Below are 288,358 nucleotides of genomic sequence, written 5' to 3'. Positions count from 1 at the left end.
AAAATCGCCTTCTAAGGCTAGATGGACAGTGGACCAAAGATGTGGGTGGTGTTACGTCAGTGCAGGTGGTCAGAAACCAGCGGACCCAGGGAGGCGAGACAGGAACAAAGGGAGAGGGTTCAGTCATAATTGATCAACTGGCTCCCTGACTTTTGTACAGACAGGTTCCTTGAGGACTGGTGGAGGAATGGTGAAACCAGAGGAATCTTCCTTCGTCCTTCAGCCCTGGGGGGCATTGTTGTGAATGAAAGCAAACCAGAGACACACGGAAGAAAGCCGCTGGAGTCTCCACTGCGAAACCCACTCAAAGCTGGTTACACTGATGTGGTTTCTCTCAGTAAGGGACCCATCAAAGGGCTTCACCCAGAGCCGGGGAAGCTGCACAGCCTCTCGCCGGTAAGCACGCAAGAAGAGTAGCAGGAATTTTTACATAGCGAAGACAAACTATGTGAGGGAAATGTGGAAGAACTCCTTGGGGGTAGAACACCCCTATTTTAATGCAAAAACCCTGCAGAGGAGGCTGAATGAGAAGGCTGAAGTGTAAAAAGGAGAAAACTGAGGCAAAGTCACGAAACAGTACACAATCAACATTTCTTGGGCACCTGTTTTTACGTATAATATCCTTTGAACTTTCCATTAACGCTATGGAAAAAGTAAGCCTCAAATAGTCTCAGTTCCTCTCTCGACATCTCATGACAATTTGAGGCCCTGAGTGAGATTCGAACTAGGATCTGATGACTGACCGCGGGCAGGAGTCTTTCCAGTTCACTCAGCACTTTTCTGATACGTCATAAGAAAATCTGTAATGATTTGTAATGCCTGAGCAGAAGAGTTAAAGCTGAAGAAGGCAATCCTTGGAAACACCTGCTTTGCAAGGTTGGCCGTTGGCTGGCATCTGGGAATTAAACGCTAAACCCTTCCCTAGATTGATATAAAATTTTCCCTAAACGATAACAGTGGCTCGCTGTCCCCAAACTGTGTGAACAATGGGGCTTGTGTGGGACACGCATTTTCCTTCTGGGAGTCTGGAATTTTGTCTCCTCTGTGCTAGGCTGAGGGTGTCTATGTGACCAGGCCCCAATAAAAACCTTGAACATGGAGTCTCTCGTGAGCTCTCCTGGTAGACAGTATTCCACTTGCATTGTCGTAAGGCACCGCTGGAAGAACAAACATGTTTTGTGTGACCACACTGGGCGAGAACTCTCGGAAGCTTGTGCTTGGCCTCCTCTGGTCTTTGCCCCTGCTCCCTTTCTCTTTGCTGACTTTACTTTGCTCCTTTAGCTGTAACAAGCATTGCCATGAGTACAACTGTATGCATGCTCAGTCCCATGAGTCCCTCCTAGAAAATCACCAGACCTAGAGGTGGCCCCGGAGACCCCCAACTTAATGCCGCAAAAATAATAGTGATGGATTTCAAGTCACTGAAATTCTGCGTTTCATATTTAATTATTGATTCACAGAATACTTGTGCCGAGAGTTAAAACACAGCAAGTGCTAGAAAGTTTACAATACGGAAGGGCAGTGTCTTACTTACCTCCTGCCTACACCTCGGTTTTACTCCCTATAGGGGGCCATTTCCAACTCCTTCAGACATTTCTCCTGATATTTATATCCGTATTGATACATATGCTTATACTTAAAATTTCTTGATTTTTCAAGTTTAGTTATTATCTATTGCCCTCCTACTATGGAAAATGTGGACTTAACTATCTTATGACCACCTCCCTTCCAACACACCCACACAAACTTCTCTTCTTCCATCCTTCTAGTATGTTTTTTTGGGGGGGGGAGGGATGATTTTCGATTTAAAAAATCAATATGCAGTGTTTATATTATTATGACTGTACTATGATTCATCTCCTTTCTTCTACAACTTTTTCAAAAACATCCTGGAGATAAGTACTGTATATTTTTATTTGTGCTATATCACTAACTTTTCCTCTAAACTCTCTGTCAAAATTTTAAAACTCCTCCCAGCGAGGCAAATACATAAGGTAATTTGTCCTTTTCATTTATTTTTTTGATATATCCCTTTAGGGTTCTCTGTCCCCTCCTGCTGTGGATGTGTCACCTGGGAATTCTCTTCGCTTCTCTCGTACGTCGGATGCCCTGTTTCATGCTCTCATATTTTCCTGTTTCTCGGTTTGATGAAGCACATTCTCTAGAAGCCTCTTTGAAGTGGCACAAGGGAGTGAAATGTTTGAGACGTGCATGTCTGGAAATGTGTTTATTCTACCCTCACACTTGATTGTTAGTTTGGGTAGAGAATTCCAAGTTGGTCATCATTTCTCCTCAGAATTGTGAAGGCATTCTTCCCCTGTATTCTAGTTTCTTGGGTCGCTGACTAGGATTGCTAGAAGTCTAACTGATTTTCAGATTCTGGGATCTTATCTTTTCCCCAGTTGTCTAAAATTTCACAATGACGTGTCTCTGCATCACTTTTCCGGGAACTCAGAGGGCCTTTTCAATAGGGAAACTCATGGCCCAAGATATTTTCTTGTACTTTTTTTTTAAATTTCTTATTCAACTGTCTCTGTTATCTTTCTCCAGAATGCTTTTTTTAAAAAATAGTTTTATTTCTTGAATCGATGCTCTAACTTTTGTATTTTTCTAGATCTTTGTTTTTTGGTTAATTTTGATGGGATTTCTTCTACTTTGTCTTCCCATCTACTGTTGAGCTTTTAAGTTCATTATTGTAATTTTGATTTTCCATTTTCTGATTGTTCATTTAATCGTTTTTTCCCCTTTACGGATGCAATGTCTCATGCCTCAGGTGGTAAGTCCAGGATGTTTTCTTTTCTTCCAATTTGTTTTTTTCTGTCTTTTTGTTATTAAAATTTTTACTAATTTTACTAAATTAGTCATTTAGGGAGAAAACTTTCCTCAGGTGCCTAGTGATTTCAGTTATCTATTTGTGTTTATGAGCAAGGAACAAAAAGCTGGTCACAGGCATAGTGGGAGCTTGCTGACCAATCAGCTTCACCGAAGGGCCATCAGGAGAGGCCTGGCCATTAGTTATAGAATCTCAGTGTCATAAGTCTTTTCCCCTGGATGAGTCTCTTTCTTTTTTTTTTTCTTTCTTTGTCAGAGACACAGAGAGAGAGAGAGAACACAACCAGGGGGAACGGCAGAGGCAGAAGGAAAAGCAGGCTCTCTGCTGAGCAGGGAGCCTGATGCGGGGCTCAATTCCAGGACCCTGGGATCATGACTGAGCCGAAGGCAGATGCTTAACCAACTGAGCCACCCAGGTGTCCCGGGTCAGTCAGTTTCTTGATGGGGGAATTCTCTTGCCTGAGGGATGTAATCCTGGATGCTAGTGTTTGGGGCATCAAGGAAGGAAGGAAACTGGGGACTCTCACCTTCAAATATGAGGATTGTCACTTACTCCTTTTCCAACGCTTGCATTATATCAAAAGACAGAAAGTACATTAGTAATTCAAGCAGAGGAAAATCAATATAAAGAAACGTTAACTAGTAAAAAGTGATTAGCTACTAAAAAAGGGAGGGGGAATCTTTAAAACTCCAGAAGTAGCCAAAAAAAAAAAAAGCAGTTATTACCTTCAGACTGTTTAGGCTAAGGGAGAGTGATCCATAAAGGAAATGAGACTAGAACTGGGAGAGGCACTCCATGCCCCGGCCCCACCACACACACACAAGGCTGCGATTGGATCCCCTCAAAGAGGGCACAGCTACTAAGAAACACACAGCCCAGCACTAGCAAAGAGACTGCCAGAGGACACCCACCAGCGATGATGTGTAGAAGTGCGGATGGGCTGAGCTGCTGTGGAAATGGCCATCAGGTGAGGAGACGGTTACCTGAGGGCCCACCTAGAGCTGCCATGGAAGGAAGTGGCTCCTGGGCAGACAGAGCATGAGCTGAGTGTGACTGGAGCTGGTCACAAGGGGTCACTGAGGTGAGCACCACCAGGCCTCCCTCACCAATCCACTGGCTCCCCCCTGAATAAAATGGCAGCAGAAACTGAACCAGAAGGAAAGCAAGCACCTTCCTGCTACTGTTACCTTGTGGTGTCACTCTAGAAACTTCTATTGACAAAGCCTCATATTGATCCTGTCAGCAAAAAAGAAATGCTCACAGGGTTCAATTCCAGTATCACAGATGAGGGCAAGGAAAGGTGGATATGGAAGTGAGAGACAACAAATGGGTCACAGGCACACCTGCCTGGCTCTGGCTTGGTGTCCGAGTTTAGCGCCTCTTTGTCAATTTCTAGAGCATGAATCTTCTGTCCCCTGCGGTGGGGTACGGAAGGGGACCTGTGAGCTGACTGCTTCTTATAGGGACTGTGAATCAATGCTTTTTTCAACTACATTCCTCATCCCTAAGCTTAGAGGTTCCTGATACCTCTGTTCTCCAAGCCTCTGAGACTCCCTTGAGCAAGCTGGCTTCTCATTATCACTTCTCCCATCGCACGGGGAGATTTCTGCTTCCTCCACAATGCCACAGCATTTACTGCTTGTCTGTCCACTTTATGACTCCCAAGATCCTGTTGACATCTCTCTTCTAGTATCGTATTTTCTCCCATTTTTCCCTGTTCCGGTAGATTTATGACTTTTACAAAAATCCATTTACTGTCATTTTATTGGAACGTAAGGGGAGATAAAGAGAACTATGCCTTTCAATTCCCCATATTTAAGACACCAGCCTTTTATTGAAAATATAAATATTTATTTATGAATTAAAAAAAACTAGCTAGACTAAGTAGTGATTAACAACAAATAGTTTTTAGTTTGGGAGGTATTTAAATTACACCCACGGGTATGTACTTCCAAGCTTACTCTGTAACTACCAAAGATTGGTTTCAGAAACACAAGTATCAAGATCAAATTATGGTATGTGTTGAAAATGCACATTCTTAAATCCATCCTAGATGGTATGCATCGGGCTTTTTGGGGGTTGAGCCGACTAATCTGCATTTTAAACGCATTTCTCAGATAACAAGTTTAAAGTTTGAGAAGCACTGTTCTATGTTGTATTATTAATGCGTGACAGAATATTTTGATTTAGCCTTTTGGTGAAAAGCTACATTTTATTAGGAAAAAGACCATAAAAAAGTGACTCTCAAATAAGGATTATCTTGTTTGTTTGCTTGCTTTTTCACCATACCTGGGTGAGTCTGGCTGGTTGGTGTACACAGCCGTGAATGGAAGGACCGTCATTCATCTGTTGTTTGCTACCTGAGGTGGAAGGAAAATGGTCTAAAACTCTTCATAGCCTCCTAAGGGCCAGCGTTAGATTCAGCCACATGACAGTGACAATAAATGACAGCAACTGCCTCCATTAGACTGTGGATAAAAATGAATGTGTGTTCCAAGGCCTTGATAAGCGAAATCAATTATGCAAAGTGAAACTCCACATTACCCTTTTGTTCCATCCCAAATCTCGAGCTGACTGTAAAGTGGGAAGTCAGCCTTCAGCGGTTCCAGGAAAGCCGGAAGCAGGTAACGAGCCACCTCCTCCCTCCATCCTCCAGGCCTTAGCTGTGCAGTGATGGGTTTTGCTCTTTAGTAAGACATTTCGTACTCATGATATTTTGAATCTCCTTTTCTTTTAAAATGATAGCACTAGGGATGCCTGAGTGGCTCAGTCAGTTAAGCGTCTGCCTTCAGCTCAGGTAATGATCCTGGGGTCCTGGGATCGAGTCCCGCACTGGGCTCCTTGTTCAGCAAGGGGCCTGCTTCTCCCTCTGCCTGCCACTCCCCCTGCTTGTGCTCTCTCTCAATCTCTCTGTCAAATACATAAATAAAATCTTTTTAAAAAATGATAACACTAATTCTCTTTCTATGAAAGCAATATATGCTAATTGAAGACAAATTAGAAAACTGAGAAAAATTGAGAAGAAAATAAAATGTACCCAGAGATAAGCGGTGTTAATGTTTTGTGTATCCCCATCCAGTCTCCCTTATGTGTGTTTTACAGGGTTGAAATAAGGCCTTTTATCTAGTTGTGTACCTTGGTTTTTTCCACTTAACGTTTGTAAGCATGTCTCCACGTGATTAAAGTTCTTCATAAACACTTTTAAAGATTGTAGAACATCAATTTTATAGCTATACATTCACTTAGCCACTCTTCAATTGCTGGATATTTACATTGTTTCTGACTTTTTGCTGTTACAAATAACACAATGTAAGGCTTTGTTTATCAATTTTGGCCCACGTTCCCAGCTTCTTCCTAAGGATGCATTCCTAGAGATGGTGAATATTTTAAGGCTCTTGATAGTTATCACATTATTTTCCAGAAAACGTGTCTCGTTACATACTCCCACAAGCAAGGAAGGAGAATGCCCCCTCACTACTGTTTCAACAGGTCTGGAGATTATCAATACTCTCCTTCTCCAACCCAAGGACAACCCACTCTTCACATTTTTAGCTATTGTTTTAGATGCTTACCTCTAGTAATATGTTTGTTCCACAATTTCAAAGTTGTAGACATTATCTAGTCACTTCCGCCAACAGACTAGGATTTAGCTCATTTACACTCCTGCCTGCCTACCCCACTTTTCATCCCTGCCTCCCCCTGGTAAACTTATATCACTGCTCTGCTTAACCAATCATAGGTCAATAATTAATTATTAAGTAATATAATGATAATATTATCTCATTGTGATTGTCATTAAGATATTAATAGTTGTTACAATTATGATATTAAATTATTATTATAAATACTATCCAAGAGACCCACATTGTATGTTAATATCACATTTACTTTCCCACCCCTGTGTGCTTGGGCTGGTATTTCTAATTGTCCTTTTCTTCTTGCATTGTCTTCCTTTGGCATCGTTCTCATTTTTCTAAATGTACCGTTCCATCAGGGATTCTGTTGAGTCTCCCTTATTTTCCTGGAGATCTTCCCACCAAAGTTCTTCATATTCCTGGTTCAAGATGGGTCAGGAATGAAACTGTTCTCTAATGAGCCCTCTGGTTTTTAATACTCCACATCTCTTCTTTCCTTTTTAGTGCCTGGAGTTTTTGAGCCAGGCTGTTGCAGGGCCGGCCAGCAATCACCTGTTCTGCATCACACAGTGGCCCTGTGGGCACATTAAGCTTTGGCTTCCTCCCGCCTGCTCCATCAAATGCTACTCTTCAAGAATTTTGAGATTTCTCAGCCTCAGATAGCCCTTATCCCAGTGGTTCTCAACTGGGGGTGAATTTGCCCCCAGGGGGACGTTTGGCAATGTCTGCAGACATTTTTTTTTAATGTTCAGTTAGCCAACATATAGTACATCATCAGTTTTTGATGTAGTGTTCAACGATTCATTAGTTGTGTTTAAGACCCGGTGCTCATCACAACACGTGCCCTCCTGAATACCCATCACCTGGTCTGCAGACATTTTTTATGGTCACACCTAGAAAGGGGGATTGCTACTGGCTTTGAGTGGGTAGAGACCAGAGATGTTGTTCAACATCCTACAATGCACAGGATGGCTGCTACAACATAGAATTATTTATCTTTTAGTGGCATAGAGAGGACATTCATATATATATATATACATATATATATTCAAATTGATATCTTTGTATCACTCAATCTCTCGGAGATTCAGTTTTTTCATTCATAAAATGGGATTGATACTTGGGACTATTTTAGGATTAGCAGGGCTAAATGAGATGATTTATGAAAAAGGCCCAAAGCATAAAAATTCTTTTAAACTATCAGAAGTTTAGGGGCACCCGTCTGGCTCAGTTGGTGGAGCATGCAACTCTTCATCTCGGGGTTGTGAGTTCAAGCCGCATGTTAGGTGTCGAGATTACTTAAAAATAAAATCTTAAAAAAAGCTATCAAAATTATAGTTTGAAATTTTTTGATAGTTTGATGGGTTTAAAAATGTTATCTTGCTTACATTACTTTGCACTGACAATGCTAAATGGTTCCATAAGCTTCTTTTGCAATTTGCAGTCATTCTGGTGTGATTTATCTGTTTAACTCCTTTATTAAGATTTATTAACATTAGATGTTCTTTATAACTCAAGTACTCTGGCCCCACCAGCTTGTGCCTGCAAAATAAAGTCACATTAACTTTAATACCCAAAGTATCGCTCTGAATCACTACATCTCAATTAATAAGAAATTCACTATGGGGGCACCTGGGTGGCTCAGTTGGTTAAGCTTCAGCTCAGGTCATGATCCCAGGATCCTGGGATCAAGCCCCGCATTGGGCCTGCTTCTCCCTCTCCGTCTGCCTGCATGTGTTTGCTCTGTCAAATAAATAAATTTTAAAAATCTTAAAAAAAAAAAGGAAATTCACTATGTTCCAGGGTTACTCTTCCCAAGTATCACTGAGTGAATCCGGAGTTATTTTTTATTTCATTTTTTTATTTTTTTTTAAGATTTTATTTATTTATTTGACAGAGAGAGACAGCGAGAGAGAGAACACAAGCAGGGGGAGCGGGAGAGGGAGAAGCAGGCTCCCTGAGGAGCAGGGAGCCCTATGCGGGGCTTGATCCCAGAATCCTGGAATCATGACCCGAGCCAAAGGCAGACGCTTAGTGACTGAGCCACCCAGGTGCCACTTAATTTTTTTAAAGATTTATTCATCTATTAGAGAGAGAGCACGAGAGAGTGGGTGGAGGGGCAGTGGGAGAAAATCTCAGACTCCCTCCTAGGGTGGAGCCTGACGGGGGGCTCGATCCCACGACCCCGAGATCATGACCTGAGCCAAAACCAAGAGTCAGATGCTCAGCCCACTGAGCCACCCAGGTGCCCCCTGCCCGCCAGAGATATTCAAATGCCTGTCCTTGGCAGTTGCTGCCCCCTGCTGGGAGAGCAGGAACTTGCATTCACCGCCCCCCACCCCGCCCACTAGATGGGCTGCATTCTGTGGCTGTCCCCTCTGCATTCCCTCCTCACGGCTCCTCCTCCTGGTTTCACATGCCTCCCATGTCACCATTCAGCCCCTGATGGTGGTCATGGGAATGCAGCATAACAGGACAAACCCCTGCCTACAGAGATAGAGCTTTACATCTGAGCCAGGACTCTTGTTTCCATTCACTCTGGTGCAGGAATTGGCTCAACCCTCGTAGGTGGAGATGGATCATCAAGATATGATGAAGACCTCAGTATTCAGGTCAATGAGGATTGTTCCACAGTGAAACTGCCAAAAGTCCGAGTGAGTCAGCTCTTTAAGGAGATGTGTACACTTAGTGGTTTTCTATGTAAAATGTACTGAGCGTTTGCTCTGTGCAAATCAAGGCCTGGAATGCCACTGTTTGAGGGCGGAGGCTCTGGCCTGCACTTACTAGCTCAAGCCCGGGTCTGGGCAAGTTACTTAACGCACCGTCACGGGGATTGGTAATAACACCTGTCCCAGGGCGCTGTCGTGAGCTTTGATGACGGCATGCATGTGGAGCGCTTAGAACAGAACCCAGCAAGCAAACAGTGCTGCCTCCCTTACTCTTGCGTTCCCAGGGTCGGCTGCAGAGCCCGGCCCCAGCAGGTCACCATCATCCACTGATGTCGCTAATGTCACCATCATCCACTCACTGAGTCACATGTCATGAGGCGCCTGGGAACAATCTCCAGGTCTGGGGCCTGTGTGTGCCCTCCCAGAAAGGTACAAAAAAAGCCAAATCTCCATCAGCTGTCTCCACGTTTCGATCTAAGTTTGGCCCAGTAGAGAAAAAGCTCTGTAAGTTGGAGCCTTACGTAATAATAGAACTTCATGCGCTTACAGGAATTCATACCATTTTAAAGTTCGTATCTAAGTTCTTGACTTAATTAGGTCTTGTATCTTTTTTTTTTTTTCCTTAAAAGCAAAAACACAGAACCAGAGGATGGGGTGTTTGTAAGAGGCTCCCTCCAACGTGAGAGGGCAGTCCCGTGGGTGCCTGCGGAAAATCATCGCGCGAATATCGAAGCTATCCCACTGGGCACCTTGCTACATTCCGGATTAAGTTGCCTTGGGCCAAAATGGGCTCTATTTCTATTGCATTCTGACCTGAGGGTGAACTGATGTTCTGCATTCGATTTATAATTCTTACTCTAAGCCACCGTTAGGAATGTATTCCTTACCTCCGAAGAAAGAAGGAGCAGGCTTTTTGTGCCGGTAAGGGTGACTTGCCAATTTTAAACATGGGAAGAGGTCTATCTAATTGTAAGTCACTGCAGACGGTGACAATGTTTGTCACATCTTTGTACCCCCATGGCTCCTGCCGCCTGAGGTCTGGTCCATAACAAGCACTCACTACATTTAATATTTCATCCTTGACTCTCTCTCTCTCTTTTGCTTTTAAAAACAATAAGAAGTATGAAGGAACCTAAATAAATGTTGGACGATTAAAGTGATGTCATAAAAGTGACATGAGCCCAATTTTTACTGTTAATGAAATGGAGGTGTGTCACACACATAAAAAAACATAGAAGATACCATATAAGATTTAAAATGAACGAAAGACTAACGAGTAGCCTGCTCTCTTAATCATTTCATTTTAGCCTCCTTCATGTATTCTATAAGCTGCTTTTGAGCACCTGTCTTCTGCTTAACACAAAGGAAACTCCCTCAACCCCATGCTCTTGAAGAGGTTCCAACCTAATTAGGAGACAGCCTCTCTTTTTGTCCTGTCCACATGCAGTTGTACTAAGATCTCGAAGCCTCGAGCCAAGGCATGGGGGGGGCCCGAAACAGATGAGAGCAGTGGGCGGGTTTGGCAGAAGACCGTGGCGTGAGGACTTCGAGGGACCGCACTGGGGTCTGTGCAGCACGGGGGCCCTTCACAGAGATTTCTGGGACATCTTTCATGTTGCAGCCACAGAAGATTTCATCCTGAAGACTGGAGTGTTTGAGTTCCCATCTTGCCTTCCTCATTAGACACTGAGATTCTTAAATCAGAGATGGTCCTTAAGTGCCTTCTGTCAGCTGCGCCCATCCTACACCTTACGGGGAGTAGATGCTTAATAAAGCCATGTTCCTCGGTTACCTTAAAGGATGGATAAACAAGTGACTGCCTTCCAAAAGGAGAAGGGACAACTCACTGCCTCCTCCCTCTGCCTCCGCCCTCCCTAGGTCCTCACAGGTGCATGCGCCCATGCTGTCACCCGCCAGCCCATTGTGCCGGAGCCAGTACCCAGCTGAGATTCCCGTGTGTCAGAGACCTCAGCACTCTGTCTGCTTCCTGGGCGACGCGTCAGGGGACCTCACACTTCATCTCAGAAGCAGGCACTAGCTCTTGTGTTCTTCTCCACCTTCTCTCCTGAGTTCCCTTCTTGGTCCCATGTCAGCAGCAAGGGTCCAGCTTCCCCCGCTCCACACTGAGCCAGGCCCAAGCTTTCACTGCCCCTAGAAGAAAATCTCTCCCCACACCTGCCACCTCCCCACAGCTCCACTCCGTGACAGTGGAGGGAACAGGATCAGTCTCGGGACCTGGTTCTTAGATCCGGCTGGTTATACCTCCTGGTGCCCAGATCCCATCCAGAAGCAAAACAGGCGCTGGGGGTCTTCGGGGCCCTATTCGACTGTCGCCATCTGGACCTGGGCCCCTGTCCTATTGCCCCTGCATGCTCAGACCTCTGGATGTCATCTGCCTATCTACCTGACCCTGAGGATTGACAACTATGGCATTTCTAGTCCAGTGCCCATTCTTCCTAAATTCACCTCACCCTTCGGACATTGTGACCTCCTTATTTACTGACTTACTCATCCCTGCAGCCAGGGACCATGTCCTCCTCCTCCTGCTCTGTCCCATTCTCCTCCTCCAGTCGCCCTTCCTGAGTGAGCCTCAAGTGCTGATGTGGACAACAGTTCCATTAAAGAGATTCTGATGGACCCGAATAACCAGGCCCAGACAGTGTGCATCGGTGGATTAACATGTGAGTTCCAGACTGGGATTGAAGGGACCGGGTCTTCTTCAGTTGTGCAACCTGCATCTTTCATGCTCTCACTGGATACATTCGTATTTATTTGGTGAGTGGATGTGCCAACAAATGAACGAGCAAGCTGGAGGGGCTCCGCTGTCGAAGTTCACCAGACTCTCTCTCCTTGCCCTGTCCAGTTCATTGTTTCCAGCAGCGGGCTGCCTGCTGCAGCCACCTAATAAATGGTGCTGTGGGGAATAGGATTACCAAATAGCAAATGACAGGATGGCAGTTTACTAATAACCTGTTTCACTAACTCTAAGATGCACATTTGAACGCGTCTAAAATCAAATGCAGCGCACAATTGATGGCAAGTCATAATTCAATTGGGAGCGTTTCTTCCTCCTTCATAGGAAATGTTCCTTAATGGTGCATTTTACAATCAAAAGAGCCTTATACTTGACAAAATACGGTCTATGGGTTGATGTAATCCAAATCAAAGAGGATCAACAGGATAGAAAAAATGTAATGTCTCTCACAAGATGGTAATTTGTAGTGATAAACAATACTGTCCTGCACTTAAGTTCAAAAAATCAATGGCACAAGTAAAAGATGAAGACAACTTGGCTGAAATTCAGTTCCTGTCACAGCGGCAGGAATGGGCTCGAGCAGACTGTTAACTAAGAGTCAATAACAATGTTGCTGCCCGAGAAGCTAATGCAAATGTAGGCTGCATTAATAGAAATATTCGTCCCCAAACAGGCAGAAATATCTCATTGCAATTTTCTCAGGTCACATGGATTCTGAGATATTCCACTGGCATATTTTGAGAGGCACATTAACAAGCCAGAGTGTATACTTTCTCTGAAATTGTGCTTTCAAGTTAAAACCTACGTCCGTACTGAGAGATGACTTTATAAGAAACAGCTCCAGTAAGTGTGTTATTGAATTTATCTTAAGAGAATTGTTAGGTGTGTTCTTCTTCAGGAGAACTTGGAAAATTTTCTTCCATTTCCAGATCCAGGAGTAGCTGTGTTTCCTGTTTGCTCTTATGAATCGTGTAAGCACCCATGTTTCCCTTTGGCCTTGGTTGCCAGCAAGCTCAAAAGGCAAACATAGGGCCTGCATCTAGCCAAGGTCAGAGAACTGTATGGCATACGTCTGTGTCCTACCTTGACCTTGGGTCAACATTTCCTGCATTGATTTCCCCTTCACCAACATTTCCTTCATCACTTTTATAATACTGTCATATCATTTAGGCTCCGCAAGCTACTCCAAATCTCTTCTGGAATAAATCGGGGATATGAATGAATAAACACCACAATAAGCATGTGAAAAAAAGGTGCCTATTCAGAGGAGAGCCACTGGGAAGGCAAACGGTGAGGACACTGTTCCTGAGAGATAGGGGTGAGGGAGCCAGAACTATCTGGAAAGCTACTACCTACCAGGAAGTGAGAGCAATCCTAAAGGTGTTGACAGGCCTGCCATACTGGAAAGTAATTAAATTTATTCTGTGAGACTCTAAGATAGTAAAATCAGTGGAAGTTAGAGGGAGATAGATTATTTTTTCCCCTTGATATAAAAGAAAAACTTGCTAAAAATAAGCCAAAATTAGGGGCACCTGGCTGGCTCAGTCAGAAGACCATGCAACTCTTGATCTCAGGGTCTTGAGTTTGAGCCCATGTTGGGGGTAGAGATTACTTAAATTATTAAACAGACTTTTTTAAAAAAAGCTAAGGGGTGCCTGGGTGGCTCAGTGGGTTAAGCGTCTGCCTGTGGCCCATGATCTCAGGGTCCTGGAATCAAGCCCCACGTCAGGCTCCCTGCTCAGTGGGGAGTCTGCTTCTTCCTCTCCCACTCCCCCCCTGCTCATGCTCTCTCTCTCTGTCTCTCAAACAAATAATAAAATCTTTTTTTTTTAAAGCTAAAATTAGAATGGCTACATTGTGAGGTATGTGCTCCCTGTTTTGGGAAGTGCTCGAAGGGAGGCTGGACAGCCACCTGTCAAGGATGTGAAGGATGGGATCCCTGAAGGAGCTTGGAATTCCCACCTGCCAGTGACTAAGTGCTTCAGGAAATGGAAGGCACTTGCTGAGGGATGAGGGATGGGGCTCAGCTGAGAACCTTGCCTTTGTGGGATGGGATTCAGGGAGGAAAGGGCCTGTAGGGAGAGAGGCTGCCTCACAGGGAGGACTGTCCCCTGCCCCATGGGGACATCTTTCCAAGCACACTGAAAAGCACACAAAGGGAAATCAGGAACACTGGATTAACACCCAGCAACACAGGGCCTCCAGCTGGCCCTCCTGCTCCCATTCTCACCCGTCCCCTCACAGAGTCTAGGGGGGCGGGGGGCAAGAATGTGGCACTGTCCGTTCCCCAGGGGACCTTTCAAATGCCATCCTTCACTCTGATTGGCCGACAATTACCTCATTGTTCCCTCACTTGTTAGAAAATCACTTCTGCCCTCTCCTCTCCTTCCTCCTCTCCCGGTTCTTATTCCAAAATGACAGAGGATTTCCCTGGCTGTGTCTTCCTCCCCTCAAGTTCAAAACTCCCATTGTCCTCGACCCGAAGTCCCCGGGCTCTGCTGGCTCATCCTGACTTCATTAGCCCCGCAGATTCATGCCAGGCTCCACTCAGTCCTATCTCCCCCACTCTGCTCATGTTCATGATCATGTTCAGTGTTTCCCCTCTCTCCGCTCTGCTGGTAGCAGCCCTCTTTCCCAAAAAAACCCGTCCCCAGACCCTCTCTCCCAGCCTGGTGAGCGCAGGACAGGCCTGCGGACGGGCGGAGCTGCCCAGAGTGGCAGCCAAGAGTCGGGGGGGGGGAAGAAGGAGCTAGGCACCCTCCACCCTCAGCTGAGGCTAAAAACAGACCTGGACCCCCCCACCCCCCACCCCCCGCAGCAGGTTCCAGGGATCAGGACCCTCTTCCTCCAGCTCCATTCCTGCTATCTCTCCAAAACAGGAAGCCACAAATCACACAGCCCCATGTGGCTTCTCCCCCCCCCCCCGCCCCGAGGCCCCCCAGGATGTTCGTCTTCATTTGATTGTGACGGTGCGATCTGTCCTCCTCTCCTCGCGCCCCTCGAAGCGGCCTGGGCTTTGGGATAATTTACAGCCTGAGACCTCGGGAGGCTGGCACCGGGCCAAGGCCAGGCCATAAACTTGGTTCAGAGTGCCGTTCGATCATTTCTGGTGAAGGACAGACACCACTTCCTGGCCGTGGGCCTGCCCCTTGAGTACAGCGCACCCCCGGTGGCTGCTCTTCTCAGGATGTTCACAGGCGTGTGGTGCCGAACCACAGCTGGTGAGCGGACACCGTTCCTGGGCCCTGGGTTTTCACACGCCCATCCGGGCCCTCTTGCACCAGGGTGCTCGCTCGGCCAGGTCCTCCTTGCACGCCCAGCCGTGGGCACAAGCACGGGTCAGGGTCAGAGTGGGTACTTGAAGCCTGATCAGGGGCAGCCATCCAGAAGGGGAAGAGGGGCCTTGCCTGATGCCCTGTTTCGTCTACTGGGGAAAGGATATGCAAATGAACCCCAAGAGCAGCCTTGTGGGGAAAAGACCACAAAAGGAGAGGGGCTGGGAGGGAGGGGGCAGGCGTTTATGGTGCTGGATGGATTCACCGTGTGCCAGGGTAAGGAAATGGAAGTGCTTTGCCAGCAGTATCTAAACAAAAAGGTCACATTTCTACTTAAAAACAAGTTGTGGAGGGGCGCCTGGGTGGCTCAGTGGGTTGGACGTCTGCCTTCCACTCGGGTCATGATCTTGGGGTCCTGGGATCAAGTCCTGTGTCAGGCTCTCTGCTCTGCGGAGAGTCTATTTCTCCCTCTCCCTCTCCTTCTGTGCTCTCTCTCTCTCTCTCAAATAAATAAATAAAATCTTAAAAAAAAAAAAAAAAAACAAGCTGTGGAACCTATCCTAATCCTCTCTGACCAGGAAACTTGTTCCCCCCCACCCTCATCTCCCCCCAGGGATTCCTGAGAACCCCAGCCCTCCCCCGGCCGCCCTGGGAATTCTTCCCTGGTTGACACAGCTGCCTTGGTTAATGTGCGAAACAGAGGCAGAAGAAAAATTATTACATTTCCTTACTGCCTAAAACCCATTGACAAGTCCTTGAAAGAGGCAGAGGGACATTCCTCTAGGGACTCAACGGCCTCGATGTTGACACTTTGCTAAGGGCAAAAGGCAATCCTAGCCTGACCCCCAGGATCCTATAAGTCCACTTTAACATGTAAAAATTCTTTCGGAAACTTCCTTTATCCCAAACCACCCAAGATACACGTTAGCACTCACCGCCCCTGCCCCCTGCACCCCAAGCATATGGCCCACGGATATACGTCTGAAGGGTCTCATGACTAAGGTTTTATTAAATGGTAATAAATGACCTTTTCCCAACAACAGCTAGCCCCCTCAAGGTCCTGGAAACCTTGCTTCCAAATTCCTTAGAGACTTAACGCTCTCCCTAACCCCCTCCCAATCTGAAAGTGTATAAAGGGCCGCTCCTCATGACCCCGGTGCAGCTGTTCTGCCCATGGGTCCTGTCCCCGGGCTTTAATAAAATCACCTTTCTGCACCAAAGACGTCTCAAGAATTCTTTCTTGACCGTTGGTTTCAAACCCTAATGTCTTTCCTGCCTCATTGGTCAGCCTGACCCCGTCCCCCAAGCTGCATACAGGCCCTTCCCTCAATTCCCCACCGTGATGGCCAAAAAGAGACTGTAACGCTTCACAAGATTCCTGCCTAAAGCTGGGGCTAAGGGCACGGCAGTACATCCACCGAAGTAACCTAAACCTCCACATTAGATGCAGGGGTTCACAGAACCCGGGGGTATCCTTACTGGATGCCACCCCACCCCCCTTTCAGCCTGCTTCCCTCAGGGAGAAGCCACTCTTTCTCTCCCCCCACACCTGAGCTTGAAATTGCTCACAGCCCACCTGGAGCCCATCACCCCCTCACCCTCACAAAGCCTTGGGCTCCCGTTTTTCAGGCCCTGGGAAAAGAGACTACAGCACTGTTGGTCCCATCCAGGCATTGCCTCTTCCCAGGGCGATTGACAGCGGGGCGATGCACCCTCTCAGGACCTCCTCGACGCCTCACCCAACTTCCTGGCCTTCGGGGTCTGCATTTGCTCTCCAGCAACCCCTTCCTCCAGTCAACTTCAGCCACTGATTCCTGGAGCTAGCTGGACCAAGAAGTGCCCTAGCTCTGAAGTTTCCCCTTCAAAAATCCCACTTCTGTCACCAAAAGACTTGGAACCACCTTAAACGCATATTACTAAGTGAAAGAAGCCCATCTGAACAGGCTGCATACTGCATGATCCCAACGATGTGACAGCCTTGGAAAGGCAAAGCTGTGGACACTGTAGAAGCTCAATGATTGGTGAGGGGTTGGGGGGAGGAAGGAAACAGATGAATGAGCAGAGCACTGAGGATTTGGTTTTTTTAATACTTTATTTATTTACTTGAGAGAGAGAGAGAGAGCATGAGCAGGGGGAGGGGCAGAGGGAGAAACGGACTCCCTGCTGAGCAGGGAGCCCAACATGGGACGTGATCCCAGGACCCTGAGATCATGACTTGAGCCAGAAGGCAGGCACTTAACCAACTGAGCCACGCAGGCGCCCCAGTACTGAGGATTTTTAGGGCTGTGGAAATACTCTGTATGATACTATAATGATGGATACATGTCATTAGACAATAGTCCAAACCCATAGAATGTACCACGAGTGGACCATAACGTAAACTACGGACTTTGTGTGGTTATGATGTATCAGTGTAGGTTCAACAATTGCAACACATGGACCACTCTGGAGGGAGATATTAGTAATGGGGGACACCATGCATGTTTGGGGGCAGGGGGCATATGGGAAATCTCTGTCCTTTCACCCAAGTTAGTGGTGGACCTAACACTGCTCTAAAAAATATATTTAACAACAAATTCCAACTAACTTCCTGTCCTTCCAGTCCACATGTTCTAGTACCTTCTTGGCTATGATTCTTTGACTACATTGAGAAATGTATCTCACTCTTCAGCAGCCCTTCCCACCTCCATTTCCCTCCTCATCCAACTTAGATCCCAGGGCCCATCCTGATAAACACTCCCTTGCAAATCCCCTCCATTCCCTTGCTGCTTTCTCCCCTGGCAAAACCCTCATTCTGACCAAACCTCCGTGACTGCTTTCTCCCCACCTGTGCCCAAGCCACTAAATGTGCCTAGAGAAACCTTACACCAGGCTGACCCCGGCACTTTAAATTCATGACCACAAGCCTGACCCCCGGCACTCAGAGCCGCCCAGCATACCTACTGCTTCCCACTGGGTAACTGCCTCACATCTAGCCCTTGCTTTGGACTGTCCCCACCTTCTGCCAGTTTCACCATCCTCAGCAAAGGCGCCCATCTGGTACTTCATCAAGGAAATATAAGCCTTCAGTAGGAACCCACTGACCTTGCATCTCCAAATCTAGAATCCTATGTGCCTTTCCACCAGCCTCCTCTTCTCCAGGCCAGCTAACCAAAGCCAGTCCATTGACTTGAGGTCTAAACACCACCCCTCTCTCTCCTCTTCTGTGGGCTTTGCTCCTACAAAGACCCCAACATCTCCTCTATCATCAGGTTTCCCCTTCACTAAGTCATCACTTCATAAACATGCTTTTGTTTCGCTTATCTCTAAAGAGAAAAAGACACATTCTAAGATGCTTAATATTATTAGCCATGGGGGAAATGCTAATCAAAATCACAATGGATACTTCACACCTACTCAGATGAGAATGAGTGTCAGAGAAGATGTGGGAAATCAGAACCCTCCCACAAGACTGGTGGGAATGGAAAATGGTACAGCCATTTTGGAAAACACTCTGGCAGTTCCTTGAAAAAGTTAACCAGAGAGTTACCATGTGACCCAGAAATTCCACTCCTAAGTATGTCCGCCAACGAAATGAAAACAAATGTCCACACAAAAATCTGTACATGGATTTCACAGTGGTGTTATTCATAGTAGCCCAAAAAGGGGAAACAACCCAGATGTCCATGAACTGATGAATGGATAAATAAAATGTGGTGTATTCATACAATGAATACTATTTGGCAATAAAAGAAATAAATCTACTAACACGTGCTACAACATGGGTGAAACTTGAAAATTATGCTGAGTGGAAAAGACCAGATACAAAAGGCCACGTAGGATTCCATTCGTATGAAATGTCTAAACAGGCAAGTCTGTAGAGAAAGAAAGATGATTCGTGGTTGCCTAGGGATGAAGGGGTTGGGAAAAGGGGCAGTGACTGCTAATGGGAATGGAGTTTCTTTTTGGGGTCAAGAGAATGTTCTAAAACTGACTGTGGACATGGTTGCACAACTCTGAAAATACTAAAAACCACTGAGCTGTATACTTTATGCTAGTGAACTGTCTGATGCATGAATTATATCTCAATAAAGCTGTTATTTAAACACAGATAAAGAAAATCTCCTTTGAACCCTCATTCCCCTCCCCCATCTGCTGTCCCATTCTCTGTTCCCCCTCACAGAAAAACCTTTGGGAAGAACTATTGTTACCCACTATCTCTACTTTCTCACCTTCATCCATCATTTATCATCTTCGTCACAGTTATTATTTATTATTATTATTATTATTTATTGTTCTAAAATTGCAACTTATTTGGGGGCCACAGGTACAAGGAGCTGGGCCACTCCCGCTCCTCAACTTATTACCGTCATCCTTTTTTTTTTTTAAGATTTTATTTATTTATTTGACAGACAGAGAGAGAGCACAAGCATGGAAGAGGCAGAGGGAGAAGCAGACCCCCCGCTGAGCAAGGAGCCCGACACGGGGCTCGATCCCAGGACCCTGAGATCATGACCCGAGCTGGAGTCAGACGCTTAACTGACTGAGCCACCCAGGCACCCCAGCTTGTGACTGTCATCCTTAGTGTGAACAAGTCCCCTCTGTGTTTCCTTTTGTTTTCTTCCCTCAATCACCCATCCTGACTCTCCTTTCCCATCTCACCTCATATACACACACACACTCAAATATGGTTTTGCCTGAGTTCTTGAATTTGCACAACTTTCGAAAAACAGTGGTACTATTTTGCACGTGTGTGTGTGTGTTTGTTTAATGTGCACAAAGAGGGCAGTGCCCTGCCCTTCTCCCTCAGACAGTGAGCACACTGGGAAGAGCGTGGTCTTGAATCCCAGCTCTGCCACTTAATCACCAGGTGACTTGACACAAGTGATTTAACCCTCGCTGCTTCCACCCCAATGACTGTAAAATAAGGACTCGTTCAACAAACACTCAAAAATACTTATTGAGGGACTTCTATGTGCCAGGCACTGTTCCAGGCACAAACCCCTGCCCTCGGGAAGCTTATCTCTAGGATTGCTGTGAAGATGAAATCAATCAGAGCGTGGGAGATCCTATTTGTGTGTTTTCTTTTTTGTTTACTTAATGCCATATATTAAAATATCTGTGTATTGGGGCGTCTGGGTGGCTCAGTCGTTAAGCATCTGCCTTCGGCTCAGGTCACGATCCCGGGATCCTGGGATCGAGCCCTGCATCGGGCTCCCTGCTTGGCGGGAAGCCTGCTTCTCCCTCTCCCACTCCCCCTGCTGTGTTCCCTCTCTCGCTGTGTCTCTGTCAAATGAATAAATAAAATCTTTTTAAAAAATTAAAAAAAAAATCTGTGTATTGTTGCACACGTATCCCCACCTTTCCTGTAACGGCTGGCAGTGTCCCGTGGTTGCTCCTCTTACTTGCTCATTGTCCAGTAAGAGAAATGTGGGTTGTATGAGAAGACTCAGAGACAAGTGTTCTTAGAGCAGAAGTTTCCATGCAAAGAAGGGCAAAGGAGTCAGCCTTTAGAAGAGGGGTTTTTCAAATAAAAACCACAACAGATACTTAAAGGAAAACGTTTAGGGGCGCCTGGGTGGCTCTGAGTTTATTTCATTTGTTTTACTTTCTTTGGGTTCCATTTGCTGAACTTTTTCTGCTTTCTTGGGATGAGTGATAAACTTTCTTCTTTTCTAATGTGTGTGTTAAGAATTATGAATGTCTTGGGGCACCTGGGTGACTCAGTTGGTTGAGCGTCTGACCCTTGATTTCAGCTCAGGTCATGATCTCAGGGTCCTGGGATGGAGCCTCCACATCAGGCTCTGTGCTCAGCAGGGAGCCTGCTTGAGATTCTCTCTCTCCTTCTCCCTCTTCCCCTCCTCCACCCCCTCCTCTTTCCCTCTCTAAAATAAATAAATAAATCTTTAAAAATAATAAAAATAAAGGAAAACTTACCAATGTTACCAATGTTACAAAGTTACCAATGTTAACCACACTTTCATTCATCTGCTCATGGTGGTAAAAGAACATTTACTATTTTCCTATGATTTTCCTATCCACGAAGGTGATCCCCAGTCTTTAGACACCCTCATTGCCAAAGTCAAGGATAGGGTTGTTATCTTTAGTCAGTAACACATGGGATACACTTAAGGCTTTCATTTAGTTTGGGGAACAGAAGTAGACAGGTAAACATGGCATTAGCTACTGTGGTTGTGAGTGATGTTTATCTCCGCATATATAATGTCCTGTTCTGAGATGCTGCAATCTGGTGTCCACATGATTGCATGACGACAAAGAAGCAGTTTTGCAAGTAAATAAACAAAAAGGAAAAGTAAATAAATAAATAAGTAAATAAATGCCATCACAGATGTCCTTGTAAGAAAGAGACAGAGAGACATTTGATACATAGACTGAAGAGGAGAAGACAATGTGACCACAGGGGCAGAGATTGGAGAAGGCAGACCCAGAATGTCTATTATTCCTCAAGAAGGAATTCTCAAAGGAGAGAGAAATTATAAAACAAATAATAATAAGAAGAACAAAATCTCCTACAGCTGAAGAAAGAGAAATATCTTAAACTGAATGAGCCCTTGAACATCAAGCAGGATAAAAATGAATAATAATAAAATAAAAGACTCTCCTTATACACATGATGGTGAAATTTCAGAACAAAAGACAAAAATATAATAATTTGAAAATATACTATAGAGCTAAAACACTTCCCCTAAAAAGATTAAAATTCTGATTGTCCTTAGTTTTCATTGGCAACATTGTAGACAAGAAGACAGGATTTGGTGTTCAGGGCCTGAGTTCAAATTCTACGGATACCACCTGCCAGCTGGGGGCAGCATAGCACCGAACCGAGAACATCAGAGCCCGTTCAGGTCAGGGTTTGACGCTCAGTCTTCTCAGAGGTGGGTGGTTCAAAAACGGGTAGTGTAATCAACTTCCTAAGTAAGGCTCCTTACTGTTCGTTACGGCCCGCCCACCTCTGCAGCTGCCTGCGTGGCCGTCCTTTCTGAGAGCACGGAAGGACAGCATAGCAAATACAGGAAGCCCAAAATGTCCTGGTAAACCATGAGTTACGAACTAGAGAACCTGGATCTGATCTGGTGTGTTGCTCAGGGGGTTGAAAAGAAATTAAAAATCAGAATGTCCATAATAACCCAGATTTCCTACTCCTCTTAAGGAAATCTATCACTACTGGGACCATATTCCAACAGAACAACAGCAACAACAGTGAAAAGAAGCAGTTTTGCTTCCAAATTGTTGCCACAACACTATGACGCCCATTCTCATGGGCCTCTCTTGGACCCATGCGTGAGTTTCTCCATAAAATTATTCCAGAGGGGGAATGCTGGGACACAGAGGAAATTACACAGTAAGCTATACAATTAAGATAGTGCTCCAACATATCCACTATCTAATAATACATTTAAAAGGAATATAGAGGGAACAGGACAAATATACCAGAGTATATTAGAAGATTAAACAGAATAAATGTTCCAATGAAAAACAAAGACTGTCAGGTTTAATAAAATAGTTTGGATAGGCTGCCTAAACATTAGACTACAGAAAGTTCAAAAGGAAAAAAACAAAAATATGCTGTCTGAAAACTAAGCAAAAGAAAGTCCATATTACAATATTAAAATCACACAAAGTAGATGTTACAGCAAAAAGCATTCCTAGCTACACAGAGGTACTCTTTACAGCGGTAAAACATGCAATCTACGAGGAAGAAACAGAATTTTAAGTTTGCATGCAGCTATAAAATAGCCTCAAAAATGTAGAAGTAAAAACTGACAAATATATAACGAGAAATAGACAAACTGCCCAATGTTAGAGATTTTAATACATCCTATCACAGTATTGACAGAACAAGCAGATTAAAAAGAAAGGATTTAGAATATATGAAAAAAACAGTATCAGCAAAACTGACCTAATTAACATATAGAGAGCACTGCAGCTAACATCTGCAGGATACACGTTCTTTCTAATTGCACATGAAATATTTAGAAAAATTGACCATATGTTTGGCCATAAGACAAGTCTCAACAACAAGTTTCAATGAACTGAAATCTTGTGGAAAGCATTCTTAAGCCACAATGAAATTTAGCTAAAAGTCAATAACAAAAATATAGCTAAATATATATATTTATATATATAAATATATATTATATTTAAAAATATAGCTGTGTGTGTGTGTGTGTGTGTATATATATATATGTATATATATATGCAAAAATTCCCCAAATGTTTGAAAATTAAACAATTTACTTCTAACTAACCTATGGATAAAGTATGATGTCACAATAGAAAATATAAAATACTTAGAACTAAGCAATAACGGAAATAGTACACATCAGAATTTGTGGGATGAAGCTAATGCCATTCTTGGAAAGACATTCATAATTCTTTCTTTTTTTTAGAGAGAGAGAGAGAGTGAGCAAGTGGTGGGGGAGGCGCGGAGGGAGAGAAAGAATCCCCAGCAGGGTCCACACTCAGCACGGAGCCTGATGCGGGGCTTGATCCCAGGACCCTGAGATCATGACCTGAGCCAAAACCAAGAGTCAGATGCTCAACCAACCAAGCCACCCAGGTGCCCCAAGACATTCATAATTCTTAACACACACATTAGAAAAGAAGAAAGTTTATCACTCATCCCAAGAAAGCAGAAAAAGTTCAGCGAATGGAACCCAAAGAAAGTAAAGCAAATGAAATAATAAAGACAAGAGCAGAAATGTTTGAAATATAAGACAAACATACAATATAATAATCAATATTATATTAATTAATTGATAATCAATATAGTCATAGGTCAGTTATTTGAAAAGATCAATAAAATTGTTAAATCATTGGCAAGACTGATTAAAAAAAAATAAGATGTAAGTAACCAATGTCAGGAATGAAAAAGGTGACATGACCACAGGCAGGGAACCAGGCAAAAATACCTTGACCTCAGGCTCCTCTTTTCTCCAATCTCCAGTGGGGTTTATCTTTTTAATGCAAACATTACAAAGACAATAGGAAGATATCAGGAACAACTTTATGCCAATAAATTTGAAAATTTTGATGAAACAAACAAATTCCAAAAAAATACAATTTACCAAACGGAAAAAAAGGAAAGAAATTCTAATAATCACAAACTATTACAGAAATGGAAGCCATAATGAAAAATCTTCCCTCAAAAAAAGAAATTCCAGGGGTGCCTGGCTGGCTTAGTCAGAGGAGCATGCAACTCTTGATCTTCAGGTCCATGAGCTCAAGCCCTGCACTGGGTGGAGAGATTCCATCCATCCATCCATACATATATAAAAAAAAAACCTCCAGGCCCAGATGACTTCACCAACAAATTTTACCAAGCACTTAAAGAAAAAAATATAATGTCAATATTGTACAAACTCTTTCAGAGAATAGAAAATCAGGGAACATTTCCCCAACTCATTTTGTGAGGCAGAAATAACCTTGACTTTAAGGTTGTTTGACTAGTTCATAGCAAGAACGGAAAATATCAAGCTGATCTCACTTATGAACACAGGTGTAAAAGTCTTAAACAAAATATTAGCAAGCCAAATCCAGCAGTGTATAAAATGGATACCACATCATGACCAAGTTGGGTTCATTCGGGAATGCAAATCAGTTAACTTTCAAAAAATGTAATCAACACATAAAATAGGAAAAGTCATATGAATACCTTGTTTGATTAAATTAAACATAGATCTGTAATTAAAAAAAAACAAAACTCTTAGTCTTGTACATGAGATGGAGAATTGGGGAAAAATTTGAAAGGATTGGAAAAAATAAATAAAACTACCATTATTCACAGATGATATGATTGTATGCAGAGAGAATCCCAAAGAAGATAAATTATTAGAATTTTTAGGAAAGGTTAGCAAGGTTGCTAATAAAAGTTCAACATACAAAAATATTTTGCTTTTCTATATTTCAGCAACAGAATTAGAACATGAAAAATTTTAAAGATATCACTTAACATCAAAATATACAAAATTTCTAGTTATAAATCTAAAAGTGATGTGTGGGTGCCTGGGTGGCTAGTCAGTTAAGCATCTGCCTTTGGCTCAGGTCCGTGATCCCAGGGTCCTGGGATTTGAGTCCTGCATCTGGGTCCCTGCTCAGTGGGGAGTCTGCTTCTCCCTCTGCCCTTCCCCTCCACCTCCCTTCTGCACTTATGCTCTCTCTCTCACAAAAATAAATAAATAAAAATCTTAAAAAAATAAATAAAAGTGATGTGTAAGATTTGCATGCAAAAAACCACAAAGCATTTTTTTTTAAATAAAATGCCTAAACAAACAGAGTGGAGTATATCCATGAATATGGATAGGAAGACTTGACACTAAAAATGTATATTTTCCCCCAAGCTGATCTATAAATTCAATTTAGTTTCAGTAAAAATTCCAAGTGTATGTTAGAGATTTCTTGGTGGAATTTGACAAATTCATTCTAAAATTTATATGGGAAATCAAAGATCCAAAGATAACATAAACTCTCTTGAAGAACAAAGTGTGAAGACTTGCTCTTGAAATCTAGATTTATTACAATACTACAGTACTTAAGATGTCATGATATTGGTGCAAGAACAGACTATGAGACCAATGATAGAAAAGAGAGCCCAGGAACAGGCTCGTACGTATATGGACACTTGATATGACAAAGGTAGAAATCCCAGGTAGATCAACTCTGCCTCTAAATGTGAAATGTAAATAATAAATCTCCTAGAAATAAAGGAGAATATCTTCATGACTTCAAAGGAGTAAAATATCTATATATATATTTTACAGTAGGCTCCACACCCAACATGGAGCTCAAAGTCATGACTCCAAGATCAAGAGTCGCATGTTCCACCAACTGAGCCAGCCAAGTGCCCCCAAGGGAGTAAATATTTTTAAAATAAGACGCAAAAAGCAGGAACCATAAAATATTTTGATGAGACTGCAGTAAAATTAAGAATTTGTTTATCAAAAGACATCATTAAATGAGCAAAAAGCAAGCCACACAGTGAGAAAAGACATTGGCAACACAAATAATTGGCAAAGGGCATATATTCAGAATATTTAAATGCCTATGAATCAACAAGAAAAAGGTGGCAGAAAAAAGTATTGAATAAGCATTTCACACATCCCCCAAAAAAGAAACCCAAATGGCTAAAACCATACCAAAAAAAATGTTTTTATTAGACTAGATTATCTTCAGTTTATGCCTCCAGATTCAGCAAACATCTCCTCTCCTCCCTGTGGGGAGTCCCACAGGAGTTCAGAAAAAGGAGGATAGTGAGGTCAGGGTTCCCTGGTTCCCTCCCTCTCTTCCTGAGAGCAGTTGCCTTGAACTAGCTCTATCCTTCACAGGTCAGTGCTCCTCTGACTCAATGGGACTCTTAGATCCATCTTTTCGGCCTTAGGGTACTGACAGATTCAAGTTTCTGCATTATCTCCAGAATTCCTCTACGCCAGCCCACATCTATATTATCTGCATTATCTCCAGAGTTTCTGCATTATCTCCAGAATTCCTCTACACCAGCCCACATCTATATTAAACTACTCCTTGTGAGTGCACGCGCACATGCACGCGCACGCACACACACACACACGACATTGTCCTAAATTGAGTATATTGAGTATGCCATCCTTTTCCTGTTGGGGCTCTGTCTTAAACATTGCTCAATCTCATTCTGAAAAGTGAAATTAAAACCACTAGAAAGTACCACTTTATACCCACCAGAATAGCTAAAGTAAAAAGACTGACAAAACTAAGTCTTGGCAAGGGTATGGAAAAACAGGGACCCTCATACATTGCTGTTAACGTGTAAATTAGCATAATCACTTTGGAAAACAGACTGATTTTATCTAGCAAACTTGCAATGAGCCTGGCAATTTCACTCCTAGACATATACCCTAGAGTGCGGTTCTCAGACTTTACTCTGCCATTAGCACAACTGGAGGGCTTGTTAAAACACAGATTGCTGGGGGGTGGGAGGATGGGTTAGCCTGGTGATGGGTATTGAGGAGGGCACGTTCTGCATGGAGCACTGGGTGTTATGCACAAACAATGAATCATGGAACACTACATCTAAAACTAATGATGTAATGTATGGGGATTAACATAACAATAAAAAAAAGAGAATATGTAAAAAAAAAACCACAGATTGCTAGAGACACCTGCTGGCTCAGTCTGCAGAGCGTGCAATTCTTGATCTCGGCATGGTAACAAGCCCCATGTTGGGTGTAGAGATTACTTAAAAATAAAATCTTAAAAACAAAACCCACAGATTGCTAGACCCCACTTCCAGCATTTCTGATTCAGGAGGTCTGGAGAGGGAGTCCAGATTTTGCATTTCTAACAAGTTTCCAGGAGATCTGGTGCTGGAACCACATTCTGAGAACCACTGCCCTAGAGAAATTCTTGCACACGTGCCACAGGAAACATGTACAAGAAAGTCCATAGCATCATTGTCTTCATAACCAAAAAAAAATAAATAAATAACCCAAACACCCATCAACTGTAGATTAGACAAATAAATTGCAGTATGTGGAATATTAATGAGCATTACAAAGAAATGAAACACAGCAACACACATCAACAGATGATTCATGAATAAAAATAGCCAAAGAAAGATGGATACATAGAATATGATTCCATTTAATTAAAGTCCAAAAACAGGCAAAGCTAAGAAATGGTCTTTAGGGATACATAGATGCTAAAGCTATAAAGACAAACAACGGAATAAAGGAGCTGTGATTGGAAGGCACACAGGGTACTTGATCTGGAAATCAGTGTTCTATTCTGACTGGTGATTGATGACACAGAAGTTTGTTTTGCAATTATTCTTTAAACTGAATGCATCCATCCTTGCCCCAGCTCTGAGGAACACCGCCCCAGAGCCTCATAATGGATCCATCAAAGCCACGCATTCTACACCAGCACTTTCTCCCAAGTCTGGTTCACCCATTCCTGGGAAGTGAGTGTGACATAGCCCAAGTCTGCACCTGTGTCCAAGCTCAGGGTGAAGGCTGACTGGCCTGGCCCTCCCACCACCTTCTGAGTCTGTCCTGAGCAACTGCTGAGGCCAGAACACACATTCTCACCTCCACAAGGACAAGTCATAATATAGCAACCGTACATGTAGTCCAAACCACATCTAGGAAAGCAACATTTTTCTCCCCGAAGCTCAATCAGTAGAGATGTGACTTTTCCCACAAAAAATGAAAAATATTTTTCATTATTATGCAACACAGTTTAGCACCTGAGAGCCAGGCTCTCAAACCTGTCATTCCAGAGAAAGGTCTCTGTCCTATATTTGCATAACAAAAGGTTCTTTAGGAGTGGGGTTTTTTTTCCCCCCAGAACAATGAAGTAGCCTGCCTCAAAGTTAACCCAGGGCACAAAACTCTTAACCTTCCAATGAAACCCCACTCCATTGTTACCTCTGTAAAGAAGCCTGTTTTTTCTTTCTTCTCTCCCTCCCCTCTCCGCCTTTAAATCAGCAGTAACTTCTTCCTTCACACCAGTCACCTAACATTTGTGGATATTCTTGCCCTGTTAGAAACTTCTTTCTTTATTGAAATATTTCTCACGAGGAGCTTTCAGCCAGTTGGTTCTGTTTTACCCCTTGGGGCCAGAGTATAAATCTAATCCCTCTTCAGCATGACAGGCTTTCAAATAGGTTAAGACATTTATCACGTCTTCCTGGTGTTTTCTGTTTCTCTCAGCCCCTCAGCCATCCCCCCACAGGCAGGTTTGGAACCCTTCTCCATCCTGGTTGATGTGTTCTTGGGTTCCACTTTGTCTCTCCCCAACAGATAGAGGGGAGCCCAAGCTTAAGGTAAGTTCTGGTTGTAGAGCAAGAAAAACAGGTTTCCCCCTATTTGTCTTATATTCATTGGTGGGCCCTGCAAATTACACTAACAAAAGACACATCAGTGGCCCCTGGGTGGCTCAGAGGGTTAAGCATCTGCTTTTGGCTCAGGTCATGATCCCAGGGTCCTGGGATAGAGCCCAGCAGGGAGTCTGCTTCTCCCTCTTTCTCTGCCTCTGCCTCCCCCCCAAAACTCATGCACCCTCTCTCTCTCAAATAAATGAATACAAATCTTTAAAAAAAAAAAAAAAAGACACATTAATGAGAGCAAAACAAACAGGAGTTTATTAGCCATGTGCATCATGGTACAGATGGGAGTGCTCCATGATGAGTAACTCAGAAAGGTGGTTAGAACTTGGGCTGGTATAGGATTTTAACAGAAGAACGATACATTTGTAGAGAAGTGACAAGACAAAGGAAACACTGAGTTTCTAGGGAGGCAAATATATGGGAAAACCAACGGTAGCTAAAGGCTAGTTTTAGCAAAATTTGTTACCTAGATTCCTTTAGTGCTGTCTCTGGGCTGATAAAGGCCTCTGTTATCTCTGGTGATTAACTTCTCTCCTTCCAAGTAGAGAGGGGAGGAGGGGGACACCTTTACAAATTTACATTCTGCTTTTAGGCAGATGAGGAGGGCAGAGAGCTTTCCTGTATCTGCTTCTTCTCAACTACTTCCAGCCCCAAATAATCCTTGTGCCAAAGTGGCATCTTTTCGGGTGACATGTTCTGCTTACTCTTCACAGTTCTCAGATGACCAGACTGGACTGCAACAGGATTATCCACCAGCCTGTTCTAGATATCATATGCCTATGAATGCCATGGTTTTAATGATGACAATGTGCAGAGTATCAGAAGCAATTATCGACCAATGTGAAGTGTAGGTACTGGAGGAGAAAAAGAGGAGGAAATTAGTTTGTCTTTTCAAAAGCAAAAGCTATTACGACCATTTTTGTGAAATGTTTATTATTGATGCCTAGTTGTCATGCGGCACAATAACAGCTGATGTCAAAATCTGAAGGGCTGCCAAACAAATGAGGGATTTGTCAGATTACATTTGCCATGCATTGAATTTGACAATAGCAGTTAACTCTAGATAAGTGGCCTCAGTCTTCATGGTGTGAAACTCATTGTATTAGTAACAGATAAACCCGGAAGGCTCAGTGATTTAACACAATAAAAGTTTATTTCTTGTCTCTTTCTTGCAGCTTCTCTATAGGTGGCTCTCTCCTAAGCAGGGATTCTGAGATCCAGCCTCCTCTTCTGCCATTGTCAACAGGCTGCTCCCGAGATTGTCCTGTGCTGGGGGATGGGAGAAGGGAGGCCCAATTCATTCCAACCAGCCAGAGGGGAGACCATGGATGGTTGCCTGCAGGAGGCCTTTGGGCCAGGCGTGGGAGTGGAAGACATCACTCCTGCCGAGAGGCCATTGGCTAGAACTAGGTCACAGGGCCAACCTAAGCACAGGGAGGCTGGATGATGCAGTCTAGGTATGTCCCTAAGGAGCAGGATTAGTCTCTTGTCTCTTACCAGTCCAATGTGGGGGCTTTTGTATGGGTGGCAAATAACGTCTTGAGTTACTGTGAAAATCATTTGACCTCATGAGCCTCTGAAAGGGTCTCTGGGACCTCCAGGGGTCTCTGGACCACACTTTGAGACCACCATCTTCGAACATCAGATGGGCTAATTTTGCAACACTACAGGAAGATATTAAAAGGGCATGAGGTAATCTTTGCCTTCTTAAACATTTCACATTCAGAATTAAAGTGTCCTTTTCTGCCTTCCCCAGGCTCCCTTCTAGGGGACTTGGCTAACTGCCTCCCCTCCGCGTTAGAGGCCCCTGCAACTCATCCTGACTTCTCAGTCCTTGATTATGTCAGTGCTCTGCTCATGTCTGTGGCTAGTGACCTCTTCCCATCTGTTGCTCTCGGCTCAGACAGTGTATAGCCCTCCCTGGGGGGCAGATCTCTGCAGCTGTCCCTGCTGACTCAGTTCCCATCCTTGCTCCTTGAAAATGACCAACACAGGAGCATCCACCCTCCCCTCTGACTCCTAAAACAACCTTATACCAGCATCCCTTCTCCTGGGCCTTCCTGACAGGCATCTGCCCTCCCACTCAGCCCCAACAAATTGGACTGGAGCCCTCCCTCACCACTCAGGAGCCTTCAGGGTCCCATGCCTCAGTGGCTCATGTGACGCTCTGTCCCCTCCCCATGCCCATGCAGGAAGCTCCCCAGGCTCCAAGGCAACTCTGTTTTAGATCCTGCCTTCCATCACCTTCTGGTGGGGGATAAAGATGGGGCAGACCTTCCCGTTCCTGCGCTCTATTAGAACTTCCAGAGCTCTCCCCATCTCCTCTCCCATCACTGCTCTTTCTCCGGATGTGTGTCTAGAGTGGGGAGGGGACCCTGGGCAGAAACCTGTTCTGTCTCTTTGTACTTCAAGTCTGTCAGTCTCGCAAGAGATGGGGATTTTGATCCCCGAAGTGAGGAATCAGGCACCTTTCGTAGGTCTGTTCCTTGCCTGACCAGGTCCTCTTGGGGCAGGCAGCAGCCTCACAGCCCCACAGACAAATGCCAGTGGCGGGGAAGAGAACAGCCAAACACTGTGCTTAATGGCTCAAGCTATTAGTCGGCCATGGACTAACATGAGCACAAATGGGTTAAGCGGTTTCTGGGCAAAAATTATCGTTAAAGGCACTTTTGAGAGAAAGAGGACTGATTCCAAAGACATGGCTTTGAAGTGGGCCCTTTGGGGTTGTTCGCACCAGTCTGCCAGCAGCCTGTGGGGTCAGGGGCCTGGGTGTTTGGGGAAGACGAGAGGAGAAGTAAGTACTAACTCTGAAATGCCCTGTGGAGGGAGATGAGAAGAGCTAAGGGCCCCTCCAGGCCACTTGCATCTGGAAAGTTCCCTTCTTCCAAACCCTGGCTCCTGCTCTCAGTTCCTGTTGTGCTGAAGCCCAGGCAGGCCCTTCTTCCTCCAGCCCTCTGCTTACTCAATCTTGACAGGGCCATGGCCACTTGGTAGAGGAAGCCCAGGTGGTAGGAAACACTGAGAATGATGTAAGCAGCACCCGATCTGTCCCCCGGGGTCCCAGGCCCAAGAGGTGCCAGTCACGTGTTGTGACGATACCCAGATTTCTGAGCACTGATTGACACCTGCTCTCTGACAAAGACCTTCTCCTTGAGCAAATTCTAGCGGGGTTCCTCTGAACTCTCTTTTCAACCAGGCCCTGAGGTTAGGCTTCCGTGTTTGGCTCTGCGTTGCCCAATTTTAGCAAGAATCCTGCTGAGTCAGGTTAGCAAGAATAGCTGGTGATCCACATATCTGATCTGTTCTTCATCCTCCACCATCCCCCCACTGGCCTCCCTTCAGCAAGAATCCTGGGATGACCATGGAGCCAAAATCTTTCCTTAACGCTTCCTCTTAATTTTCCATCCACCACCCCCCACCCTGCTCCTTGGCCATAAATTCCCACTACTTTTCCTTGTTGTATTCAGAGTCGAGCCCACTCTATTTCCTCCTCTGCAAAACCCCATTGCAGTGGTCCCTACACCTAGCACAACAGTGCCCCTGAACAAAGTCTGCCTTACTTGGCTTTAACGGGGCCAGGAATAATTTCTTCTTTAACAGATATGGTATCTTCTCTTTAACGTCTCATACCAAGAGCTCACATGCACAACACTTAAACCTGGGAAGCTCCTAAGGACTCCCAGAAAATGTGCAGACGAGCTGAAGAGAAGTCCTCTCTGAGGAAGCAGGCTGATGATGCATGCCCTCTCCAAGCCTTACGTGGTTTTGTTGTGCCCAGCGAGAGAAACCTCCACCCTGACTACCAGCGAGGATGTGGGCACTGCCTTGTCCGCTCCTGGACCCCAGAGGAGCCAGAGAGGCTGCCCCTGCAGACAGGCTGCAAAGCCACACAGGCTGGAGGGAAGAATAAATCAAATACAGAGTCAACTGTGTGAGCACGACTGCTGTGGGACCCACAGAGAAGGGAATTCCAAAAGAGTAGGAATTTCTGCCAGTATGCAACACACACGGGACACCGCACAGCCTTCATGGCCATGCCACCAGATGTGGACTCGGGTAAAATTTGGCTCCGATACAGCCGAGGACATGTTCTGTAATAGCAGGGATACGGCGGAAGGAAGGCGGAGCTGAGTGGTGGGCAGCAGGATATGGCGCAGTAACATTTGCAGCAGAAAAGAGGCAGAGGGCGAGATGGTGGCGGACACACTTCTCCTTTTGACTAGAACGATGGAGAAGGTCACCTCCTGAGCATAGGAGCATCCAGCCAGGGCAGTAAATAGTTGTACTCAAAGAGTGACCTAGGTTAAAGGGTGCCCAAAAGAACAGGGGAGTTGACAGTAGAAATAACTGCATTTCTTCATAGGTATCAATAAAAATCCTAGTATTTATTTATTTTTAATTTTTTTTAAAGATTTTATTTATTTATCTGAGAGAGAGAATGAGAGAGAGAGAGCCTGAGAGGGGGGAGGGTCAGAGGGAGAAGCAGACTCCCCGCTGAGTGGGGAGCCCGATGCGGGACTCGATCCTGGGACTCCAGTTTCACGACCTGAGCTGAAGGCAGTTGCTTAACCAACTGAGCCACCCAGGTGCCCAAAATCCTAGTATTTAAAATCAAACCAGATGCTAACAGGGGCATCACAGATAGGAAAACATTGGGATGACACAGGGATTAGCACGGCCCCAGCACTGGGCAACTTGCACCTTCTTGAAGCACTCCCTATTGGCAGGGACTTTTCTGTATGATTAAAGTATTTCTAATAAATACAGAATATGTCTCAGTTTCTCCAAAATAACCAACAAAGTGGTTAAAAAGAAAAAAAGACTGGGGCACCTGGGTGGCTCAGTCGGTTGAGTATCTGACTCTTAGTTTCAGCTCAGGTCATGATCTCAGGGTGGAGCAAGCCAGCCAGTATCCGGCTCCTGCCTGGGGGTGGAGCCTGCTTGCCTTCGCCTGCTTAAGATTCTCTCTCTCTCCCTCTCCCTCTGCCCCTCCCTGCCCCACTCCCACCATGCGAATGCACACCTTGCTCTTTAAAAAAAAAAAAAGACCGCAAGTAAGTCAAGATGTCCATGGTGGTAATTCCCAGTGTGAGAGCATGAATGTCTTTTTGTTTTATGTACTTTCTACATTTAATTTTCTAAAAAAAAAAATGAAAAGGCATCAAAATAGTAAAAGCAGCACAAACTCGTTGAAACCCCTAGGGTTTCACAGGTGTAATCTTCCCTAATCCTCAAATCATCTGTATGGGACACAGATTATTTTCCCCATTTTCAGATGGGGAAACTGAGGCTGGAGCTGTTAAACTGTCTCCTTAAGCTCACACAGCTAGTACATGAATGAGTCTGCACTAGAACCCAGGTCTTTTTTTTTTTTTTTTTGAGAGAGAGAGCCCGAGGCAGGAGGAGGGTGAGGGTGCAGAGGGAGAGGGAGACAGAGAATCTTGCCCAGCGTGGAGCCCGAAGCAGGGCTCAATCTCACAACCCTGAGACCATGAGCTGAGCCAAAACCAAGAGTCAGGTGCTAAACCATCAGAGCCACCCAGGTGCTCCTTAACCCGGGTCTTTTGACTCTAGATTCCATGTTCTTTCTTCTACTCTCCCTGTTTCCCAAGAATAGCATATTCCTCCAGCAGCTAACACAACAAGATGTATCAGGAGGAAAGCCACTGGACCTCTCCTGCTCATACCCAGAAGGAGTGACGGGGCTGCAAACATCCGTGAGTGACCAGGACAGGGTACTGGTCCACCCCAGACTTGGGGACAGGTGACTCGGGAGGAAGGAGCACGGCTTGCTCATGCGCTCAGGGAATCCTCCAATCAGAGCTTAGAAGGAGGCCTCTGTTCTGCGAATCTCCTCTGTAGAATCCTGTAATTCCTGGGCCTCCCCACAGTCTTGATTAGGCATCTGTACGGCAGAAAACCTTCAAGGCCTTTACACCAGCTGCCACAGCTGGTTACAAATCACCCCCAACTTGGCACCTTAGAACGATCGTATTAGTTTACTTAGGATTTTCTGGGTGAAAATTTCAGGAAGGACATGGCTGGGCAGTCCTCACATGGGGTCTCTTGTGGTGAAGTGCAGTGTCGGAAGCCTCAGCTGGTCTGAACAGGCTGTCAGCTGGAGAGGCCACACACCGCCCCTCCAGTCTGGCCACCTCGGGGCGGTAAGATTTCATAGCTGGTGTCTGAGAGAACCCCACAGGAGCCACGAGGCCCTTCTGACCCAGCCTTGGACGTCCTGCAGCACCACTCCCTTGGCATACGGTGGGTTCACAAGTGAATCACCAGACAGACCAGGTTCAAGGGGAGGGGAATGAGGCTCCACCTCTCGAGGGAGACTTGGAAAAATCACATTGTAAGGGAGCACATGAGTAAGAAATATCGTTTCAGCCAACTCTGGAAAAATCTCTGTCATTTAACCCAATGCTTCCCAACCTTTGTCACCTCACAGCACACAGAAAGCGGGAATATATGTGTGGTTCAAGACACACCAGTTAGGAACCATCTGTGATTAGCAAAGCTTCCTTTCCTTACTTTCTGACTAATGTGCTCTTGAGAGCACGATGTCCCACATGCTCCAGGGTAATCTTTGGGCCAACAGAAAGGAAACTCCCCAGCTCTGATTCCTCTGTGCTAGGTTTCTCTGCTCTAATGTGTCCAAAAGCTTTAAGATCATTTTCCATCTTATCTCCCATAAACGTTGAAGGAGAGAATACATGCATTCTTCATGCATTGGATCTGTTTAAAATATCTGCTGCCAATCATCAAGAATAATAATGCAATGCACCAAGCACTTCAAATATGTTAAAATGCATAAGTTCATAATGATTTCAAAACAACAACAATGGAAATCATGATGGCAATCTTTGGACGTTTCCAAGGCATTAACTCATTCAGAAAAGTGGAAAATAAAGGGAAAGAACAAAACGTCTCTCCTGCCTTTCCTTCATAAACTATATTTCATGGCACGCCAGTTATGAATGTACTGACCCTTGGCCCCCAATCCACCCTTCCTGGTTGTGCATGGGGATACTGGTGCTGGACCCTGTAAACATCTCTCCTGCTACCACCTGGCATAGTAGAAGCATTTGTCAATAGAGGATGCTAGAAGGACATTGCGGGAGGAAGGAATTTCTCCTGGCTCCACTGGGCTTTCCTGCCTGTTTCTGTGGGGGCACAGTGGCCAGGAGTGTGGAGGATACCTCAGTGAGTTCTAGCAGCACCTGCGGGCAGGTTTCCATCGAGCTGGGTCAGCACCCCAATGGGCAGTTTCCTGCTTCCCTAGCTTAAATTCTTTCAGTGAACTTCTCCAGTATCCGGTAGGCTACAGCCACCCTCTGTCCAGCCTTGGAGGTGGGGAGACCCTCTTCCGGTTTGTCACCCCTTTGGAGGTGGGGAGACCTTCTTCCGGTTTGCCACCCTCTTGGAGGTGGGGAGACCCTCTTCCGGTTTGTCACCCCCTCGGGTGCTCCGACTCCGCTCTGGAGGTGTGGCGACTCCCCGTATCTGCTATTCCTGTATTCTTTAGAGTTACTTATCCCTTTATGGCTAATCTTCCATTATTAGTTAATAATTTCTTACATTAATTTTTTTCTATTCAGATGACTATGTGGTTTCTATATCCTACCTAGACCTTGACTGACTGTCAAGGTAAATCAAATAATTGATACAGGAAGACCAGGTAATAAATGTTCAAGGAATGGTAGAATTAGAAGATTTTACAGTAAAAAAAAAAAAAAAAAAATTGGATCTAGGCAATGACCATTAACGGATAATGCAGGCTTTCAGTAAAAGGCTGACAGGAAACATAATAAGGAATGGACCATGCTGATTTCATCTGAATCCAGAGACAGATTTACCGTGAGCTAATACAGGTAAGTTTCAGTACCCCTCACCGGTATGGTCCCCCTCACCAAGGCCTAGAACCTAATTTTATATTTGTAACTTTGATTTCTTGCTCTTAAAAAGAAAGCTCCTCCCAAGATGTCCAACAACAGATGAATGGATAAAGAAGAGGTGGTATATATATACAATGGAATATTATGCAGCCATCAAAAGGAATGAGATCTTGCCATTTGCAAAGACGTGGATGGAACTGGAGGGTATTATGCTGAGCGAAATAAGTCAATCAGGGAAAGACATGTATCATATGACCTCACTGATGTGAGGAATTCTTAATCTCAGGAAACAAACTGAGGGTTGCTGGAGTGGGGGGTGGGGTGGGGGGGATGGGGAGACGAACCATGAGAGACGATGGACTCTGAAAAACAAACTGAGGGTTCTAGAGGGGAGGGGGGTGGGAGGATGGCTTAGCCTGGTGATGGGTATTAAAGCGGGCACGTTCTGCATGGAGCACTGGGTGTTATATGCAAAAAATGAATCATGGAACACTACATCAAAAACTAATGATGTAATGTATGGTGATTAACATAACAATAAAACATTTAAAAAAAAAAAAAAGAAAGCTCCTCAATTTGGAAACTTTGATCTTCACAAAACCAGGATCCCTGTGTGAACGCCCTGACCAACCTTAAGATCACGAAAAGGAGACAACCAAATGTGTGCCTCCTCATGTGATGGAACAGGAGATAGCTCATCCGCGAGATATTTTCATCAAAAGTTTATTCTCAAACCGATCAGGCCTACAGACAGAACCACTAGTTTGTGGGTCAGTCGGTTAAACGTCTGCCTTCGGCTCAGGTCATGATTCCGGGCTCCTGGGATCGAGCCCCGCATCGGACTCCCTGCTCAGCGGGAAGCCTGCTTCTCCCTCTGCCACTCCCCCTGCTTGTGCACTCTCTTCTCTCTCTCTGTCTTGCGTGCGTGCACACACACTCTCTCAAATAAATAAATCTTTTTCTAAAAAATCGCTAGTTTGTACAAACACTTAGGATAGAAGAACATGAAAAAGACACTGTGAGAATATAGCCAGATACAAAATAGGGGAGATTCTGTAGGACAAATTATCCCATTTTTTTCAACAAATAAATAACAAGTTTAAAAAAAGCTGGGGCCGGAAGGGACACTGTCACAGAGATTTTTTTTAAACTTGAGAAATATCACCAGAAGGAATGTGTGCACCTTGTTTGGATCCTAATTCAAATAAAAAACCATTTAAGAGATCATCAGAATTTTTATCTGACTGGATAAATAGATGGTATTAAGGAATTACTGTTCATTTCTTTTAGATGTGATAATAGTATTGTGGATATATTTTTAAAAGAGTCCTTATGCCTTGGAGATATAGATTTAAGCACTTTTTAATGAAACGATATAAAGTCTTGCAACTCTTGATCTTGAGGTCATGAGTTCAAGTCCACGCTGGGCATAGAGCTCACTTAAAAAAAATGTGAAGTGACATAAAGTCTGGGATTGTTTTAAAAAATAATCTAGTCAAGGATGAGATAGTAGAGGTTATCTAGTGCAAATGATCTTATGTTGGTAAACGGTGAAGCTCGGTGATAAGTACATAGAGGTTCATTATAAATATATTTATTATATCCAAACACACTTTAGTGTGTGTTTGAAAATCTCATCATAAAAAGTTTAATGAAATAAAATGCCATCGTAGGTGGCATATTATCTGCAAATTAAGAATAACCAAATTCATATCGTACATTGCAATTTACAGAGCACTTTCCATATGTACTTTACTGTAATCCTCACCTTAGGCCTCCGAGATGGGTTTTATCATCTCCAGTTCACAGGTAATAATTTCAGAGAGGTTAAGTCAGTGGCTCAGAGGCCTGGAGCCTGGAATTGAGATTCAAGTCCTTCATCTCTAGCACCCATGCTCTACCTGGTGAGGTAGGAGAAGGCTGGATGCTCCTGGTTAAGTCATTTAACTTCCCAGCCTTAGAAAAATGGGAACAATACCACTTAGAACCTGCCTTCTTAGTTGCTGGGAGGTTCGAGTCTGATAATTTCTAGACAGGTGCTTTGTAAACTGTCAAGTGCCTTATAAATGTGTCATACCCAGATGAGTTTTCTAGCAGGAAGGGCCTCTGCAACAGTGGAGGAAAGTGGAGAGCTTCAGGGGCTGGTCTTGAGCAATGCAAAGCTTGCTCTTCGCAACCTCTGCATCCCCTTCCTGTAGACCTCCACACATTCCAATATCCATCCCTCCCATCAGCATTAACTGATAATGGCTAAGATGTTTTTCCTTGTGGCACATCTGAATGCTTGCCATTGTCCCTGGTGTACTGTGTTGTTATGAAGCCGGGGGGAGCAGAGGCTCCACAACAGCTGTTTATAACTGAAAGTTTTATGGCTTGTTTTGGGGCCAGTAAAATGAGTAAGAAACTGCGTGGTATTTTCCGCTGTTGTCCAGGATTCTCTATTAGATTATCTACACTAAGTCATCGGTACCCGTGAATTTTTATCGAGCATCACTGAAACACAAGAGACACTCCAGATTGTCCAGAGGGGAGAAGAGTGGAGTGGTATGGTTCAAACTGCTGACGTTAAACAACCACGCCAACTGTAGAAGCCAACAAAAACAAAAAAGCAGTTGGGAACTCGGTGTGGACATCTAGACAGCGCCGTCAACATGGCCCCGTGCAAACGACCCCTTCAAGACGTCTTGCTCTGAAACACACCGGCCGTGAGTGCGACGTAATTCTGCCAGTGTATTAGTTATATACTAACAAGAGCACTTAAATATAACGATTTTGTTTTAAATATATACAGTAAGCTATTTCCCTTGTAATTATTTCTCTTATAGTAATAGTTTTAGCCATAAATAACTTTGGAAGTCCCATTGTCTCCCGACTCGATTTTTGTAAGCATAAGTTAGGAACAACGATAATATTTATTTCATGGGTTAAAAATTAAATAAGATCGTATGTGTAGGGGCACCTGGGTGGCTCAGTAGGTTAAGCGTCTGCCTTCGGCTCAGGTCATGATCCCAGGGTCCTGGGATCAAGTCCCGCATTGGGCTCCCTGCTCAGCAGGAAGTCTGCTCCCCCTGTTTGTGCTCTTTCTCTCTGTAAAATAAATAAATATCTTTAAAAAATAAGATCATATGTGTAAAAATACCTTATGCCTTTCTCAGGGCCTGGCACAAGGCAGATACTAAAAGTTAGTGCCTCTTTGAATGTAAGTACTTATTAAATTATGCATTTAAGTCTATAGTTGCCACAGGAGCTCGGAGAGGGGGAGTTTTGTGGACACCGCAAGACCCTTGTGTGGTGACTGAACACCAGTGGTACTCAATACAGGAGGCCTGCATGTGTGACCAAATAGTGTAAAATGTCAATTTCAGAATTTCCGTGCTCAGTATATGGCTGCTCGCTGCAGTATTTTTTTTTTCAGGTTTTCTGAATGTTTGAAAATTGTTATAATAAAATGTTAGGAGACAAAGTTAAAAATCATATCGAGGGGCGCCTGGGTGGCTCAGTCGTTAAGCGTCTGCCTTTAGCTCAGGTCATGATCCCGGGGTCCTGGATCGAGCCCTGCATCGGGCTCCCTGCTCTGCAGGAAACCTGCTTCTCCCTCTCCCTCTACGCCTGCTTGTGTTCCCTCTCTCGCTGTTTCTCTCTCTGTCAAATAAATAAATAAAAAATCTTAAAAAAAAAATCATATCGAGTGGCCCCCTCTGAGCTGTCATGGCCATGAGCAACCTCAACCATGTACAAGGATCTCAACTGTCCAGATCCATCAGCCCAGGCGCACCAGGGACAGAGAACTGAAGGTCGAGTGTACTGGGAAGGCAGAGGAAGTAGCTCTTTCCTGCCAGTGGACACGCAGCTGGAACCCCAGCGCACAGAGGGCCTTGCTCGTGCAGCCAGGAAAGTTTGCATCACTTGGAACATGTGCGCGGGTCTTCTCCCGCCAGCCCGGCCATGATCATTTCCAGCTCTGCTTCCAGCCTGCCTGGGCAAGCTGCATTACAAACAATTCCTCTGCTTTCAAAATGGGAAATTTCAGCCCCAGGAGTTCAACAGGAGCTTCGGGAGCTGGTGAGAGGCACCCCGCTCCTCGAGAATGAAATGGTGAAATTTCAGATCTGCTTGTAAAAGGGAGCCTCAGACGTCCTGAAAATGAAAAGCGCGTGTTATCACTACTAAGTGTTGTGCAGGTGATTCATCGGAGCTCTGATGTCATGTTTTGGTCTGATGGATCGCACAGGATATCAGTCAGGATAATGGTGTGGTATTTATGCCAAACCCAGAGTAGGGGGTTATTATTATAACAGCAGTTCACAACGAACTGAGTAATGGTTCCCTTAGCATTTAGTGAAACGAAGAGTATACATGTATATTTTAACTCTGGACAAAGGTTTAAATATTTCAAATATTATTGAAGCCAATAAAACCTGTCGAGCACCTCCTCCCTACCATGTCAATATAAGGAAGTAGAGCAAACACTCCTTTTTCTATAATGCTGATTGTGTAATTCCAGGAATGTGTCACATTCCAACCTTCTGCAAGCACAATCTCTCTACCTACACTTCCTTGTAAAAATCACCGTACTCTTTACAGTCATCCGAGGATTAAGTCAGAAGCAAAGTTGAGACTCTAAACTCAGCTGGTGGGGAGTTGTCATTATGCTCGATTCTTGTTTTGTCTGAGCGATATCATTTGTAAAATAGTTTTTAAAGTAATAATGCCAGGGGTTTGAAAGGATAGAAACTGAAAAGTCAAGTCCATACCCACACGACATTCCCAGTCTCCCGTCTCGGAGGTCAACCTGATAACATTTTTGCATACACTTCTAGAATACTTTACACATGCACAGCACATGTGTAGTCCAGATGTGCGCTGGCTACCTCATCTGCATGGTTGGGTCTCTTTTGGTCCCATGCCATGCTTGACGCAAAACTCAGCCCCTTGACCAGCATTTACAAGAAACCCAATCATACCAAATCATACCAAATATATTCTGATGTTTGTTTTTATTTATGTTTTTTTAAGATTTTATTTATATGACAGAGAGAGACACAGTGAGAGAGGGAACACAAGCAGGGGGAGTGGGAGAAGGAGAAGCAGGCTTCCCGCTGAGCAGGGAGCCCGATGCGGGGCTTGATGCCAGGACCCTGGGATCATGACCTGAGCCGAAGGCAGACGCTTAACCGTCTGAGCCACCCAGGCGCCCCTGATGTTTAAAGTAGTATTAAAGATCGATGGGGTTGTGGAGAAGGGTCACATTGTCTGGCATCCTCATCTCTCACTCAAATAAAACAAAAGTATGTTCAATATATATCTCCTCCTCCACAGTGTTGCCAGCCCATACTGGGCATACTCCTCTTTGGCCCCTGTTCACTATATCCTGCCAACACACACACACACACACACACACACACACGCATGCATACACGTACACGTGCATTCCCAGTAATTCTGCCATGCCTATTCCAAGGCCTCTGCATCTCCACCCCAACCCCATACCTTCTCCCAACCCACCCCAGTTAAAATACAAGGATGCAACACATTTTATTTAACCATTCCCTTTGTGATGGACTTTTAGGAGGCTTCTAATTTTCTCTTGCCAATTAAACAATGTCATCATTAATACCACTGAAGACACGTCATGTAAACTTGTGAGTTTGTTGTAAACTCCTAGAAGTGCAGCGTCTGAGTCAAGGACATAGGCATTCACAATTTGGGTATATTTTGACAAATTGCTATTTAAAAAATGATGTGAATGTCCATGAATGTATGCTCCCATAGTGTCTGGGACCATCTGTTTTCCACACCGTGGCCAAGACTCAATTATTACTAACTGTTGTCATCTTTACTAATCTCACAATGAGAAGTGGTACCTCATTATTATTTTAATCTGCGCTTCTGTAATGATGAGTATGATTAAGCATCTTTTCATATATTTATTTGCCATTGATTTTTTTTTTTCCCTGCAAACTTCATCTCAGTATTGACATCAGCAAAAAACATCTCCTATAAAAGATCTTTTCCCAGGGCGCCTGGGTGGCTCAGTTGGTTAAGCGACTGCCTTCAGCTCAGGTCATGATCCTGGAGTCCCTGGATCGAGTCCCACATCGGGCTCCCTGCTCGGCAAGGAGTCTGCTTCTCCCTCTGACCGTCCCCCGTCTCATGTGCTCTCTCTCATTCTCTCTCTCTCTCAAATAAATAAATAAAATCTTAAAAATAAATAAAAAATAAAAAAATAAAAGATCTTTTCCCTTTGCTTCCGGGACACTTCCATCTTTTGATTTCTTTGGTACCTCTTTCTTGTCCCTTTGCTGGCTTCTTTTTCTTTACCTCTGGAATACTGCTGTTCTCCAGGATGCCAGCCTTATCCTGCTTGCTTTCCACTGTACACACGTCCCCTGTGATTTCATCTCTTCCTCCACTTCTTATGTTCTAGACATTCTGTTAGTCATTCGTAATGCTTATTATAACACTCTGAGGTTAGCAATATCAGCCCCCAATTTACAAATGAGGAAACTGAGGTCACAGACTCACTTGTTTAAGGTCATAACCGTCAGTAAATGATGAAGTGGGATCTGATGTCAGGGTTATTTCTCTCTGTCACTCACCTTGCTATGTCCTCATGCACCATCTACAGGGAGAGAATCCCAAATCTGATTACCATTCCAGGCCCCTCCCCTGGTCTCCAAACCCATGCACCCAATTCCTCCATAGAAATCTCTACCTGGACATCTGCAGGAACCTCAGATGCAACATGCTTCCCCATGAAGCTGCCCTTCCAGTGATCCCTTCCATGGTTCATGGGGGGGCTTCCAGCCTCCCAGCCTCAGCCAGTCCATCACCAGATTGCGGAGAAACAGCACAGACTTCCAAACTTTTCTCTCCTTCCCTCTGCTGCCCCTTAGCTCAGGGCCTTGTCATTTCTTGCCCGGAATGTCACACACTTCCTATTCTCTCTGCTGCCAGGCTCTGTGCATTCTAGTTTATCCCCCACTCTGCTGCCAGAAGTAGTTTCTCCAGTAAGCATAATAATCCATAAATGGTGATAATGCTCTTTATCTTATAAGGCTCTTACAAGGAATGAGTAAAATAATCTATGTAAAATATATAGATCGTGCTAATTCCTCAATACATATTAGGACTCCTACCTTCCTCCTAAAAGGCAAATCTCGTCATATAAATCCTTCTGGCTGCATAATAAAGTCTCAATTCCAAATGAGTTCCAAGGACCTGACCTGCTGCCCCCTCTCTGGCCTCACTCCTTCTGCCCTAGTCAATTACATTCCTCGATTTTCCTGTCTCTGTGCCTTTGCATAGACTATTCCCTCTGCTTGAAGTTCCCTTCCCCCCACTTACTCAGTTAGTGAGCACCCTTGAATCTTTAAGATCTAGTGCAAACAGCACCTTCTCCATGATGCCAGCTCTGAATGTCTCCATCCAGGTTCCTGGGCCCCTTCTCTCCACCCTTTATTTACTTACGACCCTGCATTGCAATGACTTGACTACTTGCCTGTCTCTAGGACAAGCTGAGAATAAGGGCTGTTTCTTATCCAGCGTCATATTCTCAGCATGTGGTACACAGGAGTTCCTTTAAAAATGTGTGTGGAGTTAACAGGTTCCATGTGTAAAGAAGCACCCACCCACCCACCCCTCCTTCTGGAGCTCTGGAGAAACCCAGTCAATAAAGGTCATGCAGCATCATGAAAGCTCACTGCGGGCGAGAGGCCCAGGTCCAGACTCCAAGTCCCTGCCCCGAGGCGAGACGCTAGCTGAGTCATCCCAAGCCTCTGAAACCTTGCATTTAGCCCCGGATGTTGGGCTCAGCAGTCTCCCAGACTACTGAGGTCAAAGGACAGAATGTGAGAAGCCAAAATGCAGCCCAGATGTACGTAGATGTTAGATTCGCTAACCAAAGTCCGGGGAAGAACAATCATTTTTCGGAAGAAAAAGGATGCCTGGACAGAACACAGGCATTGGAGTCGGATAAATGCAAATCCCTGGTGTTATGCTGTGGTAACAAATCAACCCCCAAATATCACCGACTTGACACAACACAGGGCTAGTCTCATTCCCAGTGCGTGTTTGTGAGGGGGACCCACGCTGACGGAGTGTGGCGGTCCCAGGGCAAGGCAGACATTGAAAGGAAATGAACATTGGGGGGGGGGCGGTTGGGAAGTGCCCTTGGGATCAACACCTGTGTAAAAGGGCAGAGGGAAACTGGACTGTGCCGGGGAGATGAGCTGCAGGGCAGGCCCATGGCAACCTTGGCCTAACCCCGGGGCTGCCTGCAGCTTGAAGAGCCCTCCCGAGCTGTCCAGAGTCGAGCCCAGAGGTGGGTCCTTACACTTCCACGTCAGGCAGGGGTGGACCACGGCGGCGGGGGGGGCGGGGAGGTGGTGGAGGTGGCTCTGGGCAGCTGAGGTGATCCCTGCAGGGACCGGCAGCTAAAAGCTGACTGCAGACTGCACTCCCAGCCCCGGGGGGCAACACGTCTTCCACGGAAGGGGCTGCGAAGCATGCAGGACGGAGCCCACAGAGGCTCCACGTCATCTAGTAGCTGCTGCACCTCTGGACCCCGCGCCAGGGGATCCGGGCTTGGTCCCCTCCTGGAGGCCGGCCCCAGCCTGGGATGGGAGTGCGTGTAGCTTACGTGGGAACATGGGAGTGGGCCGGGGAAGGAAAGGAAGCAGTAGGGAGAGCCTTCCTGAGCAGGGCACTGTGGGCGAGTCTCCGAGACACACGAAAACAGGCCTTCAGTTGTCCCACTCCAGGGCCGAAGAAGGGGGGTAATTATCTGCCAAATCCTGGGCGTCATGACCCCTGGCCACCCCTGGAGGCTGGCCTTCCGTGGCAGTTCCAACTTCCGTGGCCCACCGGAGCAGGGGCTCAGGTGACTGTGGGAAGAAGCCTTTGGTGTGAACAGTGAGCACCACGGGGATGAGTCAGCACTCACAGAGTCGGCCACGGGCTGGGGGGGGGGGGGGCGGGGACAGAGTGCCACCTCTGAGGAGTGCGATTGTGCTTCCTCCCAGAAGTGGGAGAACTAAGTCAGCTGGGCCACCTGTGACGGGCTGGGAGGAGTCTGCCTTGACCTGAGGGAGGGAAGGAGAAGTGGACATTGCTGTGTCTTGAAATCATCTACCACACCACCCTTCCACCTACCCGCTTTGAGGGATTGAGAAGTCACTTTCTCTTTCTGAACCTCAGTTTACTGATCTGTAAAGTGGGGAGAATAGCACCTCTATCATAAGAGCGTGAGAAACAGAACTAAGGCACATGAAGAATCTGCCGCACTGTAATAGTACTGGTGACATTCTGGTTCTAATCTGGAGTCACATGATAGGTTCACTTTATTTTATTAGTGTATTTTATAACACACCCATGTTTTTTTATGTGTCACTATAACGCTAAAATAATAAAGACACTCGCTTGACATTATGTATTGTTGAAATTCTAAGACTAATTTCAAATATATAAGTATTTGAATATATTAAGTATTTGTATTTATATATTTCTAAATAGTCTATCACAATTTTGTAGTACACAGCGGGCACTCAGTAAATGGTTACTATCATTACTTGGGAATTACTGACAATCAATCTCATTAATCCCAGGCAAATAATGGATCTGGAATGTGAGTTACCCAGATAAACAATCAGCTCAAGGGTCTAGTTGGAGAAGAGAGCTGACCTATGCCTGTTGACTCACCATGTAAACACAAGCCAGGGTAATTTACTAACAGCAAGACCTATTTCCCGCTGAGCACTTCCAGCCCCAGCTCCAGAACTAGCCACAGGGGAAGGGGTCAAATATGCTCACATGGAACCTGTTTCCCTCTCCACTAACTTCTGAGCGATTAGACACTTGCTCTTTGCAATGTCATCAAAATGAGACATGGAAATTCTTCACCTGCCATGAGCTAGACAGAGCTTTTGAGATGCAAACTATATACGTTCTCAGAGGAGAGGAGTGAAATGGGAAGAGAGAAGTCACTTTCAAAGAACCATCCCCCTGCCTTCCCCCTCTATACACATGCTAAGCACACAGAGCTTTTGCAATCTGCTACGAAAACAGAATTTTAAAATAAACCCAAGTCTGCTCTCTCAAATCAGAATTTAGAGGAAGATGGATTTTTGTAAGGTGAATTTGTTTTCCCAAATTAATTTCATTCTCACACATGCACATCCACACCCACGTGCACGCATATGCGTGTGTACGCGTGCACACACACGCATAAGCATCCACAAAACGAGGCATCCATTAATAAGCCAAATATGGACCGACCAAGTTCACCCTTAGCACAAGGGAGACGTTCGATAATTATGAGGACAGGCTTGAAGCTGCATAAAAATAAAACCCACAGAAGCCAGCAGATGGCACTTAATCATAATTCTTCCTATGATTTCTATTAATTGTTAAATATTCTTCATTCTGTCTTCCCAGTAAGATGAATGATATGCTAATATGGCATAGTAAGTAATTTTTCTTCTTTGAGATATTAAATAGGCTTGTTACATAAAAGTTCCCCACCTATGTAACTAGCCCAAGACCCGTGTTCCTCATGCATATATTTATCATATCACAGTAAGCTTATGCATGCCCATATATCTGTGTGCTTCCAAGCATGCAGCACATTTGATAAATGTATGGAGTAAAAGCTCACACCTTCATTTCTCTCCAGAAGCAAATCCAAATCAAGGAGCTGTTGTTCCTGAAACAGTCACATAAAACCATTTAAACCACATTGTCTGCCAAAAATAGAAATGTAGAAATACCTCAGGGAGGCCACTTTGGCAATTTCCTTCAGGGCTCCTGTTACAAGCATTAACAAGGTGGGCGACCCCTTCTAGGCTGTTCTGCTTCACTTGCCAATCCCTGGATTTCCTCCCCCAACCCTCCCCCCACCATTCCTGCCCCTACCGTGACTCTCCTTCCTTCTCCCTGGGCTTCTACAATGCCTCCCCCTGTTCTGCTAATTCCTCTTCTTTATTCTGCTTCTCCCATCTTTCATCTCTCCTCCTCCCTGGTAAGAACGGAGTTGGCTTCCTAAGTCTTGCAGGGACAGATGCTGTACCAGTCAGGGGTCTTGGTTTCTGACACTTGAAATTGACTCTGTTAAGCAGAAAAAAAATTATTGGAAAGTGATCAAGTCGTTCACAGAATCAACAGGAAGCCCGCAGAATCTGGCTTGGCCAAGAGGCAAGAACCAAAGGAGCCTGGCACCAGAGAAGACAGCCAAGGTCACACCACTGAAAACCGCTCGGCTGGGACAGGGCCACCGGCGCCACAGCCCCCAGCCACTAACGGCCACCAGCCGCCGCTGCCACTTGACCGTACGGAATAAGTGTGCACTTACTCCAAGGGCTTGCTTCGTTCCCTCCAGATTCCCAGGCCAAGCCAGAGAGCCCGATGCCAAGGCGGGGAGGGAGGGCAGGCCTCATGCGTTGCTCTCCAAGAGCAGAGCTGTAGTTCTGGCTCAACATGAAAGGGGGTGCGGGCTGAGAAGTCAAACGAGAAAGCGGGAGAGAGCAGATCTCCAGAAACACTAGAGGGTAGGAAACTCCCAGTGTCACAGACACCACTCACTTCCAACCCACCCTCTTTCTGGTGCACAGATGGGAGGTCTGCACTTCTGCTTTGTGGGGATAACTTTGGGAAAAGGAGAGCTTTGGGGCAGTATACAAATCAATCATACCTGTTCTAGAAAGACTGTGAGCTGAACTTCGGCTGGTGCCGAAGCCCCACACGGTCACCTTATCATTTCATCCGTACTGTATTCTAGACAAAGCAAGGAGCCACGCTTACTAATGCCAACACCCTTTGTTTGCAGGTTCTGCAAATTTAAATTTAAATTCCAGCTCCTCAGCACCATGCCTTTGACCTCTCCACATCTTAACCCTTCAAGGAGCAAGTCAAGCTTCTTTCTAGGGATGAAATTTGTAACATGATTCCTGGCTCCGTGCAGGGGCCTCTTCTCTCCTCCTGCCAGCTGGTCCCAATTAGGAGCTGGTTGGGGTAATTTAAGAGTATGCAGGGCGTCTGTGCAGTAGGAGTGTTCCCGAAGCACTTAGCTTCCCTAGGATCCCAAGCCCAGCTAGAACTAATGGATCCTTTAATATTCTGAATTATGAGGTGATTTTCACCGGGTTTCCAAAAAAAAAGGAAATAAAATATATAAATAAAACCCCTCGGTGGAGTGCCTGATAGCCCCTGCCAACACAGAGCGAGAAAGGAAGGCAGTTGTTTATATCATTCCGGCAAAGCTCCAACTTCGCCTACATATCTTGGGTGCCTGCCTCAATTTTCCTCTGTGCTTTAACAGAGTGGGCCTGTGTTGCAGCCAGTTTCCTTTGTGATAGGTGACACCCAGGCATGTCTTTGGAGGAGCGCCAGGCCAGTTTTAAAGGGCCCCACACGCATCTGAGTTCAAGTTTATGTTCAGTCAGTTCAGTGTTTATTGAGCATCTATTACACCGGGGCACTGCAAGTTCCGGGAATTCAAAACTAGATAAAGCTCCCTATCTAGGAAGATGGATCTCCTCCAACCAGTGGCATTCCAGGGTGGTGGAGGGTAGAGGAGTCAGCCTTTGGCTGGGAGGAGCATTTTGTCACTGACATTGTTTAGATCGCCATGGTACATAGTGATAATACAAACCAGATGGCTTTCGTTGGTTTTATTATTTTTAAACACTCTACAGACTAATACACCCCTTATTGCCTACACCTGGGCTGACTTCTCCCACCAGCCCCTTCACCATAGCCTTCTGCTTGTAACCACACTCCCCCAGTTTAGGCCATCATAGGTACTCTGAGTAGGTGCTGGAGGGAAAAAAAAAAATTCATTTGAAGGCATAAATGTAACCAGAAGACAAGGGCCCCTAGCTGAGTGGGCATGAGCTTCTCTGGCGGGTTAATGCTAGTGTTAGAGGGGGAGACTTGATCTTTGTGGGGCCTAAGGAACTCCCTCACCCTCACCTCTTGAGTCACATTATTGGCATTTATGACCCAGTTTCTTTATTCACTAAGTTATTATTTTATGTCTTTGGGCTCAAGTGTTTTCACGTGTAGAGTGTGGCTAAGAACCATCCTTCTTAAAAAAAAAAAGGAAAAAAAAAAAGAACTGTCCTTCCTGGAAGGATTGTTGTAAGGATTAAACGGGAGAATATATGTAAAGCATCCAGCACATGGTAAGCACTCAATAAAAGTTGCCTGCTATTATTATTATTATTATTCCTTTTTTTTTGAGAAGCACAGACTTCATTTTATATTTGTAACACCAGTAACCAATTAAATGGGAAGCAGGCTACATGGTTAAATTGCGGACTCTTTGTTGCTGTTATTTTTTTTAAATCAGTGTGAGTTTTTTTAATTTAAGTATAGTAGACACATAATGTTACATTAGTTTCAGGTGTATAACAGTCTATACATTGCACTGTGCTCACTGTAAGTGTAGCTACCATCTGTCACCATACAACACTATTACAATATCATTGACTATATTCCTTATGCTGTGCCTTTTATTCCTGTGACTTACTCATTCCATAGCTGGAAGCCTGGGTCTCCCACTCCCCTTCACCTATTTTGTTCTTCCCCCTTTGTCATTATTCTATTAGAAGATATGAGATATACAGTGCTTAATTCCAAGGAATAATTTTTTTAAATCTTTCATAAAATTCAAGCTCATGAATTAGATCATGGGCAATAAAGAAAGAGAAGGAAAGGCAGAAGTATGCACCCTGGTCAACACTGCAGGTATAATTCTTTTCTTTTCTCTTCTTTTTTTTTTTTTTTGAGAGAGAGAGAGCAAGAGAGCGTGAGTGCGTGTGGGAGGGGCAGAGGGAGACAGAGAGAGAGAGCATCCAATACGGGGCTCAATCTCATGACCCTGAGATCACAACCTGGGTCGAAATCAAGAGTTGGACACTTAGCGAATGGGCCACCCAGGTGCCCCTGCAGGTGTAATTCTGAGGGACTCTTGCCTGAGCACTGCCACCCACTCTGATCCAGGAATGGCCGGGAGATAGGAGGTGGAGAGGTTGGGCTCTTTCCTCACACCACTGTTACCCATATTCACCACTATCCATTGATGTTTCCTGCCTAAATTATTACACTGATGATTGTCAAATGGTGACTTCCTTATGCCATTATTTCTTCTGCATTTATTAGTGACTTTCTACTGTAAGAAATAATTTTCTTCACATTTTTTTTTCATTTATATGTCTATATCTTCATGGACTTAAAGTCTTCCATTTTATTCAATGGGTTATCATTATTTTGATCGTCAAATTGTCCCAGATTTGGTCAACAGAAGCCCCCTTCAAGATAGTTTCTGTGTCCTTTTGACACATCCTCATCATTCTTGGAGAAATTCCTTACATTCTGGTGCAACAAATGTTGTTCTTACACCATCTTGTTCTTTCCCTGCCCCACCCCTGGAACCAGCCATTTGTTCAAGGAAGCCAATGTCCCTTATGGTGGAAAGTAGTGCTGGAAACCAATATCTGAGCACAAAAAATTCTTGTTGCTACTTGGGATGTCAATCCTTCTAGGTTCTTTCACTGCGCAGAGCTAGAAATCACATATGTATACATAGATACACACACATATTTATAACCCCTTTCATTTCCTATCTATCTGTCTATCTATCTATCTATCATCTATCATCTATCTATGCCACAATTTACATTGGTAGATCCAGCTGCAATCCAACACCATGAAGTTTATTTCTGTTTCCCCTTGCCATATTTGTGCCTCTCTTCTCCAAGAGAGAGAAACCTGGTTTCTGTTAGCTCAACCTACCTCTACATAGCCCATCTCTCAACACCACTGACTCACGCCAGCCCCCCACCCCTCCTTGATCAAGCTTGCAGCTCCCTTGTTCATGTTTTTTTGATGAAGAAAGAAAGCAAAGAAGCCAATAAATATTTTTTTCAAGACAGGAAGAAAAAGGAAGAGAAGGGAAGGGAATGGAAAAGAGGAGAGCTGGGTCACCTTTGGATTTGCATTTTAAAAAAGCACTCTGGAAGATTTGTGGAGAAAGACTTGAAAGTAAACAAGAATAGATTCACCGTTGACTCATCTTGGCATTCCTAGCACTTGGTAGCACGCTTTCAGAGAGGCACTATATAAATGTTTGGAGAGGGAAGGAAGGGTGGGAGAGAAGACAAAAAGGAGAGAGGGGGACCAGAGGTTTCCCCAGAGGGATACACCACAGAGAAATTTGTGGTTTTCTTTTCTGTCTCTGGTAGAAGTTGCCTCCTTCTATAGTCAAGGATAGAAAATCACATTGAAGTGTATCTTCCTTGTTCTGTGAAAATCTCTTAAGTGGCTTCCTACTGCTGTTTTTACAAATGTGGTAGGGTTGGACCATTGCCCTGTAGTGGGGTAAATCATCCTGAGGCAGATATCCCTTGCTCAGTGAAAGTCACTCACAGTCTCTTTTAGTTCTAGAAATGTCAGACAAGTAGACGCTTTGTCCTGGGAGAAGTTGAATTTTTTCCTCCCTCCGCTCCCCTCAGCCCCCCCCCCCCAAACCAGTCTCCATTCTTTCATATGTAGATGGAGATATTCTGGAATTGGAGGACCTGTTTTCCTGAGAGCCTAGTGCCTCCTGGGAGGGAAAGGATTAAAATTCAAGACCCTGCTCCTTGAGGTTCAAAGTTAAGAGTCTGTTGCATGGTGGCATGACTCAGGGGCTAGGCAGTAGAGTTCCCATGACGCTACAGTGCACCTGGCATCTCTAGCCCTTGATAGCAAGCCTCACCAGAGGGTGGGATCCTCCAGTCAGATGAGTCCGTCAGGTGGCAAGGGCTTGCACTGATGTGGGAAACAAAGGCAGAAGAAAAATTATTAAATTTCCTTACTACCTACGGCCCATTGACAAGTCCCTGAAACAGGCAGAGGGACATTCCTCTAGGGACTCAACTGCCTCAATGTTAATACTTTGCTAAGGGCAAAAGGCAATCCTAGCCTGACTGTCCCTGCCCCCCCCCCCCAATCCTGTAAGTCTACTTTAACATATAAAAATTCCTTTGGAAACTTCCTTTTTCTCTAAACCCTCCAAGATATGTGTTGGTAATCATCCCCCAAGCATATGGCCCACCGATATACATCTGAAGGGTCTCATGACTAAGGTTTTATTAGATGGTAATAAATGACATTTCCCAGCAATAGCTAGCCCCCTCAAGGTCCTGGAAACCTTGCTTCCAAGATTCCTTAGAGACTTAGGCTATCCCTAATGCCCTCCCAACTTGAAAGTATATAGTGGGCCACTGCTCATGACCCCAGTGCAGTTCTGTCCATGGGTCCTGTCCCCGTGCTTTAATAAAACCACCTTTTTGCACCAAATATGTCTCCAGAATTCTTTCTTGGCCATTGGCTTTGAACCCTAACATCTTTCCTACATCAGCACCAGTCCTGAACTCACTACTTTCAGCCAGCATGATACCACGGAGGTGGCTGTGTGTGTGTGGACAAAAGAGTTATCTGGTAAAAGCTGTAAACCAGTGGTGTTCTGGAACTGGTTCATACCAGCTTGTAAGAACTCATTGTTAACTTGTCAGGAGTTTTGCCAACCAGTTGTTCAATATAGCCATTATTCAATATTAAATGATGTAAACTTTCAACTAAATCATTATATTAAAAACAAGGGTAATAAATACTCAAAAGTCATCACTTACTAATTATTTGACCACATTTTACTATTATTTATGCTCTTGAGATTATATACATCGATCATAGCTGCATGGTGGATGGAGATTTTATACCTAATGTTGCCTACTACGCACCCCCAACTCTGCCTTTAGTGCTGGTAGCTTGAAAGCAGCCATGGTGGGGGTATTTACACCATGGGAATTGGCAAACTATTAATCAGCACTCCTTCCCCTCACCCTAGATAGTCGTCAAACATTTAGCAGCACACCCCTGACTAATCCTTGAGACTTACTCATTCTCTCAGCCTTTACTGGCTGAGACCAGCTAGGGCGTGGGTCCTCACAACTGCACACACTGGCAGAAGGACCCTGAAGAATCTGGAGCAGTGGGCTCAGGTCCTACGTCTATTCTCCAGGCTTGAAAGATTCTGGAATTGCTTCAGCTTTCTGAAATTTTTGCTTTCTACCAGGAAGACTCAACCACTATGATGTTACTGATCCAACTTTTCTTCTACCAAGTTTCTCAGTCACCTTGTGGCCATATTGCTCCCCAGCCCAAATCTCTGCTCTTGTGTGTCCAGGAAATGCCTTGGGGAAGGAACAAAATGAAGAACCCCAGGTTCTTTCTTCTGAGCAGTCCTGGGCATTTGGTTGAGGAGTATCCATCATGGAACATAACTCTGGTGAGTGGGCCACCCCTCAGAAAGATGCTATCACAAGGCAAGGCATGGCATCTTCATATCAGGAGCTGTTACAAGAGGGGCTTTGCACAACTTCCATGCTTTGAAACATGACCCCGTTGGCCAATCTCTGTCAAGCAGCCAAACATCTCTTTGCCAAGTGAGCACATTAAGAGAGGAGCAAATTGGACTGGACACTGGTTTGCCCTCTGGGATCCCTGGACATAATATGGTGGTCACAGATATGGTGGGGGAAAGGCTAGCTTCTCCCTTTGGACTTCCTGTGTATTACCAACATAGGGCTCCTAAGTGATATGCTCTGGGAACCAACTGGGCACATTATTTGCATCTCCAACTGGGTAGAGAGACAGCCACTTCAACAGAAAGGAACAAAGGACATAAATTAGTAAATTAGGGAAGAGCACCAAATATTCTTCCTCAGACTACTTCTTCCACAGTATCCTCCATCTCAATTAATGCTATTTTCATTTTCTGATGGATTAGATCTTGGTATCATCCTTGATGCCTCTCTTTCTCTCCCAACACAAATTCAAACCATCATCCCCTATGCTTTCAAAATAAACCCGGAATTCAACATCTCCTCACCATTTACCACTGCCACCACCCACTCAAGCCGTCATCATATCTCTCCTGCACGGTCTCAAAAGCTCCTAACGGGCCTGGTTTTTTTTTTTTTTTTTTTTTTTGCGTTTACCTTCTCTGTTTCCAACACGGCAGCTGGAAGGATCTCTTTCAGTCATGGGCTAAATGATATCACTCACCAGCTCGAAGTCTTCCAGTGGTTCCCATCTCATCCAGAATGAAGGCCAAAGTTCTTCTGCACCCCGACCCTCTTCAACATCTAAAACCAGCTACTTCGCCCTCCTTCTCTCTGTCCGAGCTGTACTTGCCTCTGCTGTTCTTTACTCTCCAGATAGGCTCTCACTTCAGGGTCTTTGCAGTAACTGTTGGCTCCCCAGGACACCCTCCCAGCAGCTGGAGGGCTAACTCCCACTGCTTTGAGTTTCTGACTCAGAAGTCATCTCAGTGATCCTTCCCCAGCTACCTTCACCAAACCTAACCTAGCCCCCCACTCCTCCATACTTCGGACTCTCCCTTTCTGCTTTATTTTCTCACCTTGGCTTTTATTACTATTTGTGACTTTGTTTTTTGACTTTCTTTCCTGCTAGCCTGTGGATCCACGAGGGAAGACATTTTCATTTGTTTCGTTCACTCTCTAAATTCTAGAACAGTGCCTGGCTCATTTTAATCATTGCTATGTCATAAACATGCTAAAATGTAGTGACTGAAAACAATGGTTCGTTCTAATCGCACAATCTCGTGGGTTGACTGGGCTTGGCTGGGTGGTTCTTCTTTGGGAAGCTTTCATGTGGTTGGAGTCCATGGCATCTGGGCTGGAGTCACCTGAAAGATACTCCTGGCACCCGATGCTCGCTGCCGGCTAAGAGTTCAGCCGGGCCTGTGGTCTGGAGTGCCTACACATGACATGACCTCTCCCAGTTCATTGGGGGTGACATCTACCGCAGCATTCAAGAGGTATGTGTGTGGTGGAAGGAAGGCAGGAAGGGAGGGAAACTTTAGAAAGAAGAAAATGAGGAAGGGAGGGAGGGAGGCATAAAGGAGGGAGCAAGGGGGAAAACGGAGCTCTACTTCCATTTCCGAGTGTGATGATTGCATGTGATAGCCCTAGAAATCCCTTCTGCCTGCCTCTCTTTTCCCATCTCCCTCACGTTGCGCAATGACCTGGCTTGGAAGCAGAAATCCATCCAACACTGCATATCAGAACTGGAGTGCTCTTGGCAGAATCTTTTACAATTTATACCCCACGTTCCAATTTGAGCCAAGGCATATTTCCAAGGGAAGAACAACACAGCCCTTCATCTTGATGTAGCTTTTTCCCCTTGGTAATTTCAAAGCAGTTTTATAAACAAGCACTATCATTGTTACCGGAGAGGAAACGGAAGGGAGCTGGTAATATTTAGGTAACCAATAGCAAAATCATTGAATCAGTGTTACACCGAGGTGATCAAATAATGATGTGGAATCAGAGGGAGGCTTCAACCGCATCAACTTAATAAAACGTAATTTGGAAGAAATAGAATTTGAAAATTTCCATGTCGAAACTGAAGCCAATGGAGAGATAAGGAGTTAAGGAATAAAAATAGATTTATACCAAACTAGATGGAGCAAAATTTAAACAGTTGTTGGGATATTAAGAATGGATTCGCTTTTAAAACAGTTTGGAATAGTTTAGTCCTTTTCCAGAGCCACAGATATTCTGTGCCAGTTGGGAAATTTTTCCTAAACCAACCTGGCAGACAGTTGTCTAATAAGGGAGCTTTGCAGACAAACTCCCTGGCTAAAACCCAGAGAAGTAAATGAATTTGGGTTTCTGAAGCTCCAGTGTCTCAATACAGAGGGCTAGGTATTAGTTTTCCTAGAGAGACTGACAATAATGTAAATTATGGTGTAACAGAATGTGAATTCCCTGAGCGTGGGATTCTCCTCTAACTCATGTATCATAGGACAAGGTGACATCTTGTTTACTTCAATTTGTGGCCTCTCTAAACCACTTTTGGTCTTCACCCTCCAAAATATATTCATTTTAGGAAAGTTGGGAAAACTTAAGAAAGTAATTTCTCATGTATTAGCTAGGGTTAGGTTTGGCAGCAGGAAGTTGAACTCTCCTTACCCTTCTCCCCTATGAAACAAAAACAAAACCAAAAAAACACAGTGGCTTAAACAACACGAAAGTTTATTTCTCTTTTCAATGAGCCTGGGTAAGTAGTTCACAGACTGTAAAGTGCTTCACAGTATCAGGGACTCAGATTCCTTTTCCTTATTTTTGCATGATCTCGAGTTCCCAAATCATTGCATGGCCCAAAATGGCTGCTTTAGCTCCAGCCCTCACATCCCATTCCAGTCAGGAGAAAGAAGAGAAAGATAAAGAGAAGGAAATTCTCCCTTCCTTTAAGAACACTTGCTAGAGGGGAGCCTGGGTGGCTCAGTCATTGAGCGTCTGCCTTCGGTCTGGGTCATGATCCCAGGGTCCTGGGATTGAGCCCCACACAGGGTTCCCTGCTCAGCAGGGGGCCTGCTTCTCCCTCTCTCTTTGCCTGCTGCTCCCCCTACTTGTGTTAGCTGTCAAATAAATAAATAAAATCTTTATTTTTTTTAAAAAAAAGGAACACTTGCTAGAAATCGCTCACACTACTACTTACACCCAATCGACCAAACCTTAATCACGTGACCTTACCTAACTGGAAGGCAGGAAGACTGGGAAATGGAGTCTTTCCAGCAGCACATGCCTGCCTAAATACTAAGCGTTCAATACAGTCGAATCAAGGAAAACACATGTTTTCAGACAACTAAGCAGTCTCTGCCATAGTTTAACCCCTTTGACTCCCAAAAATATATGTGGACCTTTCTTTCCCCACGCAAGACATATTCCCTCCCCAAAAAGGAGAAACACCAACATTTTATCAAGGGACTGCCTCCAGCTCAAAGTCGAGAACAGTGGATGATGTGTAGTCTCTTTGCATGAGTCCAGAGGTGATGTTCCATGATCTTGCAACCCACCAATAAAAAACTAGCTATCTGCCCCCTACCACACTACATCCACAGTGATGGAGTAAAAACAGGAAAACCACAATTAAAACTACCATTCAGAAAATGGGAAAGCCCAAGAAGTCGCAGTCTACAGCAATTATCAAATCCTGCTGAGCAAAAGTAGAGATGGCTAACTTCTTAAACAGAAGAGGTCAACCAACCGTCCTCCGGGAGGTTCCCCTGTGTCCATTATCCTCCATGGCCGTAGCTGAAGCATGGAGCAGTGCGTATGCCCTTGGCAGAGCTTTCGGAACTGTTTCCTGCTGATGCAGATGTGGAGGCGCGAGGGTTGCTTTGACACTGAATAGTCATAGGCTTCTGCAGGTTAGGGCTATGGTTTCTTTGGGAATGCGATTCTTTCAAAAACTCAGTAGGCATCTCTTCCATTTGCCTTCCGTCGGTTCCATGCACAAGGAACAACAGCCAAAAATCTTATCTAAAAATGGTGTTTACATGTGAAGACTCAGGTTTTTACTTACAGACCATTTGTCCTCTGCCCCACCCTCCCCCCAGTTTAATGGCAGTTAGTTGAGGCTACCTGAAACAATACATTTAGGAAGGAAAGCAACACCTTTAATTGGATATTAACAGCTAAGCTGTCACCCATCTCCATGACTTCATTATAGTCTTCCTCTTTCTACCAGGCTATTATTTTTAAGGCTGTGGACCACGAATCCCTTTGATTCTAGATTCTAGATTTGAGAGCTTTTAATGGCACTTACCAGAATAGAACTTACTACAGCTTTAGAGTCACTGCTTATGAACGTATTTTTTTTGGGGGGGTTGGGGGTCAGAATATCTATCTTTTTCACTTTTAAGTTCCTAAAGCACTGGACTGCTAGTCAATTTCGATGGCAGGCCAAAGGCAGGAAACATCCCTTATCACTTTCCTAACATCTTACAAATTGGATAGATTTAGCTTTAGTTTTCTACTCTTCCTGCTGTTCAAGGATTTTAGGATTGTGTAATGACAATACTCCACAAACCCCAAATCCCAATACCAACTCATGTTTTAGCTAAGATAGGCAAAATGGCTACCGAAAGTAGACCTAAGAATTTAATCATGCTAAGACAAAAGAAATGAATTTCCCTTTGACATAACTGTAGGGGATAGATGCTCCAGAGATTTAGGGTCCCAGACCACCCGAGGCCATCTTCATAAACAAAGCAGCCATACTAATATTAGAGAATAGGCTGACTAAGAGCCTCTTATCCTAGAGCCTGGCCTCTGAAGAGGTTGTTTGTTTGTTTGTTTTTTAAAGATTTTATTTGTTTATTTGACAGAGAGAGAGAGTTAGCGAGAGCAGGAACACAAGCAGGGGGAGTGGGAGAGAGAGAAGCAGGCTTCCCGCCGAGCAGGGAGCCCGATGCGGGGCTCGATCCCAGGACCCCGGGATCATGACCTGAGCCAAAAGCAGACGCTTAACGGCTGAGCCACCAAGGCGCCCCCTCTGAAGAGGTCTTGATGGAACCTACCCGCAGTCTGTACAGTAGATAGCTATGTAGGCAAAACTCAAAAGTTTTCAACTAATAGAGTTTCATGTGTGTGACAATAGAGCATCCATATAAGAGAATGTCTATTCCCTAATTGAGAGATTGGCTTCTTTCAATTCCCCAATCTGAACCTGCAGCCCCCGGGAACTCCTATGAGCTTTACACCAACCTGGGTTCAAATAGCCCCTACTTTCATTATTTATTACGTCTGTGACTTGGACAAATTACTTAACCTTTCTGAATCCCAGTTTTCTTAACTGTAGAATAGAGATGAAAAAACAAAACTACCTATTGTGCAGACATTTATATATATAATAGAATAGAATTATATATATATTATATATATATAATATATACATATAAAATGATGTTTGGCATTTTGTAAGTATCTATAAATGGTAGCTATACCTATTTAGAAGCATGTGATTAGGATGTTAGAACTTGGGTCTTAATTTGGGCAATCTGTGTTTGGATCCTCATACTGCCCCTTGCAATTGGTATCACCAGGGGCCAACTCTCTCCTTGTCAGTTTCCTCTTCAGTTAAATGGGGCTCATAATACCCATCTCAGAGTGTGGTTGTGAGGATTATATGCAAAAGAACAAGGAGCGTATAGCACAGCAAATAGCACATAACAGTCATTCAAGGTGAGATTATCATTTTTGTTTTTATTTTTTATTAAGAATATAATGTGTGCTCGACCAAGTTTGAAAAAGACTCAGTTAGGAAGGAGAAAATAAAACTCAGCTGAACTCCTATTCCTGGGGATGACACTGTCAGTATTATATCTCCATGACTTCATTATAGTCTTCCTCTTTCTATCAGGCTATTATTTTTAAGGCTGTGGACCACGAATCCCATTACACACAGGCAGTTCCCCACTCTGTGTTACGGAAGGAAAGCCAGAAGTCAATCGCTGTGAAAGTAACTCCCCCATTAGACACAAAAAGGCTTTGTTAATATATACCAAGTTGCAAGGGACTAGAGAGTAGCCTTTCCTAAATTAGGAGGCACTGGGATGATCCAGGGGCGTGGGTGGGTCGCCTCAGGCTAGTTCTGCCGAGGAACGTCCAGTGCTCATTCCAGTCAATAGGGTATTCTAGTCACAGAGGGGTTGTGAGATTTGGCAGAGAGCACAAAGCAAGAAATGCAGATAGAAACACTTAAAAATTGCAGCTTGGCACAGGGCAGAAATATAACCCCAAACTCTGGATTTACATATTCTGACATACCCAGTCAAACTGAAACAAAGATCAAAAATTTAAATTGGACAGCCACCAGTCAGGACTTATTTCTTCCCCAGTGGACTATGTAGAAATTGGCACTCAAGGACTATTTTTATAATAATCAGTGATAATCTGATAATAGAGTAACAGATCAGTTTGTCATTTTTAATTTCTATACCTCCCCTCACTATTATTGCTGCCTAGACATTTTGCATTTGTCTTTAAAATGTAAATTTACCTACAGCTATTCATTCTGCCTATTCTAAAGCCTGTCAAACAGAGATGAAAGAAAGCTGTATCAAGGCAAGTCTGAGATCTTCGTCTCAATCAGTAAAATCTTCCGTGGAACCTTGCACTACTCAAGCAAGACAGATCTGAGCTCCTGATATGGTTAGAAAATGTGACCTACTTTAAAACCCAGCAGTGTGTGTGTGATGAAATGAAAGTGAATTGTTTTGCTGAAATCTGACACTAAAAATAGGGCACCGGATCCTTCCCCTGCTGGAAAAAAAAAAAAAAACGGCATTAAAATGAGTGTGTGTCTGTATGTCTGGGAATATGTCTCCATAGCAACCATTGTCCCACCTCCCCTATCAACAGCGTTACCCCTTTCTACAGAAAGAGGTCATATGAACGCCTTTCCCAAAACCCCTCCCAATCCCTTACTCCATGAAATCTAATTAAAGAGTGAAATGAATTTTAGTGATGGTTCTAGAGACTGGGAGAAGTCCAAGGTTGGGGGGCGGGGTTGGGGAAAGATGGCTGGGGAGATGGACAGGGGGACCTGCCCTTCCACATCAGAGCCTCAACACACAACTCTGTTCTCATGTTTAAAAAGAGCCACAGCACCCACACTGAGGAGCTGCAAGGGAGTGATAAACCTGCCAGGCTACGATGTTATTACTTTAATGGATACAGGACTGGTTGAGCACTTTATTTCCACCAGGGCTGTTTTACGTGTATCTTCTTCCCTTTATGCAACATCCAATTTTGCTCAGACACCCCTTCCCCCTTTATTAAGGAGCATTGTCCCCATTTCCAATCCCACTCACACGAAGGGGAAAGAAAGCATCGCTGGGGAGAAGAGGACTACCTCTAGAATGAGCTGTGTGAGACCATCACACTTATGAACAACACCCCCCAACACCCTTTTCTGTATAGACTAGAAGTCAGAAAAGAAATGGGGGGATGGAGTGGTTTGGGGTCTTCCTGACACTCTGGGGGGAGGTTGAAGCAGATTTGTGCAAACCAGCCTCAGGGTTGGATTTTTTTTTTTTTTTTTTAAGCCTCTGCTGGGGAACTGCCTTCTTCCTTTCCAGCAGCTGCATCCCCCCCGCCCCATCCTCCCCACAGCTTTACTGTCCAGTCAGCAGCCTCAGGCGCCCCCTCTCCCTCCACTCTGGCCATCGCTGACCTTGCTGTCTAGGCATCCGCGCCTCATTTCTGCATCCGAATGTTTTCTCCAGGTTGGATGTCAGTCTGGCGCTGAGCTGCATGGGGTCCCAGCTGGAGCAGAACTGTCCTCCTGTGAGGATGTGGTCAAGCCTGGGCTTGTCCCGCTGGGAGGCAGGACAGCCTGTGGGGCCTCAAGGGAAAGAGAGGAGAGTCAGTCACACGTAGTCTTCAACGCTTGCACTGACTCAACGGCACAGAGGAGGGGCGGCGTGAAGAGAAACACAGGGTTTGTCACCCAGACTTGCCTCCATCCTGACGGGCTGAGTGTGTGGGGGCTGCGTGCATGGGGAGACGGAAAGCCATGTTTTCACCAGGACAGAGTGGATGGGTGTGGGGCAGCCGATGTGAGACTCTGGGCATCCGCAGGAGACTCTGGGCATCCAGCTGTGGCATCTGCAGGAGCCACTGCCTCGACTGCCCTCCCTGCGGCTTCAGCAGCCCGCACCTCCCCGTCCTTGGAGGACACAACCAGCCTCTGCGTGGTGGCCAGTAGGCCGGCAGCTAGCACGGTAGGACTTCCCTCTTGCCAGCCCGCTGAGGCAGCCAGGACCACCCCCCCTCCACCCCCACGCTTGCCAAATACCCCCGAAGCCTCCTGGAGAAAACCAAGAAAGATTTGCAAGACCAGGTCATGGTCAAGCCAGAGAAATTTCTATGCTTTTAGTTTTTTGCCCAGGCTGATGTAGCTTCGGGCTTATCCACAATGTAATCACGAGAACTAATATTTACTGAGTGCACACTCTGGGCCCAGAATTTTTCCAAGCGCTATACATATACTAACTTAGGCGTACATTCTACATTCACCTATGAAATAGACATCATTCTTATCTCTTTCTGACAGGTGAGATAGGTCGTATAGCTAGAGAGCGGCCAAGTGTCTCCAGCCGGAGGCCACGCTCTAGCCTCTCGGAGTGAGATCTGCACCTTCACTGAGCGACACAAACCTCCAGTCTTCATCAGATTACCTTCATTTTTTTCAGAGTGCTTAGGAATTTTTTAAACCCCAATATCGTTATATAAATAACATTAAGAACGTGCTAGAATGGAAAAAAAAAAGCAGTGACTGCTAAAATTGCCCCTTTGATTCTATACATGCATGTTTCCACATATTTCACAGAGTGAACATCTAATTCTGTATTCTTTGGGCTTTTTCAGGTGACATTATAAGGATATTTTCATAAGGTTATTTTCTTACTGATTTTAACTGCTGCATAGCATTCCTTCGAGTTGATGTACCGTAATTCACTTAGCCAGTCCCATAGTTTGGACATTTAGATTATTTCCAGCATGTCACCATTTCAAAAGGAAAAGACAAAACAAAACAATCTGGGCTCCCATTTTTTCCTTTTACTGACTACTTCAACTGTGTTTAGGCAGAGGAGAGTCAATTAATCCGTGCAATTGGAGCCATTCTGATAACCTTCGGCCTGCACCCAAGGTTTACTCAAAGGTTAGAGGTGTGTGAGCTGCAAGGATTTCACAGATGCTCTTCTTTATGGAAGGATTCGGAAGACGTGGAAGAGTGACCGGAATGACACTCATTCTGGAATGGAATGTTGCCGCCAAGGTGTCAGAAGTGGTGTGGGTAACAGAGACCAGCAGAGCAGGCTGAGCAGCAGACTTGCAGAAGTGACACTTTTAACTCGGTAACAGATGGCGCATTGGCCAGAGCTCAAAAGGTCAGGGCTCCTTAAACCAACGGGACGCAGGCATATGATTCAAATGCTCTCCTCAAGCTGAGAAGCTGCCACCGTCCACTTGCCAAGGGCCGCGATGCCATGTGTGAATATGCAGGAGACGTGAATTATTTCTGCTCCCCTAACCTCCCTAATCTCTGCTATTTCATTTTCCTAACCTCAAGTAGAGGCCTTTAAAACTATGAATCATCACCAACTGCATTCCCAACTCCATCTGGGCTCAGCTCCTCTGGACTGATGGGAAAACCTCTCAGGATCTAGTGTATGTTTAGACCAGATGGAATTCAGCTTAAACCCTTGTAAAAAAATGATCCATCTCCTCATATCTTTTTTTTAAGATTTATTTACTTATTTGAGAGAGAGAGTGCACGTGTGTGTGCATGTGTGAGCAGGGTGGGGAGGGAGGGGCAGAGGGAGAGGGAGAGAGAGAATCTCAAGCAGACTCCCCGCTGAGCGCAGAGCCCCATGCGGAGCTCGATCTCACAACCCTGAGATCATGACCTGAGCCGAAACCAAGAGTCGGACACCCAGCCGACTGAGCCACCCAGGTGCCCCTCTATCGCCCCATATCTTAAAAGGCACCTCACTGGCCTCACCCTCATCCCGGCCCTGCCCTAAAATCACAGCAAGGCTCTGGCTTGATCATTGCCACCCTCCGGAAGCCCACCTCCCCATTAGACTCTAATTAAACGTGGCACGTTTAAAAAATAAAAAAGGTCTCCTCCACTAAAAGGTAGCAATAATGGAAGGGGATAGGCTGACAGCTTTTCCGTGCCCTGTTTGCAAGTATAAGCCTGGGTACTCCAACCAACTGCCGGCCAGGGCTTTTAGACAAGCATACAGACAACCCAAAGCCTGACTTCTGGCGGACTGGTACTCATGGTTTTAAGCCTGCCGAGAGAATTAACATTCAACAGCTGTGCATATTCACACTGCTGAATGCGTATTACACAATATTATCAGACATTCTCCTACGCAGAGCAGCATTATTGGCCCACTGGGTGATTCACGAGGTTCCAACACCAGCCACCAGAGAAAGAGACCTATCAAGATTTTGGTGATGAGAGAAATTGGAGCACGTGGTAACAGAGGAAGATAGACCAGATAGCTTTCCAGGATGGATCAAGAAAAAGCTTTGACAGGATGAGATATGATTTTCCTTTATTTGAAATGTTGCAGGTCTAGAGAACTCAGTGCAATTTGTTCCGTGTGTGGAACAATGCAGTGAGTCTTCCCACCTGAACAGCTGGGAAAGGGGAGATGTGAAGAGCATGGAGGGAGCCGGGTGAGTTCACACTTGAATAAGAGGTTTTCTTGGTAACAAAATCACAGAGAAGGCTAGGGCCAGCCCAGGTCCAGAGATAATGAGCTCCTCTTCTGGAGTCTCAACTAGCTTAGATTTCCTTATATGCCACCTTGACCATGCCTGTCCCTGTAGCAAGAACCTTGGCCTCTGCCTCGATTTCTAGTCTTGAATAGGTTGTATAACGTACATCGTATATTAGTACAGCTGTGATGAGTATTCATTTCAACAAGGGGGTGCAAAAGGTGTCATTTTAACAGGTTGCATGATCAAAAAGGTTTGGAAGTGACTGGTCTAAGCAAGATGAACCCCCTTAGCCTGCCGTTCAAGGTCCCCTGCAATGATCTATTCTACCTCCTGTCCCGCTGTTTCACTTCTCAGCACACCACTGCAGTAAAGTGGATCCGATCATCCAGAGAGCCCTGAGTTGTTTGTGTTTTTTGTTTTTTTTTTTAAGAGGACACACCATTAAGCTTTATTTATTTGTTCACTAACTTTTTTTTTTTAAACCAATCACTATTTATTTATGTATCTATTTTTTTTTAATTTTTTTATTGTTATGTTAATCCCCTGTTTGTGTTTGTTTTTAACACTTTCTTGCTTTTGTGTTTTGGCTGGTCAAACACCCACAAATGAGGTCGTGTTTGCTTGGATCCATTGAGCCTCCAACCACTTTACCTACCAGCAGATTCCAGTCCTTTCCAGAATACCACCCTAATACCGTCCTAAATAAGCTCCCCAAGAGTAACTAAGATGCTCATAATTCTGAATGAAACAGAGCCCACTGTTGTCTGGAGAGGTGGTGACTCAGAAATAATCAACTCTCATGGACAAATGCTCCAGTTACTGCCTCCCCCACTCACAGCTGCCCCCACTGCTTGGTAGACTGCAGAGCATCAGTCATAGGAATTATTCCCAGCTGTGTACCTAGCCACACCCTTGGTGATAAGATATTGGCTTCACAAAGTAAAAATAATTCTGGGAAGTACAGTACGGGGATCCAGAAAACATTCCTCTCCTTCAATTCGTGCAGTCAGGGGTCTTCCCTGGGGCCAAGGGTGCGATGTATGTTCTGTAGCAGGTGCACTGCACAACGGTGCTCAGTGGGGCAGTAGATCAAGCCTTCAATCTGCTACCTTTTCCCAAGGTACCGCGTGGCAGACTGCATTTTCCAAACATGGCTGCTCGATATCTCCTATCCATCTTGTTCTTCTGACAACGTGACCTGGACGCTCCTCCCATCTAGTGGTGAGGCCGACCGAAATCCCTTCCCTTTAAACATGAGTAGATCTTTGTGATTGCTTCAATCAAGAGAGTATGGCAGAAATGACGTGTGACCTCTGGAGCTAGGTCATGAACATGCCATGCACTTCTACAGAGATCTCCCCAGACACTTCATCGTCTGTGGCACCTACGACGGTATGCGCCAGACTGTGGGCAAGCTGCCTAAATTCTAGGAACCTTCATTTCCCCATCCATAGAATGGGGATAATATTAATGCCTGCTACATGAGGATGAAATACAGCAATCCATACAAGTGCTTAGTGTAATGCCTGGCATATAGTAAGCACTCAGGGTCAGGAATTCTTACGATCACCACCTGCCATTTGGTAAGTGGCCAGCTAACATTTGTCCACTAATTAATCAAATTGTGCTATCCACAGACTGAAAAGAAGATAAAGATCCAATTTGTATCCAAAGGCACGGGAGGCTCTTTGTGTCCTGGCTTTGGTAATGCCTCCAGCCTCGAGCCTCAGCACCAGCGGCAGGTGCACCCCACCTACATGGCATTCCACTGCTGTGCCCTCTCCCCCCAGGCTTCTCTGCAACTTCCCTCAAACTCCATGTTGGCTCTTGGCATTGGCTTTCGCAGTTCCCTTTTCCTGAGGGATTCCCTTCAGCTCAACTAATTTTTTACCGGGACTTCAGTTCTCAGCCTAAGGGCACCTCTTTAGAAGACTTTGCTGACCTCAAGATTAGATAAAGTCCTCATTCTGCTTCCGCTGTTGTGACAGGAGTTCACCCTATGGCAACTGCTTGCTGATTTCTCTGTCTCCAGCACCCGAAAGCTCTGGGAGGGCAGGATTTGTGTCCTGTTCACCAGTGCATGCTCCGTGGGGGGAGTAATAGTTACTTAATAAACACTTGTTGAACAAATGATTGCAAATGAATAGGAACCCGGAAACATTAAACCCCAAATAGTTACATAATATCCAGCACCATCGCTTTAAGAAAACAGAGGCCTGTGTAATGCATTTTGAAAAGATTTCCATCAAAACAGATTCAAATCAACTCTTGGCACTTAATGGAGTAAGCTTCAGTTATCTGGAAAAATAATTTGCTTGCAATGCTTTAACAGAAGATGTTAAGTAAATGCGAATGTTCTCTAGTTTTTTCATTGGCTTCTCAGATGGAGAAGCTCTTGGGGGGGTGGGGGATGGGAAGAAAAAAAGCACATAATTTCCACAATGCCAAGGATGGAGCACTGAACACTTAGTCGCACAATCAATATTTGATGACAGACTTGTAGAAATCTAAAGCTGAAAGGGACCTTGATGGCTGACAGAAGATTGTTTGATTGAAAACTGAACCGATTAGGAGCCTGGAGAGTGGATCTCAGAGCAGCTCTCCCTGGCCAGGGGAAGAAGGGAATACCTCTGTTGCTCCAAGGATCTGGCCTCAGGTGTCTGCACTGAAGAGCTTTCCAGGAACCCCAGCGGTCCCTGCCAAGACTGCATTTTCTGGTCTAACTGCTACAGCTTTCTGTATGGAACAAGGAAATCTCTGCAATACTTTTTGTCCAAATGTGATTAGCACAGCATTCTGTAGTATTCCTTCCCAAGGAAAGCACACCCTACTTAGGCTGGGAAAACACCCAAAATTTCCATTGTGAAAGGATCCACCAGGGTGAGGTTAACTTCAATTACTGACATAACTCAGGCCATTTGAATCTCCCACGGAAAGGTTTCTACCACCCACCCAAGGCTCCACCTTGGTTTGTGTGGCCAGAACCTGTTGGAGCACTGCATGCCCTAACCCGTGTCTGTTGCCTCTTATCAGAAAGCCCAAGACTATGACATAATGGCAGTACTGCACAGAATGCTGAATGAGTCTCCTCCTTGCCTGGGAAAGCCCTCTTCCAGACAGGATGTGACGTGTTGGTCTGGGAGATCTCGGGTTAAATTTTTCTGCCACCACCCAGGGGAATATGGAAGTTGGTATGTCCACTCACACTGTTTCTATCATTTCTAAACCTTCCTTAGGTTCTTCCCCACCCCCCCCAAAGGTACCACACTGACAGTCCTGCCCCACGAAATCTAGGATAGGTGATTCAAACACACATCAAGCTGTACAATATGAAAAAACGTGGGGGTCCAAAGAACCCGAGCGGCTGGGTTGCACAACTCCAGGGGGCGCTGTTCACACACAGCTATTCTGCCAACAACCCAGAGTTGGCTGTCTCACATCATTTCTTAGTTCTCTTGGCACAAATATACCATCTCCAGCATTGGATTCCTAGGTGTCCCTCTCATCTTAGAGCCCCTTCCCCTAGCCTGTGACCTTGGGAGTTGACATTTCTTCTGGTTAGTAATAATAGCTTGCTTTCAAGTAGAGTGTATCTGGGAAGTACTTTGTATCACCGGAAACTCAATACTCCTTTGATGGGGTTAGGCAGTTACTGAGAACAGGCCCACAGAGGTCACTGACTCGCCCATGGTCACCCAACCCAGGAAAAGCAGAGTTCTTGACTCCTGGTTTATCGTTTATTCATCAGACAAAGGAGCTTTAGGATGCAAACAGTATTACCCTCCTAAGTGCTATTGCTGGCTCTCCAGTCAACCTCGAAGTCTCTCGTACTTATTTTGGGGACCCCCCGGAAGACTCACGTGTGCTCAGGCACGAGCCCTTTCAGCTGTCACGTGACATCCTCCATCCTCCTCTTCTCTGCTTTTCCATGGGTCCCGTGACGCTCTGCTGCTGGTGCTGGCAGGGAGGAACCCGGGAGCTAGTCCTCAATGCCAGAGCCAGAGTTGCCATTCTGGGTCAAGTCCACCATTCTAGAGTGGAAAGAGGAAGCGGGAGGAAGCCAGGGAACATCCCAACAGCCCCTACCCTTGTCCTGGGGCAGAGGGGCGCCACTAGAGAATGGGAGGGTTTGACACAGGATTGTGGGTCTCACTCTTTGGGATGATTCTTTTTTCCAATGTCTAAACACTCCCGGCCCCTTCATGCAAATCATCTGCCAGGAGGCTGTGCTTTTAATCCTCCAGATATGCCCAGACGCAGCTGAATTTCAATCAGAGATAAAGAAGATCCAGCCAAGCAACTGTCCAGGGTAGCAGAACACCACTGTTATAAATGGGAATGATTGCCACTTAATTCAGGTATCCCCCAAGTCATGGGAACATTGGTCTATTTCCTGAAAACACACAGCATGCTTGAGTGATAAATTTAAAAACACTGCCAGGTTGACCTATCTCTGGATTATACTCAGATACGCCTCCTACACATGCTTGATGCAACCAAACCCGAAGCCAAAAGTCACAAGTAAACGAATTCTGAACCAGAATGGGGCAACAGAGTGCCACTTACTGAGATTGAATGATCTAATTCTTTTTTGTTTAAATTTTAAACCCTTTCGTATTCCTATCATGAAGCTGCCTTGTTTAGAAAATTGTGAAAGAAAACTGAATTGAGAACAAGAACATCAGAAGAGAGGAAAATATTTTGCCAAGTTTTTTTTTTTCCCCCAAAAACATCGAGTCTGTTTTGGCCAGTGGGTGTAAGTGAACAAGAGAATCTGTTTCTAGATGCAATTTTTATTAATAGCAGATCAGTTTATTTCTCGAGTCACTAAATAAATGTTGAACAAATATTTCAAAACAGTTCATTAGCCTGCCAGGTGCTGTCAATTTTGGTCTAGCGCTGATCTGCAGGCAAATCAGCTCACGTTCCTCCAACCTCAGTTGGCCTTCGGATTGCTGCCCTGTGGAGGGAAGGATTTAAAAGTCGAAGCCTAGGGGCACCTGGTGGCTCGGTCGTTAAGCGTCTGCCTTCGGCTCAGGTCATGATCTCAGGGTCCTGGGATCAAGCCCCGCATCGGGCTCCCCGCTCGGTGGGAAGCCTGCTTCTCCCTCTCCCACTCCCCCTGCTTGTGTTCTCTCTCTCTCTGTCAAATAAATAAATAAAATCTTTAAAAAAAAAAGTCGAAGCCTAACAAATGTTGGTTAATTGAGTACCTTTAAAAATCACATGAATCTTTGAAGTTCTTCCTCGGGAAAAGTAGACAGTCATCTGGAATGTAGAAATCAGGACCTGCGCTAGGGATTGTGCCACGCCAGTTTTGCTGCAGTAATAAGATTTGATCTGAGGAAGGAGTGACTGTTTTCTCTGCACCGAAGGGAGCCCCACCCAGGCCCGCTGGATTCCTCTCCATTGCAGCTCATTTCTCGCTACTTCTTATATAATATAAGGAAAGTAGTGGGCAAGACCAGAGCTAGCTTGAGTGATCAGAGGGGATGCTTCTAGAGGCTACCAATTAGGGCCTCCTTTGGGGGTGGTCAGACCCATAAAAAGTGCATGTGAATTCAGAAACACAGGCTCACCGTTCACCTCTATCAGCCTCTAAACCATGGCTTTTCAAACTGGAATAGGCATACAGATCGCCTGGGGATTCTAGAAAAGACAGATTCCAATTAAATCAGTCTTGGGGGGGCGGGTGGGTCTGAGAGTCTGCATTAATAAGCTGCCAAGGGATGCTGGTGCTGATCTTCAGACCGCACTTTGAGGAGGGAGGCTTTCATCTGACGCAGGAGCGCAACATTCATGGCATTTAGGGTCTAGGGACAGGGGCCAGTCAGGCAAATGGAGAGTCTAGAACAGGAGAGAAATATATAAGCCAATGATTACATTATAATGTAGTGAGTGTTAACAAAGGTGCATACAAATGCGTATAAGGACAGGGGAGAAAGGAACAGAGTAGAAGGGCACAAAGACTTGGAAACAAGAAAAAAAAGAAAAGGTCAGGCAGAATTAGATGGATTTCTATCTATGGATTCTCTGGACAGGGTCTAGGAAGGAAAGCAGGTCAGTTTGGCACGACTGTATTTGGCACCTTGTAAGGGGTCGGGAATACTTTGTACTCACTTTCTTATTCAGCTTAGTACAGCACCGGCATAAATGCTTGCTGGCTAAATGAAATACTCAGTTACTTCTTATATTTCATTTAGTTTTTTTTTTTTTGATCAAATATACAAAACCTAAATGTACCATTTTAACCATTTTTAGGTGAACAACTCAAGTGGCATGACTTATATCCACCTATGTTGTGCGACCAACACCAGTATCCATCTCCAGAACCTTCTCCTCGTCCCAAACTGACACGCCATACTCATTAACGATAACTCCCCATTCTCCCCTTCCCTCGGCAACCACCATTCTATTGTCTGTCTCTCTCAATTTGACTACTCTAGGTACCTCAGAAAAGTAGAATCATAAGATATTTGTGGGTTTTGTGTTTGGCTTATTTACTGAGCATAATATCTTCAAGGGTGTTGTAGCATGTGTCCAAATTTCCTTCCTTTTTAAGGCTGAATAATATTCTCTTGTGTATTTACACCACATTTTGCTTATCCAGCCACCAGTCGATGGACATTTGGGTTGTTCCCACCTTTTTGGCTATGGTGAATAGTGCTGCTGTGAACGTGGGTGTGCAGATATCTGGATGAGTCCCTGCTTTCAATTCCTTGGGGTATATGCTCAGAAGTGGAATTGCTGGGTCATATGGGAATACTATGTTTAACTTTTTTGAAGAGCCTCCATACCATTTCATTTCACTTTAAATTTTAAAAACTTAATTAAGTAGTACAGGAGATAAGCAATTTAAACATCTAGGTTCTCCTTGTTGGGAGAAAGGAGGAATGACCTTCAAATCCGGTGATTTATAAAATGGCTTAGCTTTTTTTTTTTTTTTTTAAGATTTTATTTATTTAACAGAGATAGACACAGCGAGAGAGGGAACACAAGCAGGGGGAGTGGGAGAGGGAGAAGCAGGCTTCCCGTGAAGCAGGGAGCCCGATGCGGGGCTCGATCCCCGGACCCTGGGATCATGACCTGGGCCGAAGGCAGACGCTTAACTACTGAGCCACGCAGGCGCCCCTAAAATGGCTTAGCTTTGCTTCACCTCCCCTATAAGATGCCCTGAAGGTAAAGCTGGAAGGCGGGCTGTGACGGGCTGTAGGTCACATCGTCTTACCCAGCCTGAACCATTTAGCAAGCGGACTGTCAGGCCTTTGCGTTTCTTGACCCACCAGCCCATGGCTTTCGGGAAGTCTCTCTGCCCACCCTCCAATGCAGAGAAGAGAGATGGCCCCATGTCAGTGCTGCATGGCTTTCCTCCCACGGGAGAGCCTAAGGAAAGCAAAGCCAGCAAGGCTCCTTATGCCAAAGGCAGGATGGTTTCTGCAACTGGTGACTCCAGGGAGCCAACCTAACTCAGAGACAGCCAAACCTCGGGAAACACAGCCTGCCCAAAAAGAGAGCACACTGAGGGTGTGGCTAAGGCCCTAGGGAGGGGCTGGTCCAGCAGCTGGAGGCCATTAAAATGTGGCAAAGGCTCCCTTCTTTGTTCTCAGGATCAATTTAAAGCGCTACCAGCCTCTTGGGCACGGACTTCAATTCCAGGAACAGGGACTCAGGGCCATCCAGACAGAATCTTGACTCAAATACAGGATGTCATTTTTAAAAAGCTCTTTTTTTTTTTTTTTTTTGAAAGAACGGACTTAAAAAGAAAATCATGCACAGTCCCACCCCACACCCCAGCAAATTCACTGTTTTCATTTTTCCATGTTCCTCTCCATAGCTAATGCAATTTTTATTGCTCTTTTTACTCCATCAGTCATGCCTAGATTTCTCGTCTCCTCCCCACCTCTGAAGGCAGTTCTACCCAAACTATTGTCATTTGCAGGTTTCTGGGATCAGAGGGGGAAAGAGTGGCGGCTCTCCTTCTCTATGTCTCTCGGCTCACTCCCCGCAACACACACACACACACACACACACACACTGCCACACTCCTTCCCTCCTTCTGTCCAGGTGCCCTCCTTTCTGTTGGTGATGTGTCTTCAATGACTAGCTGACTCCAGTTCATTGCCCACCTTCTTCGGGAAAGGCACTTGTTAAGAACAGAAACGTGCTTTTTCAGCCTCATGCCCGGTCTGGTTGCGAGCCTGCCCGGAGTGTGTCATTGCAGAAGGACGTGTAAGTGCAATTGACCTCCTGGAGCCCAGCCTGGGCATGCTGCCCTGGGCCAAGATCGCCCCTCCCTGCTCCCTGCTTCCGTTCCCTGTTCCTGCTCCAGAGTTCTCTCTCTCTCCACTGATAACAGCTCTCCAAACCTCCGCTTACATTAAGTGACTAAGGGAAGGGTTTTCGAAAGGATTTATAGTATTTGTATACCATCATGATGCATCCCATCTTTTACATTTCTCAAAGTCTTAAAACTATGACTTTGGTATTCCTAGCAGGCACAGAGTATGATTTAAGGATTGTGGCTCTTTGCAGTACCTCCAAACTAGCACCATTCAGGTTCCTGCCCATAATGGGATCATGACACAGGACTTGGGGGATTCCTAACCCCTCCCCCCCCCCGGCAATTTCTGTTTCCCACCTCCTGTGTCACTCACTCCCAGGTCTTCCTTCAGTTCTGAGACCCCCGGTGATGCTCCCTGGCTGCTCGTTCCACCCTCGCTGCACATCCGGGCCTCTTGTTTCAGGGGATCTGACTATTTCCTGGGTGCTGGGTTGCTTAGGTTTTCTACTGGGGTATTTTGTATTACGACTCCTCTAACTGTCATGACTTAGCAGAAGATGTGTAAACCGATATCTCAGAAATGGGCAGCCAGGGGAAGTGAGGACACAGGACTCAGTTTGGAACTCTCCATCCACTGAGTCTGGACTAACACTCAGTGTCCTGGATCCCTGTTCTTGAAGGATATTTTTTTCATTGATCAGCTTTCCCCTTTTTAGTGAAAAGAACTTTGGTCTAGATTAAGTTCAAGGACCTGAAAATCAATGTTGGAAGACTAGATAACTGTGTGACTGTGAAGGCAGAGAGGCCGGGATTGGATCCTGGCCGTGCCGTAGACTAAACATTGTAAGCTTGAAAAATGTGCTGCTCTCCTAACCTCAGATTCTGCATGTATAAAATAGGGTTACTACTAACTACCTCCTTGGTTTGCTATGATAGTAGGCGAGATAATGTATATAAAACTCTTAGCACACTACCTAGCTGGCACATAGTGCTCTATGGTCATATTTTAAAAATTACCTACTGACAATTACTGAGCAATCGTGATTTTATTAGTACACTAATTTGTATTAATTAGGGTACTTTTAATGTCAAGTCACAAAAATCTCAATCCAGCTGGCTTAAAAATTAAGAAAACAATTTTTTTCACATAGCAGTAAGTCTCCAAACTGGGGGGCTCCGGGGTTAATTGGATCAGTGGATCAACAATGTCACCAAGGACCCAGGTAATTTCCATCTTTGTTCCCTGCCATTCTTGTCATATTGGCTTTGTCTGTAGGCCAGGTCTCTGCCATGTCTATAAATTGGCTTACACATAACCAGCATCACAGCCAGGCACAACAGCATCCGAGCAAGAGGACATCACATGTGTATGTGAGTTTTTGTTAAAAAATAGATTTTTCCATTTCTGGCCATGAACATGTAGCTGATATTGGAATTGCCTTTTGCCATAAAGAATTATAAAACTGGACAAAATATATGAAAAAACTGTTTTCCACCATTGTACACAGGCAATGCAGGATGATTCTCAAGAGAAGTGGAAAAAATTAGATGAGCTCTACAATTGCTCTGGCTTTCTTCCTGGAGACATTTCTGGATCCCAACGCAGGAATCCCACACGGAGCATGGCAACCTCTCCAAGTCTGGGAGACAGAGATCAGAGTCTGGGGACATGGAGTTTAGAATGGGGGAGTCAGAGCCCTGGAGGGATGAAAGCCACGCAGAAAGAGCCCCCAGCAATCTGCTCAAGGGGAAACTTCGAGTCTTTGGTTGAAACTAAGCTGCATAAATTCAGAGTAAAACTGCACGGGGCTGGGTAATAAAACAACTCTTGAAGCTGCCTAATTCTGTGTTCACACAGGAATGACAGTTGTTGTAGCCTAGCTGGTTAGACTGGAGAGTCTTCTCTGGGTACCTGGGCATTCACTAGGGACTCCAGAAGGGTCATGCCTTAGTAGTAAAGCTAAACGAACCCCAGATTAAAAGCAATTTGCTTAATGATAGTTAAAAAGTGCTCAAAAGAATCAAGTTTTTTGTTTTTGGGGGGTTGTTTTTGTTTTTGTTTTGTTTCATGCAATACTCAGGATATACTTGTACTAAAAAATTGCTCATTGAAGTTCAAGATTAACTGGGCATTCTGTGTTTTAGTGGCTAAATCTGGCAACACTGGATAAATGTACTATAGTTATGGACATGTTAACATCAAGGGAAGCTGGGGGAAGGAGATGCAGGAACTCTGTGCTACCTTTGCAACTCTTCTGTAAATCTAACATTACTTCAAATAAAAGGCTAAAAAATTAAATATATAAAAGATTTTTTTAAAGATTTTATTTATTAGAGAGAGAGAGAGAGCATTAGCGGGGGGAGGGGAAGAAGGAGAGGGAGAGAAGCAGACTCTATGCTGTGTGGGGAGCCTGACGTGGGGCTCTATCCCAGGACCCTGAGATCATGACCTGAGCCAAAGTCAGATGCTTAACCGACTGGGCCACCCAAGAGCCCCAAGTTTATAAAAGATTTTTAATGACACGAGAAAATGTTCTTACATGAAAACGAGCAAGAAACAGAGCTGTGTATTCATTGTGATAATATCTATGTATTTTTTAAAATAAAATGTATCCTTAAGGGGTAAAAAACATTGAAAAGAAATATATAAGTATTAACAGTGGTTATTGCTGGATAATTATAATCTGGACTGCTTTATTTTATTTTTTTTTATACTTTCCAGATTTCCAACTCTTGTATAGAAAGCAAACATTATTTCTAATAATAAAAACGTTTGAAGTAGTTAAAAAGAACTGAGCTGTAAATAAATAAAATCTTTAAAAAAGGGGGGGGGGCGCCTGGGTGGCTTAGTCGGTTAAGCATCTGCCTTTGGCTCAGGCCATGATCTTGGAGTCCTGGGACTGAGTCCCACATCAGTCTCCCTGCTCAGTGGGGAGTCTGCTTCTCCCTCTGACCCCCACCCCACTCTCATGCTTGCTCTCTCTCTCTCTCAAATAAAGAAATAAAATCTTAAAAAAAAAAAAAAGAACTGAGCTATCTGCAGGTAACCTAATTGCCTCCTCATGCAAAGCCTATCACTCTTTCAAAGAAGACAGCAAAATCCAGATACTTAACTCTCACAATGCCTAGCATCCAATAGTTACTAAACATGCAAAGAAGCAGAGAAATGTGACTCTTACCCAGAAGAAAAATCAGACTTAAAGGTGATAGTCATGGTGGAATTTAAAAAAAGGAATTTAAATGGCTATTATAAACATGTCCAAGAATTCAAGACCAAACATGAAAATAATAAAGGCGTACATGGAAACTACTACAAAAATAATGAAATAGAACTTCTAGAACTGAAAATACAATATCTGAAATAAAAAATTCACTGGATGGGCTTACCAGAATAATCAACACTGTAGAAGAAAAGATGAATGAACTTGAAGACATAGCAATAAAAGCTATCAAAACTGAAGCACAGACAGAAAAAGCTTTTCAAACAATGGGCGGAGCCACAGTGACCTATGGAATAATATCAAGTGACATATAATTGGAGTTCAGAAAGAGAAAAAAGGACAATGAGGGCCAAAAATATATTTGAGGAAATAGTAGCCAAAATTTTTCAAAATTCACTATAAACTATAAAAGCATAGATCTTAATATTTTAATAAACTCCCGACAGGACAAACACAAAGAAAATCACAGCAGAATACATCATAATAAAATTGCTGAAAACCAGTGATAAAGAGGAAAATTTAAAGAGAAAGAGATACTTGGGGTGCCTGGGTGGCTCAGTTGTTAAGCATCTGCCTTCGGCTCAGGTCATGATCCCAGGGTCCTGGGATTGAGCCCTGCATTGGGCTCCCCGCTCAGCGGGAAGCCTGCTTCTCCCTCCCCCACTCCCCCTGCTTGTGTTCCCTCTCTCGCTGTGTCTCTCTCTTCAAATGAATAAATAAAATCTTTAAAAAAAAAAGAGAGAAAGAGCTACATTGTAAACAGGCAAACAAAGATAAAAATAACGGCTGACTTCTTGTCAAAAATGCTGTAAGCCAGAGACAACAAAATGACATCTTTAAAGTTCTGAGAGAAAAAGAAAGCTTACAACCTAGAATTCTATATCCAGGGGAAATAATACAAACAAAACAAAGACATTTTTAGGTAAACAAAAGCTGAGGGGATTTATCACCAGCAGACTTATACTACAAAAAAAATGTTAAGAAAGTTTTTAAAGTGGAAGGAAAGCAATACCAGATGGAAGCTTGGAACCACACAAAGAAATGAAGAGCTCTGGAAATGTAAGGATGTGGACAAATATGAGACATTTTTCTTATTTAAAAAAAATGTAAAGTAATTATCTAAAGCAAAAATAACAATGATGTAGTCTGAGATTTATAACATATGTAGAACAAAATTAATGGGAAAAAATAGTACAAAGGAGGAGAAGAGTAAATGGAAGTACAATGTTGTAAGACTTCTATATTTACACGAGATAGGTCATGACAAGTTGAAGACACATATTGTAAGCTCAGAAACCATTTAAAAAAGAGTAGCAAAGAGGTATAGCTAAAAGCCGAAAGAAGAAATAAAAAGGAATACTAAAAAACAAAATGAAACTTTGACCAAATAAAGGCAGAAAAAGAAAAGAACAGAAAAAATGAGATAAATAGAAAACAAATAGCAGGGCACCTGCATGGCTTGTCAATTAAGCACCTGCCTTTGGCTGACTTCATGATCCCAGAGTCCTGGGATCGAGTCCCACATCGGGCTCCCTGCTCAGCAGGTGGTCTTGTTCTCCATTTCCCTCTGCCCCTGCCCTCTGCTCAGGCTCTCTGTCTCTCTCTCTCAAAAAAATAAATAAAATCTTTCAAAAAAAAAAAAAGAAAATAAATAGCAGGATCATAGACTTAAACTCAATTACATCGAAATTGCATTAAATGTAAATGTTTCAGATATCCTAATTATAAGGCAGGGATTGCCAGAATGGATAAGAAAGCAAAACCCAACTATATACTATCTAATAAAATTGTACTTTAAATATAAAGTCACCAACAGGTAAAGGTAAAAGGATGAAAAAAGATAAACCATGAAAACATGACTCTGGAAAAAAATCTATATAACATGTAATGGATGAAGAACTTGTATTCAAAATATATAATGAACTCTTATAACTCATGAATAAGAAGACAAACATCCCAATTAAAAATGGGTGGAATATTTGAATAGACATTTTACCAAAGAAGATATGCAGATGGCAAATAAGCACATGAAAAGATACTCCACGTAGTTAGTCACTAAGGAAATGCAAATTAAAACCACAATGAGATTCTACTACAGACCCACTGGGATAACCTAAATTAAACGTGTCTGACAATACCAAGTGTTGACAAGGGCACAGAGGAACTGAAACTCTCATATATTTTGGGTAGAAATGCCAAGTAATATATTCCAAAATGCTACTTTGGAAACAGTTGGGCAGTGTCTTATAAATTTAAACATAAAACTTAACATATGATCCAATACTACCATTTCTAGGTATTTTCTCAAGAGAAACAAAAAGGTATATCCACACAAACACTTTCTTGCAAGTGTTTATAGTACCTTTTTTCATAATAAACAAAAACTGGAAAGAACCCAAATTTGCATCAACTGGTAAATGGATATGCAAATTGAGTTATATCTATATAATGGAATACTCCTCAGCAATAAAAGGGAGTGAACTGCTGATCCATACAACAACGTGGATGAATCTTAAAAGCATTATGCTGTGTGAAAGAAGCCTGACATACAAGACTATATCTGTATAATTTGATTTATATAAAATTTTAGAAGGGTAAAACTATAGTGATAGAAAATTGATCAGTGGTTGCAGGGCCTAGGTATGAAGGGAAGGGATTGACTACAGAGGGGCACAGGGATCTTTAGTGGGAGATGGAAGTATTCATTTTTTTTTTAAGATTTTATTTTTTTAAGTAATCTCTATACCCAACATGTGGCTTGAACTCACAATCCTGAGATCAAGAGTCACATGCTCTTCCGACTGAGCTAGCCAGGTGCCCTGGAAATATTCTTGATCATGATTGTGGTGGTAGTTACATGACTTTGTAAAAACTCCTCAAACTATACTTAAATTGGTGAATTTTATTATATATAAATTATGCCTCAATAAAGCTTAAAAATGGTAAGAGGAAAACAGAAACAAGAAAAAGCAGTAATCACAAAAAAGCTGGAGTGACGTTGATGTAAGGAAGAGATTGCAAGACCCCTCCCAGAAGACTTTGCCTTACATCTCGATGGCCAGAGTTTTCTCACCTGGTCATGTTTAAACCAATCACTGACAAGGGAATTAAACTTATTAAGTCTTCAAGTTTAGAGCTTTAGAGACCTCTAGTTGTAGAGCAATCAAGAATTCCCCTGGGGATAGAGCCAGCCTCCCTTAGGGCATACGGTTCAACAGAGGTGGGCAGACTCCTCAGCAACAGTAAGGTTTCTTAGGAAAAAAGGAGGGAGGTGTACTACTTGGGGTAACTGTAGCAGCTGGAACAAGTAAGCCCCACATTCCAGGGACTTAACACCATTGAAGCTTATTTCTCCCTACCGTAACAGGACAATTGCTGGTGTTCCTGGCTGGGGACAGCTTTCCTCCATATAGCGATTTGGGGACCCTTGTTTCTTTCCCATCTTGAGGATCTGTCCTCTTAAGCCTCTGCTTCCAACTAGCAGATGGGAAGAGAGTATAAAAAAGCCACAAAACTACTTTTTAACCTGCCCCCTCCAAGTTATATGTGTAATTTCTGTCATTTCATCTAGGCTGAAAGGAAGCTAGAAATGTACTCCCCAGCGGGAGGACCAATTTCCACTGATGATTCCACAATGGGGAGCGGGGCACACATTTTGGTAGGCAGTCATGGTGGAGGTGGGGACACTCACCGCTGAGTGCCAAACCAACAGCTTCTATCTTATGAATATACAATGAACCCTTTCTCAATTCCCAAAATAATCCTTTGCCATAAATATTACTAGAGTAGTCCCCATTTTACAGATGTGGAAACTGAGACCCAGAGAGGTTAAATAAACTCGTGCCAGGTCAGAGGGCTTTTTTAAGTGGCAGAGCCTGAATGTTCACCTACGCTGTGTGACTTCAGTCCTCTTAACCTTCGTCTCTACATTGCCTGAAGAAAAGCGTCACCACTCCTTTATCACTTGACTTTTGGACCTTCTGGCCCAGGTGAGTGTCAGAAGGAAAACTTTAGAGAATGGGCCACACAGATGAGAAGCAGGAGTCTGCTTTAGACTCATCAGGTTGGTTTTTTGTTTTGTTTTGTTTTTTTGTCACAGGATTATGGACTCTGAAAACACTAAACCAGCCCCTCTTTTATAGACTAATGTTGGCCCATGTCCAGGCACATGAGAAAAGTTTAGTACAAGTATGTCTGTTCAAATAAGTCCTAACTCTCTCATTTGGCAGGATGACTAGTTCCCATGACTCACAATCTCCCCCTGCCCTCGCAAGTTAAAGTTTTTCACTGTTTGTTTTTTTTTTTTAATTTATATTAGCGTGCAGTGAAGAGTGGTAAACTTTTTTTTTCTTTAAAGATTTTATTTATTTATTTGACAGAGAGAGAGACAGCGAGAGAGGGAACACAAGCAGGGAGATTGGGAGAGGGAGAAGCAGGCTTCTCGCCGAGCAGGGAACCCAGTGCGGGGCTTGATCCCAGGACCCTGGGATCATGACCTGAGCCGAAGGCAGACGCTTAACGACTGAGCCACCCAGGCACCCCAGGGGGTGGTAAGCTTTTATTTTTCTTGGTTTTCATCATAATCTTTGACCATCCCTGGCATTCTGTATCTCACACATTGCTTAAGACTGCAGCAGAAGGTTTTCTAGGAATAGGAGGGAGCACAGGTGAAGGGGAGGGCTTCAGAGGGTTTTTTCAATTTATTAAGATAGTACCATCCACATCTCATTTTTTTAATTAAAAACTAAAACGCCTCTCCCTATAGCTGCCACTGTGGGATGAATGGGTTGGAGGAAGAGAATGCTAAGTAAGTTCATTCTGATTCAAAGTCCTTGGTACATTACTTGAAAATGTGTTTACAGAGGGTGAATTTCTTCTCCTCAAAGAGAGAGCCCCATTCAAGCCATTCACCTCTTTAATCAGAGCTCAGGAACTTTCCAAGTTAATTTATTTTAAGCAATTTCCTGCTGGAAATCCAGCACAGAGTGGTCATACCCTCCATTTGAAGTGCTAATAATTTACATTGTAACTCCCGCCGGCCCCCTTGTCTGCATTTGGCATAATTGGGGAATCATTTTAATATTCCATAATCACTTTAATATACTGTGTAATCTCAGACAAGTTACTCAGGCTCTCTGGGCCTCTGATGCCTCATTTGTAAAACGAGAGGGTTGGACTAAATAAGTGGTTTTGGATTATTTTTTCCCCAAATAAAATGTGATTGACACTCCAACAGATGAAAGAGACACAAACCATGCTAGTCGGAACTGACACATTTATTGAGCAGACCTACTCTGTGTCAGGCGCTGTGCCGGGCGCTGGGGTACAAAGCCGAGTAGAATGCAGCTTCTGATCCCATTGGTGGGGAGACAGACACGCACAGCACTGTTGTTTAACTCTAAGACACACATTAAACGAAGAGCCATTGCGGGGAGGGGGACACCAGCCTGGAAATAGGAGTGATGAGTAGGTATAGCAGAAGCCCCGAGTCACATCCCTTGGCCTCTCCTGGGCTTCCCACAAAGCTGTGGGGGGACAGTTCAGCGCATGCCATCAGCGACCCACCTCGAGCACACCCGTGTCCCTCCACCTGCCTGCCTCAAGACTCTAGGCTAGGACAGGTGCAGACCAGAGGAATGGAGGAGTTCATGTCGCGGTGTTGGCGTGGGGGGGCAACTCCAACACTTGAGGCTGGAGAGTGAGAGAGTAATGGCTGAACCTTCTGTTTCCACTGGGGACGGACGGGACAGTTCAGAGGCCCATTCTACCCAGTTGGCCCACAGCGGTACCCTGTCGGTAACACATGCTTTATTGACTTTCTCTCCCCCACTGACTGGCTCCCCCTGCTGCTTCACCGCTGCTTTCTGAGCTCACTTCCCAAAGAAATGACTCACACCCGTCAGTGTCCCACGTTTTGCTTTCAAGGGAACCCAACCCTCCAGAGTGGCCATGTGGAGTAGTATGAAGAGCATTTCCGTTTGTTGGGCAGGGTGGCAGCAAACGGAAGGGAGAAGCAGCGGAGTGTGGGGAACCCTGAGCAGTTCAGGGCTGGCTGGACCTTCACAGTTGAGCCGTTGACTATGTAGAACCCAAGGTGAGTTACCATCCCCCCACCCAGGACTTCCTCGGACCCTTGCAACCCTCCACGCATTGTGTGCTCAGAGAAAGCGAGTGAATTCTAATATTTGCCAGCCAGTGTGGACAGATGCCCAGTGCCCCGTGCTAGGGTGAGGGGAGGAGAGGCCGCTGTCTGCTTCTCTCAGAAAAGATGTCCTTTCTCAGGAGCTCCTGGGTCTCTGATGGGATGCCACACCTCTGCCACACGGGGCCTCAAGTTCCAGGGTGGCCCGGCTCAGCCTTATCACATTCCATCCTTTCCCTGGAAGCAGAGTTCATTGTGATTATTACCTCATTGTATTTAATCTGCAAATGAGGAGTGAGAATGTAAAATGTCTCTTGAAGGGCAGGAGGTGTGCAATAGAATATGACAGTAGTAGGGAGGATGGGAAACGGGGTCCTACTTTGTGCACATGCATGAGCCGCAAAGAAAGGAAAATGAAGAGTCAAACGAGGGAAAGGGAAAATAACAGTGGCAAGTTATTCAAAGGTTATTCAAAATTCGTGCTTTTTGTCCTATTCATTTGCTGGGGGGGTGGGGGGGAAAGGGCATAGATCTGACCAGAAGCTTTCTAATCACTGCCATGAAAAGAAAAACACCACCGCTTATAACATTTACAGAATCCATAAGGTAAAAAGAAACCAGTAGCTAAGGAAAAGCACCGTCATTTGTAGTACTGAGAACAGAGTAAAAATTTGCCACGAGTCCTAAGTGGAGAGGATGCTGCCTGATGTAATGAAGAGCCTCTGTAAACCTGTCCTTCCAGAGAAGACAGGGACAAAGTGCACAGGACTGTTTGTTAGGTCGTCCCTCAATATCAACTGACGGCATCATGACAAAATGGAATTCAGTAAAAGCAACTTTATGGGGGCGCCAGTGTGATATAGATAGGTATCAAGCTTACTAATGGTCCACTTAATTCATAATTCAGGGGGGATCTTAGGGTTTCTAGAAGAATGTACAGGCTGCATTTACTTCAGGTAATCTTCCATAAATATTGTTGCTCTCAGTTGGGCTTTTATTTATTTATTTATTTTTTTAAAGATTTTTTTATTTATTCATTCAAGACACAGAGATACAGACAGAGAGAGAGAGCATGAGCAGGGGGAGAAGCAGAGGGAGGGGGGGAAGCAGACTCCCCGCGGAGCAGGGAGGCCGATGCAGGGCTCAATCCCAGGCCTCTGGGATCATGACCTGAGCCAAAGGCAGCCGCTTAACCATCTGAGCCACCCAGGCGCCGTTCAGTTGGGCCTTTAAAACTACTGAGGAGCAGTAAGTTTGCAATCATCATCTGGATGGTTGCTGTTCCGGGTGGCTGGTTAAGCACAGACACACTTACCCTACCCATCAATCAGCCCACTTGGGGCAGGTCTGACATGCTCTCGTGAAGATGCTGGGGCCACACCAGGACAGCCCACCGTGGTTCAGAAGTGGACTTCCAGTGTTTTCATGGGCAAGGTGCCCAAGAGTCTACTCAGAAAGTAACTTTGTGTTCTTCCTAACTCGGAGGCAAATGGCTGATTAAGACCTCCACAAGCTTTATGTCACAAAGCATGGATACAATTTCAGGCCAGAAAAAAGTATTAAAGCAGGTGCTACAAAGCTGCTTCTGCTATGGGAGGACAAAAGTCATTCGGTAAAGTACCATGAAGTGGCTGGCTGGCAAAATGCCACTTGCCAGGCACCTTCCACGATAGACAAAATTGCAAAATGTACCCCTCTGCTAAGTGACTTGCTGAGGGGGATTATGAGCTACGGAGTGGATAAAAATGGGAGATGTCTCCCAAAAATGGCGGCTGGGTTTTAGAATAACTCATCTGAGTACTCTCAGGTAGAGAGTAGGTAGGTAGCAGGGGTAGTAATCCTAGTTTTTCACAATAAAGCTGTGGCATCTGCATGAATTTGCTATGTTCTCTAAGCTGCGGGACAGACAGCCAGCCCAGCCCCAAGAGGTAGAAGGTCCAGAAAAGGGAGGGGCGGCATGGACAAAGATTTCACTTTGGAAGAGGGACTAGGAAAGAGTTGGCTGGCCTTAGATAAATCACACGATCTTGAGGTTGGAAAGGATTGCCCCTAGATCGGCTTCTCTGTACCCCCCCCCCCCCCCCATCCAATGCAGTAATCCCTGTGGCTGCCCTTACAGGTAGGCATTTAGTGTCTGGCCGAATGTTTTTAGAGAGCAGGGGATTCCAACAAATCATGTGGCTCCCCTCATCCTTGAGCTCACTCTGGTTATGACAAATGAGGCCAATTCTGTCTCTTGGCAGTTTTTACCCAGTGACTCAACATAGCGCCCCGAAGCAAGTCTATTCCTCCTTTGAAATGCAGAACTCCAAAATAATCAGAAGATAATTACTTAGAGCTCCCCATTGTCATCCAGAAGAACCTATTTCCATATAAGGTAACTCCTCTCCGGTCAAGGATTGCTAGATTCAGCAAATAAAAATACAGGATGCCTAGTTGACTTTGAATTTCGGATAAACGAGGAATACTTTTAAGTATGAGGGTGCTCTGCGCACTATTTGGGACATACTTATCCTCAAAAGTATTCCTCGTTTATCCAAAATTCAATTTAACTGGCCCTCGTGTGTTTTAGCTAGCAGCCCCACTCTGAATGCATTTTAGGTTGCAAATATTTTAAATCTGTAGTGTTTGTGTTCCAGTTGAACCCCGAAGCAGAGTTCAAGTGGGGTGAGAAAGGCTGGTGGGGGGGAAATGGTAAGGGGAAGGAAGGAGGACATCCCCCCTTCTTCACTTCCCTGCCTCGCGCACTTGTGAATGCTGTGGTGCCTTCCTAGGAGGGCATGAAGACCCCTCCCTGGCCCACCAGCTGCCAGGCACAAGGTCAGGTCTGGTGGGGCAGCCCTGGCCTTGGGGAAGAGTCTCCTCTGACATCCTGAAGCTCCTTCTAGCGACTTCTAACCTCTGGCACGAGGCGGCTCTTCTTCCTCATCACTGACTCTGTTGTGTCTGTTCACTGTGGGAGGTGTTTTCAGCCCAGACGAGGGGGTAGCTGCGGAATTCTACACACAGTGGCTGAGCCTCCCTTACCTACTTACCCTCATTCAATTCCCTTTGCTTTGGCCTCAGTCTTCTTCCCTTCCTTTGTAGCACTGTAGCTCTTCCCATACATCCGACTAGATTATAAGCCTCTCTAGGGCAAGGGCCAGATACATGCTCTACTTCCTACGAATGCCTCACTTTTCTGGAGAGCTTTTATTGCAAAAGGCCAGCCTCCTTCCATTCTTTGCTTTTCCCCTCATGCTCTTGCGACCCCGTGTCCGGGGAGGCGGGGGGAGTCAACGCTGCGGGGGCGGGGACTCAGGAGACACTTTTGACCTGGCAAAAGTGCAATCAGGGGCAGGTCTGGTCATCTAAGAACACTTTCTCCAGTATCTCCCGTGCCAGCCTGAGGCTGGAGGTCACAGAGCACAGGCCTCGGCAGGACCATGCTTAACCCATTCCAAACAGATGAGGCCCTTACTGTTTTCCAAGCTCGGCGGTTGGGCATTTCATAACTTCCCCCGTGGGCTTCCCTGCGGTGGCAAATGACTGTCACTCATCAGGAAAGGAAGGCCTCCTCTCCCCACTCTTCCCTTGTAACTCTTTTGATTCTATTTATTTATTTATTTATTTGAGAGCAAGCAAGAGAGATAGCAGGAGTGGGGGCGGGGGGTGGGGGAGCAGAGGGAGAGGAAGAGAATCTCAAGCAGACTCCACGCTGAGCACAGAGTGTGACGACCTGGGGCTCCATCTCCTGAGACCATGACCTGAGCCGAAATCAAGAGGCGGTCGCTTCACTGAGCCACCCAGGTGTCCCCATCTTTTAACTCTTAATTCCATCCTCTAATTCTATGATTAAATCTTACATTTCTTTTTCATTAGTAATCCCCTTAATTTCCGTAGGAGAAAGACACCTGGAAAAAAACAACAACAAGGACGTATTTTAATGAAAATGATTAATGGAATGAAAGGTTGAACACACTCCTACCCCTGCCACTCTGCTGAAGTAGGGTTAGGGTCATCTGAAGACTGTGTGTGTGTGTGTGTGTGTGTGTGTGTGTGTGTGTGTTCATGGGCTGGTGGGATGGCAGAACTAACATACCAGGTCTGGGTGAATCTTAGAACAATCAGCAAATTCATTCACTGGGACCTTTTAATATTTCCATTCTCAACTTTAAATAATAGGGTGACTTTCCTGATCTCAGCAGGAAAATCCGTCAGGAGTGAGAGTGTGAGGACCTTCACCGGGTTTTCAGGGGCAGTGCCCGTAGGCAGATACGTGTAATCCAGAGACAAGGATTGGCTGCTGTGACCAGAGCCTCCCATGGTCACTGCGATCTGGCGAAGGAAATCCAGGGTACGGCTCAGCTCCTTGGGGATGGGTGTGGGTCAGAGCTGCTGGAGAAATGAACCCTTTTGCCCCAGGCAATCCCGCAGACTAACCAAACTGAGAACAATTGGTTGGGGCGAAAGCCTTACCCGCAAAGGAGGTTACTCACTCTGGCAAATAAATATCTTTCATAATGAAAGCATCATCGGATTCCAGAGTCGTGAATGAACAAAGTGTGCTGGTCTGCTGCGGGTGTTATGTTTCTTTAGGATTTTACCCTTTGGTAGTCAGGGCTATGCAAAGGGTGGTGGTTATGAGCAACTGTCTGGAGCTGAGTTATTAACTTACAGTCATTTTCTGCTACAAAACGGCTGTCTTGGGCTGACTCTTGCGACATAGCTGACTGCCCACTACCAACAGGCTATCCACTTCAGTCCTCATTCTGCTTGCCCTGCCTGGACAGTCTTATTTATTATTTCCATTTCAACTACTAACCACTGTTATTTCCATGATTGAAAATGCATCATTAATTTAATAACACCTAGGGGTGGAGACGGGAGGGGAGAAGAATCCCTATCATATTAAACATACAACATCAACAGTAAGCACATCCCTACACCTCACAGCTAAAGACTTCCCGATCGTTCCAAACTCATTTCACAGTCATCTCCTCTGAGCAGCTTTTTTGGACAACCTTTCCCAGGACTGACCACTCCCTGTGTCACGCCTGCACCTTGCATAGGCTGTCACACCTACCAAGTCGTGAAGCACAGACTGCAAGCACCGTAAGGGCAGGAACTATCTTATCCATCTCTGTATTCCCAGGGTCCAGCCCAGTGCCTGGCATGAATTCAATCTATAAATATTTACTGAAGACCTATCACGTGCCAGGCACACCTCCAGACTTGCACTTACTTGTTAAACAAAAGAGTTTCGGGCATTGACTCATTCCTTTTTTAGCCAAAAAAAGGGAGTGGTATGTATGTTGTGCTGTTTTAGTAGGCTCAAGCTGCCATGGTGAATGCCATAGACCAGGTAGCTTAAACAAGAAACATTTATTTATCATAGTTCTGGAGGCTGGAAGTCCAAGATTTAGCTCCTGGTGAGGGCCTTTCTCCTGGTTTGCAGATACTGTCTAGCTGTATCCTTACACGGTGGAGAGATCATCTATTTTGTGTCTCTTCTTATAAAGGCACTAATCCCATTCACAAGGGCTCCATCCCATTCTCAGGACCTAATTACCCTCAAAGGCCCCACCTCCAAATACCATTAGGGGTTAGGGTTTTAATATATGAATGGGGGGGGGGGAGGATACAAACATTTAGTCCAAGCATGTGCTAACCTGAATGTCACCAGGTGCCAAAATGTGTGGTCCAGACATTAAGTGCTGTGGGTGGTTAAGAAAGGAAAAGATTCAAGTTTCCAGAGGGGCCAGGCCTTACTCTTCTTCTCTGTAGTTCCAGCATCTCCCAGGGCCTAACATTAGGCCTTGCATTTGAGGTCGATTGAATTAAATTCCAAAACTTCTCAGAGAAATTCTAGAGGGTTCCATGAGATGGGAAGAAGAAAGGGATTTCAGGGTGGGTGAACAGTATGAAGAAAGGCTCGGTGGCAAAAATGAAATAAAAATTTTTTCTTTGTGTTAAAACAGAATTTACCATTTTAACCATTTTTAAGTGTATGGTTCAGTGGCATTAAGACATTCCCATTGTGCCACCGGGAAAGAATTTTTGAGTGCCTTTCACAGGGGTCCATACCTGGCTAATCACACACTTGTAATTGGAAATAAGAAACACTTGTTAGTGGAAGTAATGCTGCATCAGAGTTAAAGCAGGGCTCCTGTCCCCAATCTGGGCAGTTTGTCCATTCACATCTGTGATGTGTGTTGCATGTATTAATGAAAGGCTGTGGTCCTGGGGGGCATTGGGCATCAGGGTTGCTCCCTATAGGAGCACCTTGTGAATCACCCTTGTGAAGTTTTAAACAATGAACACTATTTTTTTTTTTTTTTACTGGGCCTTTTGTATTCAAATTAGAAGCACAAAACCCTATTGTGGGGAAAAAAGAGTCTTTATTGGTAACCAGTTGTGTCCACTTAAAGCAACACATATTTAGTCTTAAGAGTACATTCCATATGAAGAACTGTAGCTATTAATACACTTCGTTTGTTTGTTTTTTCCCCATAGGTTTACTTGTGGGAAGTGTTCTAATCAATGCCATAGGCACCCTGGAGAGGGGAGGCCCACCTCCCGTCCACAGGGCTGCGAGCAGAGCCTGTGAGATCTAGGTTCTGCTCTTGGCACTTCGCTGTGAATCCTTGGGTAGGTCACCTGAACATTTATGGCCTTGTACCACGAAGAGGTTGGAACCCCCCATGACCTTTAAAGTCCTTTCATCTCTGGGAAAGTCCTACCTGAGTCATTTTTAGCAACAGCCCAGCGGCCGGTGGGTGGGGTGCTGAGCCTGGGACGAGTGGGTGAACGGCGGGGAGGGAGCTGAGGGTTAGCTCAGACACGCGTGGGTGACACGCAGACACGCGTGGGTGACTCCAGAGGGACGGGAACGCGGGGTGTCCCGGAATGGAGCTCAGGCGATGGGGTTTCCAGACAAGTCCTTCCCGGGCCAACTTTTAAAGGTCGGAGGAAAGTTTGTCGTGGGGCGGGGGCCCGAGGGGAGAGCGGGGTGGGCTCCGACGCCTCCTCCCCTTTAAGCGGGTGGCGGGGCGCTGCCTCCGTTACCTGGAGCGGGGAGGGGCTTGGGAAAGTTTGTGTTTGTTGCTGGCAGAGCGCCGGATGGGAGGTGCGGGCGGGCGGGCGCTGCGGCTCTTCCCTTTTGCTTTCGGGAAGCGGTCGGGGCTGCGCGCTCCTCGGCTCGGCGGGGCGGCTCCGGCGCCCGGCTCCCGGTGCCCGGCCGGCGGGAGGCGGGAGGCCGGCGGCGGGCGGGGGCAGGCGGGCGGGCGGCGCGGAGCGAGGGGCGCACGTACGGCCCAGCGCTGGGATTTCTCGGCTCGCGAGGAGAGCGGAGCAGGCGCGCGGCCCAGGCGGGGGAGTGCGGACTCTGGAGCAGCCGGAGCTGGCGGAGGAGGAGGAGGAGAGGCGGCGGGGACGCAGGAGGCGGGGGAGAGTCGCTCCCGCCCGGCGAGCATGGGGCGCCTGGCGCCGAGGCCGCTGCTGCTGGCGCTCCTGTGGCTGGGTGAGTGCGCGCGGGGCTTGGCGGGGCGCGGGGGCCGGGGGAGAGGCTCGGCGGGGGCGCAGCTGGGGCACGCGGCCTGGAGCGCGGGGGTGCCGGGCGGCTCCCGGGAGAGGCGGCGGGGTCCGCGGGCGGCGCGGGCCGGCGGGGAACGGCGCGGGGCCGCCCGGAGCCGGGCGCGAATCCGGCCGGGCCGCTCCGCCAGGCCGCGCCTCGCCCCACCTGTGCCGGGGGGAAGGGGGGGAGTGGCCCGTGGCCGGCCTCCCCCAGCCCTCCCTACCTGTTGGCCGCTGGGAGCCCGGCTCACCTTGAACTCCGGGCCTGGAAGGTGCCCGCGGTCCCCCGGCCGCGTTCGCAGCAGGGGGGCGGAAATATGCGCCTTTGATGTGCCCCGCCGTAGCCGAGACCGGCCGACCCGTCCCTGGCACATGCCAGCCCACGCTGAGCTGCCTTTCCAGGGAAGGGAGACAATCCGCCAACTTCCTTCTACGAAGGTCACGGGGTGGCCCAGAGCGCTAGGAAAAATCGGTGTGCGCGTCCTTCGTCATGTTGGCGGTGGCTCGATATTCTGCCTCAGTCTTTTCCTTTAGCTCTTCTTGAAGCTGCCTAGCTGCACATTTGCACACAAAGACCTGGGAGCCTTGGCTTCTCCAACTTTTCCTACCTGTTACTTTTCTTCCCTTTACGGTCCCCTGTCTTCCACCCTCCCCAAACCTGGGTGCCTCTTGATAATTTGACCCAGCGCCGTCCCCCCAACCCAAGGAATCTTTGGTGTTTTTTTTTTTCCTCCTCTCCATTTTCCTTTTACCCCATACACACAGACACCATTTTCGTGTAGATACACATGATTATGGTAATATGGTTATTTAACGTAACTATGCAGTTATCAGCCATAGAAATACGTATGTTTGTTAAGTGCCCACCGAGGTGCTGGAGGGCTGACCCCAGGGCTTTGATATTCTTTAATATTCTTGGATCCCTTTGGTCTGTGTCAGCCAGAACAGAAGGAGTCCTGTGACCTGACCCAGGGTTCCCTTCCAAGCCCCTAGAGAAGGCAGATCTGAATCTTTTGCAGAATGCATGGTGTGTGGCGTTTGTCCCAGCCAGGCCCCAGCTGCACACAGGGCAAATGACTACTCTGCACTTACAGTCAGAGGGTCCCAGTGGAAGCCTCCCACAGCCATTCCCATCCTGCTGACACCAGGGCCCACATTGTCCCCACCCCCATGACTCCTGCTGCGGGTGGGCCAGCCTTTCTAGCTGCTACTGTGTTTTCTTTCTTCATCTTTGAAGGGTTTTCTGGAATTCACTCCCCAAGAGAGCTCATCCAGCCATATTGCTTTAGCTGCAACCATGTGCAGAACGCTTCCAGATCCTTCACTTAGTTTTGTAGCATGTATTGTATGGTCTCGGGTCCTAGAGCTTTCCCTTTCATACCGGGACCCCTGAAGTTCTCCATTTGTTGTGATAGTCCATACCCATTAATTGGCTAATGTGTCTGGGTCGAACCAGGCCATGCCCCATGGTCGCGCAGATTGTGCACTGCACGACCCTAAGAACTGCTCTTCACTTCGTAGCCAAGGTGAACGACCCTCTAGAGCTGTGCAGTTGACAAGCCATGTACCAGCTTCGATGGTGGGCTCACGTAGAAGTCTGAAAAGAATGCCCTTGAGTAACTATGATGAGGGAGAAAAAGGGAGAGGGGGCAAAGAGAGATGGGCAAAAGCAAAAATAGAAGTGGGGAAAGCACAACTTGGAGAAATCTTGGTTGTAAGTGCACCACTGTGTCCTGCGCTGCAGGGCATTGCATGTTAAGTAGATGTGAATATCTGAGGTGTCACCAGCCAGTGCCTTTCCACCTAACATCTCCTGAACTTGTTGTTGCAGATGACAGCCCTGCCCTCCGGTGTGCCCTCCAGCGTCTCACCGGTGTGGCTTCTTTGTGACCTCTGGGAAGCCCTCCATGTTGTACTGTCTCCTGAAACTTAATATGTCGATAAACAAGCTCATCTTCCCTCTTGTATTGCATCCTGAGCAAAATCTTGCCATCACTGCCCTCTGTGACCTCCATGTTCACACAGTCCCTCAACTCTGTGGCTTTTCCCCTAGCACAGACTGAGGCTTCTTCCCATTCTTCCTGTTTCTACAGCTACTGTCCTAGCCCAGGTTCTGATAATTCCCCACACAGAGAACTTTGGGCATCTTCCTTGCTGACCTTTTCCTCCAGCCTCCCTTCTTAGTTCATTATTTTCCGGAAGGATCAGTTTTGGGAGTCCCACCTTTGCTCATTGGTTCTTTATGGTTTTTCTTCCAAGGATAGTCTGCCCCTTGTGTTGCTTCCCTCTGAATCAAACACTTCATTGTAAGGAAACTGTTTGCTATCCTTTACAGAGAATTGTGTGAACCTTCTGGCCTTTCCCTTTTCCATGGCCTGGGAACGTCCCTCCTGCTTCTCTTCTCTTACCTATGTATTCCCTTTTCCCCTAAAACTCGCTTCCTCCATGAAATTTTCCTAAGTCTCCCTCTCAGTGATCGTATCAGAACCCACTCAGCTTCCCGGAGCAGGGCCCTGTGTGTGACCTGTCTCGTCCATCCATTCATGACGGCATTTCTTGAATACCCATCAGAGTCCACACAACATCACAGACAAATGCCTCCCTGGGTGGTCGGTGCGGGTGGATGGACAGATGATAAATAAAACAGCCAACTGCAAGACAAAATGAAACACCTGACAGAGACACCAAGTGCTGGTAGGCAGCAGGGAAGAGGATGATTAATTTTGACTTGGGGTTGGTTTTGCTGAAAAGGTGGCATCCTCGAGGATGATTAGAATTTTGAAAGAAGGGGTGGAAGAGCATTCCAGGAAAAGCACACTTGTGGAAGGGCATCGAGTGTGGATAAAGTGAAAGTGCTCGGCTCATTCAGGAAGGGCATGTAAGTTCCATGGAGCTGGAGGTGGGAGGGGGAGGTTCTAATGGGAGAGCAAGCTGGAAGGGTGGGCTTGGGGAGCTCCTGAGGGCTTTTCGTGCTGGGCTGAGACGTGTGGGCTGTGAGGGATGGGTTCGTTGGTTTTGGGGGTACTGCCGGGCAGCCCGTACTTTTCCTCTAATGTCACTTATTTATTTCACTGTAGATAGTTGTCTGTTTCTGGTCCGAATCCTCACCCTGATTATATCCCCAGGGGCAAGGATCATGTTCATCCTGTTCACTATAGTATTCCTATTACCAATAGGGCACCTGGCAGCACATAGTAGGTATTTGGTAAAGGTGGGTCAACTGAATAGATACATGCATATATCCCTTTATCTGTGGGTAATGGGTAGCCACTAAAAGCTCTCAGGGTGAAATTAATACAACACAGCAATGTGCTTGAGGAGGTCAGTCCTCACTAGTATACAGCATGAATTAGAGAGTGAGAGGAAGACCCGTGGGGAGGGATTAAGATATTCTCTTCATTTGTGTCTTTAAAAAAAAACAACTTTCAAATCCATTGAAATGGTTTTTAAATGACAAAAGCATTACCTCTGTATTTTCAAATTCAAATGAGATAGAAGAGTTTTATATTAATTAGGTAGACCAAACTGCTTTAAAAAAGAAAGAGACTTGAAGCGTCATGGTTCAAACAATAGAAGTGTCTTTCATAACAGTGTCAAGGGGTGCTTCAGATGACAAGGGTAAGTGGTATCCCTGCTCCTTGCAGCCCTTCTTGCGCCCAGGCTGATGGCAGCTCCCCCGTCTTCAGCCCATCTAAGATCACTTTGGTTGTCCTCATCTCCTTTCCAGCCCCATAAGGGGGAAAGAGCATGGAGGAGAACGCATGGAGATTTCCTAGGCCAGGCTTTGAAGGGGCGCACATCATTTCTGCACACTTTCCATTCAGGAGAACTTAGCCTCCTCACACTAGCTGCAAGGGAAGCCGAGAAATGCAAAGTAGCCTGGCAGCCACCGAGCACCACCCGCTGTGGGAGAAAACAGTGGATTTGGGGGGAGAGCTAGCGGTCTCTGTGTCAGTTACGAAGGATGTAAGGTAAAAAGCTTACCCCAGGCGGAGCCACTCCTATAATGTGCGCGCGCCCGTAATAGCGAATGTTTTGTTTCTTTTCTCTTAGTTTCTATAGAGGGCTCTGTACGGAACGGAGCAATAATAGCGGCCGTTCAGAGAGTACATATCGAGCATCAGGTTTTATGTGCATTCTCTTATGTAATCCTCACAACCCTTTTAGAAAGGTGCTGTTCTTTTCTCCACATTGCACACGAGGGAAGCGACGCCCAGAAAAGTTAAATCACGTGTCCGGAGTCCTACAGCTGTTCCGAGGCAGAGCCAGGATGTGATCATGGGACTCCACTGTGCCTGTACTCAGGAACGAGTTGACCGATGCTCGCCATAACCTCATGCTGTGTGTTGCCTGAGACTAGTTTCGGCAGAAAAGGATGGTCATGCTTTGACAGCCAGAGCGCAGTTGCAAACAATAGGGTCTGGGGTGAGTGCAGTCCGGGTGCAGTTCCTGGAGCGGCTGTACCACGAACCCCCTCTCAGATGTGGCGACCTCTAACCCCTAGCAGGTCCCCACGCCTGCTCGGAGGGTTGGGACCCAAAGGCAGAAGGAGGGGGGAGACTGGCAGGAGGAACCCTAGTGAATCCACCCAGCTTAACGGTCTTTGAAGTGCTGTGGCCTTCAGAGATTCCTTGGCACTCATTTTAGCCTTGTTAACAGAATTCCTGTATCTGCCAAGCTGATTAATGCCTGCCCTGGCTATAATTATTCTTATTAGCCTGCTGAATAGGAACCCTAGTTGTCAGTGATCGTTCCTTACAGGGCAGTCGGGCTGGTCGGCATGTATATGGCTATTTTGCTTTAGTCACGGAGCTGCAGAGCTGATTTTTACCTTGTAGATTGGATGTACATTTTCATATTGGCGCTGTGTCTGGCAGTTAAATAAGGTGTGTGCTTGTCTGTCAGTGTGTGTCTGCGTCTCACTTTATCAAACGAAGTTGGGGGGAAGCTGTCAGGGCAGCTCATAGCTACTCAGTTTAATTGCATCGGAGTCTTAAAGGCAGGGTAGCAAGGCCATTCGACTCTCTGCTTTGGGAAAATAACTTGAACTGGCAAAAATTCTTCATAATTTATCTTCTGGAAAAGGCGAAGTGCTGCAGTTGGCACAGTCAGTGGTTTTTAGATCTTGGAATATTTTTCCCCCACGCCAACTGTATAGTCTTTGCGAAGCAACAGAATTAGAGCCGGGAGTTAGCACCGTTGCGGACCAGCAGTGGGATTTCCAGGAGGCTAGAGATGGTGGCACTGTGTGCACGTTGGTGCCCTTCGAATGCTGATTTCTCCCCAGTACTCCCTGAGTGTTTGCGTGACATTGTGGAGTCGCTAAGCAGCATGGTTCAAGTTTAAGTATGACGTTCTGGGACCGTAACTGCATCCTGCTGCGCACCTTTATAAGCAGCTGGAACGTGAGCATTTACATCATGAAGGATGTTTCCAGGGAATCGAGAAACATTGGCTGGTGTTGCCCTGTCTAGGGTGGATTTTGCTTAGCACCGTGAAGAACAGAATTATGATTAAGGGCTCAGGGCACACTTCAGAGTGGGCGCTACCTTTGAATCCTAATGAACTAGAAGCGGTGTGCAGGCAGTTGGGTTACTTCTCAGAAGGGACGCCAGGCCAAGAGCATCCTGACGATGGCTCGTCTTTCGTCCTTACCTAGAGCTGGACGGGGGCAGAACTTCGCAGCTTGTGGGCCATGGGAAGGGGCCCCAGGTGGGTGGGAGGTGTGTCATGACGCTGAGGCCCTCAGCCCCCAGGTCAGAGCTGCCTCTAGAACCAGAAACCCTGTTTACTGAAGAGAGTCATACAGATATTATCACTTCCCGTGTGTCCTCTGATTTGACGGAGATGGCTGGTTACCTCTTTTACCCTGTCAGCCACAGCCCGTTAGCCCCGGCCCGGCCTTGGGATGAGCTGTTTGAAGATGGAAGTTGAGCAGCCCAGTGACCTGCCAAGGAGGTCATGTATTCATTCAGTGACTCCCGAGAGAGCGCACACTACTCCAGCCCCGACATTGTTCTGAGTGCTGATTGCTCAGTGACCCGAGCTGACTCAGGGCTGCCGTCCTGGAGGGGGGGGCGGGGGGGCACACAGCATGCGGCATGGACGGGTGGCGGGTGGTGTCACCACAAAGCGCGGCACCACCTGGATGATTGAGGTGAGGGTCAAGGGCACGTTCTCGGGAATGACGGCAGTGAGGGGGCAGGACCGGGAAAGGAGAGTTCTAGAAGGAGTGGGCAGGGACGGAGGAAGATCCAGGAGAGCCCTCTGTCAGAAGCAAGCAGAGAGGGTTTGAGGGGACTTGTTAAAGGGATTGGGCAGCTGCTGCTGAAAATGTGGGAAGATCAAGATGAAGAGAAGCCCTGGACTGGGAGATTGTGAGTCTGACTCAACAGTGAAGGAGGAGGCAGAAGCACCAATGTGGAGGAGTGAGCGGAGTGGGCTCGCCATCAGACGCCACAGCCCACCTTTTCAAGTGGTCCCCGGTGGGAGACCACAGTGAGGGGAGTAGCTTGGAGCGCGGCAGGACCAGCGACTTGAGCAGCACCCAGGGCTCCAGTGTGCCTCCTGGGAGGATGACGGCTGGGTCTGCCCTCTGGGGAAGGTGGGGCAGTGCGGGGTGGGGGGCTCCCAGGGCGCCCCTGGCCTTGGAGGTCGGAGCACTAGGCCCGTCTCCCAGAGAGGAGGGAAGGGCGACTGTGCAGGGAGCACTGTGGTGTGGGACACATGGTCTCCGCCGTGCTCTCAACCTTTTTAGCCCAAAGAGTGGCCACAAAGCCCCAGGCATGCCAGTTAGAGGTTATCTGTGTGTTCCCTTTCATTCCCTGCACAGATGGAAAGTTTTCCCCCTGTTCCTCTGGATGTCTTCTTCCATGTTGATTGGTGGAATTAACCTACTTTCTGAGAGCTGCTTTTAGGCCTTCAGCTGTTAGGTGGCATCTCCATCATGGGGACTCTGTGGCCGTTTTATAACCCATCTTTGTCTCATCCTCATCAGCTAAGAAGATTTTGTATTACGAATAAACCATTCCATGTGCTTTTCTAAACGATTTCTGCTCGTGGAAATCCCTTATGTAGAGCAGAAGTAGGCGTCAGGCTTTGGAATCTGCCCTCCAGCAGCCCTCCGGCCTTGGGTAGGTTTCTTACCCTCTCTGAACCTCAGTTTCTACATACGTAAAATGGGACAGATATCTCTCTTGCAGGTTTGTCAGGAAGATTAAAAAGAATAGATCTAGAACAATGCAGACGTTAAACATTATGTGACCCCTCGAACTTCACCACTCAAAGTGGGGTCTGGGGACCAGCAGCATTGGCAGCACCAGGGAGAATCCCAGGGCCCAGTCCAATCTGCTGAATCAGAGTCTGCATTTTAACCAGATCCCCAGGGGATTCAAATGCCCACTAAAGTCTGAGAAGCCCTAGTCTGGAAGAGAGCTTGTCATCTCGGTTATCTGGTGGCCTTGGCTTCCTTGGTGAACTCTGAGGCAAAGGCCGTGGTCAGAGTCTGAGCTAGAGGAGAGCGGGCCGGGGTGGGCTCCATGGGAATGTGGCAGGCCTCCAGTTAGCCGTGAAGGGCGAGGTTAGCATGGGTCTGTCCTGGAGGCAGTTGGCCTGGTTTCTTGACTGTTCCACCAAGTTTGGCAGCCTGGGAGGGATGTGGTGTGATCTCTCTGTGGGATGAGGGATGCAGGAATCTGTAGCGAGCTGGTGACAGCATCACAGAGAAGGTTGGCCAGGTAGTCCAAGTAGGACAGGCAGGTAAGTGAGGTTGGAAGGCCTGTGATGACAGGAGGTTTGAGGGACTAGAGCGCATGATGAGGGTAAAAAAGCAGATCCCAAGGCTCACAGGAGTGGGTGGGTTGGGAAGGTAGGAGGTGAGGATCCAAAGAGGTAACTTCTGAGTCCATGGTCTTGGAAGTGGAAATCTGGGCGGGCAGTAGGCTGGGCGAGCAGTAGCCAAAATAGACACTTAGCCAGAGTTTGTACCTCTCTGGGCATTTTGGCCAGTTTACCTCTAATGCATGACTGGGTTGGGCCTGAATGGATGAAGAGACAGTGGTGTGAGGATGCATTATGTCCAGATGTTGTAGGGAAAAGTCAGTAACCTGTGACTAAGATGAACTGGGGGCTGGGGAGAAACCAATATGGGGATTATTTCCTCCCTAAGAAATTCCTTCCTACCTTTTACATAGCACTTATTTTGTGCTAGGCACTGCACTTAGCATGTATGAACTCATTTAGGAGGCTTCATAACCCATGAGGTAGGCGGTTATTACTCCCATTTGACAGATGAGAACACTGAGTCGCAGAGACATGAAGTGACTTGCTCAAGGTTACAGTAACTGACAGAGCTGCAGGGATTCAGATTCACAGGGCTTGGCTCCAGAATCTGGGCTTATTACCACAGAAGGCTGTTCTGCATCTCTGTGTCAGTATAGATACTCAGAGGCAAACATGTGTCTGAAAACATAGGAGAGGAATTGATACAATTAGCCAAAATGTGACAACATTTGTTTCCCTGGCTTTTAAAACAGGAGGCATGGGTTCTGGCCCTTGACCTTCCACTCACTAGCTTTGTGACCTTGGACAAGTTGCTGACTAGCTCTTAGTCTCAGTCAGGTGGGGCCTGGGCTAGTTGATCCCGAAGGCCCCCTTCCATCTCCAGAACTCACTGAGTCCACGCTGACCCCTGCTGGTGGCCATATGGGCTGCTTGGTCCAGCCCTGGAGTCCCTGGCTCCTGGCCCATCTTTCTTCCCCAGCACTCCCCCTGTCTGCAGCCTGCCCCTCTCACCTCTCACCTGCCTGGCACCTCTCCACAGAGGGTCAGCTGGTGCCTCAGAGGGCGCTGGGAAGAGTTTGTTGTTTTGGCCCCATATTGGCAACCACTTCCTCCTTCCAGACTACTTCCCGTGCTGGGAAACAGAGCATTTTTCCCTGTGGTTCTCCAGGTTATGGAGGTGTCCCCACCCCCAGGCTAACTGCACCTTCAGGCGGACTTCTGGGAGAAGTTGCAGAAACAGTAAAACAGATAGGCATTTCTAGATGGCAGACTTTCTCTTATTACTAATTTTTTTTTTTTTTTTTTTTTGCAGTTTTGTTTGAGGAAATCAGCCCTAAGTAAGTTGCGGTTGAAATAATCGAGTTTCAGCCCTCAGAAATGTGACTTGTGTGTTCTTCCCCCATTTAGCCTTCAGGTCTAGGGGAGAGCCTGGCAGATGGTCCGAATACTCTCCACACCACAGTGAGAAGAGACAAAGACATCTTTAAATGTGTCCAAATATTGACACTAGTTTGGATTTTCCACTTTCCTAAAGGATAGGAGAGTCGAAACTCAGACGTTTCCAATCAATAGCCTTAATTGGCTAAGAAATGTGTTCCTAGTGTTTGGGGACTTTCTTCCTTTCCATTCTCTTCGTCTGAAGGGGGGAGGTAAAAATGACGTGGGATGCAACACCAGCGAAAAGGGTGTAACCTGGAGACCCTCCATGTTGTTGATAAGGAGCCGTGTTTATGGCCTTGGTCTTCACTGCAGCCTGGCTACTTTGGGACGTAACCCTTACTGCTGACCCAGTGGTGTTCTCTCACTCATCTTGGATGCAGAGATCTTTCAGGCTAACCAGGAGCCTTCTAGGAGGGAGTTCTTACAAATGTTTGAAGTGGCTTGCTGGCTTGTGCTATTCTGGAGGTGAAGGGGTGGGGAGTGCTTTATAAATGCACTGTCCCCGAGGATGTCCTAAGAGCAGAATATTAGCCCATTTGGTGTCTGTCCAGTGTGCCATGCTTTGCTTAGGTTGCAGTGAGGATTAAAAAAAAAAAAAAAAAGACAAAACAAAACCACTTTTGGCACAGCTATTCATTTTTCCATTTTCCGAAGGCTGGCACGTCCAAATGTTTTCTTATTTATTAGAAGACATTATAGTCCATCATCTTCGATTGAGAAATCCATCCAGTACGTTTCAAGTTCAGACCATAGTGCCTAGCCCGGAGCCTGGCACATGGTAGGCGCTTCCGTTGGGCAAAGTGAACACGGTGGTGAATAAATAATTCGTGCTCAACTACGACCCTACTTTACAATATAAGACATTTCTGCTCTTTCTTGTGATCTTAATTTTTAGAACTTCGGCAGCATTTAGGGACTATTTACGATGTTTCTGACACTGGGAGATTGCAAAGGAATTAGGAAACGGGGGCCAGCATGGAAACTGAACCAGTTATAACAGAATGGATCGTTGGTGCTTTTTAAACATCGAAGTGGGTGAATCATTAGATAGCTGTGCATATGGAGCTGTCAGAGTCATAGGGATAAAAGTGAGGCCGGGAGCTGTTATTATGGAAAGGCTGCATGGAGCAGGTGGGACTAGAAAGCAGTTTGAGCCAGGAGCAGGCAGAGCATTTCAGGTAGGAAAATGACCAGTGCGGTTTCTCGGAGGTGGGAGCAGATCAGTGTGTGCAGGTTGGCACTCCATTTGGGAATTAGCTGACTTAAACTGGAACAGTAAGGGAGACCTCAGGGGATGTGGATATTAAACTCTGTGGAGGAGAGGTTGGCGGGGAGGCAGAATGTGCACAAAGTCACCCTGAAAGGTGTTGGCCGCGCTCTCAGTGCCCACAGAGCAGCTAAGAGCCCACGTGCGTAAGGCTGGTGAGGTCCGCTGGGGCGTGCAGGAAGCTCGCCTGCTAAATTAAGGTGATAAGTCAAGCCATAATCCTATTTGGGGTTGTTTCTGACGAGGAAAATGGCTCACAAAACAGTTATCGATACTCCCCTTAGGTATCTGATCAGAGCATTTCTTCAAAGTGCTAACACCTGATAAGAGACACAGATAAGTTTTAGAGGAAAGATGGGGAATTTTAGATGCTTTTCAGGGGAAACAAGGTTTATGCAATCATGTGGCCTGTTCATCAGAGTCCCACTTTAATAACAATTTATCCCACAAATAAGCTGCGTTCAAGGCATCAGTACGAGTCCCAGAAAGCTTAGTGTTGTACCTGGCTTGTAAGTAATGGGAGGAGGTACCTCTTGGCACATCTCTGGAGTCTCACAGAGGTAGCAAGGAGGTGTGAGCTGCCCATTTGTAGCCTCAGAAGCCACAGCTGGGTGTGAGTTTGGCCCTAAGAAAACAGCAATGCCAAGGCAAGCTCTGCGTTCCGTCCAGCGTGTTCGTTGAGGGCATCTGGGCCTCCAAATGAAGAAGTGTGAAAACGGAACACGTAATTGAGTGGTGAGGACTCCTCTTGAAGTTTTCCCAAGTAACCCCAGCTCCATGCCCTTCTAGACGCCCATCTAATCTCTGTATGCAGCGCCTCTCTTTTGTTTACATGTCGTCTTGGAATTAATTCCATTTGTTTGAGTCTTTGGAGCCCACGTCAAGCCTCGCTGCCCCCAGAGGACGACACATTCTGATCCAGGACGAGGCTGCCCATGGCACATTCCTTTGTCGTGGGCTCTCATTGAGCCATGTCCCTTTGGAGCACAGCCGTCCATTGATAGTGATCTGTTTATTAGGAGGGGTGTTTGTGTCATCCCAGCTGTAAGCACCACAAAAACAGGGCAGTGTCCGTTTTTGTTTATCCCAGTATCTAGGAATTCAAGTCTGTGAGTGATTAGGTTAATTTATGTGAGTAGAAAACAGCTGTAGGTCTATATACAGGTACATGTCACATCTGCGCTATGACGTACGTCACCCGTGTGAGATGCGTGTATAAAATCTGTGTTGTGGGACCGTAAGTTGTAAAGGAGGCAGAGGTTATCCATGTGTCCTTGCTCACTTTTTTTGTTGTTGTTGCTCTCACATGATTTCTGAGAGAATGGCTTGTGACTCCGTTTCTAGGACAGAGGTTTGTGGAGTGGGGTAGGCGAACACGGAGTCCACCCACGAAAACAAAGGGATGGGACCGTCTCTATTCTTCCTCGTGAGAGTTTCCCCAGTTTCTTCCTTGGCCACTGGTGCGGAAGACAAACGACTCACGGGTCCTCATTATTGTCCCCGCACTCCCCCCACCCCTTCCTCCCTTGGTGAGGTTGACACAACCTCTCCCATCCCAAACCAGAAGGGACAGCGGTGCTGCCGGCAGCACATGCCTCGTCTCTCCGTCTGCCTACTTTGCAACTCCTCCTTATTATCCACCCTAGGCCACGCATTATTCTAGAGCTCTGGGCACATGGGGACCTAGACACAGTCCCTCGACTCCTGTAGCTGCTAGTCTAGTTGTGGAGGCGTGACACATGCACAGGAGGAGAGGTGGCATTGAAGTGTCCAAGATGGGTCGAGACAGAAAAATGTCCAAAGTTTGGAGGAAAGGGAGAGTACTGGGGGCTAGTTTAGACGGAGATGCTCTTGCAGAAAAGGTCAGATGACTGACATAATCCTCCATACCTGTTTGTATTACTTACTACCTGTGTCTGCTCTGTACCTGTCAACACATCTTTTAGGCTTCCGTGCCATGTGTCTGGAATGAGAACCTTCTAGAAGGTTCCGAAGCACCCAGATACGTTGACTTCTCTAGCCCCAATGAAGAATGATGATAAAACCGATGTGTCAAACTTCAGGATTTGGAATATTGTGATTGTGTCACATCCCGAGGTGCTGAGGTCCCCACCCCGGGGTCTCTTGACTGATGCTGTGTGTTAATGGTGGCTCTAGCCATGGGCGCTTCTCTTTCTGTGATGAGCTTATTAGCAAAGAGCTTTTTTGAAAATGATTGATCAGGGGTCGTTTCTGATATAAATGAGATTAAGTAATGCCCGTTAACCCACCTAGACGATGATCCAAAGGTCAGTTTTGGTTCTAAAATTCCAGTTTGCAGAAGCTCCTTGAGATCGCAGTGATCACATCGTTCTATCCCCAGGCATGTTGCTGGGCTGGGAATGTGATGATGAGCAGGGAATGATCTGCCCCTTCGAGGGGCTCACAGTCCCATGCGGGAGGCAGATAAGCAAATAGGCTCAGGCTGTTAGCAGTGGGTGGGCCGAGTTGACCCCCAGCAGACACATTCAGAGCTCAGGCCAGGGAAAGGCAAGGGGGGATCAGGAAAGGCTTCCGTAAGGTGGACTCACGTGAGCTCACTAAGTCTTGTCGATCAGTGGGGTTTTGTCTGACAGAAGGGGTGGGTTATTTGTTTCAGGCAGAAGGAAGAGCATGGGTAAAAATAGACCTATTTATAAGAGTATGCTGGTTTTGCATGAAAAAAACTTTTTGTGGTTGAAGGGGAAGGTTGTGTTAGAGGTTCTTCAGAGGGAAAGAGTTGGGACTGGAGAGAAAGTCATAAGATTGGGAAGCTCTTTGAATGTCACCTGGAGGAGTTTAAGCCTGGTGTTGTAGGTGAATTTGTTTTGTTTTTCCGGTTCTGTCTTCCCTAGAATGCCCTAAGCCTCTCATGTGCTTTATTTACTTATATTTTAAGATTCCCATTGTTGGAGAACTCATCTTCTGGCCTTTCGGCATAACTGCCACACTGTTCCTGTTCCTTTCACCTCAACTCTGACACTTGGCTAGGCGTTAGCTTGGCAGCTTACCTGGTGGTGTGGTTCAGCACGCACTAGGTGTGCAGTAAAGGCCTGCTGAGTGGAGGACTGAAATACCAGATTGACGGAGCCAAGGTCTTCTCCCTGAAGGGCATGTGAACCCAGAGTCTTCTGGTCAAGCCGGATTACCACACTGTATTCCTCACTGGGCTTCAGTGGGGAAGCTGGGCAGGGACCTCCACACCACCCATGGCATCTGACAACGTGCCTGGAGATGTGAAGAGTGGACTTAAGGCCTTGTTGGGGAAGAAGGATGAACAAGGCAAAGGAAGAACAGGAAAAAGGTACAGGAAACAGTGAAATAGGGAGAAAGGACAAAGCTGCCCACGGTAGGGAGTGGGGGAGAATTTCAGCTGCTACCTCAGGTGCCTTTTGTGCCCACATGCAAGTCTAAACCCAGTATGAATCCCCCATTCTCTTTAAACTGGAGACTGAAAGGAGGACCAGGTGTTCACACAGAACTTGGCAGACTATGTTGGCTAGTTCAAACATGGGGAGAATTGAAAATGGCTGAGTAGTGCAGGATGCTGGGCAGTGCTTGGTCCACTAGCAGCTGTTAATTTTATAGAATGCTCTAGAGTAATCCTTGTGGATAGATCTTGCCTCAGCCTTTTCGGTCTCTGGTCCTCAGACCGAGAATTGCTTAAGTCACTCCATGTGTATTGAGATATTTTGGTTACTCCTCAGCGCAGATTGCCGCAAAGTGGTTTTCGCCTCTGTCCTTTGGTCACCTGACTTCTCTGAACCTCAGTTTCCTTATTTAATTCTCTCAAGGTTGAGTGTTCAATCATGTGAACAGGATTTGCTTTGTAAAGCAGTGCTATAAATGTAAGGTGGTTTCTGTCAATTACTGAGTCCTTGAGGGCAAAGCTGTCTGCTCAGTACTTGGCTTACTGTATCAGTTTGGGTTCCATCAGCGAGGCAGAGCCACCATAAATATTATGGAACGAGGCATGTGTTAGAGGAATTAATCTGTACACAATTATGGGAGGGGCCAGGGAAGTGACAGCTTGGAAAGGCGAGCTGGAGGATCAGAGGAAAACCACTAGTCAGCCCTCCTGAAGCACTGGTGGACAGGCTGGGGCTTGCAGAGCAGCCTGGGAGCCACGCAGAAGGGCGTGGGGAAGGGGGGATGGCATAGGAGTCTGTGGAAAGCTACCACCTCTTTAGAGCTACCACCTCCGACTTTGCAGCCAAGCATCTGGTGGTCTCGGGGTCATGTTGGTCAGTAAGGATAGTACTTGGGAAGAAACCTGGAGCAGAAAGAACGAGGACAAACTAGTGCCCACCAGCACCTGTGCATCCGTCTCTCGCCACCGTTAACCATGGTGACCACCAGAGCATAATGGCTGCAGCTTCCCTTGCTTCCACCTCCCAAATCTCAAGTGCACTTCTATTTTGTCTAACTCTTAACCCGGAACTGCACAGGGAGGAGGATTCTGGGAAATGTAGTTCCAACTTGGCCAAGCTGACATAGTACCCAACCTCATAATTTCATAATAGAGAATTAAAGATTTGGCAAGGCTCTGGCCTCCCAGGATCTCTCGAAGGCCACAGAACTGGACGCGATGTCATGGTTATATGATATAGCATTTTACCAGGAAGAAGTTCAGTTAGTTAATGATCCAGTCTTTTAAAACGTGACTTGCAGTTGTGTTTCTCCGTTGCTGGTGGCCCTGCATCTCTCTGATCTTCCTTGCCATCCTGTGTATAGTGCCGGAGGTGACGGTTATCTCGGCACCAAAAGCTAAGTAAAGGTGGATTGGTCCTGAAGAGCCTGTCCGTTCTGGTGGAATCCATCTCCTTTCTATTACAGAGTTATTGTTTGACCCAGGGAATATAGATACTTACTCCTCCTTGCCCTGTAGGAAGGCTCCAAGATTTCCAGGTATGAATGGCTACAGACTAGAGCCAGAAGTTATCATATAGAGGTTAGGTGAGAACCAGGTTTAGATCTCTGGACCACCCTTCTCCACCCCATGGTCTTTTAGGCACACTGCCCCTTCCTCGTGCGTCCGCAGCCAGCCTGGGCCAGCAAGGACCCGGGGAGTGCTTGCTATGGTAATTAGCTCCTGGGAAAAGAACCCAATTTGTGAGATTTAACAGCCATACCTGGACCTTGTCATCACTCAGAAGTCTTTCACCTTTTTGATTGTCATCTCTGATATTTCCCTTTGTGACCGCAACCTCTTCCCTTTACTCTGTTCACATTTCCCCGTGTCTGTGGAACCTGCTCTTCATCCTCCCTGTGATCCCTTGATCTTGAACGTTCCTTTGTCCAGCCCACCAGGCCACTCTCACGGTCCTGGGCTCTACTCCCGGTGGTGTGCATTTCAGCAGTGGGTTGAAGGACCCTCTCCCGTGCTCCTTTGTCAGTCCTCACGCTGTGGTTGAATGATCCCCACTTACCATTGTCTCTGAGCCTGAGCTGGGAAAATCTCAAACCCTGAGATCTGAGTTTCCCAAAAGTCAGGGTGTCTTTACCGCATGTCAGCCCTCTCTTGTATTCGTTCTGTGATGGTTTCCGATTACATTCCTTCTAATGCTCGTTCTGAACCTTTTCTGTGAAAAGGGTCGCAACCCCTCTCTGCTACTTTACTGAGACATTGGAGACGAACCTAATGTGCCTCAAGCTTTTGCCTCAAAACTTTTCTATAATTTTACCCATCCTTTTCTCCTAAATTCTAACAAAAGTAAGGGCTCTATTTTTGGCTCCTTTTTCCTCTTTATGTACATACTCTCTCCCTGTGTGAACCCATGTGATCTGTGGCTTTAAACACCATCTATGTACTGATGACTCTTTAATGAAGGTCTCTGCTTGGGCCTCCCCCAGCTCCAGACACACACAGTTGACCTTAGAACAACATGGGTTTGAGCTACATATGCGGATTCACCTTCATGTGGATTTTTTACAGTACTATAAACGTATATTCTCTTTCTTACGATTTCCTTAATATTTTCTTTCCTCTGCCTTACTTTATTGTAAGAATATAATCATCCATAGAACATACAAACTATGTGTTAATTGACTATGTTATTAGTAAGGTTTTCAGTCAAGAGTAGGCTATTAGTAGCTAAGTTTTTGGAGAGTCAAAAATTATATGTGCATTTTTGGCTGTGTGTGGGGGGGCTCAGCGCCCCTAATCCCCATGTAGTTTAAGGATCCACTGTACTAGCTGTATCCTGACTCCGACCACTCCTGAGAATCACCACCACTACAACCTGAGGCCAGGCGTCTTGTACTTGGTCTACCATAACTTCCTCCATACTGGTGTCCTTGCTTCCAAATTGGCTCCACCATAATCCATCTTTCACGCAGCAGCCGGGGCGAACTTTCTACAAAAAAGCAGGGTCGGTCATTCCCCAGCTTATGTGCTTCCCATTTCAGCCAGAGTCCAAGGCCTCTGCCCCTCATTCATTATAATCCAGTCACGCTGATCTTTTTTTTCCCATCCCGTGAACACACCAAGCTTGCTCCATCTTAGTGCCTTTATATTAGCCATTCTCTGTGCCTGGAGCAGTCTTGCCCCAGAGATTCCGCCCCCCCCCCCCCCCCACCTCCTCTTCATTCTGGTCTGAACTCAAGGTCAAGGTGACCTTGTGAGAGGGTCCACCTTTCCTGACCATGCTGGCTAAAGCAGCCTACTCCCCGCCCCCGTCACTATCACATCAGGTTATTATGATAGTGTTTATCAGCCCTCTGGGTCTGTTCTCACTCCGTCCTTACTAGAAAACCAGCTTCTGATGAGCAGGGACCCTGAGCTGCATGTCTGCAGGGCCTAGAAGGTGCTTAGGGAACCCACGGGCTGACTTTCCGGAGTAAACTTCCCACTTGCGCCCTTCATCTCCTCTTGCTGCTTTGAATCTTTTTCATGGTTGTGCCCTCTCTTTATTGCCTCCTTGATCGGTGCCTTTCCCCTGGCCCTTTCTCTGCGAATCCCACACGGCGTCACTGCGAATGCACTTCCGCAGCGGTTACCAATGACCAGTGGTCATCAATTCCATCATCTTTTCTCAGCAGTTCTCTGCCTTGACTTTTCTGCAGGTTTGACATTGCCGTTCATTTTTCTTTCTTTCTTTCTTTCTCTTTTTTTTTTCAAACCAGAACATCACAGGAGTCTGCTCTAGATACATACGGTGCAGGATGCAGGGTGGGTAGGAAGCGGGTCCTGCTTGACGAGCTTGCGGGCTACTGGGGAGCAAGTAGGTGGGTATGTCCAGGAGTGCATGGCAGATGTATTCTCAGCCCTTCCTTTTCGAGATCTGTGCATCCCGTGGCTGCTAGGATATAAGCCTTTTCTCATTTTCTTCCTAACTGCCTGCAATTTTTTTTTCTTTGCTAAGTCTTTTCCTTCTGCTGTATCTTAAATACAGGAGCTCACGATGGTCTGTCCCTCCCGCTCTTCTCTGCACCCTGTCCCTTGGTGACCCCAGTGATCCCACATCTTCACCTTTAGGCAGATCTCCTTTTCACCCACCTCCCTCCATGCATGTGACTCCACATTCATTTTGGGCTCGGATACCTTTTGGGGGTTTCCATCCCTGCTGCCTGGTGGACCTATCAACTTGCCTAAATGTCACTGGCTCTTTTTCCCCAGGTGTTAGCTTCCCCTCACTGTCTCTCTCATGCCTCAGGTCTGTCAACTGGGGCTGCATCTAGCGTGGCCCCAGAGCTGCTGTCTTCCCATTCCTGGCTTTGCCCTAGTTTGGGTTCTTATTATGTGTCCCCTGTCCTCTTGTAGAGGGCTCCCAATGGGCCTCGTGTGTGTCCGTTCCAGTCTGCCCTTGGTATGCTGCCCTCACCCCCCTGCTCCCCACATGCCCCCTCCACCCCACTCCAGGTCTTTGCTCATGCTTCTCCCCTCAGCTCTAGTCACCTTCGTCCTCAGTGTCCCCTGTCCAACGCCCCACCCCCCCAGCCATTTCTCAAAGGCCTCATTCAAGTGTTGACACCGCATGAAGCTTTCCACTGATCCCCATGGCACTTGTTGGTACCTCTCTTTGGTTTCGTCTATGCGTCCTTATATTGTGGTTTTCACATGGACCACATGGCCCTTAACGTACTCTAAGTCTCTTAAAAGAAGATCTGGAGGCTGATTTACCTTTCTCTCCCACGTCCTCTAGCACCCGGGCTTCTTGCTTGATAGCTCTTTGTCGAATGAGTAAAACTGTCTTCTATTTGTCTAGTGTACCTCAGTGAGGTCTTAGCTGAACCTTCTTTTTTTTTTTTTTCTTTTTAATGATTAAACGGCCTGCTCTAGTAGAACCTTATTTGCGTTCAGATGGGATTTTGAAGTACGGCCATATGTGACTTCATTACACATTCTCTGCTGGCTGGAGCTTGTTTAATGTGTACATTGCTGCATTTTCCTCACTTAGGGAGAGGTGGCACAGTCTCTTCCTGCCAGACCTCTCAGTGGCAGACGTGAAGAGACAAAGGTTTTTCATTTGTTGCGTCTGATACTCCAGTTAAGGCTCTGTGAGAGCTTACAGGTTTGACCTTCTCTGCGCTCATCTCTAGCTCCCGCGTGGACTGGGGACTGCGTGTGGATATCCACAGCCCCCCAGTCTCTTTTAATGGCCTTGTAAGGACTCCGAAAGAGGGATTTAGGTGTCCTTTGACAAGGCAAGCTGAAATACCGTAAGCTCTCTGTTGCAGTATTTCAGGTCTGCCTCTACCAATGGATTCAGTAACTGCCAATATTTATCTTACAAATGGCTCAGGTTGGAGAGTCCAATTCTTTGCTTCTAGGCAGCTCAGTGAGATGATAAAATTGGAGCAATAATAGAAACAATTGTGAAAAATCCTTCGCAGATAGGCTGTACTCTGTGGGTCTTGATTTAGAATAATGTTGATGATAACCCAAGAAATAAAATCTACATATTTCCCATGGATATCATGAAGGGGTGGAAGAGGGTAGATAAATACAGTTTAGTCTTCATTAGCTTGTCTCTCTTAATGATTCCTCACGGTTGCCAGTAAGCTCTTATTGAAGTAAGCATTGCAGCAATAGCTTACCTTGAAACACTTGCCTGCCTTTCTTTTCTCTCCCCATCCATTCTACATGAGAGAAGAAAGTTGAAGGCATTTACTTATTTTCTTGAGTACTTCAAAGGTAGGGAAATGGTAATCTGGAAGCGATTACCTCTTGCTTCATAGCTATTCCTACTGCTGACAAGTCACAGCAGGAGGATTCCAGAAGTCCTTCCTCTATGATCTTGGGAGAAAGTTCTTTTCACCTTTTTTGAATATGAATATGTGAGACGTTAGAGTTAGTATCGCTTAAAACAATAAAGGCGATAGGTCAGAAAAGGTTATGAAGAAACTGGAAATTATCTTTAACAATTCTGTTTCTCTCGCCTATCCGCTTCATACTGAGGATCTTTAGTATTTCCTTTCTTAGGCCCTCATTGTTGTTACTTTGCTGCCTATCTGGTTCACATTGCCCTTGGAGAATTTGAAATATTTTATAGGGAATTTCAAGCTGTTTCTTCTTCCTGCTAAGAGCAAGGGCAAAACCAATATTAGGTGGTAATAATCGATTGTGCAGTTGAAAGCTGACCAATCCAGCCCATCTTCGTCTTGACATGGCATGGCAGTATAGAGGCTAGATGAATCTGGGTTCGGGTCCCTCATTTGATAGCTCTTGTGACCTGCAGCAAGTTGTTGAACTTCTCTGAATCTCAGTTTCCTCAGTTTCAGTTCTTAGTCTCGTCAGTTCTGTGACAGGGGAGGTGGTATCCACTTTATGGTTCTGCTCTGTGGATTAATTAAACTAAGTTATGGATAGCACCTAGCTCAGTGCATGGTATAAGAGACACACAGCATATTATTTTTCCTCCTTATACTCTATCCCAACCTTATTGTTGAGAGATATTTGCTGATTAATCAAAGTGAACCGGTTACAAAATAAATGAGAAATACTTACATGATTTTAGCTGAAATTATGGGTTCTTTGATTTATTAGCTGTTTTGTATTATTCCCCTCCCTCCATTAGTTTGTTATACATTCTTTCATTTTTGTGGTTATTTTAGAGATCAGAATATACACTGTTGACTTATTAGTGTCTACTGCTGGTCCTTTTATCACTTCCAGGATCATGCAAGACCTTAGAACATTGAAACTCCATTTATTCTACTCCTTCTCTCACTTTTTGTGTCATTGATATTATATATTTTAATTATGCCTATATTTTAAATTCCAGAAGGTATTAGTAATATTGTACTATATAGTCAGTATCCCGTAGATTTACCACAGTTATCCTGCCCCCCATCCTCCCACAGCATCATCCTTTCTGTTGCTCTTTATGCCTTCTTACATTTCCATGATTCCATCTGGGATCATTTTCCTTCCATTTGAAGAACTCCCTTTAGTATTCCTTTTTGGTATTTCTTTAGTACTTTTTAAATTAATTTTCTTTCCCTTGTTGAGAGTTGGTTGAAAGCATATTTATTTTGCTTGCTTTTTAAGGAAATTTTTTTCTGTGGAGAGTTGTAGGTTGGCAGTTATGTTCTTTCATTACTTTAAAGATGTCATTCCATTGTCTTACGAGCAGTGTCTGTTAAAAGTCAGCTGTCAGTTGTGTTGTTGCTTCCTTCTCTTACCTTATAGAGTTTTACCATGATGTTCCTAAGTGTGGTTTTCTCTGTATGTATCCTGCGTAGGGTACCTAGGACTTCTGGAATCTGTGGCATGATGTCTTTTGTCAGTTTAACATCTTGGTCATTATCTCTTCAAAAATTAATTTTGCCTAATTCTACCACATTCTTTCTTTCTCCTGGAGGACTCTCTTACACCTATATTTAACCTTTTTACTGTTTTGATGTGTCTTGTACACTATATTCTGTACTTTTCATCCTTTTTTTGCACCCTAGGCTTCAATTTGGATAACTTGTACAGACTTTTTTTCTGCTACATCTAATCTGCTATCAAACCTACTTGAGCTCTGAATTTCAGATATTCTATATATGTATATATTTCGATTTGATTATTTTAGGAGATTTTAATTAAGGGGTGAAATCCTGTTATCTGTTTCTTTAGTAAATTAATCATAGTTATTTTAAAGTCCATACTGATAACACCAACATCTGGACCCCTGTGGATCTATTTCTATTGTCTGTTTGTTTTTTTCTCTTTTATATTCAGTCATATGGTCCTGTCATATGGAATGTCTGATAAATTTTGGTTGTATACTAAAAAATTGTGGAGACTCTGCATGATGTTCTCTTTTTCCTAATAAGAGAAACTCACCATGATCCAATGAGGAATTGAGATGTTTTGAGACTGGATTTCAGTGTTGAGGAGAGCTAGTGTTTTGAGCTTTGCTCTCACTCCAAGGGCATTGCCCTTCCGGGGTTGTAACCAAAAGCCTGGGGTGTTTACTATCGTCTACCTTCCTTTGTAAAGTCAGAATTCCAATTTTTGTCTCCCCAGTACTGGGAGATGGTTGAAAACTTTGCTTAACCTTTTAACCTCCTACTATTTACTTTCTTCTTAGCTTCTCAGCCACTTACCCAACCCCAATCCGTTCCCTCCCAGTGTAGCTTTCATAATGTCAGTTTGCCTTGAGGAGAAAGCAGTATAGCATGTCAGGCTTGTTTCTTTGCTGTTGCCTTTTTCTCTGGGGTCCTGGCTTCTCAAACTATGACTTTCTACAGGGTCCTTAACTTTACTTGTCTTCTTGGCTCCATGAGGTGTTGGGAAGCTCTGGAGCTACACTAACTTCTTAGTCTCTGGCCTCTATCACTTAAAAATTGGCAAATGTTTCAAGAGAAAAAGCAGCGGGGCCTACCTTGGTGTTTTCCTGTGATCTTGGCCCCTTGGTCCTGCATACCTTGATTACTCACAATGCATTCAATTAGCTGTTTCTTGTAGTTTATCCATCTTTTGTAGTTGTTTTCAGGGCCAGAGCTGATCTGATGCAAACTGCTCCATCATAGCAGAAAGCAAAAATCTCCTGGAAAAGGAAAGCTGAATTATTGATCTCTTAAAATTTATACCCCACTTACCTCCCCTCCTTCCAAAAGAGTATTTGAGGCAATTTACAATGAAATACACATACACATGCAAGAAAAACCTTAAAATAAGGGTTAAAAGAAAGGTGCAAGGGCAGCAGGGAAGGCAGAGGAAGGTGTAATATAGAGATGGAGAAAGGAGGTTATTAGAAATTTAGACTACATATGGTTTTCATAGTTGACCATCATCTTTAGTACTGGACTTGAAGCTAAGGTACAGATGATTCATGAATTTTATATAAGTTGGGGGAAACAGGACTTGGAAGTTGGAATAGAAAAAAGAGATGAAGTTAGCAGTAAAGATTACATGGGGTATTTTTTGTTTGTTGTTTTTTTTTTTTTTTTTTGTAGCCTTAGGCAAATTTTTTTAAAAACAGGAGTTCGGAGACTGTAGGAGGTGCTGAGACTTATCTGTAAGGGTCTAACCCAATTAGGGCATTGGGATGTGGGGGGGCCACTTAGGAATTGGGAGTGCTAATGCTTTGGCCTAGAAGCCTTTGTACCACTGCACAGATGTGATGTTAAAGTGCCCTTATTTTGTCTTGAGTTTCAGAGGTACTCTGGGGCTGTGCTAACTGGCTTGGATACAAGAGATACCTACATACTTCTTGTTTTCTGGGGGAAGGATGTACAGTGGTCCATCAATAGGTTTTTTTTTTTTTCTGGCACTGAATTTTGAGGGAATTTTATCATATAGATTCTTGTGTCATTGAACAACACAGTGGTTTCCCCAATAGTACTTTTGAGACTGATAAAGACATGCTTTTCATATGAAGGTTTCTTATATTAACCCCTAAAAACAAGTGAAGCCACAATTTAAAATTGTTACTTTGAAAAGACATATTTATGGAGAGCTAAATTAATACAGTTTGGTAACCTTTAAGGGTCTGGGGCTCTTAATTTGAAATAGTGGTAGAATTTGGAAAACCAGAGGAAAATTTTGTTCTTGTTCCCCTCAGTTATCAACTGTTGCAAGAGGTTTTGACAAAAATTGGCAATGGGTGGCTATGCAGATACTCTTTGATTTGAAAAGAGCCATATGCTTTAATTTTTTACAAGTTCTGTTTATTTAAAAATATTATTAGCTGTTATTTAACAATATTAAGGGAAATCTGTGCTGAATACCAGACTGCTCATAGCAAGTTGAAATTCTGTTACCAAAATTTAAAATCTTGATTTGTACGGATGAGGGGACATCTCTGTTCTGCATGCAAGACAGTGCTTGGGTTTATATCCTTTTAGATTAGAATTTGCTCTTTCAAGCATCTGTTCATACCTGCTTTACTTTTCCCAGTGGCATGATAACATAGCCAGCATTGGAGGGATTTTTACAGGTTGAGCTGGAACATGGAGGCAGGAGTGCCCAAGTGCTCCCAGGAGAGATGGGGAAGGCTTCACAGAGGTGGTGGTGCTGGAGCAGTTTCTTGAAGGGGGATGAGGAGCATTTCAAGTGAAGGAGACACAGAAGCAGGACCCATGGGGCACATGAAAGCAGGGCATTTCGAGAAAATGAAGGGCCATTTGTTTTGTTGGAGGGTAAACTTTAGAGGGTGGGAGAATGGCAGGAGATGAGGGGGTAGCTGTGGGCCAGACCCTGAATGATCTTGTATGTCTTTTATTCACTCATTTAGCAAATATTTATCGAACAAGTGCTATGTACCAGGCCCTGTTCTAGGCACTGGCATTCAGCAGTGAACAAAGCAAATAAAAATCACTGCTCTTGTAGAACTCACATTCTAGTAAGAAGAGACAGACAATAAATAATAATAAAAATGCACAAATACACATCAAGTATGTTAGTGATAAGTGATAAGGAAATTTGGCAGTGCAAGAAGGTGTGCATGCACACACGCGCGTGCAGGAGGCTGACCCAGGAATAAAGATCTGAAGCGGGTGAAGGAGTCTGCAGGTGGAGTGTGCTCTGACGCAGGGAGTGTGTAAGGGCCCCGAGGGGGAAGTGGATCTGGTTTGTTCCAGAAATAGGGGGAAAGCACGGCTGGCTACGATCAAGGAAGCCGGTGGGAGAGGAGCAGGAGGTTCTGGAAACAGAGGGCCGGGTCCTGTGAGACCTCCGTAGGCTGGGGCTTTTACCTGACATGGGGAGTGCTTGTCGAGTGTGCAGCAGGGTGATGACGTAATCGAGCTTAAGTGTTTAAAATAGCACACTGGCTGCCGTGAGGGGAGTGGAGGGCACGAGTGGAAGCCAGGGGCCAGTTGGGAGGCTGTTATCCTTCAGGTGAGAGGGATGGTGGCTTGAACTGGGGTGATCATGTGGGAAGTGCTGGGAAGATCGATTGTATCCTGGAGGTGATGAGGAGCCTTTACAGACCTTGACCAGTGAACGGACATATGATTTGTGTGTTAAAAAGATGATTTTGGCAACCATGTGGAGAAAGGATTACAGAGCTGAGACTAGGGGCTGGGTCAGTTTCCAAAGCTCCAATCACTAAAAAGAAAGAGAGAGACCTTATAAGGGCTGTAGGGTCCTGCCTGAGGGCGCTGTAGGCAGCTTGTTAACCCTGGTCAACTTCTTGACAAGGGGACAGGAATTGACAAGATTTACACATTAGGGAATTCCTTTATAAACCTTGCCAAGAAAGCAGAGTGGAAGGCTTGTGATCAGGTTATTCTAGCACAGTCTACAAAGCAGATAGCTACAGCTCCTTCCCAGCGCGGGGCTCCGTGGTGAGGGCGCACAGTCTGGGGGTTGGGGGGAGGGGGTTACTGCTGTCTCTGCTTCACATGAGCAGATGAGGTCCATTGGCCTCAAGGAGGTTAAGCACCAGGCCGTACTGTCCCTGAAGGGTCTCTCCCCACGACACTTCTTCTGAAAGGTCTCTTAGGGAGATGCAGAATTGTCTGGTCATGGCTAAAATTAAACGTAAAAAAGAGATTGCATATTTCCTTTGTGAACTCTGGTGATGGACAGCTTCAGGGCTGGATAGTTCTGTATTATTTCAAGGCCCTGGGTTGCCAGTGACAGAAATTCACCAAAGGAATATAAGTGGGGAGGAGAGAAATTGCAAGAAACTGAAATGTGCGGGGGAGGAAGTGTGTGCGTGCGTGTGTGTGTGTGTAATGATTAAATGGTGTGGCTGGATCCAGTGGCTTATATGATGCTGTTGGGTCACTAGGTCACATTCATTCCACTCTGGTCCAGGTGCTGGCCTGGCTCTCCTCTCTGGATGCCCTCCTTACCCAGTCAGGAGGGCTGCCCAAGTGCAACTTCAGAGCAAATCATCTCTCTCTCTCTTTTTTAAATTGAAGTACAATTGACATAAAATATCAGATTTGTTTCAGGTGTACAAAATGGTGATTCAACCTTTGTATATATTGTAAAATGATCACCTCAATAAGTCTAGTTACCATCTGTCAACATACAGAGTTAATATAATACTATTGACTGTATTCCCTACGCTGTACATTATATCCCCATGACATATTTATTTTATAACTGGAAGTTTGTACTTCTTGATTCCCTTCACCCATTTCACCTTCCCCAACTGTCCTCTGGGCAACCACCCGTCTGGGCAACCACCAGGCTGTTCTCTGTGTCTAGGAGTCTGGCTTTTGTTTGATTGCTTTGTTTTTTAGAGTCCACGTGTAAGTGAAATCATATGGTATTTGTCTTTTTCTGTCTGATTTGTTTCATTTAGCAGGATACCCTCAAGGTCGGGTAGATACCCAGAAGTGAAATTGCTGGATCGTACGGTAGTTCTATTTTTAATTTTTTGAGGGACCTCAGTACTGGTTTCCACAGTGGCTGCAGCAAGTTACATTCCCACCAACAGTGCACAAGGGTTCCTTTTCTGCACATCCTTGCCAACACTTGTTATTCTTGTCTTTTTGATAATACCCATTCTGACAGGTTTAAGGTGATATCTCATTGTGGTTTTGATTTGCATTTCCCTGGTGATCAGTGATCTTGACCATCTTGTCATGGGCCTGTTGGCCATCTGTATGTTTTCTCTAGAAAAATATCTATGCAGATTTTCTACCCATTTTTAAAATCAGATTGTTTGGGCTTTTTTGCTATTGTATGAGTTCTTTATATGTTTTGGATATTAACTCCTTATTGGATATATGATTTGCAAATATCTTCTGTTCAGTATGTTGCCTTTGCATGTTGTTGATGGTTATCTTTGTTGTGCAGGAGTGTTTTAGTTTGATGTAGTCCCATTTGTTTATTTTTGCTTTTGTTGCCCATGCCTTTGAAGTCAGATCCCCGAAAAAACATCACTAAGACCAATGTCAAGAAGCTTACCACCTATGTTTTCTTCCAGGAGCTTGGTGGTTTAATGCTTACATTCAGGCCTTAAATCCATTTTGAGTTGATTTTTATATATGGTGTAGGAGAGAGGTCTAGTTGCATTCTTTTGCTTATAGCTGTTCAGTTTTGCCCAGCACACTGTATATTCTTGCCTTTTTGGTGATAAATTAATCAACCAGATATGCATGGGTTTATTGCTGGGCCCTATTCTGTTCTATTGATCTGTGTGTCTGTTTTTATGCCAGTAACATACTGTTTTGATTACTGTAGCTTTGTAGTACAGGTTGAAATCTGGGAGTGTGATACTTCTGACTTTGTTCTTGTTTCTCAAGATTGCTTTGGTGATTTTGGGTCCTGGGGTCTTTTGTGAGTCCATAAAATTTTAGAATTATTTGTTCTAGTTTTATGAAAAATGCCATTGGGATTTTGATAGGGATTATACCGAATTTGTAGGTTGTTTTGGATAGTATGGACATTTTAACAATATTAATTCTTCCAACCCATGAGCGTGGAATATCTTTCCATTTATTTGTGTCCTCTTCAATTTCTTTCATCAATGTCCTACAGTCTTCAGTATACAGGTGTTTCATCTCCTTGATTAAATTTATTTAATTTATTCCTAGGTATTCTTTTGGGTGCAATTATAAATGGGATTGTTGTCTTGATTTCTCTTTCTAATGTTTCATTATTACTGTCTAGAAGTGCAACAGATTTTTGTATGTTAATTTTGTATTCAGCAACTTTACTGAATTCAATTATCCTAGCAGGGTTTTTTTTGTGCAGTCTTTATGGTTTTCTATCTCTAGCACTGTGTCATCTGCAAATAGTGAAAGTTTTACCTTTTTCAATTTGGATGCCTTTTATTTCTTTTTCTTGCCTAATTGTTGTGGCTAGAACTCCCAATACTATGTTGAATAAAAGTGGGGAGAGTGGGCTTATTGTCTTATTCCTGATCTTAGAGGAAAAGATTTCAGCTTTTCACCATTGAATATGAGGTTAGCTGTGGACTTGTCATATATGGCCTTTGTTGGGGTATGTTTCTTCAGTACCCACTTGGTTGAGAGTTTTTATCATAAATGGATGTTGAATTTTGTCAAATGCTTTTTTGCATTTATTGAGATGATCATATGATTTTTATCTTTCATTTTATCAATGTGGTATATATCATATTGATTAATCTGTGGGTGTTGAACCAGCCTTGCTCCCTGGAATAAATCCCACTTGATGATGGTGATCTATTTAATATATTGTTGAATCCAGTTTGCTAATGTTTCATTGCACATTTTTGCATCTGTGTTCATCAGGGATATTGGCCTGTAATTTTCTTTTTTTTACGGTGGTGGTGTCTGGTTTTGGTATGAGGGGAATGTGGGCCTCATGAAATGAATTTGGAAGCATTCCCTCCTCTTCACTTTTGGGAAGAGTTTGTGAAGGATAGGTATTAAGGCTTCTTTGAATGTGTGGTAGAATTCACCAGAGAAACCATCTGGTCATGGACTTTTGTTAGGAGGTTTTTGATTACTGATTCAATCTCCTTACTCTAGTAATAAGTCTTTTCAGATTTTCTATTTCTTCCTGGTTCAGTCTTAGAAGATTGAATGTTCCTGGGAGTTGATCCATTTCTTCTAGGTTGTCCAATTTGTTGGCATGTATTTGTTCACAATAGTCTCATTATCCTTTGTATTTCTGTGGTATCAGTTGTAACCTCTCTTTCATTTCTATTTATGTGATTCCTCTTTTTTTCTTGGTGAGTCCAGCTAAAGACTTGTCAGTTTTGTTTATTAAAGAATTTTCTTTATCTTCTCAAAGTTCTTAGCTTCATTGATTTTTTTTCCTATTATCTTTTTAGTCTTTATTTCATTTATTTCCACTTATGATCTTTAATGTTTCCTTCCTTCTAATTTTGGGCTTCTTCCGTTCTTCTTTTTCTAGTTCCTTTAAGCATAAAGTTAGATTGATTATTTGATACTTCTCTTGCTTCTTGAGGTAGGCCTGCATCGCTATGAATTTACCTCTTAGAACTACTTTGCTGTGTCCCGTAGATTTTGGTATGTCATATTTCTGTTCATTTTTCTCTGGATATTTTTTCTTTAATTTCTCTTTTGATTTCTTTGTTGACCCAATGGTGTTCAGTAGCATGGTGTTTAATCTCCACATATTTGTGGGTTTTTTTAGTTTTCTTTTTGTAATTGATTCCTAGTTGCATACCATTGTGGTTGGGAAGGATGCTTGATATGATTTCAGTCTTCCTGAATTTATTGAGACTTGTTTCACGGCCTAACATGTGAGCTGTCTTGGAGAATATTTCATGTGCACATGAGAAGAATGTGTATTTTGCTGCTTTTGGTTGGAATGTTCTGTATATATCTGTTAAGTCCAACTGGCCCAATAATGTGTTGTTTAAAGGTGATGTTCCTTGTTGATTATCAGTCTAGATGATCTATCTACTGATGTAAGTGGGGTTTTAAAGTCCTCTACTATGATTGTATTGCTGTCGGTTTCCCTCATTAGGTCTGTTAATATTTGCTTTAAATATTTTGGTGCTCCTATGTTGGGTTCATGAAAATATATAAATGTTATATCTTCTTGCTTGCTTTAACCCTTTGTCATTATGTAGTGGCCCTGTTTGTCTTTTATTAGAGTCTTTGTTTTAAAGTCTATTTTGTGTGATGTTAGTATAGCTATACCAGCTTTCTTTTCATTTCCATTTGCATGGAATATCTTTTCCCATCCCTTCACCTTCAGTCTGTGTGTGCCCAAGTGAGTCTCTTGTAGGCAGTGTATAAATGAGACTTGTTTTTTAAAATCCATTCAGCCATTCTGTGTCTTGATTGGAGAACTTAGTCCATTTACATTTACATTTATAGAGAGGTATGTACTTCTTGCCATTTTGTTCATTGTTTTCTGGCTGTTTTTGTAGTTCCTCTCTCTGTTTTTCTCTTCCCTTGTGGTATGATTTATTTCTTTAGTGTTACATTCCTTTCTCATTTTCTTTTGTGTATTTACTGTAAGTTTCTGCTTTGTGGTTACTGTGTATTTACTGTCCTATGTATATAACAGTCTATTTGGATTGACAGCAACTTAAATGTGAACACATTCCAAAACTCTACGCTTTTACTCCCCGCTGGCCCACATTTTGGTTTTGATGTCACATTTTACCATTTTATTTTATACATTTATTAACTAGTTATTGTCACTTTAATTTTACTACTTTTATCTTTCAACTTTCATACTAGCTTTATAAGTGGTTAATCCACTACTTTTATTATACATTTACCTTTTTTTTTTTAAAGATTTTATTTATTTATTTGACAGAGAGAGAGAGAGAGAGAGACAGCGAGAGAGGGAACACAAGCAGGGGGAGTGGGAGAGGGAGAAGCAGGCTTCCTGCAGCACGGAGAGCCCGATGCAGGGCTCGATCCCAGGACCCTGGGACCATGACCTGAGCCGAAGGCAGACGCTTAATGACTGAGCCACCCAGGCGCCCCTACATTTACCTTTTCTAGTGAGATTTTTACTTTTGTATGTTTTCTTGTTGTTAATTAGTGACATTTCTTTTCAGTTTAAAGAAGTCCCTTTAACATTTCTTGTAAGGCTGGTTTATGTGATAAACTCCTTTAGCTTTTGCTTATCTGGGAAACTCTTATCTGTCCTTCAATTCTGAACAATAACCATGCCAGGTAGAATATTCTTGGTCAGAAGTTTTTTCAGTGGAATATGTCACTCCACCCTCTTCTGGCCTGCAAAATTTCTGCTGAAAAATCTGAGGGTAGCTTTATGAGGTTTTCCTTGTATGTAACAAGTTGTTCTTCTCTTGCTGCTTTTAAGGTTCTCTCTTTATCTTTAACTTTGGACATTTTAATTATAATGTGTCTTGGTTTGGCTCTCTTTGGGTTTATTTGAAGTTCTCTGGACTTGCTGGACCTGAATGTCTGTTTCTGTCTCCAGGTTAGAGAAGTTTTCAGCCATTATTTCTTGAAGTAAGTTTTCTGCCTTTTTTCTGCCTCTCCTCCTTCTGGGACCCCTATGATATGAATGTTATTGATGTTGTCCTATAGATCTCTTATCTTCATTTTTTTAAAATTCTTTTTGCTCCTCTGTCCGGGTGATTTCCAGTGCTTTGTCTTCCAGTTCACTGATCCATTCTTCTGCTTCATCCAGTCTGCTCTTGAACCCATATAGTATGTATTTGTGTTCTTCAGCTCTGTGACCTTTGCCTGGTACTTTTTTTTTTTTTTTTTAAGTAGGTTCCATACTGGGCCAACATGGGGCTTGAACTCATAACCCTGAGATCAAGAGTTGCATGCTTAACCAACTGACCCAGGCACCCTGCTTGGTACTTTCTTATATCTTATCTTTGTTGAAGTTCTCACTGGGTTCATGCATTCTTCTCCCAAGTTTGGCAAGCATCTTTATGACCATTACTTTGAATACTTTATCAGGTAGATTACTATCTCCCTATCATCAAGGTCTCGTTTTGAGGTGTTTGTGTGTGTGTGTGTTTTCTCTTGTTTGGAACATATTTCTCTGTTTCTTTATTTTGTTTGACTCTCTGTTTCTGTGTATTAGGTGAAACAGCTTCCTCTTTCAGTCTTGAAGGAGTGGCCTTGTGTAGATAATGATCCTTCTTGTTCAACCTTGCCCTAGCTCTTGGTTGTCTCTCGAACCTTTGTGGTTGTATAAGTAGCCTGATTTATTCTTGATATGTCCCTGTTGTTGAGGGTGTGCCAAGACCTGTCAGTGTTCCAAGGGGACGAATCTCATTTATCACCTAGTTTCAGGTTGATTAGAAGCCAGACCCTTAGGCAGCAGTTTTTAAAGTATGCAAATATATCCAGTCCTGTGGGGCTGCAGTTGTAAACCCTGCTGGCCTCCAGGGTTGGGCAACCATTGCAAAAATTGGGGCTCCAAATGAGTGTATAATCTCACTGCAAAGTCTCATCAAGCCATAGTGAGGCCAGTGGGGTGCACAGGAATGGTATCTCTTTGAGAGATACCCAGGCACTTCCCTGAGAGCGCCTTCATAGCCTTCAGATGTGTTGGAAACCTGAGAGTTGTCCCTCAGGCTGAAGCTTCAGGATAAGTAAATAGGCCTTTTTCACAGGAAGGCAGTACGTGTGTTTCATTCTGCTGTCTCTGCAGTGCCCTGCGGGTGTTGGCCTGCCAAGAACTGTCTTTCTGATTATTAGAGTCCCTTGGAGCTCAGGAACACCAGCCCCCTTGGCCACCAGGGCCAGGCAAAGAAGGGCTGTGTCCTGCGTGGTTTCTGTGTGGCTGCTGACCTTAGCAGGGCAACGGGGGGTTGTAGGGGTGAGGCACACTCACCAACTTCGGAAAGGCAGTGGGAAAATGCCCTCACCGTGCATGCCTCCGGGGTTTAGCAGTGTAGCCGGAGCGGGCCCTGTCTGCGTGCATGTATTGTCCCAAGTTGGGGAGGGGGGAATGCCATGACCACTGGTGCTCACCAGCCCCAGCCAGGGGGTGGGGGCGTGTCACAAGTGCCACCTGCGCTCATGGACTTTAGCACGGGTGGGAGAGAATGCTGTGATTGTTCATGCTCGCTTGCCCCTGCCAGGAAGCTGGGAATTCCTGCAGCCACACAGGATCTCCAGCCTCAGCAAGGCGGCAGGACAGCGGCATAACCGTTCCCCACCCCGTCCGACCCGGTGAGGCAGTCGGAGGGTGTGTGCCCAAGCACCCAGTCTGCGCTAGCAGGGTGGGCGGAGAGCTACAAACAGTGTCCACCAGTGCCTCCATCCCTGGAGAGAGCCCGGGCTGCCCCCTGCCCCTCCATCAGATGCCCCCAGGCCAGCAAATGAACCTCCTTTACATACAGTCCAGGTGCTTTTGAAATTGGTGCTTTTTCCGCCAGATTCTGGGGCAAGTGAGACTGCAGGTGATCCCTTTAAAAGGAGGATCTTGGTTTCCTGTGGCATTTTGGGTTCCTTGGATGTCAGCCAGAAGTTTCTGGGAGCTCGTCTCTCTGATGCAGATACCCAAGGGTTCGAGTGCCTGATGTGGGGCACTGTGACCCCTCACTCCTCCAGGAGAAGTGCCTGTCTGGTGAGATCCTTCCCTCTGGCGGGGTCACTGCAGGGCGGGGTTGAGGGGGGGGGGCGTGTTTTGGCCAGACCGTGTCCCTGCCTCACCCATTTCAGTGAAGTCCTATTATCTTTTGTTGTGGAGAGCAGTTCATCTAGTTTTCAAATCTTTTCCAGAGGGAAAGGATCCCTGTGTAGCTGTTGATTTCATGTGTCAGGAGGTGAGTTCAGGACCTTCCTACACAACCACCTTGGATTCTTTTTTTCCACAAATCATCTTTATAGTACTCTGATTCCAGAGGAAGTGAAAGTTTCTGAGTAGCTTCAGCAAAAATGAGCCAGGAGGATCCTGACTGACCTGATTTCAGCCAGTGTCCATCCCTGGGGCTGGGTCATTTAGGGTCAGCCCCATCTGAGGAGCAGTTGAGGAACACTGGGCCACAGGCACAGATATGCTGCGGTTTGTCAGAACTAGTAGGTGTGAGCTCATGGGCGTTGTCATCCTATGAGCACCGAGTTGCCTTAGGAAGAAAGTAGCAGCATGTTTCAGCCCTACTGCGGAAGAATATTTGGGGTTGGGGGACGCCTGGGTGGCTTAGTCGGTTAAGCGGCTGCCTTCGGCTCAGGTCATGATCCCAGGGTCCTGGGATCGAGTCCCGCGTCGGGCTCCCTGCTCAGCGGGGAGCCTGCTTCTCCCTCTGCCTGCCGCTCCCCCTGCTTGTGCTCTTGCTCACTCTCTCGCGTGTGTGTGCGCTCTCTCTAACAAAAATAAATAAAATCTTAAAAAAAAAAAAGAATATTTGAGGTTGGTTCTGTTGTCTGCAGGAAGAGATGTGACCCATAGGCCTGAGTTGCAACTCTGTTTTTAAGGGGAGTGCTTTTGGGCGCAGCATCTTTTCTTCGAACTGGGCAGCAGTCTGGACCTGCCCCCCAGCCAGGCTGGCGCACAGCCCCCTGCTCAGAGCACACACTAACCTTACCACCATTTCTCTCCTATGGATGCTTTCCCTTTTCAAGGGAAATGATAATGGGTGGTGAAAACCAGAGATGGCTTTTAAAAAGTGTGCAACTTTTTTTTCCCTTTTTACTCCAACACAAATTAAATGTTTTCGTTGTATTCTGGTACACACACACCTTTGTGTACGTAAAATGTACTGAAACAGTATTTACTCCTTACTAAATGCAGTGGACTCTAATATTTCCTCTTCTGTTTCATTGTATTAAGACACACACACATGCTGGTCACAACCACTATAAATTCATTTCACAACCACTAAATGGCAACTCAGACTTTGAAAAACATGAATTAAATCATTGAAAAACAAGCAACAATGGAATATTAGTTTGCTCGGGCCGCTGCAACAAAGACCCACTGACTGGGTGGCTTAACCAGCAGAAACACGCTCTCTCACAGCTCCGGGGCTGAGCAGGCCACTTGTCGGCGGGGTCACTTCCTTCAGAAGGTGAGGGGGAGTCTGTTTCAGGCCTCCCCGCCAGCTCCTGGTGGTTTGTGGGCCATCTTTGATGTTCCTTGGCTTGTAGAGACTTCACCCCCATCCCTGCCTTCATCTTCACATGGTGTTCTCCCCGTATGCATGTCTGTGTTCATGCGGGCTTCCCCCTTTTTAAGGATACCAGTCATTGGATTAGGGTCCCACCCTGTTCTCGTATGACCTCACCCAATGGTGTCTAATAACCACGGATCACGTCTGCAGTGACCCCGTTCCCAAGTCAGGTCACATGTTGAGGTACTGGGGGCTAGGACTCCACCGTATGAGTTTTGTTGGGGGGAGCGGAACTCAACCTGTAACAAATGATAAAAATACAAAATCGAAAAGACATAAGTTCCTATCTTATTGAGCTCTTATTACATGGCAGACTCTCAGCCAGGCATTTTATTTCATGAACTCAGTAAATCTTTCTTGCCCCATATGATAGTTGAGGAAGCCAAAGCTGAGAGAGGTCAGTCTCTCAGATTTAAACTTAGGTCTCCTTCAGAGTATATCCGTGAGGGTAAATCTGGTGTGGTAGTTGCTCTTGCAACTAAACTTTTTGGGGAAATTACTCAATTTTGTGTGTGATTTCTGTGTAAAACATAACTGATTCCCTTATAAAAATATAATCTTTCTGTATCAGGAATGAGCTCTTCCCAGTCGTTCTAACAACTTCATGCTTTCTTTTCCTTTCACTATAATTGTTAGCATGGTGTTGATTTTGTTCAGTTTTTTAAACAGTGAGTATTTTTTCAAAATTCTTACAGTTTTTGAGCGATTTTTTGAAAAAAGATTTTATTTGAGAGAGAGAGAGAGCTCGAGCAGGGGAAGGGGCAGAGGGAGAGAAAGAGAATCTCAAGCAGACTCTGCGCTGAGTGCAGAGCCAAGGCAGGGCTCCCGGAGATTGTGACCCGAGTCAAAATCAAGTCAGATGCTCAACCAACTGAGCCACCCAGGAGCCCCTTGAAATTTTTTTTTTAAAGATTTATTTATTTATTTTTGGGGGTGCCTGGGTGGCTCATTCGGTTAAGGGTCTGACTTCGGCTCAGGTCACGATCCCAGGGTCCTGGGATTGAGCCCCACATCAGGCTCCCTGGTCAGCGTGGAGTCTGCTTCCCCCTCTGCCGCTCCCCCTGCTCGTGCTCCCTCTCCCTGTCTCTCAGATAAATAAATTTTTTAAAAATCTTTAAAAAATTTTTTAAGAAGATTTATTTATCTTGAGAGAGAGCGCAAGCACGGGGAGAGGGGCATAGGAAGAGGGAGAGAGAGAATCTCCAACTGACTCCAGCTGAGCACAGAGCCCGATGTTAGCTGGATCTCACAACCCTGAGACCATAATCTGAGCTGAAATCAAGAGTCAGATGCTCAACCGACTGAGCCACCCAGGCGCCCTGAGTGATGTTTCTTTTGACATAGCTATACCTGATGTTAATATTGAAGAAGAAGTTAATTTAGAGAAACTTAGTGAATGTGCCCTCATCCCAGTACGAGGAATATGTGTGGGATGCGGGTGTTCTATTTTGTGTTATGTCACTCAAATACAAAATAAAAGAAATTTTTGACCTAAGAAAATAAACAAACTTGGGTCTCCTGGATTTCAGAGCCCATGCTTTCCCTTGTTTGCCTTAGTGCTGTACCTGTTCCTAGAACATCAAGCAGGAGCCAGACAAGTTCACTTGGTCCAAATTGAAATGCTATGCACAGGTAATAAATGCAGTACAAAATCGCACTGAAGTTCACGGCAAAGGAGATCCCTTAAAGGACACACAGGTGAGGGTCCCTAGAGCCCTATCAGAGGCCTGGGAGGTGTGTGCTCTTGGGGCAGGGAGTGCCAGTAAACTCTTGGCTTTATCCACTGAACTCTTCCCCAGCAAGCTGCTGCATTCCTAACAACGCCCAGCAACCAGCGAGACAAGGCACGGTCTCCCTTTGTGCTTCCCTATCCTCATTCTGAATTTAGATCAGGGTGAAGAGCAGAGAGAAGGAAATGAGCCAGAAAATAGAAAATTAATACTTGGTGGAGTCGTCATATTTTAATATTAATTTATAGGCAATGTCAGATAACCAGAGTTAAATCTTTTTATCAGCAGGCCGCTCTAGGGTTTAAAAATTGGCATCGATCATTGTAAATCAGGTCTCAGGAGCCCTGGGGAATGGTCTCTAGGGATGAGGGTTGATCTAGGGTGGGCAGAAATGTAAATACTTGATTAGCTGTGTCCTTTTCTTTCACACCACCCCTAAAATACTTCTACATCACATTGAGTGACAATGGTATGTTAAATAGTAACGGGAGGGAAGAAGCTATTCAGGTTTATGGTTAGCCTACTTTTCATACTTGTCTTCTTCCCTGTCAATCCTAGGAAACTGTTGTGGGAGAGGCACTCATTTCAGGGTCATATTCCTGGCTCCCAGTTCTAGGGATAGGCTTAACTAACTCTTTCTGCGCAGCCCCAGGCAGCACACCATTTTCCCAGGTGGCCAGATGTCACATTTTTTTTGCCACGAGCCCGTGAGCAGGAGCACCCATGGGTTTGACACATTTATACTGGGATGACCTTCTGTGACTCAAGTCCCGCCTCTCATCTCTTGTCATTGCAGCTCTTTGTCGAGGGCGCGTGGTGAGAGTCCCCACAGGGAGCCTGGTGCGGGTGGTGGGCACTGAGCTGGTCATCCCCTGCAACGTCAGTGACTATGACGGCCCCAGCGAGCAGAACTTTGACTGGAGCTTCTCGTCTTCGGGGAGCAGCTTCGTGGAGCTGGCCAGCACCTGGGAGGCGGGCTTCGCAGCCCAGCTGTACCGCGAACGCCTGCAGAGGGGCGAGATCGTGTTGAGGAGGACCGCCAATGATGCCGTGGAGCTCCACATCAAGAATGTCCAGCCCTCAGACGAGGGCCACTACAAATGTTCAACCCCCAGCACCGACGCCACCGTCCAGGGCAACTATGAGGATACAGTGCAGGTTAAAGGTAACATCCTCACCGGGTTCATCGGGGCAGACTTTTCTCTGCCACTCTGCTTTGTCAAGGTACTTAACTCCTCTGGGACTCTGCTCCCTCCTCTGTCCAGTGGACGGAAGTATCTTACCTGATTAAAAGCGGAGGATAGGCCAGGTCCCCTCCGAGGGCCCTTTCTCTTCACTACGATTCTGAACCATCCGTGGCTGGTGTGGTGGCAAAGCCCAGCTCTGAGCCAGGCTGCCCGCACTCGATCCAATTGCTGGCTCTACCAGCTGTCACCAAGTGGCCGTGGGCGTGTTACGTGCCTCATGTTCCTCGTCTGTGAAAGAGTGCTCCCCTTAAAGGTTATGAGGACAAGGTGAGTTAGCATGTGTCAGGCCTCAGAGTAGTTCCATAGTAAGCATTCACAAGGTTTGCACTGAGAAGGTGATGGTCACGGTGATGTTCACTTTTATGGGAATATCAGACACTTCGAAGCTCATGTCTTTCTTTGTGCCCTCCACCAAGGGCAGTTTGTTTTGGAATTTGTGTGGGTTATATGTAGAGAAAGAACGATGTGGTCACTGCTAGCTTATGATGGAACCCTACTAGCTTATTGGCCTGATTCTGCAGAGAATCACACCTTATATATCTGGAAGGTTTGGGGTTTTGTGGGGTTTTTTTTTTCCCTTTTCCAAGTCCTATTAGATTTATTCCCACATTCAGTTCTCTAACCCAATGAAGAAGATCAGGCAGACTATTTCCCTGATTCACATAGGAGGAAATGGAAGAGCATAGGTTAATTACTTGCCCAAAAATCATATAGCTAATTGGTAAATGAGCGAGAACAAACTAATTTGGGGTCAACAAAATAGAAACATGATTATTATTTTTTTAAGATTTTATTTATTTATTAGAGAGAGAGAGACAGTGAGAGAGGGAACACAAGCAGGGGGAGTGGGAGAGGGAGAAGCAGGCTCCCCGCCGAGCAGCGAGCCCGATGCGGGGCTCGGTCCCAGGACCCTGGGATCACGACCTGAGCCGAAGGCAGACGCTTAATGACTGAGCCACCCAGGCACCCCTAGAAACATGATTATTGTTATTATTACTTAATTATGCATTTATTTATAGCCTGCCTTATTCCAAAAAGCATTTATATCAGAGTAGGGAATGTAGGTAACGATTGGGAAAGTAGAGGATGTACGTGATGATCTAAAAAGAAGGGGCTGCTCCAGGTATTCATCCCCTCTGTAATGATGTACAGAAACCTGCTATGTCTCAGGGGCTGAGTCAGGAGGGACTAAAACAGCCATATCCATTATGTAGGTATTAAAACATCGAATCTACCTCTTCCATCACCTCTTCTTTATAGAAAATCCTAAAGATGTTTTTTAAAAAAAGTCCCATGAGACATTCTTGCATTGCAGTTAAATGATGTGTTGCTTTTAGTCATCACAAACATGCTGTACCTCCATTAGGTTAGATGCACACTTATCTCCCCTGTAATTCTCATCTTGAGGAGTAGGGGGCAGCAGGAGAATTCCCCCTGACCCTGTCCCCCCAGTATCTTCCTGTTTCTTCTGCAGTCTTTGGAAGGAAGGAGCAAGGAGAGGCTTTCCTTGGGTGAGGAAAGCAGATAGATGGCCATGAATGAGACTGGCTGGCTGCTTAGGTAGGGCCTCTGGTGGCTGCCATGCAGGGTCCGGGGTCTGTCTGGTCTTCAGCTTTGTGGGTCTTGAAACTGTTCAGCCACGTGCTGACAGATATCTGGCCTCGAGAACCGAGTCCTGTTAACTGGACTCACAGACTGGTGGATATACTAGAAGGTCATTATATTCATTTTGCAGTAGAGAAGGGTCTTTGGGATAGGTCTTTCTAAAGATAGAGCAGTTTTTTCTCAAGGACACTAAATTAGTTTCTAAGTGTGGAATATCGAGAAAAACCAAAGAAGTAATGAATAGTAGGGTTGGAGGGTTCTTTTATCCAGCTTGTAGACAAGCCTCAGAGATTGGCCACGCCCCTTGGTAGAGGCCTTTTCTCTGGTTATCTCAGTTATCACTTCCCTTCCTAAATAGCACTCACCAATACTTTCTGGATTTCTGGCCCCCTCATTCTAGACTCTGTAAAGAGCCAGCCTTTTAGGGTACATAGCTGAGGGTTCTGTTTTCCTTGACAGGTTCCTTTTCTGCATGTACTTTCTGCTCACCTTAGTTGTTCTCAGGCATTTCCCAGGCCTCAGGGCACAGGCAGCTCATGCCACACTTTTGCCCTCTTTGGATCATGCTGCTTTAACTGGTAGAAGATTCTGGAGCCTGGTGCCCTAACAGAGGAGTGTGTGACGGTAACAGCCAGTTATTTTACCAACATTGCTGAGCGCCAATCACCTCTGCTTATCACTCTTTCAGCGCTGTCAGCTCCCTGAGATGGTTCCAGTTGTCATCCCTTTTTAGAGATGAGGAAACTGAGGCACAGAGGAGTGAAGTAACTTGCTCAGGGGTGGCAGAAACCCATCCCCAAGGCACAACTCCCAAAAGGGAGTGTTCTCCCTTCAGTTCTAGCTGGGGGGGAGGGTGCGGGGTGTCTTTAGTGCCTCTTCTTTTTTTTGTTTCTCTTTTTTTTCCTTCCTTTTTCTCCCCGTTCCTTTTTCTTTTTTCCCTTTTTTCTTCCTTTTTTTTTAAGTTTCTTTTTCAGGTCAGAAAGTCAGTTGGGATTACACACGCATTAAAACGGGAGAGCGTTCCCGCGTGGGCGCTAGAACAGGGCAAGGGCGCCGCGCCGCTCCCGCGGGGGCCAGAAAGCCCCAGAAGGGGGCGGGTGCCGGCAGGGGCAGCGGGCGCGGCGAGGCGCGGCTGACGGCTGTGCTTCCTCCCGCAGTGCTGGCCGATGCCCTGCGCGTGGGCGCCGCCGCGCCGCCCGCCCCGGGCCTGAGCCTGCGCCTGGGCGAGCCGTTCGAGCTGCGCTGCGCGGCCTCCACGGCGTCGCCGCTGCACACGCACCTGGCGCTGCTGTGGGAGCTGCAGCGCGGCGCGGCCCGGCGGAGCGTGCTGGCCCTGACCCACGAGGGCCGCTTCCGCCCGGGGCCCGGCTACGAGCAGCGCTACCGCGCCGGCGACGTGCGCCTGGACACCGTGGGCGGCGACGGCTACCGCCTGGCCGTGGCCCGCGCCCTGGCCTCGGACCAGGGCTCTTACAGGTGCGTGGTCAGCGAGTGGATCGGCGAGCAGGGCAGCTGGCAAGAGATTCAAGAGAAAGCCGTGGAAGTGGCCACCGTGCTGATCCAGCCAACAGGTGAGCTTCTGGAACTTGTCTGGCTTACGCTCTGGCCTGTTTTCCGGCCAGGGGCCGGGTAAAGAACCAGCCGGGAGCCCCGTCCTTTGCGGGACAAGGTCGGTGCTGGCCACGTGAGGCCTCCCGTTGACGGGCAGGGCGAGTAGGGTGGTGGTGAGAGTTTGGGGAAGGTGTATTTGTTTTGTGCCGGCTGCCTGTGGTTTTGCTTTACAGCTGCTTCTCATCTGATTCATACTCCTGGGACTCTGCGAATTGCATAAAACACTAAGACAATTTGTTGACTGAAAGATTAAGTCCCTTCAAGTGCCAGAATGAGGTCTGGCCTGGTGTTCAGGGGGGCTTCGGGGCGGAGCTGCCCCCGCTCTGCTCCCTTTATTTTGTTTTGGCTTTATCTTATTTGGGTGTTTCCTGAATTTCTGGATTGGCTATTTTGCACAGCCGTTGGAGTACGTCCGGCTCTCCCCCAGACATCTGGTCTACCTTGGCTCCTCTAGATATGCCATCCCAGCTAGATGAGACTTCTCTAGGGCTGGGCCTCTTCTTGGTCTGTGTATGACACATACCCCAGGAGTGTGCATCCAGCCCTGGGGTCTCCCTGCAGGCGGTTCTCTGTGCTCTCACCTGTGAACCAGCCTTTGTTTTTGAAAAAACACACACACACACTTTCCTACTCCTATTAGAAAGCAAGAAAATACAAGATACATTTTTAAAAAACCATAGAAAGTAAGAGAGGAGAAACAAGCTGTTATTGACTCAGTGTCCAATAAACATTAATAAAGAACCTACTGGATGATCAGCTCTGTCTGGGCCCTGGGGTCATAGGTGCTTGAGGAACATTCCTGGGCCTCATAGAGCCTCTAGCTCCAGCAGAGACAGTGTAGGGAGACTATCTCAGGATGAGGTCATTGCTGTGGATGGATGGCTGTCCTTGGTTTTCTGGGAGGCGAACATCCTCAGATCTGTCGCTGCTGCCTCCTGCTTTGTAAACTGGGAAGACCTTGGGCAGACTCATTTCCTGAGTATAAATGTGAATGTGTAGCCGCTCTGTTGCTCAGATGGGAAGGAAAGCAGGAGACGGTCCTCACGGGGAATAATTTCCCCCTCCAGGCTGCATGGTCCTGAGCACTTCATTCTGCATTTATACCACTGCCCAGGAGTTGGATTTGGTAAAAAAGCAGCACTGAGGTTCCTGAGTGACTGCGGCCATCAGTGAGGTGGGAGGTGCTCTTGCCGAGGAAAGGGGCTACTCATCATGGCCAGTCTTCCAGTGGCCGCAGAAATCACTTTCTAAGTGGACTCAGGTCGCCTGCGTTTGAGGACATGATCTGCCTGGAATCTGTCCTAAGAAACTGGGATATTCAGTTTGCATCACACAACTGTTCTCGGTGGGGGGTGGGGTGGGGGGGGTGGAGCGGCAGAACGATTAAGAATTTCATATTTGCAACAAGTTATCTTTTTGTGCAGAATTTCAATTGTAAAGGTATTCTTTATTTCAGACAAGCCACAAAACCCATAATACCGAGTGTAAGACTTGAAAACTCTGAACTTCTTATGCACGTAATAGCATCTGGCTCTCTCCTGAGCCTGGGCTTCATAACCATTTTGTTGCCATGGGCTTCTTTGAGAGTCTTGAAGCCACAGACCCCTTCTTGGAATTAACATGTTTTAATTCATTAAAAATGTATATAAGATGACAAGGGAAAATGATTCTATTGAAATAGTTATCGAAATATTTTAAGACAAATTTGTTACATAGTAATATTGTGCTTTATTAATGCATTAAATAATATATAGTAAAAGGCGAAAGATTTATACGATATGAAGAGAAACCAGAGTATAGTGGTTTGTTGCTTAGTTTCGTAATGAGAGGAGATGCTATATTTCAGGTAGAGATTAGTAAAAACAAAGACAAGATTTTTTCCCACGCAGGTCACAGACTTCCTAAATTATCTTCTTGGACCCCAGGTAGAGGGCTGGCCTCTCTCTTTTTGTCAACACCTGTATTATCCATAGCTAGCTTCTTAAATATTCTTACTGCATTGTTATGATAAATAGCCCAAAGCTACTTAGACAGTGGGGCTGTGTTATATATGTGGCAATACCCCTCCCCCCCCATGTTGGGAGTGGTCTGCTTCATGCAGATCTTGGTGTCTAATTTATGGCTTCAGTTCTATCCATCCAGAGAAAGCTTCACCACCACAGGCTTTGTCCGGGGTATCCCCTTGCATTACGAGTCCTTAGAAATTATTCTTTTTTTTCCTTCCACCTGCTCTGTCCTGTCTCCCAGCTGTGAATCGCCCCGCAATCCAGAACACACGGGAACAATGGTTAGTGATGTGGCAAGCTATTTAGCGCCTTGCAGAGAGAAGATTACAAAGTGAACTCTTCAGTTATTCCTAAAGCTAAGAATCCGTTTTGTCCATACCTGCAGTCCACTGCTGTGTATTTACCCCTTCCACACTCACCTGCTTCCCTCCTGAGCCGCCTTTTACTTCTAGCCGGCACAGAGGTACTCCAGCAGTATTCCAGGGTCTCTGACCATAGGCATTGCTCGTGGGGCTGTTCGAAACCCACACAGTGCAGGCTCAGAGTGGCAGTTCCCATACTGACTCCTCTCAAAAGATGCCCTCAGGTTACTTTTGGCCCCTTTAAAGGGGTGAAGGAGGAGGAAGAATTTGGAGGGTGGGTGGAGGTGAGAAATCAGACTTTTAAATTACCTTTTATAATACTATACCCACCTCATTTTCTGTCTTCATCAAGGTGGGTCTTGAACTTGACCTAAAATGCTTGTTGAAAATGTTGTCAGGCTTTAGATACATTTATATGAAAGCAGTCTGCTCCAGAGGGCATGGGCTTTGGGGTTGGGCCTTTTCTGAGCCAGGCACGAGCCTTTGTTGCTGAGCTTACTCAGGATAGCAGCTGAGGCTGAACCAGTCTTGGAAGACCAGGGCTGTGCCTCCACTCGAATCCCCTGGGAGGTGTTAGCTGTTTCTCATCTAAGCAGTGGTTCCCAGAGCATTACCATGAATTGAATGTTTTTCTAATCTGATTACAGATGTTCAACTTCTTTAAAAATAAAACAAAACACTCAAAGTAAAATGTTTCCATGTAAAAAGCTTTGACAGGGGAATGCTGAAACCAGATCTGCCCTGAGACTGTGACACCAAATACTTCAATACTTCATCTAAATATAGTCTACTTTTAATTATCCACAGTCTTGTGAGAAGGCAGTGGCGTGGATAATCCGAAAGTCATTGTGTTTTGGTTTTAGAATATCTGTTTTATGTTTGGCTTTAAGGTGGGTATGTCTAATGGAATAAATGATGCTCTGCATTTATTCCATTACATTGCATTTTGAAGGCTTGACTCATAAGGCATATTGTCTGGTTTCACTTTCCTGGTCCTTCTGTTTAGGATTTTCTCCTTTTTCACCCAGAAGATGGTTTCACCCTCACCTCCTGCAGTCCAGCCTCCAACCCCAAGCCCCTGGTCCCCAACTAATAACGCATGCCGGTCAGCACTGAGCTATCCTTTCTCTGTAAAATCACCCAAGTCTTACCATGCACATGGAGAAGCTATAATTTTAGTTTTGTGATGTTTCGACTTCTTTTCAAACAAGCGTTAACAGTTAAGAGCAGAGCCCCTGGAGGCAGACAGCTCACATTTGAGTCCCTGCTCTGCCACGTATTACCTGTGTGACCTTGGGCAAATTACTTAACTTCTCTGTGCTTCAGTTTCCTTATCAGTAAAATGAAGATAATAATAGTACTTACCCTCCTACGGTCGTTTAACGTTTCTAAGGCACTCAGAGCAGTGCCTGGCATTTCATAAGTGTATGTAAGTGTTTGCTGCTGTTAGTATTTTCATGTAATGGAAAGAAATGTATTATAATTTCCTTAATTTATTCAGTAAATATTTCTCAAGCACTTAGAATCGCACAAAGCCTTCTAACTTTAATGCCATAAATAAGAACATAGAAGGAGATGATCTAAAGGGAGGGAGGGAGGGGCAAACATAACCCAGATGATCTAGATGTATTTTTGTTTTTTTTTTTTTCATTTTCAAGTTCTGCGAGCAGCTGTGGCCCGGAGCGTGTCTGTGGCTGAGGGAAAGGAGCTGGATCTGACCTGCAACATCACAACAGACCGAGCAGATGATGTCCGACCCGAGGTGACGTGGTACTTCGGCAGGTCGCCCGACAGCACTTTGCCTGGCTCGCCCGTGTTGGCGCGGCTGGACCGGGATTCCCTGGTGCACAGCTCTCCCCACGTTGCTTTGAGCCATGTGGATGCACGCTCCTACCATTTACTGGTTCGAGATGTTAGCAAAGAAAACTCCGGCTACTATTTCTGCCACGTGGCGCTCTGGGCACCCGGACACAATAGGAGCTGGTACAAGGTGGCAGAGGCCAGGTCTGCTCCGGCCAGTGTGGACGTGACCTGGCTAGGTGAGTGGCTGGGAAGGTGGCCCTTAGCCTCTGGGGCTTTACTCCCTCTGCTGGGATATCAGGACTCCGTAGAGCTCTGCGCCTTTTGCATTATCCTGGCGTTCTTTACATCAGGACAAGCATGCTTTAGCCTGGAGAGATCCCAAGCTGGGGGGCGGGGCGGGGGGAGGGGAGAGAAGCAAAGCAGGCTGAAATAGAATCTGGCAGGCAAGGGAAATGTTTAGATAATGTGGCCTCAGTTGTCTCAAGGCCCTCATTTGAGAGGATAGAGTTTCCTTTTGTTGTCAAGATTTGCAGGGTGGGCCCTGCTGAATGGCTCTTTGAAATGGATCTTCGTTGGAGTGAGAACACTGGCCATTCTTCCTTTCCTTTCCTAGACTCTGAGGTGCTCTCTGGCAGGAGCTGGTGCTTTCCTAAAGCCCAGAACAGAAAGAGAATTCCTTCAGTGAACGGAATGTGGTGCTTTGGGTGTTTGTTTGTTTGTTTTTTCCTGAATGCCCTGGAATCCCAACATGATTTTATTTGCAGATACCAGTTAAATGGAAGGGCCTTCCTGGCTCCCTGGGCTGTCCTGGTGGGCTCTTTACCCAGCTGGAGGAGCAGAGTGGCCCTCACTTTATAACAGCTTGGCATATATGTGAAATTGTTGTGCCTTTCTTTCATTCGCATCTTCCCTGGCCCTTATTTTCCTAAATGCTTGCCCTTCAGGCCTGACTTTTCTAATTCCTGTTACTATCTTAGAATAGCTTAAGCAGGATAGGAGCGAGTGGAGGATGGGGTGCTTCGCCTCCCACCTCTGCCATTACAGAAGTGGAGCTGGACCTACCAGTCAGACTCTTCTGTTTTGAGCTTGATCTCTTCGCTGTTCCGTGGCTGTTCTGAGCCCCGATGCGGGCATTTGGCAACGCTCTGATGTTAGTAGGTAAACCAGATCTTTAAAGTCCGGGAAATCATTTCCTCCATCGTCTGATGCTGAGCATCCTCCCACCGTGACCCTCATCTCACACTTCGCTCTTCCTCGTCTCCGCATCAAATACTACCGGGTTAGTGGCACATTCGCTGTCTGTTTCTTCCTAATGAGCCTTTATTTGGCAGAGAGGAGGAGTTGGCAAGTGGGGACAGAGGGGGCAGGGAGAAGAGGAGGAATGAGAGTGAGCAGAAGGTATGGCCAGTTCCGAGTGAGCCCAGGCAGGGTGTTAATCATCGCTGGTAGCAAAGTGATTCTTTGATATCTGCACAGTAAAAGGAGCAGGGTTTATCTGGCGAGCTTTTATTCCTGCCGTCTGAACCCTGTGCGAGAGTCTCTCTATGAAGTACTGAACTGGAACAATGTTGGCCCAGCTAGAACTCTCCTTAGCAACCTTCAAAATAAAACAGATGTTGTCAGCACCGAAAGAAGACTTTTCATGTCTGGAGCTGAATTTGTCTCATGGCTCTGATGCTCGGTGCATTGTGTGGTGCTGTCAGATCCCAGCGCTGACTCCCGGTACCCCCTTCTCTCCCCCCACCCAATTTAGAATCAGAGCTCTGGTGGATTTTTTCTTTTTTTTTTTTTTTAGAAAGCGCTGCCTGCACTCCAGTGTGGGGGCCTCTTTGAAGTGCTGGTGCACTGATCCCGGCATTGCCCGGGGAGACGCAGGGACTGTCAGAAATCAGGAGGGTTGCTCCGGGAGGGAATGGGGCTCTTTTCACCGGAAGGGATTTGTTGGCGGCTCTGTTCTCCAGAGAGTGAGAAGACATAAAGAGACTAAATTGTGGGGAAAGGCTCCATTAGGATCCTAAGGATCCAGTTGTTTGTTTTCCTGCAGAGTGCCAGCACCCCTGTCAGTGAAAGTCAGCAGTGTGCTTTACCTTGACCGACGGAAGGGACGCAGAACCTGCACCTTGCGCGGCGTTTTGCACGTGATGGGCACTTGGTAAAGGTTGGCTGAATGGGTAGATAAACCTGGATAGTGTGCAGGCGTGTGCACAGGAAAACAAGAATTGCAAAGAAAGCAGTAACGTCCAACTTACAGATATGCAGAGATAGTAGCACATGGGTTAACCTTCTGGGCGTGTAAGTGGTAGAAAAACCGCTTGTGTTCTTTCTTCCTCCTGTATCTCCTCCTCCTTCCCTGTGCCTCACACTGTTACAGCTGCTTGGACACTTGTTCAGGAGCTGAGTCAGGCATGAGTACAGCAGCTGACCTTTCTCCAGGACCTCCAATCTGGATTCTGCCCGGGATTGGATGGGCCTGACCTGATGCTCTACAGTTGTCTCTAGATACACAACATGTATGTGGATACCTTACCGCATGCACTGTGGGGCCTGTTGGAGATGACTGAGAGGTGTCCAGAAGAGACAGGAAGACAGGTGACCTGCCAAGGACTCTGTTTATGGAGATCATCTTACGTTATGTGATTATGGGATGTTGGCACAAAAGAGTTCTTGAGAAAGTTGGTTTCCTGTGCAGGTGTTACTCAGAACTTTCAGTTTTGCTGCTTGATAGATTAAAAATAATAATTACTGCTTATCAAAATAATAATTACTGCTTACTGTACACTGGGCACTGGGCTAAGGACTTTGCATGTGTTAAATACCACAATACCCTTGTGAGTGAAGGACTCCCCCTCTTTCCCATCTGAAAACCACTGATTTTTATTTTGCTTATGATTTTGACGGTCAGGATTTAGGGAAGGACTCAACAGGGTTCATCTCTCATGCACACAGGGACAGCTGGGACGAGTAGGGCTGGGGATCCCCTTCCGGATGGCTTTCTCATGCGCATGACGCTGTGTCCCCGGCCCTCTCCCTCTCCACGTGGCATCTCATTCAGGCCCTTTCCACGTGGCTTTGGCTTCTTACCAGATGCTTTGCTTGGGATGGTCACACTTCTTAGGTGGTGACTGGCTTCCAAGAGGCAGGAAGTGGAAGTGCCCAGCCTTCCACAGTGGAAAGCTGTCCCAGGGCTTGACACAGTGTCTCTTTGGCTGTTTTTTTTTTTTAAGATTTTATTTATTTATTTGACAGATAGAGCAGGAACACAAGCAGGGGGAGTGAGAGAGGGAGAAGCAGGCTTCCCGCCGAGCAGGGAGCCCGATGTGGGGCTCGATCCCAGGACCCTGTGATCGTGACCTGAGCTGAAGGCAGACGCTTAACTGACTGAGCCACGCAGGCGCCCCTTCTTTGGCTGTTTTCTATGGGTCAGAGCCATCACAGCGTCTGCCCAAGTTCAAGGGGGCAGAGAAAGAGACCCCGTCTCTTAATGAGAGAGTAGCAAGGTCACATGGCAAAAGGGCGTGGGGGATAAGAAACATTACTGCAGACGTCTTTGGAAAATAGAATCTACCAATTGGTGTGAATGCTTGTTTCTTTTATTTGAAAAGAAATGTTTAAAATGACTTAGAAAATTATGTCCCAAAGTCAAGTCTGTCCCAAGTATTGCCATCTTGTGGAAACATTTTGGCTTTGGGAATCGCCTTTATTCCTGAAACGCTAGAGCCTAGAGGCCTCAAAGCTGGGCCATTCTTGTCCTTATTTGCTTGGGGTTGGTACACAGAGCAGATGAGGGAGTTGAAGCTAATTGGGGTCTTCTCATATGTTCCGTCGTGTTAACCAGACAGAGATCAGGGCAGTGATGCGCGTGGGTCCAGCGAGTCCAAGAGCACTTGCAGCAGCTGGGAGGACTGTGATGATTTTGTAGAAGGTAAGAAAAAGCCTCTTTTACTAGGATTTATGTCCTACTTTTGAAGGAGGGGGAAAAAAAAGATTCCAGTTGGCTTGCAAAATGAAGCCCGATTTAAAGTAAGAGACATAAAAATAAAATCAAGATCAAAAGGAGTAAAAACAAATCAAAGAATAGATACCGCAAGGTGGTTGGGATGCATTAGTTAGCTGCACTTGAGCGCTGAATTTGCCTCTGAAGTTTTGAAGAGTTGGGGCACAGAGAAATGTGATTGCACAGTTCACCTCTGATGAAGGAAGCCCGGGAGAGCCAAACTTTTTGTTGGCACTGAATTCATCATGTGCTTTTTTTATGTAAGGGCATTGGAGAACATAATGGACAGTGCTTTCAACTGTTCTTTTATGAAAGGCTCTGAGTGATTGTTAAAATGGATGTTTCTCATATCCACTCTCTATAAAAGCTGAGGGCGTAAATCTTAAGTGTGTGAAGGAGTTTCTGTAAGAAGCTGAGTTACTGTGGAGGACAAACGTTGCTTTGTGTGGATCCAATTTAGTCTATGGCTAAAACTAGAGAATCTAAGGAGGCGTGGCTAGCTAGTCTGCATAGTAGGCCATCTCTCTCCGCGATCAGATGTCTCAAATGAGTCTTTGGCACGAGTTGGATACTAATCAGTTTATGGTTGGGCTCTGTGCCCAAAGTACCAGGCTTCTGTGGTGTTAACTGGGGGGCGTGCCACGGGTTTCGGCTACAAGAGTAGAAGGCAGAGCCGAGTTGGGCGTTTTAGTCTTAAGAACCTGATTGGCACTCTTCCCCACTAGAGGACTGTCTCCTCTTCCAGCAGTGTGCCAGCAAGGGAGGCAATTATTTTTCTTTAAAAGGAGCTGCTAATCTGCTCAGTACTTGGTAGAGACTTCAGAGTCCTGCGCCATCCACAGGAGATCAGACTCAGGTCTGCAGACTGTTATGGGCAACTATTATCAGCTCTCTGCCCATGGTTATCTCTGAAGGCAAGGTAGCACTGGGCAAGTGCTGGGGTCCTGCTCCACCACGTTCTAGGCGTGTTATCTTGGGTGTGATGCTTTGGTTTCCTTGGTTTCATGGGAGAATGCAGATGAAGTGTTTAGCACAGTGCCTGGCACTCAAGGTCTCTATTCATTCTCAGGGTGGTAATAATGATACTGGTGTTTGGGGAAGGCAGGGTCAGTATGTAACATACTCTTCCACACCAAGTGCTTATCTAACTAAGACATACAGGTCTGTCTCAGGGCATGGAGGGACTAGGGATGTGTGTCCTGGAAGCAGCCGCTCCCAAGGAGAAGGGGTTGGGCTGACCACACCCAGCCGTCTTTCTGCCCCTGCTCCCAAACCTGGGAATTCACTCTTCCTCTTCTGGGAGCAGTGAGTGAGGATGAAGAGAGAAAAACTGCACAAGGGTCATCCAAATGATACTACTGTTTCCTCCAAAATGGCTAGTGCTGAAAACAACCTCCTAATAAAGGTTCTGCCCACGTAGGGTAAAGTGTCTCCCCCAAACAACAGGCTTTTAGAGCCTTGTCTGTTTAGACGGGAGAGAACATTTAATTGTTTGGCACATGACGAGAGTAGCAACTCTGACAATTAGTCAACTTGCTCGGCTGCCCCCGGAGTACCTGTCCAGTTCAAGAGACTAGAACCGGCCTCAGCAGAGGCGAGGGCACGCCTTCTCCTGGTTTCCTCTAACTCGTGTACGCAGCCTGCTCCTCTGATGAGCTCTCCCAAGTTAACGAAGCTTCAAAGCGGGTATTAGAACAGGGCCCTGTTGTACACAGTTCGGGATCAGTGCCTCGGCTGTGATTACCACTCTTGCCTTCTGGGACGGAGCAGGCTTCGAGAAAGCATTAATAACCAGGCGTATAAGGAGGTTGTGCGGTTTGGTCCTGGTGGGAGCCAAGCCGTCATTCTGCTCACACGCGCCGTGCGAGACCTTCGGCTTCCAACCTGACTCCTCTGGGCTTTGGGTTTTGTTTTGCTTTGTTGTTTTTTTTTTTTTCCATTTAGGAAACATACATGAAAATCGTACCTGTGTCATAAGGTTGTTAAGCTTAAGCGAGAAGGCAAGGAAAATGTACAGCACGGCCCCCGGCCTACAGGAAGCCCTCAGTCAGGGCCAGCTGCTGTGCTTGTCGTTCTCAAACAGGGATGATGAAACACCGCCCTTACAGAATTACTGTGAGAGGAAAAGGAGGCAGTCTCTGTGAAAACCTCCAGTGCAGGTCCCTGCGCACAGTAGGCACAAAGTATCTGCTTTAACAAATTAGCCAAGGACTCTGACAGCTTTTCACTGTTTTTGGAAGTTGTAACAAGGGAGTTTAATGACCCGTATTAAAAAAACCAAGTCTTTCTTTGGGCAGGGGATGGGGAGAGGGTTGCAGTGTTAGAGGCCGTAGCTTTAGGAGGTGGTGTGTCTATGAGCAGCAGCGTCCTGGAGCCCGATTAGGGAGCAGATCCTTATTTCTAAGAATAGAAGTGATGATGTCATGGTGAGACTGGCCTCAGTATTCTGTGAAAGGGCTTACAGTGTGGGTGGGTTGTTTGTTAGGTTTTTTTTTTTACTTTTTGGAATATAAATTTTAAAAAAACTAACACAGAAGTAGAAAGAAGCACCAGCTTCAATAATTACCAGTATTCTGCTAATCTTATTTCATCTCTCCTCCCTCCTGCAGACACACACGCACGCACGCACACACGCACTTTTTCTTCTTCTGGAAGAATTTAAAGCATATCCCAGACACATGTCATTTTGACATTAAGTACTTTAGTATGCATCCTCAACTGATAAGCATTTTTTAAACATAACCACCATAGCATTCTTAGCTGATTTCTTGATGAGATCAAGCAGGATGTAGCGGTAATCAGTAGTGATGAAATGCTTATGCCAAAAATGAGCATTTTTATGCAAAATATTAAATTTACTCCAATTCAGCAAGAGTGTTAGTGTCTTTTATGTGCAAGGCACTGCAGGCATAGCACATACGGATGAATTAGGTAGGGGGTCCCTGTCCCCGGGCAGAGTCCTACAGAAGGTCCAGAAGACATATATACAATAATAATCAAAGTTCAAGGCAGCGTTCAGATAAAATCCTTAGCAGTAAGCCTGGTGGGTGGTGGGTTCTCTGTGAAGGTTTGTTGAACATGAAGTAGAGGTATGACAGGTAAGTTCGAAGTAGGCATTCTCCTTTAAGTAGGAAAGGCTATATAGGAGAAGTACGTGCATGATGGATTTCAAGGAACAGGCCGTTTCTGCACAGAATGTTTAAACTTGTAGAACAACAATAAAGGAAAATGTCTACACGTGCACTAAAACAAAAACTAAAGAAGAGCCCACCGGCGCTCCTGCCACTGTGACATAGTGGAGCCATGGCTTCTCCGGGAGTCCAAGTCCAAAGTGGACCTGAAAGGCTGGTGGGTAGTCCAGACGACCTTTGAACATCCTTTAAATCCCTGGAACCTGTGCCTTATGAGTTCCCAAGCCAGGAACCCACTGGTTTTTGTTTGCCTTTGCATTAAGGTCCTCCCTTTTGGGGGCCTGAGATTTAGTCTTAACAGAGAATGAGACCAACCAGTCAACGAAGAGATTCTCCTCTCCTGCCAGGCCGCGATTCCTCTAGATGTGCACACTCGTTCATGCATGCACATGAGTGTGTATATGTATATGTATGTATATGCCCTAGCTGCAACCCCGCTGTGCTCTCCTTTCTCTGTTTGGATCCATAGGGTTTAAACTGACTCACTTGGAGGTGGAGGATGGAGTAGAATGGGAGAGTCTGTTCAGTCATCTGTTCAGCAACCAACCGAGCAGCTGTCCCAGGTGCTGAGGCAGAGGGAACAGCAGGAAGGGAGACAGAAAACCTGGAAGCATAGGAGGTGGTTAGGGAATGGTGAGAGGTGTGGTCTCAGTGGAGCGTAGACTATGTATCGGAATGAGGGAGGCGGTGAGGCTGGACACATGGGTTAGACTCACACTGATGAGCACCTTGCATGCCAGGCTGGGGAGTGTGTTCTTACTCAGGAAGTGAGAAGAAAAGCCACGGGAGGTTTATTGTGCAGATAACTGTGTCTGCCTAGAGGTGCGTTGGGAGGTTATCATGATCGTTTTGGCTGGAAGCAAAGAGAGCCTGAATGAGGATGGTGTTCATGAGGTTTCCACTTTTATTCACAAATATTTATAGAGCATCCACTGTGTGCAAGTCCTGGAATGGGGGCAGTGTGAGAGTTGGGGACCCTCAGAGTGGAGAGTCGGGAGATGGCACACAATTCAAGCAGAGGTGACTGGGAGAGTGAATGGTGGGTGTGGCAGCAGGAACCGTATTTGGAAGTTAGGAGGAGGAGTTGGCCATGTCTGTTTGGAGTGGGAGTCAGCTGTGTCCACGTGTGTGTGTGTGTGTGTATGCGCGCACACATGGATATGAGTGTGTATATATACATGTGTGCGCACATGCATGAATGAGTGTCCCTGTGTATGAATGTGTGCTTGTGTATGTATACTTGCACACGTGTGTGTGCATGCATGAACGAGTGTGCCTGTGTATGAGTGTGTGCTTGTGTGCGCGCACATGCATGTATGAATGTGTGCTTGTGTATGTATACTTGCACACTGTGTGTGTGCATGGATATATGAGTATGTATATGTGTGTGTGCATGCATGAACGAGTGTGCCAGCATATGAATGCACACGCATGTATACTTGCACACTGTGTGTGTGCATGGATATATGAGTGTGTATATGTATATGTGTGTGCATGCATGAACGAGAGTGCCGGTGTATGAGTATGTGCTTGTGTGCGTGCACATGCATGTATGAATGTGTGCTTGTGTATGTATACTTGCACACTGTGTGTGCATGGATATATGAGTGTGTATATGTATATGTGTGTGCATGCATGAACGAGTGTGCCAGTGTATGAATGTGTGCTTGTGTGTATACTTGCACACGTGTGTATGGATATATGAGTATGTATATGTATACATGTGTGTGCATTCATGAACGAGTGTGCCTTTGTATGAGTGTGTGCTTGTGTGTGTGCACATGCATGTATGAACGTGTGCTTGTGTATGTATACTTGCACACTGTGTGTGTGCATGGATATATGAGTGTGTATATGTATATGTGTGCATGCATGAACGAGAGTGCCAGTGTATGAGTGTGTGCTTGTGTGTGCGCACATGCATGTATGAATGTGTGCTTGTGTATGTATACCTGCACACTGTGTGTGTGCATGGATATACGAGTGTGTATATGTATATGTGTGTGCATGCATGGACGGGAGTGCCAGTGTATGAATGTGTGCATATTTGCACACGTGTGTGTATGGATATGTGAGTGTGTGTATGTATACGTGTGTGCATTCATGAACGAGTGTGCCTGTGTATGAACGTGTGCGTGTGTGTGCACGCCTGCATGTATGAGTGTATGAATGTGCTTGTGTATGTATACTTGCGTGTGTGTGTGTGTGCATGCACGTGCGCATTGGCAGAGGCAGGTGGAGAGTGAGGGGATCAGGGTACAGATGTGCTGTGCTGGTGATGCCATGGAAGCATGAAACCGGGATGCCTAGAAGCCTGCTCTGTGCCCGTGTTAGGGTCTGAGCCTACGGAAGAACCCAGGGGAGCAGCTGGGTTCTGGAACAAGGAGGGCGCCCTGGGGGCGGCCAGGCCAGGGTGTAGGAGGAGAGGGAGAGGGCTGCTCAGGTGGTTGGTGCGGGAGCTAGTTTTGCCTACCTCTTCCATGTGTCCCATGGTCTGACCACTGATGTCACCGCTTCTCTACCATCTTTCATGCTAACTTGGACAGCCTTTATTTTCACAGTGCCACTTCAGAGGACTATGCTCAAGGGAAGGAAGTAAACCCCAAAGGACCAAAGGGTTTCTTTTTAAGAGCTGGTGACTGATGAGACAGAAGAGAAATACGACAGGTTGCCTCCTGGCCGTTTGGACTGTGCTGGTCATCCAGGCTGAGGGGACGGCCTGTGGGGAGCGGTCTTCCTGGGTCAGATCCCTGGTGGCAGGACCATAGTCATGTCATTGCCAGTCACGGCATTCTGTGTTGCTGCAGGTCACGAGCCAGTCAGTGGTCGTGAGAAAATAATGGAGTTTAGAAGACAGGGAGCTTGGCTCATCTGTGAGGTGCGGATGTCCTTGAAAGGTGATAGAAGGGACATGGCCCTGGGTTCAGATTTGCCACTTTTGAGCTATTCAGGCACGTGACTGACTCTTCAGAGCTCTGGATGGGGAATAGTAGTTCACAGATACGTACGTGTGTGTGTATATATATCTATGAATACGTGTGTGTACATATACATTTGCACACGTACCAGGCACTGGTTTAAGCACTTTCATGTATATTTTAAGTCTTTTTAGAAAAAACTTTATTTTTGGGGCGCCTGGGTGGCTTGGTCGTTAAGCGTCTGCCTTCCACTCAGGTCATGATCCCAGGGTCCTGGGATCGAGCCCCATATCGGGCTCTCTGCTCAGCGGGGAGCCTGCTTCTCCCTCTCCCACTCCCCCTGCTTGTGTTTTCTCTCTCTCGCTGTCTCTCTCTCTCTGTCAAATAAATAAATAAAATCTTTAAAAAAATAAATAAAAAATAAAAATACTTTATTTTTAAGTCATCTCTACACCCAGCACGGGACTCGAACTTACAACCCCGAGATTAAGAGGCACATGCTGTACTGACTGAGCCAGCCGGGCGTCCCTGCATACTTTAACTCTTCATCCTCACAGCCAGGTTGTGAGCTAGTTACTGTTACTACCTCTGTTTTTTACAAGTGAGCACCAGAGAGGTGAAGGCATGGGCCCGAGCACACAGCAAGCCGATGGCAGAGCCAGGATCCGAACAGGCTGGCTGCAGAGCCCCAGCCCTCCACCACTGCTCTTCACGGCCTCAGTTTGTCGTTCAGGGTAACATGGGAGCACGTGAAGGGTCCCCGTGTCATGCTCCACATGGGAGGCGGGCCGCCGCCGTGTCCCGAGCGCTCGAGACGGTGCGGTGTTCCGGGCCAGTCCTGACGGAGGGGCGCCGTCTTGCCCGGCGCCCAGCCAGTCCGCGGCTGTCCTTGCCACGTGAGGGAACCTGAGGGTCCTGGCTGCGGCTACGTTGCTTTGGCAGAGTCCGCCAGGAGGGAAGGGGCTGAAGCCTGGGATGTCGGGTCCCTTGGGACACCTTGTCTTACGCACGTGACGGCCTAAAGGCATTTCGGTGGTATTTCCTCCACAGTCGGTGTTACTGCAGAGGCAGTGTGGGGTGCTGGCCCTCCGCCCACGAGGCAGGACGCCCCCGAGCTGTACAGCTCGGGGGGGTGATGCTCTAGCAGCCCGCGGTGTCTCTGCACAGTGTCCCCCTCACGACGCGGCGTGCTCCTGTTGGCGGCCGGGGCCCGTTGCTTTAACTGTGTGTGCCGTGGGGACCACCCTCATTGCAATTAAATGCTCATGAAGATGACATTTGAAGGGGACAGGATTTTGACTGCTTTCCTTTTCCTGGCCACTGAATCATTCTTAGGGAAGTCATGATGTTACACATTTTATTAGAAGCGTAAATCACAAAAGAACAGTTCCTTGACCTCAGCAGTTTATAATCTGAGTGAGTCATAAATAAAAACAATGTTAAATAAAACTAAACTGTTTGATTGAGGTGATGGGAATAAAGATAGTGGTGGCAGATGGAAAGTTCTGTTTAGGGAGAGTTCGGATGCTCCTAGCAGGCCACGTGCCACAAGAGAAAAGTGTAGCCTTCTCTAAAAGCCAGGCAGCACACATTGGCTGAGCGCCTACTGAGCTTGTAAGGCTGTGTGTTTGGAGCTTGGGGACGAGACCTTCAACAAGGCATGATAACAGGGGGAGGCTGCTGCTGACCAAGTGCCCCTCCATGGCTTGTGGGAGCATGGAGAAAGGGGGCCACGCTCTGGGGACCTGGGAGGGGACCCCAGAGGAGGTTACATTGAAGAAGGAGTGGAAGTTTGAAGGAGTGGAGGCAATCGTGGGGATTGGCCTCAAGTGCTGGTCAAGAGGAGAAGGCCACTGCTGGTAGGTGACCACAGTGGTGTGACATGGTGTGGGGGCTGGAGATCCTCAGGTCATTGGGAATGACCTGGGGAGGGGGTGGGGGCAGAGGGAGGAAGGCGACAAAGGTTCCAGTACCAGTTCTTGGCAAGCATGGAGGAAGGCCTAGGGGTCAGCAAAGACAGAAACATGGAGTTACAAAAATGGATGAAACCGGCACAGTGAATGTCAGAGGAAGAAGGGGTTTCCACACAAGTGAAGATGAAGAGGGCTGCAACAGTGGCAGGGGACCCTAGGAGAGGGCTGGCTTTCCTCCCACCCCCGTCAGAATTTGTACTGGACAGGGGAGGGGGGGTGGCCCTGAGGGAGCAGGCTTTCCCAGAGCCAGGATCCGCAGGAGCCGGCTTCAGGGTTGGCAGAATTGTGTTGGGAGGGTTACATGTGGCTGTGAAAAGAATGTCATCTGGGGAGTGTGAGGATGGGTGCTTATTGATCACTGAACACAGATTGAGTGAAAAAAGGCAGAGGACCAGGAAACTGAGAACGAGAATCGGCAGGGGGAAACCCGAGGGCCTTGCGTTTGGGGCCTGGCCAGGGATGGCAGGACCCCAGGCCCCGTGGGGATTGGCCTCGAGTGCTGGAATGTACTCTGGGATGGGGTTTCCCTGTGCAGCCCAGCGGGGGCTTTGGAGGTCTGTGGGCACCGCTTGGCACTCCACGCAAAACCTTGGTGGAGTGTGAGCCCCGAGCCGTCTTAGATCCTTCTCGGAGGACTGACCTCCTGGAGACACTGCTGGCAGCTCCCAACCCTACGGAAAGGTCCAGACTCGGATTGCGGACATTTGGCTTCTGGCCTTGGAAGGTGTCCTGGGGACCGTAGCGGTGCAGCGTTGTACGAGTTTTGCCATAACAGACTCTTTCCGGATCCTTCCTATCCGGGGCGAAGACTTTCCTTTCCATCACTGTAGTTGGTGGGTTGGGCATTTGATTGTCAGGACAGGAGTAGCACTCGCCTCGTTCCTCTGGCTCATTCTTAGTATGTAGCTGTCTGATTTTTTTTTTTTTTTTAATCCTTGCTCCTCTCTCGTTCAGAACCAGACTACCAGGTGTACCTGAATGCTTCGAAAGTCCCCGAGTTTTCCGACGACCTCACAGAGCTGGAGTGCCGGATAGTGGACATGAAGAGCTCGGAGGCCAGCGTCCGCTTCACCGTGTCCTGGTACTATAGGGTGAACCGGCGCAGCGACGACGTGGTGGCCAGCGAGCTTCTTGCAGTCATGAGCGGGGACTGGACGCTCAAGTATGGAGACCGGAGCAAGCAGCGCGCCCAGGACGGAGACTTTATTTTTTCTAAAGAGCACACGGACACGTTCAGTTTCCGAATCCAAAGGACTACAGAGGAAGACAGAGGCAATTATTACTGTGTTGTGTCTGCGTGGACCAGGCAGCGTAACGACAGCTGGGTGAAGAGCAAGGATGTCTTCTCCAAACCCGTCACCATATTTTGGGCATCCGAAGGTAGGCGCTTTATTCTTGTTCACTGAGGTTTGGGGTTTTTGTTTTGGCCCAGCTCGTCGCACTGCGCGGTTTTATATGCCGGGTCTCCCTGCTAGGAATCCAAGAAAATGTGAGCTCAAATGACTACTGCTCTAAAAACAGCATGGACTCCTTCAAGATGCTGACGCTGGCGAAGGCTCAGTCCCCGTGAGAGAGCTGGCGCTTGGGGGTGGTAGCTCATCGGTTCCCACGGCCCTTGACGCTGTTGCTCTGCAGGGTGGTCTCGGGCCTTGGGGGTGTGCTCACGTCTGCGAGTTCCCGCTGGATGCAGGGCCACATACCGGGGGCACGGGGGTGGGGGCCAGACTGTTGCACGTGCTCCTGAGGTGCCAGTCATCCCTGCAGAGAGATCGTTTCTGGAGAGGGGTGACAAGAACTTGAGGGAAAGTTTCTTTGCTACATCTCCTCCCGATGCTCGGAGCACTGTCTGCGTTGGGACGTCGGACTTGTCAAGTCCATCACTACAGGAAGCCCAGGCCTCCTAGGTCCCCCTCGTGCCCTGGATGTGAAGTATCACATGCCCCTCGACACGCCTTAGTTGACTGATTGCCGCCACCCCCCCCATCCCATCCCCAGCCCCAAACAGGGCCCTCTGGGAGCTCAGCAGAATCTCCTGTTGCCTGAGGCTCAGCTTGGAATGTTCCTTGCTCTTTCCCACATTAAACATGACCAACCTCGCTCTCCTCTTCCCCCCGAGGCCGCTGTTTGCCCTGGGGTCTCCTGAGCGGAAGTGTTTTCTCCCCATGCTCCTCATACAGTGGGGCCTGTTCATCAGCTTGTGTCACCCCCCTCATTGGACTCCTGGGTCCTCCTCGTTCCCTTGGGGAAGTGGTTAACTTTTGTTTCACAGCCATGCTCTCAAGTACTCTCACTGACTTGTAGCTTCTCTTCCACATACAACGCTGGCCCACACTTAGACTGCACCTCATGATTACCTGAGGAGCTTTAAAAAAACACTGATGCTTGAGTCCCACCAGAGGTCCTATCTTAGTTGGCTGAGGGTGTGTGCAGCCTTGGGCATTGGAATTTTTTCTTTTTAAGATTGTATGTATGTATGTATGTATGTATGTATCTTCCATTCTTAGATATGTCCAGGGGTGGAAGAGAGGATAAGATGGACAGTTACCCTACTTAGATTCCTGGCCAGCCAGAACACACCCTTGCACCCCAAGCTCCCTTGCCCTGCTCTTGTTTTGCATTATGCTCTGGCCAAACCACAAACCAGTCCAAAGCCAACCTTCTGCTACCTCCCTACCTACATTTGTAGTTGGATAAAAACATTTAAATGTGTTGACTGGCTTCACGTTAAATCTGTGATCATTTATGTCAACGGGGCTCTCAACACTGCCTGGCAATCATTCTGCATTTCCATAATCCGTTTGCTTCCCTACTCTCCAAAATGATTATTGCATACCACCTTCTTTGTCTGAAAACCTCCTCGCCCAGCCTTACTCTCAGCTGTTGGTCCTGGGTTCTCTTTCCCTAAAGAAACAGAAACAATCAGAGGAGAATTTCCACATGCTTGCCCCCAGCCCATGTCCTAGCAAAGGCCAGCCCCTCTCACTGGTGAGGCACGAGGCCCCTCTCTCTTATGTCATCAATATTCCTCTCTTTTCTGGACCTTTTCTGTTGGCCTCTGAATATTGTTAGACCTCCTGTTCCTGTTTTAGTATTTTATAAAATAATTTTGAACTCACTTCTCTCTCTGTCTTCCCCTTCTCCAAACCGCTTTGCCCCCACCCATTGCTCTTTCTTTCCTTTTATAGCCAAAGCATTTGATTTGTCTGTACTCAGTGGGTGTCTCTACTTTCTCTCTTCCCGTTCTCTATGGCACCTGCTTCTTATCAGACTTTTGCCCCTGGTCCTTGTGTTAAGAACAGTAGTGATTGACATCCTGCAAAATCCAATTGTTTGTTGTCTTGCTTCACTTAGCAGGATTTAGCACAGGTGGTCATTCCCTCCTCCCAGAAATCCCTTGGTTTTCCCTTGGCTGTGGGATGCCACCCCCTCTGGGCTTTCCTCCCAACTCACCACAACTCCTTCTCTGCCTCCTTTGCTGGATCTTCTTCATTTCCTGACCCTGAGACATGAGATTACCTCAGAACATAGTCCTCGGACTTCTTCTCTAGTTGACTTCCCTCCCTTGATGATGTCTTCTAACCTCGTGAATTGAAAGCTGCTTACACACCATTAACTCCCGAATGTATATTTCTACCCCAGACTTCTTCCCAGAATGCCAGATTCAACACTCTGTTGCCTTGTTGACACGTCTACTTGTCTAACGGGCATCTCAAACTCCTGTTCAAAATGGTGCTTCTGGTCGTCTTTTGGCCTTCTCTAGCACCTTTGTTGTAGTTGTTCAGTCCAAAACCTTCATCCTCAGTTCCTCATTCTTCAGATGGACTCAGAGTGTTGCTGCAGCCACGCTCCCCTGTTAGCAAGCCACCACCACCTCCTGCCTGGATTTTATCACTGCCCTCCTGACTGTTCTCTTTGCTCCCGCCCATGCAATGGCAGCTGGAGCAGCCTTGTTAAAATGTCAGTCAGATCATGAAATTCCTCTGCCCTAACCTTCAAAGACTTCCCATCTCACTCAAAGCAAATCCCAGAGTCCTAGTGGTAGCCTTGCATACCCTATGGCATCCAGCTCCCATTACCTTCTGACCTCACCTGTAACTCTCCCCAGTGCTCACTCCTCTTCATCCCCTCTGCCTTTCCCATGGTGCCTCCAACACGCCAGGCATACCTCTGCCTTTTGGCTTTCTGCTTGCTCTTCCCTCTGCCTAGAATGCTGTTCCCCACATGGATACAGGGCTTGTTCCCTCACCTTCTCAGCTCCTTGATGTCAGGGATGCCATCCCTGGCCACTCTGTCTAAAATTGTGTTGTCTCTCCGTGCCCCCACCTTCCCCTCCCCCCACACACACTGTTTTTCTCCTCTTTCCCTCCTTTATTCTCTCAAACATTTGTCACCATCTAACTGTACCATATATTTTACTCATTTATTTTGTTCATCTTCTTCCACTAGCATGTAGAGGGAGGGACTTCTGTATGCTTTGTTTACTGTGGCGTTCCCAGTGCCTGGAATATGGGAGGCTCTCACAAAGTACTTGTTTAATGAATGGATGGATTACCAAACTCACGGGAGAATCAGGAAAGAATGTGGGTGGCTCAACGGAACCTCAGGAATCTGTGATACTGGAGAGACACTATAACACACTTGTTCTGCTTAATAGGTTTGGTGGAACAGCCCACAAAACCCAACATAAAAATCTTATTTTATAACTAGACAGATTATAGAATTAATAATCTTATTAAAGGATAAAAAGCATGTGTTTAATTCATTTATTCATCCAGTCAACAAATATTTAAGTACCTTCCAAGTGCCTGACATTGAGCAATTATAATATAGATGGCTTCTAATGTGTATATGCTTAGGGATTTCTTTTTTCACAGAGAAGCAGGGAGTAACATACTTAAACGTAAAGTTAGTGTAGCCGTGGACACTTGCTCAAAATGTTAAAATGGCATCTCTGTGGAAATCACTAGATGGACAGGTGTGTGTTCTGGTCACCTGACTAATAATCTGTTCTGTACTGTGACCATGATATGATTAAACAGAAAGAACCCATTTCTCCCTTGCTCTGATCTTCCAAGCAGACTTTCCCTGTACTTTTCCCAGCAGAACCTCAGGGAGAGGATGCCCCTGGCATGGTCTAGGGCCTGACCTGGGTGTTGTGTTCAGGCGCATCTCCTCCTATTCACAAAGAGTGAGCCCTGCCTCACGTCCTTGAGGGTACTGGTCGTCTCCTGGATTCCCTCACACCCATTAAATCATTTCAGACTGTTCTGCTTCATCTAGCGAGGTGGTTCGTAGCCTGCTTACAGATAACACGTGATTTTCTTTCTGAGTTTCCAGATTTTCTTAAGTGCTATTGTGCAGCAATTTGCAAATAAATTCCAATTTCCTTGTCATTGTGCTTTCAGATGCATATCCATTTTCACTAGTCCTGTTGGAAATCACCTCTTTCTGGTACTTCATTCCAGATTCTGTGCTCGTGGTGAAGGCAAGGCAGCCGAAGCCTTTCTTTGCTGCAGGAAATACATTTGAAATGACTTGCAAAGTGTCTTCCAAGAATATTAAGTCACCACGCTACTCTGTTCTCATCACTGCTGAGAAGCCTGTGGGGGACCTTTCCAGTCCCAATGAAACCAAGTACATCATCTCCCTGGACCAGGATTCTGTGGTGAAGCTGGAGAATTGGACAGATGCGTCGCGGGTGGATGGCGTTGTATTGGAGAAAGTGCAGGAAGATGAATTTCGCTACCGAATGTACCAGACTCAGGTCTCGGATGCGGGGCTGTACCGTTGCATGGTGACAGCCTGGTCTCCTGTCAGGGGCAGCCTGTGGCGAGAAGCAGCCACCAGTCTCTCCAATCCTATTGAGATTGACTTCCAAACTGCAGGTGAGCCAGGAACCCTGTTGAACCACAGACTGAACTAGAACGCAACCCTAGGATTTTGAGCCAGTGGCTTAATTTCTCTTAAACAGCTTTCTTTATTGAGATGTAATTCACATGCCATATAGTTTTACCCATTTAAGGGGTATCATTCAGTGGCTTCCAGTATATTCACAGAGTTGTACAACCATCACCACATTTGATTTGTGGAACATTTTCATTATACCTCGAAGAAATCCTGTCTCCCTTAGCTGACACCCTTCAATTCCCAGCCCTCCAGCAACCACTCATCTATTCCCTGTCTCTATCAGCTTGCCTATTCTGGACATTTCACATTACATTAATGGAATATAATACATGGTCCTCACGTCTGTTTTCTTTCACTGTAACATAGCATTTTCTTTTTCTTTCTTTCTTTCTTTCTTTCTTTCTTTCTTTCTTTCTTTCTTTCTTTCTTTCTTTCTTTTCTTTCTTTTCTTTCTTTTCTTTCTTTCGTCTTTCTTTCCTCTTCATTGTTATACAGTGTTTTTGAGGATCATCCGTGTCATAGCATGTATCAGTACTTCATTCATTTTTATGACCGAATAATACTCCACGGTGTGGAGACACTATGTTTTATTAATCCATTTATTGGCTAATGGCCATTTGGGTGTTTACAGTTCTTGGACTATTAGAAATGATCCTGTGAACATTTGTGTACAAATTTTTGTGTGCACGTACTATCCTCATTTCCTTTTTTTTTCTTTTTAAGATTTATTTATTTGACAGAGAGAGAGAGTGCACAAGTAGGCAGAGCGGCAAGCAGAGGGAGAGGGAGAAGCAGGCTCTCTGCTGAGCAGAGAGCCTGACGTGGGGCTCGATCCCAGGACTCTAGGACCATGACCTGAGCCGAAGGCAGACATTTAACCGACTAAGCCACCCAGGCGCCCCCCCTCCTTTCCTTTTTTTAATAGGTGAACCAAAACTCAGCTGTTTTAACTCCTTTAGAGAACACAGTGGAGTATAAATAAAGAGAAGAGGGCACTGGACCTCCAGAGGGGTTACATGACTTGCCACACGTGCAAGGCTCAGAGACAAGTTCATCAGGGGTCCCTAGGACTGACGGTCATGGGCACTATTTTTGTCCCGTCTTATAGAGCAGTATTTCCACACAGGGGATAAGTATCCCAGCCTTGTGCCTCACCTTGTTTTGGGACTGGAAAAAGATTTCCCATCAATTAGTCGAGTTGCCAGAGCTATGGTGGTATGGATGAATATATGTCAACCAGCTCGTTAAGAATAGTTGCTGGTGGTGGTCATGTATGGCAAGGTTAATTAAAACAAGTGCATTTTTGTGTCTATTCTGAATTGATTTTGTTTTTGGTTAAGTAAAATGTTTTTATGCTATAAGACGGAAAGGTCAACTTTTTTTAATGGCATAGATACATATTCTCAAATAGAAATATTTCTTATTCATCCATGTAATTCATTAAACTCCTCTGAAATAATTTGTGTGTGTGTGTGTGTGTGTATGCATGTATATTTCAGCAGGTAGATATTTAAAAGTTTTTGATCCCCTAATTTTATTTAGGATATCAAGATGAAGGATCATCATTTATGAGTTTAATATTGAATGTTTTCACTAAATCTGCCATGGATTCCAGTTAGAAATTTCTGAATGTATAAATTTATAATCACCTGTAAAAATTCAGGTATTAATTGAATCAGCATAATGAATACAAGATATTTGTTGAATTACATGATTACCTTTTAGAGTAAAGGTAAACTAGACCTTGAAGTTTATTTTTATTAAAGTTTTTTATTAATATTATTTTGTATTAATATAAACTTCAGTTGGGGCGCCTGGATGGCTCAGTCGTTGGACGTCTGCCTTTGGCTCAGGTCATGATTCCAATCCTGGGATCAAGCCCCGCATCGGGCTCCCTGCTTGGCAGGAAGCCTGCTTCTCCGCCTCCCACTCCCCCTGCTTGTGTTCCCTCTCTCGCTGTGTCTCTCTCTGTCAAATAAATAAATAAAATCTTAAAAAAAATAATAAACTTCAATAGTGTATAATGAAATTATTTTCTAGTTTCTTCAATTTGTTAACATTTAGATTGATAAAGAGAAAATATTGATTTAAACCCTTAGATTGGAAAGAGCAGAGAAAGTGCAGGCTTCTTTTATTGTGTATATTTGCTTGTTTGTTTTTTAATAACAGCTTCATTGAATTATAGTTAACATGTAAAATTCACCCATGTGAAGTGTACAGTTGAGTGGTTTTTAGTATGTTCATGGAGTTGTGCAGCCGGTGCCACGATCTTATTCCAGAGTTTTTAACCACTCCAGAAGGAAACTCTGTACCCGTGAGTGCTCACTCCCTACCCCCAGCCCCTGACAACCACTAATCTTTCTATTGCTATCGATTTGTCTCTTCTGGACGTTTCACGTAAATTGAATCATATGTGTGGACTTTTGTGACTGGCTTCTTTCATTTGACATAACGTTTTCCAGGTCCATCCACGTTATAACATGAGTCAGTACTTCGTGGTTTTTTATGGCTGAACAATATTCCATCATGTGGATGGACCACATTTTGTTTATCCATTCATCTGTTGACGGACATTAGGTTATTTCCACCCTTGTGGCTACTGTGAATACTGCTGACATAAACATTAGTGTACAAGTTTTGGGGATGGACATCGGAGTTCATTTCTCACCTAGGAGTGATGCTGGGTCGTATGAGCTCTGTTTAACTCTGAGGAACTGCCAAACTGTGTTCCAAAGCAGCTGCACCGTTTTATATTCCCACCAGCGATGTGTGAGGGTTCTAAGTGCACCACATCCTCACTAACCCTGTTATCCTCCGTCTTTTTTATCATAGGCAACCTGGTGGGTGTGAAGCTGTATTTTATTGTAGCTTTAATTTGCATTTTCTTAATGACTGTTGATGTTAAGCATCTTTTCATGTGGTTATTGGTTGTATGTGGAGAAATGTCTATTCAGATTGTTTGCCCATTTTTAAATTGAGTTTATCTTTTCATTGTTGATTAGTCAAGTTTTTCATAGAGTCTGGAAAAAGCCCCTTAACAGATACATGGTTTAAAAATATCTTCTCCCATGGGTGCCTGGGTGGCTCAGTAGGTTGAGCATCTGGCTTCCGCTCAGGTCGTGATCCCAGGGTACTGGGATCGAGCCCCACGTCGGGCTCCCTGTTCAGTGGGGAGCCTGCTTTTCCCTCTCCTCCCGGCTTGTGCTCTCTCTCACTATCTCTGTCACTGTCTCTCTCTCTCTATCAAATAAATACATAAAATCTTAAAAAAATATATCTTCTCCCACTCTGTGGGTAGTTTTTTCACTTTGCTCATGGTGTCCCTTGAAGCACCCAAGCTTGTAATATTGATGAAGTCCAATTTATTTTTCTTTTTGTTGCTTATGTTTTTGGTGTCTTAACTAAGAAACCATTGCCTGATCCCAGGTTGTGAAGATTTATGCCTCTGTTTTCTTCTAAGGAGTTTTACAGTTTCAGCTCTTACATTTAGTGCTATGACCCATTCTAGTTAATTTTTCAAAAGATTTTATTTATTTATTTGAGACAGAGAGAGAGCACATGAGCCAGGTGGGGATGTGGGGGGTGGGAAGTAGGGTAGGGAAGAGCAGAGGGAGATGGAGAGGCAGACTCCCTGCTGAGCAGGGAGCCTGAAACAGGGCTTGGTTCCAGGACCCTGAGATCATGACCTGAGCTGAAGGCAGACGCTTAACTGACTGAGCCACCCAGGCGCCCTGATTTTTGTGTGTAGCAGAGGATGGTATTCAGCTTTATTCTTTTGCATGTGAACCACCCAGCTGTTCCTACACCATTTGTTGAACAGCCTCTTCCTTCCACCTTGACTTGTCTTGGCACACTTGTCGAGAATCATTTATCCATGAATGTAAGGATTTTTATAGACTCCCAGTTCTGTTGCATTGCTCTGTATGTCTTTTCCTATGCCAGGACCACATTGTTTGATTACCGTAGCTTTGTAGTAAATTTTGAAATCAAGAAGTATGAGCCTTCCATCTTTGTTCTTTTTCAAGATTGTTTTGGCTGTTCTAGATCTCTTGCATTTCTGTATGAATTTTAGGATCACCCATTAATTTATGCAAAGATGACATCTAGGAATTGTGTTGAATCTGTAGATCAGTTTGGAGAGTATTGCCATTTAACAGTATTGCCTTCCAATCCATCAATATGGAACATCTTTCTGTTTATTTGGGTCTTCTTTAATTTCTGTCAGTGGTGTTTTGTAGTTGTCAGTGTACAAATCTTGAACTTCTTTCATTCAATTTCTCCTAAGTATTTTATTTTTTGATGCCATTGTAAATGAAATTGTTCTCAATTTCCTTTTCCCTTTATTCATTGCAAGTATATAGAAACACAGCTGATTTTTATATATTGATATTGGATTCTGCAACCTTGTTGGACTTATTATTAGTTTTAATTGTTTTTTGGTTGATTCCTTAGGGTGTTTTAAATACAATAAAATGGCATCTGTGAATAAAGGCAATTTTACCTTTTCCTTTCCAAACTGAACACCTTCTAATTATTTTTCTTGCCTAATTGCCCTGGCTAGCACCTCTAATACAATGTAGAATAGTAGTGGCACAAGTGGACATCCTTGTCTTGTTCCTGATCTTACAGGGAAAGTTTTCAGTCTTGTACCATTAAAAGCATTGTAGGGGCGCCTGGGTGGCTCAGTCGTTAAGCGTCTGCCTTTGGCTCAGGTCATGATCCCAGGTCCTGGGATCGAGCCCCGCATCGGGATCCCTGCCCCGCGGGAAGCCTGCTTCTCCCTCTCCCACTCCCCCTGCTTGTGTTCCTGCTCTCGCTATCTCTCTCTCTCTGTCAAAAAAAAAAAAAAAAATCATTGTAACTGTGGGTTTTTGTTGTTTTGGGTTTTTTTTTTAATAGATGCCCTTTATTGAGTTGGGGAAGTTTCCCTTCATTACTGGTTTGTTGAGTGTTTTTGCCATGAAGAGATGTTGGATGTTGTCAAATGCTTTATCTGTGTCTATTGAGAGTTAGATGATTATGTGGTTTTTGTCTTTTGTGTATCTGTTTTATTCTATGTAGGAGTTATTCCATCTTGTTTTACATTTGTTATTTGGTGTTTCTCTAGAATTGTTATGGGAAATAGGGGAGACATAAAATCTTTTGTATTTCTGGATGAGGAATGGGTATTGAATCTCTTTCTCAATTCTTTACATCTCTGCATAACAGATAAAATGACTGTAGCTTCCAGGTTGAATGAACTGGCTGAGATTTTTATTTTATTTAGTCCACGGAGTTGTCATGGCCAGTTCATGGTTTAATTAGGAGAAGTTGCCATCTGATCCGCCCAGCACAGTGCCCTCGCCCTGAATGGCTCCCAGCAAATACTGACTAGATACTGAAGGGTCTTCACTTCCTAAAAATCAACAGCAACACCATAAGATACACATAACAAAGAGGTCCTTCTTGGTGTCCACCTTTCTATCCCCAGGTTCTGGGGTGCTTGCCTCTTGGTATGAGGACCATGTTTCCCAAGGGGTGCTGCTGAGTCATGAATTTCACTGACCCAAAGTGTCGGGGAAAATACGGATTAAATGTTGTGGTGTTCAAGATGTTGGCCTTTAAAAAAGGATAATAATAAAGTTTTTCTCCTTAATAGAAAAAACTTGAAAATACGGTAAAGTAGAAAGAAGGAAAAGAATTAGCCATAACCTACCGACACTGTTAATTTGTGTTGTTTGTCTTCCTAGAAATCGTCCCTTGCATGTTTTCTTCATGGCTGTGAGATCAGGCTGTATGTGCAGTTTTGTGATCTGCTTTCCCCCCTTTAACCTTCTAAGATAAGCAGTTTCACGTTAAAACAAATTCTAGGTAAATAACAACTTTAATGACTACACTTCCCAGAATTTAGTCATTTTACCCTATTGATGGACACGCAGATGGTCTGCAGTTTTGGCTTTCACAAGAATACTGCTATTTACAGCCCTTTTTAGGGGCTGGAGTTAGAACATGGTTCTGTCAATGTTTGTATTTAAGAGCTGAGTGTGGTCCATGTACTCTCCGCAGACTAGGAATCAGGGGACATCTAGTGACTCTGGTTCACTTAAATTCTCCGTGCCGTAGTCTGTCATCCATGAAGTTAACCAGACAAATTCCCTCGCGAAAACAGCATTATCACAGAAATTGACCATAATAAAAGTATTTCCAAGCCTGGGATAATGACCCATATTAACAGTGAGTTGTTCATTCGAAGGAAATCCACTGCTGTGAATATTTTACAATGAAGGCCTTCTCCCTGGCCCATGTCCGCGTGGTGAGCCATAGCACAAATGCTCTGTTGTTCCCACAGCCATAGCCACTAGGGGAAATGAGAACCATAACTTGTGACCTAGAAGGCATTTGGGGTTTTCTTTGGAAATATAAAGAAAAGAAAGTGAAATGTGTCCAAATTGGTAAGTCTTACTGTGTGGTTTCAAATTTAGGAACCTAAATCCATTATGAGGTCTTTATGTTTTATCATTTTGTGGTTTCTTAGAAGGGGCTTCGGACAGTTGAAGAAAACCCCTTGGTGTAGCTCTGTTTACCATGAAATTTCTAGTCAGAGAAAACAACGTGGTCTTCACTGCTTACCTGGGTTGCTACTAACCTGTACTCCCAGGGGGCCATTGTGGTATGAAGTGCTCTGCGGTCATGAACACGGGGCCAGGTCAGAGCCACTGGCTCAATCCTGTCCTGCCTCGCTCCAATAAGCAGAGCAAATCCAGGGTGGTCGGGACCTGTGGGAACTGTGGCTGGGAGAGAGGTTGATTGAAGGGCAGGCTACCCGCAAGTAGGTCAGGTTTCCTCATCTTCTCTGCTTTCCTCCCTTTCCCGATGCCCCGTGACCACCATTCTGTTACGTTCTCCCCTGCACCCAGAGTTGATGCCCTCCTGCTGCTCTGGTTAATCTGAACTCTCACCGCAACCTGCTCAGGGCTGCCCCACCTCCCTGGGTTGCCATCTCCTCCACCCGCCCTTCACCTTTCTCCCAACAGAACACCGGCTGCTCCGGTTCTCGGTTTGAGGAAAGCAGTCTGATGAGTTCATCTTCGCACTCATGGTGAAGTGAAGATACAGCCTTTTTAGCTCTTTGCCTTATCGGTTCTCGTGACTTGCCTCATTGGTTTGCGTGACCTTTACACACTTTCTCAGTCATTTTTTTTTGTATGTTAAAGTACTTTTTCCTATTTGGTGATCTGATTTAAAATGTAGTAGCACTTGTATTCTTAGCTTGTAATGAGTTTCAGAATCAGTGTCCAGGGCCATCTCTTTTTGCTTCCAAGGAAACCCAGGGGAAATCCCATGGCACTGGTATTCAGGAACCTTCTTCAGGCTTGCCTGTTCTTATTAGGATAAGGTAAATATCGGGCTCTTAGGATCAGGTTGACTTAAAGCTGTGCAATGCTGTCACCTGAAACTGAGGAGTAAAGGTTTTAAAAAGAAAAAAAAAAAAGAATGTAGTACGTAGCCCCTCTCTCTAAGAAGCGACTAGGAGCCAGATTCTTTCCATGCAAGGCATACTTTTTTTTTTAATTTAATAAGTCCCTTATTTATGCCTAGTCATCAAATAGCATAATAATAATTCTACCTACAGTCAAATGCACCCAGTTGACTCTATGATAAATATTACTCTAACACTAAATTCTACGTGTTCAATCTTTATACTTCATAGTTTGTTGCTCATTTTTATGCTCACAACTCAAAAAGTGGGAGCATCTCTGCCTTGCACAGTTAGTTCATTTTGGGTAGACACGTCTTTTGGCCTCTGGAAGAAGGAAAGAGTCTTTTTTAAAGCAAATTGAATATCAAGGGGGTGTTCTCAGGAAGGGGTGCGGGTCTGGGTAGTGTTCTGAAGCGATGCCCGTGCTGCCTCAATTTCTCCTGACAGATTGGAGCCGTACCTCTGGTGCTCCCACTGTCCCCTACAGAGTGTCGTCATGGTTGACATGTCTGGCTGCTGACTGCATTTCAGCCTCCTAATGGCAGAGCCCCTGTCCCCAGCACAGCGAGGCCGCCCACTCCATCGGGGCCAGAAGTGTCGCCGATTCAGTCCCGTGCCCTCTGCTCTCCTGCCACCTCGGCCTGGAAGGGAACCACGCAGAACCAGAAGCGGCACCCGGGTAGCAGGTGGGGGTGGCCTTCCAAGGGGACCGTGGTTGTCATCAGAGAAGGGGTAAAGGAAAAGCCAGAAGCAAAGGTCATTCTGTAGGAAGAGTTCTGTTGTGGTTGTAATTCAGATGATGCTCGTTTGGCTGTGCGTGGTGCACGTGTCTCTCTGAAGAGAAAGGAAAGCAGCCTGAGAACACCACCTTGCCCACTTCCAAGGAAGGTGGGCCGCACATAGATGCCCATGAGAGCGTTGGGAGTGGAATTGAAACAAAAGCGTGAGCGGGAATAATGAGGTGCTGTCACTCTTCCCCAGGGCCTCTATTTAACGCCTCCGTGCATTCGGACACACCATCGGTCACCCGGGGAGATCTGATCAGATTGTTTTGCATCATCACTGTTGAAGGAGCAGCACTGGACCCAGGTATTTCTCTCTGTCCTCTCTCCTTGCCCTTGTCACTTTCTGTAAATGCCCCCTCGTGTCATCCCCACTGTGTGACACAGACGTGGAGGTCAGGGATTGGACTGTCTAAATCCCCAAACTGCCTCGCTCTGTACTTGGTACTCAGTAGGTGTTTAATAAATTGTTGATGGACGCATCTGTCTGTTAGATGATTTGGAAACCCATCCAGACACTGGAATCTGAGTTGTCAAGGCGGTCAGTGGGCCTCTTCCAGGGCTGATTCAAGCTCAAGCTGCTTTGAAACCTACCAGTAGAGTCTAGCTCCTTTACTTTATCTTTCATTGCATTGATTCATTCAGATATTTATTGAGCTTCTTCTAGTAACAGGTACTGGGAATAGAGGAGGGACCAAAGGCTCCACATCATGGAGCTTGCAACCTGGTTAAGGAGACAGACAACAAAGCAATCCTCATGTAATATAATATCAGATGGTGTTAACTCTATGGTGAAGGACAGAGCAGAGTAAATGAGTAGCAAGGACCACGTGGTGTTATTGTAGTTTAAATTCTTGGGAAATCTTTGTAAATCTTTTCTTTGCAAAAATTATTAGCATTTGCCAACGGGCCTAAGAGCTTTGGGACGTCAATCTTAACACCTTTTCTTCAGTGACCAGTTGGTGTCCCTGCCTCACTCGTAGACCCCCGGGGTTTGAAAGAACATTAAAGGCACATAAGGTGTCTGCTGCTGAGCAGGACGGTACCCTCCACTGCCTTCTCCCAAAGAGACTGCGGAGAGCCTGCTTCACTGCATGGTAACAGTCACCTCTAGCTTCTGTAATTACCCTGGAGGAACAGAGAGCTGCGCTATCTCCCACACGCTTTGTCCTTGAGCATCTTTGTGCCGCCCACCCCACCACAGGCGGAGCCCAGGCCTCTCACCGATCGGCGCCTTGAAAAGGCCAAAGTGTACAAGGCTCTCAACGTTCTGTGCAGAGACCACTGGGCGTGTGGCCCTGGGGTGGAAACTGGAAGCGGGTTTTCATTCTGTAGTAAGGGCAGGTTGTAAGCAAAGGGAGGATGGCCTGCAGTGAACGAGAGTGGACAGCATGAGCAGGGGACTGGGCAGAGCTGGCCTCGAGGAGCAGTGGCCTGGGTGGCCACCAGCTGAGATCTAGCTCCTTCGGGACCGCCGGTCAAAGGTGCAGGTGGTCACCAGCTCCGGGTCGGCAGTTACTCCGGTAGGAAGTCTTTTTGGCCAGATGGTCTCCGCAGCAACTGCTCAGCCCTGTTGCGCTTGGTGTGAAAGTAGCCGTAGACAGCATGTAAGCAAATGGGCTTGACTGTGTTCCAGTGAAGCTTTATTGACAAAACAGGTGGTGGGCTGGATTAGGCTACCGACCTCTGGACGAGCTGATGGATACCAAATTGGCTCTGTCAGGGAGCCTGAACATGGCTGGGCTGCAGAGGTAGGAAAAAGAAGGTAGAAGAAAAGGAAAAGGAATCCATCCAAGCCACCGGTTGGTGAGCTGTGTTCTCGGGGGCACAGGGTAGGGAGCCCAGGTCTTGAGGAAGCTGAGGTGCAGAGGATTGGGGACAGAGAGTGGGGTTCAGAAGTGAAAACGAAAGTGAAAGTTGAAGAGGCTGCCAGGACACGGGGGAGGGAATCCCGTTCAGAAGTAGGTACCATGTTTACCCTCGAAGCTCATGGATGATATATACCAAAATAAATCATTTAGATGTTCTTTCTCAGTAAATTAATGGGTCACCAGTTGTGCCCTTAATATAAAAGTCTTTTCCTCCAGGGTAATTACAGAAGCTATAGGTGGCTGTTACCATGCAGATCACAGTTTTCCAGAACTTCGCACTCTTGGACTGTGTGGGTAGAAGATTCTGAATAATTAAGCACACTGTAATTTAGTTTTTCCTCACGCACCCGATGGGCTGTGAAGGAATTTTCTTTTGGAAAGGACACACCGCGTAAGTGGGCCTAGCGCCAAGGTGCTCCGGTGCGGAGAGGGGGAGGGACAGGGCAGATCACTGCCCTTGAGAGGCAGTGTCTTAGGTCAGGTTCTCTAGAAGCAAAGCCTGAGATGAGCGTGCAAGTGATTGAGGATGTGCTCCCAGGGAGCAAGGGAGTCAAGACAGAGCAGGGAAAGAAGCCAGGCAAAGATGTAGATTCAGAACAAGTCTGACTCCCCCCCCCCCCCCCCCCCCAGGGAGCTCTGGAGCATGGTGGTCCCACAGGGTACGGCCTCTGTGAGCTAAGGCACTAGGCTTTTAGCTCTCCGCCATTCCTCAGTCACTGTCCACAGGCCGAATGCTTGGGGAGCAAGGGTGTTTCTTAACCTCCGGGAGGTGGCTTCCATCAGCTGAAGCCAGTCCTCCGGAAGAGGGTATGGGTGTGAGAATGTTAGGGGCACCAAGGGCCTCTGCTGCCGGCGGTAAGGCCCTCCCTGTTGGCAGCATCTGTTCGTAGACTGTGTATGTTGCAGTGCAGAGATAAGGATGTTCACGGCGGGCAGGCAGTGAGTGCTTACTATGTATCAGGCAGGTGCACTTGTAAGCATTTCACAGAGATGACTCACTTAACCATGGGCGAAGTTGTAATGTTCCTTCTACAGCTGAGGAACCTAAGTCACAGAGAGTTAAGTCACTCGTCCAGGCCACATGGCCAGCAAGTACTGGTGCTGGGAGTCTGGCGCGGTAGCCTGGAGCTCCATGAGGCATGGCAGGACTGGGGCTAGAATCTGCACCCAAGTAACGGGGACACAGTCGTGACTTTTTGCCTTCAGGATCCACCCAGCCCCTGCAGGTGACGGCAGCACAGCGTGAGGGCGTGAGGGCGTTGACAGCACTCCCCCTGCCCCCAGGGAGGTGGTCTTCTCGGGACGAGATGACCCCTAACACTGGCAACAATCAGATTTTCTGCCCAAGTGCCACAGTGGGCCGATGGGGTGGAAAAGAAGGTACTTTGAGCGTTGGAGTGGAGAGCAGTCATCCTGTAGATGGGATTGAGGTTTGCCCTGGCCCTTAACATGTTCAGAGTGAGCTGGAAAGGAATCATCATTTGGATAATTTTGTAGAAAGTCTTGCTTTTCGTTTTGCTTCTCTTCCTTTCCAGTATGTAAGCACCTGAATATGATTTGTGTATTCATATTACAGCACTTAAGATAGTGCTTTCTGAGGTTATTAGTGTATTTTCACGAAGTGAATAAATGTTATTTTTTGTGTAACAAAAATGGTGTCGTTTAACATTTATATAGAAAGCCTTATCAGGTGAATTTAAGATAAAAGGTGTGTGTGGCCTTGCAGTCCTTCCTGGCCTGCTGAATGCACCCCGGGCCCGACACGGCTGGTGTCAGTAGGGAATGGGCCAGAAGACAAGGTCAGGGGCTTATGATGTGTGCTCCGTCTTCAACGTGCCAGAGTCTTCCTTCTCCTATGCCCATGTTCATTGGTTTGAGGCTGTTAGAACCTTAACTTTGCAAAGTGCTTCGAGATTCAGCAGCATCCTCTCCGGGACTGTTGAGCTGTGTTCCACTTTCTCAGCTGAACGTGTTTTTTCCTCTTGTCTTGAACTTAAGCACATCTGCAAGGGAAAAAACACAGTGAACAATAAAACCTAAACTGTTGGGACGCCCCGCGTGGCTCCGTCCTTTAAGCGTCTGCCTTCGGCTCAGGTCATGATCCCAAGGTTCTGGGATTGAGCCCCGCATCTGGCTCCCTGCTCCGGGGAGCCTGCTTCTCCCTCTCCCTCTGCCTGCCACTCCCCTTGCTTTTGCTCTCTCTCTCTGACAAGTAAATAAATAAAATCTAAAACAAAAAACAAAAAACAAAAAAGCCCTAAACTATTTATCACTCTAAATTGTGTACAGTTCACTTTATGTACCTTTTGTTCTTGACTGCATTAGTGTCCTCCCAGTCTTGGGCTCTTCTGCCTGACATGTCAGAGGACCCTGCTTTGGCAAACAGAGCATGCAGCGTCGCCACCTAGCAGCTTTACGTCCTGTGTTCCCTGCGGGAGACAGTGTTGGGTGCTCCTTAGGTTGGGTGGTGGCGGCGGCGTGGTTAAGAGGGAGGACTCTGGAGCTACACTCCGTGGGTGAAGCCGTGTGCTGTGCTGCTCCCGGCTCTGTGACCTGGAACGAGGTATCAGGCCCCGCCACAGAGGCGGGGAGTGTGACAGGACCTCCATCGTGGGGCTGGCCTAAGACACGACGAGCCACGCTGGCCCCCAGTGACGTGACGTGTGTGTTAGCCACACGTGCGATTTCTGCCCGTTGCACTGACCCAGGGTTTCGGCTTGGTCTGTCACCCGCAGACGACATGGCCTTTGACGTGTCCTGGTTTGCGGTGCACTCCTTCGGTCTGGACAAGGCTCCTGTCCTCCTGTCTTCCCTGGACCGGAAGGGGATTGTGACCACGGCCGAGAGGGACCAGAAGAGTGAGCTCAGCCTGGAGCGCGTGAGCGTGCTGGAATTCTTGCTGCAAGTCCACGGCTCCGAGGACCAGGACTTTGGCAACTACTACTGCTCCGTGACTCCGTGGGTCAAGTCCCCGACGGGTTCCTGGCAGAAGGAGGCCGAGATCTACTCCAAGCCCATCTTTGTAACTGTGAAGATGGATGGTAAGACCGACACGTGGTGAAGTCTCTGTGCTGCGCCGCAGCTGACGGGCTCAGGTGGCCACTGTTTGAGACTGTGCTCTCTCCAGACCCGGCCAGGGCCTGCAGCTGTTTCCCCAGGTGTGGTACTGTGTGTCGGAGGCACCACTGGGAAACGATTTTTAAGACTTCCTGGAGAGATTTCTGCTGCTTTCTGTAAATTCCGTGCAAACCCACTTTCCTTGTCATAGGGTTGGCACGGACTCTGCCGGGCAGAGGCAGAGAACCTCATCGAGAGAGTGGGTTCAGGTCCCCAGCGGAGGCAGTGAGTGGGTTCCTGCCACTCCTGCCCTGCTCCTGGTTTTGCTTCTTGGAAAAGGGAGGCTCTACCTGGTTTTGTTAGCATAGAGGGGGTTCTCTCCGGAACCCTGAGATGGGAAGGGGGCTCCCTGCTTCGTTAGCCCACACTGCAGCCAGAGTCATTCTAACTAGGTGGTCAGAAGGCCCCCTTCCCACCCCTCTGCTCCCCAAGCATCCCAGAGTGGGGGCACTTGGTCCTTGGCTAGTGAGAAACCCATCTTCTCTGCAAAAAGCTTCAGACTAAATGTTAACGGGGAAATTCCATGGAGAGCATTAAAGCCCCAGCACCTCCGAGGGTTAGGAGGGGCCTTGGAGTATGTTTCCCTGATGGGATGTCAGTTTGGGGGAGACTGGAATTGGAACCCCAGCTTGTCCACAGATGACTTAGCCTTTGTGGTCCTTGATTTCCTCTCTCCTACAATGGGGTACCCGTCTTTCATCGGGCTGCTCTGAAAGGTGAGCCACGTGAAATGGCAGGCAGCAGCCCGCATGCCAGCATCCGCCCAAGGAGTGCTGGTGCTTCTGGGCAAAGAGACTCGGGATTTGAATGTGTGCGATCTGTACGGTGTTTGTGCATTCCTGAAACTTCATCATTTACACCCTATTTGCATCTTAGAAATTCCTTGCTTGAAGTAGCTCCATATGAAAACCCAGATTTCCCGAACAAGGGAGCGATTATTCACTTTGCTAGGTAATTTACTATAGTGTTACTTAAAATAGCTCCCCGAGTACACTTCAGTTATTTGATGCATAGAATTGATTTATGAACCGTTTTTTTAAGGATGCATCTGCTGCTGAATGCGCGGTGCCCTTATCCTGACTTTTAAAAATCCATCTCCTGCCAAAACCCTAAAAAGCAAGTTGACATTCAAAGACATCAAATGAATTCTTTTTCCTGTTTTTTTCTGTTTCTCCCCCACAGAACTGGGTGGGGTGTGATCTGCTCACTTTGTGCACAAATAAGAGTGCTCGTGTCTCGAGAGCACTGTGCTAGATGCTGGATACAGCTTGAGCCCTCTGCGGCGGGGGTGGGAGGGGGTTACCTCTCCTGGGGAGGGACGGGGAGGCCAGGCCAGGCGGTGGGCTTCCCGTGGCCACCTCCTGCACCACTAACCCGGCATCCCTTTGTTCCCTTCCTCCCAGTGCTGAACGCCTTCAAGTACCCGCTGCTGATCGGCGTGGGCCTGTCCACCGTCATCGGGCTCCTGTCCTGCCTCATCGGCTACTGCAGCTCGCACTGGTGCTGCAAGAAGGAGGTCCAGGAGACAAGGCGTGAGCGCCGCCGGCTCATGTCCATGGAGATGGACTAGGGCCCCGCCAGGGAGCGGCCACCGGGGCGGTGCAGGAGCGATTTGGGCGGGAAGAGGACAGCGAGCTTTTCACACGCAGTGTGTGACACTAAAAACCAGTCCTCTCTCATCTCAGGTGGGACCTGGCGCGCTCTCTTCTCTGCATGTCCAGTCCTGAGCGCGGACACGTTTACCAGCACACGGCTCTCCTTCCCACGGCACTTTCTGGTAGAACAATCGCGTGTGTGTGTTCCCAGCTGCGGCTTTTTAATGGTTACCCCTTCGTCTAATTTTTTTTTCTCCTGCCGGTTTATAGATCTCTGACCTATGTGTGTTCATATGTTTGGTTTCGAGGGGTTGCGGGGAGGAAGGACGATGGCTCTCAGAGTTCTTGGTCTCGGGGGGTGGGGGGGGAGGACAGAGCTGCCCGCCGGGGCCAGCTTCTGCGTGGGGGGCCCGTGTGAGGAGAGCTGCCAATGCAGCCCTCTGCCCCGCCCCGACCTGTGCCGAAGGCTAACTGGTGGCTTTTACCGCCCTACCCACCCCGGATTTTCAGGGGTTTAGACGACATTTGAAATCTAAACTTGCAGTATGTAACTTCTTACTGAGCCCAAATGCTTTTCTTTTTTTCCTTTTTTTTTTTTTTTAATGCTTCTCTGCCCCCTTTCCATTTCTTTTGTATTTGCTTTTATGTGAGCGTGCTGACATGGCCCTGGAATCTAGAATTTGGCTCTCCACCAAGCACCTTATCTTGCCACCTTAGCCTTAAGAATGAATATGAATATGAAGAAAAATACACAGCCACCTCTGTCCAGAGCAGTACGAAGGTCCTCAAGGAAGAGGAGGATGGGGACAAGGGGAGGAGGAGGCACTCACTGCAGTGGTTCCGAGGCCACCGTGCCTCGGGGGGCCCCAGGGAGAGTGGAAGAGGGCCCTGGGAGTTAGATGCCCGCGGCTCGTGCCGGGGCTTTGTCCGGAGGAGGGGGCCACCGCCGCCCCCCTCCTGCCCTTTGTGGGTGGCAAAGGCCTTGGCCACCAAGGGACTGCCAGTGGCACCCACGGATGCCCCGCGTCCTTCACGGGCTGCTTGGGCTCCTTCACGTGAAGGTGTGTTGCTGCTTGCAGGACTGCCTGACTTGACAGAATCAGAAATTGCCTGGAAGAAAACCATGCATTTTCCATGACCTTTTCAGTCCTTCAAGTCTTTGTAAGATCCCCTGCAGGGGGTTAGCGAGAAAGGGTATGCTTTGTGATATGTTTGCTTTCCTGTTAGGCACACGGAGGAAACCAGCAATTTACTGCCGTGTGAACAGCCTACAAAGTAGATCTGAGAGCAATCCGTTTTGCCCGATTGCTCGTACCCGGAGTAGGACACGGACCAAAAGAGATCCTCTGCTCCCTGAGGCGTCTGCCCCTGCACAGGACTGGCCTTTCGGAAGCGTCCCAGTGGGGTTTTCTGAGGCTCACTGGTGACTCATGCCCTGCATTGCAATCCTCTGTGCTTTTATCCTGGCTCTGACGAATCTAACACTGCTCTGTCTTCCGAAGGGAAAAAAGATTCGTTTGTTTTGAGCAATAAAGTCATACAAAATGATGGCCATTCATGTGCGGCTCTTTGTCACAATGGGCCGGACGAGCCACACTCCCCCTCGGCTCACCATCGTCCCCTCCACTTCCCTCACTGTGCTGCCGACAGTCCGTTCTGCCCTTGTCACCGAGTCTCCTCTCCCGCTCCCCGGGGCAGGGGGTACAGACTGCCACCCAGCTTCCCCTTTTTGTTCTACCCACCCAGGGGACCCCTCGTGGGAGACACCATGCTAACGGTAGAAGCACAGATGAGTTCCCGGCCCAGCGTCTGCCCCACTGGAGCACGGGCGACCGGAGGAAGAGGGGGAGGCCTTGATAGCTCTAGATTCGGGTCTTTTCTACCCATCGTTTCTGGACTCTGCGATTTCAGAGGAGGTGGGTCACAGGTGATTGTAGATAGGGAATTAAAGAGAGACCACATATTCACAGGTGCTATTAGTGAATCAGTGCCCTTCAAGCCTACACGGTTATCGCTCCTAAAAGAAGATTCAGGATTGTTGTAGTGCAGGCCCTTCTTGGTAGAGGAAAGGATACTTAGCTGTACCTGTGACCAGGTGGCCCCAGGTCGATGTGAGACCAGGGAGGGGTCACAGCAAACACTCGGCAGGAGAAGTAACATGTGCTCACGCTGTACCTTCTCCTTTCGAACTCCGTTGTAGCTCAAGGCTGGGGGTGTTCAGGCATTGACCCCAACCCCACCCTCTGATCATTGGGCCCTACTGCAAGTCGCCTAGAGGGGCTGGTCCAGAGGAGGAAGAAATCCCAGGGTCTTGTCCCAGGGACCACATTCCTTCCAGAGAGAAACTGGCCTGGAATGTGTGTCCCTTTAAAAGTGTGAGATACACTCTTTAGCTGTACCAAATAGGGCTCCCCACACAGTGCTCTTCTGGAAGGGGTTCCTGCCGGAAGCACTCATATGAATGGAAGAAGAACCTAGATGAAATTGCACTTCTTAACAAAAAGAAACTTTATCAAAAGTTTGGGTTTTTTTCTAATCACAAAAATATCCCCAGAAAGAGCCTGAGCTATGTTCAGATAGAAGCCTCGAAATTACTTTAAATTGTTTACTTTATAATGTTTACATACACTTTTCACTTTTTAAAAAAAAAAAAGAAAAAAAATGCAAACTGACTTTTTAACAACTTTTCAGATTTTTTCATGGGACGGTGGAACTCTGACTCACCAACTGGATTTAAACCTTAATTTAGACATTTATTTATTTGTGTGTTTTTTCCCCTCCCTACCCATGTGGCTTTCCCCCAAGATCCTGGCAAAGGACGCCCCTCCTGCCCAGACCCTTGTCTGTCTTCCCCGGCGGCTCTTGCTTCTTGTTTTGCAGACTGCCTGCAGCCATGATTTTGTCACTGACTTCTGTGAGCCAAAGACTGAGCCTTTTTGGCAGGAATAATAAGCAATACTACACAACTTGCTACTTTCAGAAAACTTTTTTTTTTTAGCTTCACCGATGACAACAGAGGAAGAAGGGAACTAGGATTTGGGTAAGTTCTCCTCTGTTGTTTGAGCAAATTCTCAGTGATAAATATTGTGTGCAGATCACTAGGAGAAGAAAAGGTGACTTTCTGTCTGTCTTAGCGTGGCACATTAAGGATCTGCCGGATTTTACGTAGACAAAGAAAGGGTCTTGTGTATTTTTGTCCATATCCGATGTTATACGAACTAATTGTATTGTTTTATACTGTGACCACAAATATTATGCAATGCACCGTTTGTTTTTTATTTCATTAAAGGAAGTTTAATTTAAATTGAAGTTGTGTGAGGAACTTGATGTTGGTCTCCTTGCCCTTTCATCTCTGTGTGAGGGACTGTGGCTGAATTTCCAGGGCCATCTCCAGCACCTTCCAGGCTCTCTGAACGCTGTGATAGCACTAGAGGTCTTCCCTCAAGAGAAAAGAAGTGGATTTAACAGGATCCGTACTGGATCCCCGCCAGGCGGGAAGCTGAGGGCCAGGGTCCTGTTGCCTAGCAAGGTCCCCTGGGTCTTTGGTGAATTCTCATGACCTTTTGGGTCTCCCGTCATGAAAGGGGGAAGTTAGATGTTCCTGTCTGTAGATGAGGAAACAAACACAAGGTTCTGTGATCATATTGTGGTGAGCACAACGGCGCTTCTGACTCATGACCCAGTCTGGAGCCAAACCGGTCCAGAAGGTGCCAGCCCCTGTGATGTAAAAACGGTGCTCCTTCCCAGGCCGCCGGCTTCCGGAGCCCGGACTGGAGAGAACACTGAGAACCCTGACTCCCTGCTGGCCTCCCGCCCCACCTCCCCTGTGGGCCCTGTGTGTGTCCTGGGCAGGGAGCATCTCTCATCGTGAGGTCTCCAGCGGCTGGGGCTGTGTCCTAGTTCCTAACCTGGCCGAGAGATTGAGAGTTCCGGACACGTAGAAGGTACACGCAGTCTGCCAATGCACAATTAGTGCTCTGCTGTGGGAAATGGCCCATCACTGCGTGTTTCTCGGTGAACTGGGAGGATGCTGCCCACGTCAGAATGGGACACAGAGCTGGGTTTTCGCGGTCCCCTTCTGATGACTGGAACTGTTCCTGCCTCGGTTTAAATTAAAAACAAATCGAAAATTTACTTACACACCTACTGTGAGCCTCGGCGTTGGGCTGATGAGCACAGGGAACTTGCCACTTAGTTAGGCGTCTGCAGGCCTGGCACGTACTGTTTGCTTGCTTAGAAACCTCTTCCTGCCTGTCTAGCTCGTACTTCTTCAGGGCCCAGGAAGCCTTTTCTGCCCCTCCAGGCTAGGCAAGGGTCCCCTGACAAATGCTCTGGGAGCCTCAAAGTGGTGTGAGGGCAGGGACCATTGCCTGCCGCGCCCCCACCCCCACCCCCACCCCAGGGCCTGATTACGGCAAGAGCTAACACCAGGATTATTACAACACGCCATGGACCGGGTTCAGTGCCTCAAGTCATCCCAGGGTGGCTCCAGCAGAAGCTCTCTTAACTGCTCTCCATGTAGCTGGATCTTCCAGAGAGAAGCTACTAATCTCGGACCCACAGCCCAGTGCGTGTGGCACCCTGTTTTTTAAAATATAGGTTTTGTTATTAGGTAATTAGGGATAGCAGAACAAGAGATGACTGCCACTGAAAAGATAGTGTGTTCTCACAGATCCCAAGGGGAGGGGGCACATCATGCCACAGTCTGGGAGGCATGGGGCCATTGGGAGGCAGAGGGAGGGAGAAGCATGGGCAATAGCCTTTATTGTGGTTTTCATGGGAAGAACAGGCGAGTCAGGATCCGCAGGCTTAGGGATGATTCGTTTGGATCATTTCAGTGGGCTCTGGGGTGCAGGGGTTGTCCCTAGTTTTCTGGGACCTGGTCCTGGGGTGAGCAGGGCAGGGGATAGTGGTCCTGAGTGGGAGCACCGGGGGAGAAGGTAGCGGGGATGCGGGCTCTGGATCGGAGGCTTTGTACGTGGAAGGCGGGCTCACGGTGAATCAGTTCCTCTCTCTAGGAACTGGCTAGCTCCGGGAGGGGCAGCCCCCGGGATCAACGAGGCCCTGGATAGCAAAGCCTCAGAAAACAATATAGAATGACATGATTAATGCGCTCGCCACCTGAGGCTCGTCGGCTGGTCGGGCACACCTGAGCTCCACCCGCGGAGCTGGTATTCGCCTGAGTCCTCTCTGTTCTGGGCAGTCGCCGCCAGCGCTGTCCCTGTGATCGTCTGAATTCGTTCCATAGTTTGTACACCAGTGAAATGTGAGTGCCAAAGAGGTGTTGTGAGCAGGTGCCGAGGCATTTTACAGGTGACAGCGCTACTCCCGCCCAGAATTTGGACGCTTAGCCAGGGACCGAAGTTGAGGAGTCCTGCCATAAGTTCCTGCTTTGCTTTTCCCTGGGTACCTTTTAAAATAACCACTTAGGGTCAAGCCCTAGAGAAGTTAGTGACCTCCACCCCAAGCTCCTTCAAAGTAATAGGTGCTTGCTACCCTGCTGTCTGTCTCCTGCTCCCTCATGACCTAGTGTGGAGGGCTACCCTTACCCCAGCTCGTTGCCCGCCCCCCGCCCCTGTTGCTGGGAGGTGTAAGTAATAAATCTTGTGACTTGACTTCCTTTGTGTGAGTGCACTTGACACCTTCCATCAGAACGACCCTGGGGAGCATGGCTGCAGAGGAAGCTACCTGCTGGCCCGTGTGGGTGGCTTGTGTCCCCTCATGCAGCAGGTCATAACCTGCAAATTCGTAATTGAGTACACCAGCTCCGCTTCCCAACCAAGTGTTGGTAAATGTAAGATGAAGTCTCTGGAAAGACTCAACAGAGGCAAATTGCTTTATTTATTTATTTATTTTTTAAGATTTTATTTATTTGACAGAGAGAGAGATCACAAGTAGAGGGGGCAGCAGAGGGAGAGGGAGAGGGTTAAGCAGGCTCCCCGCTGAGCAGGTTCTCCATCCCAGGACCCTGGGAGCATGACCTGAGCCGAAGGCAGGAGCCTAACCGACTGAGCCACCCAGGCGCCCCCGCAGATTGCTTTAAAAAAAAAAAAAATCGTTGTCAATAGGTCCAGGCAAAACTATTAACAACTGATGGGGGACAAACCACAAAAATATGGAAAGATTCTATACTTTGTTGGCTTCACAGATGTTTGTTAAATTCTCACTTCATTTGAAAGAAATCCTAAATTCTTACTTCATGTGAAAGCAATCAAAGCTGAAAGTTTTACACAAGACATGGTAGGTTTGGTTTATGCAGGGACGGGACACGAGCCTCGGGACAGCAGACCCATACCCAAAGGAAGGACCTGGGCTTATGTCCAGAGATGAGCGAATGAGTGTGTTGGTTGGGGTGAGACTACCCTGTGTAAGATACACAGGAATCTTTCTACAGTTCTCAGCTTCACCTGACATTTTCTGTTAATTGATTAACAGCTCTAATTATCTCAGATAATGGCGTTCCTACAGTTATAGTTCCCATTCTCAGAGATAAGGAGATTTAAGACAGACATTAATTTGCTCAAATGAAGGAAGATTTGAACCCAGACCTTTCTCACTTCAAAGTCTGCACACTAGGCCCTCCCCTTACCTGCAGAGGATACGTTCCAGGACCCCCAGTGGATGTGTGAAACCCAGATAGGACCAAATCCTGTATTTACTATTTTTTTTTCCCTATAAGTACCTATATGCAGTTCAACTTATAAATTAGGCACGGTAAGAGGTTAACAATAATTACTAATAAAGTAGAACAATTATAACAATATGCAATAATAAAACTAGCAAATGTGGTTTTTCTCTCTCTCAAAATATCTCATTGTCCTGTACTCACCCTTCTTGTGATGACGTTAGATGGTACCATGCCTACGTGATGAGGTGAAGTGAGCTGAATGACGTAAACATGGCGACGTAGCATTAGGCTACTCTTGACCTCGTGATGACATGACAGAAAGAGGATCATCTGCTTCCAAAAGGCCGGGTTGACTGCACAAAGTGAAGCTGTGGACAAGGCGGGGAGACAACTGTGTATATTCTAAATCAGTACACACCAGCTACAGTGCCTGGATATTTTAAGCATTCAGCAAGTATTTGTTTGAACAGATAGAAAGATGAGTAAGCACTGGACCCTGTCATTATGAAATTTATGGTCTTGTAGGAGAGGGAAGCAGGTAAAGAATTCATGTTATTATCATATAAAAATTATACAATCTACAAACATAGATTTTAAGTTTCCTGAATGAACAAGCATTTACCAGCTAGGGAGGGGGCAAGGTTCGAAGCAGCGGGGATAGCTTTTGCACAGGTAGGGAGGGAAATGCTGGTAGGACACAGCAAAAGAACAAATGGTTCTGTGTCTGATGGGTGAGGTGGTGGGAGAGTTTGCAAAGGCCAGTTTGTAAAGATCGTCAAGGAGTTTGGACTTGATCTTCTAGAAATATCTGGGGAGCCACTGAAACACTTTAATCAGGAGAATGCGTGGCGATGTTGACATGTTAGATCATTCTGGTAGTGGGGAGTAAGGTGTGCAGGCAAAGCCAGAAGATGAACCTCGAAAAATCGAGGCCCTTGGTTGTGACAGCAACAGGTAGGATGAGTTCATAAAAGATTTGAGGAAGAAGTGAATGTGGAGTGTGGAGGCCAAGCGTGGGTCTGGGTGGATATGGGTGCATCCAACCATGATGGACACCACCAATGAGAGAGAAGACAAGGATTTCAGTGTCAGACTCCAGTTTGAGTTTCCCAAGGGACCTTCAAATGGAGATGTTCTACACCAGCTAGGTGGCTGGTCTGGCACCGAAGGGAGAAGGTGGGGTTGGAAGTGTATCTGTGGTTGTCAGCATACAGATGGGGGATGAGAGCAGCGGGAGCAGCAAAGGGCTGCTGAGAGCCCCGGAGAAGACCATGGTGTTGGGGGTGGTTGGGAGGAGGATCCAGTGAGAAGGGGCCCACGGGGCTGAGGAAGGATCCTGGAGAGAGTGCAATCAGAGGAGGATGGAAAGAACTCCAAGCACGTCTGCTGGTGGGTGCAGACACCTGGCGCCATGAAAGGGAGAACCGAGCCGTGTCCACTGTGTGACCGCGGGTGTTTGGGCGCAACCACCCCAGACTGCAGTGGGCCGAAGGGGTGAGTTTAGGAAATCAAACAGAACACAGGACACAGAAGTTTGAAGAGGGGAGGAAAGACAAGGTAGTATGAAACTAGGGTAAAAATGGGGCTATTTAGTAGGGTCAAAAGCACCTGAGCTTCTTTATGGGCCCCTGTATCTAAGGGAGGAGGAGGGACCCAGAGCCGAGGCAAGGCCAGCTTCCTGTCTCCCCTCCTCCTTTTTTCCTCTCTTTGGGACCTATTCTGAGCCCCACTCTGTGCTTTTCTAAAAGTTAACTCTACCCCTAACTTGGGGCTGGAACTCACAACCCCGAGATCAAGAGTCGCATGCTCTACCGACTGAGATGGCCAGGTGCCCCCCTCCACTCGCTTTTTTAAAAATCAGGGCTGGCTGTCACTTAATCCCTGGTAGGAAATTTAAGGAATAGCCCTTACCAAGGGAGTATTTGGAAACAGTAGATGGCCTAGGAATCCCTTCTGTTGCTCTTTCTCTTCTGCTAGCGCCCCCTATTCCCCCCATCTTCTACCCCCAACCCATCCCCACCCAACGCCCTGGCTTTTGCCTCTGCCCACAGAAGTTCAGTTCAGGCTTTTCCCCACAGATAGGAGGGGTTGCCCTGAAAAGCTCTTCAGCCTAGGTTAACTAGTTGCCAGCTCTTGGTGGAGCCGGGCAAGTGGGAAGAGATCTAGATATCATTCTCCATTATGGGGGCAAGGTCACAGCCCAGGGCCAGCTCGCAGCTGGGCCCGCTCAAGGCCTGTTTCTTCATCTGTTCCACAAGGGTGTTGACTGAGGTCACCGCGATCCCTTCCTGTGGGGTCACTGCTTGATGTTCCATGAATGTAGGCTCAGTCCCCAGGCTTCCTGTGTGTTGGCAAGTTCAGCACTTGCGGAGTGACCCTCAATTTAAACTGAATTGTAAGAGCTCAAGCAGGGGGAATCATGCCCAGCTTCCTGCTGACCCCTTGGGGGTTTTCTTTACCATCCTCCAGTCACACTGTATCCCGCACACATTCTGTCTTCTGAAATCATGAATGGCAAGCTAGAAAGTAGAATGGCAAGAGCACTATCACCTCACACTTGTCAGAATGGCTAAAATCAACAACACAAGAAACAAATGTTGGTGAGGATGTGGAGAAAGGGGAACCCTCGTGCACTGCTGGTGGGAACGCAAACTGGTGCGGCCACTGTGGAAAACTGGAGGTTCCTCAAAAGTTAAAAATAGAATTGCCCTGTGATCTAGTAATTCCACTGCTGGGTGTTTACCCAAAGAATACCAAAACACGAATTCAGAAAGGTATGTGCATTCCTATGTTTACTGCAGGATTATTTACAATAGCTGAATTACGGAAGCAGCCCAAGTGTCCATCGACAGATGAAAGGATAAAGAAGATGTGGTGTGTATATACCACGGAATATCACTCAGCCATAAAAAAGAAAGAAATCTTGCCATTTGCAACAGGATGGATGGCTCTAGAGGGCATAATGCTAAGCGAAATAAGTCAGAGAAAGACAAATACCGTAAGATTTCACTCATGTGGAATTTAAGCAGCAAAATAAAGGGAAAAAAGAGACAAACCAAGAAGCAGACTCTGAACTATAGAGAACACACTTATGGTTACCAGAGGGGAAGTGGGTGGGAGGATGAGGATTAAGAAGTGCACCTGTCATGGTAAGCACTGGGTGATGTGGGGAATTGTTGAATCGCTATATTGTACACCTGAAACTAATATAACACTGTATGTTAACTATACTGGAATTAAAATTTTAAAAAATAAAATAAAAGCACCAAGCCAAGAGCAAGAGGACAGCCATTTCTTAGCCATACAATCTGGGCCAGGTGATTCCTCTGAGCCTCAGGTTCTTCATCTGTAAAATGGGATTTCTAATACCTGTCACATGGTGATGTGAGCTCTCCTATAAAATTGCCTATGTGAAAATGTCCCTGTCGAAATAGTTTTGGGCCCGCATGCTTCAGAGAGGAGGCCACAATACCTGGGATTTCTGTGGAATATTTGTGCATGTCAAATCTGGAAAAAAAAAAAAAATTTCTTTTTTATTAATCTTCCAGGAACTGGAACAGAATTTTTTCCTTAGTACATTCCTGTGTCGCTTTGTCCATTCCTGGCTCTCTCCCTCCATCCGACTCAGGAAGTGTGTTTTTACATTCTTTTCAGCTGATACAATTACAATGCAGTGATTCCCAAGGTAATAGAATAACACCTCTCTGGCTCTATTTTTTCTTTCTTCTTTTTTCCCCCTTGACAACAGAAAACTGCTTTTTTTTTCTTTTTTGCTCCAGAAAAGAAACGACATCACTCTGTCAATGTTAATTCTGGCAGAAATGGAGCCACTTAAAATGGAAAGAGAGAAAAAAAATTTTTTTTTGGCAACAGCTAGAAATGAGAAGTTGTATAGCATTTATTTGGTTGAATGTGTTTCGGGAATACCGATACTATGTATAATTGGCAATGATCGTCTCTGTGGTCAATGCTCACCTCTCAAAGAATTCTCTTTTCAAAAGTGCATGATTGCCTGCAGATTGACTGCTTCGGTGGTTCTAGTTCTTTACTTCTCCTTTTGCCCTGTCACTTTGCAGTTCCCCTCACGAAAAAGATGGAGCCTGTTAATCCATCTCTTGCATTTGGACTTCGCCGTGTGACCTGCTTTGATCTATGAGGTGTTAGCAGCCATGATAAAAGGAGAAGCTTTAAAAAGTGCTGTTGTGTTTCCACGAGTTCTTTTGGACCCCTGACATCATGGTGAAAACCTGCTCAGGCTAGCCTGTTGGAGGGATGGGAGAGGGATACAAGCCAAGGCTGGTCCAGGACAGGTGACCCACAGACTTGTGAACAAAAATGAATGTTTACTGTTAACAGCAATAACTAACTGATAGGGTATATTTGCCTAAAATTTCGGTGCCCAGGGATGACCCATGATTTCTCCAACTGGAATGATGGACAAATTACTGTACTTCAAGCCCCACTGATTCTATAGTCAACAGCCTGGGGAGGTAGTTTGAAATGCCCATTCAAGGTAAACTACCCTTTAATTGTTCCCTGAATATAACCTGCACATCCGTGCCTCCGTATCTTTGTACATTTCATTTCTCCCTACTGGAATTTCCTTCCCTCCCTCCTCTGCCTATTTGAATCATACCAGATCCCCAAGGACTTAACTTAAAACCAGACTTTTCTGAATGACCTATAGTTGCTTCCTGCCTGCAGTAGCCCCTGCAGCCTATTAACTCTTAGGACATTTCTTGTTTGAGCCATAAATGAGATACTCAACACATGCTCCCTTATTTGGTTACTCTTCCTTTCTTCCTTCCTCTCCCCTCCCCCTCCCTCCCTTCCTCCCTCTCTTCTCTCTCTCTCTCCCTTCCTTCCTTTCTCTCTAACAAATGCATATTCACACACACATATGAAAAAATGTTAAAAATTGTTTAAATGTAGGTGTAGGTTTGTGGTGGCTTTAAAATATATCCACGAATTCTTGACACTCCTCCTTTCAAAAGGCACAGCCTAATTTCCCTCCCCTTGAGTGTGGGCTGGACTTAGTGATTCGCTTTTAACGAATAGAATAGGGTGGAAGTGATAATGTGTCACTTTGAGACTAGTCCATAAAAGGCACTGCATCTTCTCCTTGGTCTGTCTCTCTTGGATCATTCAATCTGGGAGAAGCCAACCGCCATGTTGTGAGGGCACTCAAGTGTTGTGGAGAGGCCCACGTGGTTAGGAGCTCATGCCAACTGGCTACTGTTTCTTATCTACGGTTGTTTATTAAGCTAAATTTCAAGTTTCTGGAGGGAATGACTCATCTTCCACTAACCCTTGCATAGTACCTTGAAAAGGGAAGTACAGAGCTTTTCACTAAAGACATTAATATTTATAGTTTGACTGACCTTGGAGTGTTAATTTTTAGATATCATCACTACTACTAAATAAATCCAGAGGGGGAGAAAGTGAAAACTTAAAAAGGGGTAGAAGTTAGAGGCTTCCAGACCTGAATTTGTTGAATGTTACCCTACTATATGGCCACTGGGAAAGTAAGTCCTGTCTTAAAATGTTACCTTTCCCCTGAAGATTGGCCTGATTTCCCGTTCTCCTCAAATCAGCTGTGCTCTCTCCCTCCTTCAAATGTCCATACCTCTTTATTTGTATTTGTCCTAGGCGACCTCACCTAACTTACCTTGTGTGAGAGCCAGTCGTGCTCCTGCTCACCTCCACCATGCTCTACCATCCCAGACAGAAGATCCTAAGATCAGAGGCTACCCTCTAATTCCAAATGCATCTCTAGCTATTCCTTTGCAATATTTTAAATGCTCTAATTCAGGACCTCATCATTGCTTATAGGGAAAACTGCAAAAATCCTGTAACTGGCCTTCCAGCTTCTAGCCTTGCTTCCCTCCTTCATCTTTCAACCAGTTAGCAATACACAACATGGAATTCAAGTCAAAAGGAAAATCCAGTCAGGCCATTCTCCTCCTAAAGAAGAAAAAGAAGGAGAAGAAGAAGAAGAAGACCTCAAAAGCTCCCCTTGTCTGTGGGATAAAGGCCAAAGTCCTAGGCCTGGCATGCATGGCCCAGTAACATCTGCCCCAGCCTACCCCTATAGACCCTGCTCCCTTCATACCAGCCTCAAACTTTACTCAAACAGGAAGGCGTGGCTGGTGCATCATTATTCGCACTAGGCTGCTTCTCCCCCAGCTGTACCTGCCCCCCTTCCCCCCTAGTTGTCTCATTTGGCCTGGCCCAGCCCATCCTGACCTTCCCTCCTGCCCACCAACCTTTCTCACTCCATTTAGGGGCTGCACTGATGGTTGTGCTTGCAACATTGCATTGTGGTTATCTGACTAAGTGGAAGTTTCCTGAGAACAAAAACTGGGTTGTTAACATCTTCGTACATGCAGAATTTACCAAAGCACCCAGAACATAGAAGTACTAAAAAATGGTTAGGTGGATGGATGGAGCAGGAATCTGCCTGCAACTCTGGCCCGAAGCACACGTGTTTATTACTGGCCTATCTAGATGTAGCCTTGACCTAGGGAACTAATATCTTGGGGAGCCCCTCCTTGTATGATCTTGTCTTCCTGGATTAGGCAGGATTAAGTTGGTCTGGGTTCAGTGCCACCTGTTAGATTTAGGTATTTACTCGCCATCCTTGGTGCCAGGCCCATCTTGGGCAGATGAAGACTCACTTAAATGTCACATGATGGCTTTTGATATTCACTGAGCACTTACCATGTACCAGATATCATTCTAAGTGCTTGACGTGAATGAGTTCATTCAACCCACACAGCAATCTGGTGGGGTACATATTATTAGCATCTCCATTATACAGAGGAGGGTCAGTAACTTTTGTAAGATCACACAGCTATTGAAAATAGAATCTGCATGCAAATCCAGGCAGCCTGGCTTAAGAGACTGTCGCCATTACCACCACCTTGTGTCTCCCCATGTTCGTGTTTTCCAGGGGCCCTTTTTGCCTTTCTTAGTCCTGCCCTCTTGGGAGAGGGAAGGGCTAAGGAGAGAACATTTCTGCTTGATTTTTGTATTTATTTGGTTTACCTGCATTCCCCCGTGATGACCTAATGATGCACATTTAGCCAGGATGAGGCTCACCTTTTCTCATTTTTATCTGTATACACTTACTTACCCATGAATATCACTCACTTTTCTCACCCAGATTCAAGTGATTAGCAAAGAACTGTATGATGCAAACGGTTTTGCTCTTTGCAAGCCATCTGTGTTTCCCAGTGCTCTGCAAACCACACCATTGCTTCCTCTTTACCTTTGTAGCGAGAGCACAGCGTTTGTCACTCTGTGTCTGAGCAACTTCAGTGACACCACGAGGAAAGGTCTGTACTGGGCCAAATGGCACACATCCTACATGTGGCATCTTTCTTTCTCTTTCTGAGTAAGTGTCATAATTCTGCATGTCTCTTTTGTCCCAGGAGCTAGTCAACAGGAGGCTGCTGGGCGGCGGAGGAGGACAGTTTGGTATTTACAGGCAAAAATTGTGCCACACATCTGAGATGTAGGCACTAATTTTTGACTGGCCGATAACGGTTTCCTGGTTTACCACGGCGTCCTTGAGTTCCAGGGAGGTGCAGTACTTGGCTGAGTCTGTGAGCCTGGGCCCACCAATGTTCACATTTGTCTGTGCTGCCCCGACTTGACCTTATCCTCCTGGGCTAACCCATCCCTGGAGCGAGTGAGGGCTCAGCTCGCCAGACTGAGAGGTGACCTTACGTCTTGTCTGTTGTGTTTGCCTTGACGATGTGGCTGGATGGAAGGGAAAGTGATGAGAGCACTTAGTAGTTTGAGGCGAAGCTGAAAGAAGGTGCTGGACATCCCTGGGAGCTGAAGTGGGAATCGATCTGAGGGACTGAGAAAGGGCCAAAAGATTCACAGGGCTCTGCTGAAGGGCACACGGAGGGTCTTAGCTGGCCCAGGAGCACTTAAACATATTATAACAGGGTGGAGGAAGGGGAGATTTGGAAGTAGACAGGAGAACAGGTGACCTTGGCTGGAAATGGAATCATTCCAGAGCAGGTAGCAGGTACGTTTTTGTGCCTTGGGTTCCTTTAGCATCCGATGAGGCCTATAGATCTCACCTTCAAATAATTTTTTAAATGCCTAAAATAAAATGCATAGGATTATAGGGGAAATCCATCATACTGAAATGCAATTATCAGCATCGTTTTAAATGGTGATATAGTCATTTATTGGCTTCTTTATGGATTCCATCACAAGATCTAGAGGTGGTCTGTTAACCACCAAACTTCGAAGGAGTAATGAGTATGAATCATATTTCAAGATATCTGCAACAACTGTAATGTGATGTGAACATATCTAGGTTTGTTGTCTACCTTCATGACTGGAAGAAATGCTGAATTTTCATTAAGACTAGTGAAAATAAACATGTAGGGGTTTTTTTCACGTGAGTGTATGGACCCTTTAATCCTGTGTGTGGACCCTGGTTAAGAACTGCTGTAGAGACTAGGTTGAGCTCGTGTGGGGACTTGAGTGACTGGGATGGTAGGGGAACTAAGTGAACTTAATCAGCAGTGTGGCCAGACCTGTGGCTAACACATGAAGAGGTGACAGCCTTCAGCACAATGGTGTGCTTCATAAACATTGGCTTGAACTGAACCGGGTTCATGTCTCAGCAGACGTTAGATTGTGTGACGTAGGGATCAGATCTGGGGCCTGATGGGGTGAGAGGTGGCCTGCAGGGCTAGTTACGAGGATCGGTCAGCTGCTGGGTGATGGGTGGCCACCAGACTGGCTTGGCAAGTATTAATGGCTGGGCATATTTGTACTGGCACATTCCTATTTGTCCTGTTCAGTTGTTGAGTGTGATTATGTGTTTATTTATTTTTAAATTTTATTTATTTATTTATTTATTTATTTATTTATTTATTTATTTGAGTGTGATTCTTAAGTAGACATGCTTTGTGTATTTGGGCTGTGTGTTTGGCTTGTGTAGAGGGGAATACAGGGCGTACATTGTGCAGCAAGTCAGACATTGCAAATTCTCTCCTTCACACGCTTTTCCTTTTAAATTCTGGTGAGCAGGCTGGAAGCCTGGGGTGAAGGCAAGTAGTAACCGGGTTCAAAAAAGAGAAGCTGGAAGCTTTTCCTTAACCCACATAAACAATTATCCAAACTGGGGCATGTATTTATTGCTTCTAAGTTCTGACTCACTCTAAAGCACTCATTTTGTATAGAACCATGGTTTTTATGTGAAGGGCATATAAATCAGGAAGCAACTCGAAAGAACTTTGGAAGCCTGCTATTTGTCCTGACAACTATGGAGGGAAAATTATAAATAAGGGAGGAAATTAAATGCCGATCAATTGATTGGTTGCATTGTTTAGCAAAGGTATACTTTGTCCGAATTAATTTTTTTAATAAACATAAAGACTGATTACTTCTGTTAGAACATGGCACTCGATGAGTTAATGTTATTGGTGAATGAGCTCTTGGACTTAGCACTCAGCTTTGTCTCCCTGATCTAGATCTGTCACCCCTCACCCTGACTAGCTGCCCTACATATAAAAACCATTAAGGTGGGAGGGTGGTAGGGAGGGACCCATTTTTTTTTTTTATCTTACTGAGACTGTATTCATAGAAGAAAATGTTTTTGGTTGGAAGCTCTCTCCGCCTTCAAGGGCCTAGGGTTTTTGTACATGTAAGGAAAGAGATGTTGCTCGTTGTGTTTGATATTCTCCAGCAGAGAGGTTTTGTATAATGTGGAATCATTTGAAGTTGCTGTTTTTGTGTATCAAAAATGGTCAATTGTTGGGGTGCCTGGGTGGCTCAGTAAGCATCTGCCTTCGGCTCAGGTCATGATCCCAGGGTCCTGGGATCAAGTCCCGCGTTGGGCTCCCTGCTCAGTGGGGAGTCTGCTTCTCCCTCTGCCCCTCCCCCTGCTTGTGCTCTCTCTCTCTCTCTCTCTGTCAAAATAAATAAATCTTTTTTAAAAATGGTCAATTATGGGCCATTTTATATGATCCAACCTAACAGCTTCCATTTAAATAATATTGTAGTGGTAAATTCGGCAGTCCCAGTGATCTTTTTGAAAAAAAGCCAGTATCATCAGAGAATTGTTTGGGTTTCAAAAGTAGTAGCCCCAGTACGGTGTGTTAGGGTCCAGCTGTGTGTCCATCAGTCAGTGAGAATTTGAGCTGCTGTGCAAAGGGTTCTAACCCTCTGTCTGTTAGAAGAGAAAGCAACAGAACAGTCCTCTGAAGTATTTTACTCCTGAGGAGGAGGAGAGATAGGTACAACATCTCCCACAGAGAATATCTTTATAAAAGATGCTTCAGCGTCTGGTCCCAATGCATAGCCATTTGAGTTGACCCCTGTCAACCATTCCTTTCCACATGAAAAATACCTATGAAACTTCCACGCCGTTGCTTCACTTTTCTGAGAAAGCAGTACCTTCCCACTCACGTTCGTGACCTCATGCCTCTACTAGGACCTTCCTCCGTTCATGACCCTCTCTGGCGTCATCCACCTCTCCCCTCTGCAGCTCCTCTGCCCTTAAGCATGTCCAGCCGGCACCCCCTGCTTCTCCCTTGTGAGCTCCACTTGCCAGCTACCACCCTCGTCTTTTGTTTCCCGGCTCCACAAAGCTTCCTGAAGTAGTCTCCGTCTCCTGCAGCCGCTCCTTACCCTTCTTACCCTTGAAATCCGTGGCCTTTGCTCTATTGAAATCTCTTTGGCAAAGATCTCCTCATCAAACTAAAAGGACTGTCCCCTGACTTTAGGATCCTTACCCTCACAGCAGCTTTCAGCAAACAGACAAGTCCTTTAAAAAAAAAAAAAAAAGATTATTTATTTATTTATTTGACAGAGAGAGAGAGAGCACAAGCGGGGCACGGACAAGGAGAAGCAGGCTCCCCGCTGAGCAAGAGCCCAATGTGGGCCTCGATCCCAGGACTCTGGGATCGGGACCCGAGCTGAAGGCAGATGCTTAACCGACTGAGCCACCCAGGCGCCCCCAGACAAGCCCTTTTGTGGAACATTTTTCCTCCTTTGGTTTCTAAGGTACTACGTCCTGGCAGCTCTCCTATCTCCCTCACTCTTCCTTCCGTAGGTGTGTTCCTCATCCTATCCCCTAAATACAGAGAGCCTCCAGTAATCTCTCTGTAGGTCTCCTCCTTGTATTCCCTAACACTGCCCAGCGCTGTAACCAACCTAATCTGCACCCATGACCCAGAACCTTCTATGGTTATAAACAGGCATTCACAGGAAGCAGTGAGAAGCAATGGAGACAGCCAGGGATTTCACATTTGCAAATCTAGGTTCCAGTCAGGCTCAACCATTTACAAGTTTGACATTGCTAAATGTGGGAATATCACAGACTTCTCAAAAGGATTAGATTACAAAGATTTTCAAAGGGTTGAGTAGACTTCAAAGTACAAATATATGTATATTTAAATATTATTTCCCAGTGTTTGCTGGATATCCTTCCTGTTTAATTTATGGTATTCAAATTTAGTATTCTCAAAATCAAATGCAATATCTCCTCCCTTACCCTGGAACACAACAGTCTCTTCCTGATACCCTTATTTCTATTTTTTTTAAAGATTTTATTTATTTATTTAGAGAGAGAGAGAGAGCAGGGGGGAGGTGCAGAAGGAGAGGGAGAGAGAGAATCCCAAGCAGACTCTGGGCTGAGCATGGAGCCTGACGCAGGGCTTGATCTCATGACCCTGAGATCATGACATGAGCTGAAAGCAAGAGTCAGATGCTTAATTGACTGAGCCACCCAGGTGCCCCATGATACCCTTATTTCTATTAACAGAATCATTATTCTCTCAGTCAACCTCACAAAACCTGCCATCATTTTTTATTTCTAACTGCCTCCCATCCCTCCATCCACCCCTTCTACCTCCAGGCATCCAAGACACTGAAAAACTCTCTAGATTTTATCTCCTCAGTGACTCTTATAGTCCCTTTCTTTGCATTCCTATTGCAGTCATCACTTCTCTCCTGGGCTACCATGATTTCCTAATGTTTATTTCTAACTTCTGTCATCCCACACAGCTGTCAGATTAATTTTCCTAAGACCTTTCCAACACTTCCAGTGGATTCCCCATTGCCTAATTAGTCAAGTCCAAACTTTTAGACATGATGGTCAAGACCTTCATGCTTTGGGCCCCAAACTCCTGTCCAGCCTTACCTCCTTCTATTAATCTTCATGTAACCTTTCCCCTAATCCAGTTTATCACTCCCTAATTCCTAAACAAGTCTTTTGATTCCTACTCATACAATCTTGTCATGAAGTCTTCCCCACTTAAATTATCGTAATCTTTCCGATTCTTGAAATTCCACTTCTCATACTGTCTCTTCCATAAACCTTTCCTGTTTCCCTCCCCTCAAAATGCAATCTCTCCTTCCTTCAAATTCCTTAAATACTTTTATCAGAGGACTACCATCCTACCTGACTAAATGATAAAATCACGAAGTCAAAGGCTATCCCAAACTCATCTTCGGTGTCTTAGTTCCTGAAGCATCAGAAATACTATAGGTTGTTGAATAAATATTTATTGAATTGGCAAATAAAGCAGTAGAAAATAGAGTGCTAATTTTCACAATAAAATGTTTCAGATATGGTACCCATCTCTTAAAGTAATGGAAGATGTTGAAAAGTGTTGCCTAGCCACCAAAATAACATTGTGGTAACATATCCTGTTAGAAACAGGTTAGTGGTACCTCAGAAACCCTATTTCTAAAAACATTTTTGTGTGGAATATAACACATAAGAAAAGTTAATAAAACATAAACATGGAGTTTAGCAAATAAGTAAAAAACTAAAAACTATGTTGTCACTATCCAGGTCAAGAAACAGAAGATTGCTAGGACCCTAGAAGTACCCACCCACTGTGCCGTGAGCCCCCTCCCAGTTACAACCCTCCCCCCGACAATCACTGTCCTGACTCCCATGATAACCACTTCCTAGCTTTTCTTTTTTTTTTTAAGTGGTTTTCTGTTTGCATTTACTAGACAATACAGTGTGGTTTTGCCTGTTTTGGAATTTGATAAAGATGGGTATCATTCTGTAGAGCATCGAAAAGATTCTCCACATACTGCATCTTTCATTAAACACAATCATCCACATTACAACCAGTAGCAATTCTTTCACTTTCATTTCTGTGTAATATTTCATTTTATGGATGTGCCACAGTATGTCTGTTCTTGCTGATGGACATACGGGTGGTCTCAAGATGGGGCTAGGATGAACAGTGCTGTCGTGGGTATTCTTCCATACGTAGCCTGGTGCCCAGTGCACACATTTCTCTAAGATATATGTCTAAATCTAACTGGCATTGCTGAAAGTGTTTTAAGTTGTCTCTGTTGAATAATTGTTTGGTAAGTAATAAGTTACATTTTTCCTATATAGTTTCTATACATTTTTCCTATATATTCCTCAGTATTTATTAGAAGAGCATAATATCAATATATCACATTAACTGGGATTTATGAATAAATTGGTATATTTTAATTATTACTGGAAATGTGTGTGGTTGGTGGGATGTTTGTTTGTTTTCCAGTTTTGCATGAAGCATTCAATAGGCAATTTTTAGTGGACTGCCTCGAATGACCACTCACGCTTTCTCCCCTTTTTTTTGTAGTCCCCCTTCTGTTGGAATTGTTTCCATTCCAAAATTCCTCTCCTTAGCCTTATCATGAGAAAGAGAGACTTTCTCTCGCTTTTTTTCCACTCTAGTCTCTACTTGCTCTTCTTGTGGATTTGCAAGATTCAGCAGATACTCTGCTTCTTCCATTCCTTCTTTTTTTTTTTTTTAAGATTTTTATTCATTTATTTGAGAGAAAGAGAGAGAGCACAAGCGAGGGGAGGGGCAGAGGGCGAGGGAGAAGCAGACTCTCCGCTGAGCAGGGAGCCCGACTTGGGACTTGATCCTAGGACCCCGGGATCATGACCTGAATCCAAGGCAGACATTTAACCGACTGAACCACCCAGCCCTCTTCCATACCTTCTTCTGAGCTCTGTTCTGGTCATTCCACAATACCAGCAATTGCTCCCCATGGGACTCTTCTGATGTCTTTCCCCTCCTCTTCCCCTTCCACTGAGCCCCAGGCCCCTAGTGAAAGATCGGGCTCACCCTTGGGCATCTCTGTCATTTGCTCTTTGCTCTTTATGTAACACAAACTAGCCTTGAATATTAGCCTAATCCATAAACACATGCATTTTTCATTTCTGCAAAATGTCTGATTTTGAACAAACGCACGTCAAAAGAAAATGTTGCCATTTGAGAATGTTTTCTCCTGCAAACCGAATACTTGAGATCTGTCTCAACAGGAAACACTCCATAGTCGTCCCAACTGGACGCTTTTGGTCAGAGAAGAGCTGAAGTGACTCTGAGCCCAGATCCTGGCGGACTTGACAGGCCGTCTTTTACGAAGCCTTTTCAATAAAGCTGTAGTGGCACTTTAAAAAATGACAAAACAAAAAACCCTCCACAGTATAGAAAGGAAGTGCTGCTGCCTCTTCAGCTGCTAATTTTAGCTAGTCCTGCATCAGACCTGGCCAGGAGCTACAAATAGTTCCAACCAGCTAGCAAGACAGAGAAAGTGTGGCACCACGGGCGGTGGGTAGATTTTCCTTCTCCAGCAATCTCGGAGAGAACAGCCTGACAGGGAGCCAGGAGTGAGAGTCGGAAGGAAGAATTTGCTGACTTTTCCCACAAAATAATGTAAAAGGTGAATTATCATGCATCGTATTGACTTTAAAATAAGTGCCCTTAGATAACACCGGGCACTAATGTTATCAGTTATAATAGTCATCATACTGTTGAAGCTAACCTTTTTTTTTTTTTTAAGCGACTAAGAATTACTATGGAAGTTGAAGTTATGAAAGACCAGTGAACTCATCAAGCCATTCCACCGCTCCTCAGCCTGAAGGAGGTGTATGAACATTTGAGTTGATTATAGCTAATACCCTGTGATCTCATTTACTAGAACTCTAATACAGGGCGCTGCAATAAGGTGGCACAGTGGGGACTGGAGCGCTAATCTATTTTTATTCCCCTTTCTTTCTTTCTCCTCCTTGCAAGCTAAGCTCAGCTTTGGCCAGAGAGAAGTAACCACCCAGAAAGGACCGCTGTTTCGGGCTGCAGGCTACCCCATCAGCATTGGCTGCAATGTCACTGGCCACCAGGGACCTGCTGAGCAGCATTTCCAGTGGTCTGTTTACCTGCCCAAAGCCCCGACCCAAGAAGTCCAGATCGTGAGCACCAAGGATGCCACCTTCTCTTACGCGGTGTATGCTCAGCGGGTGCGAAGCAGGGGGATCTATGTGGAGAGGGTCCGGGGCAACTCAGTCTTCCTGCACATCTCAGAGCTCCAGCTGAAGGATTCTGGCGAGTATGAGTGTCACACGCCCAACACGGATGAAAGATACTACGGCAATTACAGCGCGAAGACTAGGCTAATTGGTAAGCTGTGCCTGCCAGCCCCTCAGAAGCCAGAGCGCCACCATGACAATGCCTTGTGCCATGTGACATGGCTTTGCATCATGTCCTTGCTTTGGCAAGAGAGCCCTGGGAGCCCTCTGGATATTTTGCAGTTGGGTCACACATCGGTATCTCCCCTTCTCTAAAACTCTCAGATCATCTTGGCCGCCAACTTTGCCGCCAAGCTTTAGATAGCAGGTCTTCCGAAGGCCTTGTCCACAGCTAGCCACAGGGTGATCGTAGTAACAGCATCAGACAAAACTCTGAGAGTTCTTCCCATGTCATGTCTCTTCTTGGAGGCAGGACGTTAACTTGGTAAGAGAGCTAGAGTTAATATGATCAAGTGGTAAGTCATTCACTTGGAAATGGATATTCCCGAACTACTAATCTCTGGCATATTTTCATAGACAGAAAGGTTCATAGTCTTTGCAATTACCATTTTGCCCCTTTTGCCTAGAATATCTTAGCACCCCTTTTTCAGTCTAGCCAACTCCCACATATACTTGTAGACGCAATTTAGGTCTTACCTCTTCTGTGAAATCTGTCCTGACTGTCAGGCAGTATTCCCATCTTTGTTTCCTCTTGATGCTCTATTCACATCACTATTATTAGCACTCACCCAGTGTATGTGGTATTTGGCTACTTATATGACTCCTTCCTCACCTTGAGCTCCAGGAGAATAGTTATCTCAGCCCCTAGCCCGGTGGCTAGCACCAAGTATCTGCTCAATAAATCTTCATTGATTGAATCTAAGTGTTGCTTTCCCATAAGCTTAGGCTGTGTGATTTCCTTTGAGGAAGAATACAGTGATAGGGTAGTAGGATGGTTATCAAAACTTTGGTAAGGGTTGCATTTTGGCTCTGAATGATTATAAGAGATTATTTCAGAACTTTACAAAGAAGCAGGTTAAGGTGTAAGGAGGTGAAGTGACTCGCTCCAATTCCTGTAGTCAAATAGGGACAGATTTAGGATCAGAATCTAGGTCTTCTAGCTCCCAGTGCTCTTCCCTTTTAAATACTCTGTGTCTGAGTAGCTAAATTGGTCACAGCCTATGCTAAAAATGTAAAGTTGGGGTCAATACATCACTGAGCCATTAGTTTTGCCAAGTTCCACAGACTATGTATACAGATGCCAATGTTCCCCTTGGCAATAGGGAAAGCATATGGCTGGTGGAAAAACAACTGAAAGTATGTGCTTTACAGATGGTGGGTCAGGGCGCCATCTTCATCCAAGCAGGCTTGTCCGACAGGTTCTTGGGCCAGTCAGTTATCATCATTCCTTTGCTTCCAGTTATCCCAGATACCCTCTCTGCCACCATGAGTCCCCAGACTCTCCGTAAGGAGGAAGGTGAATCATTAGAACTTACCTGTGAAGCATCCAAAGCCACAGCTCAACATACCCACCTCTCTGTCACCTGGTACCTGATGCAGGATGGAGAAAGAAACCAAACTACCAAGATTATTTCCCTCTCCAAAGATTTCGTGTTGATCCCTGGGTCCTCATATACAGAGAGGTTTGCGGCTGGTGACGTCCAGCTCAGCAAGCTTGGGGTCGCCACCTTCAGGCTGTCCATAGGGAGGCTCCAGCCCTCAGATCAAGGCCAGCTGTTCTGTGAGGCAACTGAATGGATTCAGGATCCAGATGAAACCTGGACTTTAATCACAAGAAAGCGGACAGCTCAAACAGCTCTGAGGATCCAACCAACAGGTAATGACCTTCTCAAGAAATTCATTAGTATGTTGATAGTGGGTATTTATGGGGTATCTTTTTGGTTTTTTTCTAATCTTTTGTTGTGTCTAAAAAGAAAAAACATTTAGAAGGTTTGAATACATTTTGGTTTTGGCATCTGGGAAGTGTAAATAAGAAGAGGGACATTTGGTGTTGGGTCTGTCCACAGCATGTTTTCTATGGGATAAGATCTGTTGAATGGTTAGATAGATTCCACAAGTCATGCATGAAAATGGTTTTGTTACCATCCTTGCCAAGCCCTATGTGAGCATTTTTATCTATATCATCTACTTTATCTATATTATCTAATTTAGTCCTCACCCTGTGGGGCAAGTGGTCGACTCCCCATTTTTAAAACAAGGAACCTGAGCCTCAGACATGCAAAATGCTGGTAGAGGTGGAGCTAGTGCTCGAAGCAGGTGTGTCTCTCCAAAGCCCCCACACCACAGACCCCCGGGGCCTCAGAGTAGCTCCAGTTTCCAATGTGGAGCCTTATCTTAGTCACTGCCAGGATTTCCTTCCACCTGACCCCATTTCCTGCTTGGGGTGCTGTTACTCTTCATGATCCATTGGCATTTTCATCAAAGCAAACAGGAAGGCTCAGCTGTCATTCCTGGTTTCTCTATGTAGGCTATGGTCCAATAGGAAGAGGTTTCGAAAAACGTATATATCCATGCTAAAAGCAGTGATCCAGTGGTGGCTCATTGAAGATTTCCTTCCTTCCTTTCCTTCCTTCCTTCCTTCCTTTCTTCCTTTCCCTTCCTTCCTTCTTTCCTTCCTCTCTTTCTTTCCTTTCCTTCCTTCCTCTCTTTCTTTCCTTTCCTTCCTTCCTTCCTTCCGTCCTTCCATCCTTCCTTCCTTCCTTCCTTCTTTCCTTCTTTCCTTCCTTCCATCCTTCCTTCTTTAGGAGGAGTATTATTTTATTTCTTTAAGAAACTGTCCTATTTGTCTTAAGTGTCCAAGTTACACTCAGTGAGTTCTGTGAGGGCACATCACATGTGCTTTTTTCTCTCTTTGAGGCCAATTTTTTATGTAAAACAATCATTATTTTTACTTATTTATTTGACAAAAATTGTATATATTTAAGGTGTACATGTTTTGATACACATATGCATTTTGAAAAGATTACCACAATCAAACTAATTAACATATTCATCATCTCACATTGTTACTTTTTGTGTGTAGCGGGGGTGTGCATGTGTGTATGGTGAGAACATTTAAGATCTCTATTCTCAGCAAATTTCAAGTATGCAACACAGTATTATTAACTGCAGTCCCCACGCTATACATTAGATCTATAAAACTTACCTTGCATATGGAAACTCTGTACCCTTTGATCAATATCTACCCCCCACCAGATCCTGACAACCACCATTCTACTCTCTGCTTTTATGATTTCAGCAGTCTTAGACGCCACATATAAGTGAGCCCCTGCAGTATCTGTCTTTCTGTGTCTGGCTTATTTCACTTAGCCAGATGTCCTCCAGGGTGATCCATGTTGTTGAAAATGGCAGGATTTCCTTTTCTCTCATGGCTGAATAATATTTCAGTGTATATATATATATATATATATATATATATATATATATACTATATTTTCTTCATTTGTCTATCCATCAGTGGACACTTAGGTTGTCCACACCATTTCTGTAATGTTACCTTCCCCCTAACAGTGCATGTCCTCCACATCCATTTCTCCACATCCTCACCAACATGTGTTATCAATTCTCCCAACCCATGAACACAGGCTATCTTTCCATTTATTTGTATCTTTAATTTCTTTCATCAATATTTTACAGTTTTCAGTGCACATGTCTTTCACCTCCTTGGTTAAATTTATTCCTAAGTATTTTCTTCTTTTTGACATTATTGCAAATGAGATTATTTTTAATTGAGATAAAATTAGTGTATGACATTATGTAAATTTCAGGTGTGCAACACTATAATTCGATGCTTGTATATACTACAAGTGATCACCACTATAAGTCTAGTTACAATCCATCACCATACAGTTGAGCCCCTTCACCCATTTCGCCCACTCCCCAACCCCCTTCCCCTTTGGGAACCACAAATCTGTTCTCTGTCTCTATGAGGTTATTTTTGTTTTGTTTGTTCATTTGTTTTGGTTTTTAGAGTCCACAAATAAGTGAAATCATGTGATATTTGTCTTTCTCTGTCTGATTTATTTCACTTAGAATAATACCCTCAGGGTTCATCCACGTTGTTGCAAATGGCAAGATTTCTTTCTTTTTTATGGCTAAGTAGTATTCCTGTGTGTGTGTGTGTGTGTGTGTGTGTGTGTGTGTGTGTGTGTACCACATTTTCTTTATCCATTCATCCATTGATAGACACTTAGGTTGTTTCCACATGTTGACTATTATAAATAATGCTGCAATGAACATGGGGGTGCATATATCTTCTTGGTGTTTTTGTGTTCTTTGAATAAATACCCAGAAGTGGAATAGCTGGATCATATGGTAATTGTATTTTTAATGTTTTAAAGAAGATTTTATTTATTTATTTAGGAGAGAGACAAGGAGAGAGAGCTCATGGAGAGGAGCAGAGGGGGAGGGAGAGGGACAAGTAGACTCTGTGCTGAGCACCGAGTCTGATGCGGGCGACCCTGAGATCAGACCTGAATCGAAACCAAAAGCTGGCCATTAACCTACTGAGCCACTCAGGCACCCTATTTTTAATTTTCTGAGAAATCTCTATACTCTTTTCAATATTGGCTCCCCAATTTACATTCTTATTGGCAGTGTAAAAGTGTTCCCTTGTTGCCACATCCTCTCCAACACTTGTTATTTCTTGTCTTTTTGAGAATAGCCATTCTGACAGGTGTGAGGTGATAGCTCATTACGGTTTTAATTTGCATTTCCCTGATGGTGAGTGATGTTGAGCATCTTTTCATTGTATTTATTGACCATCTGTAGAAATTTTCTTAATGTCTTTTTCCAATACTGTGTTGCTAGTGTATAGAAATGGAACTGATTGTTTTTTGCATGTTGATTTTGTATCCTGCAACTTTACTGAAATCATTAGTTTTAACAGGTTTTTGGTGGAGTCTTTTGGGGTTTCTATATATAAGATCATGTCATCTGCAAACAGATTATTTTACTTCATTTTTCTGACTTGAATGCCCTTTATTTATTTTTTCCTGACTAAGTGCTCTGGCTAGGGCTTCCAATACTATGTCAGATAGAAGTGGTGAGAGTGGACTTCTTTGTCTTTTACTGACCTTAGAGGAAAAACTTTCAGCTTTTCATTGTTAGGTGTTATGTTAGCTGTGGACTAATTCTACATCACATCACATGTGCTTTAACTTAGGAAAATTCCACTGGACATTCTTAGCCAAAAAAAGAGAACAAAGCATCACAGCTTACAGCAGTTCAACATATTATAAAATATTTTATATTTTTTTATTCAAAAAAGATACACTACTGTATACTTTATACTTCTATGCATATGTCTTGCTTAATAGGATTGCATTCAGAAAGCTATGTAGGCTGTTCTTTCTGAATGATTGAAGGAATAGTCAAGGACATTTTTGATTCTAGGCATTTCTTTGGCTGACCTACTCCTCAGAGCTCAACTCCCACATGAAATTCAATCCCCGTACTATCCTTACAGGGGCTATTATCTCTCTGTGGTCCCGAAAGGACAGTTGCTGTGGCTTCTCTAAATACCTGCGTTGCTTTTGTTTCCTAGTGAGAGATTTTCAAGTCAACATTTCAGCTGAGAGCACGTTTACTGCAGGGAAATCCTTAGAACTGGTCTGCCTGGTCGTAGGCAGTGGCCGGGACCCACTGCTTCAGGGCGTTTGGTTCTTCAATGGCAATGAGATGGCCCGCATGGATGCTGGCGGTGTTCTGGGCCTGAAGGGAGACTACAGACAGAGAGCAAGTCAAGGACAGCTCCAGGTTTCAAAGTTAAGCCCCAAGGCTTTCTCTCTCAAGATCTTCTCTGTGGGTCCCGAGGATGAAGGCGTCTACAGATGTGCTGTGGCAGAGATGGCAAGAGCTCAGATGGGCTCCTGGCAGGTGCTTCAGAGCAAGCGGTCACCAGACAGCCACGTGCATCTGAGGAAGCCAGCAGGTACGTGAAGTCAGAACCAGACATGCCTGGGCTGCCCTCCGCTTCCCTCCTTTGTGAGTACAGGCTGCCTCCCTGGACACAGTGGACTTCCCCTGAAGAGTCGGGTGTCAGTCGGATCACTCTGAGGTGGAGTAAAGAAAAGCAACCAAACTAGCTGAAGACTTAAGTCTTATTCCGGGGCCGTTAAATGGGCTGTGACCACAGACACAACATTTAACTTCTTTAAATCTCAGCTTCCTCAAATATAAAATAATGACATACGATGAGATTGTCCTGAAGTCCCTTCTTGCTGTCTTAGATCCTTTGATTCTATTTGCCATCAGTCCTCATTTTTGTATGTTGGGTTTTTCTCCGAGCAGAAAACAAGTGCGTTAATGAAACCCTCTATCTCCTCTTTGTTGTCTGTGTGGTGTGAGTATGGTAAGAGGAAAGAATGACACTTTGCCTCCTTCCTGGGGATCAAACACCTACATTATGGCCCCTGCCCCCCAAACATCTTTCAGATGCCTTTTGTCCATCCTCTATTATCTTAACCTGATACAGGGAATGATAGTACGTCTTAATTCTGCATCAAAGCATGACTCAGAATAAGGAATGAAGAGGTAAATGATAGCAGGCAGACTCTATTCCCTGCATTTTGCTGTAATGTGATGTGCCTGTTCAAACGGGTCTGAGTATCTATGGGCATCAAAGTGGAAGGCCACTCAGCTCTCGTTTCAAGTTTATGAAGGTTGGATGACCTTAAACATGTTTGAACACTCAGCGCTTTTTGTTTGAAGAGAGAACAGACAAATCTACAACTAATATTAGGATGCTCTGGGCCGGGTATTATATTCAAAGTCTAGAAAGATTAACTGTCCAAGAGCACAAAACAAAACCCGACTAAAAATAAAAATACCCTTGTTTCACTTGCTCACTGGCAGCATTTCCAAAGATAGATAGATTTCCCTTTCATGCTCTTCTCTGTCACCCCATTTGCTAGCAATGAAGACACACACACTTTGGCCTAGAGTGGCACGCCAGGAAGTGTGTTGGTGTTAGTTTTCACACTAAACATTTGGTCTAACTTTCTAGGATTCAGGAAGAACTGTGTAGGCGGGTTTACATATTTACACAGAGCTAAATCTCTGCTTCATTCATCTCAATCTCTGCTGAAATATATCTGTAAACCTTTCTTAAATTCAGCATATGGGAATCTGTGCCAAAGGGAACTGAAGGTGTGCTTTGTGGCTCACAGATCATAAGCCTATCAGCAGGGTGGTCTTCTAAAGCTAAAAATAGTTCATTGTGTAGGCTGGAGTCCAAACTGGGCCTGATATGTGGAAACAGAAAAAGCTATTAGCAAATTTATTAAGGATCCTGTTGAGCATTCAGTTTTGAAAGTCAAACCATAGTATGAGCAGAGTTTTATCATGAAATTCATATTTTATGAATATTTTAAACAGAAGGGGTTACTCACTACCACTGTGAATGTGTAACTTACACACACTTGATAAGATTATTACTTCTTAACAAGAGGCAATAATGACTGTAATGAACTAAGGAAACCTCATTTTTTTCTTTAAAAAAAAAACAAACTGATGTTAGTTGAGACTAACCATAATGGTTATATTCAAGTAGTGAGATTATGAGCAATAATTTCCTCTTTATTTTCTAAACTTCAGTTATGAGTCTATTTTTAACTTGAAAATAACTTTAAGTATAATCCTGCCTCCACTACCCAAAATCTGGAAGCAGGTTTACATATGTAGATACAGATACAGATATAGATATTTAATATTAAATGTTATTTAACTAATAATTATTTAATTATTAAATAAGAATTATTGAATTATTTAATAGTATTATTAGATAATTAAAATATTAAATACGTGTATTAAAGTTACTTGTGGACATCAAGCTTCATTCTGCCTTTGTAACTTACATACATATATACATAGAGCAGGAGAAAGCTCAACTCCTTCCTCAGCAGGGAAGAACAATTTGCGAATTCATTTAGATCTTATTTAGATTTCTCATCCCAATTCCATTTTGTTTTCTCTCTTTTGGCTTTGAACTACCTCACTTTCACTAAGTGCCTATCATTACAACCAATGCTAATAACTCCCATGTACTGGGTACTTTCCCTTGCCAGCCAGGCTAAGCCCTTTGGCATGTACCACTTTTACTCATCCCAACAATGCAGTAAGGTTGGTGCTATTATTATGTTCATATATACAGGAAAGAAAATCAAGGGTCAGGGAGGACAGCTGTGTTGCCCAAGATAAATTCTGACTCCCAGGACCTTGGCCTTAAACCTGAGATGCATGAGCTACGGAGGTGTCTTTGCTTTACCCACAAAGCACCCAAGACAAAGCCTCGCACAGGAAGTATCTATTGAATGAATGTCTGCGTTTCTACATATCTTGAATTTCCCATCTGGGAGCCAGATTTATATTTTGTAGTTTAACATTATAGTTCAGATATAAGAAGGATCTCCCTTCAACCAATAGTATATATCTATATCTATATCTATCTATCTATATGTATATATATAAGAATATGTGATTTGAAAAAGAGAAATATATCTATATGTGTATCTTCCCCCGAGTAATTGTTTTTAATGGTGGTATTTTGTTTGTTGTTGTTGTTGTTGTTTAAATAAACTCTACAACCAACATGGGCCTTGAACTCATGACCCTGAGATCAAGAGTCGCATGCTCTATGGACTGAGCCAGCCGGGTGCCCCAATGGTAGTTTTTGAACAGAAATCTAATTACCAATACTCCTTCCCTGTTCAAAACACATACTAATTAGGGAAAGATAAGTAGGCAGAGGAATATCATTTTGATCTGTGAAAGATAAAATTCCAAAAAACTAAAAATTTAAATAAACACAGCTTCATTATTTTCAGGCTCATACACCCACCCTAATTAATCTAACAAAATATTACCAGATGTTTTCCCAACTAGATGTTCTTAATGAAGGGCTGATTTAACAAATCACTAAAAATAAGGGCAAATTATAAATTGTTTAAGTGTAAATAAGTTCACCGGATATTCTTTTTGCTGTCTTGTTCCCACTATGTAAGTGTTTAGCAAATCTCTTTTACGGGGGTGGTAAGAGCAGTCAACAGCCCGATCTGATTTGTCACAAACTAGTCAAGGCCTAATTAAAGAGATTTCACCATGTTTTAGAAAAGTTTTCATTGACTTGAAATCCTTTCTTTTTTTCCCTCTCAAATCTGTAATCCACAGCAAGAAATGTGGTCTTATCTACCAAGAACCAGCAGCAAGCCGTGTGGGAAGGAGAGGCATTAACCCTTCTCTGCAAGGCAGATGGGGCTGAGAGTCCCTTGTCTGTGGAATGGTGGCACCTCCCACAAGGCCAGAAGCAGCCAGAGTTGGTGGCTGGCATGCAGCAGGATGGCACCGTGCAGCTGGGGGCCTCCTACAAGGAACTCAATAACCAGGGCTCCACAAGGCTGGAGAAAATGGACTGGGCCACCTTCCAGCTGGAGATCAGCTCCACCAGCACCACAGACAGTGGTGTGTATGAGTGCAGAGTGTCTGAGGGCACCCGGAACCAGGCCAGAGGGCGGAGCTGGACTCAGAAGTTGGCTGTCACTGTCAAATCTCTGGGTAAGGGTCAAAGAAATCCTGTTCTAAACTTACATGTATCAGCGGTACCTTCCTGGGCAGTGGGACGTGGTGGAATTTGATTGTGTGTCAAGCCGAACCCCCTCGTGGCGCGTACACCCCAGGACACAGAGCGTAGTCTCTGGCTGCCAGGTCTGTCAATCAATCTTTAAAGTTTACTCATCTTTATAAGGATCATCCATAGGGTGCCACTTGTCGGTTGTTAGTCAAAACTAAACGCGAAAGCCTATGAGCTGGAGTAGACGTATAGAGGACCTGTGCCCAGTGGAGCTGAGCCTCGTACATCTAGGCTTCTAGAGCTGTAGCCCTGGGCTTGCAGAGTCTATTCAAGCCTGTGCAAAAGAGTGATGCTGAGCCCATGAGTGGAAATAAGGGAAGGCCAGCCACTGGGCGGGGGTGAGGGGGGGAGCACTCCACCCACTCAGTAGCAGCTGTCTAAGCAGAAGGCTGGAGAAACACTTCCTGTTTGTTATCACTGCTGGGAACGCTCTTAGAAGAGGATCAACTTTGGAAAATTTGAGGACAGAATTCAGGACAGACTGTCCTGTGAGTCAACTCTGAGCCCCAAATAGTTGATGCTCCCAATGTTTGAATGCATGGCTCCATGTAAAGAGGTGGTCAGTAGGAAAACTTTGATTTGACAAACATATTGGCAATGGTGTTTCCCATTTATTTCTGCCCACAGAGTCGAGCTTGTGGGTTAAGCTGATGAGCCGTCAACCCAAAGTGGAATTCGCCAAGACCTTTGGACTGTCCTGCATAGTGGAGGCTGACTACGCCAACCTCAGGGTGCCACTCACCGTGACGTGGCAGTTCCAACCAGCAAGATCTCAAGTCTTTCATCCACTTGTTCGAATCACCCACAATGGCACTATTGAGTGGGGGGGTTTCCTATCTCAGTTCCAAAAGAAGACAAAAGTTTTACAGTCCTCATTTCATTCTCAACTCCTAATCCATGATGCCACCGAGGAAGAAGCAGGAGTTTATCAGTGTAAAGTAGAAGTTTACGTCAGAAATTCCCTATGCACAAGCGGCCCCGTGAGGGCTTCTGCCGTCTCTCACTCACTGATGATAGCCATCACTTTACCAGGTAAACACCACTGGAAAGTAATCCCTGCTTTAAAAACAAATGAACACATTTCTCCTATTTTGGGTAAATTATAGAATTAAAATATAACATACCTTCCCCCATGTTTTGACTGTATAAGTTAGCACCATGTAAAACCGATATCCAGGCTAACATGAAGTTCGTATGCATGGGACAGCCATACTGGTTGTTAAAACATTGACATACTTCCACACTGACTACTAATAACTGTTGCTCCATGCTCCTTCCCCCTCTTTCCAAAAGTCCCCACCACCCAGCAACTGAAAATTACCACATGGCACAAGAGGGGGCTTCTCGGACCAGCTCCGGTCAGGAGGGAGGCATTCTTTGGATTGGTCATTGCCCATGCCTTACTAGTCATTAAATGTTTGAAATGTCTCCCCTACTGCTAAGGATAATGTCAATTCCATTAGAATACATTTATCCTCTTGGTTTAACATGTTAATGTATAAGAGAGAATATCTGATTATAATCAAATATAATTTACCTCATCAGTTGGTGTAAGAGCAGAGACACAACCTGGGCAAAGTCCTGCTAGTCATGTATCTTCTTCTATGACTTCCATTCTCTAAAGACATTGTGTTTAAGAGCCTTTGAAGTCATTTCTACCTGACAGGCACCGACGAGCAGCTTAGCTTTGGGCAAATCACTCAATCTGTCCAAGTCTAGGGACTTCATCCCTAAATTGCTGTTCTGCACTGTGGTGACATATGTAATGTGCCTAGGACAGTGCCTGATGCATCAAGCAGATGCTCAGACATGGTAGCCCCCATTATTCTCTCTGCTGCTGAGTGACATTTTTGGTAATAGTAACAATCTCCTTGTTGATTAACTCATGTCTTAATTGCCTTGTCCTTCCCATGGTATTTAAAATTGTTGACCCAATCCTTTCTTCTTGAAACTTCCTTTTTCCTTGGCCTCATGATGCAAGATTTTCTTGGTTTCTTTCCTAACACTGTTTCTTCTCATTCTCTTTTGCAGAATTCTCCTCCTTCACAGATCCATTCCTTTGCGTTTCAGCCTTAGCTTGCTCTCTTCTCATTCCATACAGTCTCCTGAAGTGGGCTTATTCCTCCCCCTGGTTCAACCTATATACTGAAAACTCTCAAATCCATTATCCTGAAAGACTTCTCTTTTGATCTCCAGACTCATTATACAATTACCTCCAAGGCATATCTACACTCAGTAAGTCCAAACATAAATGCACTATTCTTATTCTTCCAAATCTACTCTTCCTACACTGTTCTCCATGTCCTCATGATCCACCAGTGGCCCAGGTGAGAAACCACAACACCTCCATATCCACCTCATCCAAACTCTCATAGCACGGCCTGCAAGATCCTTTATAACATGGTACATTTATGTCTTTCCAGTGTCATCTTCTACTTTCCATCTTGAATTTGAGCTCTGGCCACACTGAACTACTTGCAAGCCCTCAAATACTCTGTGTTCTCTCTCACTTCCAGTCTTTGTTCAAGTCATGCATTTTGTGTGGAACTCTTTAACCTCTTCTCCACCAGACAAATTCCTATTCACTCCTAAGACTTAGCTTCAAGATCTCTGCTCCAGGAAGCCTCCCCCTACTCCCATATTTGAGTTAGATGGTCCTGCCCTGTGCTCTGACAGCCGCTTCTGCATACCTCTGTTACACTTGGGTGACACAGTCTTATAATTTGTAAGCCTCTGTGCCTGCACTGGTTTCTCCCTCTAGACTGTGAACCCACTGATTGGAGGTATCCACAGAGCCAGGAATGGTGTGGCGCATAACACAATGTGTGCTTGATACATATTTGTTGACGGACGAGGAAGGGGACCTACCAGCAAATTTTAAGAAGCAGTTACAAAAGTAGAATTAATGATATCAGCAAGAAGTTAGAATAAGTTTTGGGAGGCAGGTTGTAGCATTCATCTTCCTGACAGAGCAGAAAAGCTGCTGGAGTAAAAGGAGAGTTGACTCCATATCTGTATAAGATTCCCACAGTTGACTGGCTGCAAAGAGACATACAATTTTAGTAGCCCACGTACAACTTCCTTTTGCTTAGCCATGTTTGAAGGCAGATACAAACAAGGACACGTCAGCGAATTGTGAATCCAGGAGTATTCCGGAGAGTGAGCACACAGACAAAGCATTAATAGGGCCACTTTCACTCACTTTGATTTATGAAATGTGACAGAAGAGAAGATGTCTATGCTTTGACAGTGAGGCATTATCATGTGGAAGAGACTGGTTTTCTGTATGACACTCCATCCCTCCCCATGTTCCCTATCCCACTCTGCCGGATGAGGGTAGAACCAGGACCAGTGACTGGAAGGTAGGGAGTGGTAAAATCCAACTTGACATCAGAAAGAATTCTCTAGTGGCAGAGATGTCCAAAGATGGAATGGGCTGCTTTGTCAGTTGGTGAACTGTTCAGAGGCTCAGTGGGCAGTTAGTAGGGCTGCGGGGGAAGGAATTCCCACATCTAATGGATGTAGGAGACATTGCCTCATGCCTAGTTGACCTCTAATGTCCCTTCTACCTTAAAATTCTATTTTCTAGCGAAATAAAAAAAGTCACTGTCACCATTCTTTTAATTTAGAGAGCAAGCTACAAGTGAACTCAAGCAGTCAAGTCCAAGAGATCCTCATCAACTCTAACACCAACATAGAATGTAACATCTTGTCCCGGTCCACTGGAGACCTTCAGTTAGCTGTCATTTGGTACTTCTCTCCCAGTTCCACTAAAGCAACCTGGCTGAAGATCCTGCAAATGGACAAAAACAATGTTGTAAAATATGGGGATGAATTTCACACCCTACGGAGAAAACAAAAATTCTACCCCGAGAAAGTTTCCCAAGACTTGTTTCAGCTACACGTTTTGAACATGGAAGACAGTGATCAAGGCAAATACCACTGCACTGTGGAGGAATGGCTCTTGTCTACAAATGGCACTTGGCTCAAGCTTGGAGAAAAGAAGTCAGGTCTGACAGAATTGAAACTCAGGCCCACAGGTAAACCTGGCAAGTGTATCCTCACGTGTCTTTCTGTAGGATTGCCATCTTCTCTTGGGCAGCTCTTCTTTGGAGTGGATATGTGAAGGTAGAAATATGACCCAGGGTCATAGGAATAGTGTCCACCTACACAACGAATGCAGGACCTAGTAGCCCAGCAGAAGAGGTGGGTGTCACTTAAGGTGAATCAGTCTGAGGCTTTGAGGAGCTTGGATGGGAACAAGATCCCATTGATTGGTTTGCTTATCAGCCTGGCAGCCTGGTCTATGGAGCTGCCCAGGGTGTTGTATCTCTAGATCTCTGTAATAACAAGCTGTGTCATTCCAGTGGGGCTCTACTGTAATTTGGCAAAGAAAGAGTAATACGAAGCATATTTCTCCCACTGTGAACAGAAACTGTACAACTCTATAGGGATGTGTGGAGAAATTGCTTTTCAACATTTGGCTGCCTAAACATAAGGCAAATAAGAGTAGTTAACTGTTGGAATGGCTTACTGAGGGAGTCTCCTCTTCCTTGGGAGATCTTTAAAAGTGTAATAGAAGTTCCATCCATTTGCACTGGTCTAGGAGTGCTGCGGTGTAAATGTGGGCAGGGTTGATTAGATCTCTGGGTATTAGTTAGGTCACCTCCAATGTTGATTAAAATTAAATGAATGTCACAGCTAAGGTTCGGGAACTGGCTGAGATCCAACAGCACAATGCAAATAAGTTAATCTAGTTTGGTGCTTAAAATTTTATTTTCTATGTAACATCCAAAAATAAGATTATAATGAACATCGCCATGTATTAGACAATTAGAGATACAAAGAGAAATAAGGCACAGCTCTTGCTTTAAGGAGCTTACAATCTGTTGGGGGCAGCAGAGCAAAACAGTAGCTTAGCATAAGGATCTCTTCCTGCTGCTCTGGTTCCCCTTCTTCACATTCTTCAGGCACTTCTTCTCCCTGCTAAATGTGGGTGTTCCTCAGGGACAGATCCTGGACCCCTTTGTCTTATTTTCTCTGCCCTCTTCAGAACTTCTTAAATTCTGCCTTGGTTTCAACTACCACCTCTGATGAAATTGCTCTAAGTCTTTATGCTTAGCTCCAGGTCTTTCAACCCAACTGCCTGTTGTACATTTCTACTTGGAAGCCCCTGAGACCCTTACACTCAGCATGTCCCAAATTGCATTATCATCCTTGCCATCCCACAAGACTCATGCATACTTCTGCACTCTCCATCTATGTGGCTAGCAGCCCTTTCTCCCAGTTGCCCAAGCCAAATCTCGACAGTGTATGCACATCCCTTTAAGGAGGCAGCTACTCCTTAGCTCAAGCTAGCAAACACTTCCCATCCAGAAATGTGGGCTCAGTGTTGTCTGATCTTTTAGTCTATCAAGAAGTGCCTAAAATCTTTTTTGTGTGACATTGCTCGATTTGAGAATGTACGCAACTAATCCAAATTCTTTTCAGATTCTGAGGGTGTCAAACAAAACATATCTGTGGGTGGGGTGTGGCTGGCTGGGGGTGGCCAGCTGTGCACCCTGGTGTAGGGTGTGAGTTAAGGAAGAGGCCTCAGGGACAGATACTGAGAAGGAGTGGTCAGAATTGTAGGAGAGACATTTTCTCTGAAATCAAAAGAGGAGAGGACTTCAAGAAAAAATAGACTTCAGTGATAAAACCCACAGAGAGGACAACAAAATGGAGTGTCTTGAGCTGGGAAATTGGGCCCATACTGAGGATCTTGGCCAGAGCATGGCGATGGAATTGGAAGGCTGATTACAGTCAAGTAGGGAGGAATTTGAGCTGAGGAAGCAGAGACGGTATCATATAAACTAATATTTCACATACTTTGCCATGAGGAGAAGGAGAGAGTAACAACAACAACAAATCCAGGATCAGACAAAGTTATTCTTTTATTTATTTTTAATTTTTTAAAAGATATTTATTTATTTATTTATTTATTTATTTATTTATTTGAGAGAGAGAGCACGAGCGGGGGGAAGGGCAGAGGGATAGAGAGAAGCAGACTCCCTGCTGCGCAGGGAGACCCTGGGATCATGACCTGAGCCGAAGGCAGATGCTTAACCAACTGAGCCATCCAGGCACCTCAACGTTATTCTTTTAAAGATAGATTAATAAATGTGTTTGTAGTAGAGTTGAAAATTCAGTGTATACTATAATCTCTTTATTTTGTTTGTAACTACTCTGGCCTTCATTCAAAGTTCTCACCTGCTAGTTAGGAGGGGAACTTTTTAAAAAAGTAAATGTCAAAATCTGTTTAAAACTTAGTCAACTGGTGAATCGTTGAACACTACATCAAAAACTAATGATAAGTTGGCTAATGGAACATAATAAAAAAACCAATTTAGTCTAATCCAATAATTTAAAGTCTCTCCTCCAGTGGTATTCTAACACTTGTATAAAAATGTTCAGTCTCTCAGATAGCCTCCTCTTTCCTTTCATCTAGAACTGAGATGATATCTGGGCATATGGGAGGAGGGTAATTTGCTAGGAATGAGGGGCAGTGGTGCAATACCCAGCTTGAGGGGATGGCTGGAAGTTTTGAATGATCCCTCTGGGAAGTAGAAGAAAAAGTTGACCAGGGAGGGGTAAAAGCAGCAGGGCAGAGCGCCCACTGAACCTGGGTGGTTTCAGGGGCAGGTTTTCAGCAGACAAGAGGTAGGGCTGAAGAAGGAAAATGGTTGGTTTGATTCATAGCGCAGAATGTTCTAGCAAATATGGAAGAAGGACAGGGGTCAAGGAAAAAATGTTACAGATGAAAGACCTGATGTCTTAGGATTTTAAGATGGCATCTCCTCAGTGAGAACTAGATTTTTCAGAGGAGGTATCCAATCTAAAAATCTAGATTCTTCTTTAATTTATTGCCATTTTATTTCCTAGGAAGTAAGGTGCGTGTCTCCAAAGGGTACAGGACAGAAAATGCTACTGAGCATGGAGAGGTGGCCATCCACTGCAGCCTGGAGAGTTCTGGCAGCTCAGCTTCCCTGTTCTCTGTGATGTGGTACCGGAACAGGGAAAATTCTGGAAGGAAGATGCTGGTGCACTTGCAGCATGATGGCTTGTTGGAGTATGGTGAAGAGGGGCTCAGGAGGCATCTGCACTGTTACCGTTCATCCCCTACAGACTTTGTCCTGAAGCTTCATCGGGTAGAGATGGAGGATGCTGGGCTCTACTGGTGCAGGGTGACAGAGTGGCAGCTGCATGGCAGTCCAAGCAAGTGGGTCAACCAAGCATCAGATGAGTCACAGCATATGGTGCTCATGGTGCTGCCTTCAGGTAACGAGGGGCTAATCTGTCCTGGCTCGTGGTCAGGAGAATCTTGGTCTCCCCTCTTGTGCTTTGCTGAAAGCATTTACGGATTCCCTAAAGAAAGTGACTCTGTCATTTCTCTCAATCGTAATTTCCATTTCTCATTGGGACAGACAAGGTCTACGTGAGGTTTTGGCATAGACATTTAAATGTCAGGGGCATCTGACCTCCTTCCCCCCTTCCCCTCCCAAACAAACAAAAAAAACCCATCAAAATCATATCCCTTTAAAGAACAAAATAATGTTCGCAGCAGACATCCTTACCCCTTGGCTGATTCTCCAGTCTCAGAAAGCTCAGATCTGCAGTGGGAGTCGGAATGAGGGATAGGAGCACGGTGACTTTAGGTTTCAGTTGGTTGAACCAAAGTCAACTACATCTAAATGCTCCCCACCTCAAAAACAAAATGAAATCTTTCTCAAAACATAAGTGCCAAGCTTCTTCTCACTCTATATGTTCAACAAATGAGCAGGATTTTGATAATGATAGTCATTTGGTTGCCTCTCCTCATGGCAGCTTGCAAGGCATTGAAGGAGGAAGTGTGCCCTATAGAACCTGTTTACGGGGTCCAGCAAGGAGGGTAGCTACTGAAAGACCTTGGCCAATGCATGGCCATTCTCTGTGTGGGAAGGCCATCCTAGTCAGCCGAGTGCACAGCTTGAGGAGGGATACGGAACAGGTGGTTGTGAAGGAGAGGCGCATCCTTCCAGTCAATCCAGTGCTAAGCATGTAATAGGCATTCATGAAGCATTTGTTAACAAAAGCAGCAATTTCTCCAGCCAGACCCATAAATCTTCCCTGGTGATCAATGCACTGGCTGATGTAGCCAGCTCATCGCTGAGCCCCTCCTTTCTGGTAAGGTTTAAGGTGAGGGTGAGAGGTGAGCTATAAACTGAACTGGGAAAGGGACTCTGAAGACGCAGAGATGTGGTCTCGGTGCCCCACACCAGGAAGGGTAAGATGGATCAATGAAAGATAACATTCCTAAAACACCAGCTAGCTTTGGTGACGCTCCTTAGCAGGGGAGAAAGGGTGCTGCCCAGAATGGTGGCAACTTCTCTGAAGTAGGGTTAGTTGTATCCCAGCCCTGGCCAGGCTTCTAGAATGGAAGCCAGAGTTATCTGATGTGTTCCCTGGGGCTCCATCATCCTCTTCCCCTGACCATTTTTCTTCAGGAGTTTTCTCCCAAGTGTCCAGAGAGAATTTTTCTTCCTATCAGCTTTTCTTCTATTCCAATCATTATGGGAAGTCCCACAACCCTGAGCACATTCCATACATGTTTTCTCACTGGAATTCCCAGGCCCTGTAGCATCAGCAGTTTTTTTGTAGCAGAATAAATAGATAACAAGTGTAAAAAGTATCTATTCTGTTACTAAAAAGCACATTTCCTCTGAGAAAGATGAGATCCTTCACAGCGTATATGTACTGTTAATCTTTGTGGAATCCTTATAAATCAGGTGAAAGGTTTTAAAAAAGATGAACTCTGGAAAGAAAACATTAAAAATTGAGTGATCTTTGTATTCTTTACAGTCAAAGAAGCTTGAAAGCCTGTGCCATGATAAGCTGAGGGTTTTCATTATAAACACAGTTAAGGGTTCCCAAGTAAATCCTCAATTATAGCATCTCGCTTCCTCTACCTGGCGGTTCCTTTCTGGTAGTTGCAGAGTTGCGGAGGCAGTGGGGGGGATGAAAAATTCCAGGGTTTGGAATCAGACAAGCCTAGGCTCAAATCACAGCCCTGTCACCTACCTACGAGCTCTGAAATCATACCCTGTTATTTAACCTCTGTGAACCTCAGCTTACTCATAAAAGTGAGGATCATTATACAAATGTGTATAAATTATCTAACATAGTCCCTGGAATATTGTAAGTGCACAAGAAATGTTAACTCTCTTTTCCATTATGCCTCCAAACATGTTACACGGGCGCACACACACACGTATGGATATATCCATATATGTGACAAAATATTTTAAGTTGTTCAGTAAGTAACTATGTGAGGATCTGAGGACACAAAAACATGCATTACAGAGTCTTTTCCCAAAGAGCTCAGATTCTGATGGGGGACATGAAGTCCAAAATGATAGGGGTCATCAAAGAAGTAGCCTCAGGATGAAGGAACAGAGGCAGGGCTGGGTGGGAAGGAGATCTGGGAAGTTCCCCAGGGTATGCAGCCTATGAAAAGGAAGAGAACATATTTTAGGAAAAGGGATGACTATGCAAGATGATCATAAAAGCTGTGGCGCAAGGGCAAGAGATGAAGTTAGTGAGATGGGGAGGGTACGGATCTCAAAGGGGGTGGTGAACTTATTCATGAACATTATGGAGTGTCAGCAAACAAGTTCAGGCAGGGGAGGGACATCATGAGATTTGCATTTTAGAAAGCCCCCATTGGGAGCTGTGTTAAAGATGAACTGGAGGGGAGGCAGACACAGAGTAGGGAGAACTATCTGAAATTGATAGTAGGAACCCAGGTAAGACAAGATGAAGGCCTGAATTAAGGCAGTGCACATGAGGGCTGAGAGAAGGGCGGGAATTCAGTGCTAGGAGGTGTCATCTTCAGGATTTAGACACTGATTAGATATATGTGGAGGGTGCATGAGCACAAGTGGAGAATCAAAGATAAGTATCAAATTTCTAGCATGGGTGGATATAGGAGAAAGGTCTGAATGGGGAATTTAGTTCAATTTTGAATAAGCTGGGCTGGAATTGAGTTTGAAGTATGTGTGAATTATCCAAAGAGATCTACCCAATAGACATGGGGACTTCCAAGTGAGATCTTTGCCAGATTTGTAGATTAGAAGGCATCAACTTACAGCCAATAATGGTGCCCAACGATGGACTCCTGAGATATATCACTGTTGATCAGGGGAGTGCAGAAGAGGAGCCTGTGAAGGATAATGAAAGGAGTAGCCAAGAGGTAGGAAGAAAACCAGGGTTTGGTGGTATCATAGAAACCAAAAGCAGAGAAGGTATCAAGAAGGAAGGGAAAGCCAACAGACTCAACTACTGCAAAGAGGTCAATTAAGATAAGAATCGGAAAATATCCATTGGATTTCACAATGTTGGGCAATTGCAGACAAGTAATGAAAAAAGTCAGACCACAGTGAGGAAGTGGACACAGCAAATACAGATTACGCTTTCAAGAGCTTTGAGGTAAAGGCAAGAGAGAAAATAACAAGTGGCGAGAGGTGTCAGTCAAGTTTTACTTTGTTCTGTTTTGGTTTGGAGGTGGTAGGGACTTGAGCACGTTTACATTCTGGAGCGGAAAGAGGCAGTGGCGAGGACGAAGGGGAAGATTAGAAGAGGGTAGACCAACAGTCCAACACCTTGCATCAAGATAGACCACCTCCTGTCTGGAATGCTCCACCATGTCATCTTTCTCTGATCAACATCTATGAATCCTTCACCTCCCAACTTAACGGCCACCTTCTCAGTGACTTACCTTATTCTCTTAGTCATTACACTTGTCTAACATCCATAAGCACTGCCAGACTGTACATTCTGAGCAGGCGAAGACTGAGTGTCTCATTCCCAGCACAGCACAGTACCTGGCACATAGAGATGCTCAAGGACTTACTGAGTCACAGCATAATCACACTCCTCGTAAGGACCTGCTCTATGTATTAATAAAGTCCAGATCAGATATAACATGCTAGCAATTCTCACTTCTCCAGTGGTTTCCCACCACCCCTATGTGGCAATTTCAGGCTGGGTTAGTTTAGGACGACCTAATAAAACTGTGGAGCCTGTGGTTCAAATGAAGGCAGAAAAATTAAGAGGAACTTCCCTGAGGGAATGGACCTTGCATCTTCTTCTCCATCTTACTTCCTTATCTATGACTATGCCAAGGTAGGGGCTAGAGATACCTTCATCTTTTTACCTCACCCTCAGAGCCCAGACATAAATGCCTTATTCTAGAGAATTCGCTGTGATTAATTAATAGACAAGACTATACAGCTTCCTGGGGACTGGATCAGTTGTAATTGTATGGTGTTTATTACTACTCCCCAACTTCTGTTTGGGTAAGGATATACTTAGAGAGCGAGCCTTCAAAGGAGACATGTGCCCCTACCACACTGAAGTTTCTGGAGAGACCATAGACTTTATCTGTGCTACCCCAGTACCTCCAACAAAGTCTCCAGCACAGAGTACTCAACAAATGCTTGATGACAGAATGAGCAAGCTTGAGTCTTAAAATGAAACAGGATGCTATCAGGCATCACTCATTCTGGGATGCACTCGTATCAGGTTCCTTAACCCTACTTTTATTGCTTGGCAGGAGCCAACTCTCTCACGTGGCCACACTTGGCACAGTCAGTTGCCAAAGTTTTGGTGGAGGGGGGGAGGAGTTGGTAGCCCCCCTTGTTATCCTGTATCTTTCTTCCGCTGAAGTCAGTATTTCTGAGGTGAATTCAAAAAGGAATGCTCCTCGTGGCGTGTTTGGCTGTGGGTGGAAGCGCATTATAAACTAAACCTTGTGATGAAGTGTTCTCATTACATTTTTGGCTCTGTCTTGCAGACCTTGTACTTTGAGCATCGGGCACTTACTCGGATTGATTCAAAATGCCAAACCTTAATGGTTTTGAATGTCACTAATTCTAATCCAGATATGGGTGAGAGGCAGATGGTGGGAAATAGTGATCGTGGGATCTAGAGCAAACACTGACCTCCCAGGAGAGGTAATTTAGAAGCACTGGAGCTGAGAGTTGCTAGCTGTTGGCCAATTCGGCACTGTGAATCCTTTGATGGCAGATTGCTCCAAACAGAACAGCCTTCTCCCCATTAAGATAGTCAAGCCCTCTGGCAGTCCCTTCGTGCTGAAGGTTAGAGTCTCAGTGGCAAAAAAACCAAGTACCAGACTTCTTTCCCCCTTCTATGTGCCAGCCCCATCTCCTCATGATCACACCATCATCTAACAATGGTGAGACCGAGGTGGACTCTCACCTTCCAATTCTCTGCCACCCATGACTGGGAAGGGAAGTCAGAGTCTCCTAATAAGTAGCCATTAGACTCTCAATGGATTGTCACCCAGTGGTGGAGACAGAGGGACCAGAGATTTAAGGGAGAGTCTTGGCCTGTGGAAGAAAATGGTCAAGCATGTAGCCCCTGTGTGGAGAATCAGTTGGTCCAGCCCTGTTTTCTGTCCCATCTCTTGAGAGAAAGTTGCCTATGATTTTTCCTAACGTTCTCACTAGCATTCCAACTAATATTTATTTCTTGCTGACTCAACAAATGCACTGGGCACTCTGTTAAATACTTTATTGTGCATTATCTCATCACAACTCTAGAAATTTGATCCCCATTTGATCAATGAGGAAACTAATCATTATTGAGGATAAGTAACTTGTCTAATGTCAATAACAGTAAGTTAAAGAGCCAGAATGTGAACCCAGCTGTCTTGGAGATGGTAGTCAATCACTACCCTATGTCTGAGTAGTGTGAAGTGTCAAAGCCAGGACTTCTACCCACTGTTCCCTATGGCTCCATTCTCTTTCAGCATCTCCATCTATACCTTCTCCTTATCCACATGCCTTCAAATATATTCAGATAAGAGCTGGGAGAATTATCGTAGTCAAGCAGGGCCTTGGAGAAAGGGGTCAGGTAGGATATGGAGAGAGGCAGTGATAAAGAATTAAAAGTCTAGCTTTATCATTGCCCACCCTTTCAAAAACAAAAACCAAATCTAGGCTGGAGAATATAAATGAGACCAGAGAAAATCCAGGCCACAAACCCCTGTAGCAATTTGTGAGTTCTGAGAGCTGCCAGCCTAATGTTCAGTGATGATCTTTACTCTGTGCAACATGATGGCAGCCACCCCTGGGTTCCTGTGGGTGCAATTTACTCATGCAATTAATTCATTCATCAGTTTCCATTGATGACCCATGGACCAAGTGCTGGACAAGATAAAAAGATGCGTAAGATATAGGCCCTGTCCTTCAGGAGTTCACAATGCAGGAGTTGGACAAATGTTTAAATTCTTTCTTGACTTCCAACAAAGAGACGTTCTTCAAGGTGCAAGATGCATCGGCAATGCCAAAAACAGAATTCTTGCAGCAGAGGTTGGTAGAAATGACCTTTAAAGCTGTTTACATCTCTAAGAGTCTATAATCCCATGAGTCCTATAACTTCACCTTTGAAGAAGAAATCGCTTATGTCATTACAATTTTCTAATAAAAGCACAGCTACTATTAGCATCCGATTTTTCGGAAGAGCCCTGGTTTCAAATATCCTGTCATAAATACATGTAGTTGGAAGACTACATTTAGTGGTTGGTGTCTCTCTGAGCGTGTCTTTCTGCATGGAGAGTCTGTAAAGCCAGTCCTTTGACTAGTAACTCTGGGCGCTGCTTCCTGGAATCTGGGGTGTTTGCAGCCCTGTCCCTTTGCCTCCCTGTGCACGTGGCCGGGAACCACTTTGGGGTGGCGTGTGCGTGCTCTGCATGTCTGCGTGGCTGATGGTGCTTCCCCATGGGCTGCAGCTGCCCGGCAGTCATGTGCTTCAGCCTGCCTTTATATAGTATCCTCTGCCCATGTGGTTGCAGTCAGTCCGATTCCATTCAGATCAGCCACAGTTGTCACGCACGTGTGCGGGGCACTGCAGGGGACATGGAAACAAATGACACTATGAGGTATACTCAAGTAACTGTGATGAAACCAAGGAGATGGTTAAGGGGGAACAAAAGAGGTCTACACCAAGGGGTGTGTGAGAAGAGGATCCGGGAGGACTGTGCCTGGAGGCAGGTAGGATGACCCTGGGGAAGAAACGGGTCATCTGAGCTGCATCAGAAGGACCCGGAGGATTAGGGTGCAGAGAGTGTGCCGGATGGAGGCAATAGAGCAACACAGGAAAGGAACTCAAAGGAGGGGACCCGGGGGAGACCCATCTGGAGAGTCAGGAAGGGCTGGAGCTGCTCACCGTGTGTGCTGTCGTGTAAGGACAGTGCGCTGTGGGAGTGTGCGCACGCGCACGTAAGAAGCAGCAGTGGGAATAACTCCGTTAAAAATTCAGGACCGGCCACAGAGTTGAGAACGAGGGCTGAGTTATAGATCTCTTTTCTGAGGATAGAAGATTAAAGGAGAGGTTTTCTTTTTTGTTTTGTTTTTCTTCGCGGCTGTTGGTTTTAAGTAGGTCATTGGAACCCCAGTGGTTGGAACTTGCTGGGTGAAGGCAGCGAGGCTGGAAAACACCATCCTGGACTTGACTTTCCCCCACCGCTTCCCCCTTCTCCTGCCCACATGTGATTTAAAGGGCCCACTGCTTTTTGGCCCCGCGGTTTTTACCTGTATTTGCCTGTAACGGTAAATCCCGCACGGGTTTATCGTTGATTCGTGCAGGTAAGTTGGAGACTGATTATCTTTATTGTTCTCCTTTTCATTGCAGAGCCCACATTTCCTTCCAGGATCTGCTCATCAACATCTTTACTCTATTTCCTATTGGTCTTCCCCTGCATTCTGTTGATTCTTCTGCTCATTTCCCTCCTCTGCTGGTACCACAAGGCCAGGAAGTTGTCAGCACTGAGTCTAAAAGCACAGAATGAAAAGGCTCTCTGGGTGAACTTGAAAGGGGCTGGTGACTGGACAACAAACCCGAAGGAAGAGGAAGAGGAAGACCATTGAATCTGGAGAGCTTCCAGCAGCCCTGGGGAAAGTGCGGGCTTTGGAATCAGACTGAGCGGCATGTGAATGTGAATGAATCCTGATCCGGTCCTTCTTGGCGTCTGTGGCCTTAGGCAAGTTACCTAGGAATCAGAGGGAATTTTTATTGAGCGTCTATGTGGGGCCCCACACTGCTAAGTATCTCTTCGTTGTATTACCCTCATCTACCCCTTGCATCTTCCCAGGAGCTAGATGATTTACCCTGTTTTTCACTGGCCCTACCTCACAGAGGTTCAGGGTCCCTGTCTGTAAGGAGAGAACCTCCCTCACACAGCCTCTTGGGTATTCGGTGAGATCGTATGGCGAAGCCCAGGGTGAGAATGCCCTCTACTCTCTCCTCCCTTATGTCACTGACTCCCGGGAGAGCACTCCGAGTGGTCCAGTCACACTGGCTCTAGGTTCATCTTTTGCCCCCAGGTAAGAGGTGTAGGAAGGGGCCTGATGTCAGCAAGGCGAAAAGATGTTGGGGATATGCTCTTCGTTCACATCTGATCTGCCTCCCAACGTGAGCGTGACTTCCTTCAAAGTAGAAATCCCATCTTTCCCTCATCCCATCTATAAATGCTACTCAAGAACAAGCTCTGCATAGAGGGTGCCTGATCCATATTGGCCCTTTGATGAAATTGTAAAGCATTTTGTAGTCTGAGTTTCTTTCTTTTTTTCTTTCCCTTTCCCTTTTCCTTCCTTCCTTCCTTTTTTCCTTTCTCTTTCTTTTCTCTATTAGCTTTAGGTCATTGCTAAGGGAAAACTTCTTTTTTTTTTTTTTTTTTACAACAGTGCTCTAATCAGCCCCTAAGGCCTCATACCCCCCCTTCCTCCCCACGCCAGAAGATCCATCTGGGTCCTGGCTCTGAGCCAGTGCCTTATTTTCTTTGACCTGACAGCATTAGGTAGTAGCACAGGGCATTGTGGTGGTTCTCTGGGGGAGGAGGAGGAACAGTGCCCCAGTCCCGTCCTCCCCCAGCAGGGGCTAGGAGCTCAGGGGAAGCAGTGGGTCAAGTCTGGTTCCTCAGGGTCCCCTATTCTCAGCCAGGAACGGTCGGGGGAGGGGGATGGTTGGGGAGTGTCATGGCTTAAGGCTTTCAGCAACTGTCCCCCAGGATATAACAAGTGTTTCCACTGGGCCTGAGGCCTCCTCATCTTTGTTTCAAAAGCTGCTCAGGCCCTGTTGTAGCCAGAATTGGAAATCAATCAGAACCGCCTAACAGACTTGAGAAGATGCATCTATTTATTATCTGTGTGACCAACAGGGTTGCTTTAACACTCGCTGATTTGCATTTCCAAGGAGAGCAATTTATTTTTAATTATTTTATCAAGCACACACGTCTCTCCAAACATAATTAGTTCCTTTGCAGGGGGAGCATTGGTGGCTATGAGAACTCCCAGTGAAGAGCTATAGGTCCCTTCCGCTCATCTCCCTTTATAGGCTCATTTAAAATAGCCCAAGTGTTTCCTTAAATGTGTCAACACATTAGTCTCTTCTCAGGTAGGTGTGGCATATTTTTCAGAAAACAAAGCTAAAGGTAAGACTTGTTAGAAAGTATGATGTCCCCTGCCTTTTTTTCCCCCCCAAAACCTGTATTTTAATTAGGATTTTAAAGGGAAAGGGAGCAGAATAGAGCCCCGTCAGATAATCAGAGCGGATTCTGGTGCTGCCCCCTGCCTGGGGTCCTCTTTCCCCTGACCCCGTCCCTCTCTCCTCACCTGGGTCCGGCCTTTCGGCTCAGAGCTCACCGGCCACTTCTTCCTGTTTGAATCTGGCCCAGACACGGCACAGAGCAGACACTGAAATGTCCAAGTGCATCGCCCGGAGCCGAGCATGGGAATGATTCGATTACTCCCCAGGGAACACCTCGTGCCCAGCCCCGGGATCGGTGTGAGGGATCCAGCGGGGACCCAGCCAGATGCAGCTCCAGTCCCCTAGGGTCATCAGCTTGTTCCTTCTGGCTGCTGGGCTCTCAGCACGCTGGGTGTCCTAAGAAGCCGTGTTGTGCTATTTGGCCCGTTGTGAATTTTTAGGCAGCTAAACCCCAAAGTCGTCTTTTCTCTTCTCTGAACTGAATAAAATTTGTGTTCACCCAAGTCGGTCGACATTTCCCGTGAAACCTCTTCTCTTTCCAATGCTGTGCTTGTCCCGTTTTACTCTCTAACACTTAGTGGAGAACTTCACTTTTATTCACCGATTGAAACTTTTCCATTCTGTGTCAGCACCTGGTTTCCCTTTCAGCGTCTTGGGTTTTCAGTCCTCCTTGGCAGCCGAACAAACCTGTCTCGGGAGTTGGCTACTTGTGGCCCACAGGCCAAGCGCAGACCACCACCCGTTTTTTAAAATACGAGTTGTTGGAAGACAGCCATTCCTTTTGCCTGCATATTACCTCAGGCTGCTGTCTTCATGAAACGGCAGAGGCGAGTAGTTGCCATGGAGAATGTGGGCCTAAAATGTTTACTATCTGGCCCTTTACAGAAAAAGGTTTCCTGCTTTAGTGGCTAATGTTCTGTCTTAACCACGCACTGTGTTCCTGGGACCCTTGGCCTACTGTATTGGTATCTCTTATATACCTGATTAATTGAAGAATAACCTGAGGCTCTCCAGATTGGGGTGTGGTCCAAGCCACTGTGAAGTTCGAATCCTCTGCCGCACTCCTCCTAGAGATGGGAAATTCAGCACCCTGGAGGTGCTCCTGCTCTGTGCAGGACGAGATGACGTGGAGGTGTGTAAAGCATGAATAGGCTGTTTTCGTTCTTTTTAGTCTAGGAAGACATGTATGGGAAACAGCTGATATACGGCAGAACAAGAAAGTAGAAAGTCAAGTGCCATAATTCTTTCTTACGATTGCACAGAAGTTGTTCATCATCTCAGAGTTTCAGGGCACCCCCATGTAAAAGGGATTGTTATTCCTGTCCTGCAGGAAAGACAGGGACGCTTAGAGGGGTTGGGTTGCTCCAGGATCACCCAGCCACGTGTAGAAGAGTAAGAGCTCCAATTGAGGTCTGCTGGCAACCAATCCTAGACTCCTCCCATGGTAGACACTGTGCTCAAAGTCACAGCAATGGGGAACATCTAGTGATAATAATATCCACCTCGCATGGTTGTTATGAGCATGGAATCAGATACTTATATGGGGATAAGTTTTAAACGGTTTGAAGTCGTAAGTGAATGTGGGCATAACCAAGTTTTTTTTCAGGCCTCATCTGTCTGTGCACATAAACGAAATTAAATCAACAATAATCAAATTCTATAGACTTTCGCCCCCCAAGCTACTTACACGGGGTCTTGGCCATCTGTAAAGCGTTCTTCAAGTATTTCTGGGGATTCTATAGGATTCTGGGAATTCACATGAGCTCGCAAACTGGTCCCCTCCCACATGGTTTCCTGATGCTCTGTTCAGCTCTGTGGGCTCCCACCGCAGCTAGGATGCCGGAGCATATGACGTATTAACGCCGGACGGTGTTCATTGGTAAGCAAGGAAGAACACCTCTCATTCTGTCCTCATGTCACACTCCGGATTGCAAACGAATCCAAAATTGCTTGTGCCCCCATGTCTCCAAAGATTGTGAAAACAGGTCCTTTAACTTTTGCCCAGCACCTCCTTGCTCCTCAGGGTCCAGACACCAGCGAGTCTGGGCCCAGTCTGGAAGAGAGACGTCATGCTGTTTTTCATTTCCCATGCTCAACCCCTGGGAACCTGTTAGTACATCTTCATCTCAGTCCCCCTGTCTCCCCTGTAGTTGAGTCATGCAAATTTTACTTCTGGGGAGTCCGCCCACTCATCAGACAGGGCCAGGGAAGTTTACATTCCCTGTAGGCTCAGCCGGGACTTCTGTTATGTTGGCTATTAATTTTTACCCCTAATGCCGTAAAGTGCTATGGCACTTAAGAAATCAGACACAGCTTCATAAAGGAGATGTCATTTGAACTAGGCTTTAAAGTCAGGAAATATTTTGACAGAAGTTGGGATAAACAGTAATCTGCGGAGAGAGGTAGCTCCATGAAAAGTGTGTAGAATAGCTTTGGTTTGATTTAAGTGTCAGATTTATGGAGCAATGAGAGATATTAAATATGGAAAGGTTAGAGTAAGGAGGGACGAGAGAACAGATCTTGAACATGCACAAAAACTTCGACTTTATTTGATGGACAATGGGGAGCCATTGAATGTTATTTAGCAGGGAAGGAGCAGTTCTCCTTTAGGAGAATTGAAAAACCAGCAGCATAGATGATGGGTAGGGTTGGGTGAGGGCTGGGGCAGTATCAAGGCAAAGCAGGGCAGCCGGCCTCAGGAAATAACCTCCATGTTCCTAAGTTGTGTAACAAGGATAAAACCAATTTTGTGAGGTTTGAGGACTGAACCGAATTATCAGAAAGTTTCAAGTATTACATTAAGCTCATAGACGTAACTAATGTATATTTGTTAAGTACAATGATAACATGTTATGAGATTCTTCTTCTGTTTAATAAATATTTGTTAGCCTAATTTTCTATTGGTAATTGTAGAGGTAAGAGAGTTGTATCTTTTCACTTAGCTGGCTTTCCGTTTGACTTATCTTTTTTTTTTTAAAAAAAAGATTTTATTTATTTATTTGAGAGAGAGTGTGTGAGAGCAAGAGAGAGGGAGAGAGAGCACAAGCAGGGGGAAGGGTAGAAGGAGAGGGAGAAGCCGACTCCCTGCTGAGCAGGGAGCCCCATGCGGGGCTTACGTGGGGCTCGATCCCAGGACCCTGAGATCATGACCTGAACCTAAGGCAGTGCTTAACCGACTGAGCCACCCAGGCGCCCCTGCCTTATCTTTTTTTTTTTTTTTAAGATTTTATTTTTAAGGTATCTCTACACCCAATGTGGGGCTCGAACTCACAACCCAAGATCAAGAGTCACATGCTCCATTGACTGCCCAGGCAGGCGCCCTTACCTTATCTTTTTGATGCTTGCTTTTATGTTTAATTTACTTGTTAGTTATTTGGAGTTTCTACCATGTCATCTTTAAATCCAAGGCTCCTTTTGGATCAGCTCTGACTTTCAAACAGAGATATTTTGACTAGAAGCATAATTATCACATTAAACCATTTGCTGAGATGGAAGACCACTTTGGATAGGAGGTATGAATAAGTTCATATGTCATAAGTTAACCAGTAAATGAAAATCCAAATTCATTAGCTTTTAAGGTCACAATGGTACAGGGTGTTGAAAATGTGTGCTTCAATTTTATATGGAGAGAGAATCCATTTTCGTGGATTGAAAGTCTCAATACTGTTAAGATGTCCATTTTCTGCAAATTGTTCTATAGAGTTGATGCAGTGGTTATCAGTGGGGGAGGGAGGGCCTGGCACTTGTGCTCTCCAAAGGACACTGCGCAATTTATGGACACATGTTTTTGTGTGGCACAGCCTGAGGTAGGGGGTGCTACTGGCACCTGGTGGGTAGAGCCCAGGGATGCTGTTACCCGTCCTCCAGTGCACAGGACAGACCCTTTCCCCACAGCAAAGAATTGCCTGGCCTGAAATTTCAATAGTGTTGAGGATAAGAAACCCTGATTTAATGGAATCCTAATCAAAATCTCAGGTAATTTTAGTTGTGGAGAAAGGGAAACCCTCCTACACTGTTGGTGGGAATGCAAGCTGGTGCAGCCACTCTGGAAAACAGTGTGGAGGTTCTTCAAAAAGTTGAAAATAGAGCTACCATACGATCCAGCAATTGCATTACTGGGATTTACCCCAAAGATACAAATGTAGGGATCCGAAGGGGTACGTGCACCCTGATGTTTATAGCAGCAATGTCCACAATAGCCAAACTGTGGAAAGAGCCAAGATGTCCATCAACAGATGAATGGATAAAGAAGATGTGGTATATATATACAATGGAATATTATGCAGCCATCAAAAAGAATGAAATCTTGCCATTTGCAACGACGTGGATGGAACTGGAGGGTATTATGCTGAGCGAAATAAGTCAATCAATCAGAGAAAGACGTGTATCATATGACCTCACTGATATGAGGAATTTTTAATCTCAAGAAACAAACTGAGGGTTGCTAGAGGGGTGGGAGGTGGGGGGAATGGGGTGGCTGGGTGATAGACATTGGGGAGGGTATGTGCTGTGGTGAGCGTTGTGAAGTGTGCAAGACTGTTGAATCATAGATCTGTACCTCTGAAGCAAATAATACATTATATGTTAAAAAAAAAAAAAGAAGATAGCAGGAGGGTAAGAATGAAGGGGGGGAAATCAGAGGGGGAGACGAACCATGAGAGACTATGGACTCTGAAAGACAAACTGAGGGTTCTGGGGCAGGGGGGGAGGATGGTTAGCCTGGTGATGGGTATTAAAGAGGGCACGTTCTGCATGGAGCACTGGGTGTTATATGCAAACAATGAATCATGGAACCCTACATCAAAAACTAATGATGTAATGTATGGTGATGAACATAACATAATAAAAAAAAATCCCAGGTAATTTTAGAAATTGGCTAGCTCATTCTAATAAAAATATAAATAATCTAGGTTAGAAAATATTTAAAAAGAAAAAGTTGGAGGAATTACACTCTCAAGTTCCAGGACCGTCTATGAAGCCATAATAATTAAAATAGTGTGTTATAGGGGCACCTGGCTGGCTCAGTCAGTGGAGCATGTGACTCCTGATCTCAGGGTGGTGAGTATGAGCCCCATGTTGGGAGATTACTTTAAAAATAAATAAATAAAATGTGATCGTATTTTTTAAAAAACCCAGTGTGTTATAGGTACAAGTATAAACAAGGAAACCAATGGAAGAGAATAGAGTCCAGAAATACACCTACATATGTACATTTACCTAATTTCCATTATAGGTACCATTGGAGTGGGGAAATCATTCTTCTTCTAATAAATGGTGCTAATACAATTGGATAATTATATGAAAAAAATGAACCTTGACATCTACCTCACATTTTATACTACAAAAGAAAAACATTAATTGGACATCACTAAAATAAAACATTTGTTCATCAAAGACATCATTAATAAAGTGATTACACGAGCCATGGATGGGGGGTAGATAGTCACAAAACATATCTAACAAAGACTTGCATCCAGAATATATACAGAACTCCTATAAATCCATTTTTTTCAAAAAGGGGAGGAGCCTGAAACTCAATTTAAAAATAGGCAAAAGACTTGAACAGGGGTTTTACAAAAGAGAATTATTGGAACAGTCAGTAATCATATATAGTTCAGGCTTCAGGAAGCATATGCCAAGATGGGATGAGACGTGCAACGGGTCTACTGAGGGAAATGCCTATGAAGGAAAAGGGGGTGGGGCAGGAGAAGGTAAGGAGAGCTCTGGACTGGGGTGCAGGTTTGACATCTATAAAAGGAAACAGGGAAGGAAGAAGGATTATGGAGGAAGAACTTTAGACTCGGTGTAATTTTGAGATCATCTGGACCAAGCTGATGGGAGTCTCTTGAGCAAAGGTTGGCTGTTGGAGGAGTGCCCCCCTGGGCAGAAATGGCCTAGCTCTAGTATCCCTGCCATGCTTAGTCTTTGACTGGAAGCAGCCCTGGGAAAATGTGGCATCAGCATGAGCGTGGTGACGGATATGAAGATCTAGCTGCTGGAAGCTGTCAGTCAGCTATGTTTCCTGCAGAAGGTTCTCTTAAAGGGAGATTTGAGTAGTGCACCTCCATGGCCACAGCATCTGAAAAGATGCTCAAAATCATCGTTCATCAGCAAACTGCAGATTAAGACACCAATGAGATACCCCTATCATCAAGATAATTAAAATGTAAAAGACAATATCAAATATCCAACACAGGTAAAAATTTAGAGTTACCAGAACTTAATATGTTGCTGGTGGCAGTGTAAATCTGTTCAACTATTTTGTAAAATCGTTTGGTAGTTTTTGATAAAGTCAAACATATACCTGCCCTATGACCTAGCAATTCTGCTCCTTGCATTTCCCAAGAGAAATGAATACTTATATCGACCAAGAGACGTATATAAGAATACTTACAGCTTTATCCATCATTGCTAAAACCTGGAAACAACCCCATTGTCCATCAATAGGTGAATGGATACAGAACTTGTTTATACTGTGGAATACTACACAGTAATAAAAATGAACAAACTACGGACACACATGACAGCATGATGAATAGCAGAGCAATTTTTTTAGTGAAAGAAGCCAGGCACGGAAGGGTATGCACTGTATGATTCCATTTATTTGAAGTCCAAGAACCAGCAAAATGAATCTATGGTGACAGAAGTCAGAATAATCATTTCCCCTGGCAGAGGGAGTATTGACTAGGAAGTAGCATGAAGAACCTTCTGGGACAACTGAAATGTTTTTTATCTCGATCTAGGTAGTGGTTTCACGGGTGTATACCTATGTAAAAATTTACTAAGCTATTTTCTTAAGATTGAGCAATTTATGTAAATAACATACAACTTATATATATATAATAATATATAACTTAAATAACTTACTGTGTATAAATAACTTAAACCTATGTTTTTTAAAACAACATCTCTCTTTCAAAAAGTGGGACACCTGGGTGGCTCAGTCGGTGAAGTGTCTGCCTTCGGCTCAGGTCATGATCCCAGGGTCCTGGGATCAAGTCCCGCATTGGGCTCCCTGCTCAGCAGGGACTCTGCTTCTCTCTCTGCCTGCTGCTTCCCCTGCTCCCTCTCTCTCTCTCCGACAAATAAATAAAATCTTTTTTTTTTTAAAGATTTTATTTATTTATTTGACAGAGAGAGACACAGCGAGAGAGGGAACACAAGCAGGGGGAGTGGGTGAGGGAGAGAGAGAAGCAGGCTTCCCGCTGAGCAGGAAGCCCGATGCGGGGCTCGATCCCAGTACCCCGGGATCATGACCTGAGCTGAAGGCAGACGCTTAACGACTGAGCCACCCAGGCGCCCCAATAAATAAAATCTTTAAAAAAAAAAAGTATTTGAGAACCAACTAGATGAACAATGCAGAGTGAGGGATTTTAATATAGAGGGACATAAGATTTATTTATTCCACAAACATTTTCTGATATTCTGCATATGCCAAGACATACACTAGGAACTAGGGATGCAGAAACAATGGACATCATCCACTCTCTCTAAGAGGAAACGAGAAAGGAGTTGATGTTCACTATATTGAGCAGCCATCACGAGTCATGAGGACTGGATCTTTATGACGAACTTGTGAAGCTGAGATTAAACCATAAACCAGGAAAAAGCAGTTAAGTATCATGCCTTAAGTATGAGTGGCAGAGCTAGTATTTAAACTCAGGTGCATTAACTCCAAAAGCAACAGTCTCCCTATCACAGTATGCTTCCTCTAGTTGTAAAGACTCTACCATCTCGTTTTGAGCAAAGATCTGTACACACAAGGTAGAACAGGAGGACCATTGGGACAGAAAAAATAAAGATAGGTGCTTGCTTTGTCACATGCTAAGTGCCAATTTGCTCTAAAAAGGGGAAATGAATTTAGACTAGAAAACAGGAGATCCTTTTGCACTCTGCCCTGGTTCCCACAGATGTCCATTTAATCCAGTGCACGTTTTTGTTATGGGCTCCCATGACTGAAGGCAAATGCTACAAGTTCTTGAGTCTGTCTTTAGGGAATCTTTGTATTGTTTGTACCACCCTGCTGGTGGCAGCTATTTGTACCACCCTGCTGGCGGCAGAAAATTCTTTGAAGATCTTCTGTTCCCAAACCCAAGATGGAACCAGCCCAATAAGATGGCGCTGACGTCAGAATGGCCTTTATTACTCTATGTGGGCCTTCTAGTCCTAGAACTGGCAAATGGGGATGCTGCATAAAAACCATCACTACTAAAGCAAAGCTGGAGCAGTGGTACAGGAATCTGAAGTGGCTGGCCTTAGCTTCGATATTGAAGAAGGGTTGCTGGCTCTGTTCAATGCCAGGTCCTAACAAACACATACCAAATTCTAAAGTCTAAATTTCAGGTCCAAATTCCTCGCTTGAAACTTTTCGTGATCCAGGGAAGGTATTCAGTGTAGTATTAATGATGGGTCATTCAAACCCAGTAAACCAAGAGACTTCCCACCTGGCAACAGCAGGCTAAATGGAGACTGTGATATCCTTTCACACAAAAGAAATCATCAGCACATGGGCCCTTGTGGGAAGTAAGAGGCAGCGAGATAAAATTGAGGCTGCTAAACTACTCCCTCTTAGGGTTTTCCACTTTGACTCTTTGCTCCTTTTAGATAGTATGCCCAATGAATACATCTGGTTTCTTAATAGTCAGGAAGGTGAGCTCCGGATTTAGACTGCCTGCATGCAAATCCTGACATCCATCACTGGCTGTGTCATCTTTGCCAGTTAATCTCCCTTTGCCCCACTTCCCTCGTGCATACAAGGAGGTGATGCCCATTACTTCATGGACTCTGTTGGAAGGGTTAAATGAGATATACACGTACAGGAGTTAGAATTCATGAATGTTAGGTATCACCCTTATCATCATTGACAAGCTGGACATTCTAATCTTTTCTACCCCTAAGAAGGAAACCAGATACCTGCATTTGACATTCTAAGTCTTAACATGATAGTGGACAGAAACAGGGTATGGACCTGACATGCAAGCATGGGCTTTGCTACAAAACAGGATCATTGTCTGGGTCCACAGCCCAAGAGCCTAATTTAGAGAAGGATAAGTATGAAGCTGCAGGAAAGAGTCAGCATATCAAGGCAATGCGGACAGAGGAACATTTGGATAAAATTGTCTGAGTGCTTTATAGTTAAATGAAGAGCCAGGGTAGTTTAATCCAGGAGTTCCAAGTGAAGATATATAAATATATGGGAATTAATGGGGAATGGAGTCACCAGAGACTCCTATCCTGGTACTTTATACCTGTATTAATTAGCTAATTCAATTTGCATGTAGATTTGAGTGCAAATGGCACATTTGGAAAACAAATGTTATGGTAAGTAGCAAATAATTAGCTTGGGAATTTGTTTTAGTCAGCACAGTCTGCCATAACAAAATACCATAGACTTGGTGGCTTAAACAACAGAACTTTAGTTTCTCACACCTCTGGAGACTAAAAGTCCCAGATCAAGATGCCAGCCAACTGGCAAGTGCTCTCTTCCCAGCTTGTAGACTGCCAACTTCTTGCTATGTCCTCATATGACAGAGAAAGAGAAACAGAGAGAAAAACACACACACACAGGAAGAGAGTTTCTCTGATATCTCTTATAAGGGCACTAATCCTGTCATGAGGGCCTCATCCTCAGGACACGATTTCACCTAATTATCTCCCAGTGGCCCCACCTCCAAATACCATCACACTGGGAAGTAGAGCTTCATCACATGAATTTGGGAAGATTCAATTTAGTCCACAGAAGAATTTACAGTGTAATTAATGAGTTGAACTGTGGTTTGCTCTGTACCCGTGGTCTTCATGCCTGTTAGCATGGTTCAGAGGGAGTAAGTTATTTGGTATTTTTTATTGTACACGCACACACTTGGGTAGGGTATACACTTAACAGCAAAGCCGCTCAAGTGGGCAGAATTTCCCCACCTACCACTTAGCCATGCTCCAGCTGTCCTGTCAGACGTAGGCAATTAAGAACGGGGCAGGACTTGTGTCATGCCAAAAAAAACGCCTGAGGATGGAAAGGGATTGCTTAAACATGCATGCAGAGCTCCAGGCGGGCATACACAGAACCTAGGTGAGTCCTCTTCCACAGCCCCTCTTTAATGCGGTGTTTGTCTCCCCTGGACTGAAGGACAAGTGTTGAGGGTTGGCGGGCGGGGTAGTGGGGAAAGTGGGAGACAAAGAAGAATGGGAGAGAAGAATCTGGCAATTAGCATAAGAGTGAGAAAGCAGAAATAAAAGTTAACAAACCGCAGAAAGCACAACCTTACAGCCCCGGCCCCACCCAAGCTCTTCTCTGGGGCTCTGGTGGGTCGATCCCATCCCCAGCACGGGCACCAGCAGGGTCTGAAGGAACCCGCTGACTGGGAGAAGGAAGGAGGCTGCCTGCTTACAGGAAGAAACTTCCAGATGCCAGGAGAGGCGGCAAGCCACTCGTCCCGGAGGCCAGGCCTCGCTGTCTCCTGGCTACCAGGGAGGACGAGAAGCTCTGTCTGCTGTGTGGGGGACTTCTGCTTAGAGTAAGGTGGAAGTCGGTCCAGGAAAGGGAGAGTGGGAAAGCTCTAAAGGAGAAGTGAAGAGCTAGGAAGAGCTCCATCTTTTGAAGGGGATGCCCTGGGCTACCCAGGAAGGCCGCCTCAGATCTTCATCAAAAGAGTTATTAACTCTCCTTCTTCTCATTGTTGGACGGGAACAAATCCCTCACCTAGAACCGGCTGGCCCTCATCCAAATGCATGGAAAGCTGGAGAGAGAACCAGGAGGGAGGTGGCAGATTAGATAAGAAGTGAGAAGTGACAGATGTTGTCAGGCAAGTCGACCAGACGGGAGATGGTGCGGCTCAATGAATCACTAGCCTGGCGCCAGGCAAGGGCCTACATCCCCAAGAACCACATCCCCCTGCAGCTTCCAGGCCGCTTCCTGCGCTGCGCACCAAGAAAAAATCGCCCACGTTAACCTCACTTCCTCTTCCGCTCCGCTTTGCAGGCTGGTTAAGTCAAGGGACAGGTTGGGAGCATGCACGAGCTGCAGCAAGGCACCCACACTGGAAGGAACAACGTGGCGCTCGGTGCCAGACCGAAGGACCACCCCCCAAATCCTGACGCTTCGGGCACCGCGTTTACCGGGAGGAGAGCTGTGCAGGTCGTGAAGTGCTCTGCCTGGTTCAGCACTTGTCCTGGCGACTCAGAGGGCGTCCAGGGGAGTGGGCTTGTCAAGTGTTCGTTGACACGGAGTCAGGAGATAGCACTAACAGGTCAGCTGACGGGAGCAAGATTCAAAGAGATCTGGACAGGTTAGAATGATGGAGCCACACTAACAGGATGAAAGATAGAACCCAGAGTGAAGTTTAGGCAGTTAGAGGCTCCAGGTAGAGGAGATGCAAGTTCATGCGTGAAAAATGCAAGCAGTGGTTCTGGTTGATTGCACACTTGATAGGAATTACTAGCATGACATTTGTTAGGAAGGAGAGAGAAATTTTTTTGCCGCTTTATATTGCATGTGTATCATGATCATATCCAAAATAAAGGAGATAATTATCCCACAGGAGTCTTCATATTGAATTCTATTTGCGATGCCTCAACTGAAGTAAACATTCATTGAAAAGTGCTGGAGAGGGGGTCCAGAGGGGAGAGAAATGATTGTGGCAGTCGGAGGAGACTCTCTGAGGACGTGCGGAGGATGAGAGAGCCGTAGTCAGATATTTGAAAGTGACATTGAAAAGAATTAAGTGTATGATGCGTAGCTCCAGATTACAAGTGGAAGCTTCAGACGGAAAGACAGTTTCCTCCTCCATACACATTAGAATTAACTGCCATTTTTAGATACTCTAATAAAGAATTTGCTGTGACCCAAAGTTCCTATGCCGAATCCATTAGGGATGATGTAGGAGGGGATTGGGTGGGCATGCTGGGTGCCTCTAGGTCCCTTCCGCTCTATTGTTTCGTTTATGGAACTTACCAGATATGTATTGAATTTCTACGGACTGTGGTGAGCACAACGGAACCAGTCCCTGCTCTCTTGGCACCTACGTATATAATCTATGAGGAAGAGACAGACCATCAACAGCAGGAAACAGTAACAAGCTAACTAAATGTTATGCACAATGCAAACAGGGTGCTGAAGCAGAGAAGAGCGAGGGAGGATCTCCTTAGATTAAGTAGTCATGGAAACTCTCACTGAGGTGATACTTCAGCTGAGACCTGAAGACCTAGGGGGCCAAGACTTTGAAAGAACTAGGAAAACATTCCAGGCAGAAAGTACGACATGAACAACAGCCTTAATCTAAGACAAAGCCGGGCACAGTGAGGCAAGGAGTGCTGGTCAGGATGGCTGGAACACAGGGGGCGCGGATGAGAATGGCAGAAGGTGAGAGAGAGAGAGAAGCAGACAGGGCCAAGGTCACATTCCCCCCCCCCCCCCCCCCCCCCCGTGAGCCAGGATGAGGATTTAAACTTTTTTCTAAGTTCAGTGGAGAGCCACTGAAGCGTTTTAAGCAAAGGGTAATGGAATCCGATTCATGTTTTTAAAAGGTTGGTGAGTTCTGTAAGTCCATTCCAGTACAGAAGAATAGCAGCAGAAAACAGAGGCTGTTCTGCTCCAGCCCCTAGGTTAACTCAGCAAGGAAATGGAGGGGGAACTAGCCAGAACTCTGCCGGAGTTTGCTTAGCCCTGAAGATCCCAGCACCTGGGGAGGCTCAAAACTTCATGGCAAAAGTCTTCAGAGTGGATTCTTCGTTCTCCGCTTAAGAACCTGTAATCTACCCTAGTGCCATTCGTTATTCGTGAAGAAACACAACTCAGGGTGACACCAGGGCATAGTCACGGAGGTCCTGAGACTAGGGTGTCTAGAACTTGTGAAGCAGCAAGGGTATTAGGGAACGAGTAAGAAGTGTCCTTGCTTTCTAATGATATTTGGAATCTGGGTTGAGGATAAAGGTTGGAATTAAGCAAAATAACTAGTATAGAATTAAGGGAATCGGGGAAAAGATAATCTTGCTATAAGGTTTGAAGCGAGATACCAAAAAGTGGATGGGAGGAAAAAAGAAAATAAAGGAAAGGAAGGATTATAGGAAGGTCAGGACTAACCAGAGGGACTGAGAAGTGAAGGAGTTTTTAAGAGGCGCTGTGGTAGAGGTGTGGAGATGTGGGTACTCCAACTGCTTTTCCACTGACAGGCTAACAGCATTATAGGAAAAATGGGAAAAAAAGAAAAGCGCCACCGATAATCCTACCATCTTAAATAAGCATGATTATTGCTTGGGTCATTCCCTCCTTATTTTTTCCTATGTATCTGCTTTTAATGTAAAGACATTTGGATTTTTTTTTCAATCCTAAGAGTAACACATGTGAGTTGCACAAAATAAAAATCGTACCCGTCTCCCAACCCAACCTCTCAGAGCCATAGGAATGGAACTGTACAATATATAGTCTTAAAAGTAAATAGTTTGTTGTGGGGCACCTGGGTGGCTCAGTCGGTTAAGCATCTGATTCTTGGTTTTGGCTCAGGTCCTGATTTTAGGGTCCTGAGATCCAGCACCCTTACCCCGCCCCTGCCACCTTCATCCCCCTTCAAGCCCTGCGTGGAGCCCTTCGTGCAATCCTGTGCTGGCCGTGGATCCTGCTTAAGATTCTGTTGCTCCCTCTCCCTCCGCCCCTCCCCCCATCCTGTGCACGCTCAGAGGTTCTCTCTCAAAAAAAAAAAAAGTTAATAGCTTGTTGTAGTTAAGCATTTTTCACATGACTGTGATCATAGTATATGTAATTGTGTTACTTAACATTATACAAACTATTAACTCTTTCTTTGATCTCCTTGGATTAATAATGATTGATATCATTTTTACTTAAGTTTTAGTTTAAGTTCCGTACAAACTTTAAAGGAAAAAGCCTTTCAAAACCACTGAAAAAGAGGAAGATGATGGCTCATAAGCACATGAAAAGGAGCTCAACATCAAAAGTCATTAGGAAATGCAAATTAAAACCCAAAGGAGATACCACTTCACAACTAGGAAAATGACTATCATAAAAAAAAGGCAGACAATAACAAGTGTTGGTGAGGATGTGCAAGGCTGGAACATTTATACCCTACTCAGGAGAAAATAAAGTGGTTCAGCCACTTTGGAAAACAGTTTGGCAATTTCTTAAAAAGTGAAACCTAAATTTAGCACACGACCAGAAATTCCACCCATCCGTATGTACCTGAGAGGAATGAAAACAAATGTCCACACAAACACTAGTTAATGTTCATAACAACGTTATTCCTAATAACCACAAAAGGAAAACAACCCAAATGTTTATCAGCTGATGAATGAATACAACAGAATACTCTCCCGCAATAAAAAGAATAAAATATGGATACATGCTACAACATGGAGGAACCTCAAAAGCATTGTGCTTCATGGAGGAAGACAGACGCTATAGATTACATGCTGTATGCTCCATTTATGTGAAATGTCCAGAAAAGGCAGATTTATAAAGACAGACAGCAGATCAGTGGTTGCTTGGTACTGGAGTGTTAGTGAGGATTACTATGCACAGGTTTGAGGGACGTGTTGGGGGTGATAGAAACGTTCTAAAACTGGATTATGGTGATGGCTGCACAACTTTGTAGGTTTACTGAAAAAGTATTGAATTGTACACTTACCAAACACACACACACACACACACACAAAGTAGATGAAGGAGGGGGCGCTTTGAACCATTCTGGGGACACTTTTAAGACGAGTGAAATTTGGAACCTAATAAGAAATATGCAACAAACGAATTTGTAAAGTCTCTCGGCTTTTCAAATGATAACCAGATTTATCCTTAACATAATATCATCCTGACGGTGCCTCTGTCAAAGGATGGATGGTCGTATCTTTGAAAGGCACAGTATGAAAGGAAATTGAGTTACTGTTACATAGCCTTAAACAAAAAGAATGAAACAGCAGAAGAGGAGGGCCTTGTGTTTGGTTTTTATGTTCCGATGCCGCCACCTCGTGATCATTTATAAAATGGCGCCACTCGACTTGCTTTTTTTTTTTTTTACCTTGGATTTGTTGAGCCTGTCTGTATGCCACACATATCTCAATGCTTGGCTGTGTGTAGGTTAAATATCTGAATGGATCGCTGAATAATTTATGCTTCCCAAAAAATACTGTAGTGGCAAGAACTGGATTGGGAATCTCAAAAAATAGCTTCCAGCCCCTGATCTGCTTGGTGTCAGCTTTGTGACTTTGAGCCGGAACAAGATTAATCTATGGGCCCTAACTGGCCCCAGAGTTCAAGCAGAGGCTCTCTGTAAGTTAGCGGTTAGGAGCACGTCATTGGAGTAAGTTCCTAACTACTCTGAACTTTGGTCTTCTACTCTATAAAAGAACACCCACTGCCAAGGTCCGTGTGAGAACCAAGTGTGAAAATGTACGTAAAAACACTTATTTCAGAATACACTTCAGAAAACAGTAGGCTGCGATGGTTCCCACCAGTAATCAGGTGCCTCCTGGGCAAAAATCTGACATTTCGAAGTCGTTACTTCTTCCCACCCCACCCTCAAAACAATTAAGCAAAAACCCTGAAAGATAGAAGTTCAGAAAACAAAATATATTTCTTAGAATTATCAGCCGATTGGAAAAACACATTTGAACAATTTATTTAAATACTGAGTAAAGCCAGGCACCTGGGTGGCTCAGTCGTTAAGCGTCTGCCTTCGGCTCAGGTCATGATCCCAGGGTCCTGGGATTGAGCCCCGCCTCGGGCTCCCTGCTCAGCAGGAAGCCTGCTTCTCCCTCTCCCATTCCCCCTGCTTGTGTTCCTGCTCTCGCTATCTCTCTCTCTGTCAAATAAATAAATAAAATCTTTAAAAATAAATAAATAAATAAAAATAAATAAATAAATAAATACTGAGTAAAGCCAAAGGCTTCACAGAAGCTGGAATTTTACAAATAACTTGGAATCACTGATTTTTTTTTTTTTTAAGATTTTATTTATTTATTTGAGAGGGAGACAGAGACAGAGCATGAGTAGGGGGAGGGGCAGAGGGAGAGGGAGAAGTAGACTCCCCACCCGGCAGGGAGCCTGGGATCATGAACTGAGCCAAAGGCAGATGCATAACCGACTAAGCCACCCAGGCGCCCCTCAATGATTATTTCTAAACGATACAGAGTGACAAGGACGTCAAGGGGTGCGTGTTGTAGCCGATCCTCTCACCACCAGTATCTTACAGGTGCCTGGCAGGCTCAACATAAGCCAACCAGCCCAATGCTGACCAGAGGAGACAGAATTCTTTCATTTCCCCAAGAATTCAAATGAGTGTTTGCATCACTTGAGATTTTATTCCATAGGTCAGAGAACCAGGCTGCGTAAGGAGCCACACTACCTGAAACTAATGAGTGTCTACCATTTTACTCCTTCACCCACTCTATTTCCTTAGGATGTCAAAATATCGAGATGATCTTAGCTTTTATTTTCCAGGCAGATGTTCTGGCACGACTCATACATTAAGTTTTTTGTTTGTTTTTAACAGCTTTATTGAGGGATAATTTAGATACCATAGAATTCCCTAACATACACGGTTGCCCGAGTCTTGGTAACTGCATACAGTTATGTAGCCATTACCACAATTCAGTTTTAGAACAATTCTATCATATACTTTGCATTTGACCAGCCCCATAGGGAAAGAATTTACTGGATCTTTTTTTTTTTTTTTTTAAAGATTTTATTTATTTATTTTGACAGAGAGAGACACAGCGAGAGAGGGAACACAAGCAGGGGGAGTGGGAGAGGGAGAAGCAGGCTTCCCGCCGAGCAGGGAGCCCGATGCGGGGCTCGATCCCAGGACCCTGAGATCATGACCTGAGCCGAAGGCAGACGCTTAACGACTGAGCCACCCAGGCGCCCCATTACTGGATCTTTAACCCGTGGATTTAAACCATCTAGCTCTAGAACCTCGCCTAGGCATTCCTTTTGAATAAATCAAGCTTTAAAGGGAGACAAAGTAAAACTCTCAACTTTACTCCAAATAGAGGTCAATGAAACACATTCTCTCCAGGGGTCTGCAGGCTAATTAGAATATAAATTAAGTAAGTTAAGAATAAAAGTTAAGACACATGCACTAATGTATATTTTGAAAAGCGTATATTATATAGTTCATTACAGTTTATGCCATTATTATGGCCACCTTTCACCCAAGGACCATCTTATTTGTTTTCTCACTCTTATAGATATGGTTAGGTGGGATAAGCTGCCTGGAGCCTGAACATTTTGATCTGGCATATCCCAAGTTAATGGAAGAAATATTCCCCCTTTCTGTAATTTGGCTGTGCACACTTACGTGGGTGGGGTTGGAACTAAAACACTGCCTTAGATCCTGCAGAGGAAGAGCTTCTTCTTCAATGGGATATTTAAGAGGCCCTTTTGATTTTGTCTTGTTTCAAAAAGCTTATTTATTCAAGAAATAATTAAATTGCCATGCTCCTCATCCTGCAGATCCACTACTCACAGTCTACTTCTCCCAATACAGCATCTAGTAAATATGTACACAAAAATCTCTCAATGAAAGAATTATAATCTGGGTATAATGAAAATGCCTCTATTTATTTATTTGCTTTTTGTTCCTGCCTTATCTCTAAGTTCGTCTATAGGTGTTTCAGAGAGGTAGTTATGTATAAATTACTTCTACTTTGGTTCCAAACACACCTTTATCTAGCCTTACAGAGTTTACTAACTCCACTCATCTTGACATTTAAATACTATTTTACTTTGTTATTTAAGTGTTCGATATGTGCTAACTCAGCCTCCTGCATATACTAAGATCCTTGTGGTTAGAGTAATTGTTTCAAACTTTGTGCATGAATAAACGAATTCTGTATTTCCTGAGCACCTTGTTCACATTGGGCACACAAAAAGCTATTTAATAAGTACTTGTTTAATTAATAATGATACCTCAGGTTTGTCTCCCTTCCTGTGAAGCCCCTGCCTCCTGTCCCCCCCTCCACGTACATTTATCATATAACCCAGATTTCCTAGACATTACAGATTTTCTGTCTTACTGTGTCCCATAAGAACAGTTGCATGTGCCACACCGTATGTCTGGTCATATGGTCCTCAATAACTGTAATATGAATCCATCTCTGTTGCAATACGTCTCTGATTTCTATTCCTTCCTCTTTGCTAATAGCTCTGATTACCATTTCAAATACAGTTCCCTTTCTTTTCTTTAACTTGAGCCTCGATTTTTAACATTACAAAAGAATACTAATAGGACAAGTTTGACAATACAAAATATACAGAGCACCTCTCATCAAAGGTTATCTATTTCTTCCCTGCTGTTTCCACTTTGACTCGTACAACTCAGGGTTCCTGCACTAAGAGGGCCTAGAGAACATTCAGTACACACAGGAAGCAGCTGCGCAGTCCCCCGGGCACCTGTCGGTGGGTCGCCCACTCACTCATTCTGTGACCTTGGTTGAGTCACTCAAATTTCTATGAACCTCGGAGTCTTCCTTATAATGCTGCCCATCTCACCAGGCTGTCGAGACAAGAGAGACGTGGGTGTATGCGCACTCTGTGAAGTCTAAAGCGCAATGCAAACTTAAAGGATCGCTGGAAGGGGGGTGGTTCCCTGCACACCTCTTCGTGCCTGCTCTCCCCCAGACTTTTCGTTTCACCGCGCAACTTGAAGGGACGCGCCCAGGAGCCCGCACACCACCGCGCCCCAGCCCTGCAAGTTCACAGGCAGCAGCTTCTCCCGGCCTCGCCTCCTCAGGGACCGAGACCCAGGCCCCGGCTCGGAGACGACCGCGAGGCTTCGGGCGCCGTCTGCCGCCGGGAGAAAGGAGCCTTCCTTGCAGAGCTCCCCTCTGCAGTTGTAACGCGCGCTCCCTCTAGGTCTGCCTCTGGGTCTCAGTTATAAACTGGAGTCACCCCCGGCTTCAGCCTCGCCCCTCCCTCACCCCCGCACCAGCCCCGCGAAACCCCTCCCCCGGAAAGCCCCTCGCGGGGAAAGCCCCTCCCCCGGAAAGCCCCTCGCCGGGAACGCCCAGCCACCTTCCAAAAGGCCCTGCCAGCTTCAGCCACGCCCCATTATTTAAACTCAGGGCGCCCGCGAAGGTGGCTGGTTAGGGCCCCGCGCGGTGAATTATGGGGGGGGGGGTGAGCCTGCAGAAGGTGGATGCTGATTGGCTCCTGAGCGAGGAGGGCGGAGTAAAAGGCGGAAGCAGGCGTTGGGGGGTGGCTCCGTGCAATTGCAGACTGGAGCGCTCATGGAAGCGGTTAGGTGCTCCGAGCACGGTAAGGGGTCCGGGTCTTTTAGGGGCTCCCGGGGTCTGTCAGTGTAGCTTGGCGTAATCATTGCCAACCTCCTGTCTTCAGGGATCGTGTGCTTTCTCAAGACCGGCGTCCGCGATGGCCCGAATAAAGGAAAGAGCTTCTACGTGTGCCCGGCTAACACCTGCAGCTTCGTGCTGGCAGCCGAGTAAGTCTCGAGATGGGCATGACTGGCTGCCACCGCCAGCTCCCCTCCGCCCGGCGCCACTGGCACTAGGAGAGGTGGGGACCCCGGTGTGTGCAGCCGGGGCCTTTAAGTAGTTGGTGATCCCAGGCCAGCGTGGCGTGTTCAGGAGGCGCTCGGTTCCTGCTTGCTGTTTGGCCTTGGGCAGCTTACTCACCCTCTCTGGGCCTCCTTTTCGCCCACCTGTAAAGTGGAAGGTCAACTACAATTGGTACCTTCTGGTCCTTTCCAGCTCTGGGTTTCTTCTTGCTTGCCAGCCCTTCTGCTAGGACATTGCCTCTCCCTGCTAAGTGAGGACATGCAGACATAGTAGAAAATAATTGGTCCCTGTTTTGCACTAGTTTCAGGCCGAACTTATTTTTAAATGTTTGAGGTTAAAACTCGCTGGTGGTCAGATTATCAGCTCCTTTTAAAAAGAGGATTCTCTGGTGGCACCTGAGTAGCTCAGCTGGTTAAGCATCTGACTCTTGATTTCCGCTGGGGTCATGATTTAGGGTCCTGAGATAGAGCCCCGCTTGGGGCTGCGCACTGGGTATAGAGCCTGCTTAAGATTCTCTCTCCCTCTCTGCCCCCCGCCCCCTTGTGCCCACTGTCTCTCACTCTCTGTCTCAAAAAAGAAAAGGATACTCTGCATTTAAGGTGTAAGATTGATAATCCAAAAAACAGGTTACTTTAGGATTAATGCTGAAAGAAAATCAGATATCTTTTTTTATTATTATTATGTTATGTTAATCACCATACATTACATCAATTTTTGATGGAAAATCAGATATCTGATCAACATTCTGGTTTTACAAAATTGGAAGCTGGGACCCAGAAATGTTAAGCATCTTCTTCAAGTGAGAAAAGTTAATACAGTTGTCATAAAATGTTAATAAGGTCCACAGCCCATGTGAATTTTTAAACTTTATCACATTAAACATTTTTCCTGCTCTCTACTGAATTTGGTAGAGAAACATAAATTTTCTCCATCTGATGTAAGGCACAAAGTGGATATCAATACTAGAAAATAAAGTATTTTTTAACATGTATATATTAACTTACATTTCCCTTACATGATTTAGATGATTTCTGTCTTTGTTGTGCTTTGAAGCTAAGTGAAGAAATTTGTATCTGTTTTCAGATTTGGCAAATAAATTTTTAGAGAAAATACTTTCTTAGCCCTCTAATAAGTTGTCCTTTTATTGGAAAGAAATTACCAGGATCCAGTTAAGTTAAATACGAAACGATTTTGAAAAAAGCAGTGTCAAATCTTAAGATAGAAGGGACAAGCCAGTAAAGCTATCAACGACATATCATCAAGTCAGGATTTACTATTTATTTCTAATTTCTATACTGAGTTTCTTAGGTTCTGTACCTAGCTCAAGTTTCATGAAACATGGAAGCATGTTCAGATTTGTAGGAACAAAGCATTAATGGTAGCATGGGACTCAGCTTTATGTTATTTATTTATTTTTTTTAAAGATTTTATTTTTATTTATTTGACAGAGAGAGACAGCCAGAGAGGGAACACAAGCAGGGGGAGCAGGAGAGGGAGAAGCAGGCTTCCCGCAGAGCAGGGAGCCCGATGTGGGGCTCGATCCCAGGACCCCGGGACCATGACCCGAGCCAAAGGCAGAGGCTCAACGACCGAGCCACCCAGGTGCCCTTCAGCTTTATGTTAAAAGAAACATACCTTTGGGGTGCCTGGCTGGCTTAGTTGGTGGAGCACGTGATCTTGGGGTTGTGAGTTCGAGCCCCATGTTGGGTATAGAGGTTATTTGAAAATAAAATCATTAAAAAAAGAAAAGCAAATCCTTATATAGAATACCATTTATGCAAATGCACTGCTGTCAGACTAGTACAATATAATAGTTATTTGGTAAACTTGACCAATTTGGGATATGTCTGGTAACCAGGATATAAGCAAAACAAAGGAAGAAACAAGTGCCACATGTCATATGAGAGTACTTTAGGTCTTCACTCAAAACTGTAGCCTCAAATGTTATATATACATTCTCTCATAATAAATTGGAAAAGAAGAGTTAAAAAACTTATGCCAGGCATGAAGCAGGTTAGGAGAGCCTGCTCCTAAACTGATTGTTATAGGAAAAGGGATGATGGAAGAACCTGTGGAAAATTCACAGCCAGTCTTAGATACTTCAGCTGTTCCTGGGGGGGTGGCAGCGGGGGGGGGGGGTGTCTCACAATGTAGAGGTCACAGAACAGTATAGTTTTGAGCTTTTGAGTCATCAGGAGAAAGGCGTATTTATTGTCATCCTGTCTTTGGGGGAGTGGGGAAAAAAATGAAAGCTGTAGAGCCTTTCCCCGGAGGAATGTGCATAGACGTACAAATGTATGGGATTAACAAACCCAGTAGAGGTCATACATGCATTCTTATGTTTAAAACCCATAGTGCAGGGGTACGTGGGTGGTTCCGTTAGTTAAATGTTGGGCTGTTGATTTTTGGCTCAGGTCATGCTCTCAGGGTCATGTGACCGAGTCCCGGGCCTGCTTGAGGTTCTCCCTCTCTCTCCCGCTGCCCTGCCCCCTTGTGTGTGCGTGTGTGCGCTGGCACGCACACGTACATTCTCTCAAAAATAAATAAATAAATAAAATCCATAGTTTGGATTTAATTTTAGAATGTTAATTTCTGTTGCCTCCTAAAACAAAATTTCTTTTTTTTCCCCTCCCCTCTAGTATTCCTGTTTCTCATTGTTTATTGCATGAGGACTGTGTGGTAGGGCTTCAGGGTTTGCTTCTACCGCCAGGCAAGGAAGAATATAGGTAAGTGTCCAAAAGGAACATCTATGTGTATTTGCTTCTGTCTTTCCCTGGAAGAGTTACAGCCAGATGTGTTTTCCTAGAATTGACTATTCTGTAAAAATGATTTTTCACAAAGAGGATTTCTGTATGTATTGAATGCCTTCTGAGATGTTACTCCCTCACTGCAGAGCAACTGGTTAATTTGAGAATCTGGTTAATTTCGGGATCAACTGCTCTACCTTCCTCCCTCTCCCACTCTTCAGTAGCCAGTAATGTCAGCCCACCAACAGTCATTAACTTGCAGTGACTTGTCAACTTTTCCATTCTAGTAATAGAATGAAGTAATGTCTAAAAATGTCTAAAGTATTTAAGCACTCAATAAATGTTAGTTTCCCTTCTTTTTTATGAAAACTCGGAGGTGAGGCAGGGAAATCTATATAGGTGGCAGGTGATATTTGTCATGAGTATTCAAAGGTAAGTAGGAATTCAGTAGGGGCAAGAAAGGGGTCATATTTAACAGATCAATACCCTGCATTAGGGTATGGAGTTAGGAAGTAACCAGGAATTGCAACTATTTGGTTTGGTAATAATTTAGCATGTGTTTGAGTAGAGATTTCAGAAGATAAGGCTGGCCAGGAAGGCAGGGGCCAGGTATGATGGTCATTATATGATATTTTGTGCAGTTCAGAATGTATATATTCTAGATCAATCCCCCCCACCCCCATATTGGCATTTCAGTACCATCTTCACATGTCACTTAAATACCAATTCTGCTGTTTTTCTTAATTGAGTTGTAGATACAGTAAGATGCATTGATTTTAAGTGTTCAGTAGTTGAGTTTGAGAAATTGATATAACCAAGCCTCAGTCAAAATACAGAAATATTTCTCTTACCCCATTAAGTGCCATTGGACCCCCTTCTACCATAGGCATCCACTGTTTTGATTCATTCTTTTATGTCTGGCTTCTTTTATGTAACAATATCTGTGAAATTGATCCATGTGGTTGTGTGTATCCGTAATTCTTTGTTATTGCTGAGTTGAATTCCACTCTGTGAATATCACAGTCTGTCATGCTTATTTGTCATCTATATATCTTTTCTGGTGAAGTATCTGTTTAAATCTTTTGCCCATTTTTTTCATTGAAAATTTTATTGAGCTAATTGTAGATTCTCATGCATTTATAAGAAATAGTACAAAAAGACCCCCTGTAGACTTTACCTAATGGTAATATTTTGCAAAGTGTATGTAAATAGTATATAATATTACAATTAGGATATTGATTCAGTCCACTGATCTTATTTATGAAGATAGTTTTCCTTGTACTAATAATGTGTGTGTGTGTGTGTATAGATTTAGTTCTATACAGTTATCATGTGTAGTTTTTTTGTATGCACTACCACAGTCAAGATATGGGACAGTTCCTTCACCACTGAATTCCTCTACCCTGCCTCCCACTCCCTCCACGTCATCTCTGTCAACCAGGAATCTCATCTCCGTTTCTAAAGTTTGCCATTTCAGAAATGTTATATCAATGGTATCATAAAGTGTAACTTTGGGGGATTTTTGCCTACTTTAAAAATTGTGTTGTCTTTTTATTATTGAATTTGAAGAGTTTTTTATATATTCCCTATACAAGTTCTTTGGCAAATACATATATAATGAATATTTTCTCCAAGTCTTTGGTTTTTGTTTTCTTAACTCCCTTTTGAAAAGTAGAAATTTCTCATTTTTATAAAGTCCAGTTTATCATTTTTTTTGTCCTTTGTGCTTTGTATGTTCTCTCTGAGAAATCTTTGCCTGCCCCAAGATCACAAATTTCTCCAAGGGTTTCTTCTAGAGGTTTTATAGTTAGTTTGTTTTCTTAATGGCTTTTCTGTTTAGTCTGTGATCTACTTCAAATTAATTTTTGGTATCTTATGAGATAGGAGTAGGTCATTTATTTTTCCATATATTACTGAATGAATATTATTCAGTTGTCTTAGCACCGTTTTGGAAGACTTTCCTTTAGCCATGGAAATGGTTGGCACTTCGTAAAAAATCAGTGATTACCATGTTATGGATCTGTTTTTTTGAACTTGCTAATTGTTCTGTTGGTCCTTTTGCCTATCCTGACACAATCAGGTAAGATAGTATGAGTCTTCCAACATTCTTCTTTTTCAAGATTGGCTATTCTGGGTCATTTGCGTATAAAATGTAGCATCGAATTCTAAATTTCCTTAGAAAAACTTGTTGGTATTACACTGAATCTGTATAGATCCTTTTGGGAAGAACTGACATTAATGTTGATTTTCCAGTCTATGAGCATAGTGTATTTATGGCTTTTTTTTCCCAGCATTGTTGAATAGTTTTCACTGTAGAGTGAGTACTCTACTCTTTTTGTTAAATTTAGTCCTCAGAGAGTGTTATGATTTTTGATGCTATTGTAAATGGTATTTTTAAATTGTTCACTTTTTTAAAAAGATTTATTTGTTTATCTGAGAGAGAGAGAGTAGGGGGAGGGGCAGAGAGAGAGACTCTTCAAGCAGACTCCCCGCTGAGCACGGAGCCCCACACGGGGCTCAATCTCATGACCCTGAGATCCTGACCTGAGCCAAAACCAAGAGTCGGATGATCAGCCAACTGAGCCACGCAGGTACTCTGAAATTTTCACTTTTTGACTGGTTTTTTTTGTTAGTACAGTGAGGCTTGTAAGCCTCTAGAGCATGAAGTCAGGATGTCCTGACACCTAAAACCGTTTACGTGCTGCTGGGGGTGGGGGGACCCTCTACCATATGGGAAGACTGTTCGAGGTTGTAGGAAGCCACTGAAGAATGTTTGGTCCAGTTTGCATTAGTAAAAGAGGAGCTCTGAAGACAGTTGGTTAGAAAGGAAGATGGTGGAGGCCAGGAGACTGCTGATAGAGAAGTGCCAGTAAATGTCTAGGAAATGGCATGGTCAGTATTGCTTACTGCCGTAGTCTCTTCTGTGACAGGAAGATGAGGCAACTAACATTTAGCGAGGTTAGGAAAGGAAGCAGGTCCCAGGGTTGTGGAGTGGCATTGCTGGGATTCAGACCACGGTCTAGCTGATTCTAGATGAATCCACTTTAGTCTCTAAGTGAAAGGTGTGCTTGGATTGAGGCATTGGCAGTGGAGTGGGGTGGACTTAGGTTGTGGAAAACTTGCTGAAAGAAAATCAGTAAGACACCTTTCTGGTGGGGCATTTAAGCATGTACCTTTCTCCCTCATTTTCCCCTCAGGAATAGTGACCCTGGCAGTCCCGGCTTCCCTGGGTTGTGAGGATTCGGTGAGGTCATGGGTCTGATGCACGCGGTCTGGCGTTTGGCTCGCTGTGAGTGCTCAGTAAATGGTTGTTAAGTTGGGATTTATGGGTGATGAGTTTACCATTAAGCAAGACAAGGAAAGAAAGGTAACACAGATGGAGGTTTGGGATGTGTGGCCAACACAGACAGCTTTGAACTAATCATGTCTTAGGTATATATGAAACCAGCTAGAGAAGTGAGTGCAGCTCCAAAGAAAGGTCTAGGCTCAAGATGGAATTTTGAGAATTTACCACAAACATTCTTCATACTAGGGAGATGAGGCTGAGAGTTGATCATTATTTTAAAATAGAAAAGTAAGAGCGCCTGGGTGGCTGAGTCGTTGGGCGTCTGCCTTCGGCTCAGGTCATGATCCCAGGGTCCTGGGATCGAGTCCCACATCGGGCTCCCTGCTCAGCGGGAAGCCTGCTTCTCCCTCTCCCACTCCCGCTGCTTGTGTTTCCTCTCTCGCTGTGTCTCTCTCTGTCAAATAAATAAATAAAACCTTTAAAAATAAATAAATAAATAATAAAACAGAAAAGTAAAGGGGTGCCTGGATGGCTCAGTCTGTTAAGCATCCGACTTTTGATTTTGGCTCAGGTCACGATGTCAGAGTTGTGAGATTGAGCCCTGCGTCGGGCTTCTCGCTAGGTGTGGGGCCTGCTTAAGAGTCTCTGTCTCCCTCCCCCCCCCAAAAAAAAGAAATGAAATAGAAAAGTAAAGTATGCAAATGTTTTTCTTTTAGCCCAAGTCTAGAACATCATTACTAGGAGGTACTTACTGGAGGTTTTAAAAGGTTGTTTTAGGACAAATAAAATACAGTCATACAACACACAATAAATAAAAAACAAAAAACAAACAAGTACCCTGATTGGTAGTGCAGACTGGAAATTGTAACAGGATTAGGTACGACAGTAGACGACTTCCTTAGCAGACAGTTAGGACATTTAGCCAGAACCCCTGTACTCTGGAGAATGACCTCAGGGAGTAGAACCTTTTCTTCTGAAAACTGAACTTTAAGTACTTCACATCTTTGACTTAATTCCAGTATGTTTGAAGCTTAACCCAACTAGGAGACAGGTGCAGCAGAGTAATGGGAAGGAGGTGTAAGCCCCGGTGAGGCTAAGATGCCCATTTTTCATTCCTTGGCATGCAGTTCTCTAACAAACACCAGATGGTGCCACTCACCAGCATTTGACTGACCCTTCAGCCTTGGCCCTCTGTTTAGGGACAATAAAGAAACAGTCACTCAGTAGAACCAGAGGGAAGAACTCGTGCCCTGACTTGAATGATGTGGCACACACACCTTGATTTACAAATCAAGTGTGGTCGTTGTCACTGAGCTTCCTGAGTTCTTGTTTGCTCCCCTCCCGTTTCCCCCTCCTCTCCTTTGTCTTCCAACTTCTCAAGGTTAGAGAATCAAAACAGATGGAAGTATTCTTTTATCTATAACTAGGTAAAACAAGTTTTAGTTCTTTAAAAAACTGGTTGTTGTGGGATGTTCAAAATATTTTATTTTTAGGGGCGCCTGGGTGGCTCAGTCGGTTAAGCAGCTGCCTTCAGCTCGGGTCATGATCCCAGGGTCCTGGGATCCAGCTGGTTGGGCTCCTGCCCAGTGGGGAATCTGCTTCTCCCTCTCCCTCTGCCCCCCCCCCCCACTCGTGCGCTCTCTTTCTTGCTCTACTCTCTCTCTCAAATAAATAAATAAAATCTTTAAAAATATATTTTTAATAACATTTGAATCTTTGCATGTCTAGCAGATTCCTTTGTGTGGTTGGTTATTGGGTAAAATTGGGGTGCAGATGATATAGCCCAGTGATGATTTTCTGGACAGATGATAGAAATTTGGGTATAAGCCAGGCCCGTGCAGAAGCACCTCAAGTCCTACCACCCCATGAAGAGCCCCCCTCAATAAAGTTAGTACATCTTGTAGAGTATTTATATTGTAGAGTATCATGCACTGTGCTGTGTAATGGAAGGAATCCTTGTATGTGAAGCCTATTAGCTCTGTGTGTCACAATTACTTTTCCCACTCTGCCTTTTGTCTTATAATTTTGCTAATGGTATTTTTGCCATATGGAAGTTTAAACCTTTTTTTTTTCACGGCCGTAGGGTAGTGGAGAGCCATGTTGCTGCCCCTCAGTGGCTTCCGCAGCTGAACGTTTAAAACTTTTGTGTGGCCAGAATTACTAAATCCTTTACCTCTCAGCTGCAGGGCTTCAGGTCCCACTTAGAAAAGCCTTCTTCACGTTAGGATTAAAAAAAAATTCATCTCTCTTTTTTTACCCAGAACATTTACAGTTGCATTTTTTACGTTTGCATTTTCGTTCCATCTTGAATTTTAATGTAAGAGAATGAGGTAGAAATCCAGCTTTATGTTTTTCTAGTGCTGGCGCATATAAACAAGGGAACCTGTATTCCTAAGGGGCTCTGACACCACTAGGGTAAGAGTCAGACACAGGAAGGCTGGTGCCCAGCGCGATCTGCATGTAGTAGCATTAAATTGGATGTGTTCAAATGCAGGCGCTTCTGGGATCTAGTAAGACCTGCAGTAAGGGGTTAATGCTGGTGCAAGTTACTGAGATAGTGTAGGAGTTGAGACTGGCCTTGAATGACCTTTAAAATTTGGATACAGTAAAAGATAAGTACTTGGGGGCTATAAGCGGAAGTGTGGTTATAGGAATAAGCAAGAGGGTCAGAGGGAGTGAACTAATGATTATTATTGCTTAGCAAGTCCTTAATATGGGTCAGGCATTGGTCTGAATCTTATCTTTACATGTATTAATGTGTGTGGTCTTCACAGTGATCTTATGAAGTAGGTACTTCTTTTGTTTTGTGTGTTGTTTTTTTTTTTTTTTTTTGGCCATCTTAGAGAAAAGGAAACTGGCACAGAGACTAGTCAAGTGAGGTATCTGAGGATTCAGAGCTAATTATGTAGTGAGGCTGGGATTCGAACCAACGGAGGAGGACTCTGGAGCCCGAGAGACTCGTGGCCTGGCTGAAGTGAATGTGCCTGACAGTGTAAATCTGGGTTGGACGATCAGCCTTTAGGAAGAAGGGAGGATAAAGAGGTCTGGCTTCCTCTGGCTGTGTTCCTCATTATTGTTTATTGCTTACGGCCTGGGAAATAATGAATATACTGCAGAAATTACACTCTTCTTCATAGCAGAATCAATATTTGATTTCTCTGAGAATACATTCCCATTGCTTTCTTTGTTGATTTGCAATTTAATAAACATAAACTTTTTATCCTAAAAACAGAGAAGCCCATCCATATTGGTTTTAATAAAAACACAAGTACAAGCATTTTTAGCACCGTGCCTAGAACATATACATGCTTAGTAGTTAAATCATACATGTGTTGTTTTCTCCCTTCTTGGTCTCCAAGTCCTGCCCCTTTGAAAGTCTGCAGTGGCTTGGGCTTTCAAATAGATACGATTTATGAGATATTCTTGTCTTGATACACTTAAAATAACAGCAGAAATTTATTCTTGATTCACTTTGATCAGGAGTGGTATGGCCTAATAGTTGCCAATACTCTGAATTGTTATGCATTCGAAGCATCTCAGAAATTTTATTACACATGTTCAATATAATATCCTATTGCTGTGAGAAAAACTAAAGAGACCAGTAAAAATTTTTTCAGAAAATTGTGAGCTTGAATGGGAAAATTGTGAGTTTGTATGAGAGGGGCTGGACCTATTTTCTTTTTAGTTTGACTTTTATGGAACACTTGTTCATTTGAGGCTTACCTTTGCTTACATGTCCAGGTGAGGTAATGACATCCGGGGATTTTGAATTGGGACTCAGACTGTCTTGATTCGTGTTGTATATCACGGGGCTAACTTAAGAAGTTAGAAAAGAGCAAGAAATTAAACTGAAAGAAAGGAGAAAGAAAGGATTAATGTAGGTAAAAATGGAATTTAATGAGTTCAATAACAGCAACAAATAAAATCCAGAAAGTAATTGATCAAGAAAACAGAGAAGGCCCTAGTATACAGTATGAGAAATAAGCAGTTACTCTTGAGATATATTAAAATTCATTGTGACATTGTTTTTAGTAGCACAAAATTGGAAACAACCAAACTGTCTATCAAGAGGGTTCTGGATAAATAAATAATGGAACTCTAAATAGTGGGAAACTACTGTGCAGCTGTAGGGGGGAAAAATGTGTGTGTGTAAACCCTTTATATGTTCTTCTAGAAAAATTTTGAAGACATTAAAAAAAAAAGCAAGGTATTTAGTAGTATGGATACTATGCTATCTGTTGGTGTGGAAAAGGAAATTAAGATTCATATATTTATATTGATCTGAATATACATTTAAAAATCTCTGGGAAGGTAAACAGAAAGCTAATAGGAATGGTTACTTGGAAGGGATGGGAACTGGGCATATAGGGTACCGTGAGGGGGTCCTTTTCATGGCCATTTTATACTTTTTGGTTGAGTTTATTACCTAGTTAAACAATTAAGTAAAATGATATTTGAAAGCTCTTCTTTGACTGACTATTCAATGTGTTTGAGGAATCATTTTGGGTAAGGAAAAAATCAGCTCACTCTATTTAATTCTGTGATACTGAACAATTATGCACAAAAGGCAAGGCATACTTGGGAATAAAGAGATCACATATGGTTATAGCCTTCCGGTTGCTGAAAATGTAGTCGGGCAGACAGGCAGATATGAGTGTAATACAACTAAATACAACAGAAATAGAGAAATAATACAGTGGATGAACAGGGAAGGGAATGGGGGAAAGACCTTGCAAAGGAGGTATGGCTCGAACTGGACGTTGAGGGACCTGTAGGACTTTTGACAACTGGTGATGGGGGAAGTGGTGGGCAAACAGGGATAAAGAGGACATCCTTTGGATGGAGGGAGAATCACATGCAAAATCTGGGACGCCAGAGCGCATGCGAGGTTTTGTTTGCTAATGGAGCAGCATAGCCATTTCTGTGTAGTGGGTGTGTAGGCTGTGTTTACTGGTGCAGGGACAGTCTTGTATTGGGATGTATGTCTGATATAATCTTTTTTTTTTTTAAATGGGAAATTGCAAATATAGACAAGTAGACAAGATGGAATAATGCAGCATAGAACTTCAACAGTTACCAGCTCATGCCAATCTGGTTCTGTGTATACTCTACCCACTGTAGTCCCCAGCTCCTGCCATATTTTGGAACAGATCCCAGATAACATCATTTCTTCTGTAAATGTTTCAGTGTATGGCTCTAAGAGATAGGGATTCTCTGTCTTTTGAACCAGTTGGAGTGCAGATTTCCAGGAGCTTCATAGATGTCATAAATAGTTTATTTTTAATAATTTTCTGTTTATTTGTTTAAATCAATAAATAAGGTTCACAGTTGCAATTGACTGATAATGTCTTTGAAGTCTCTGGAGTTCTCTCTCCATTTTCTTCCCCCCTTGTAATTTATTTTTTGAAGGAAGGCAGTTGTTTGTCATGGAGCATTTCTCACTGTCAAGATTTACAGATCACATCCCCGTGGCCGAGCTCTGTGTGTTCCTGTTGTTTGTATTTTCTGTAAATTGGCAATTTAATCTGGGGGTTTGACCTGAACCGGGTTAGTTTTTGTTTGTTTTGGTTTGGCTTAGTTCTGTTTTGTTTTACCATATAGGTTGTTTCATGGTTTCCCATCAGGGATACCTAATGTCTGGTTATCTCTCCTTTTCTGATTTTAGCAGCCACTGCTGATCATGTTTCTATTTTAGTCATTCTTTACAGAGTAAAAAGAATAAACCTGTGTACATCTTGGTTTCCACGACTCCTCTTTTCTTTCATTTCTTAGCCCTTATACATACCCCGTGCAGTAGAGAATTTTTAAATGTAAATGTAGGAGTAACTGGTTTCAAGTGACCTTCCAAAACATTGCAAGATGTTTTTTGGTTGAAAAAGAAATTTATCTCGTTGTGATGGATTTCCACAGCCTTGATTGTTTGTGTTTTATACTTCATTAGATTGTTCTTCCAGTGCATTAGAAGTAAGGCGGCGGGGAAGCAATGGTGCGGAAGTATCCCATGGCAGGTAGGAGTTATTCCTGTCTTCAAACCTGCTCTGCTAAGACTGTTTAATCTGTGGTGTTGCCCGAAAAGACCTTGAAGTCCAGTATAAACTGGTTGGTCTTCATCATACTGTCTCTGAAAGATAGTTCTTTTCTTTAAGCAACGTGGACCCTATCAGGTCTTCTAATTCAAAGGACTATTTGGTTACAGTGGAGATTTAATTATTTGCCTCCTATGTCACTTAAATATTTTTCAAGGTCTTAAATGTGGTCACTGTTCTGTTTAGGAAAAAATTTGGATTTATTTGACTGACTTCAGCATCTTTTTATAGACTGGTTATCTCCTTGATGTTGGTATAAGCAGGGTGTCATTTGTAAGCTCCTAGACCGTGAGAGACTGATAGATGCCCAGCGCATGAGGGGCTCGGCCCAGGGAAGCAGCAAGACTTCCATTGGTTGAGGTGTAGCTCAGACTTATGACTCTGGATTCCTACAGTGAAACCGCCCTAAAGCCAAACTGAAAGCAAGCATAAGACACTGTATACGTTTGGGGATAAATTCATCTCGAGAGAGTAATTTTTTGTGAAAGGTATACATTGTGGCTGTTACAACTGCAAAAGCACTTGATTTGGTCACTACTTGTCCTTGAGGCCTGGGAAATCAGTAGTCACGGACAGAGAAGGAACCAAGCATTGAAAGTACTGTTCAGAAACTAATACTTTGTGTTAGGTACCTAGTCTTTCCTAGAGGCAGAAACGGTCCCAGGAATGTTCAGAAATACTGGACTACTGTTTCCATTTCCTCTGAAAAAAGGGCATTCTAGATATGATGTTCGCATTAATGTTTTATATTGAGCTTATTTTCTTTGTCTTTTAGGAGCCTCGTTCCAAAGAACATTCTGTAACCAACAAGTCTCAGCATGCCTCTGAGCCTCTTCATTATCTTTCCACCCAGCAGAGAAACCCATTCAAGGTCCTGGACAAGAATCAAGAACCGTCTCTCTGGAAACAGTTCACCAAAGGCGAAGCTGGGGATAAGATGAATGATAAGAAGCAAAAGGAAAAGGTAGATGTGCTCTTGGATCAAAAGAAGGAATGGAAGCCTGAATCCAACTGCTGGACGAAGCAAGATCTCTCATCTGGCCTGGAGGTAAAGAAAAAACAACCTGCACCTCAAGAGCAGCTGCGAGGGGAGAAGACAGAGTTTCAGCATGCAGCAAGGGAGAATGAAGGGATGCACATAAGAAACCTTTCTGAGGTTAAATCCAAGCAGTGCCATGGTGAAGAGCTGAGGAAACCATCTGGGTCTCTTCAGGAGAAATCACACGTTGAGAGTCATCCTGTCCAAAAAAAATCAGAGCCTCTGAGGGAAAAGGAAACCAAGCCTTTGCCTGGAATTATTCACAGTCAGAACCCAATAAGCAAGCCCGAGAAAGGGGAACACGTCAGCAAAGAGCACCCCAAGAGCCGGGAGGCTAGAGAAACAAAGGCAAGGGACGAGCCAGGCTCGCAGACCCCCCGACAGTCAGAGCCTGGGGATGGGCCTGCGCCACCGGCCACAGGGCGCTCCCTGGGACAGAGGCCGGAAGTGGCCTCCAGCCGTGGCGACCGTGACGAGAATAATGCCGTTTTCACTTCCTCTGAGCCTGCCTTGCTCTTTGACTCGACTCCGGACTCACACAAGGAGGAGAACCTCCCGTTCCCTGGTCAGAGTGTGCAGAGAAAACCATCTCCTGCCTCGGGTGTTTCCAGGAAGGTGGAGCCTTCAGACCCAGCAGCCCAACGTGTGTACCTCACAACACAACTGAAGCAAAAGAAGGTAACTACTGACCTACCATGTGCTTTGTTTTTAAGGTCAGAGCATTGCTTGCTGGGGTCCACGAGCAAGTCAGACATGTCAACGTGAGAAAGGTTTTGTGGGTGAATATTTAGGTTCTGTCTTTTCCTGGGTTTATATTTTCAGGGTTAGTCAATCTGTCGGGTTTAAAACAAAACCAAACCAAACACTGGTTTTCACACATACACTTAAAGGATGCTGATTTCAGAGTTTTCACATTTTAGGCTACTTTAATCTGAAACTGTCTTTCTAACAACTTGAGGCGGGAGGTCATCTTACAGGATCTGTTTTTCAGAGCACACTGGGATCGGTGAACATCCAGGCTCTTCCAGACAAGGGTCAGAAGTTGCTCCAGCAAATTCAAGAGTTGGAGGAAGCCCTTGGTGCTCTTGCCCTCACCGCAGAGCCAGGTAAAATGGGTTACGCCCCAGAACTCGGGGTTTGCAGGAATTTTAAAAGAGACATTTGAGAAGCCCTTTCAATAAAGAATATGTTGACCCATTCACCTTTCCCTCTGATTCTCTACTTCTGAGCTTTTCAAAATTACACTTGTGATTTATAAAAACTTCCTTCATTTCCTGTGGACTCAACTCTTTCCCATCGTTTAAGAACTTTTCAGTGCTGTGCTCTTGAGGTCTTCCCCAGCTCGTTGGAGTGGTAGTGATCCCACCCTCTTTTGACCTCCTCTCACACATATAATTCCTTTGCTTTCCTGAACTGTAGCCTGTTCTTTCCTGGTTTTTTTGTTTTTTCTGAGCAGACACTAATGAGAAGAGTAACACTCCAGTACCGCAACAGAGAAACTCCACCAAAAGTACCACTGAGCCCCCTCACTTGGTGCCTCCCCGACCCCTGCAGGGCCAGGGTCTCCAGCCTCTGGGTTCTCAAGGACTGAAGGCTGCCTGCCCGGTAGCTGCTGGGGGATCCAGTTGGTGCTATGGAGGTAAGATCCAGGGGCCTGGCCCTGGGGTGAATAGCTACCCCTACAAGTTAAAGGCTGCCGAGGAGATGTCTCTGTGCCCACGTGAAGGGAGAGGCCCTTCTGGAGTTGTCAGCTGCCTGTATGATACAGGTTGTGATGCTCAGCTGAGCTTTGCACGGCGTTTAGATTTCTGTGCCTGCCTTGCTCACCGGCCGTAATCAGTCAACCCAGTGGCCGGCACATGGGAATCCTCTCGTAAATGTTTGTGAATGAAAACTTAAACTTACACCACGATGAGGTAGGCAGACCAGCAGGCACATTTGCACCCCATGTGTTAAGGCAGAGCAGAGAAGTGACGGAAGTCAAGCTGATGACCAAAGACCCACCGAGAGCAGTGACACCCTATTTAAATGAGTTTCCGTCCTGAACTTTCCAGAAAACTGTGGTTCAGAAGTAACTGCAAATAAAGATCATATGTCCTAGGATGGGTTGGTTTGCTGATCAGGAGACGGGACCCGAGCTCACTGGTCTGGTTGGCTGGCGGTGACTGGAAAAACTAAGGCCAGTTTTCTCCCAGCTGAGGAGCACCAGAGAACTGGAACGGGAAAAGGAAAGAAGCAAGGAAACAGAAAAAGGAAGGAAAGGGAGAAAGTGGAAGAGTGATAGTTAACAGGGGGTCAGAAATAGATTCGGTGCCAGATGCAGCTGAGGCCAGCCTAAAAAGGAACAGAAAATGCGCTTGTTTCAGGGCGCCTGGGTGGCTCAGTTGGTTAAGCATCGGACTCTTGATTTCAGCTCAGGTCATGATCTCAGGGTCATGAGATCAAGACCTGCGTTGGGCTCTGTGCTCAGTGGGGAGTCTGCTTGTCCCTCTCCCTCTGCTCCCCCCCGCTTTGCACACTCGCACATACGTGCATGCTCGCTCTCTCAAAATCCTGGCACAGTGCGGTCAGCGTGTGAGGTGCACATCAGGGGCTGTCTCCCTGCCTACCTAAACATCCACGGATTTAACCTAGCCCAGCCTTCCCTGTTGCTGGCTTCCCTTCTTTGCACCCAGCTCCAAGGATCTTTTCTTCCTAAAATAATGATGGCATTACCTTTTCCTCTGCCCCCTCTTTGAAACTGGAGGAAAAAAAAAGGCCTACCAAAAATACTACAAGTTCTCTTTTTATTACACTTTCTGTTACTTTGCCCTTTATTATGGTAAGTGTGTGGTTAAACAAACAAACAGGAAATGGGGCTAGAGGAGCTTGGGAGGCAGGAAAATCGAGGGGCGAGAATTTGTAGTCCGCGCAGATCGGTTACCTGGCAAATCGTGAATTGCCGGTTTGCAGCGTTAGCCAGGGCGGAGCACTTGTGACCCTTTAGATACCACCTGTCTGTACGCAGGTCCTACGAAACAGGACGGCCCCCATGCCATGTGGGAAATCATAAGTAAAGCCATTGATGAGCTGCACGCGTCCCTTGAGTCTCGGCCCGGTGAGACAGCCGTGGCAGAGGATCCAGCTGGGCTGAAGGTGAGCCAGGGGAGGCTCGTGGTGCAGACTGTGCTCTAAGAGTGTCCCTGCACCATGGACCGGGAAACCCTGGGGGGCTGCCCTCCTGATGGATCTTTCCTACAGATAATGCTTTCGTGGCTTCCCTTCTAGTATTTTCTCCTCCTGTTTAGCTCTGAGAAGAAAGTACAAAACCCACTTTTTTTCTTAAAGCCACAAAATTCTGTGGGTCGATAGCAATAGAAGACCCATTTATTGAGCTTCGGTAGGTGCCACAAGGATGCAAAGGACTTACTGCTCTTAACTAGTTGGGGGGAAGTGCATCTACAATATATATGAAACAACTAGAAAATGACACGAAAACAAAGGTAAAATGTGCACTGTAACGGACCACAGACGGTATACAACGTACAAAAGGAATTCAAAATAAGGGAAGAGTCACCGTAGGTAAAGAATTCTTCGTTGCCTGCCTACCCTGTGCCTTCACGAAGTTGCAAGCCCGAGGAGTAGAGAGGGTAAAGCCAAACACTGCGGTCAGAGAGAAGAGGCCACAAGCAGGACTAGCCAGTGAAGATGGGGAGCAGGTGACATCCCTGAGCGGGGCCCTCCCTTGCAGTACAACCTGGCACAGGGAAGCAGCTCAGATAGCCTCGCTCAGGAGATGGGATGACATCCCATAGAATCGTGAGCCAGGTGTTTTCTGAAGATTGTTTTTGTCACGGGGTACAAGATGAGTAAGAAAAGACTGGAAGGGGGTGTCCGCCAAATTTATGACTCACGGTGCAGATGGGGACATTGCCTACAGAGAGGAGAGTCGAATTTAAGAGAGAATGAGGAAGAACCATCGGAATGGTTCATCAGTGAAAGGAAGGGGGCCGGTCGGAGGTCTTGGTTGCAAGCAGTAGAAACTGCCTGGCTGATTAAAGCAGACAGAACGAGACTCTCACTTGAGGGACGCTCTTGATAGACGTGCTGGCCAGTAGGGGCAGGTCTGTCCCGGGCAGGACGTGCGGTCACCCTGGGTGAGAGGTGGAGTCAAGGACCTCTGAGGTGCAGTGAGCAGCCCCATGACAGCTGGAATATTGGGAGGATCGCTTACAGAAAAGAGGAGAGGAGAGCGTGGAGTCCGTGTAGTCAGGATCCAGCCCCTCCTGAGGAATTTATATTCAGCTTTTGGTTCTTCCCTTTGTCAGCTCCCTTTGCTACTGCACCAGAAGCAGGCGTTGGCCTGGTTGCTATGGAGGGAAAGTCAGAAGCCACACGGAGGAATTCTGGGTGAGTCTGGTGTTATGTTAAGAGCCAACATGCGTGTTGTTTCATTTGATCCTGTCAACAGCTCTGGGATGGGCATTCTGCTGCCCCCCTTTTACAGATGAAGAAACGGAGGTGCAGGATGGTAAAGCAACATAGTCAAGAGTATATAGCTGTAGGATCGGTCAGGTCGTGGCTGCACGTGGTAGAAGCTGACTATGGCTAATTAAGCAGAGGGAGAGTTCATTCTCTGGTGGCACAGAGAGTTTCTGGGAGGGGTGGAGAGCCAGGCTGGAGGCCAGACGTCTAGGAGCATGGCCAAAGTCAAGTAAGAACCTGAGTGTCTTGTGGGAACTGTCATGGCTGCTTTGCTCCATCAGACTCTAAAGGAAAGTGTTGCCACCCCAAAGTCAGAGACTCCTGTCTCCACCCCTTCCTGCTTCCTGAAATCCTGAAAAAGGATTTCACAGGGAGCCTCTTTTCTCAAGTTGCTTGCATCTGAATTGAACTCTTGTGTGAGTACGTGTGTTCTCCAGAGCCAAGGCACACTGCCGGGGCCTTAGGTGCAGGGGACCCTAGAAAGCCAGTTTTCTGTGTTCTGCTTTGGAGACTCATCGAACTAAAATTTTCCAAGGTGCTCAGCTTCTAGAAAACATGACAGATGGCCACAAGGGCTAGTGAGTGGCTGTGACGGGGCTCCCCAGGACCACCTCCAGGATCTATGATTTGCGAGGAGGATGCACAGCATATAGTTGTACTCATGGCTAGGATTTATTACAAAATAAAAAAATAAAATTATTCTGATGTGTTGTAAGTTGAAATCTGCAAAGGGAAAAGGTCCACGGGACAAAGTTCAGGGGACACCAGGTGGAAGCTTCCAGAGGCCTTTCGCAGTGAAGTCACACATGTAAGATGTTGCCAAGCAGGGGAGTTTGGGCCCCAGGTGTTTACTGGGAGCTGGTCACACTGGTGGCTTCAGACCTGGTCGGTCCTGAAGTGCCAGGCTTCCAAAAGGAAAGCAGATGTTCAGCATAAACCATAGTGTTTGTGCACACAGTGTAGGCACAGTGAGCCCCTCTTAGAAGTTCTGAAAGTGGTGGGAACCCTGCTTGAATTGGAGTTCCCAGATGCCAGCCCAGGGCCAACCCTGTCAGCAGGCCTTCCCGAGGATGGTGGTGAGGACTGCTGTGATAACTCCTTACCTGCACAGTCGCGGGGCCAGAATTTGAACCTGAACCCATGCTGTGACATTTTACTTCTGCTTATGTCAGAATGATTATTTAAACTGTTACAGTGAGGATGAGAATATTTTATAGGGTACAAATAGGAAATTCAGTGAGGGAAGTTCAGTGATCGGCACAATGACAGTACCTTAGAAATGTTAGTTTATGCCCCTCTTTGATGAATAAGTTAAGGGAATGGGGGACTGTTTTGAATTAACTCCATCTACTGGATCTTTCTGCTTTGGGGGAGTGAAAAGTTAAAAAACTGGGCAGTATCACCAAACTGAGACAGATACCAGGGAATGCATTAGATAAGTAACAATACAACGTGAACACTAGAGCAAGGTCTAAATAATAAGCTTTAAGTTTTGCAAAAGTCACAGTAAATGTCTTTGATCTAGAAAATGAGGAGCAGGGGCTAGGGTTCCTCTTCGTACACAGAGTCGAGGATTTGTTAGGGTCAGAAAGAATAGTGCCTAGACCAGCAGCAGTAAGTAAGGGCCAAGGTCTGCCAGTGGTTTCTTCTCTTGAAATGGAGGTGATTCTTTGCCCTAAGTGATAAACTCTCTGACTTTGGTTTTCCTTTTCCAGCGGATGATATGGGATTAGGGAAAACCCTGACAATGATTGCGCTCATCCTGACCCAGAAGAATCGAGAGAAGAACAAACAAGAGGACAAAAACACGGCATTGACTTGGCTTTCCAGAGATGGTATACAAATGCCTTTATAACCTCTTATTTCCTGAATTGTGTGAGCCGGCAGAGAGTGGATGTGTTTCAGCTATGAGAGAATACTTCTGGTCATATGTCATTAATTTATGAGAAAACCAGTGTTAGATAATAAAATTAAAAAATTAAAAATTAAAAACAAACAAACAAAAAAAACCAGTGTTAGACTCTGTCCTGTGGCATCATTTCTGATGCTGAATCTGCTCATTACCAGTGATTGTTTCCCCTTTTGCTATAAACTTGGCCTGACCTGTGATTAGAAAAAAGTGTATAGAGAAAGCCAAGGCTCTGGAATGGCTGTAATGAAGATTTTTGTTAACACTGAGGACACAGGTACACGGTTGGGCCAAATTAGTTAATATATAATTTTTTTAAGGAAGGTCTGTCACAACCTCTTGATTTTAGCCACCATAGCGGAAGCTGTTTCCAAGTTTTCTGAAATTCCGTAAGTTTCCCAATTCTAGACAAGTTCTGTCTCACCACAACCTCTGTTGTTAGGATAAAATAACTGTCCAAGTACTTTAAAGGTCCTACATGGAACGTGTCGGCAACCCCACATCCCACGTGAGTTGCCAGGTACGCAAGGACAGGACTCGGTTGGTAGGCCAGGTGCAGATCTGGCTGTCCGCCCTCCAGGCCTCTCCCGAGCCCGGTGGCAGCTGGGTCCTGTGCCTCTGGGTGCAGTAGTGACATGCTGCGTGCATAGCAAAGAGATGGGGGAGGGGGAGCAGTGGTACAAATACTCCGTCACTAACCGGCTCCCACGTAGTTTTTGCCTGTCTTAGCGGTTTTGTACTTATATTGTAATGTGGATGTAATTAAGTTATGCTTTTCAGAAAAAAGTAATACTACTCCCCTGTAACAAATCAACTCAGGACGAGGTAGGAAATGATCCCGCTTCTACCTTTTGACCACTGTGGAAGCACATTGGTTTTTTTAGACTGAGGCCCCATATTGCGCCCTTTCCCTCTTTAGCCACTCTCTGTCTGACCTTTGTACAGGGGAAAATAAAAAAGTGTTTTGAGTTAAAAGACCACCCCTCTCATTTCCCATTCTATTCTATGCTGTGTGTGGAAATAAGAGCGGCAGTTTGTTAAAAAATGTGATTGAAGGAATAAAAGTCAAGAAGAAGGGGAGGTACCTTTAAGGAGTTAAAGACTACTTAATGAGAGCCATGAGGTGTTGATTTTTTTCCCCTCAAGACTCCTGTGAGTTCACTTCCCATGGAACGCTGATCATCTGTCCTGCCTCCCTGATTCATCACTGGAAAAACGAGGTGATGAAACGTGTGAGCCACAACACGCTAAGAGTCTATCTCTATCATGGGCCCAATCGGGATCAGCGTGCAAAAGCGTAAGTGCAGAAATACGGCAGTTGGTGAGAGCCCTCAGCCTCTTGGCTTGAGTGGCCATATTGGCCTTCCCTGTTCTCCCTGAGCTCTCGCCGTAGTCAGGACTAATGATAACGTGTGAAGACCGAAGGCACTGTCGTCACCCAGCATCCTTCACCTGTGCTAAGAGATGCATCTTTGAAGACAATGGTGTTCTTTTGTTGTATCCTTGTCACCATCCTCAACAAGAGCTGCTGTGTGAGGTAGCCTCAGATGCCCGAGCTGTCGGCCAGGGAGCCCTGGCACGTGACGGTCTGCCACGGTTATTTCATTCTTGTTGAATTTCTGTTTCCAATTTCATGTTCTTTTTCCGTTCGTGTGAATGCAACCAGCCTAGTCTTACAGAGCATCTTGGTAGAATATTAATGGTTAGTTGGTATAGACTGGCTCTGTTTTTCATATAGGAACCATCTAAGAAGTTTTCTTTTTTTCTTTTTTTTTTTTAAGATTTTATTTATTTATTTGACAGAGAGACACAGCGAGAGAGGGAACACAAGCAGGGGGAGCGGGAGGGGGAGAAGCAGGCTTCCTGCTGAGCAGAGAGCCCGATGCGGGACTCGATCCCAGGACTCAGGGATCATGACCTGAGCCAAAGGCGGATGCTTAACGACTGAGCCACCCAGGTGCCCCTCTAAGAAGTTTTTGATTCAAGAGTTTAGGATTAGACCTAGTTGAATTCCTGAAGGGGTAGGATCAGGAAGGTGGAAGGAAAATGTTTTCCCAGATGGTAATTTTAGTCCTAGTCTTTGCCTTTTGGTTTTAAAGGATTTTTTTGGTTTTTAAGATTTTATTTTTATGTAATCTCTATACCCAACGTAGGGCTCGAACTTCCAACCACAAGATCGAGGGTCACATGCTCCACTGACCGAGCCAGCCGGGCGCCCCTAAAGGAATTGTTTTTTGTTCCTAATTGTGATGTGATGGTCTGGGTTGAATACTTGCTGATCTAGTCAAGAAGACAGTTGTTTCTGCTTCTAAATAATCCCCCAACCTGTCATATTAGATATTTCATCTCCTAAAGAACAGAGCAGTAGTCTTTCAGGCGTGAGTTGCGAAATCGGGGGCCCTCAGTCTTACACCCACTCTCACGAGTGAGGGTCGCTTTAGCAGACTGAAGGTATCAGGGCATCAGGGACAGGCCTGCGTGCCTTCTCCAGCAGAGTACTGTCAGTGGCTGGCCTTTGTTCTAGATAGTTTTTTTAAAGATTTTATTTATTTATTTATTTGAGAGAGCGAGAACGAGCGGGGGGAGGGGCAAAAGGAGAGGGGGAGGCAGACTCCCCGCTGAGCAGGGAGCCCAACTCAGGGCTCGATCCCAGGCCCCTGAGATCATGACCCGAGCCGAAGGCAGACGCTTGACCGACTGAGCCACCCGGATGCCCCTGTTCTAGATAGTTATTAGAAATAAATTGCACCTTACTTGATTGGCACTTCAGTCATACCTGGTTTGGTATTCAGAATAAACTAGTTGACTGATCGGAATCATTCTTAATCCTTCTTCTCTATATGATGCTAAGTCAACATGTAGACGGTGCTCCTTCTGAATTAGGCATATCATTTTTATCAAAAAAGTATTTCTGGACATTCTCCCAGATGCACAGTATTAAGTTTTGTTGGAAAAAAATTTGTGCTTTTTGTTAAGAATCTTTACACGTAAAGGAGTATAGGCAAGGTAAACTCAAAGCGTAGAGAGTGTATTTTTTTTACCCAAATGTCAAGGCTGGATTAATGGGTTTTCAGAAATCCGTTATAGAATGATAAGGCGAAAGATCAGATCTAGATGAACATGCTTTGAGGGCTTCTTACTTCTCTGAGACTTCAGCATCAATCTAGCTCTCAAATCATCATTAAATGTTAACTCCCAGCCCTACCCTACTTCTGTCGTTGCCAGATCCTATCCAGCTTTATATGGCTCCAGCCAGAGATTTTTCTCTCTGACTCATGGGATGGGAACAGGGAGGCCGTTTAGCTATAGTAAGCAGACTATAAAAATGATGAGATGTAAGGCAAGTGAGTAAAATTTCCCTCTCCCAAACCATGTTTGTGTGGATTAAGGACACGAATTAATGAATTCTGCCAACTGTCCCTCCAGCGCAGGCATTTTTATAAAGGGATCACCTCCAGCTCTCCTGTCAGTCATGGAGGGATTGTTTACTGTTTGCCTTGTGTCCTGTCGGTGCAGCCTCTCTACCTATGACGTCGTGATCACTACCTATAACCTTCTGGCCAAGGAGATTCCCACACAGAAAGAAGAGGGGGTGGTCCCCGGTGCAAACCCCGGTGTGGGGAAGGTGAGTCTGCGAACCGCACCTCATAGTCTACCCGAGTCTTTCTACCGCATCACACACAGCAGAGGTGCCTTCCTGTGAGGTCAGGAATGGCCCAAACGTTCCACCTGTGGAAACGGAAGGTTCGTTCCCCTCTTCCTTCCCTTTTATTCTAGACAGACTTCGTCGGGAATAAAGGATGAGGTTTGGCACAGTATTCAGTTGTTGTGTAGAACGAATGTTAGGGACAGTGCAGTAGTAGTGGTGCTCGTCACGGGACTGTGGGAAGCCCCACCTGTTGCAGTGTTTACCTTAGAGTCTTCCGGGTGTACCCTTAGGATATTTTTCATATTTAATGAGAAGACTAGTGCTTTAGTACAAGTATTTTTGTATTTAAGCCTATGATTGCCTGCCTCTCTTCCGCCTCCCAGGGAAAAGAGGTTGCAAACAGTAGGCCAACAAAGGGGCTCGAGGCTAAACGCTAACCAGGTGAAAACTGGGTGTTTGCTAGGGCGTCCGGGGTCGTCTCAGTTACTCAGTGTAAGGCTTTATTGCCTAGTTACTGTGGGGCGTTTTTCTCCTGAAAATACAGTGCCGTTCCCAGAACGGATCTTCTGCATGTTCTCATTTTTCGTCCGATCTCCGTATTTGGGGAAATCTCTAGAATGCTTCTCCGGTCAGACCAACCTGACTTCTTGTTGATAATGAACTGTTCAGATTCCTCAGTGGTTCCTCATTGCTTTCAGGATAAAACCGTAGTTCCTTTCCATGAGGTCTGAGGCTTTTTATGACCTTGCCCTGCTTGCGCGTGTCTCGTCCCCTACGCCCCAGCCCTCCCTGTGGCAGTGCATGGCAGTACCAGGGGACGTGTACCTGCCCTGCTCTGTCATGCTGCTGTGCCTTTGCATTCTCTCCGAATGGAAGGCTTTGCCTCCGTGCCTTTTCCAGGTTAATTTGTTGTGTTTTTTTTCATCTGCTTCAAGAATCCTTTAATCCTTTGGTTAAATGCTCTCCTAGCACCTTGTGCTTACTCATGTCATAGCCCTCCACACACTGAGCCAATACTGAGCATCTCCTATGTGCCACCTGCTATTTCAGGTATTAGGGATACAGCAGTGAACCACACTGACTAGGGTCCTCCAGCATGTATTGGATTATCCAGTGGGACATAGTATGTAAACATCACGCTGTAATTAATTTTTCTGCTTGTTTTTCTTCCCGCTACGTCATGAGCTCCTTAAGGCTAGGAGCTGTCCTTTATGTCTGATTTCGTATCTTACGTTATAAAAGTAGACTTGCAGTAAACTTTTAGTGAATTTTTGTCAATTTAGTAAATATTTTATTGAAACGAGCGAATTTCCAAGCTCGACACCTAGTGCAGTCCTGACCCACGGCTGTTGCTCACTTTTGAGTTTTAACTTGAAAACTCAAGTTAAAAGATTTTACTCTTAAGTGTCTTTTTTTATTATAATTTTTTTATTTTTTAAGATTTTATTTATTTGACAGAGAGACACAGCGAGAGCAGGAGCACAAGCAGGGGGAGTGGGAGAGGGAGAAGCAGGCTTCCTGCCGAGCAGGGAGCCCGATGCAGGGCTCGATCCCAGGGCCCCGGGATCATGACCTGAGGCCGAAGGCAGACGCTTAACGGCCGAGCCACCCAGGTGCCCCTAAGTGTCTTTTTTTTTTTAATTAAAGATTTATTTATTTATTTGAGAGAGAGGGAGAGAGTGCTTGAGCAGGAGCAGGAGGGGCAGAGGGAGAGAGAGAATTTCAAGCAGACTCCTGATGTGGAGCTTGATCTCATAACCCTGAGATCACAACCTGAGCCGAAACCAAGAGTCGGAGGCTTAACCAACTGCACCACCCAGACGCCCCTACTCTTAAGCATCTTAAACTCAAAGATTGGGGCTCTCGAGTTGACTTGTTTCTTTCTACCCACTGAGAGTCTCCACTTTTGGTTTCTTCAGCTTCATTCTCATTTCAGTATACCTGATCTAAGCCCTCAAACTGGACAGAAAGCGTGGATTCTCAATACTTGTTCATTATTTCCCCATCTCTTCTGGAAGACATGTACATTTTCCCATACTATTGATGATGTCGCTTGGGTTTCTTCCAGGATAGTGCAAAAACGCCTTTGCTTCGAATAGTCTGGGCTCGAATCATATTGGATGAAGCTCACTGTGTGAGGAACCCGCGAGTGCAGACTTCCATGGCTGTGTGCAGGCTCCAAGCCCAGGCCCGCTGGGCTGTCACTGGAACCCCCATTCAGAACACCTTGTTGGACATGTATTCACTGCTCAAGTGAGTAGAACTCCTCAGCATTATGTAAATGCGAACCGAGTCAGTTAACCCTTCATCATTATTCCTTATCATGACAGAGCTCCAGAGTGTGCCAGATTATCTCGTGTAGCGGATGGCAAGCTTCTCGACCTTTAAAGGGTAAAAGAATTCATATTTATGAGAAGATAATCAGTTGATGGACTGGCAGCTACAGGACTGTGATTACATCCAGCCCCTATATATGGAAAAATATAGGATGGATTAAAGTGAAACAAAAGTCCTCTTTCTTCAGTCCAGTGCATGTTTTGGGCTTTTTCTATTTTAAAGCGTATGGCCTAGGGTCAGGCCTACAATTTATTTAAAGCAAACAGAAAAGAATGCTGATTTTAAAGCCCTTGCTTTTATTCAAGTAAGCCCATAAGAGGATATGGAATTTCTTTGCCGGCCTTTGAAGCTTTAGGAATAAATTCCAGCTATTGGTTATATGTCCTGTTGTGACGATACAGATATTGTTAATGGGAAAATTCACATTTTGTAATGTGGTTTTGTTATCAACTTGGATTCTTTTCATGTGTCTTGCAGAGCTTTGCTATGAAATTCACTGTTAAAAAATGAATGACGGATGTAACAGAAAAATTGGATTTGTTTCTCATCTCCTGTGTTTCCTTGGACCCTTATTTACTCCTTGAACCATTCTCCAATTCTTCTTTCCTACTCTCTGTCTTCTTCCTCAACAAAAAAAGATTTCTCCGTTGTTCTCCATTCGATGATTTCCGACTGTGGAAGAGCCAGGTTGACAATGGTTCAAAGAAAGGAGGAGAACGGTTAAGTATTTTAACCAAGAGCCTTTTGCTGAGGAGAACAAAAGACCAGCTGGACTCCACAGGCCAGCCCTTGGTAATCTCGTTTATACTTGTCCCTGGGGGAGGCCAGGGAAGGAGGCTGACATGTCCTCAGTTTGGCTTGAATAGGCATCTGCTTTGCTCGGGAGCCTCTGAGTGTCCTATCTCCATGTGAGGGGGCCCTAGGTGGCCATGTGTCACAGCCATCCTGTTTTGAGGGCAGGTGGGAGAGCTGTCCAGGGCTTGACTAGGTTTCCAGTGTCCGCTGTGGAGAATGTACTCTGTAATGCCCAGGTCATTTGTCTGACTTCACCTGCTGATTTCTTCTACTCCTCCAGGTGATGCTGCCCCAGCGTAAATTTCAAGTGCACCATTTAAAGCTTTCTGAAGATGAAGAGAAGGTTTACAGTGTCCTTTTGGCAAGATCACGGTGTGTGCAGTGAGGAAGCACCTCACATTTATTGTGTGATTCCTGTCCTTGCTTGGGAGGGAGTTAAGGGTCAAGTTTCTTCAGACTACATTTATAGTGTTATTGATGACTTGGATGTCCACGTTCCTTTTTCTGTTTGTTTGGTTTGGTTTTTAAATGCCCCTTTCTCTCTCCTCACCCACTCCCTGGCGTATCTCTGTCTTGTATACACACTGAACCTGTTCTTCATTGGCTTCCTGGCGTAGAAGCCAAACAGCATGGTCGCTGTACACCAGGTGTGTCTGGTCCTGTGGGGCCATATTGGGAAAGAACATCTCTTTGACCTTTGACTTGCTACTCAGCATCTCATTGGAACTTAAAACAACAAACTGCTCTGTAATCCTTCTTGTCACATGTTCTTTGTACTTTCTCTAAACCTCTTGTCCTTCCTGAAATTCCAGATTTACCCTCTCCCACTTGGTACTTCTCACTTCCAATGTGAATGTTTTTTTTTCTCTTTGTAAACCTAATGTAATATTATCGTATTTATTGATAAATATAAACCAATATTAATTAACATTACAATAATGTGTTATAAATTAATAGTAAGTTGTCATCAAACATGGTATTTATACTATTAATATGTTTATTGACAATTAAAAAATGATTTGGCTTTTAGAATAATTAATTTTCATTACCTTTGGCCAGTGCTTGCCATGAGCCTGACTTTATTTAATAAGTCTTAGTCAAGATCGTACTGCAAGCACAGTTAAGCAGTGACCCCTGGTAAACCTCTTTGGTCTTAGCAAACATTACATGTGCATTTTCTCTTTTGATCTGAGGCAGGTCAGCTCTACGATCCTATCTAAAAGGGTGTGAAGGTGGGGGCAACCAATCTGGAAGAAGCCCTGATAATCCATTCAGTAAAGGTAAGTGGTGGACACTCATAGGTACATACAAGTAATGAAGATGTGGATTTAGATCCGGTAAAATTATGGCTATGGGACGTTATGAATGCTTGGTATCAGAGACTTGACCTTAGCTAGGAACCTTAGACCAAAGTAAAATAAGCTGATCTGCCATCGCCAGACCTGGTGATCTAAACTTCTTGTAAGTTACTCTTGAAATCCGCGTTATTAAAATCCAACTAGGCCCGTAAAGAAAACCAGTATTTCGTTTGGCTTCCTTGATAGAGAGGTCAGTTAGAGCTATATTATTGAATCGCAGATCAGAGAAGTTCAAAACGGCCTCTTTTCAGTTTGTGATTCTTCCCCATATTTCGGTTTTAAACCCTGTCCTGTTTCCTGTGGTTTGTGTTCCTTCGTGGAAGTGGCCCAGGAGTTTGCTGGGCCCCGGATGGTGGCAGACTCGCAGAGATCCAGCACTCCCCATGTACTGTTGACCCAGTTGCTGAGACTTCGCCAGTGTTGCTGTCACCTGTCTCTCCTGAAATCGGTAAGAAGAGCCCTTCGTGTGCTCCCCCACAGTGGCTGCCAGAGAGGTCCATTTCAGTCCTCTGTAACTGGGGTCCAGCCTGCCCGGTCAAGGGGAATGGCATTTTGGGGTGTTTCTGTGTTCTGGTTGGGGCAGAGAAGAGGAAGCTTCTTTATTTTACTTTATATTAGTTTTTATTGATCTTGAGATAATTCCCATAGGGTTGAGAACAGCTTTTATTGTTTTTGTTTTTGTAAATAAACTTTATTTTAGAATGGAAAATGTCGTTTTGTTAAACCGTTCATGAATACTTTGGTATTTTAGGATGTCATAAAGCCAGTTTAGCTACTAGTTTTTTCTGCCTTCAGGCGGTATTGGGGCTTTTAAGGCTAGTCATGAAAACTCAATTGGAACTTACGCAATTGGAAAAGTTGCCTTTGCGTTGGATAGAGGCACATCCATAATTAAGATGAGTCTGTTACTCTTCTTGAGGAGCTGTGGTAATGTGTTTTGATTATCAATAGCTTAATTAACTATACTGCTTTAGCTGGGGAAAACAGAATGATCATGTAATCTGTCTGGCAAATCTCTCAGAAGTTCCATCATTTGATTTATCTTTCATCTGGTGAAAAACTTGCAAGATTACATTTTAATCAGTTTCTCTGAGGAGATACCAATGATGAATTACAAGACATTTTGCTGTGTGAAATGTTAAACAATCCGCACTTCATTGGCAAATAACGTGGCTTGCTGCCTCAACTGCCCACCTGCCCCCCTACCCCCTTCCTGTATTCTCTTCAGGCCCTGGACCCGGCAGAACTGAAAAGTGAGGGCCTCGCCCTTTCTCTGGAAGAGCAGCTCAGTGTTATGACGTTGTCTGAACTCTGTGACACGGAGCCGTCTCCCCTCATTTCCCTTAACGGTGAACAGTTCAAGGCAGAGCTTTTTGAGAACACAAGAGCGAGCAGCAAGGTACTTTTGTCACCTCTGTTCTGGTAGAAAAACTTGGCTGTCCTCACACAGTTTGCATGTGTGAGAGTGACACGTTTGTCCAAGCGTGTACAGCCGGTGCGTGGCGGGGCTAGAACTATGAGATTTGAGCTGGTGCACTTCCCCCTTCCAGCCTTAAATTCTCATGTTATTTCATGAATAAAACGAGTCTTATTACATAGTGGGCTTTCAGAGAGTGATTTGGGCCAGCCCCGGCAGCAAGGTAGATTTTCTGTCATGGATCACTGGGAAAGTTGCTTATCAGGTTTACACCAGCGACAGGGCCTCAGTGAGTGAGGACTTTGTTGCGGGAAAGCTTTAAAGGAAAACGGCAAAGGCTTGACCCCAGAGACTGTGTAATACATCTGAGTGCCAATTGCTTGGACTTGTTGAAAGGCATCCATCTGTGAGTATTATTTCCTAAATTGCCTTCTATCTTCGTTAGTCATTTTGTTCTATTTTCATTAAAGCTTGTCAAGGCTGAAGCGTTGTAGTAGAGGAAGGCTGAGGTGTGCTGTAACTTGAGTCCTGCCTTTCTGTTGGCTGGTTTGGAGTATACGCCGTTAGTCTGCGTACCCTGAGAGTGGGGCCAGGCTCTCTCTCAGCTGCTGTCTGAAGCTGCCATTCCCAGCCTCAACCTCTCTTCAAAGGTTTTTTTTTTTTTTTAATGTAACTAGAAATGAGGTCACTGCCAAGGGAATGGTGTTACTTAAGAATTACTTTTAATTAAATTTTCAAAATATTACCGAGGTCTTTACCACTAGTAACGGAGAGAAACCTAGTAAGAACACCATATGTGGACAAACCTCATGTTGTTGTAGCACCTTTAGAGTTAGCTACTGGGTTAAAACTTAAAGAGTCCTCATAATTTGTGTGCCTCATCTAATACTTGGGTGGTATTTATTCACAGGGCTTTTTAATGCAAGCCCGTTAATAGTGGTTCAAACCATTTAAGGTTGTTTGACGCAGGGAAGGGAGTTTTGGCAGCCCACACCTAAACTCATGCAGAATGTTCCTGGAATTTGACCCCAGCTCATGGACTGTGAGTCCGGCTCTCTCACTAAAAGTTTTCTCAAAATCCCCATGGCCAGCTTTTTCATGTGGCGGTCCGAGCACTTACCACAACCCACATCGCCAAGACACCAGGTGCTTCATGTACCTGCTTTCTTTCTCCCTGTGAATTCAGAATGGTCCAGAATAGTCCGCCCTCACTTCCTGTCCAGCACATTTGTTGAGAAGGCAGCCTCACGGGTGGTGGGGGCCTCTGGAGGTGAGCACTCGAACAGGGCAGTGCGGGACGTAAGCGCGGAGGGCACCTCAGAGTTCATCTGGGGCAGCCCCCTGTTTCAGCGATGAGGCGTCCACACTCTTCACCATGAGTCCCGAAGGGGTACAACAGAAGAGCTCTCTTCATCTCCTGATTCCTGGTCCTTTTCTTCCTCCTCCACCATCCTGGGGATGAACTGCAGGGCCCGTAGAGGCTTTCAAAAGGTCATTTGCATTAGCAGTTGGGAGGGATGAATCCAGCTGCTCTCCCAGCTCATGCTCATGTGTTCTTACCACCCGCTCCCTGTGGACTCAAATGTGCTCTGAGGGGGCTTGATAAATGCCCAGAGAGCTTTTGGGGGAAGCCTTAGCAAGTGTCGCTCAGACTGGGTGGGCCCTCTTCTTCAACAGCCTTTGGAGCAGGCCCTAAACTGGGTAAAGCTCTTTCACTTTCTCTGTCTGCAAATGTTAGGATAGTACCTTCTCTGGTCTGCCTACGTGCTGGACGCTAGGGGCACGACCCAGAAACGAAGCAGTCATATGCTGGCTCTGCTTCCTTGGAGCCCCTCAAGTCATGATAGCAAGAGATGACTGACACCCAGTGGGTAGTGTGAACAAGGCCACGATGATAGGAACAAAAGGAGCCCGAGTAGCAGGTAGGCAGTGGGCACCTAACCCATACTTTGGGGTTAGTGAAGACCTCCAAGAGTGATGTCGATCTGACATGGAAGGGTGTTCTAGGCAGAGGGGACAGAGTGGATGAAGATGAGACAAAGCATGGCTTAGCGGAGGAGGAACTTTGGTATGACTGGAGCATCATTTGAGGAGGGGTAGTGAACTAGGAGGCTGGAGACATCAGCTGAGGCCAGAGCAGCATGGAGCTGGTAGGTCATTGTCAGGAGCTGGGGCTCGATCCTCAGCGGGAAGGCCCTCCAGCCAGGGGAGGGAAATGACAGACTGGCATTTTTAGAAGTAGCCCTGGGGCTGCAGAGAGGAGAGTGGCCTAGAGTGGGGTCAGACCAGAGGCAGAGAGGCCACCTCAGGAGTGCAGGTGAGGGATGATGGAGAAAAGCAAATTTGCACCCACTTAACGTATACTAAATAACATTTCCCAGATTTCATCTCTGTTGGTGGAATTGGAGGCAATCCGAGGAAATTCAGGGTCCCAAAAGAGGTAAATGTGTTATTTTGTTATCCAAGTATTGTTTGTGATGATTCAAGAAACTTTGATATTGCTGTTAGTTTCAATCTCGGCTTTTTAGAAATCCAGGACCTTGAATCCTCCTCAGCAGAAAGCACTGAGGTTACAGCGCACATTCTCTCTGATTTCTAGTTAACATATTTGTGGCATTGATTGAGAAGGACGTCCCTAGAGGATCAGAGTGAGCTAAGCATCTGGAAAAGTGTTTAAAAGTAGAGAAGCAGCTAAAGAAAAGCAAGGGAGTGACAGGTGCAAAAGGCAGGGCGAGGTGTGGTATCGGAGAGGGAGCCCCGTGGTGCTGGGAATGTTCTTGAGCTGGGTGCCTGGATCCATTCATTATTTGTTATCCTTACGTGTATGTTATGGATCTGCATTTGTAGATGTGGAATGTTTTGATTTTAAAAACTTAACAACCCTAATTAAAACATAGCATGGGGTGTGGGGGTAGAGACGTCCCAGCAGCTTGTTGTGGCTGCCAAAGGGAGGGCGGCCCACATATCCCTTTCCTGCAGGACCACAGATCTCCAAATAGTAAGAGGCTGTGGTCCTTATTTTAGGCCGGCCACCACTTTATTGTGACCTCATTTAGCATGAGACGGATTACACCCTGGATACGAAAAACAACTGGAAGCATCCTCACCTTAAAATGTGACCTAAGCATGTGCCTTTGCCCCACAGGGGACAGAAGGCCTTTCCTGGTCCGCATCATCTCTTTCGGGGGTTGACGTTTTGTGTTCTCCTTCCTTCCAGTGTCGTGGTCTCCCAGTGGACCAGCATGCTGCAGGTTGTAGCGGGCCACCTCAGGAAGCATGGCCTGACTTACGCCACCATCGATGGCTCTGTCAGCCCCAAACAGAGAATGGACTTGGTGGAGGCCTTTAACAGCTCCAGGGGCCCCCAGGTACGAGCCGGGCACACCAGAGCTCTGTCATCTGTCATTGAGATCACCTTGTTCTCAGTTACACAGCGAGAACTGCCGTGTAGCAGCTCAGTCTAAACACATTCGTTGCCTTGATCCCTCCACGTACTTTTAATTTATTAGACATTTATTGGGGAGCGTATTGAAGAGTGCAGATACTTTAAAGAGAAGGCAATACGAGGGCTAAAAGCAGAGGAAGAGCAGAGCTGGTTGGCTCAAGCGATCTTTGTGGAGGGAGGCAAGCCTTGAAGGGTAGGTGGGAGTTTGATACGAGGCAGTGTGGGGAGACTTGGAGGGACAGCAAGAAGGTGGAAAACACTGGTGGCCTGGGGAGGGGGCGGCCAGGAAGAGCAGCAACGGCAGGGGGTGGGGGTGCAGAGACCGGGGAGTGGACAGACTCTGGTTAATGGAAAGGTCATTGAGCCAGGCACTCCGCCCCCCCCCACACCCCAGTGCTCTAAATTGTAGCGTTTGTGTATTTTAGCAGGCAGACAATTCGTGTTTTCAGGTTGAGTCACAGAAAAATAGGAAGTGAGAGTTTTCTTAAAGGTGAGGCACGGGAGATTGCATCTCAGAGTTTTTTTGACAGCAGAGGGAACTTTGGTGGGATCATGGTACTTACCTGTATTGATCTTGGGCTTGAACCTGAGACAGAGGGAGAGATGTATTATGAGATCAGATCTGTATAAAGGGAATGCTGTGCTTTCTTTTGAAGGTTATGCTAATCTCTCTCTCGGCTGGAGGTGTGGGTCTAAACCTGACTGGAGGAAACCACCTTTTTCTTCTGGATATGCACTGGTAATGACTCTGGATTTTTCTTGCATTGTCCTAGCATAGGAGGGAGGGGGCGGGGGGGGGGGTCAGAAGAGGGGGCCAGAGGGGTGATGGGGCCTGACTTGTTATGGTGAGGATGCTGTTTTTGTATTATGCGGATGCCTCTCCTGCATACATATTTACAGGTCCTGGTGTATATAGGGTGTGGGGCTGCTGATGGCCCTGAATTCCTAAGCAAGCAAGGCTTCAAATGACTGCTTAAAATAGCATTTACCTTATTGTTAATCTTACATCTGTTTCCATGGAAACTGGGAAGAAGGCTTTTTCTTGTGGCTAAGAGCTCCATCGCTCAGTTTTACCTCTTCAAAATACCATATTTCATGCCATTTGTGGACGTCCAAGGAAATCTCAACCCTGGAAAAGACGGAGAAGCTTTATTCCAAAAGGAAAAGGAGAAGGAATTTTCTAGTTATGTTAGGAATACACTTAACACAAGGCCCTTGGCCACGCACATAGTATCAACATTGGGAGCCTAACCGCAAATTTCCTGGAAATAAGATAAATGAGTTTGTGTGTTGGTAGGAGAAAAATGTCATAATTAGTCTCCGTTTGGGGTTTTCCAATCATGCCAAGCAGAGATTGCTGCACATTTGTCTGATTCTCCAGGCGGCCCAGACTGACACACACACGGGCCAACCTGGTGTCATCTTCCGGGAGAACGTGTTTAGGTCTTAGGGCTCCCTGATACGCTTGAGGGAGGAAAGCAGAGTGCGAGTTAAATGCTAATTTCTGGGGGCGCCTGGCTGGCTCAGTCAGTAGAGCGTGCAACTCTTACTCTCAGGATTGTGAGTTCGAGCCCCCTGTTGGATGTGGAGATTATGTTAAAATCTTAAAAAAATAAAGAAATGCTGTTTTCTGAAATGGAGATATGTTGTCCAAGATTTTAAGGAGGTAAGATGAGGAACCAGTTTGGAGTTGATAGCCTCTATAAAGAAGGAGAGAAATTAAGTTTCTTCAGTTGAATCCCAGAATATTAAAGTTGAAAAAGGTGTTCTGGGATGCCTGGGTGGCTCAGTTGGTTAAGTGTCTGCCTTCGGCTCAGGTCATGGTCCCGGGGTCCTGGGATCGGGTCCCATGTTGGGCTCCCTGCTCAGTGGGGAGTCTGTTTCTCCCTCTCCCTCTGCACCCCCCAGCTTGTTCTCTCTCTCTCTCTCTCACTCTCTCAAATAAAGAAATAAATCTTTACCAAAAAAAAAGAAAGAAAGAGAAAGGTGTTCCCTCTCATTAGGCAGCCCTCACATTTCCAAGTAGGAATCTAAAGTACAGAGGATTGAGGTGAGGTGACTTGCCTGAGTTCATCCAACCAATTAGTGACCAAACTGGAGCACTGGTTCACCTGTGTTACTTAAAAGTTGTCAGCTGATGGTGGTGCTGAGTTTCTCAGTCAAGGGCAAGAAGGTATCTGACACTAACCTTTCTGGGGCCAACATAGCCAAGGACAGGGATTTGCAAACTCTCTCTGTAAATATTTTCGGCCAGATGGTAACTGTTTTAGACCTTGCAGGCCACATAGGTCCCTGTCCCGTATTCTTCACTGTGGGTTTTTTATTTGGATTTTTTTCAACCCTTTAAAACCATGACCACCATGTTTGTAGCTGCAGAGCCATCCAGAAACAGCTGCAGGTTTTAAGAGACATTTAGAAAGTAAAATGAATGGACTTGGTATGTGAAAAGGGAGTAAAGGGGAGTAAAAGCTCTGCCCAGGGGACTTGCCCACCCAGTCCGGGGTGTCTGCACCTTTGAGCCTTGCCTCTTTGCTCACAGGAATCCATCACTTGAAGACCAGGCCTGTGACCGAATTTACCGAGTCGGGCAGCAGAAAGATGTTGTCGTGCACAAGTAAGTAAAGGCATTCCGGGACTTAGGCCCCTTCACAAGCTTTCCTTTTGTGCAAGTCTTTCTTGGGTGGTGGTTTAACAGAATGTAAAGTATTTGGTGGTCCCTTGACTAGTGGATGCTCCCGAGGCCTGCCTCGTTGGTGCTCACAGTCCAGAAGGGAACACAAGCAATTTGGGGGTGACCTTGGGGTTGGTGCCTGCGAGAGAAGAAAAGGCTTGTGTATTAGGGCTAGGGAAAGTACCCTCCCCCCCCCCTTATTTATTAATTTTTTGCTTTTAACTTTTAGGTTGACGTAATTTCAGACATGTAGAAAAGAATATAAGAATTCTCAAAAGAATAATGTCCCCCAAAAAATCTTATTTGTAAAAATAATACCAAAAACTGCTCGTATGCTGTACCACGTGTGTGTGTGCGTGTAGACTTTTTTTTCTGGACCATTTGAGAGTCAGTTGCAGCCGTGGTGCTCCTTTACCCTTAAATACTTCAAGGTGCATTTCCGTAAAATAAGGACATTCTCTTACATAACCACAGTAAAATGCTCAAAATCAGAACGTTAACACTGATACAATGCTGTTATCTGAGCTCTGAACTTTATTCCATTTTGCCTCTTGTCCCATTGAGGTCCCTCACAGCAAAGGAAAATCCTAGAGCCTGCGTAGTCTTGAGTTGTCATGACTCTTCTGTCTCCTTTAATTTGGCACACTACCTCAGTCTTTCTTTGTGTTTTATGACATTGACATTTTTGAAGAGCACAAGCCAGCGATTTTGTAGAATGTCCCTTTCTAATGCTACAGTCCACTCTAGCAATGGACCTCTTTTTCTCCTTCCTTTTCAGGGCCAGGTTTCCTGAAGAATTAGAAATCACTGACCGTCTTGACTTGATTACCTCTCGTATTCATTCCTCAGCCTTTCACCCCTGTGGCTCCACTGAAACCACTCTTGTTTCAGGCCATCCGTGAATTCCAGTTGGCCAGTTGCAGAGATCATGCTGGTTTCCCTGTCATGAGCTCTCACCTCACCCTGTATGCGCCTCCCTTAGTAGTTCTGTCTACTCCAGGAAGTCCAAAGAACCTTCCTCCCCAAGGTCTCCAGCATCAGATCTAGATACCCAAGTCCCTGCTGACTCTCTGACTCCGAGTGTGCACATAACCATTATTCAGTCACTCGTGCATTCGTCTCATTCAGCTTCTAAATCTAACACCTGTTGAGCATTCACTGTGGAGCAAGTACTGTGACATGTTCCAGGAACTCAGAATGTCACATACTGAAGTGATATACCGCCTCCTATCTCACGAGGCTTAGTATCCCTGTATCCAATCCTAGAGCCACAGACTAGGTTCCTCCCCTTTACTCCCTTTTCACATACCAAGTCCATTCATTTTATTTTCTAAATGTCTCTTAAAACCATCTCCTCCTTCCCATCCACACTGCCACATTCCTCTTCCAAATCTAAATTTCTTAGCATGGTATGCAAAGCCACTCACAGTCTGGCCCCCACCATCCTCTGGAGCTTCTGCCATTGCTCTGCAGCATGGTGGAGTCCTTTTGACTTATGTTCTGGCCAGACTGGACCACCTGATCTTCCTCCGACATAACCGTGTTCTAAACCCGGCCATGATTTTTCCACATTCCCGTTCCCTGGGACGCCCTCCCTCTGTTCCATCAGGCAAACCCTTGCTCATCCCACAAGCCACACATTACGAGTTCACCCTTCAATAGAGCCTTCCCCGAACACCGCAGATGTTTCCTTTTACTCTTTGTGCACATTGGACATATGTCTGTAGCACTTTTCCAGCTTGTATGGTTGCTTATTTTCATGCCTCTCTTCCTGTGTTCCTTTTGAGAGCCCAAGACTGGACTGTATGCATCTCTCCATCCTTAGACCCAGGACAGCACATGGCATATTGTAAATGCTTAGTCAGTGCTTGCTGAATGAGGCAGTGACAACAGTGTCATTTCTTCAGGTGGTAAAACCTGTTTTCACTGTGAATGAGCCAAGAAATAAGACACTGTACTTAGACCAGCACATAGACACCTGGCAGGAACTTGATAAACTTTAAGGCCTTCTGACTTGATCAAGGGTTGAGCTTTTTGAGTGAAAGCTGGATCTCTGCACTTTTTTGGATAGGGATATCGTTTGCCTATTTTGGCATGTTTCCAATTGCCTTAGCTTCAGAAAGAAATGAAAAATAATTGGAGTTGCGTCATTTTAAACGGGCACATATTTAGTCAAGGTTGTTTGGATCTCGTAAACATGGAGTTTTTAACCAAACCTAAGACAACTTAAGTAGAGGAAGAAATCTCATGTAAAAACTAAAGCATAAATAGAAGTTTGAATATGTTATTAAATACGCTGTTTTGGGTTTCTGATTATTTGCTTAATCTGGTTTTTTTTTTTTTTTTAGATTTATTTGTGAGGGAACAGTGGAAGAGAAGATCTTACACCTCCAAGAGAAGAAGAAAACTTTGGCCAAACAGGTCCTATCAGGATCTGGCAAAACCGTCAAGAAGCTGACTTTGGCTGACCTCAAAGTCCTTTTTGGCATCTAACTTCCTGTTTCTAGGGCTCAGGGTGGTGCCGCTGAGGGTTTGCAGTAGGGTCTGGAACAGTGACCTGCACGTGGCCCTCTGAGCCCTCCTCGGCTTCTCATTTCACTGGCAAGCCCTAGGCCCTCCGCGGAAGGTGGCGCCATCTTATCCCTGGAATTTGGCGCCAGTGATCATGTTAACCACTTGGTTCATCAGTCAGGTCAATCAGTCGACTTATTGAAGGGTGACTTAGAAACCAAGGAATGACTTCAGAAAAAAAGAACATGCCTTAGAGTTAGATAATTTTGGAAAACGACACCGGGGGAGCTTCAGTGAAAGCTCAGAAAGCCCTCCATTGCCTTGTTCTTCTCAGCTTATGGGGGATCACTGTTCCTGCCCTTTCCAATGCCGGCTCTCCCTCTCTCCTGCCAGTGAGGCTGCTCCTTTTAACGTGTCTCCGGGCAGGGCAGAGAGAGGACCCCGAGGCCAAGCCTCTGCAGCTGTCTCCGGCCACACCGTTCTGCCGCACCAGCGTCGGAGCAAGGAGCTGCTTGGTCCCAGAACAGACGTCTGGTATGGGTGCCCTCGTGCCATCCGGTATTGGGTATCGTTTCACTTCGTGGGGTTCCGTCGCTTCCCGTTGCTAGAGCGTCATGTGCTGCTTGTGAAATAAAGTTTACTACCGGGCGTTTTTTCAGTAGAGGCAGACCTCCCTTCATTGCGCCTTGCAGGTACTGCATTTCTTGCGACAGCATTTGCTCACTTCGTGGCCGTGTCCCATTTTGGTAATTTTCGCAGTGTTTGCAGCATTGTTCTATTTGAATTGCTGCGATCTTATGGTAACACTTGAACAGATGAGGAGCTGAGGGATGAGCTGAGACCGTGGATTCTTGCGACGGACGCTACCCCTGGTGAAGACACTGTGAAGATTGTTGAAATGGCCACAGGATTTAGAATACCACATAAACTTCACTGATCCAGCAGCGGCAGGGTTTGAGATGATTGACTGTAATTTTGAAAGAAGCTCCGTAGTGTGTATTCCATGCTACGGAGAAATCATTCATGAAAGGAAGAGTCCATCGATGTGGCAAACTTCACTGTCATCTTAGTGTAAGAAATTACCGCAGCCAACACCCTGACTAGTCAGCAGCCATCGACATTGAGGCAAGACCCTCCACCGACTCGCTGAAAGCTCAGATGGTGGTTAGCAATTTTAGCAATGAAAGATTTTTTTTTCAAAAAATGTGTTTATTTGTTTAGAGAGAGAACACTCATGAACAGGGTGAGGGGCAGAGGGAGAGGGAGAGACTTTTAAGCAGACTCCGCACTGAGCATGGAGCCCAATGCGGGGCTTGATCCCACAACCCTGTGATCACGACCCAAGCCAAAACCAAGAGTCGGACGCCCAACTGACTGAGCCACCCAGGTGCCCCAGCAATAAAAGATTTTTTAATGAAGATATAATATTGTTTTTTAGACATACTGCTGTTGCACACTTAATAGACAACAGTATAATGTAAATAGGATTTTTATATGCACTGGGAGATCAAGAGATTCATTTGACTCGCTTTACTGTGATATTCACTGTATCGTGGTCTGGAACTGAACCTGCAATATCCAAGGTATGCCTGTATTTGCATTTTTACAAATTTACGGTATTGGTAGCATGTTTCATTCTCTCATTTAGTATTGTATCATTTAGTATCTGTATTATGGTTGGTATAATCCAATAAATGTGTGCTTGACAATGTAGCAGAGATAATGTGTTTGCGAACCTCCATTTCCTTTTTTCCCCGGGCACCCAGAAAGACTACATTTCCCAGTGTTCACTGCAGTTACATGGGTCCATATCACTGAGTTCTAGTCAATGGAATGAGGAGAGAGGTGATGTAAGTAATTTCTTAACCTCCTCTCCAACTTTATGAGTGATTCGTCACACTGTTTCTTCCCTCATCGGCCCACTAGATGCCAAGGAGCTGATGGAAGCCTACGAGGCCCTAGAGAAGCCACTAGATCAGGGATTCTTAACCTACCTTTGGGCCACGGACCCTTTAGGCAAACTAGTAAGCCTCAGTTCCCGAATGACTGGAACAAAGCCTTCTGCATGTGTGCCTCCCTTCTCACCCCTGCTCACCCACATGGCTGTATCACATAATATTTTTTTAAGCCACTGAGTTTGGGGTTGTTCAGATAGCAGTTGGTACTCTAATACAAACTCTTGAGACTGTTACTTTGGGAAACTGTTCCTATTTCCTTCTTCCCATTAGCAATCATTTCCAAAACACATTAGCTAATTTCTGTGGGAAAGGATGGTAGTTCTCCTAGATGGAACTATTAGGGGTGTCCTTGAGTCAGGGGTGGGAGGTGAAGCCCTTTGCTAGCCCACTGACATGTAATCTACTCTTAGGATTCCTTTTGGCACCTTAAACAGTATATCTCGTGTTCCTTGTTTTGATTCTTACCCAGCAGAGCCACCTAATTATGTCTTGGGTAAGTGTTCCAACACCAGTGAGATGCGGTGGAGTGAGGTGTGGTGGATGCAGAAAAAGTTGGAACCATTGTTTCAGTGGGACGGGACGTACCAAACCGTGGCATTCTTAAATCCTAGTCCTGGCACGGAAATTTCTCATGAATTTACTCTAAGTGGCGCTCTGGTGTCTCTCAGGCTCGCATTCATTAGTTACTGGGAGTCCATTTCTGAAGGCCGGGGCAGGACGTGGTGAGTCCTTGGCCCCGCGAGCAACAGGCAGCATCCCACATGAGTGCTCGAACTCTGCCAGTGCCAACCAGCCCTCCCGATGTGCCGGATTGTCGTACGGCTGCCTGCCTCCCTGACCAGACTCGGGCGAGGACAAGAGGATGTCATCGGGGCTTTATAAGCCATGAAGGGCCGTACAAGTGCTAGTGTTACTGCCGTGGGACCGGGTCTGGGCAGAGGGAGTAAGAGAGCAGCGTGGGTGCCGCTGAAAGCCAGACAGCGAGCATCTGTCACCGAAGCGCAACACCGTGGAGCGCCCCGCATACCAGGGATTTCTCATGTGACGGATTTGCCTTCGCGGCAGCTTTACCGTTTGACTTCTCTTTCGCAGTGTTGATCAGAAAAGGGCATTTGGTGCATGCCATGGCTGGACGGAATCCTGAACCCTTTAAAAATCCCGCCAAAGACTCCTGTTGCCATGCAGTCATTATGCACAGTAGCGGGTAGGATGACATCTCTGGAATATGACCCTTTCTCTAGCAGCTGTGTGTGTGACTTAGAACGGCTGTGTATGACCACTGGCTTGTTTACTCTCTGGTTGTCTCTGTTGCCCAAGGAAGTGGCTTCCAGCAGGGCTCAAAGGTGAAGCGGACTCTCCCGTACTAGTAGGATAGTCGTGGAGCCGCCAGTGCTCGGTGTGACCTCTGCGGTCGTCTGGAATCTTGATGCTGACCGTGATGCCTTGAGAGAACTGGGTTTACAAAGTGGGGTATTACACTGCTATTTGCTGTCTAGCATCTTGTCCTAAGAAAGGGCAGAAAGGATCTAAAGAGCGTAGTTGCCAGCACAAAGAATTATAATAGGAACTTAGAATTCCTAAGCATGTAACCCAGAAGAAAATGTTTTCAGAAATAAAAATGAAATTGGGGCCAGTTAGAGCACCAGGTACCCTAAGAGTCAGTAGGTGCGGATGGAGATGGAAGTGAGGAAGAGCCTCACCCCTAGGGAGGGAACCGGGCAGACAGACCCACGGCTACACGACCTCTCTCCGGGCTTGAGTCCTTTTACCCAGAATCCTTAGCTAATCTGAGGGTAGGTAGAGCTGATGTATGCAAGGTAGGATGGGGAGAATACATCCACTGCTAAATCATTTGTACATCAGTTCAAAAATCTATATTAAATGTGCCGGGCACTGCTGGGTAAAAGCAAAACCCGAAAGCATCCCTGTCCTCCCTGAGGCTTACAGTCTCCTAGGGAGATGGGCATTAATCCCATCCTGCATGGCTGTGGAGGGACAGTGGTGTCAGGTGCTGTGGTTGCTGGGAGGGCTTAGAACAAGGAGCTAAAGTGAAGTCCGTACACAGATGCTAACAAGGCAGAGTGAAATGCCTCTTCCTATATCCCGCTTCCATTAGCGGTCACTTCACCCAGCCCCCTCTGGGACAAACTTAGCAGGCCTGCATCCCCGGGCGTGAAGCTGACTGAGGACTGCATCTCCGAGATTAGAGTGGGCGGGCTGACCGGTGTGTGTGTGTGTTTGTCATCCGAGACAGCCAAGGTGTTTATCCTGTGACGACCTCCCAGAGGACAGAGGCAGTAATTTGTGGCCCTCTTGCCTTACCTGTAACATGGGAGATAAAACTTACATCATAATGCTGCACCTTGTGGATGCTTCAGTGCTCATGACTCCAGGGTGATTTCGGAAGCAATTTGCGACACCGGGGACAAGTCCTAAACCCTCAGATCTCTTTTTTTTCCCCTCACCTCGGGAGTCTGGGGCCCTGCAGATCACTCTTAACTTCGCAGGGCCTGTCAGCTGGCAGGACAGTCGCACTGAATGTAGACTCCGTCGTATGGCAGGCCACTGAACAGCCTAGCCCTCCTCCCACACCAACTATCTCAGTGTCTCTAACGGCATGGCTGCTGTGAGTCCTGCTTCAAGGCTAGGACACGCGCCAGAACCTGGATGTCTCACGGAACTTTTCTGTGGCAGTCGGGCTTCATCTACAGTAGAGTTCTGCAATTACCAAAACCCTTTTCCAACTGAAATAAACCCTTTTCCAACTTTTAATCCTCAGTTCTGAAGTCTGATTCGTTAAAAGACACACGGGGATAAATGATGTAATACAATAAGCTTCTTCACGGCAAAGCAATTCCCTGGATGTCTGAGGTAATTGGAAAATTCAAGGCTGGTCCCTAAAGTGCGTACAATTTATCCAGCAGGTTTGACAGAAGGCTGAGATTTTTTTTTTTTTCCAAGTGGTATTTGGTTAAATGACAACTGTTGGCGTTTGGGGGAAGGAAAGTCTGGCTTATAGAAACAGATACCAAGGAGATCCAAACTAAAAGTTGTACCAAATTATATCTTTTTTTTATTCAACAAAACACTGATTAAGCCTCTACTACGTTCCAGGAACATGGGGACAATGTGGTCAATAAATGTCAAGTCCCTGCCTTCATGTAGCTGACAGTCTAATATGAGAGAACAAACATTAAACAAATAGAATATGTATGTGAGACGGTGATGAAGCCGAGTGAGGGTGATGCGGGGCCCTGGGGTGGGGAGGTGCTATTTTATACAGGGTAGTTAGGGACCTCTCCCGTAAGATGATGATTGACGTAGGAGCCGAAACCTGAGGAGAATCAGTCATTCAATATCTGTGAGAAGAACATTCCAGACGGCAGGGCAGTGATCATAAAGGCTGCTACACAGAGTATGTGCAGAGTTTGCGGAGCCCCAGGCAGGCAGGTTGGGCTGGAATGAGTGACTGGGGTGAGGGGGAGGAAATGAGAGAGCGGGGAGCCGGGGTACAGGCTCTTACGTGCTGACGTAAACGCTGGCTTCGTTCTGAGTAAGATGGGAAGATGTTGGGTGTTGAGCGGCAGAGTGACATGATCTGAGGTATTTCAGAAGGACCTCTCTGACTCCGGAGGGGAGAACAGGCCACAGGAGGGGAAGGGTGGGAGCGGGGAGACCATCTAGGAGGCAGGGGAGAAATCTTGGTGTCTTACACCAGGATAGTGGCCGTGGAGGTGGAAAGCCGTGCTCAGCAGATGTATTTTGAAGGGAAAGCTGAACGGACTCACCCATGGATTGGATGTGGTGCGTGAGAGGGAGTCAAGCACGTTTGCCAGGCCGTTGACTCTACCACCTGTAAGAATGGATTTGGACTTTCCTCTTAAAGAGGTGGAACAGACTGCAGGAGCAGCAGTGTGCTAGTGTAGGCAGGTGGGAAGCGAGAATGGGAAACTGAGAGTTCTGTTGTGGACGTCTGAAATTTGAGGCGCCTGGAATGCCTCCAAGTGGAGGTGTTAAGCTGTTGGAATTTGGAGCGGGAGGTAAACGTAGGAGTTTTCAGTGTCTAAATGGTATTTAGAGTCAAGAGAGGAGGAGATCATCTAGGGAGGGGGGAGGACAAAGAAATGCAAGAACGGATCCTTAGCGCTGTCCAACATGTAGGACCGGGGGAGATGAGAAGGAACTAGCAAAGATGAAGAGTCAGGAGAAGTCAGTGAGACAGAATAGAGTGATGCCATGCGAACCAAGCGAAGGGAATGTTTCAAGGAGGGGAAAGTGATCAGCTGTGTTAAATGCGGTTGATGGAAACATCAGGAACTGATCATGAGGTTCCATAATGTGGACATTCCTGGGGACCTTGATGAGCAGTGGAGTGGTGAGGAAGAAAGGCTGATTGAGTTCGATCTAAGAGGACGCAAGGAGAAGTAGAGATAGCAAACAATTATTTTTGAAGTTTTTTAAAGGGAAGCAGAAAATGGAGTGGTTGTCAGAGGGGTGAAACATGTTATGGACTGAATTTTGTTACCCCCAAATTCATAGACTGAAGCCCTAATCCCCAGTGTGACAGTATTTGGAGACTGGGCTTTTAAGGAGATAACTGAGGCCAAATGAGGTCAGAAGTGTGGGCCCTAACTCAGTAGGACCGGTGTCCTTGTAAGAAGAGAAAGAGACACCAGGGTTGTGTCTGCACGGAGGCAAGGCCACGTGAGGACACAGGAGGGAGCAGCCACCTGGAAGCCAAGAGAGGGGCCTCAAGAGAAACCTTCACCTTGGACTTCCAGCCTCCAGAACTGAGAGAAATAAATTTCTGTTGTTGGAGCCCCATAGTGTGTGGTATTTGGTCATGGCAGCATGAGCAGACTAGTACAAAAATCAAAGGAAATCTGTTTTTTTTAAAGAGGGGGGAATATTGTACATGTTCCTGAGGGAATTCCTGGAGCTATGTTCCTGGGTTGTGGAGATGCAATGTGGTCTAGCATACAAGTATAGAGGTTTGTTTTTTGTTTTGTTTTGTTTTTAGATTTTATTTACTTGAGACAGTGAGAGAGTGAGAGAGAGAACACAAGCAGAGGGAGAAGCAGACTCCCTGCTGAGCAGGGAGCCCAGTGTGGGGCTCAGTCTCAGGACCCCGGGATCATGACCTGAGCGGAAGGCAGACACTTACTCCACTGAGCCACCCAGGCGGCCCAGAGGTTTGCTTTTGATAAGGATATAGGCAGATTTGTAGATGTGGTGAGAAGGTAGGAGAATTCTCTTCTGAATCCTTTTATTTTCTTGGTGAAATAAAAAGCAAGGTCATAAGTGGGGAGGGGAAGCTGGGTGGAAAGTGGAGTTTGAGAAGAAAGTATGAAATAATTGTCTGGCAGAGCAGGGGAACAACTGACGAGAGAGATGTTGTCAAACAACTAAGCGATGCTAAGAGCCCACTGACATTAGTGGTCGTAGATTTAAAGTGAGGCTAAGTCCTCGTGCTCTTGTGTTTTTCTCCAGGATCATCCAGTCGGGTTAGATGGAGAGATGGATCCAATTGGGGGTTTTTTCAAGAATGGCAGGGAGACCACATGCAAGAGAGTGATTATAATGATGGTCTGTAGAATCTAAGCTGAGAGAGAATGAAGGAAAGCACATGTGGGCATGAGGGGAACCACGAGAAGGTGGGGGAATCACTGCATTGTGGGTTCCAGGAAGAGAGTCGGGTTATTATCATGGGTGAGCTGGAGAGATGGGAGCTTGTGGTCATGGGATGCTTGAAATGGAAAGGATGCAGAGGGTACAACTGGAATCTAGCTAGCTCTAGGGGATGACTGACTGTAGGCTAAGGTAGGGGAAAAGGAGCAGAGAATTGGTCACGGAATTAAGAAGCCTATGTGGATACTGAATTACTCTGAGACCAAGAGGCATGGTTCTGCCGTGGCAGCAAGCTCAGGCTAAAATCCTCAAGGAATGCGGGGGAATGATGCGGGGCTGTGTGGATGGCTGAACCACGGTGGGGCAGCAAGTTGTAGAGAGGCATGAGCCTCAAGGCTGGCCATTTTCTGAAAAAAGAGAGATAATGGTCTGGAACAGGGTTTCTCAACAGCGGCACGGTGAGTATTTTGGACTGGGTAATTCCCTGTTGCAGAAGGCTGTCCTGAGCTGGGCAGCATTCCAGACTTCTACCCAACAGATGTAGCACCAGCCTCCAGCTGTACAAGGAAAAATATCTCTAAGACTTGACTAAATGTCCCTGGTGGGGAAAGACCGCTCCTGGCTGAGAAATGCTGATCCTAAAGCAGCAGTGATGAGCTCACAGGACACCTACCTGACTTGGGGCCCAGTGGTTATAAGGAGTGAGGAAGAGCAAGTAGCTAACACTTTGCGAGGCTCGCAGAGCCATCACTGTCTTCTGGGAAGATCAGATTTGGGTTAGAGAGCACCGAAGGGAATCTTCCCAGAAAAGGGTGGGAATACAGTGAGTATCTTAGGATTTACGGCAATGATGTAGCTCACATCTATCAGCCCTAAGGAGGAAAGAAATGTATCCCATGATGACCCGACAGTCCATGTTTCGTCTGCTTACTTCACTTCCTTTGCCTGACCCAATTCACTGCTCAAATGAGTCACCTGCTTCTTAATGGCTCTTGCAATGCAGATTTCAGTAATGATAGCTAATACACACTGAAATCAGTAGTCCCAGAAGAACACACCAACTCTATACAGGGACGCCCTCGGCAGGGATGTGGCACCAGCGCTGCGTGCTGCCTCTTCCCAGAGTTCCTTTCAGCCTCTGACAGCTAAGCAGGCACACTAGGACTCAGAGCTTCTACTGAACTTTCTAGCTTTACAGACAGAAGGGAAGACTGCTCTCTAAATGACAGAGGGTTGGGAGATGTGAGGAGGATGAAAGTATCTAGAGTGCCTGGCAAGAGTAGACCTGTAACAAATTTCTGAGGTGGTATTTCAACACTGTTCCCCTTTATTTACTTACTATTTGTATGCCCTTGACCAAAGAGTAATCTAGGCTGGCGAGTAGGAGATGAACGTGGCCTAGGGGTGAAGCCGGGGACCTCCACCAAAACAGCAAGATCCCATTATAATCCATTTAAGGTGTGCTAGCAAAAAGTAGATATGATGAAAAGCAGTTTTTAATTCTTTGAGGGAAACAGCAAACCTGTGGCTTAGGGAGAAATAAACGAGTTATATATCCAGAAGTCAGGAACTGAACTCTCCCCGTGATCGCTAAGTTCCAACAGCGTAGACTGCTCCATTCCTGTACAAGAAAAGGGAGCCTCAGTGTAGAATGAACCCTGCCAACCATCATGAAGAGAAACGTGGTCTCTGGTGCTCAATCATCCATACATACCATCAGTGAGTGACTCACAAGAAAGGACTGGAAATTGAGAGTATAAGATAAGGCACTTTGTTTTTAATTCTATCTGTTTCTTCAGAATTAATCAAGGTCTGGGGTCCTCTGGTAATTGGAAGTTGAACTGGCTGCAGCTAATGGGCTGGCCACGTACCCAGGAAGGCATCAGAGTGCCACGGTCCTGAGGAGACTCCTTGGTGCGTTCTGCCCACCTGTCCACGTGCATTCCGACTTCTCGGCAAACTTCCCACAGCATGACCAGTGCGGGCGACCCGGGTGGCCTTTGTGTCCGTGGCCGCAGCCTAGGTACCCACCTGTGTGGTACCGAGAGGAGACAGAAGACAACCATTAAGAGTGAAGTCCAGCAGTTTACCGTGGAAACTAACGTTTCTGGCACATTTAGACTCATGGATGTAAAAACATGTGATAAAAACCCAGAGAGAGAAACAAGCTATCTGGTGCCTCTGTAGGAGGAGGACCCCCAAGGACTGAAGACAGCAAATCAATTAAGATTCGCTGAAGTTCTAAGAAGAGTGTTGTTTTAACATTCTGCTAACTCAAGGAGATGAACTGTTTTGAGTTTTAACTGAAAAAGAATTGAAATAAAAGAGAAGGGTAGAGTGGCTGAAATAAAGAGGGTAGTTCCTAAAGTGTTTATGCAAAAGGGTGCACGAGCCTTTTTTTTTTTTTTTAAAGATTTTATTTATTTGACAGAGAGAGACACAGGGGGAGCAGGAACACAAGCAGGGAGAGGGGGAGAGGGAGAAGCAGGCTCCTCACGGAGCAGGGAGCCTGATGCGGGAATCGATCCCAGGACCCTGGGACCATGACCTGAGCTGAAGGCAGACGCTTAACGACTGAGCCACCCAGGCGCCCCATGCACGAGCCTATCTTAAGGCTCACCATCAGAGTAGGAACACAATAGAATACTTTTTAAAAAATAATTAGAGGAGCGCCTGGGTGGCTCAGTTGGTTAAGCGTCCGACTCTTGATCTCAGCTCAGGTCTTGATCTCAGGGTTGTGAGTTCAAGCCCCACGTTGGGCTCTACGCTTGGAGTGGAGCCTACTTAAAAAAAGAAAAAATTAGATCTCCTGCCTGAGTCGACCCTCCTTCCCCCAAAAAGAGCCAGACCTGGTCAACTGATTTAATCATCCACTTCCCCATCCCTGACTTGCTTGGAATTTCTTTAAGGTTTTAACAGGAACAGAGTGGGTTTGGATTTTTTTTTACACTGCCAGGCTGGTGGAAAGGGTACAGATGGACATCGAGCATCCCGGGGAGAAGCACAGGGCTCATAAGATTGGTGAACTGGATCAGAACTGAGAGAACTCAGAACTTTTAAGCTTACTATCTCACTTTTCAGAACAAAAAAGCTTTAAAGTGAAACTTTTAGAACGGTGGTGTACTGATATGCACGGATTATATTCCCAGAGAGAAAGCCTAAGTCTGAATCTCCTGAACCTAGCGGCTGTGCGGTAGGTGAGCCCCACTGCTGGGAGACTTGCGAGTGTGCCCGCACCTGGCATGGTACCTCCGCAAGCACAGCGGGCAGTCTTCTGGCCTCCGCTGGAGCAGAACGTGCAGCAGTGAAACACGCCCGCGTGTGGCCGATGCCTTTTCCTCACGGTCACGGTGAACGGCGAGCCCTTCAGTGTTCAGACCAAGAGCAAAGAACAGCACCTTATGAGTCAACAGGGACGTGCTGAGCATCCCATGGGCTTAAACGCAGGCACAGGGCCTGGCCCCGGAGAGACGAGGACAGCAGAGGGAAACGGACGAGGGGACAGTGACACTGGGTGCTCAGCTGTGTGGCGCCAGACACAGATGCGTGAGAGTCAAGGAATCTGTGCGGCCCCTCTAGCACGGAGCCCGCCTGATACACGAATAAACCCAAGCTGCGTTTCGTGTCACTGGTGTCTCCATCTTCTCCGTTCTGGAAGAGTCTCAGGGCTCGTTAGTACAGCGCCGCAACCACAAGACTAGGCCGTCCCGTGATCCCTTCTCCAATGTCTCAGTCACGCACCTCCTTCCCTCACACGCTGAGTCTCGCTCCCCTCCTCCCACCCTTCCATCCTGGATGTTTCTGTTTCCCCATCCACTTAGTCTCGGCCCGTGAGGATACAGGCAGAAAGGTGAAGAGCGTGTGGTTGATAATCCTCAAATTCGAAACTGTCCCACCTGCCCCTCTCCTTCCAGGACAACTTCCGTTCTCCACTTCCTGTCCTATGTTAGATAGTCAGCATCTAATAAGTGTAGCTTATGGGCCTGTCCCTGACTGAGAAGCACACAGTCTGCAGGAGCACAAAACAGAGAGTCTGGCACCTTAAAAGCCTTTCACGTGTTCGATCTCTCCTCAAGAGTTTACGGTCCATTTTAAAAACAACTTGGAGTTCAAAGAAATGGGTACAAGTTCTGGTTTTGCTCTACAGGGACTGTGTACCTCAGCACGTTTGTTTCTCAGTCCAATTGCGCGATGATCCCTAGGCCCGAATGGCCTGGAAGAAAGGCCTAAGAATGTATGCAGAGGGACGCAGCCCACTCCGGCCAATGTAATTAGGCAGTAAGTGGAGTTGAACAGGAGTCTTCCTTCCTGCACACATCACAAGCCTGACACATCATGACACTATGGTACTTTATCATCCCTGTCAGTGTTGCTTTCTGGTTGGGGAAAATCTGTGACTACTCGAGATTCCGTCGGACCTGCTGAGTATTGCCCGATTTTAAAAAAATACGCAATCTCTAGACCAGTCTTGTCTGGGGGGGTGGGGGTGCAGTAACCCTGGTAAGAGCTAAGCACATATGGAAACAGGCGAAAGAGTTACGAGGACAGATGGTCAGGTAGATAGATGACTGGTCAGTTGAGGGGAAGAGGGCATAACTCTCCCAAATTGTGTTCCAGTAAGTTCCGGTCTGTCTGGTCACAGTCTGAACAATCCCGAGCTAGAGGATATTGCTTGAATGTGTATGCTTGTCCCCTGGCGGAATGCCCCCTGGGATGAAGGTATCTTTCCCAAATTAAGAATTCCCCGAAGGGGAGAATGATAAAATACAAGCCAACAGCCAGGAGGAGGAATAGGCACAGAGTTATGGTCACCAGCAAAATCTGGCTCATTTCTCAAGTGAGGAGAAGGAAGAAAGAGGATCCTATTCAATCCCTCCATACAGCTGATCCCACGAGACATGTCTCTGCATCCTGAGATGGTAGAAGCCAGAGGAAGCAGGGAGAGAGAAGGCCAGGGAGGACAGGCAAAGGTCCTACTCACCCGCACATGCTGCTCTCTGACGCAGACCAACACGGTGTAGACACCAGGCTCCTTGGGGGTGTAGGAGACGCAGTACGTCCCATCCTTGTTATCTTGCACCAGCGCTCTGACTGGACTGAATGCAGATGGGGTTCAGAAAACCACTCACAGGCCTGCTGGGGCCGCCCACCACTTGAGGTGTGAACCCTACACCATTCCACCCAACATTCACTTGAAATTGTCCCCCAAGCAGGACGCTCCTTCCATTGGTCTCGGAAATTAGTTTCACAACAGAAGGGAAGCAACGTAAATGCCGATTTAATCTGGTGTACAGAGGAATTCCTTGAAAGAGTTACTGTGTCCTCTTTGATGGGCTTGCTGTACCCTCTTGCTCTCCTTCCTCCTCCGATTTCAGAGGCACATGAATATATTCCCAGCCCAGTGGAGTAGCAAAGTGGGGCTGAATTTTGAGAAGGGGCCCATGCGGTCTAACATAGAGTATTTTTCAGACAAGCTGAGGGGCGGAGCAGACCTTTGGGAGAGAATGGAGTATTGGCATAAAACCCGCGCAAGAAAACACATCTGCTCCAGCTGGTCGTATCACATTTTTTAATAGCAGCTGGGGGGCAGGGGGTAGGATGTAACTACTCCAGGTACACCTCCCCAACTGCAAAGGGGCCTCAAGTGCCCAGTTTTGTCACTGCTTATTGCCCTTGACACCTGGCTGTGTAATACACACCTGTCTTTCTTATCTTTAGGGATGACCGCGACTCGCACGCTGTCTCCTCCCCGGCCCATGCTCTCTCCTGCCGCATCCTTACACAGCAGGGTGAAAGAGGCTGTCTGTTTCTCCCGGGCTCGGTGGAGATCTGCGGAAGATAAACACTCAGTCCTCACCTCAAAGGCCAGCCAGGGTGACTGCATCCTCAGATCAGACACCATCTTGCTGCTTCTCTTTAGAGCAAAAGGTCATGCTTCCCGTTTACCGTAATTGCCCTGCTCCCTTTCTCTTCTCTTCCTGATCTGGCCCCCAGAGCATACCTCCTGGGAGTCCCTCCTGGCGAGCCTGGCTGTCTCTCAGCCAGTTGCTGCCTTGGATCACACAGGATCCTGAACCTTAACTGCAGCCCTAAAGGGAGCTCTGAAAATACTCAGGATAGACCTACATATTCAGAGCAGAAAACCTCTAGACCCTGTGAGGGAAGCTCATAAGCCCCAAACTACCCTCTCTGAGATGCAGATCATGCTGGAATGGGCAGGGGGTACAGCTGATCAGACCAGACCCTTCAGCACTTGAGCCAAGCTGCTAGGGAAATATTCAGTAGGTGCAGCCTCTGGGCCAGCAGATGCAACGGGGCTTCTTAACTTGGGGCTCATGAACTACCATGTGGTCTCTGGAGAGGCTTATGAGGGGTCCAAGAATCTCCAGAAGTGCGGTGCCCAAATTAGTGGATGTTCTTGGGGAGGGATCATTCTCAAAGGGGTCTCTGACCTCCAAACGGCTGAGAACGCCCGTGCCGGAGTCAGGCTGCATCTACGATACAGTCTGCCCATCAGGACTGATCTCGGACGTATCTCTGTTCCAATAACTGCCTCCTTTAGGAAGAGAAGGGCCAAAGGAAATTGTTTCTCCCCCGACCGAATGAAATGCCTACTATAATCTTTTAAATGTCAAGATGTGGCTTACATAAACCAAGAAGGGCACAGAAGAAAGGACGCTCTAACCTTGTCTTCCTCACTCCTCTGAAACTCTCTTCGGGATGATCCGAGCCCGCTGGGGCCCTGCCACGCTCCGCTACGGGCGGGCAGGATTTCACCCCGGCCCATCCTGGGATCGTCTTCGGGCACTGTCTCTGTTCTATCATCTGATAGAAACAGCATGCTCCTTTGAGGTCCTTGCTAGTTACTACTTTGCTCAACTGGAAAAGGGTCAAGCCTCACCCGTGTATGAGTACTAACCGTACCCTGGCCAGAATGAAACAGAAAGAAAGGGCGAGGGAGGGGTCACCGTCCTTCAGATCAGTATGGCTCTCTCCCTTGGTAAACTGGTCGGGAGGAAACTCTTCCTAGCTGGATGAAGGCCCCAGCTAAAAAAGCCACACCTCTTTAAACACCACGTCCCCGTCCACTGCCCTCTCAAGGCCAGCAGGAAATGCCTCCTACCTTCTCCTTGAAGGACACATTTGGCTGGATCGACCTCTTTGGTATGGATGGCCCCATAAACTTCATAGCCACGGCACCGGCCTGCTTTCTGCTGAGGAGAGAAGCATATCTTATCGTTTACTCCAGGATGGACACTATATTCGACTTTGTTCAGCTTTGTGAGCCGTTCTACTACCACCCCCTTGGTGATGAGGATCTCCAGGTCCGAGCCACGGGTCAGCAGGTGCTCTGTGAACTCCACACCAGTCCGCACGTCAGCTAGCAGCTGCTCCAGCTGGGCCTTCTGCAGCTGCAGGGAGTTTTCCTTCTGGACCCGTATGTCTTCCAGCTGCTTCAGCAGCTTGTCCC

At 45.6% G+C, this 288,358-nt stretch overlaps 4 protein-coding genes across 8 annotated transcripts in view; 3 read left to right on the top strand and 1 right to left on the bottom strand.

Annotated features, from left to right (window-relative positions):
- The first annotated feature begins 90,113 nt into the window (after positions 1-90,113).
- On the top strand, positions 90,114-172,190 carry PTGFRN (prostaglandin F2 receptor inhibitor). The gene is made up of 9 exons (XM_032420742.1): positions 90,114-90,225; positions 127,224-127,592; positions 130,437-130,850; positions 134,917-135,297; positions 148,092-148,517; positions 152,603-153,022; positions 161,485-161,592; positions 165,892-166,197; positions 167,677-172,190. The coding sequence occupies exons 1-9, from the start codon at positions 90,177-90,179 to the stop codon at positions 167,841-167,843; spliced, it is 2,640 nt and encodes an 879-aa protein (XP_032276633.1). The 5' UTR covers positions 90,114-90,176; the 3' UTR covers positions 167,844-172,190.
- Positions 172,191-180,415: 8,225 nt separating this feature from the next.
- CD101 (CD101 molecule) lies at positions 180,416-215,158 on the top strand. Its single transcript, XM_032419302.1, has 9 exons — positions 180,416-180,561; positions 189,473-189,948; positions 191,257-191,673; positions 195,403-195,789; positions 199,026-199,409; positions 200,113-200,517; positions 203,115-203,525; positions 206,407-206,802; positions 214,216-215,158. The coding sequence occupies exons 1-9, from the start codon at positions 180,416-180,418 to the stop codon at positions 214,449-214,451; spliced, it is 3,258 nt and encodes a 1,085-aa protein (XP_032275193.1). The 3' UTR covers positions 214,452-215,158.
- Positions 215,159-235,248: 20,090 nt separating this feature from the next.
- TTF2 (transcription termination factor 2) lies at positions 235,249-274,492 on the top strand. 4 transcript variants are annotated; one of them, XM_032420724.1, is made up of 23 exons: positions 235,249-235,327; positions 235,409-235,511; positions 238,227-238,313; positions 247,562-247,628; positions 248,563-249,423; positions 249,737-249,851; positions 250,202-250,384; positions 251,753-251,880; positions 253,053-253,134; positions 254,925-255,044; positions 256,265-256,415; positions 258,635-258,743; positions 260,836-261,020; positions 261,743-261,896; positions 262,180-262,271; positions 263,097-263,179; positions 263,581-263,705; positions 264,486-264,656; positions 267,056-267,114; positions 267,892-268,042; positions 268,776-268,858; positions 270,659-270,733; positions 273,139-274,492. In XM_032420724.1, the coding sequence occupies exons 1-23, from the start codon at positions 235,300-235,302 to the stop codon at positions 273,281-273,283; spliced, it is 3,357 nt and encodes a 1,118-aa protein (XP_032276615.1). In that variant the 5' UTR covers positions 235,249-235,299; the 3' UTR covers positions 273,284-274,492. The 4 variants fall into 4 exon arrangements, with proteins under 4 accessions (XP_032276615.1, XP_032276607.1, XP_032276597.1 ...); XM_032420716.1 differs by having other exon boundaries at positions 248,560-249,423; XM_032420706.1 differs by having other exon boundaries at positions 248,482-249,423.
- Positions 274,493-282,356: 7,864 nt separating this feature from the next.
- TRIM45 (tripartite motif containing 45) overlaps positions 282,357-288,358 on the bottom strand; it is an 8,968-nt gene continuing 2,966 nt past the window's right edge. Inside the window, exons 2-6 of one of the 2 annotated variants that reach the window (XM_032420694.1) lie at positions 288,011-288,358; positions 286,587-286,716; positions 285,869-285,983; positions 284,125-284,251; positions 282,357-282,918 (exon numbers count right to left, since the gene is read on the bottom strand). The exon at positions 288,011-288,358 is cut by the window's right edge and continues 386 nt beyond it. In XM_032420694.1, coding sequence (XP_032276585.1) covers positions 282,770-282,918; positions 284,125-284,251; positions 285,869-285,983; positions 286,587-286,716; positions 288,011-288,358 — 869 coding nt within the window. In that variant the 3' untranslated portion in view covers positions 282,357-282,769. Of the gene's footprint in view, positions 282,919-283,692; positions 284,252-285,868; positions 285,984-286,586; positions 286,717-288,010 lie in introns of those variants that run through there. The other variant, XM_032420684.1, reaches the window with a different exon arrangement.

Source organism: Phoca vitulina, unplaced genomic scaffold (assembly GCF_004348235.1).
Source record: "Phoca vitulina isolate PV1807 unplaced genomic scaffold, GSC_HSeal_1.0 scaffold2, whole genome shotgun sequence".
NCBI lineage: Eukaryota > Metazoa > Chordata > Mammalia > Carnivora > Phocidae > Phoca > Phoca vitulina.
The sequence above is the reverse complement of the archived record's forward strand: the minus strand, read 5'-3'. Positions and strand labels throughout refer to the sequence as shown.

What these genes read in the sequence shown, in the direction of transcription:
- PTGFRN (XM_032420742.1), top strand. Translation starts at nt 90,177, where the DNA reads ATGGGGCGCCTGGCGCCGAGGCCGCTGCTGCTGGCGCTCCTGTGGCTG. An exon ending in GCTGGCGCTCCTGTGGCTGG is followed by an intron (nt 90,226 to 127,223) that starts GTGAGTGCGCGC and finishes TTGTCATTGCAG; the next exon opens with CTCTTTGTCGAGGGCGCGTG. An exon ending in GATTGACTTCCAAACTGCAG is followed by an intron (nt 153,023 to 161,484) that starts GTGAGCCAGGAA and finishes ACTCTTCCCCAG; the next exon opens with GGCCTCTATTTAACGCCTCC.
- CD101 (XM_032419302.1), top strand. Translation starts at nt 180,416, where the DNA reads ATGGAATTCAAGTCAAAAGGAAAATCCAGTCAGGCCATTCTCCTCCTA. An exon ending in GGCCTGGCATGCATGGCCCA is followed by an intron (nt 180,562 to 189,472) that starts GTAACATCTGCC and finishes CTCATTTACTAG; the next exon opens with AACTCTAATACAGGGCGCTG. An exon ending in ATTGAAACTCAGGCCCACAG is followed by an intron (nt 203,526 to 206,406) that starts GTAAACCTGGCA and finishes TTTATTTCCTAG; the next exon opens with GAAGTAAGGTGCGTGTCTCC.
- TTF2 (XM_032420706.1), top strand. Translation starts at nt 235,300, where the DNA reads ATGGAAGCGGTTAGGTGCTCCGAGCACG. An exon ending in ATCCAGTTGGTGCTATGGAG is followed by an intron (nt 250,385 to 251,752) that starts GTAAGATCCAGG and finishes GTCTGTACGCAG; the next exon opens with GTCCTACGAAACAGGACGGC. An exon ending in GCCACACGGAGGAATTCTGG is followed by an intron (nt 253,135 to 254,924) that starts GTGAGTCTGGTG and finishes TTCCTTTTCCAG; the next exon opens with CGGATGATATGGGATTAGGG.